The sequence below is a fragment of the Mus musculus genome, chromosome 17, assembly GCF_000001635.26.
Source record: "Mus musculus strain C57BL/6J chromosome 17, GRCm38.p6 C57BL/6J".
Classification (NCBI taxonomy): Eukaryota; Metazoa; Chordata; class Mammalia; order Rodentia; family Muridae; genus Mus; species Mus musculus.
Window position 1 is genome coordinate 67,624,488 of NC_000083.6, and position 220,000 is coordinate 67,844,487.

A 220,000-nucleotide genomic window follows, 5' to 3' on the forward strand; every position below is an offset into this window, starting at 1 on the left:
ATATGCATATACACATACACATTTACATTAGTTGATAGATGGAAGGAACAACGTACCAACCCCCAGTCACACAAACCTTACATATATATATGCATATATATGAATATAAATATATGTATATATACACACAGTTGATGGATGGAAGGAACAATGTTCCAGCCCTCCATACTTCATTCTTTCTGACATAGCTTATATAGCCCAGCAAAATCTTTCAAGCAGTATAAAGTTACAGTCTGATTACATTTTAGTTTTCTTCTAGCAGATCATTATGGAAAAACAGTGTGTTCTGCAATACCTTTATAAGAAATTACATTACAGAGTACAGGTACAGAAAATAAATTATTCCCAAAAACCTACATACATTTGTAACTAAGCAACTTGTTACAGATTAATAACATGTAAAAAAGCAAGGTAGTTTTCACGGACAGTTTCTCCTACTGGCAGGCAGCAATTTGTGGTTACAAAGAAAGGAGTAATTATTTACTATTTATCTTTAAAAGTAATCTTGTGAAATTCTTAAAAGAATCACAAATCTAAACTTTTATATTTTAAAAAAAACCCTACTTTAAATCCTCTGAGTGCATATTGACTCATCAGCAATGCTTATTAAATCATATCAGGAAGTTGAGGGCAAGGATGGGTGTAGGAAACCAGTCATCACCAGTCAGCCTCAGTGAGAAACACATCAGCCAGGGCTGCCATTTTTCTTGTTCCCTGACCATAAAACGGCCCTAGCTTAATAAGAGTGTTCCTTTCTGAACTTCAAATTGTTTCCTAAGATTTTCTACAACAGAGCCAGTAGCAAACACAACTCATCTCAACCTAGCTTCAATTTTATTTTTCCAAATGTTTTCTAAGGCTGGTGATTATTGTTGACAATCTACATCTCTAAGTTCTTCTCTAGGGTGGTGATTGAATCATTAATCTGCCCCAGCAGCAAGGCCTGAAAGCGATCAAGCATTATTATTGTGAATGCTGGAGATACTGCTCCATGAGGGGCTGGAAGCCCCTTAGAGTTTTCATATAGCTCTTAGATTAAGAGGAATGTGAGGGCAGCAAGCAGAGCAGAACTCCATAACAGCATGAAGTCCTCAGGACACGTGGTCCTTGGGGCTGTGCCACGCCTATGCTGACTCATGTGGCTGTGGTAACCAGTGGGCCGCATTTCATGAGTCTTCCTGTATGGCCCTTGGCAGCCGTGTTCTGCTAGTCTCCCCAACTGAGCAGCCTCTCAGCTGGCCTTCTATGTGAGAGCTGACACCATGGTTTGTCAGTCCAGAGAGGGTAACAGAATCACAGGCTACAGAGCCTTGACAGAGTGAGAAGTGTGGGTCTTACCTGGACCAGTTACTTCACAATCTCTCTTGTTGAGGTCCCGATTATTCTTTTATTCAAATCTCACAGGAGATGCTGATAAGAAGTCAACTTCCAAGATCTTTGACAACCTGGGTTCTTTTATGTCAGCCCATAATCTAGCAAAGGAAAGACTCGGAAGTACCTGTCAACTTCAGGACATAGAGTTCCTCATCTCTCTCCATATGGCAATCCAAAACATTGGATCTGGGATAAAGACAAAAGGACAAAGGACACAGAGGAATTATAAAGTGGACTTGCACTGGGAGAGGGAGATTTATAGAGTCTCCATCAAGACAAAGCAAAACAAACGTAGCCATGTTTGCTGGTATGTACCCACCACTGTTCAGTGACCTCACACCCTAGCCACACCTCGTCCCTCCCAAGAGACTCTACCCTCACTCACTCATCTCTTAGGCAGTTTCTGTCACAGTGATCCACTCTTTAGGCAAGCCTCACCTTCTTTGCCCATGGACCTGAGAGTGAGAGGCCAAATCTTTTAAGTTCAGACTTTGTTTTAGAGAACCTGACCTAAGTTTGAACTCAGGTAAACTAACAGGCTGGTACCTAGCATTAGTTTCCAAGTTGACACCCCCCCCCCCCCCCCCGCCAACAATATCCGAGTCTAGCTTCAGTCTCTAGGCTAATCCCCAACAAGACCAACATCTCCAGGTTATTACCCCAAAAGACCTGCATCCCCAGGTTACCAGTCCACTCCCTGCCTAATGACCACCAATGCAGAGGGGAGCAGAAATTAAGTTTATGATATGACTCCCAGAACCAGCCACTTATGTTAAAGATCACAGTAGCTTTCCAATTAGATGCTTGCACACTCACGTCCCCCACCCCCACCCCCCCCACCTTTACTGCTTACTATAAAGTCTTGCCATATAGACATTCAGGGCTCCACCACCACCACCAAAAACATCCTGCATGACAGCAGTGTGTTGGAGGGGCCTGCGCTAGCTTGACTGGAATAAAGACCCTGCTGTGAGTTGCATCAGATTGGCTCCTGTCTGTTATTTTGGGGGATCACTAACATTTCCCTGGCACAACAAGAGCACCTGGGGGTGGTAGCCAACCATCTTCATGACCCTAACATCCACACAATCTCAGGGCACACTGGTGCAGAGCAGGAACGGAGCCATTAGCACGCTTGCCTCTGTCCTGAGTTCTTTGCACCACTGTGCTGGGTGGGTACATAGTGTGGTCAGCACAGCATTTAGGAGTGTGGTGATTTCCTAACATGGCATGGTCAATACACTGGTGTCTGAGGAACCCTAGTCACAGAAAACCAAAGAATATGGGTGACTGTGTGCTCTTCTCTTGGCAGCTCTGGCCCTCGCTGGTAGAGCCAACCCTAGCACCAGTATCCATAATGCATACTTTCCCTAGTACATAAACATGCTTTTCTCCAACTCCAGTTTGCCTTTTATTTTCTGCCCTCTACCGAGATAAGGAGCCTTAGGAAATATGTTGTCTCCTTGTAAATAGATTCCTAGGACACTACTAAAAAAAAAAAAATCTGCATAGCAAGCTTCATGCTATGCTAATAGCTTTCACTTATGCTGGCCCTAATGATGCCCAAGCTCTTCTAGATTCATTATGGGCCCTCTCTGCCTCCCCTTTTTATTACTGCGCTGTCTCTATTATTTTAATTAGCAACGCTTTGGATTTAGCATGTAACCTGATGTGTAACTTAAAAGAGACACTTGAAGAGAGTTCTTTCCCGTACAAGGTCAAGATGCCCCCCATCACTGTTTTTTAATAGCTTTTATGTTTCTCTGAAGCTTGTTTTGTTTTCTTAAAGTGCACGGAAGGGTCACATTTTGGTATTCTTGGATTCATCATGATTAAGAGACGACATCGAGGGTCCTGATGCACATGACAAGCAAGCTGCAGGTTTTGTTTCTCCTGAGTGTGTTATAGAAGGCTGAAGAGCACTTCTGAGACAGCAGGTTAGCCCTGGGACATTTAGAGAGTAGACATAAACACCATCACTCCATGGGTATTTCCACGTTAGTCTAATCTGGTGGTTTATATCTTTGCCTTCCTCTGTGTATCTTTTTGAGATAATTTCCTGAACTTGCCTTCTATGTCTTTAGCCATTAACCAGAATCTCAGTGATTCTACGAGGCTGACGGGGGAGCCTGCATATATGACGTCAATAAGCACCTGTTCTGAAGGCTTCACTTGTCCTGTGGTCTCTGACTACTGACATCAGCATATGTTTACAGTGACGAGTCCTCTCTTCATCCTTTTCCTCTTGCCTGGCTATTAAAACACACATTCGTTTAGTGCTTTGAGCACTCTCAGAGATGTAGTCTCCACGATGCATATACTCATTGCTTACTGGGGGGAAAAACCCAGCTACTTCTTATGTGTGCATCCCTGTAGATAACGATATCTGTAACACATTTTCTGCTTCCCAACACAAGACGTGTTCACACTGGAATCCAGGTGTGCTGTCCCGAAGTCACTCTGTATTTGGTTACTGAAGAGTCCGTTCACTGACTAAAGCCCAAGAATGGAGTATTGCTTCTATACTCCATGAATTAAGTCAACAAGCTAAGCGATGACTACGGTTTCTCTTTCTGATGTGCATTTAGCGCTATTGTTCCACAAACAGATGTGTCTTTTCAATCGCCCTCCTTTCTTAGGAGCGTAGGGTTTTTGCTTAATTGTGTGTTCATACATTGCAACTGCTTCAAAAGGTGTTTCCTAGCTAACGCCGGCGCGCCTGTGCACTGAGAGCCCAGAGACACCGAACACAACACTATCAGGAATGGAGCTGCCGACTCCCCACATCAAGCACCAATTAGTTGCTATTCTTTGACAGCATGAGCGCCACAGCCAGTGCAGTCATTCTCGGCGCTTTGATTCTGAGAGTCTCTGGAACACCTGCAATTTACTTGAATGTGGAAGCGTGGGAGCCATGACAGATAGGCGAGAGGCGTTCCACAGACAGTCAGTAAACGTGGAGTTAGACTACAGAGACAGGGGTTATAGTCCCTCCACACTAGTATTTTGAATAACCAAGTCCATTAGCTGGGATTTGGCTCAGCACTTCCCTTTATCAATAAAAAGAAGTATTTACAAAGAATCGATATCTAAAGCACGTTGGGCAAACTGCTCAGCTTTTGTGGATCCCCAGTGAGTGTTAACAGAGAAAAAAAACTCCCTGTTATACTTCTGAAAGCTTCCAGCAGAAGCTGGCAACTGAATCATTTTTTCCCCTTTTAAAAAGTACAATGAGCTCATAGGTCACCTTCAAAATATGGTAGATCCTTTCCCAGGAGTGAAGCGGTGGTATGGGATCAAATGGCTGAGAAGGCGGCGGAGGAGATAAAATGATCTCTCAGCAGGATGAGGACGGAGCCCTTGGCCTCGCCAGTGTCTCTGCTCAGAGCAAGGTCATGAAAGCTCAGTGTGAGCCAAAGCTGCCCACAGCAGAGACACTCACGGCCATGATCCTGGCACACGCCCGGGCCTGCCTCCTGACAGCTGCATGCACTTCAGCCCAAAGCTTTAGTGAACGGCCGACCTGCCTGGCTCTGCAGAGCGGAGGAGCTCAGAGCTCGCCCTGTAATTTCCCACTGAGTCAGGAGGTCAAGTGAGAATCCCTCTGATGTTTTTAAATAGTCTTGGCTCTAATAAAGCAAAGTGGGTGGGGATTTTGGAGTGCACCCACGTGGGCTGGCTGAGAGCTGCAGGTCTCCTGGTACTCCACGTGGGGCTGGAGGAGGCTTCCTCGGTGGCCTCCAGGAGACACAGGTGAGATCTGTTTGCAGCAGCGCTCAAGAGAGGACTGCAGTGAGCAGATGTGTTAATGGCAAGTGGTGTCTATCAGCTGTAGAAACTGGCTTTCTTCTTTTGTGCATGGGAAAACTGGCATTGGAGTTTGTTTGGGTAGAAAAATCATTTGTTCCTATAAATCTGTGGACCCCCCCTACTCCCCCCCCCCAGCCCTCCTCCCCCAGTATCTCTTGGGAAAAGAAGGAAGGCAGCTGCACACAGCAAGAGCCTTACCCTGGATCTTGGCAGCAGTCTCTGCCTTGATGCTTTATTGCCCTTCCTATGCAAGGAGAGGGGAGACCGCAGGGGTGCTCGGGTTAGATGCCTGTAGGGCGAGGAGAAGTTGATTTATCCCCCCCCCCCACCTGTGCTCTGAGCTTGCTTCACACTGCTACCAAGGCTCTGAGACTCAAGGCAAGCTATGCCAGGGGCTTGGTCTTCTTGCTTCTTGGGGAATCTCAGCTTAACACACTTGTTGAAGGCCCATGAGGGTCCCTGTCTCTCACCCAACTTTGATCTCCTTGGTAGAAAGCACAGGACATTTCTCGCTCTGAGTCCCGGCCTCATGTTGTGGCTCTAGAAAGAGCTATAAAACTTTAATTCAATTGAACTAAAAGCATTAATATGAAATTAACCCTAAAAGTCTCGCCAGTAATCTCAGACCCTAGAACTTGCTGTTTGTTTGTTGTTGCTATTTTCTATAAACTATATGCAAAGAAATCGGAGGAATCTGCTCTGGGTGGACTTGAAGGTACTTTTATATATTTATTTTTTTTATGTGTATGAGTGCCTTGCCTACGTGTATGTATGTGCAGCATGTGCATGCCCAGTGCCAGAGGACGCCAGAAGAAGACATCTGATCTCCTGGAATTGAAGTTACCAATAGTTTTGAGCTGCCATATGGGTGCTATGAACAGATCCCAGGTCCTCTACAAGAATAAGTTCTATCTCTTTAGTCCCTCCGTTCTAACTTTAATATTGGCATCCCGAGGTGTCTGATTGCCACAGGACAGCATGATCGTGTGACCCAGGCTCGCTGTCAAGGCTTGCCCTTCTGTTTGGCTAAAAGCTGTACCCTCTTAAAATCAATACAAAGACCAGCTTAGGACCTCGTTTGCTTACATGCCCTTATGTGAAACTCAAGTGGTGTATAGCCATCCTCCCCAAGACTTTAAAGGATAATTGCTTTGTGCATGTGGCTTGTCCTTGCTGTACCCTCATCCCCACCTTTTGACTGTTCTCCCTGTGGCTGACTCTGTCTCTGAGAAAACAGTAAAAGCAAAAAGAACGACTGTTGGGGAAGAGGCTGGGAAAGAAGACCAAGGCTCCACACTGAGACCATCATGTTTATTCCCTGAAAGCCACAGTGACATCTGATTGTCACCAGCACACACAACCATGAATAGCCCCGATACAGATCCTGTAGGCGTCTTAAAGGAATAGTTCCTATGATCATTTCCCCCCAAACCCGAAGGGACAGCTTTGCCTGTTTTGGTCCCAGACAGCACTGAGCCTAACTCCTCCTTACCCTTTCCTCTGGAAAGAAGCTTGCTTGGGGCTGACACAGGAACTTGTCTTGCTGATGCCGCCTCACTGCAGGTTATTGGTTGGAAGAGTGGAAAACACCTAAAAGTAGATGATTTCTGCCCTTCCCACTATGCTTGGCACACAGGACATAGAAGTATATATATTTGATCTTGGAATTATGTCAAGTTTGACTTATCATTCACGTTACTGAGAGCTAAGCCTCACTGCTAGGGTAGTTTGTTCCTTTTGGAAAAACGCAAAAGCCTGCTTCAAGTCACACTTTGAGTGAGATGAACATATTTTCTTGGTCAGGGATACCAGGACACTAAGGGCAGATAAGGTTAAAAATCAAATGTCTCACCTGGTCCAATGCTCCACAGCAAATTAGCAAATGGGAGCCCAGCACTGATAGACACTAACATTAAAACCCTTCAACTAGAGAAGGACCCCAGCTAACGGAGTCCACACAAGCAGACCCTTGTCCATGTGTCTGATGTCCACGCCTCTTGCTGTCTGCCTCAGTTGTGCTTTTTGTCCTTCAGGTAGCTGTAGAGCATCTCCAGTCCCCCCTCCACCAGCTCCGGCAAGGGCTTGGATAAAGGATTATGGGAAATGTGCAGCCCTTTGTCCATGGGGTTCCACGCAATCCTCCCCAGTCTGCAGAGCAGGTAGAGTTCATCTGGAAGGGTCTGGATGTCGTTGTTGTTCAGGTTCAGCAGCTCTAGGCTGGTGACGAGACAGAGCGACCTGGGGAAGGAGTGGATGTTGTTGCTCTCTGCAATGAAGATCTGCAAGCTAGCCAGGCACTGGATGCTCTCAGCGATGTTTTCTAGGCGATTGGAGCCCACGTGCAGAAAGTCTAGCTCCTTCAGAGAGAATACACAGAGGGGGATGTGAGCAAAGTAGTTGTTGCTAAGGTTCAGCTTCCGAAGTCTGGAGAGGTCTGCAAAGCTGGCTGGGAGCTGGGATAGGCAGTTGTGCGACATGCTCAGCACCTCCAGGTTCCTGCACAGGCTGAGCTCGGCCGGCACCTCCGCCAGGCAGTTCATGTTGAGGAACAGGACCTTGAGGCTCTGGAGGAGGCTGACTTCTCTGGGGAGACTCTTGAGGCAATTCCCACACAAGTTTAGGACCACTATCCGGGTCAGCCTGCCCACCTCAGGCGGGAGAACTCGGAGCTGGTTGTGGGACAGATTGAGTTTCTGGACCTCCAACAAGCCCCACAGAAAATCTGGGATGTCTGTCATTCCTTTAGTGACTAGACTGAAGCTGACGTGCCGCATGCCACGCTTCAGCAAGGACCGTGGGTCCTTCCCCAAGAGCAGGGTATCATCCCACGACGAGAACTTCTGTCTCTTCCCCAACAGAAGCCTCTTGGGGTCCTTGTCGTTGGAGCTGGCCCTGGACTGTTTGGTCCCCATTGGCTCTTCCTTTCCTCCTTCAAGGTTAGATGTTGGTCCTGCCTGAGCTCCCAACGTCAGACTGGTAGGCAGTGGCAGTGTGGAGGTGAAGACAGGGGATCATAGCGTGGAGGTGGAGAGAGCTTGTCTTACCAGGCCTTGCAGATGACGAGGTCGGAAACCTACATGGTTGCAGGAGAGCTGGACCTGTTTCTGGGGGTGTGGTGAGGTGGTTTCTCTCTGAGTGGACGGCAGGCTGTAATGATACCCTTGTCTCTAAGGCTTCCAAACAGAACTGCTCACTTCCCTCCGTGCAGCACAAGACAGCTGTCACTGTCTTTCTGCTAGAGTATTACTGACCTGGTATGTGCTCACAGGTCACAGGGCGGTTTCATATAACTGCTCTCTCCGCTCTTCTTTGGTATCACAGTTGAGCAGGGTGATTAACAAATGCGGCTAGAAAAAGAAACAAAGTAGAAAAATACAGCTGACCGCACCAACAGTGATCCCTGGCTGAGGGAACTGATCCCAGCGAGAGTGGCCATTGCAGCTTGCCTGGGCGCTATAGCTGGAGTTAGGTTTCCAGAGCCAGGGCTCATCGGATGTTGTCACTGTGCCCACTGCAAGTGTCAATGAACTGTGCTGGTGAAAAAATAGCAAAAGCTGCCTGGACACTTGGCCCCCCCGCCCCAGGCAGAGGATCTTGCTGTGCCTCCCAGGGGTGACTTAGTGAGGAGGGTCAGTTTCCCTTGCTGCTGTTGTAACTTCAGGAGCTCTGGTCCCTCTGTGAAATGACAGAGCAGATACTTCAAGCACAAGACACTCATTATTCTGCAGGGATAGTGCCATCCCCTGGCTACCTACCACTTCTCTCTCCCCATCTCTGACTGGCTCTCTCTGTGTCTCTCTTACTGTCTCTGTCTCTGATTTTCTGTCTCTGTCTATCTCTCTCTCTCTGTGTCTGTCTCATTGTCTCTGTCTATCTGACTCTGTCTCTGTCTGTCTCTGTCTCTTTATATCTCTCTGTCTCTCTCATTTTCTCCCTCTCTTTCTCTCTCTCTTTCTCTTTTCATCTCTGAAGGCTAATTTTACCCTAAGTGTGCAGGTTTCATGGCTGGTCTCATGGGTTGCTGAAGTCTCTCCCCCAAAGTTCATATAACCAAAACCCTGACCCTTCAGAATGTATTTAGTGGCAGAACCACATGAGGACCCAAGGAGAGGACAGAGTTCCATAAGCTGAAAGGAGGCCTCCCAGGAGGAGCACCAGAACTCAGCGCATTCGGTCCTCAGCTCTGTGAGCAAAGCAAACACCTGTGGTTGAGCTATGCCATCCAGTGCCTGTCCCGGCAGCACCGGCAAGCTAATGTGTGCTTAAGTAGGGATGGGCACTTTGTATAAGTGGGAAATACTAAAATGTATCTATTTTATGAATGGAAGGAGAAGGGCTAGCAAGGTGAGGATATAGTTCTGAGGAAGGGTCTGGCAGTGTTGGTAACTGGCCCAGGAGTGCATGGCTCTTGCTGGCCCCAACCCAGCTAAACCTATAGATGCTGCTCTGAGACCCTGACCTTGCCCAGCTGCCCACCGACCCAGGAATCCCAGCAAGATTCTCCTTGGGAGCTGCTCAGCAGCCTGGAGTCCACACCTGTGCCTGCTGAGAGGCCTTGCTGGGGCAGGAAGGGCAGGCACGCCATGGGATGCTGCTTCTGTCTCCGAGTGGTGTTGCAGAACTGGCCCTCAGTGCCCTGGGTTAACCCTGAGACTACTTGAGGGAGACAGAGACTTTGGAAGCTCTTTGTATGAGACGCTGGGTTGTTGGGCTATTGGGGGGGGGGGACCAATAGTGTGGCTAGACTTTTAGCCTGAGATTTGGGATCAAGCAGCGTCATGTCTATGCAAATCTCCTAAAACAATACAGAGCTGCTGCTTAAAAGCAACACGTTCCTTCTTTTCCTGCAAGATTTTGGGGCATTCTGCAGAGGCACCTTAGCCTGAGGACTGACAGGAGCCAGGATGGGTTGGAACAACAGCTTTCTTCCTCATACTGACCAGTTATCTTTCCTGTTAGTACACTTTCCCAAGAGCATTTGGGAGCATTTTCTGATAGACAGTGCTCACCCAATGTTAACTGTGTGAGAGTCCAGGCACACTGCACGTCCCTGGGCAGAACAGGCGTTTCAATCAGTGGCGTTTGGAGGAGGATGAGGCAAAGTCAGAGAACAGTTGAGAGCTTTTGGTGCCGCTTCTAGGAATTTGGCATTTGTCACTGGGCTCGGACAAGGAAGTGGGCTCAGAGAAGGATGGGGCTTTGTTTACTGCCTCGCTGAATTGTTACCTCGCGTGACTCCTTTTGCTTACTACTTTACTTAATTGCGATCTTCTGTGACCTCCTTGCTTGCTACTTCGCTTGATGACTTTGTCTTTGATCTAAGAACTGACCATGGGTTTTTTTTGGATATACCTAGAATGATATAAAAGCAGGCTGGAGAAACTTAAACCAGGTTCAGCCTCAGCACAGGCTGGAGTCACGTTATCATTTTGTCTGTTTTTTTTTTGTTGTTGTTGTTTTCTTTTGTTTTGTTTTGTTTTTTCCAATCCTCACTCCCTCCCTTGAGACTCTGTATTTTGACTGAGCTGGCATGGCCAGAGAAAGGCCAAGTTACTTATGCAGAATCAACTTACTGTCCAGGATCAAGTGGACAGTCAGAAGCAAAGTGAAGATGCAGCCCTCCACAGCCCAGGCAGGAAACAGGAAAATTGCTCCAGGCTTAGCCCTGTGGAGACAGGATTGGTAGGGAAGGAGCTCGGCTCCTTGTTTTCAAGCCCTTCGAGGAAGTACTAGAAGAACATCGACATTGACAATCTTATTTCTACATCATAGAAATAATGTAATTAGGCATGGACCCTGCATACTCTTCCAGCAATAGAACCAAGAAGAACAAAGTAAAAAATAAGCCAGGCAGTGGTGGCACATGCCTATAATCCCAGCACTTGGGAGGCAGAGGCAAGCGGATTTCTGAGTTCGAGGCCATACTGGTCTACAAAGTGAGTTCCAGGACAGCCAAGGCTACACAGAGAAACCCTGTCTCAAAAAAAAAAAAATATATATATATATATATATATGAAAACTTTATGTATTATATATATTATTATATTAAAACTATATATATATATATAAGAAATCTTTAGTGTGCACAGTTTAGATACTGATTGTCCTCGAGTGGGTGCCCTGAGCCCCTTCCTTCTCCATAAAGTCCCACAGCAACTTCAACTACTGGTGGCAATGTGGAAATCCATTTCTGTTGGTTGAGATGAGAGATTTATTTTTTAACTTATGGTTTGGAAGAATTTGGGGACATTCCATCACAGTAGGAAGGCGGGATGGAGTTCACGGCCATGGGACTATCTGGTAGGAGCCCCTCAACTCACTGGGCTAGAGGGCAGGGCACTGGAGTCAGAAAGGAAGGCGGTCTGTGAGTTTAGCATCTTGTCCCTGTGGCTTGACATTTGCTAACTAGGTAAAATATCCCAACACTCCTACCATGTCTCAAAACAGTACTGCCAAGTAGCAGCCACGTGAACCTGTGGGGGATATTTCATATTCAAGCCATAATACCACTTAACCCTTGACTGGAAAAAAAAGCACACACACAAAAGAAATCCAAGAAAGCTTTCATTTTAACGACTCTGCTAGTAAAATTTTGATCAGCTGGGACAAGCTTGAGTCATTTGAGAAGAGAAAATCTCAATTGAGAAAAGACCTTCATTAGACTGATCTGTAGGCAAATCTCTGGGGGCATTGTCTTGATTAATGATGGGCGTGGGGGGGGGGGCATCTCACTGTGGCCAATGGGCAGGGAGGTGAGGGATGGGGCTGAGTCCTACAAGAAAGCTGGCTGAGCAGTGTTTGTCCATGGTTCCTGCCTTGATCAAGTTCCTGCCCTAACTCCCCCTTGTGGAGCAAGTGAAAAGATAAAATAAACCTAATAGACTTTCGCCCACAAGATACTTTTGGCCATAGAGTCTCTATCACAGCAATGGAGAGCAAATTAGGACAGTGACTTGGACACTGGCTTTGTGTAATGAACAGTAAGGGAGTAATGTCTTGGGGTCCTCGACAGAGTCCACACATCTGGCTTTTTCCAAGAGAGTTTTAGAATGCTCTCCGGATGGGTTTCAGGCTGGAAGAGATTTATAAGGAAGCACTGCTGAACATTATTTTGAAATTCTATTCTGTAATGAGATTGTCTTTAAACCCTAAGGAGGCCAAAAATGGATGTTAAACACACCCTCATTTTAACTGCATTTCCATAACTTTCTGATTATTGTTCTGACATATGAAAAAAAAAACACTTAAAAAAATCAGAAGTGAAATAAAACCAAAATGATTAGAGTGTAAAATAGCAACTCCTGTAAGTATCTGGAGCAATCCCCAAATTTAAAATAACAAAATGCCTACTTAAAAACAAAACAAAACACATTGTTGGGGGTGGGGGAGGGTTGTGTCAGAAAGACCTCACCCAAGGTCAACACAGTTGCCCAGCAAGTCTGAGTTAGAATTTCCAAGCCCCACATGGTAAGGCAGGAAGTGAGAGTCTCCAGCTTTTATGACTGACTTCCAGCCAAACTACCTCAGTCCATCCTGTGGGGCTATGCCCCATTGACATCAGGGCCTTTAGCTCGTCCCACATCTTAGGGGTTCCACGGTGTTCCCTATCACATCCCTTCCTGGCACAAAGTTTCCAGTGTGGACCACTGGGAAATAAGCCTTGTCTAAAACACACCATTGGAGTCACATTATTGATTTTTTTATATACATATAAAAGAATAGATTTGGGGATGGGCAAGTGACACAGTCAGTAAGCAGCTGCCGCCTAAGCGTTAAATTCCAAGTTCAGATCTCCAGCACCCACGGACAAGGCAGGTATCAAGGTCTGCATCTGTACCCCTCACCCCAGAGGCAATGTAACCGAAGCGATGAGCTTCATAGTCAGTAAGAAACCATGTTCCAAAAACTAAAATGGAGATATAGGGAAATGGCTTGTCAGGCAAAGGTATTAGACATGCGAGCCTGACACTCTGAATTGGATTTCTTTGTAGCCATGGGAAAGACACCACGGTGCACATCTGTGGGAAGAGGAGCAGCACAGGGTATGAAGTCCAGCAGCAAAGAGAAGCTGCCTCAAGGCAGAAGGCAACGACTGCCCACCAGATACTGTCCTCTGACCTCCATGCATGTGTCCCTGCACGTCTGCAACTCACACACATACAAGCATAGACATACCATAAATTCATAAAATGTTTTTAAGATCAAGAGCTATAAAGAAAAAATGTCTAACTTTGTCCTCTGGACTCCACAGACACTTACACTCACGTCTGTGAACACCTGCATGACACATACACACATACATATACATACCTAAATGAACATATACATACACTACACACACACATACACACACATAGACACACATCTGTACATACCTACATGAACACATACATATACTGTGCATACACGTGCACCTATACATACCTACATGAACACATATGTATATTGCACTGCATACACACACACACACATACCTGTACATACCTACACAAACATATATGTACTGCACATACACACATACACACCTGTATGGCACAGACACCTGTACATACCTACATGAACACACACATACACTGCATGCGCACATGCACATACACACCTGTACATACATACATGTTTAGGAAGAGAGAAGCCACAGTAAGGAATGTTCGTGCCTCTGGAATCAAGCATTCCACAGCACCGCCTGCCATAGAAAGACCCAGGACTCACCAGGGCTGTACAACACTGGGAAAACACATTCATTTTCACTAGCTAGAGTTTTATGAAATCTTCCCCAACTCAGTTTACCGTTTAAAAACCGTTGCTTCTGGAAGGAGATCCACTTCATGACGCAGAAACTTCCTCCCAGGCAGCCCCTCCTCCGCTGGACTGGCCTTGGTCCAGGCTCCCTTCGCCTGAACCCTCCAGTTCATTCTCTGAGCAGCGAGCAAGTGGGGCAGGACTTCCTTGGGCCTGATCCAATGGAGCACATGCTTTGATGGACAGCACTAAATTTGGGCTGGGTGTGAGCCAGGATGGTAGAGTGCTTGCCTGCCAGGCACAAGACCCTGGGTTCGATCCACAGCATTACAAAATAAGTCAGTCAGATAAATAAACAAATATGAGAAGACATGTTGATTACAGATTGGGAGAGTAATCAGATACCAAATCAACCTTCTGCATGTCAAGTTTATTTTGGAAAGCAAGGTCATGGGTTTAAGAGCATTTAGACTCTAGCAAGCCCTTAGGCCAAGGACAAAGCTTTGCTGAAGACTGGGGCTTCTTTCAAGAGGTTAGAAACTGGTGTGATGCTTTCGGGTGTAAATTGATGAACGACTAGATCAGATACTATTTTTCTTAAAAGTCAGAGAGATGGAGGCCAGTTATAAAATACCTCTAAGACTTAGACCTTCCTAAGAGCTGATGGCTAAGTGGCTTATATCTTATTCCTACACTTGATAAATCCTAAGTTAGATTCTCTTTCCAAGATTCTCCAAGGTCCTCAAATGGTTGTCATTTCAGGGGCTGTCTATGTGACAGTGACCTAGAGGAAGCTCCTCTGCCTGCAGGGGGGTGGAGGGAGAGCACAGAAGGGGGGGGGGGAAGGGGCTGGTAAGGGATTCCAGTCAAGCTTCAAAAATCTAGAAGCCAGGTGGGCTGGTAAAGTCTGTGATACACGGGCATGGAGTCCTGAGTTAGGATCCCCAACACTCAGGAAGAAAATCACCTGTGATAGTGGACAGCTGGAACCCTAGCATTGGAGAGGCAAAGGCAAGAAATCCAGGGCTCCAGGTCAGCTGGTCTCGTCCAATTAGTGAGCTCCAGGATCATTGAGAGACCTCATCTCAAAAATATGGTAGAGAGTGATCCAGGAAGACATCCAGTAAGATCTCAGGCCTAGCACACACACACACACACACACACACACACACACACACACACACACACACACACACACTTTAATGATCATGGTAAAGATAGATAAATTAAAAGCAATAAAGAAAAAGAATTAAATTGTGCACAACAGAGGCCAGTGTTTGAGGCCTGTGATTGATTGGCAGCTGTCAGCACTATCACCATGGACATCGCTGTCTCGGGAGTCACTTGAGTTTTAATGATTGCATGTTAGTTGAAAGAAGGGAATGAAGGCACTCCACACTTCAAAACAACTGTGGAAAGGACTGAAATAAAAACTATATCTGCAAGGGGCAAGAACTGAAAGAAAACAGAAAAGAAAATGATCGCTTGGGCATTAGTAAGCTTTAATTTTTTTAAAAAAATGTTATTGTGAGTAATCACAATGTTTCGCCTTTTTAAAATGTGTCAGAGTAGCATAATGAATCCTCATCTATCCATCATCTCTGTTCATAAATAATAATTATTTTTAATCATACAGAAAAAAATGTGTGTCTATGCTGCAGCCTATTATAATAACTTTTGTGAGTGAGGCAATAAGGTTGACCTGGGGTGAGCCTAAGGTACGACACATGGAACAGAAAGTAGTAAGAGGATGAGTGAAAGGATGAGCATAGAAAGCACAGAAGGATGTCCAGTGTGTGCAGAGTGGTCAAGTGCAAACTGAAGTGAGTCCCTGACATGTGGTCCCCTGAGTCACACAAAAACACTTAAATAGCATCTTCAAGGCCAGAGAGACGGTTCCGTGTTTAAAAGCATTTGCTGTTCTTGGAGGGAGAGAGGACTGGGTATCCAGTTCTACACAGCAGCTCACAGCTCCAGTTCCACAGGATCCAAGGCTGTCTTCTGGCCTTCTCAGGCACATGCCCCGTGCAGTCAAAACCTTTGTACACATCAAATAAAGATAAATGAACTCATGGGCAGTATAAAAGAAGCACTTGCCCTGTGGCCACACTTGACCACGCCCTCCTCCCTCCCCCCTCCTTTCCCTCTCCTTCTTCTGCCTTCTTCCCCTCCCCCTTATTTCATTACCCTGTAGTTCAGGCTGGCACAGGACTTACTATATACCTAATCCTAAGCTAGTCGCAAACTCTCAGAAGTCCTCTTGCCTTAGCAATTGCTCAGGGTCAAGAAAGCTGAGGCTGGACCAAGAACTAGGTCTCATCCTGTCTGGGGCTGTTCAACCTTGAACACACCTTATCTTCAAACTCACAGACTTTGTCTTTACCGGTAGGGTTGGGAGCTTGGAAGTCAGTGTATGAGGCTTCCATAGGGCACAGTGGGGTTTAACCTGTCACAAAGCCTCATGGTGACAGTGTGGTGTCTGTTCGTGCTGGATGCTGCTCCCATCCTGTTATTGATGGTTTGTCATTTATTGTGCAATTGGGGAAAGACCTAGGTAAATTTTTTTTGATTCGGTTATCTAATAAATTTTTGTATTACATTTATTATTAGCGTACATATGTGCTTGTGCTCCTGGAGGCAACACCCAGGAGGAAGATACAATAGAAAAGAAGCTGGGAAACCAACAGAGTCGCCGGAACGTAGGAGGTTTACGTAAGCTTTTTGCAGTGAGGCAATTTTTATTAACTAATTGCGAGGTTCAAGGAAATCCTAGGAGTGATATTTGGCAGGCTGAAGAGATTCTATTCCTAACTACCAGCAAAATTAGCCCCAGTGACACAATAAAAGTCAAGTTTAACTCAAGTTAATCAGCTATTGAACCCTGGGCACTTTCCCAAAGAGTAGAGCAGAACAAGAAATGGAACCAAAAATAAATGGGGGACAAGGAAAAGAGAGACAAAGACAGCAGACAGAGTGGAAGTGGGAGAGGAGGAATGGTGATGTGAGGAAGAGGAGGAGGAGGAAGAAGAAGAGGAGATGGGATGGAGATGTGAGGAGGAGGAGGAGGAAGGAGAGGAGATGGGATGGAGATGTGAGGAGGAGGAGGAGGAAGGAGAGGAGATGGGATGGAGATGTGAGGAGGAGGAGAGATATGAGGGGTGTGGAAAAGGAGAGGACAGGGCAGGAGATTGGAGGACAGGGGAGGGGAGAGACAGGGTGTGGAGGGAAGGGGAAGGGAGGGGAGGGGAGGGGAGGGGAGGGGAAAAGGACAAGGGAATGGCAGGAAAAGGAACAAGTGTTCTCAAGCTCTGACTGGAGGAAAGCCTCTGACTGAGGGCAAGGGGTGAGGAGAGATTCTCTTCAGAAGGCATTGAAGGCTATGACATTCAGATCAAGTCAACAGAGAATCCTGTGTTCTAGAACATGATTCAGGGATCTTATTTTCAGCCTCTTTTGGAATGGGCTAACCACAGTCAAGTTAATTACATAAAGTCCTGCCAAAACATTTCACAACTCTCTCCTTGAAGCCAAGCAAAATTATTTTTAACCAGTAGACACTGAAGGCTCTTTGAAGCAGGTCCCCCTTCAGAAGAACTGTGTCTTGCCACTACTGATTCTAATCTACTTCAGAACACTTGAAACGTCTCAGGGTCATCAATGGGTAGAGGAAACCTCATTTCAAAACAAAGCACATGAAGTTAGAAGGCCTCTAGAATCATCTCTTGTTCATTGCATCTACATTTATAAATCATTCAGTTGAGACCTAGAACTAATGAATGATGCCCCAGTCCTGGGTTCAATACTTGTTCTATTTTTTTCCTACAGCACATTGGTTAGAAGTTACTGACCCTAAAGTCTTGATCTCACATAGGAAGAAGAGACAGCATCCTTCAGGTAAGCTATGGACTGAGGAATCCCACGCATGCCCAGCAGCAGTTCAATGCCTGGCATGTACTTAGGCTTAAAAAACAAAACCCAAGGTTTCCTAGTTTTCTTCTCCATGGTACTAAGAGACGGGACTTGGTGCCAAAGGCAAGATGAGATGTTTAAAAGAGACATGGCCAGGTAAGCCTGGGACTTGGATGCTCATGTGCTCTTCTAAATCATTCAATAAAAGATGCCATCACTGTATGTGAAAGCTACTAGTCAAAAGAGGGAACACTCTGACTCTCTCTTAGAAGGTTCTATTTAATCTGTTGCATCAGTCCTCCTGGGGAGGTGTAAAGAAATTTATTCATCCCAGAGAGAATATCCATGATATACACAAGGCCAATTGCACCCAAGTCTACAATAAAGAAACAGTGAGCTCATCTGTTCTTCCTTACAGGAGCACACATGACTTTGATGACTGGAGTCTACCTGAGGAGGCGTGATCTCCGGGCCTCCTGTACTCCACCCTGGGGCCTCTTCTGCATTTAGAGTAGGTTGTCATTGAGCACAGCCTTCTGGATGTCTCTCGAAGTTCTTCACAGTCGCCGACTCCAGTGTGACACAAGCAGCCATGTCATTCCCAGAGCACAGAATTCTTCAATAGAACCTCAATCCTGAACACAGAGCAGGGCTTGGCAGGCCTCATGCAGCAGGATGGGGCATAGAGGGGCTGACAAAGCACAGCTAAGACCATGAATTGAGCCTGGGCTTCTTTCATTTAACTGGGTATGTTCTTCAATCGAAAATGCATGATCTGATTATTTTTATTTAGATGGGAAGGCAGCCTTGCTTCTTAAATAGGTTATTGTCACAGTATTTTAAAATGAAGCATTAGCCAGTAATTTACTGTGAGTGAATCCTTAGGGATAGTTGGGAATTAAGAGACCCCTCCAGAGCAAAGCTCCTAAATACTTTGTGCCAGGATAATAAGGGTCTTTTAAGAAATGTTAACAGTTCAGCACCCCATAACTTTCTAGTGCAGGTAAATAAGTGTGTGTGTGTGTGTGTGTGTGTGTGTGTGGTGTGTATATTTGTGTGTGTTTGTATGTATGTGTGTATATGCATGTGTGGTTTTATGTGCAGTTATGACTATATGTTTGTGTGTTTGTGCATGTATGTTTGATTATGTGTGTGTACACTTGTTGTGTGTGTTTGTCCATGTGTGTATATGCATGGGTATTTGTTTGTATATGTTTGTGTGTAATTATGCTTGTATGTTGTGTGAACGTGTGTGTGTGTGTGTGTGTGTGTGTGTGTTTGCTTCAAACAGAAAAGATCCTGGGCTTTTGCCTCAGGAAGCTTGAGCAGGTGTAAATGGACTTCACATACAGATGTGAGCATGCAGTTATCCCTCTGGTGTGCCCATTAGAAAGCTGCTCTGGCCTCCAGAGTCTTTCCCGGGCCAGACCAGCAGGGCACTGGAGCTCATGCAGTGACCCCACTGGCCTGACCTCATGCTCCCACTGGGCTTGCTCTCTCTACTCCAGCCTCCAGCCATCCCCATCTCCTGATCACCTCCCACTTGGACACTTCATACCACCATGCAGGGTTGCCTTGGGACATGGGAAGGCAGTGAGCTGGAAGTAGAATTGGGCTCTCAGTTCTCAGAGCCTGTCCCCAGTGATATGCTCCCTCTAGCAAGGCCACACTATCCCTCAAACAGCACCACCAACTGGAGACCTAGTGCTCAAATACACGAGCTTTTGACTATTTCTCATTTAAACTGCCATAATAGTATAGAAAATATAGAATAGTATCTAAATATATGTAAATAAAATAAAATATGTAATAATATATGAAATTATATAGTTTACTTGAATACTTTTGGTATTTAAAAAAAACACTACTTGATAAGACTATTTGAATATTTTTCACTTAAAAAAAGATAAACTGGCCTTCTGGTCTCCACAGCCAGTCCTACAACACCCAGAGGAAGCTCTACTTTTAGGTGTTCTAACAGATCCAGGATCTCAGGGCTCCAGAGGTAGCTTGACTCCCAGGAGCCCTAACACATCCAGGATCTCAGGATCACAGGATCACAGAGACCGATGAACTCTGAGGAATTCTGACACAACCAGGATCACAGGAAGGACAGGCTCCAGTCAGATATAGGGAGGGCAGGTAGCACTAGACATAATCAGATGGCAGGAGGCAAGCATAAGAACATAAGCAACAGAAACCAAGGTTACTTGGCATCATCAGCACCCAATTCTCCTACCATAGCGAGTCCCGGATATACCATCACACTGGAAAAGCAAGATTCGGATCTAAAATCACTTCTCATGATGATAATAGAGGACTTTATGAAGGCCATCAATAACTCCCTTAAAGAAATACAGAAGAACACAGGTAAACAGCTAGAAGCCCTTAAAGAGGAAACACAAAAATCCCTTAAAGAATTACAGGAAAACACAATCAAACAGGTGAAGGAAATAAAGAAAGCCACCCAAGATTTAAAAATGTAAAGAGAAACAATAAAGAAATAACAAAGGGAGACAACTCTGGAGTTAGAAAACCTAGGAAAGAGATCAGGAGATGCAAGCATCAGCAGCAGAATACAAGAGATAGAAGAGAGAATCTCAGGCAGAAGATACCATAGAAAACATTGACATAACAGTCAAAGAAAATGCAAAAAGCAAAAAGCTCCTAACCCAAAACATCCAGGAAATCCAGGACACAATGAGAAGACCAAGCCTAAGGACAATAGGTATAGAAGAAAGCAAAGATTTCCAAGTCAAAGAGAAAGTAAATATCTTCAACAAAATTATAAAAGAAAACCTCCCTAAACAAAAGAAAGAGATGCCCACGAACATACAAGAAGCCTACAGAACTCCAAATAGATGGACCAGAAAAGAAATTCCTCCCGTCACATAATAATCAAAACACCAAATGTGCTAAACAAAGAAAGAATATTAAAAGCAGCAAGGGAAAATGATCAAGTAACATATAAAGGCAGACCTATCAGAATTACACCAGACTTCATCAGAGACTATGAAAGCCAGAAGATCCTGGGCAGATCTCATACAAACCCTAAGAGAACACAAATGCCAGCCCAGGCTACTATACCCAGCCAAACTCTCAATTACCACAGATGGAGTAACCAAGATATTCCATGGCAAAACCAAATTTACACAATATCTTTCCATAAATCCAGCCCTACAAAGAATAATAGATAGAAAACACTAACACAAGGAGAGAAACTACACCCTAGAAAAAATTAAGAAGGTAATCTTTCAACAAACCCAAAAGAAGATAGCCACACAAACATGATTCCACCTCTAACAACAAAAATAACAGGAAGTAACAATCATTTTTCCTTAATATCTCTTAACATCAATGGACTCGATTCCCCAATCAAAATGCATAGACTAGGCCGGGTGTGGTGGCGCATGCCTTTGATCTCAGCACTCAGGAGGCAGAGGCAGGCAGATTTCGAGGCCAGCCTGGTCTACAAAGTGAATTCCAGGTCAGCCAGGGCTATACAGAGGAACCCTGTCTCAAAAAAAAAAATGCATAGACTCACAGATTAGATACTTAAAACACGACCCAGCACTTTGCTGCATACAGGAAACACACCTCAATGACAAAGACAGACACTACCTCCAAGTAAAAAGTTGGAAAACAATTTTTCAAGCAAATTGTCCCAAGAAATAAGCTGGAGTAGCCATTCTAACATCGAATAAAATCTACTTTCAACCAAAAGTTATCAAAAAAGATAAGGAAGGACACTTCATATTCATCAAAGGTAAAATTTACCAAGATAAACTCTCAATTCTGAACATCTATGCTCCAAATGCAAGGGTGCCCACATTAATAAGAGAAACTTTACTAAAGCTCAAAGCACACATTGCACCCCACACAATAATGGTGGGAGACTTCAACACCCTTCTCTCAGCAATGGACAGATCATGGAATCAGAAACTAAACAGAGAATCAGTGAAACTAACAGAAGTTATGAACCAAATGGATCTAACAGATATTTATAGAACATTTCATCCTAAAGCAAAAGAATATACCTTCTTCTCAGCACCTCATGGTACCTGACCATATCATTGGTCACAAAACAGGCCTCAACAGATACAAGAAGATTGAAATAATCCCATGTACCCTATCAGATCACCACAGACTAAGGCTGGTTTTAAATACAAACAAAAACAACAGAAAGCACACATACACATGGAAGCTGAACAATGCTCTACTCAATGATAACTTGGTCAAGGAAGAAATAAAGAAAGAAATTAATGGCTTTTTAGAATTTAATGAAAATGAAGACACAATATACCAAAACTTATGGGACACAATGAAAGCAGTGGTAAGAGGAAAACTCATAGCTCTAAGTGCCTCCAAAAAGAAACTGAAGAGAGCTTACACTAGCAGCTTGACAGCACACCTGAAAGCTCTAGAACAAAAAGAAGCAAATACATCCAAGAGGAGTAAATAGCAGGAAATAATCAAACTCAGGGCTGAAATCAACCAAACAGAAGCACAAAGAACTATGCAAAGAATCAACAAAGCCAGGAGCTGGTTCTTTGAGAAAAATCAACAAGATAGATATACCCTTAGTCAGACTAGCTAGAGGGCACAGAGACAGTATCTAAATCAGAAATGAAAAGGGAGAGATTACAATGAAATATATCTTAAAATAATTATTGTTTGTTGACTATTAACAGTGGAAAATATTAAAATTATGTTCTACAAAAAATTAAACTGATTTAAAGGTTTGGGGGTAGGCTGCAGAGAAGTCAAAACCCAGTATTTTCTAAAGAGTTCTGAAGCAAAAGTGAAGAAGAAAGAGTGTGAATAGATAGTGGCAGAGGGTAGAAAGAAATTCAGGTGAAAGAGAGTGGTAGAGATTATTCCAAGTTATAGTCCACTACTTTGGGAAGTACCAGCCAGAACCTGAATCAGGGGACCACATCACATCCACAGTCAAGAGGAGAAGGAGACGTGAATACACGCTCACTTGCTCGCTTGCTCGCTTACTTATGATCAACTCAATGTCTCCAGTCCTAGGAGACCTAGAGAATGGTGCTTCCCACAGTGAACTGGGTCTTCATTTGTCAATTAACTTAATTAACACTGTGTGCAAGCCCCACCTGTCCCTGACAGATAACTTCATGTATTGCTGAGGACTATTGTTCACATAAGATAAGAAGCCCAATGTTTTCACTTCTGCACACGAGGTCCCTTGTCCCAACTGCACAGGATATAGATGAGAGGAATGTGTAGGTAAGAAGTTCACTGGGTTGTGTGCTTGCCTCTGTTAGACAAAGGTGGGAAGTACCATAGCCTTGGATTTGGCTTTTATGGGCAACTGGCTGACCTAATTCAGTGCCATTCTCTGAGAGTCCTGTATATGGACCTGACTAGTATCCATCTCTCTGGCCAGTATTAAATAAAGCTTACTTCAATTAGACAATTGAGGATTTGGTCTTTCTCCTTGAAATTTTCAGGTTTACTAATTCCTCCAAACACATTCTCACCAGCTAATCCAGGGTTGACAATCCCTTCTCCAGACTCACTTTCCAGGAGGTTCTAGATTGTCTCAAGTTGACTAGTGAAGCTGACCATTTCTTCTGCCATATACAAAGCCCCTGGTTCAATCCCCGGCATCACCAAAAGAATAGCAATGAAGGAAGTAAAAATGATGGAGGGCAAGAGACTGTGCACACACAGGGCTGCTGAAGCTGTGTGGCTTCTGCAGGAGGGTAGGATTGCAAATGGAAAGATGGATGCTTGTATCCTAAACGATGCTTGTGTGCAGTAGTCTCATTGGGTGGCTTGGCAGATGTTCTCTGTGGCTATGCGCTCCCTGCCTTTGATCTCCCATACTCCAAGAATCAGAAAGAAATGCTCTTTGTGAGTGAATATGAGATTTCTTTGGGCACAGTGGCTGAGAGGGGAGGGCAAAGGAACAAACAGTGCAGGGACACCAAGCCACCATACAGGTCTCCACAGGCAGGTAGATCACAGAGAAATCTTTTGTGGCCTCTGAGCTCTGGTCACCTATGTCTATGGGACAGAGTGATCAGGGTAGACTATCAGTGGTGCTGGGATAACACACTTAAACCCAGCAACATGGGCACTGTCATACACTGATAAAATAGGATGTTCTAGAAAATGAACGGCAGCTTGTGCCCCTCACTAAAACTCCCTTTCACGTTGGTTATACATTCCAAAGATGTTGGAGAGCATGAAGAAGCTCTCTTCTTTACCATCTGAGAATGTTTCACCACAATTCCCATTCTGTCTTTTATTCATCGGTCACCTTACTCTGGTTAATATTCCTTCATCTTTTCCCAGTTATTTTGCACTTCAACATTTTTGGACACCTCTGGAATTTGCACGTTCTAGGTGATTTTTCTTCCAATGATGATTCTCTTTAGCTCCATGTCACGTCACTAGGACTTTGATTGCATTAGAATGAGTTCTGGTTGGAGTTGCTCCTATTATCTGTATCTGCCTGAAGAGATCTGTTTTCTTCCTTTTGTTAACATTCTCTCTCCTTTCCTGTCATCTTTGATCAGTTGACTGTTTTATTCATCCTATTTCTCTTTCAATTATTTTGGAGGCGATGCATGACAGCTTTTATTCATTAAAAAAAATTAAGTATTGTGATAATTTGTAAATGCTTGGGCCACGGAGTGGTACTATTAGGAGGTGTGGCCCTGGTGGAGTAGGTGTATCACTGTGGGTGTGGGCTTTAAGCTGCCTGGATGTCAGTATTCTGCTAACAGCCTTCAGATGAAGATATAGCTTTGCCTGTACCACATCTGCCTGGATGCTGCCATTCTCCCACATTGATGATAATGGACTGACCCTCTGAACCTGTAAGCCAGCCCCAACTAAATGTTGTTCTTATAAGAGTTGCCTTGGTCTTGGTGTTTGTTCACAGCAGTAAAAACCTAACTAAGACAAGCATTAAAGTTGAGGCTGGTGGTGAAGGTCTACAATCCCCACTGCTCTGCTTGGGAAGCTGAGGCAGGAGGATGGCACTTGAAACTTTCCTGAGCTGCAGAGCAATTTCAAAATGAATCTAGTCAAGTAGTGAGACCCTGTTTCAAATGTAATCAGAGATAGAGTTAGAAGTGGCTTTGTGTCGATGCTAGAGCAGTTGTTAGGCCCCAGGTTGAACCTTCAGTGTAGAAAAAAAATTGACTCTCAAACACTCTCAGATGAGGAAGGAAGAGAGTGTAAGAGAGAGAAAGTTAATAACCAACTCTATTCTAGGTACTGCCACAGGTTCTCAGGAAAAGATTAAATGATATCACTATTCTTATGACTCTCATCTTTGTGTGCCTTTACATGCAAAATGAATCAACAATAGATATAATAAAAAGTAAATTAAATTACACACTGGAAAGTAATAAGTGTTCTGGAAAATAAGAAAAGAGAAGATTAATGCAGAAGGCAGGGGTTGGGAGGAATCTGAACAGTTACATGGTGTGGGTCTCAGAGACAGTCCCCAGAGCAGACACAAAAGGAGCAAAAGGCTCTAGCTGTGCGGATTCAGAGAGAAGAGCATCCAAGGCAGCAGCCACCTCAGAGCAATAACAGAGGTGCAGCTCTGTGGAGCAGAAGACCATGCAAGGGCTCCTCCAACAACCGTGGTAACCCTGAACTAGGTAGGAGGAACTCATCGCAAACATTTTAGCAAGACTCTGATAGGAGCCTGCTTAGCATTCCAAAGACAGACAGACAGACAGACAGACACACACACACACACACACACACACAAACACACACAGAGGAATGTGTGTCGGGCATAGAAAAGGTTGACACCTGCCACGTGTGGCCATGCAGCTAAGTCAGCCTGGCACAGAGAAGGCAGTGCCACGTCTCCTTGCTCATCTCCAGAAGCTGAAAGCACTGACCTCTCAGAAGACAGTAGAACAGTGGTCACTGGGGACTTAATGGGAAGGTGGGAAGGTGTACAGAGAGGTGGGTGACGGCCCAAGTTAAGCCAGAAGAGCTGAGTTTACTCTACTACAGTACAGTCGGGCAACGGAGGGTGACTACAGCTTGGTTTTCTTGTGTCTTGTTTTGGTGTTTTATTTTTAACCTTCCTGGCCAACAATTTTATATTCTTAAATACCTAGAAGATCAGGAGGCTCCCACCAGTAGAAATGGTAAGTGTTTAAGAAGACAGAAAAGCTTGATTTGATCATTACATATGTACACCAAATTGTTGCAGTGTATTTCTTGCATTTGTATGCATGGTATATGTCAATGAAAATGATTATTTTCATTTAAAGGAGCTATTCTAACCCAACTATGCTAGCCTGCTACCCAGCCACATGCCCTGTTATTTCCATCTGGTCTTGCCCTGACTCCCTCTGGTACTCGTGTGTCCTCATGGCTGCTCCTTCACCTCAACCTCCTGGTCCCTCTCTGTCCTTTTCTGGCTCTCTCACTCTGTCCCTGGGACCCCATGACTGGGATCAGAAGTCCTGCCCTGTTCTCTCTGCCCAGCTGTTGGCTGATGAGCACTTTACTAACCAATCAGAGGTGATGGAAAAACAATCTTTACACATCATTGACACAGGAGATGCTGCTCTAATCATGACCGTGCCAAAGTCTGTACTGCAACAAGATCTCTGGGCACAGAAAGCAGCATCGAAATACACAGTGCACAAAGCCACCACCCCCACCCACCCACCCTTAAAAGCAGCAAGTGCTCCTAGCTACAGCCATCTCTCTGTCTCCCGTGCTAACTTCCTTCTGCTCTTTCTCTTTACGGTTCTGTAAAATTCTGGTCTTAAAATGTCTTCAGTTCGATTTACAGGCCTTAAGAGCCTATTTTTCTATTACACTGTCTTGGAAATTTGGAAACGGATTTCCCACCTCGATGAGCAAAGTGCAGGGAATGACAGTGGGGGGATGGCGCAAAGTTGTTCTTGGCTTGTTCAAACTCAGAGAAGGCTTCAAAAGGGAAACGTTAGGCCACGTCCCTGTCTCGCTCAACAGTAAGGACCAGCTTCGCGTGAAAGTCCAGTAAGAATAGCTACCACGCTGCATCAGTACCTGACACCATTTTAATAATCCTGGTGCCTGTCTTTTAACAAATTAAGATGTGTGATTTCTCTGAGATAACTAACCTCATTTTAATCTGTGAGGGATTTTATTTTTTCAAATTTAAGAGCAAGTAGCAGGTGGGATAGTATAAAGTCATATGCAGAAATAAGTGGTGTATTAAGTTCTTCGTGATTATAATTGTCACATTTCAAGTTCTGCTTCTAAAATTCTGGGATAAATGAGGATAAAAGCTGATTCTGCGCCAGCTTCCTGGGGACTCCTGAGTGAGCCCTGAGGATCAGTTAGTACCATGTTCTACCACTAGAGGGAGCTGATGGTCCTCTGGGACTTGCAAACCAGCCGTGACCTCCACCCACTCCCTGAAATGGCTTTCTCATTAGGAGCGGCTCATTATCACTTCAGTCTTGGCATAATTATGAAAGAACTCTCTAATCATTTGGAGAGGCAAGAAAGAAGCTAATAAAAAAGAAACTGATAAACTCTATCAGATACCCCCCAAAACTTCTGAGGAAATGTTCCACTGCCTGGAGGCTTACCATGAAATACTAACAGCTACTCAAACAGGAAAAAAGTCAAATTATAGAAAATTCCACAGGACAAAACACATTTCATTAAAGATAAAAAGGAACAGGCGGTTAACAGTTACATGATGAATGGCCCCAAAATTGCTTATTGAAGAATAAGCAGCCATGGAAGTGTCAATCAACCCTGTCTTTTTTTTCCCCCCCTCCCCCCACCCTCTCTGGCTTTCCCTTTCAGTTGAATTCAAAGAACCTGGTCATTTCAAAACCTGAGCAGCCTCACAGTCACCCTGAGGTCTGAATACTCACTTGCACTGTGGAGCCAAATGTCTTGACAACTGGAGGTCTTCCACTAGTTCTAGAAGATGCCCTGAGAACCCTGGTGATCTCTCTGATGGGAATGAAGTCTCTGTCCCTTAGGATGGCTTTACTGGGGGAGTCCAAATGGTGACATGGTATAAAGAGCTAACTCCCTCATAGGTCCAAGCCCCGCTTTCCCAGAATATAGAAAAGGACTTGGTCCTCACACACCCTGTGCCTCATGAGCCTATCACGTATGTTTTTCTTGAAGTATATCTACTCTTGGGGGCAAGGTCAACCCTTACCAACTCTACTTGCCAGGCCTATCCTTGGCAGTCATTTGATTTTTGCACAAAGTCCAAGAAGATACTTAGAAAAGACTAAGCTGAACCAAGCATGGCGGTACACGCTTTTAGTCCCAGTCCTCAGGAAGCAGAGGCAAAGGCAGTCAGTTCTCTGCCTGTTGAAGCCAGCCCGGGCTATAGAGCAAGTTTCAGACCATCTGTGGCTATGTAATGAAACTGTATTCCAAACAAACAAATGGAACAAATGGGTTATGTTAAACCAATGGACTCCTGACTCCCTCTCCTATAAGCAAAGTTCCATGGCAGCCATTTGCCATTTGGGGAACAGAGGAGGCTGAAGATGTAGGAGAAAAAGCACATGACCAGAGCTTATGATTCTCATGCAGGAATAGGATGTGGAGAAAAGCAAAGAAGGACCTGCTGTGGGCTGGACACCTAGAGTTCACCTGTCAAAACTCTACCTGCCGGTCAGAGTGTGGCCTTTCATGGAGACAGGACCTTTTAAGAAAGTGACTGGGAGAGAATAAGATCCTTAGGTGGGCTGTTACCCAGTATGATTTGTGCCCTCAGAAAAACAGAAATTCATACTCAGAGAGAAGAAGGTGTGAAGGGTCGGGAAGGAGGCAGCCATTGTGGTGTGAAGGGTCGGGAAGGAGGCAGCCATTGTGGTGTGAAGGGTCAGGAAGGAGGCGGTCATGTATAAGCCTTGGATAGAGGTCTTGGAAGGAACCAACATTACTGATACCTAACATCAACTTCCAACCTCCCAAATAGCAAGGAAATCAATCCTTTGTCATGGCCACTCAGGTAAACTGACCCAGGCTGCCTTTCCTCCCTGGGCTAAGAAGAAATTCCCCATGCTGATAGCCTGAAGAGACACTAAACGCCATAGAGCCATAGATCCCTTTGTCTATGTGACACTGCAGAAGGTTCCTCGGAGTCCTTTATCTGCTTCAGGAGTCCTGTTGGTGGAATTGTTAGGACAGTGGGTCCCAGAAGACAGTGTTCTCCCTCAGCTCCCACAAAAGCTACACTGGTGTGGGTCTGTGGAGGCTGTTGACGTTCACCCACATTCCAGAGGACACTGCAAAGAGGATGGTGGCTTCTGTAGGGAAAACATTTGAACACCATAGGCCAGTGGAGCCCTGGTATAAGTGAGGGGCATATGGGAGGGTCACACTGACACTGCGGTAGCAAGAGAGAAGCAGCCATCAGCGAGGTGCCAGGCCAGTGAACTGTGAGGCTGTGTCACTAGCAGGAAATAACATCAGGGTGAGCAGTGGCCAGGTGGTTCTGGGCTCGCCGCTGAGCAGCCCTGGACTGTACTTGCACGAGAGCTCACAGTTTCCTCTTGCCAAGGTACCACTTTGGAACAAAAAGGGGCTGTGAGTGTAAGATGCTGAAAACAAGAGAGTTTGCCTATTAGATAGCTGAGAGAAGCTGAAAGAACATCCTTTACAAATACAACTTTCTCTTCTACTGGGGTGGGAGTGGCAGCTGGGAACTAAGATGTCAAAACTGGATGACAAATGTGACCCTGAAATCACATGTGCCTGGCCATCATTTCTGTCCCCACATGTCAAAGTCACCCTCAGAACCATGAAGGAAGGGTCACTTCTGGAGCATGACATGATCACCCTATCTCTAGAGGAATGCCCCCATTGTCATATTGTCTTTCCTTCTACATTGTCAAGTGCTTGCTCCTTGGAACCATCATTGATATTGTGTATAGATAAGCACACAGGCTGTGTTTGTCCTTGCTGTGAGGGACAGAGTCAGATATAAGGGAGAAAGCCAGGGTCCTTGATAAGCTTTGGTGACCTTGCTTAGGGTGGGTCTTTTCCTTGAAGGGATGTTGATTAGAGCTGGACAAAGATAACAGTGCTGTGAGTCAGGATGGTTGGGCACACCCTGGCTAGGATTCTGAGATAGTATTGGGGTGTATGTCTTTGATAGTTTCAATTGAAAAGTTAATGGGTCTTTTTTGAAGATTCTAAAAGGACGAGGTTACAAAAGCTTCTCACTTTCCTGTAGGATCACAGCCTGAAACCCCATCCCAGATTTAAAACTGTAAATTAAAGTGCATCTAGACATGTACTCAACCAACCAAGCCAGCCCAACAGCACATACATGGCATGGGGGCACAGATTATGTCCCGCAGCCTATCCACATGACTCACCGTGCCAGCTGAGGAAAAGGTCCAAACTCAAAACTTTTGAGCATGATTTCAATTAAATTTGGATTGTTTGTACACCATCACAAGACTGAAAGTAAGTGTAGCCATTGTTAGTTGGAACCATCAATACTTTCAAGACCAGTGTTTCCTAAAGAAATGGACTTTTATCAAGAAGGAAAAATAGAAGAATGAAGTCGTGTCAGTGAGGACAGAGTGTGGGCACTGGAATGTAGACAGTTCTAATGCCGCATCTGCTGTGAAAAACTCTCTATGTAGATACACACACACACACACATACACACCACCACCACTACCACCACCACCACCACCACCACACACACACACACACAGACAGACAGACAGACAGATCCCCTGGGCTCTATTGCTTATGTGTATAGGGCCCAGTATTGGCCATCTTACCTCAGTTACTGAAGGAGAAGAAGTTCTTATACTTTCATGTATGGTGGTTTGAATATGATTGACCCAGGGAGTGGCACTATTAGGAAGTGTGGCCTTGTTGGAGGAAGTGTTTTGTCATGGGGGTGAGCAATGAGACCCTGCCCCTAACCACATGGGAACCATTCTTCTCCTAGGTGCCTTCACAACAAGAGGCAGAACACTCTTTGGCCTTACATCTGCCTGGATGCTGCCATGCTCCCACCTTGATGATAATGGACTGACCCTCTGAACCTGTAAGCCAGCCCCAATTCAATGTTGTTCTTATGAGAGTTGCCTTGGTCATGGTGTCTGTTCACAGCAGCGAAACCCTAAGGAAGACAATGTGTAACAAAATCTGCTATAAGCCCTCTATAGAACTCGACTTTTGTGGAGACATGCACATGAGCACTGTGGTAGAAGGTCAGACAGAAGCCGGAGAGGCATTGTCCTAGCCGAGGCTTCTGGGAAGGACAGCAAAGCTTTAAAGAAAGTCTGAGGGTGATCAGGACAAGCAGGGATGTCTTTGACATGACTGAGATCTCTGTTGCTTTCTGCCTTGGAATATCCCCCCTTCTCGCTTGGCTTGATACTCTGCCTGAGCCTCGGGGAACACAGAATTCTAACCCTAAGCTCCTTCCCAAATGATATCCTTCTGCTAGAATTTTAAGTTCAACAATATGGAGTAGAGATAACCAAGATAGGTCTGGGCATCACGGGTGACCACATGACCTTGAGCATTCAAGCCATTATGTGTCCAGCCTTAGCACGGTTGTTATGGGGATCAGGTACCAGCTGTATGGTTTGGGGACTGGAAAGGCTGCTCAGTGGTTAGGGGATCTCTTACTGCTTTCACAGAGGCCTAGAACTCCATTTCCAGCATGCACATCCAGTAACTCACTGACTATAACTCCAGGTCCTCTTCTAGATCCATGTGAGTCTGTGCACGCGGTGGTGCACATAAACTCATGCAGGCACACATATAAACAAAAATAAATTAATAATAGAAATAGAATAATTTTGCTTTTCTTATTAAACAAAATTAAAATTCAACTAAAACTGTATATTTTGAAGAACTCTGGTGGCTGAAGCACTAGTTGGGGACCTTTCTTCTCCACCCTCACCATAATTTCTCCCACAAACCTCTCCTACTTTATCTTCATTTCTCTGGCATCTTACCTTGCTTTTCTGTCTGTACCTATACACATACCTTCTATGTGACTTTTCTTTTTTTCAAAGTGAAACCCTGACAGCATTCTTAAGCATGCCTAATTTTATCAACTACATTTGATCTGAAGCACTTTAAATATTCTAAAGGACCATGGGAAGAGCCTGAATTTTAAGCTGTCCTTGAGTCAAGCACTGGTCTGTGCACTTATGAAGCTGTGTGGATCCAGCCATGTGGCTTAAAGATGACTATTTGACTCCATACTCCAAAGTCAAAACAGTAGCTTCTGTGTGGACACATTTCTTCTTATTACCCAGAACCAACGGATCGGTGTCTACTTCACTCTCAAAGTCTGCAGACACAATGCATACCCTCTCCTAGAAAGCATGGGGATCATTTGACCCATTGGGCCATGATAGTGATATTCACAGTTTAGTTCTGTCACGTTGAGCCAGTATTATGTGGGGTAAACAAGGCACTCCATCTAACACAAGATGCATGAGTCGCTCAAAAGTCTTCATACTCAAGGTAGATTGTTTTTTTTTTTTTTCTTGGCAGTACTGGCAATATAACCTAAGACCTCCCTGCATAGTAGGCTAACACAACTCTAGCTCTCTTTTTAACATTTTATTTTGAGAATGTATTACTGTATAGCCCAGGCTGGTTTTAAATTGTGACTCTACTACCTCAACTTCTACAGTAGTGGAGATTACAGGTATGTGCTGCCATGCCCGAACCTAAGGGAGATAACACTTTAATGCGATTTCAGAAAACCATATCAGTTAGGCTTCAGAAATGCAAGGTCAAATCCCAGCTTTTAGTTTTATTTTTTGTGAATTTCATGACTTTTTTTTTTTTTTACTATAATTCATCTTGACGTCTACATTTTGGCAACCCCTTAAATTCTCCACCTAGTCCCTCCCCCTTACTTAGCAATGTGAACTTAGAGTTATTTACACACCCCTTGTGTTTTAGGTTCCCTGTCTGTGGAATGCAGAAGGGGGTGACAGCATCTACCTCACTGGGAGACAGGGAAGTGATACCCACAAAGCATCCATGCCCATGACCATACACACAACTTTTAAATGGTTTTCGGGGGGTATCATGTGTGTGGCATGACCCCTCCATGACCTCTCCATGACCCCTCCATGACCCCTCTGCACCCAGTTATACCTCCTCTTTCACCTACTCTTTTCAGTTCGTTGTTCTCTACTCGGCAGGAGACCATCCTTTAAGTGCAGAATCCGTTGAGCACTGCCTTAGACAGTGTTCTATGAGTTCCTAATCTAGCATAGAGATGAATTGGACTGATTTAAAGAGAAAATCAAACCTTAATAAGCCCTCTGGATTGAACCTATGCCACTAGCTTTCAGCTGCCTTTTAAATCATCTATTTTAAAGCTGGATGCACTAAGGAGTTTGCTATTCACCTCCCCTAAACTTTGCTGTGGATAATCACACCTCTAACACAGGGACCACAATAGTAATGACATCTACACATTCGTGTTCAGAAACCTGGAGGCCACATTCATTCAGCTCGAATCCATGATGTCACAGAGTTGAGTCACTTGAGACAACCCCAACATTGTCAACTGTTTTCTGAGCGTGCCCATGGACAACCCCCTTGAGGACCACATACTCACCTCTCCTCGCCTCTACTCACCCGTCCCTCCATCTTGACTCCCCTTGCCTCTTCATCCCCAAACTATTCTTCCTGCCCTTCTCTCTGTCTCCACGCTTGGCTGCCTTGGGAATAAACTCGTCTTGGTGACAGACATACTGTGTGATGGGCAGCACTACTTGGTTATGGTTTAATCATAAGACTTAATTTTACAGGGGCTGCAAACCAGTCATGTTGATACCATGAGGAGACTCAGGCAGGAAAATTATGACTTTTGGGCCAACCTAGGCTACAGACCAAGTCTAAAATGGAGAGGCAGGTGAGAAGAAAAACAGGGAGAAGGAAGATCAGAAAGTAGCTAAGGAGCCACAGGTATAGACACAGAGAGGGACATATGTATTGTGCTGAACACAGGATGGGGCAGAGAGAAGGGCCAACCTAGGACTCAGAATGGGAGGCTGGTATATGTTGGGGTTGCTTAGTGTTTGTGAAGCTGATATTTGACATCAACATCTGGTTGGGTGGCTCTTCGTTCCTTCACAGCTCCTCAGCCTCAGGCCCCTGCAGCACACCAAACTCCGGAGATGACATTCAGGAATGGCCTCTTCACACTGGCAACTTGTGTCCCCATCTCATGACAATTCACCCCATTGCAACTCTTGGCTGTGTATTTTAATAGATTCTGTAAGCCAAGTGGTTCTGAAGTCCCTAGTTTTTTGCCCAGGAGCCTCTCTGTCCATTGGCCTCCATAGTAGCTGGTCTGTCAGTAAACTTGGAGGTTCCTGTTTCCCTAAGCACTTTCCCACATAGGAATGCTTCCTACTTTTATTTTGTCCTTTAGTGTGCAAGCAACTTGAGACTTTCCTGGTTTGGGGTGTGCCCTGTCTGGGGAGCCTCTGACTAAATACCAGAAAAATAGCCAATAATAACAATAAACAAATGGAACAAAAACACAAGAATATTTGAAAGAAGAAACAGACGCCATTCTGTTCTGCAGGTGTGGGCCGTGCGAGCTTTGTTTCTGGATGTGAACGGGGAAGCTGAGCCCTGTTCACATAAGAGAACTGTGGATTCCAACCCAGATGTCTCCTTTAGATCTAATCCTCAGTTGCCACAAATGTCACAGTGGGAAAAACAATGTTATTCACCCCAGCGGGGTGACTCCAGACACACTCAGGATGTATGTTGTGGGAGGCCCCAGGCAAGGCTCAAAATTCTAGCATAAAAGTCCTTAGGGACATTTCCAGAAGTTGCTTATGACCTCAGATTGGATCCTGGATGGAATTAACTGGCTGTAGCAAAGGAAACTTAGGGATTCTCTGGAGAATTTTAAGCTGATGGTGGTAGGCAAGGTGAAAGTTCACTTAGGGAGGTGGGACTACCTGTTGAAAAAGGCAGGTTACAGAATAGTGTGTGCCACTATTTCTGGAGAGATGCAAACACACTTCTACTCACCTCCGCTAGGGAACTGATAACAGACCAAAGTGAGGCTGGCACACAGTCCATCTTGATGAAGCAGTGATTTTCATTGGGGTCACTTAGAGGAATATGGGTGAGAGGTCACTTACAGGAGCAAACGATACCAAGACTGCTGTTTCACCAAGCTCACCCCAGCATGAACCACACCTCACAAAAGCTAGGCACCTGGAGCTCACTTCACAGCCTGGCAGCAGCTTCTCAGTGGATCAGAGTGTCCTTCTCAATGGATCAGAGTGTCCTTCCCAATTGGCCAGTTGGTCTTAGTCTCTTGCAGGTGGCTGAATCTGAGTCACTACTAAGCACCCAGACAGAGACTCTTCCTATGCCTTACTGCTCATATGTTCTTGAGAAGGGAGGGGTTAGTGAGTCTGCTCGGTTCCAGGGACTTCCTGAAGCTGTTTTGAGTTCACTTCCTGGCTTGATGACCTCCTTATAGATGTCCTGTCTTAAAATGCCTGATTGTTTCTCCTCTTTCACATCCTGTGTTTACAGAAGTTTCCTTCCAAGATGGGAGGCTTTGACCTTGGAAGGAAGTACTACACATGAAAGAATGACACAAAAATGTTTATGTCTAGAAAGGATACACAGGAAATCATATTCTCTCTCTCCCTCTCTCTCTCTCTCTCCCTCTCCCTCTCCCTCTCCCTCCCTCTGTGTGTGTGTGTGTACGTTCATGTGTCTGTCTGTCTCTGTCTCTCCTTGTCTCTCTCTGTCTCTTGTTTGTATCTCTTTGTCTCTCTGTCTCTCTGTCTCTGTTTCTCTCTCACTCTCTGAAAGGATAGACAGGGGATAAAAACTCAGGGCCTAGGGCCTAGTACTTACTAGCCAACTGGTCTACCACCGATACACACTCAACTCTACTTGCTTATTTCTGCCTATCTATAATTTTCAGTATTGTTTCAGCAACAATTAAAGTTCACCTTACTTTTTTTTAATTAGGTATTTTCCTCATTTACATTTCCAATGCTATCCCAAAAGTCCCCCATACCCTCCCACCCACTCCCCTACCCACCCACTCCTCTACCCACCCATCCACTCCCACTTTTTGGCCCTGGTGTTCCCCTGTACTGGGGCATATAAAGTTTGCAAGTCCAATGGGCCTCTCTTTCCAGTGATGGCCAACTAGGCCATCTTTTGATACATATGCAGCTAGAGTCAAGAGCTCTGGGGTGCTGATTAGTTCATAATGTTGTTCCACCTATAGGGTTGCAGATCTCTTTAGCTCCTTGGGTATTTTATCTAGCTCCTCCATTGGTGGCCCTGTGATCCATCCAATAGCTGACTGTGAGCATCCACTTCTGTGTTTGCTAGGCCCCGGCCTAGTCTCACAAGAGACAGCTATATCAGGGTCCTTTCAGCAAAATCTTGCTAGTGTATGCAATGGTGTCAGCGTTTGGAAGCTGATTATGGGATGGATCCCTGGATATGGCAGTCTCTACATGGTCCATCCTTTTGTCTCAGCTCCAAACTTTGTCTCTGTAACTCCTCCCATGGGTGTTTTGTTCCCAATTCTAAGAAGGGGCAAAGTGTCCACACTTTGGTTGTCCTTCTTCTTGAGTTTCATGTGTTTTGCAAAAAAAGTTCACCTTATTTAAACAAATAAATACAAGCAAATTGAATACTTTCCCCTAAGAAAAAGAAGTAGGTGCTGGTGGCTGTCCCTGCCCACAGGAAGTGCCTGGGCATCCACAGATGTCTTCTCACCTCTTCCCCTCAAGACCTCCGATTACTCTAACTGGAGCACCCCAGAGCCATTCCACAGCATGTTGTACATGTCAACGGTGCCTACGTATTTCAAAGCTGCTTCCTGATGCCTGTTACAGAGCCGCCTTCCTCTAGGTCCAGGCTTACAAATGATGGGAACCCTTGCGGGGCCTTTACAATAGACAGCTTGCCACATTTGAGTTTCATTTTTGGCCTCATAGGTGAATCTCTCATGTTAAAAATGTATCCATTATACATGCAAAAACATGCTTATGTATATGACACATATATTCATACATGTAAACACATGCTTATGCATACTGCATATACATACATACATACATACATACATACATACATACATACACACTATTGTTTGTAGTAAAAGAAATACGGTCAACAAAGGTCACACACACACACACACACACCGCACACACACACACACACACACACACTAACTACCTTGCCATTCCCCATCAGTGATGGAAACATGTCTCACATTATCTAAAATGGCTTCTAAGAAGTCTTCCATCCTGAAGCAACATGTCAAAGAAGCATACACCTGATACCCACTTTTCTACATCAGCTCCTAGACTATTTCTGCAGCCCATGGGTAAACTGGGCTCCCAACATCAGATCATTTAAAACAATGAATCGTTCCAAACTGCAGCTTCAGTGTGTCTTTCCCTCAGCACTCTCTACAAGGGGAATCATTGAGGGGCAGATGTCAGTTCCCTCTGAACCGAGTGCTCTCTGCTCTACACACCCACTGCTTGCACATAGGGCACATTTTCTCTTCAGCACAAACAGAGTCTTGAACAGGGACTGTCAAGCCAGGGTAGCACCTTCAAATGATGTTTATTACAGCTTTAAGGGGAAAGGCTTCACCTTAGGAAGCGGTGCAGCTCTGAGGGGAAAGGTATCCTGGCGGTCCAGAGCCAAGGAACATTGGAGGCGCACCACATGACAAACCTCACACAGATTTTTTTGGGGGGAGAGACACAGAGAGTGGTTGCCTCTGCTTGGGCAAGAAACAGCAGGAAACCACGCAGGTGGCTGGTTTTATATAGGGGCTTTGAGGGGTGGAGTTTTCCAAAGGGGGAACTGGTAGGGTTTTGAGCTCAAGGATTGATGAGTTTGAAGGCTCAGGGATAGGTGGGTTTGAGTGAGCTTTCCAACCTGGAAGTGGGCTCAGACCTTTGACCCTGCATTTGGTTCAGGGTACCTTGTGTGACACTGATCACATGGATTCCCGTTTTGATTTTTTTTTTAGACTTCCTTCATAAAAGTCACTGGTGGTTTGGATGAAAAATGTTCCCTACATATCTCAGTGGAGGACATTGTTCTGGGGAGTTTGTGGTATAATACTTAATACTACCTAAGGTTTTAATTACTATGCTTTATATATATATATCAAATAGTATATGGCGCAGGAAGTAAGGTCAGGAAACTAATACTTCCTGATTAGGAACTTCTAATCCTCCCTAATTAGGAAGCCCAAATGATCATACAACACATGGCCCTAGCAACTGCAGGACCCCATAAGGGACAGCATTCCTAGGAGATAGCACCCATTAAAGATCAGCCTGAGATGCCCCCCCCTTAGCATCCCATAGCTACTGCTTCTCCTAAATTACATTAGACCAACATTATCTCAACCCTGTGCCCCAAAATCGTATGGCTTCCCTTGTGCCATCAGACACAAAGAAGAATCTGAAAAAGGCAAGTTAAAGATGGAAAGGTGAGATATCCTTGTTTTCTTGCAGTTAAGTTATGTTAATTTTGTTAATTTAATACACTATAAATCTACGACCCTGTGCATATGTTTGCTGGATCATTTCTAGGTCTGAGGAGAAGCTGCGTTGGTGGAGAGCCTGAAGGCATTCTATTCCAAGGAAGTCCCCCTTGGTTGGAATGGACAGATTCTAAAGGGAAGCTGGGCCAGGACATGTTTCTTTCCCCATTGCTCCTCTGTTCTCGTCTTATTGAACCCAGATGCAATCTCTGCTTAGGTGGATTAAGGACTGTCTTTGGAAGATAAAGTGGATAGTAAAAAGCCACATATTAATGAATTAGAGCCTGCTTATAAAAACCTCATCATCAAAATTTAGATCTGAGGCAGATTAAAAAAAAAGAGCAATTTATCCTCAAACATCCCCTTGGAAACGATCTGTGCAGAATGTGAGCATTAATCTCCGAGACCTGTGACTTTATATTCTGCATGTGCGAGCTGCCTACTTCCTCAAACTTTCTGGCCTCCGATATCCCAGAAGTTTACTGCTAGAAGGTTGTTGATTTTTTTTTCTTCCATCTTTATTATGTTGGGTTTGTTGATTTGTTTTGTTTTTTTAAAACTACTCTGGGCAGCAGAGAGAGAGAGAGAGAGAGAGAGAGAGAGAGAGAGAGAGAGAGAGAGAGAGAGAGAGAGCGCAGAGATCCTAATGCGCCCAGAACATGAGCTCTGGCAAAGTAAAGTCACTGCAGGTTAATTAAGAAATTTAAAAAATTCTTTCATAGACAACTCTTTGCCCTGAGAGGAAAGGTTATAATTAAGATAGATTCTATGTCATTCGGAGCATTTAAAATGCCAGCTCTTCAAAAAATAGAGATAATAAAGTCAGCAGGGAGAAAACGCACTGCTCAACGGGTTTACATGAACTGACCTTGCTAGCAGCAAGACTCAAGGAACTTTCTCTCTCTTCAGGGCTGCTTGCATGCTTGAACCATCTAATCTTCATCCCCAAAGCTGAGGAGATGCCCACCAGCTTTCTCTATGCCCAGAACAGTGTCCTCTGCAGACCTGAAAAAAATCTCTCTATAACAAGAAAGTGTTCCCCAGCTCAGGCCTGGTAGGATGTGGTGATACATCAGCCATAGATGGCTGGCCTTGCCAGGGCAGGGCAAAGTGTGGGGTGGGACCTACAGCAGAAGCAAGCCTCTTGTATGGAGTTAAGGCACCTGGTATTAACGTCTTTCTCTGTGTGTTGAGGTCCCGTGGCAAGGATATTGAGAGATTCTTCTATGTGGTCTCCAGAGACACATAGAGCTGGAGACATGAACAAAGCTCCACCCCTAGGGATGTGTGGTGGGAAATGCACCCTCTGGGTGATTTCACAGCACTGATCTTTCCATCCCTTTCTAGGCCACAGACTCCTCTCTCTGGTCCCTTCTCTCTGCAGGATGCTCTTCTGCAAAGGTGCTTCAAAGTCTGCCCCAGTCTGGCCCATGTGTCCCCTCTTCTGTCAATGCAATGCCCACGCACTGTAGCCCTGGGATACCTCTCCCTCCCACTCTCTCTTGCTTTTTGACTTTCTTAAGGGAGACCTAGACATACTCAAACGAGGTAGACACCTGTACTTCCCAGAAAGCCCTTCCTCTTTCTTTTTCTCTTCTTGTGGCCAGAGCCTAGAGACTCTTTGGACAGCTCTTTGGCAATGAATCTGTGCAGGGGGTGGGGGGTGGGGTAGAACCCTGAGCTTTGCACACACTGAGCAAGTTCCTGTTAACCCCTTGATTACTAAACTACATCACCAAACATTGCCTTCTGGAAACAAGGTCTCACTGTGTAGCTCACAAGTAGCCTTTACACGAACTATTCTCCTGCCTCAGCCTCTGGAGTGCTGAGATCACAAGTACATAACCCCATGCCTGGCGTGGTAGATATTCCTGATTGTCAACTTGACTATACCTGGAATGAACTGCAATCCAGAAGTGGACGGTACACCCATGATCCAGATCTCGAGGCTGGAAGACACAAGTTTCTGACCTTGTGTTCTGATCTTGACATGGAGATCTTGAGGTATAGTCGCCATGAAAAGCTTAGGCCCAGGCAAAGAAGTATGGACTTTTAATCCAAGGAGACTAAAGCAAGGAGATCTCTGAGTTCAAGGTCAGCCTAGGACAAAGCAAGTTCCAGATCTAGGCACACCTTTAATCTGGGTCACACCTTCTGCTGGAGACCGACATAAGGTCATTGGAAAAAGGAAAACTCACTCCTCTTCACTTGATTGTACTTACCTGCCAGCACATCTGTTGGAATCTACTTCTACAGAAGACCAGCTGAAACAACTAGCCTTGTGGGACTGAGCAACTACTAGATTCTTGGACTTCCCATCCACGGTTGCCCATTGTTGGGTTAGTTGGACTACAGATTGTAAGTCATTACAATAAATTTCCTTAATATATAGAGAGACATTCTATAAGTTCTGTGACTCTAGGGAACCCTGACCAATACACCAGGCCTGACCTGGGTTTCAGACTTCTCTTTCTGTCACGTGCATCTTGCTCACACTAAACGTTGTTGAGTGTGAGCATGGTGAAGCGGTACAGAATTACCTCTGGGCTGGACTCCAGCGAACCCCTCTCCAGCAGCTGACAACCACTGTCTAGTATGTGGGAGAGAGACGTGGTCACTCACTGCTCACGGTGTTGAGGACTCATTTGAAACTCTCAGACAACAATGTTCATGACGTGAAAACATCCCTGCTTACTGTGGATCCAGGAAATACTATTCACTGTGGGAATTAATAGGGTGTGACGTCTTTCTACTCCAATGTCACTGGCTACAACAAAAAGAAGACAGTAAAATTGCCCTGCCTTTAGTCTCTTTGAAAAACTCTTCACCGGCATCTGATCCCCGTGAACGTTCAGATCTTATACCTCGAACAACAAACCTTTACTCACTTGTGCAAATATATTCAGAGATGGCAGGCAGTTTGCACATGCTTGCCCATCTTCTGCATATCTGGGTTCAAGCCCAAAGCACGACTGATGTTACTTAATTTTATGCTCACTGAATTAGTGAATGGCTATACGGCTATACAAATATTGTTGTGCTAACCCTCAAAGATGCTGTCTATATGCATGTGTTAGTTTTCTGTTGCTGTATCCAAAATACCTGAGGCTGGACTTTTTTTTTTTTAAGTGTATTTAACTCATATACTCACCAGAGGCTCAATGTTCCAAATCAAACAGTTCTGGCTTTGTAAGCGCTGGCAAAAGTCCCTGTGATTATGTCACCATATTGTAGAGAAGCGGAAAAGGACTGTATAAGAAACAGGTCAACACATGGTGGTCTTCTTGATGACAATATTCTTCCTTGAGAATTAGTACATTCTAAAAACTCAACATTAATTCCTTCCAAGGGTGATGCCCCAGTGACCTCATTAGTTCCCAGGAGGCTCCAGGTCTCAATGATTCTACCACACCTCATCATCATCACACTGGGAACCAAGTTTCCAGGGTGAAAAACTCCCATGGATTAAAAATAAACCGTATTCATGCTATCACACTTTGAAATATACACGTCAACTGACACAGTAACTATATTGACTGTGATCTATTTTACATAGATCACATAGCACCTCAACTTGGGGTGGCATGGAGGCCTCCTGGACATCACTGGAAATCAGTCTAATATCTTTGAGTCTCACATCTATGTCCAGAATAAACAAGTGTATTGTGGAATCTAAAAAGGGTCTGTCATGGGCGGGATGCTATTGGATCCTTGACCCCAAGTCCAAGATATAAAAATATTAAGGGCTGTGATGTGTGCCATGCACCCCACAGGAGCCTTTCTGGCACCTTCTGCTGGATGCTGTGAGTCTTGTCTCTTAGCTGTGACACTCCCAGTCTGTCTCTGCTATGTCCTGGTCCCCCTTTCTTCTTATCTGTGGAGACACCAGTCATTGAGTAACAGCCTGCCCTACTCCTGTGTGACTCCAACATACTTTCATTACAGACGCCAACAGCTGATTTGCAAATGAGCACAGGGTCTGAGGTACTGGATTGAGGCCTTATGTGAGTGGCCAAAGGAAGGGGCAGTGCCCAGCCCAGGGAGGTCTGGAGGAACTTTGCTGGCTCCTTCCAAGACCCTCACAGAGTGTCTCTGCTGCCTTTCCTGGCTCAGCTGGCTAATTCTCAGCACTCGTTTCAGCCTGGTGGGGTTGCTCTCCATGGCGTTGGTGAGCTCTGCTTTCTCTTCCTCAGCCAGCTCACCCACTCTGCTTCGGGAACCTTTTCTAATCTCAAGTTCAAGGTTGTCTCCAGTCCTGTGCATTCCTTCAGCCTCCCTCCCCCACTGAGCTCTCTAAGAATGGCAGCCTGCAAGGCTATTAACTAGTATGGATCCTGACAGTTAGGTTCTGGACTCTTTGGTGACAGTGACCAAGTCATCAGGCCACCTGCCCATGTCCTTAACCAGTTCTCCTAAACCCGGCAAGAAGGGATGCTGCAGCCGGTAGCTGAGCTCCAAGGAGACCAAGCATTCCCCCTGCAGGGTAGAGGAAGGCAGACAACCTCATGTGACAGAGGGTAGATGCTTCCAGAGACTAAGCCGGTCAAGCAGGCACCATCAGGGAAGCTGAGGGAGAAGGTGTGGGGATCGAAGGCTCTGATTGGGGAAGGGCGTCAGGAAGGTTGTGTGGAAGAAGGGAGGGTGTGAGAAGAAAGGAGATAGGAAAGGAAGCCTGCTATGGAGAGGCAGGGGAGCTTCTTTAGTTCCACTTTTCCTGTAGAATCCTCAGAAGGACCCAAGGAAGGAATGGGGCTTGGGGGATGAGCATCATCTAAATGGTAATGTGCAAGCCACACAGAAGCTATACTGTAAGAATTCTCTCTCTGTGTGTGTGTGTGTGTGTGTGTGTGTGCATCTGTCTGTCTGTCTCTGTGTGTATGTGTCTGTGTGTGTGTGTGTCTCTGTGTCTGTACCCCAGTGTCTGTCTCTCTCTTTCTCTTTCTCTCTCTCTCTCTCTCTCTCTCTGTGTGTGTGTGTCTGTCTGTCTGTCTCTGTGTGTATGTGTCTGCGTGTGTGTCTGTCTCTGTGTCTGTCCCTCTGTGTCTGTCCCCCTGTGTCTGTCTCTCTGCTGTTTCTCTCTCCCTCCCTCCCTCCCTCTCTGTGAGAGAGAGAGAGAGAAAGACAGAGAGACAGAGACAGGGAGCTAGAGCAAAAGAGACAGGCACTGAAACAGAGATTTCTGCTAAAGACCAAGGAGATGATGGAATGAGTCTCTGATGCCAACACAGGAAAGCATACTGTCACAGTAAAACACAACCAAATTAGGACACTAGTTCTGATAGAGTGGGTTCTCCAGCTGTGTGGATCAGCAGCGCCATCTAGTGGGGCATCGAGCTAAGAATCACAATCTTGAGCTCAGGGAAGTCCGATACCCTTCACACCAAAAACTAAGATGACTTCTCTAGAGTTCAGTGTAATTTATTTTAGGTTAGTCTAAAACCCTAACTAGAAAACTCTCCATTTTACCTCTAACATTACTGGGAGGGGTTCTGGGGCTCTGGCTGGCCCAGGCACACTCCATCAGGGCACCTGGCAGGGGGTATCCACAATTATTTGTGCATACTCATGGTCCTGTAAGAATCTGCCTCTTACTTTGAGTTCTAGAAGATTATTTGGGAGAGAACCTTGAGCCTGCTTAGAAATGTTTAGATTTACGGTTTTTGTTTTCATTTTAAAGAAATGGTGATCACTATGTCTATGGTCACTGTTATTTATCTTTGACTGTGGGTGCTTTCTGGACAGTCTTCCCCAGCTCTTGGACTACCAGCTTTGGAATGTAGCTGCTGCATACCTATTGGCATTTCTGAGTCTGCACCAGCTCTCCCAAAAGACTACCTTATTTCCCAACTAGCGGGGTCATCTCCACCCACGTGACCTGTAGCCTAAAGTTACAAACATCTAATCTCAAACTCCTCTCCTTTTCCTTTCTTTAGTTTAGCGCAAACATCCACCCAATCTCTGCACCGGCGTTCTTGGAATTGCTTGTCTCTGTCTGGTGTCTTCTCTCAGGGCCACAGCCGCAGCCTTATAGAAGCACAGGACAGGGATTTCGGAGAGTCCAAGGGGACACATTGATCACTCAGGATTCCAGCCAACATTACCTCAGAGTAGATGTCAATAAGTGGATAAATGACTGTCAAGTCAAAAACATGTCCGTTTAAGCAGCTGTTATATTTAATGTTCATTCATATTTGATTGCATTAAAATTGTGTGATTGTTATATATTATTATTATTCCTTCTTGAGACAACAAGCTTTCTCTATGGACAGCCCAGGCTGCCCTCAGGCTTGAGAACCTCTTGTCTCTGACTCCCCAGAGCTGGGATCATGAGTGAATGCCACCACACCCAGTCTACCTATTTTGTCAGAGCACTTGAGAGTGCAGGGTGGTCATGGCTCACCAGAACCTGAGAACCATAAATTAAGTTATTGAATAGTTGTCAAATAATTCAAAAACAAAATAAAAGAACTTGTTCTCTGAGTTTTGTAGCCCAAATTTTATGATACACTTCATGTGGGAAGTCACATAGAAAAACTTAACAAGATTGCCAGTTTTAGCAGATTGGCTGGAGCTATTCAAGGTTCTGTGTTGGGGACTCAAAGGCTCAATGCTGAACTCAGGCACTGGTGTCATCTGCACTGAGATCAGGAGAGTGGACATATTCAATAATGTGGTAACACTGCCTCATACCGCCATTTTGAAACCCAGTTGTTCAACAATTTTTATTTATTCTTACTAAAGAATAAATAAAAATTGAGCATGAGCCAGGCAGTGGTGGCGCACACCTTTAATTCCAGCACTTGGGAGGTAGAGGCAGGGGGATTTCTGAGTTCAAGGCCAGCCTGGACTACAGAGTGAGTTCCAGGATAGCTAGGGCTACACAGAGAAACCCTGTCTCAAAAAAACAAAAAACAAAAACAAAACAAACAAACAAACCAAAAACAACAACAACAAAATTGAACATGATAGTTGTACCATTAATCCCAGCATGCTGGAAGCTGAGGCAGGAGGATCATAAATTCAAGGCCTGGATAGGCTACAATAGTGAGCTCAAGGCCAGCCTGACCTAGTGGATGAGACAGAAACAAAGCTAAAACCAAACCAAACATCCCCAAAGAATGACATCTTATAAAGGAATTATGAGATAAATTGTGTTATATTTTCAAGATAAGTACTCTTATCTTATGCCACTACCTCAGCGAGGTGCTTCGTCTTCCTTTTGTCCGTGTATGTAAGTAGCGGGATGGGTTTCTGCACATGCGTCCTGATTCTGCCTTCTGTGGCATCACGCTGGTGATAGCCACAGGGAGCTATTTCAACCACAACAATTGGCAGACATTACAAATCAAGACTTTCCCCTAGAAAGCTGATGGCTAAAAATGTACAACACACATACATCATGCTTGTCCAAAGGAAGAAAGAAGTGGCACTAACCAGTGGCCAGTGCTTACAGGTTTCTCTCATGTGGCTGCTGTTGTCCTCATTACTCTCTAGCCATTATTTAGATGTAAATGTCTTGATGTTCATGCCTCTAACTCTCACATCAACCCTGAGCCAAGCACTATTGTGATTCCCACTTTATAGGGGAAGAATCCAAGACACAGGTGTGCTGGGAAACCTAATCAAGGGGCTGGAGAGACTGCTCTGTGATATGGAGCACTGGATGCTCACCCAGAGGACCTGGGTTCAATTCCCAGCACAGGCATGGCAACTCACAACTGTCTGTTCCAGGGGAATGGACACCATCACACAAACATACATGCAGTATATAGGAATTTTTTTAAAAAGGAAAGAAACTTAATTAAAAGCTCATTGAGTGATTAGAATATATGTGTGTGTACATATATATGTATATTTATCCTAGTATATATAATTACATACTACATATCATATTAGAATATTGTGATGGTTTATATATGTGCAGCCCAGGGAATGGCATGATTAGAAAGTGTGGCCCTGTTGGAGTAGGTGTGTCACTGTGGGTGTGCGCTATAAGACCCTCATCCTAGCTGCCTGGAAGCCAGTCTTCTGCTAGCAGCCTTCAGATGAAGATGTAGAACTCTCAGCTCCTCCTGTACCATGTCTACCTAGATGCTCCCATGTTTCCACCTTGGTGATGATAGACTGAACCTCTGAACCTGTAAGCCAGCCCCAATTCAATGTTCTTCTTTAAAAGACTTGCCTTGGTCATGGTGTCTGTTCACAGCAGTAAAACCCTAACTAAGACAGATATATATGGAATATATATTATCCCATATATTATATATTATTATATATGTGTGTATATGATATAGATAGATAGACACATACATACATCATATACACACACATACATAAGCACCTTCTAGGCATTTACAGAGAGGAGGGCATACACATTGGACAGTCATTGAGGATGAAACACAGAGATGTGGAAAGGTGGCAAGGTGACATACCAATTGTTGCTCTGCTGGGTATAGTGTAAGTGCAGCCCCAGTCTCCACCCATCCTAATCCCAGCATTAGCTCTCTGGACTGTGGCTGCATTTTCTTAGACACTTGTCACAGAGTGTGACTTCAGAGCATGTTCATGACAAAGCTGGAGCAAAGGATACTGGGCACTGCACGACAAAGGTTGCTTCCCTCATCTTGCTGAAATGCAGCCTGGCTGGAGGTCGGCTTGCTATCATCCCTTGGAGTCCTGGACTGGGGACGGCTCCTTCTCAACACCCATGTCCTTAACCACTATAAAGCCACATGGCGGCTCACACACAACCTCTGCCCATTTCCTCCTGACAGTGGCACAAACGGGTCTCAGGTCTGCCCTGAGAGGGTGACACGCTCATGTCTAATATGAAGGGAGGTGAGGGACTGCAACACCGTTCCAGTCCCTGAAGGAGAAATGGAATATTGACAAATGGTTCTTCAGAGCTTCCACAGAGAGTAGGAATCTATTCCTGAAGATGGAAGCTCACGTGGCTGATGCCTGACTCAAACCTGGGACGGAAGCAGCCTTTGGTAGTAGGATGGAGGGGCTGGGATGGACAAGAAGGTGTTACCACAGAGGCAGAGAAGAAACAGGATGCCAAGCATCGAGATGACAAGGCCCCCACAGCTCTGACTATGTGCCCATCAGTGCCCTGAGTGAGGCACATGTTTGTAGTCTCTGGATTCCCAATGGGTCAGGCCTAAGAAACAAAGCACAACAGGCGTTAAGTGTGTCTCATCTTGTCAAAAGACTGTGCTGTAGTCTGATGCTCCACCCACCATCCAAACAGAACGGATAGCCCAAGAGGTCACATTCTTTTTTCGACTGAATACTTTGTCTGGTGGAACCCTCCGTCAATTGGGTAATTGCTTCTAGGGAGTGCAGTAGGCCAGCACACTGTTTTAGGACAAGTGTCCCCTCCTCTCCAGACTGCATTCTATAATGAACTATCAGGGTCACAATAAAACAAGATGATCTATTGGTGGTATACAACCATAAGTCAATTTCTCTGATGGATTTGCGTGACCTTTGGCAGAAGCCCAATTGTGGAAGGAGGCTTTGTCTCCAGGAGGAAGGCAGAGTCAGCAAGTAGGCAGGATGGTAGACATAGAGGAAAGATGGTCACCCCATGATGGCTTGAATCTGGAACAATCCACAGAGTCCCTTGTGCTGAGAGCTTGTTGCCAAGAGTGGTGCTATTAGGAGGTAGAGAAACCTTTAAGAGGTGGGGTTGAGTGTGAGGTCTTCACTGGGAACACACCCTTAGAGGGCGTTATAGCAGCTGGTGTTTTTGTCTCCTCTGCGTCATATCCTCACCAGACAAACACTTCTCTACCCAAGACCCAAAGCAACAGGACCAGATGATCATGGACTAGCACCTTCAAGCCTGTGATTCCATGGATAACCCATTTTCTTCATAAACTGATCGTGTCTGGAATTTGTAATAGCAGTGGAAAGCTGCCTGGCATAGGGTGTACCATACAGTGACATGTAAGCCCGGTTACCCTCTGGGTATCTGCCGACTCTGATGACTACAGTGTTTACGTGGAAATCAAACATGGAAACTTCCAAGAGACAGAGACTCAGCTCTGCAGCAGCAGCAGCAGCAGCAGCTTCTATCACTTCCTCAGCCTGGCCTCCTAATATAAAGGGAGGTGAGGAAGCTACATCAACACTGCCATCAAGTCAGGGAGCTGCATCAATACTGCCATCATGGCTGTCTTAGTCAGGGTTTCTATTCCTGCACAAACATCATGACCAAGAAGCAAGTTGGGGAGGAAAGGGTTTATTTGGCTTACACTTCCACATTTCTGTTCATCACCAAAGGAAGTCAGGACAGGAACTCAAGCAGGTAAGAAAGCAGGAGCTGATGCAGAGGCCACGGAGGGATGTTCCTTACTGGCTTGCTTGCCCTGGCTTGCTCAGCCTGCTCTCTTATAAACCCAGGACTACCAGCCCAGGGATGGCACCACCCACAATGGGCCCTTCCCCCTTGATCACTAATTGAGAAAATGCCTTACAGTTGGATCTCATGGCAGCATTTCCTCAACTGAAGCTCCTTTCTCTGTGATAACTCCAGCTGTGTCAAGTTGACACAAAACCAGCCAGTACAATGGCTAACTCCTGTATAGCTTCATGTGAATTCTTCATGGGAACCAACCAATGTCATATAAAGTACAATACTCCTTGTACAGTTGAAGATCCCATGGCACAGAGTGGGAAATGACTAGAGAGAGTGAGAAGGTGAGTGTGTGGATGTGTATGAGAGTGTATGTGTGATTGTAAATATGTGAGTATGAGTGTATATATGTGTGTGTGTGTGTGTGAGACAGGGAGAGAATGTGTGTGGATCTAAATTCCTTTGATACCAGCTGAGATTGTGTATGATTTCTTTCCTGAACTCACTTGCCAAATTCCATACATGCTGAGAACTAGAGTAGACTGAGGTATTCACTGAGAGAAAGAGAATCCACGTTTATAGCCATATGAATTGACCCACTGAGTTTAGATCCAGAGGAGAGGCCTGTGAGTGGCAAATGTTATGTCATCAAGGCTGTTGTGGGAGGAGACAGACAGAAAGACAAACGTTGTGAGAGTTCTAGTGGGCACATTTCTCCAGGGATAGATAGGAGCCCTCTCTGGATCTCTGTCTAAAACCTGTAAGTATGCTGTAGCTATAGAAAAACGACAGAAGGTTGACGTGATGTACATCCTATACAATGTCTGAACAATGGCCTTTAATACTTTAAAGATTATCAAAGTAAGAGAACACTCAGACACTGTCTTGGTCAGTTGAGCCCAAGCCAATACAGTTGAATGCAATGTAGTGTCCTGAATGTGAACATGAACAGATATTAATCAGAAAGCCTACTGACCTATTAGCAGCGACCTGTTCATATTAACTGGCAGATCGGCAACAGTTGCTTCTTCCTAGCTTTGAATGTTAGTATTACTAGAAACAGGTGATACAAATAAGGGAACCCTCATCTTTTCAGGGTTTCTGTAAACATAAAACACTGTTCCAAAACGGAAATTATTCAAAGGAAATGATGGCAACATTTATGAGATTTGCGATGTGTACTGAGAGGAGCTTCACAGCATGGCTGCTGCACAGGGCAGTGTGCTGTTAGATTATCTTACTGTCAAGGAAGTGGAAAAGGAAAAGAAAGGCTAACCAATGATCAATAATTCTTAGAACATACGAGTTGAGGGGCTCAACTAACATTTGAGAATCAATCTAGCAACTCACATGTTAATCTCAAATAATAAAGTAAAATAACTTACACACATTCAAGAGTATTTCACAATAGACGTTTGAGGCAAATATAAAGAAATGCAAAGATGAAGGGCTCTTCAAAATGTCTGCTTAAAGTGGCAATTGGCCAAGATTTTCAAAATGAGGCAAGCATGTCTCTTGCTAGTTTCTACCTGACATAAGACAAGAAAAATAAACTAGAAAAAAATTAAGGTTAGAGAAGAAGTAGTCCCTTTTTGTTTGCAATGATTGACGTATATGCTAATAAAACTCTAGTAACCAATAACTGGGAAACAAGTCAACAAGCACTCCTACTTACAAATAATAATAATAATGATAATGATAATACATCAGAGTGAGTCTAATCATAGGTTAGACTTTTTTGCTAAAAGCTATAATCTAACCTTAAGATATATACTATAATCATGAGCAAAGATTCAATGTTGGTAGCATATCCATTCTCTCAACTTAATTATAAATATAAGAAAGCAGGCTGAGCAAACCACAGTGAGTGAGCCAGTAAGCAGCACTCCTCCATGGTCTCTGCATCAGCTCCTGCCTCAAGGTTCCTGCCATGTTTAACATTCCTGTCCTGACTTCCTTCAGTGATGAGTGATGTAAGCCAAATAAACCCTTTTCTTCCCAACTTGCTTTTGGTCATGGTATTTTTATCACAGCAATAGTAACTTGAACTAAGATGTAATCCTAACATAATTTTGTAGAAGCTGGGAATTAAAAAAAAAAGATGTAGCATAATGGGGAATGGAAAAAGAAAGAGAACATTACACATCTCTATAGGTTTCATGATTACAGAGAATGTTACGAAGTGTCACCACAAAAAACATGACCAAAATGACCAACAGAACAATGTGGGTTGAGTAGATTCAAACATAGTCAGTTGGTTTACATTATAAGAGCATTTTAATGCAGTAGGTTAAGAGTATTTTCCTCAAATACCATGAGACTGGACCATCCCTACAAACACTGTGCCTGCATGCGCATCTGCCAAGAGTGTGTTCGTGAGTGCTGGACTTTCACATAGTTTACAAATATGTAACAGGACCCAGAGCTACACAACAGTCAAAGCGAATCACTAAAGCCTCAGGAATAAAATCTAGGATCTTCATAAGAACCTAGAAGTAAGCTAAGAGTTTTTTGTTTTTGTTTTTTGTTTTTTTAAGGTAAGACCTTTAAAATATTAGCCAGACAACTGATTATCATTTATGGCAGTTAAGAGGAAAAGAATGGTACTGGGGGGGGGGATGCTTTCTGAAAAGTAAGTAGACAGCAGAAGGGAGAGACCACATCTGGCTGGTAGTCCTGCTTTATTTTGTAGAAAAGTGCTCTATGGGAATCTATGTACTTGGCTCAATAAATCTCTCTTCTTTACTAATTAGTTAGCCTGGTGTATTTTGTCACAACAATGGATAATGAACTAAAAGATGTGTACAGGGAGGAAAAGTCTAGAAGGGGAAATATGGCTGAAACAAACCAGCAGCCATGTGTGGATGGAAGCTGTCAAATGTACTGAGGTGCGCTGGGAAACAGAACCAGACAGGAATCTTTAAACTTGCCTGGTAGACAAGAGGTAGATGGCATTAAGGTGTGTGTATATACACGTGTATACACACATGCACACACACCCATAAACATACACACATTCACATGTACACACACACACACACACACACACACACACGTCTATATATACACATAGAAGAATAAAAGGGAAGTTTCAGGATAGAAATTATACAATAGAAAATTAGAACCATCAAATCTGCTAGAGATCTCCTGGCACTTCACATCTGTTCTGGACCAGCTGCCTCAAGAATTCTGTGCATAAGACTCTCTCTCTCTCTCTCTCTCTCTCTCTCTCTCTCTCTCTGTGTGTGTGTGTGTGTGTGTGTGTGTGTGTTGAATATCTAGAGTTTTCTATTAGGCACAGCAGAATTTTATATGACTGTATAAAACATTGAACACAGTAAGGACAGAACCCTGACGCTGGAAGGCGAGGCATGTACACAAAGAATACGAGGCATTCAGATAGAATAGGTGTTGACTCCAACAATAAGGAGGGAAATACTTTTGACGTATTTCATTGATTTTCTGTCGCATTGATGTACTCTAGTTATCTTCCCTTTAAAATCATTTGATCCTTAAAGAGCAAATTGAATTAACCAGTCCTTGTCTATCTATAAATCGTGCACAGGATGCATGAGCCCTGTCATGGCTTACGGCCATGTGTGTACCTCCTATTCAGAAAGCTGTACGAAGGATTCCTCATTGAACTCTAGGATCAGATGACTCCAAAATACCACCCCCGTCTGTCACCATCCTTGTCACCTAGGATGCCATCTCTTTCTCTGCACCATTCCCTGGCATAAATCTGGCCTGAGGAAAGTGCAACATCAGAAGAACTGTATCTGAAAGTTTAAAACATGCTGTTGAAAACATTCCCCACCATTAGTTACAAAGAGGCACCCATCCCACATCACATCAACTCAACGCTCAACCGGCTGCCATGTTTTCCCGAGGTCTCTCAAGCCCTCCCAGAGTCCTTTCTCCTTGTTCTTGCTCCTCTGTCTGGTCCTAGCATTCCAAAACTTTATCTTCCTAGACTTTGATTGGAGCAAGATTTAGATCATTGATAATTTGAGGAAAAAAAAATCCTATTCTCAGGAGCAGGGAAATTTGATTTTCTCTTCTGTAACCTCACCCACTGAGATTACTCCAGGGAGAAGTCATTATGGTCAAAGAGTTCACATGGTGTTTCACAAAACAAAAGGGACATGATTCCCAGACCTCTATCCTAGGAACATAAAGAACTGGCTAAAGCTTTGAAATTAAGGTTCTCTTTGAACTTGAGCCAGGGCAAATTATTCTCACTCTCAGTAGATGGAGTCAATAGAGCATTGTTTGCATATGGTCAGAGCAGGAGCCCAGGGCTTGTGTTTCCTACTGAGACAGTATCCACATTTACATAACACCACCATCCGTTTCCATATTTACAACTCTCTATCATCTCAACCTGAACCTCTGGATCCATGAAACAATCTTCTGGTCTTCCCTACAGCTTGCTTTGGTAGTCACTATCCTGTCTTTATAAATTGGATAACTCAAGAACCTCATCTAAGTCGAATCATGCTTACCATACTGTCTTCAAATTGTAGCCATTTTGTAACATACATCATAGTTTCCTTCTTCTTTAGGGTTAATCATACTCCATTGTTTGCCACCCTGGTTTGATAATTATCAGTTTCACACATCCTAGAATTATCTGGGAAGAGATCTCAATTCTGGAGTGGCCTACATCAGTTGGCCTGTGGGTATGTTTGATGGGGTTGTCTTTGTTTCTAATTGCTGTAGAAAGACCCTGCCCACTGTGAGTGGCACCATTCCCTACGTAGTTAGTTCTGGCATGTGTAAGGAAGCTAGCTGAGGATAAATCTGCCAGCAAACAGCATCTGCCATGTTTATGCTACACTTCTTTGCCCATGAAGTGAGTTCCAAATGAAACTGTAGTCTGTCTGTCTGTCTGTCTGTCTGTGTGTCCATCAGTAAACATTTAAGTTGATTCCCACTTTGCCTGTCGTGAATAGTTCTGTCACAAGCAATGCTGTAGGCTTCCGCTCTCAGCTCTTCAGGCTACACATCTTGATCTGGGAATTAATAGATCACCTGTTCTGTTTCATTTGTTTGAGTCGCTGCCACTCCATGGTAACTGCTCCGTAAATAAAGGTATGTGTCTTGTAACCACAATCCCAGTCTAGAAAGTTGCTGTCAGGAAACAAAGGCACAACATCGATGCTTCTGCTTCTGCTTCTGTCTTGTTACCATTTAATGTTTGAGTCTAGATGGAGTTAGTACTTTTCTGTTGATAATGTGAATACACACATACAAAATCTCTATACATGTAAAGCAAGTGATGGGTAGTGAGTCTACAGTGGCCTTCCAAATGTAATTGTCAAAGCACTTGTATCCTTAGAGGAGATTTTCAAAGTGGAGTGAGTGTCAGCACAGCCATGGCACACCTCTGAGGTCAACTCTAACAGGATCATGGGTGAGATGGATCACAGAACAGCCATCTTCTTGATCCATGTCCAGAGCATAGCATGATGCTTTAAGCATTTCACACCACACCATGTGTGCCAAAGAGAGCTTGGCTGGCGTCTATCCAGGGTTCTGCAGATATGACCTCCAGATTCCAGCATTTCAGAGTGACCAGTCTTTCTTTTGACATATCTCTCTCCCTCAACCCCACCTCTGGGAGGAAGTTGCTGGGGTCAGGGTGAGAGTTCATGCCACTGTGAGCCTCAATATTCAGAGTTTTCACTAACATTCACACTGAAATATCATGTATGTGTAGGATCCCATGTGGTGTGCATAGGATCTTGAAGAGGCTAGAAAAACAAAAACAAAAACACAATCAGAAACAAAAGTCAAACCAAACAAACAAACAAAACTGTAGGCTCCCTTATAACACAAGGCAATGAGCGGGCTGGAGAAATGGCTCAGTGGTTAAGAGCATTGGCTGCTCTTCCAGAGGTCCTGAGTTCAATTCCCAGTATCCACATGGTGGTTCACAACCATCTGTAATGAGAGCTGATGCCCTCTTCTGGTGTGTCTGAAGACAATTACAGTGTCCTCATATAAATAAAATAAATAAATCTTTTTTTAAAAAAGCAATGAGCTAGAAGCTAATTACCCTGATTTAGTCAGTTTGCTTTGTATTCAGGTGTTAGAATGTCATGGCCCATCCTATGAAGATGCAGAATGCTGCATGCTGAGACTTGTATCACAGGAACCCTTCACCTTGTGTGTGCAGAGATTGTGGTGAATTATCTGCCCTGTGGCTAAGAGAGGCCCCTTCATCGTGTTAATGCTTTAAGCACAGAGGGCTTCCTTTGGATGACTGTAGAATAGGACATCAGAAGAAATAAAGCAAAGAGTCATACACTGTCACTGGTTGAAGATGGAATGGACTCTCTCCGTCCCTAGGAGAAGCACAGAGTGGCTTCTAGAAGCCGAGAGCAATCCTCAGGCAGCATACAGTTTGAAACCTGCACCTTTTCCTTCATTAATGCAGATCTGAATTCTGCCAATGAGTGGTGGATATAAGTGTGATATTTCAACACCTGTATATGTGGCATGCTAAGCCAAAGGAGTTAATATCCATATCTCCATGTGTTCTTTTATGTTTGAAGGCTTTAAGCTGGTTTCTTCTAACTCTTAAATAAACATCTGTGGTGGTTTGAATATGGCCCAGGGAGAGGTAATATTAATAGATGTGGCCTTGTTGGAAGAAATGTGTCATTTTGGGAGTGAGCTTTGAGAGACCTTCCAACTAGTTGCCTGGAAGTCAGCTTCTCAGGTTTGCCTGGATGCTGCCATGCTTTCCACCATGATGATAATGGACTGCACCTCAGAACCAGTAAGCCAGCCCTAATTAAATGTTGTCCCATATAAGAGTTGCCTTGGTCATGGTGTCTTTTCTCAGCAATGGAAACCCTAACACAACATCTAACAGGTAACTGTGAATTATAGCCATATTGCCATGCTTATAAGAGCACTAGAAATTATTATCCCAGTATCCATCTCTCCTCTGCCTTCCCATCACAGCCTTTAGTAACTTCTAGTCCAGTCTCTTCTACTTTGAGGTCAACTCTTGCAGCTTGGATGTCTGAGAAAGAATGTGTGACATACAAACAGGTAGAGAGAGTAGTACTTCCTTAGTTTCTTGAAAGAGTCCAGCCTGGCTGGCACATTTTCAGTCTCTGCAAACTGAATTCAAGTGGCCTGAGGCCTGGCAAGCCATGACTAACGTAATGCCCTTCCTATCTGAGGAGCACAGACTGCTAGGATCCCATAGCCTTGGCTGCCTCATCTATGAAAAGAAAACACTAGTGTAGATGGGCTCATGGGGTACCTTTCATGAGGTAGGGAGTGCAGAGAATGTTGTAGGCTATAAAGTGTGGCATTGTGTAGGCTACAAAGTGTGACATTGTGAAGTATTTCTGTGTCATGACTGGGCTTGCTCTTGAACTTAGCCCAGCTGGCTCTTTGTCATTGTATAGTCCAACTAAGATGGAGCAATGTGAGGTTGAGGTAAGGGACATGCAGACCCCGACCCATACATGCAAGATCAACAGGGTACTCCCCAAGTCATCTGCAACCCCAACCCATGCATGCAAGATCAACATTCCTGTGTTCACCTTTCCTTCCTGTTCTGAAGATGAACGGGACAACTGGCACGTGAGAAGGTAGCTCATGAGCATCCCTAAGAAACACATGCTCGCAAATGCTTTTGCTTCTCTCTCCCCAAATGCAACAGGGAGATGTTCCCACCCTTGCATTTATTTGTCAAGCTGGGCAGCCTATGTCCATAATCCCAGAATCTGGGAGGCAGAGTGAAGAGGATTAGAAGTTCAAAGTCAGGCTCAGTCACAACCCAAGTTCAAGGCTAGCCTAAACTACATGAGCCCCTCATTCACAACAGCAAAGCAGACACCAGTTGGTTTTGTTAGAGATGGGTTTTTACAGCCGTTTGCTTCCTGTGTTGTGTTGGCATCTTTTCAGAAATCCCCTCTCGTTTGAATCATTGTGCTTCCTGTGTGTCTCCTCCAACCCCACCCTTCTCCGGCCTTCCTGGATGTCAAGGCCTTATTAATGACTTTTCCCCACCCGCCCTGTGCCCAGGGCCTGCTGGGAAGGCATCCCACTGAACCCATGACTTTGGGAAGCTTCTGTCACACTCTCCACAGGATTCAAGGCCACCCGTAGACAAGTTCTGACCAGCTGCGTGCCTACTAAGAAGAAGCCAGTATTGTTAGAGCTGGATTCTTGGGACAAGAAAATACAAACTTGGGCTTTCTCTAGATTCTTTTATCCCAAACTGAGAGCAAAGGTTTTTTTTTTTTTTTTCTTTTTTTTTTTTTTCAGCAAATTAAATTCATTCTTGCCCTTAACCTGATTTAGAAAAATAACAGCAGTGAATTTTGAAATTAAAAAATTTTACATTTGCTTCTAAGAGGTGAGGATCTCTTTATAGCTTATTCGGTAACGAAAAATAAATGAACAAATAAAACCCTAGCAACAAGAGAAAATACAGATGTCCTGATGATGTCTATGGTAGCCGTATACATATATACCTGAGTGACTGGATCAGGGCCTGTCCTTACCTCTGTAGAAGCTGGACCTATGTCAGAATTGAGCATGGGAAAGTGAGATACCTGGCAAGGTATATTTCTGTATTATTATTATTAATTTTGCTTCATTATTATTATTTTTTTAGTTTATATGCACACTTTAATACATAATTTGCTACAGAAGACAGTAGGAGGTGTTGTGCCAGGGTGCTTGGGTTAGTGATCCCCAAAAAACACACACAGGAGCTGATCTGATGCAACTCACAGCAGGGTCTTTATTCTATTTGAGCTAGCTCAGCCCCCCCCCCAAAGTACCACCATCATCCAGGAAAGTTTTGGTGGTGGGGGAGCCCCGAATGTCTGTGGGGCAAGGCTTTAGAGTAAACAGCAAGCAGGGAATATGTGTGCAAGCATTTAATTGGAAAGTTACTGTGGTCTTTAGCATAATTGGCTGGTGCTGGGAGTCATATCATAAACTTAACTTCTGCTCCCCTCTGCATTGGTGGTCGTTAGGCAGGGGGTGGGCTTGTAACCTGGGGGTGCAGGTTTGTTGGGGGAATAACCTGGAGACACTGGTCTTGTTGGGGGTGTAACCTGGAAACTCTGCTCTTGTTGGGGATTGGCCTAGAGACTCGGGTTCTGTTGGGGCAAGGCTCGGGTTCTGTTGGGGAGCAACTTGGAAACTAATGCTCGATACGAGACTGTTAGTCTACCTGAGTTCAAACTTAGGTCAGGTTCTCTAAACTGGGGTCTGAATTTAAAAGCTTTGGCGTCTCAGACACACCATGGGTATCACATTGTCCAAAGTCACCCTAATGTCTTAGCCCATGCAGATCTTCCTGAAGACTCAAATGGACTCACTCAATTCATTTAGTGGCTTGTTTCTTTATTTGCTTAGTGGTAGTCAGATTTACCCCAGAGCTTCAAACTATGCAAGCATGCAAGTTCTACTACTGAGTCATATTCTCAGATTTCTTTTTAACGTTCTTTTGAAATAAGTTCTCACAGAATTGCCCAAGTTAGCCTTGAATTTGAGAAGGTCTTGCTTCAACCTCCCAAGAAGGTAGGGTTGCAGACCTGTCTCAGCGATACTGGGTTATGTCTTTATTTATTTTACAGGACCTCAAGATATAACCCTGACCTTTAACTGCTGCGGAACTGCCATTTAGAAGTTGAGAAAGAAAAGAGACAGAAGAAAAAAATCTAGAATGCAAACAAGTAAAATGCATCCCGTTGTAAGCCACAGACAAAGAAAGTGAGAAGTAAGAGCTAAAAAGAAAAGTTGATTGACAGAGAAAAGTATCCAGTAGTGACAACGGATGAAGGATTGTAAAATATCTGTATGCTCAAAAACGAGAGGAGGAGGAGGATGGATTTGATAAAAAGGAAAGACCAGAGAAGAGAAAAAAGCTTAAGGGGGATTTCTAGAGACCTGAAAAAAATATGTCACCAAAGTCAGGAGTCACTGAGGAAGACTAGCATTTCATAATGGGGAAGGGAGGCTCATCCGATCTGTAGACAAAGTGATCCAAGCTACGAGAATGCAGAGATAGAGAACAAAAGACCCTACGTCATGGGCCCTGTAACAGTAACCTGCGGGATAACATCGTGCTGTGTCCTGCACAAGCCACTAGAATTCCAGAAGAACACATACAAGGAAAGACTACAAACGTTTAAAGGAACAGTGGCCCAGACTTTCTTAATTCCATCAAACCCTCATGCGAACAAACCTAAGCATCACAATGAACAGCACACAGTACATAACAAATAAAAGAAAAATGGGTTAGGACACAGCACCATCAAATCACTGAGAACCACCAAGATTAAATTGTGAGAGCAGACAGGAGAGCAAGATCTACTGTCCTCGGGGAAGCAAAGATAAGGCTTAGGGAAGACTGCATCCGAAAGCCCTCAAGCTGGATGACAATAGAGTGGAGTCCTCCAAGGACTGAAAGAAAACAGCTGCCACCCTGGAATTCTACTCCTAAGAAAACCATCTTTCAGCACAGAGCAAAGCAGACAGTTAGCTGAATTGATGAGCTCTGAGTTCAACGAGAAAGAACGGCTTCAGTAAATAAGTAGAAAACCATCAAAACGGACAAGGCATGCCTGGTCTCATAGGAAGAACTTATGTCAACTTCCCTGATGAACTACACCAGGCATTTAAATGAGAAACAATACATTCTTTTCTATACTCGGTCTATTAAATACAAAAAGAAACTCTTACAACTTATTTTTGAGGCCAACAATATACTGATATCACAACTATGAATGTACATGACAAGTCGAAGAATACTATCAACTCATAGTCCTCAGAAGTAAAGATGCAAAATTCCTTATCTAAATGCCGGGAAATTAAATCCACATGGAATCAATAACTCATTATCACCATATGGAGCTTCCCCAAGAGATAAAAGATCTGTTTAATATACTGGAAGGCTTTACAAAAAGAATCTATATGATTACTTTAACAGATATGGTTACATCACAAGTGTCTGTCTTTTTAGCGATATGCCCAGATGCCAAACTCTACAGTATATATACTATATATATATATTAGCATAATGTCTGCCTAGACACATCCTCCATAGACTCAGGCCATCTCAAGGGTATTTACAACAGCCAAAGCCATGCTTGTACATGTTCAACATAGACAGAAAAATATTTTTCTTCAGTATCTTTAATACACAGTTGGTTAAACCTCTCTAGATGTAAAAATCAGGGCAGTGTTTTCAACAGGGATGGGATGAATAGAAAGAAGGAAGGCAAGAAGACAGGCAGCAGGAAGAAAAGAAGGAAGGAAGGAAGGAAGGAAGGAAGGAAGGAAGGAAGGAAGGAAGGAAGAAGGAAGGAAGGAAGACATTTTGTGAGTGAGGAAGGTGTCTTATCAGGAATGAGGGTGGGCTTACATGCATCAATTTTCCTCCTACAATCACCTACCATTTCTGGCTTTTCTAATACCATTAGGTAGACCCCAGTCATCTCTGTTAGGAAAAGAATTGGGTCAGGGGCCAGTTTCTTAAGCTGACAGCTGGCCAGTGGAAGAACTACTTGACCTACTTTCATCTACCCAGAATGACTCCAAGGGATGGGAAAGATCCTATGCCTTCTTTAAACATTGACCACCTTGGACTTGAGTTAAATGGGGGTTCATCGGCAAGAAGGAAGGTGTGCTATAATCAGCATTATCTTCTCTCCAGGGTCAGCCCAAGAATACAAATGCCCTCATTAAAATTAATCATATAATTATTTTATAGTTACCCAATTTTCGTGAATAATAATTAACCATTGGGCCATTCCTGATAACTAATCCTGAACGAGATACTAATGGAAAAACTAGCTCTCCAGTTAGAAAAACGCACACTGAGCCATCCCAGCAGCCGAGTGCAGGGAGCAGCAAGCCTAAGGAAGATCGGATTATGCCGTGACATTGTTTGGAACATGTGGTGTGTGACCTTCCTTAAACCCCCTTCCCGTTCCTCCATACGGGTTGTTTTAGTTTCCGTCCTTGGCTGTGCAGTTCACCCCTCTGCTTTGAAGGGATGACATTTCTGGGCTTAGCTCTAAGAAAGGGAAGGCATATGGAGTTCTTCTCTCGGAATGTTTATTTTTCTCAACATGGAGCTCCTTGCACCTTCTCTAATATCCTACTGAAAGTCCACCGAGCACCAATGGCTCTCATTAAAGTGGACCCATACATTACCCACACCCTGCTTGTATCGCACATTCTGGATACATTACTTTGTATGAGTGAGTTAGAGGGCTACACATTAACTTCTCTTCTGCTAGCCCTTGTTCATTATTGGCTCTTGGGAAAGAATTGGGGCTTAAGTGCATGAGATACGGCAAAGGCTCCCTCTAAACATCTGCCATCTGAGAGAGATAAGCTAAGAGAACAAAAGTCCCCCGTGCATTGCCCCCCTCCAGCCCTAAATACCTCAGGAATGCAGGTAATCAGAAAACAAACAAGTCCGAGTCTCAAAATCTCAGTCTCTTCCCAGAGTTAATAAACACAGAACGTTTTTGCTTAAAGAAGGTGACTCACTCGGAGGACTTGATTGAATGGTTCTGGACCTTGGAAAACAGAAGCTAAACTATTGCCCACGGTGTGAATGAATCAGGTACAATGAATAACACTCTTAGGTTTATTCACACTCAAATGTTTGTCTCCTGGGATACACACTTTCAATTGAAAAAATGAAAATACCATGGCCTTCAATTTTAAATCTTGTCTGTGGCTTCGAGGAAACACAGAAGCTAAGCCTCCTGCAGAGTCCTCAATATTTTATTTTATGTATATGAGTGTTTTGCCTGCGTGTATGTCTACATATCATGTCTGGGATCCTCAGAGGCCAGAAGGAGGTGGCAGGTCCCCTAGAGCTGGAGTTATAGGCAGTTGTGAGATGTCATAGTAGTTCTAAGAATAGAAGGCCAGGTCCTCTGCCAGAGCTGCAAACACCACTAACCACTGAGCCATCCCTCCAGCCCTGCCGTCTAGAAGTTGTAATGATGAATGTACCTTAGATGCCCGTGAATGGCTGACATTCTGACTCCTGTAAACCACCTCTGAGCCTTGAACAAACGTCTATAGAAAGGGCTCTCTAGGCTCTACTCGCCCACGGCATCTCTTATCCTAAGCTCTCATTCCACACCTTGAGTACGTCATGCTTTACCTCAGGTCATACCTGAAGCCCCCTAGGTGAGGGATGGAGGCATGGAGCGGGGGATAACTTCCCAAAGCTGATCGGAAACAGGTATTTTAGATTGAGCCTTGGGGCTAGGGAATCAGGACTCAGGAAAAGCCCTAAAGGGCTTGTAGTTGCTGGTAGCAGGATCCAGGTGTGTGACCCTGACGCACCCTTCTCAGAGCGTAGACCCTAGGCCTGAGTTCTTCCTCTTAGGTTTCTCCCACCCAGATCCTGCCAGTCTTGAGAATTTCTCCTGGTCTGTACTATCCCCGTTTCCTGGTGTGTGTAACTCTTTTCTACCCATGAGCTCAGAACAACAGTCTACTCTCATGTTATGTCATAACCAGGTGTGACTAATGTAACATACATGTCAACTTTAGCAGCCAGGATGTGGCTGACTCAGTTTCCTGACTTAGTTGCTTGAAAAAATGTGCTTTAAAAATAAACCTGCAAAGCCAGGTTTTGTTGCCCACGTGTTGTGATCTTTAAGGCACTTGGGAAGCTGAGGTTGAGAAATCAAAAACAGCCTGTGGTAGATAATGATTCACTGGGGAAAGAAAAAAGGGGGGAGGGGGAAGGGGGACAGGGAGGAGAGAGGGGGAGGAGGGAAGGGAAGGAGAAGAGGGAGGGGGAGGAGAGAAGGGGAGGAGGAGGGGGAGGAAGAAGGGGAGAGGAAAGGAGGAAAGGAGGGAGGGAGAGGGGAGAAAGGGAGGGGAGGAGGGAGAGGGAGGGAAAAGGGGGGAGGAGGGAGGGGAGGGGGAGGGAGAGGAGGGAAGGAAAGAGAGAGGGGGGATCGAGAGGGAGGGGAAGGAGGAGGGAGGGAGAGGAGAAGGCATCTCTATCAGATCAGCCCACAGTGATCCAGACCACTTTTTATTGTTTTTCGTCCCTGCAACATGACCTTGCATTGGACCCTCTTTTATTTTTTCTGCTTCTCAATATCATACAATCTTTGTCATGTCCCATGTTTTGGTGAATCTTTGGGGGGTGGGGGCTTAGTTCACATCTTTGTGTGTGTCCTAGTTCATTTGTATCATTATTCCTTATAGACCCAACATCTAAGAATTATAACCCTTTGGTATCTATCTGACTTGGATTGGAGCCCTGCCTTCCTCGCCTTTAGAACATTGGCTTTTCAAATTAATCAATTCACTAAACCAAGCCTTTGTTTCCAGGTGAATGCCTCCAGTCTCCTTGATGGAGATACTTACGTTGAGAAGAAACGGTGCTAACAGGCGTACAGTCTGGTCCTGTCTGCCTGGAGATCAATCAGCTGCTGGGGCAGGAGAGCCCATGGGCTGCCTCGCCGATCTATTCATTACTGTCTAGATCACCCACAGACAGCATCTGCTCTCTACCAAGAGCTATAGATCCCTGCCCATTCCTGTTCCTTGAGATATTTTGTTCTAATTCTAACACTTACTGGCAACATTTGACTACAGTGGACTCCTACACTGAAGCCCCATGCACATGGCTCCTCCAAACATCTATTCGGTGCAGACACATGGGAAAGCCCAGGGAAGGTACACAGAAGGCCTCTAACTGGCTCACACATGTGATCATCTGAAGGGAGAAATAATGACTGTTGCTTTAAAGCCATGAAGTCCAGGCATGGCTTTGCAACATGACGGTGGAACTCACTTCTAGGGTTTAAGCACAGTTTGTTCCTTCTGGAAACGCCTGGAAAGATGTTACTGCCATCCCGTGGGATATGCATAGCCTTAGGGGCAGGCTTAGGTCAGTTTAAAGAATTGATGCCTTTAACTCTCTTTAGATTCTTTTTCAAAATGGGTTATAAAATAAGGGTACCCCTGTATTTTGTTTGCTTTGCAGATGCTACTTTCTTCAACTCCCTGCTACGAGTAGAAGCCACAAAAGGCTCTGGCCAAGGCCACGTCCACGAGCTCCCCACCTATCAGATTTGGGAGACAAAACAAACCTCTCCCCTTTATGAATCACCTCATCTCAGATTTTCTTCTAGCCATGAAGACAGAGTAGACACCTGTAATTGGTTGATTGATTTTTGTTGGCTGGTTGGTTGGTTGGCTGGCTGGTTTTATGGAGAGAAGTTTTGCTCTCTAGTTCATTTTGACCTTGAACTTCAGATCTTTCCAGCCCATCTCCTCTCCTGAGTGCTGGGACTGGAGACGTGAGATGTGCGTCACTGCTAAGCACTTCTTAACTGTGCAACCTTTAGCAAGCTGACTTCTCTAGTCCTCTGCCTTTACCTGTAGTCCTGAAGACCAAGTAGTCTAGCATAGTACACTCTTAGAAAATACGTGCTCTGTGATTTCTCAACATCTCTCCACCTGCCTAGTGTTTTAGCCATGAACACCATTCTGGACAAATTTTGTTCTTTCTCTTTTCAAATTTCCTATTGCAGCTTTTACCACCCAGGCCCAGGCCTCCTCCCAGCCCCCTTCCCCCCTCTCCCCACACCCCCAGCCTCCTCCCCTCTTGCAGGGAGGTTTCCACTGTTTTCCAAAATTCTCAAGTGCAGCTTCTTGCTACCTGCTGTTCTGGGAGCAAGCAAAAAAGATGGGCCTCTGGCCCCAACTGCCATCTGTCTTGAATTCCTAGTTGTTGTTGTAAGGGACCATCTGACTATCTGGGAACATCTAAACCACAACAATCAAGCTGTGCTCAGAACTTCCTGTGCCATTGGCTTACCTTCCTACCTAATGGTTTGCAGAAGAAAAAAATTCAGCACCCAGTTTCCTTTGTCATCTGTATCCAATTAGTGAGTGCCCTGTGATTTCCTTCTGAGTCTCCCTGCTCTCTCCCTTCTGTTCTATGGACACTGCTCTCCACAGTCCTCCTTCCTGCCACCAATATCATGGTGATTGACAACACTCATTTGATTTCTCCTAATTCTCCTTTCTGTTTACTACCGACAGATAGCTTTTCCTACCCACTCCCTCCAATTCCATGCTTAAAGGAAAATAAGGATTTCCCACTGCCTTGGCCCAGCACCCTGATTCCCAGTCCCTCAGCCGGTGCCTTCTTCCGAAGCTTGTTGGAATGTCACTGTACAACCTCCTTCTTCTGCTTCATTCTCTGCCACCTAGGAGGGTCTTCTCTCAGCCGGGTACCAACATGAGAACCACAGCAAGGATGAAAATGATGTGGTTAATTGGAAAATTGCAAATTCTTGGGAATAAAAAGAAGATGAAGATAAAAGGAAAGAAAGGTGGGATGGGTGGCGGGGGGCGGGGGAGTTGACACCCTGGTTCCTATCATGAGGCAGAACAGACATGCTGGCCTTTCCAAAGTGGGTCTGCACACATGCTTGGTAGTGAAGCATCAGAGTGGCGTGTCAGTTTCGCTCCCAGACTCCTCCCCTGCACCGTGCTTCACTCCCACATTCCATATCTGTCCCACTAGCTCCAATCAGTTGCTAGTTTGGGGCTAGGAAGAAGCCTTTTGTCAAAACATGAGTGTGTAGTATCTCATCCAAGTCCGGGGCTGTGATGTGGAGAAAAAAAAAATTCCCCAGCTGTCAGGAACAGCCTAATGAAAGGCCTAGAGATGTCCCACCAGATCTGTGTCCCAGACAGTCTTGACCACAGACTGACGCAATCGAAACACATTGGTATCTTGACCTCACCAGAGCTATTCCCATACCTTAGATATTTTGTTCTGAGTTCGGGTCCTTCCTCAGTATCCACAGGTGGGCGGGTCTCAGGATTCTCGTGGTCACTGTGGATACCAGGAGTCAAGATTTTTGAAGTCACTCCAATAAAACCCTGCAGTGTTTACATATAAGTTACACACATCTTCTCGTGTGCTTTAAGTTGTCTCTAAGTGGTTGACAAGACCTAACACACTGTAAATGCCACAGATCATAGCTGTCATCCTATACTCAGAGTGTGTCAAGAAGACTGAATCTCCTCAGCTCCAGCACAGGCACAGGCATGGTCAGCTTCAGTACGTGGGACACATCAGAAACAATCCATTTTCTTCTCTGAGACCTGAGTCTAGAGAGGACTGAGCCCTAGTTGGACTCATCCCTAGTAACAGTTAGGCTTTCCACACCTTCATCCGTGGGTGAAAGGAGAAGGAGCAGTTTAGCTGGATTGTTGAGGTCCAGGTTCAGTGGAGAGAAATAGATACCCAACGTCAACCTCTGACCTCCAAATGTGCACTCATGGTCAAGCACATGTGCACACAACCATGAGCAGCACACACGTGTACATGTATGCACCGACAGGTGCTATTTGGATTCTGACCCGCCGTTTACGGCTCTGTTCTCCCTTTGTCACTTCCTGGTCCTACTAGAAAGACAAAGGGTTTTGATGTATTTCCTGTCACTACCTTGGGCTCAGAGTGTGAGATCAGCCAGCCAACCTGTGCCTGGTTCTTCAGGGGGTGAACCTTGAGCTAATGAAACAAAGACACAACAAGCACGAGAAGAGCAGACAGCTCCCACTGCTGCTGTCTGCTTTCGCCATCTGGCTCTGGGGGATGACCTTGGCTGAGAATTCTTCAGCCAAATGCTTATAATGTCTGGATTCCTGTTTGCTTTCTAAGCCCTCGGCCCCGGGTTCTTGTGGCTTGCTTGATCTGCCTCTTCCTCCCTGTTCTGCTGTTTCTCAGAAAGACTTGGCCTGTTTGGTGAAGTCAGCACCAACTGTGACTCAGAATACTATACTTCATAGGTTACATTGCTTACTGTCACCTTAGGAATAGTTTTGTATTTGTATGCATGCATCTATCTATCTATCTATCTATCTATCTATCTATCTATCTATCTATCTATCTACCATTTATTCATAAGATCCTCATATGTAGCCGAGGCTGTCCTGTAACTTTCTATAGAGCCCAGGCTGGCCTCAACTTTCTATTTCCTCTTTCTCAACCTCAGGAGGGCTGGGATTCTGGCATGCCCATGCTACTACATCTGGCTTAATCTTGGAGCTTTTATAGTGCTTGGAGACAGTTTATATAATATGTTTAGCATAGCCCAGGATAGCAAAGACACATCTACCACAATGAACATTATTTTTATTTCAGCAAATATTAACTTTCAGGCACCGTGGGTGATATGAAGACAATCAAGTAAGAAGAAGCTGAGTTTCTTGGGTAATAACAAAGCTACATCAATAAAAGCAGCAGGACACTTGCAACAGAGCTCCTATTTCAAAGTGTGTTGCTGACCCCAAGGAGCAAGTGGCTGGCATTCCAGAAGAGTCAGAAGGGTGTTTTAGGGGAGAAGATGTTTGGTTTGGGCTTCAAGGATGAGTAGAAATCATAGGCTGGTAAAGGAAGAGTAGAGCTCACAGACATGAAGGGCAGGTGAGCTGAGAAAGGATGAGATTGTCTGGGGGGAATATGGGCAATTTAGAACAGGTAATGTGGTGTGGTGATGGGTCTAAAGGGCCACGGACAAAACCATGGGTTGAAAGGGAAGCAGTTCGCATAGTTCTCTATCCACATTCAGCAACTTGATGCTGTCTGTCCAGGCGGAGTTCCAGAGATATTTAAGCAGAACACGGCAGGTGTTTCTATTTTCTAGTATCTTCCTTGACTTCCTTGACTTAAAGTTTTTATTGTAGACATCTTTCACTTCTGTGAATTATCAGAACAAGAACAACAACAACAACAAAAGAATAGATTGCAAAATATTATTTTATGATTCTGTATCTAGTAGCCATGTCATTTCCTCTGTGGTTAGAAACAGCGCAGGGCCGCAGCTCTGGGGGGGGGGGTGTGGCGGGGGGGGGGGAAGATGACAGTTAAGTTTAACATTTTATTTACATAGTGTGAATATTCATGTGGGGGTCAGGGGACCTCATTGGGGAGTTCTCTCCTTCTGCCCTGTGGGGCTTGGTGATAGAATTTAAGCTGCCAGGTTTGTGGCAGGTTCTGTTCCCTGCTGAGTCTTAGAAGTGTGAAAGTGAACACAGTGGTGTGCACCTTTAGTCCTAGCACTTTGGAGGTAGAGGCAGATGAGTTCAAGGTCAGCCTGGTCTACATAGTTACACCGGATCATTGCTGGATTATAAGCCCCTGGACTTTCAATTGGATTTTTTGATGGCTTCTGGATAAAAGGCTCTCAGAGAATCAAAAGTTCTAGAATGTTTGTCTTTACCAGGAATTAATGGAAGAAGCGCTTGCCTTCTAAGAGTCTCTTCCAACTAAGTAGCAGATAAAAATGACACAATGTCATTCCAGGATGCGCCTTGCAGAATTCTCTGATATTCCAGATACTTTGTACCCAGGCATACATTTCCAGTGTGCTGCTGTTATTGCAAGCTTTGATAGTCCAGTTGAAGGGTTTTATTGTTCCAGACACCCCAGCAGGCAGAGATGTCCTGCAGAGTCCAGGGGACAAATGCTGTTTACACGTCCCTATGAACAGCTGTCTTGAACCCCATCAATTTGGCTTCCTTTTCCTCTATAAAAGAAAAAACACAAACCATGTTTCCTAATGACCAATTCTCTGCCAACTTTTTTTTTAACTTTTTGCTTTTTTTTATACAGCCGGTTGCTACTTTGTTGCAACATCCTTGCATACTTAGCTTTCAGAGAGGGATCTTTCTCCTTTCTCCAATCTCTCCTCCAGATCTCATTGCTTCACTCATACAAATAAGGAAGAAAATATGGATGATCTTTTTTCCTTGAGACAGGGTCTTTGCTGTGTAGACTTTGGCCTTGAGTTCAAGATCTCCCCGCCTCCTCCTCTTGAGTTCTGGGGGCCCACATCCCATCACCTCACTGATAGTACTTTGTCTCTACATGTTTCCTGCTTTCTTTAAGAGCCACAGGCTGCAAGCCTGTCTGCTTCCATTACAGTTGGCATCCCTGGCCCTGCATCTTCCACACTGCTTCTAATTCAAGTGATTATGATTCTGAGGTCCGACTAGAAAGGCTTGCTGGATGCCAGTCACTGTGCTAGAATTTTACACTCTGTATGTTCCCCACCCCTCCCTTCCCTCTCCCTGTATCTCGGCCTCTCTGCCTCTCTCCATTAACCTTACTTTTATCCTCATATTACAAGCGTGGTCACAACCTACATAATTTTTCAGAGATTCAACCAGCAAATATACAGGCTGTTGTTTGTTACAAGCAGAGTGTGATTTGTGTGTGTGTGTGTCACTTTCCACTCTGCTTTCTCTCATTTAAAATTCATGTTTATTTCTGCTTAAATACAATTTGTATATTATACTCTGGGAACTAAAATATATAAGATAAAATCTTTTTAAATCTCTTAAGAAATAACAAATCATAAGAAAGAAACCAGATGGTCCATTACATCCCCTATGGACGTAGATGGAAGAAAGATAATCTAAAGTGTATAAGGGCTCCATTTCAAGACACACACACACACACACATACACACACACACACACACACACACACACACACAGTTGAGGAAAGAGAAGAAGAGCTCAAGAAAACACTGAGTTTAGTCACCTTAAAGGAAAATCTCAGTGATCCACAGGTCAAGCCACGGGGGGGGGGGGGGGGGGGGGCAGGGTGGGAAGAGGATGGGGTAGGGCCAGGTTGTGCAAATTAAGTATTCTTCTGGTAGCCTCAGCTCCAAGAAAGGAGGGACAATTATCAAAAAGTATGTAGGTGTGGTTAGACCATCCTATAGAAATCCAGGACAATAGAGACTGTGGGTGTGTGGTTAGATCATCCTGCTGATGCCCAGGACAATAGAGACACTCTGATATATCTGGGAAAGCATTCTCTAAGAGTTACTGTCAAAGACAAGGTCTAAATGGATTTCAGGGAAGCATCCTTGTTAGATAATGGAGTCCTGGGCTAGGCAGGGCAGGAGAACCTGCTGACCTCGCGTTTGTGCTAACCTAGATCTGTTCTCTTGCAAATAAATGAAAAAAAAATTAATTAATTTAAAAGGGGCGGGGGTTGGGATTTAGCTCAGTGATAGAGCGCTTGCCTAGCAAGCACAAATTCCTGGGTTCAGTCCTCAGCTCTGAAAAATAAAATAAAATAAATGGAATTTTAAAGTGTAAAAATTGTTCTGAGAGTGAAGCAGACTTAAGATAGAATTCATGAGGCAAAGCTGGGGTACAATGACGTAATGGCATGCAGGATGCTGTGACACAGCCTCAGCTCTCAGTGATGCTGTGATAGAACTCCAGCCACATGGAATGCTGAAACAAGATGAGTTTTGTCAGTTCACTTTGTGGCAAGCCTGGGCTATGTAGTGTTCAAAGCTGGCCAGGTCCACCTGGCAAAACCCTAGTCTCAGAAATAAAGAAAAAGAAAAAAAAAAAGAAAGGAAAAGAGAGAAAGCAAGCAAAGCAAAGAACAACAAAAACAAACAAATCAAACCCCCAAAACAAAACAAAACCCCAAAACGCCAACCTCTGAGGCAAAGAAAAGTTGTGGGTATTATCTGAAAATCTAGATACAGAGAAACTTTGTTAAAAAAACAAAACAAAACAAAACAAAGGGATAAATCTGAGGGACAAATCTGTAAATGGAAACATAATTAAAGGGAAGCAACTCTGAACAAGTCAGAAAGAAGTGCACCTAAGTAGAGGCTGAGACCTCGGGGATGGCTCAGCTCGTATTTTTCCCCTTTGGAAAATGATTCTCATAGAGCAGCTATCTCATTAATTAAGCCTAATGTAGCTGTGCTTTTAATTGTAAGATGGATCATCTGCTAGAAAACATGGGGCGTTATTCTTGCTCACTGCATAGGGAGAGCCTGGCCACTCTAGTTATGACAAAGCACAGAGAGGTGAGGGACCTTGTAAAAGGCCTCTGCAGCAGCCTGCACTTGGATGGTTGAGCCACGTGACTGTCCAAGCAGCAAGATGGTTCTGCTGTCTGTGTCCTACAGGAGTGGTCTGTCACTGTGCAGGATGGAAAAGAGACAGGACTAGTGTCTGGTCCAAGCAGTGGAGTGCGGAGGCTCTCAGAAAAGGCAGCCGTTTTATTAAACTCATTTTTCACCCTGAGCAGGTCTCCACACTCTCCGCAGCCCTGGAGGCAATTTAGGTATTTGCCAAGCAGAGTGAGGAGTGGAAAACTCTGTCCTGTGAACTTTCATAAAACATTTGGGATGAAGATATTTTGACCATTCCATTTTATCCGTGTGCTGTTGTGAAATTTTCTTTTGCTGAAACAGTCCTGCTTGATTCTGAGCCGCGATTGTAAGTCATGACCTGTGGCTCCTGATGCTTCCGATCTGCGATCTGCGATCTGCAGGTGATGGCTGTTCTCCTGCCCGTAACTCCAGCACCAGGTGTGACTGACCTGCAGGCTGTATTTGGGGAGCTGTCTGGACCTTGGAGCCCTCTTACATTGAGTCGTATGGTGACAGTACAGGAAACTGGGTGAGAAATCAGATCTGAGCTCTAGCCCCACACTAAACACAAGCAGGTAAGACAGGCCTGAGCTTACTTCCTGGTCTCTCCCAGGAGCCTCTCTAACTGCCCCTCTTAGAGAAAATCACAGACATGAATGAATGTTCTTTACGATGCCCTATGCATGTATCTAATATATAAGCAAGGCAGTTATTTAGATGCAAAAACATTTGTGATGTTCTAAATGTTTAACGCTTGAGTAATTATTTTTAGATGCTTACTTTACCCCTCATCACTCACTTGCCATCTAGGTATTCATTTTAATATTTAAGTAGTTAAGAACATCTGACTTTAACCTTTAGTGATGTGTTGAGTGGCATTACTGAGCCACAGTGGATTTTTCCCCGTGTGTGTGATAATTTCGCCTGTGCTAACTACCCACCACATGCATACTCAGTGCACGCAGAGGTCAAGAGAGGGTGTTGTATCCTTGGAACTAGAGTTACAGAAGCTTGTGAGCCTGAATTGAGCCCTGATCTCTGCAAGAACAGCACGTGCTCTAAGCCCCTAAACCCTCTCTGCAGCCCCCCCCCCCCGTACCTGTTTAAAGGGCCAAACGGTACAGGTTTGTTTTGTACTTCCTGTTAACAAATAATAGCCAACTATTCTCATTAGAATTTACTCATTACGTGGTTAAGGACCTGTGCTTAGAGAAACCGGGAATTGGTAGAGTTTTCAAAGTGATTTAGACAAACTGAACAAAAATGACCTCCTCCTATGAAAGAGAAAACGGCACAGGGCATCGTGGGAAACGTCATGGTGTCTGTGCATAGTGTGGAAATGCGTTATGAATACGTTTGCGAGGAAACTAAACTAAAACTTTCTCAGGTTTAAAACGAGTTTTTCCAAAATGAGCGTTGAGACTTGGAGACTACCCTTATACTTAAGTCCCAGCAACCGTCTGAGCTTTCCCTAGGCAAAAAAGCTACCCATTTTCTGAAGGGGGCTGGCAAACAAACAAAATGAAAACACAGCCACCCAAACCAAAACCACTGAGAGTGTCCTGTGCAGGAACAGACAGGATATAGGGTCCCGCAAGAATGGACTGTGACCTGACTATATTTCTACAGCTGGGGATTGGCCAAGACTGCACAGTTCCAACAGGCAGAAAAGGGTCAACAGGGCAAATACTTTCTTGGAATCCACCCTCCAGGGCCAGGCTTAACAGAAACCTGCTTCTCCCCGGCCCCTGTCTCTCCACCTTCCTCCCTATTGGACCCTGAATGCTCACCCCAACTGGAGTGGAGGGTCAGAGTACCACCCAGGAGAGGCACCCCGCCACCACCACCAGGGGCAGAACAGATCCCCTTGGGAAGAGACCCCTAGGAAGGACTCCGCACGGCGGGGCTCCCCCTGGAGGACAGACCTGGGCGCAGCGGGGCGCCTTTGGGGGAGGTCCTGGGTAGGACAGGGGCGGGGCGCGGCCAGGCAGGCGGGGGTGTGTCCGAAGGGCCTGCGCACCAGGCCAGGGTCGAGCTGGGAAGAGCACACTCGCGCAGTGCCTGTGAGCGAGCACGGGCGAGACCTTCCCCAGGAGCGCAGGGAGCGGCGGCGACAACATGCGCGGCAGCGGCACGGGAGCCGCGCTCCTGGTGCTCCTGGCCTCGGTGCTCTGGGTCACCGTGCGGAGCCAGCAGAGAGGTGAGCTCCGCGGCGGGAACACCGCTGACCCTCCGACTGGCGAGCGGGAGCGTGCGGGCGCAGGGGACAAAGCGCGGCGCTCGGGGCTGTGGATGGGCGCACGCACCCTGGCGCAGCGCGGACCTGCTGCGGGCCGCACGGGGCTGCAGGGACTCCAGCGGAAGCCGCCTCCCTGAGGACGCTGGCTGCTCCCTGGAGCTCTAGGCTCTGGTTTCCTCTGACTCTAGGGGTCACCTGCTTTCTAGCTTAGTGGGACCTTGAGATCCAGGAGTACAGTGGGTGGCGAGAGTGGCGTGTCCGGCACGTGAGAAGGGACACTGACTCCGTACCCAACGCCTGAGTGGCTGCGGACTGGCCGGAGACCGCCGGGTTGGTTGATTGTATGCAGCGCTCCCGCAATGAATGGGAACGGAGTTCTCTGGCATTCACTTCATTGTCCTGTGTTGCAGAGAGAGACCATGGAAGGAGAAAGGCCGGCTCCTCTGGGGCACTAGCATCCAGGGTGGTCTAGCGGGAAAAGACTGATGGAGAAGGGGTTCCAAGGTCAGCTGTCCTGGGCAACTGGGACCCGCATATGGCGTCCAGGACACAAATGTGTTCTCTAAAGTGTGCTCTTTGTGTACTCTGTAAAGTGAGCAAATAGACTCCCCACGCGTGTTTAAATTATGTGCACTATAAATTATGGCGTAAGGGGCTAGAAAGGTCGGACAGTGAGTGTGTCGGCTCTCCTTGGAATCAGTAGCTTTCTTTACAAGGTTGAGAACAGAAGCCAACCCAAAGTGAATTTTCAGTGGGCACTGGAGATGGGAGGTGGAGGGACAGAGAATATACCATGCCACCCAGAGTTATCTGCAAGCCCCTGCTAGGTGGTCACAAATGTTTGTCGAAAACGTCTCAATGTATGCAACAAGTGACATTGAGTGTGTTCCCACAGATTGCTCTCCAGGAGCACAGGTTAAAAGTAGGAGGCCGAACTCGAAATGCCCTCGTGGGAAAAATGTGTGTTTGGGCATTGTGCAGAGCCGTGAGCTGTGCAGGCTATGAGCATCCCATTCATTCATGCATTCATGATGAAAGCGCTGGACCGAGCTGGAAACGCAGCTTTGAATAGCCCGGCGGCTGCTCAGCTCAGGAGCGGGGGCTGGGAGAGGGGAATTTACATAGTTATCAGGGAAAGAAAAGAGCCAGCCTTTGGGAGGGAAGCTTTTGACGCTGAGAGCCCAACTCCTGCCTGTGAGGTTGCTGAAAGTGACCAAATCAGGGTTCTCACAGGGTGGAGAAAGCAGCTTGCCTTGGTTTATTGTTTCAAGACATTGAAAGTCTTAGACTGAGGAGATGCTCTGAATGCCTTCCGTTCCCCTGAGGGCTGGGTGCTTGGCCTGGGTGGTTATGAATGGTGTTTGGAGAAAGTGGACTGCGTGGGGCTTTCCTGCTTTGAGACACTGCAGAAAAGCTACGTCAGGCAGGGCCTTTGAATCGCTCCTATCTAGTCTATATTTGCCAACCCACAGCTTTCCTAATGAGTATCCTTGGAAGTTTTGTTCCCTGTATGGCTGATGAAATGGCATGATTTACTCTCTCTCTCTCTCTCTCTCTCTCTCTCTCTCTCTCTCTCTCTCTCTGTGTGTGTGTGTGTGTGTGTGTGTGTGTGTGTGTGTGTGTGTATACTAGCCTAGATCTCATGATGCTGCCCTGGTTGGTCTTGAATTTATGAGTTCAAGTCATTCCCCTGCCTCAGCCTTCAGAGCAGTTTGGACTGCAAGCACGTGACTACACCTAGTGGGGTGCTTACAGTTTTGAAACTGATCACGGATCTAAAAGCATGAGATCATTAGCTGTTCCTATTATTCCTCGGGGATTGCTTTACAACTAACAATGTCTGACTCCTTGGCTGAAATGTAACCTTTAAAGTGAGATGTCCTCTAAGTATTGGATAAGAAGGGTTGTGTTTCCAGGACTGTGGGTATGTATGGCTTTGCGGTAGAGCATTTTGTCCAGCCTGTACGTTCAAACTCTACCTAGTGCAGCCCAAAGGAAAATCCAAGCTGCCGTGTTTTTTTAAATGACATGCTAACTTCACAGCTGATTATTTCAATTGGAAAACATCTAAGAGCAGAATGCTCAATTTGGTAAGTGGCATGTTAAGTTCTAGCAGGTAATTAGTCAAATGGAGTTCCTTTTCTGTAGCCCGCTTTTCTAAGTACAGGGCAGTAAGGTGTTACTGGAGCAGTTAGAAAGTAGGGTCTCCATATTAAGACACCTCTGCCCTCTCCCCACAAAGCCTGCGCTCCCACCTTGCTTTTGCCTGTTTCCTAGACAATATGCATGAGGTCTGCCTTTGTAGTTACTCTGTATGTGTAGTGAGCACACTAAGGCCAGAAAGGTGTGAAGTGGACAGAGTGTCCTATGTAGCTCTTAGAAGTGTGCTATTTCCTAAGCTTGGAAGATGAAGTGTGCATGTAGCTACATACTTCATTGTAACGATGCTCGAAGCTCCAGGTTGTTCATGAAGCCCAGTGGATGATGCTCTTTATCACTTAGAGCAAATTCTCTGGGAAGCAATGCAAGCAATACCTTCCACCTCCGGGTACCTAGCTCTGTAGCGTTATAGGCCACTATCCGTGGTAAATTACTGATGTTCTCTGTGGTTGAGTTTCAATATTAGTAAAATACGAGTAGTAATCATGTCTTCCAGGAAGCGATGTTCATGGTTAACTGGGTTAATGTAGAAAAAGATTTCCAAAGTGCATGAAATACAGCTAGGCTGTGATAAACATTGTATAGGATGATGATGATAGTGATGATTCACAGTGTTATGTGGGGAAGGCCCTTTCCCAAACCATATTGTCTCTACACTGTTAAAAAAAAAATCGAACTCTGTATTTGGAGTTAAATTGCATTAGGTTCGGCTGCTCAAATGTGTTACTTTGGTTAGCCTTGACTTTGTTCCTTAACCTTCGTGGGGGCCAATCTTTCATCCTCAGTGGAAAGACTAGCTTCAGAACAGTTGCCTTCTCTACTTGGATTTTCCCTCCACTTCCTTGTGGTATTATTGGATGCTCTCGGGTTGACTTTCTGGGTACACAAGGAAGCATACTTCTTCTATGTTATGACCCCACCTATCCTTATTCCCTGTGTAGGACCACCTTACGAACTCAAATTGTTCCCCCATCTCCTCACTTTCAGGGTGTCCACAAATGCCACCATGGTGCTGTATCCCACTGGGGTAAGCCCAGGAAGCTAGAATGCACCCTGGCCTACTGTCTCACAGCTGAGGGTCTTGGGCAAACCCATACCCGCTCACTGCTCTCCAGTGTCTACCCACACAGACTGAAAAATGCTCCCCCAGTCTGCAGTTTGGGTGCTAGAGACCTGAAAGCCTTCCATACCCTCTGCCCCAAACTCCAGGGTTACAAAAACGCACTCAAGGATGCATAGAAAAAGGCCGGTGATGGAGTCCACCGTTGTCTTTCAAGACAGCCACCTCCTGCTCTTTCTCGGCTGTCCTTCCAGCACCAGGTCTCTCCTTGGGATGTTTGAGCAGGAGCTGTTTGTGAAAGTTACTTCTTTGGTAGCTGCGATGATGGTTTGTAGTTAAAGCATGGCTAACGGAGGAGACATATGAACCACACCCTGACACTGCCCACCCTGTAAGAGCTACCTCCGTGTACCTCCAGCAGTTTTTAATATTCCCTTTACTAATGTGTGCTCTTTTACAGTGGTGACCTTTTATCTTAACCCATCTTGGACAGACAGGTGTTATCAGACAGGGCTTTCTATACCTTTCAAATTCTAAGACTGGATTGTTGGTTTAAACACTGCCAACAGTGCTATTCACAGTAAGCAGTGTTAAAGGGCTGGTTCTTCTTCTTCTTCTTTTTTTTTTTTCCTTCATTTGCACATAGGGAATTGATGGACATATTTGAGGCTACTTCTGGCACAGAGAAAGGAAGTTCTGGCATGATTCAGTTTGATCGTTAAGGGTACTTATTAGTAAGTTCTCAGACGCTATATGATGTCACTGCTACTCCACGGCAGACATCGAGTAACTCAACTCTTTCAGAAGTTATTGTTAATGAATAAAGTTTGAGTCTTCACCGTGAGTCCTAACAGTAATGGAAGGCAAACAGCAAAACCTCGGCAGCATAGGCCTGAGTTGAAGTATTTGTTAGCTCTGCTCTTCAGGAAGGTGTGGATGAGCTAGACACACTGTGGGCTCCCAAGGAAGATAGACACAGCTTATTTACACACTTGTAAGGGATTTTTTTTTCCAACCCGCTTTTTTTCCAATATAATAATAGACATTCCCCAGACAAGCAAGTAATCAACGCATCGCAAAATTAATGAGCAGGAAAAAAATCTCCTTCCTAGAAGTTTAGTTAAGGTCATGAACTTTGGTTCTGTTGGAGCCCGTCAGGTAGCTACTTCAGCATAAAGCACCGCACACCAGCTGGGTTCATTGCATTCCCCCACCCCCTTTATATGAGGGGATGACAGTCAGTGCTCACAATAAGCGTTTAATAATAAATAGCGCAGAGCCCTTCCACTTGGTCTTTGTTTTGTCAAGGCTGGGTCAGGAGCGATTGCTTTCTCTCTCGGGTTAACTGGTTCCCACTCTTGCGGGGGGGGGGGGGGGAGGCACAGACAATGGGAGCAGTGTGGAGCTTAGTGGACGATAACATTCTTGTCTAGGTAAGCATTTATCTCCAAGTGTTAACTCAGAAACAGTGGCAGAGGCGTGCCACCGAATTATCAGCATCGTGATTTTAGTTTGTGTGCACATTAAAAAAAAAAAAAAGTCATTCATTTGAAGTTTCAATCCTTCATTCCAGAAGTTATCTGTGCAGTCTGATCTGCTGACTCAGGGGGCCGTAAATTCTTGTACCTCTTCAATCTCTAGTGGTAATATCGCCTTTAGATCAGTGGCGATTTATAGACAGGCCAGCTTTTCTTATTCCTGAAGGTATTTCCTGAAATTATTTTTTCCCCATGGTTCCATAATTTCCTGCCAGAACCTTAGGCAATTCTCTGCAATCATAAAGATGTGAAAGGACACATTGAAAATTGAATAGATCATTTTTAATTTACAAAAAGAAAAAAAAAAAGGACATTCTGGGCCACAGAGGTAGCTCAGTGGATGAAATGCATGCTGCCCCTCCTGCCTGATGACTGGGAGTCCCATCCTTGAAACTCACATGATGGAAGGAGAGAACCAGTAAGTTGCCCTTGACCTCTACAGATGTGCTATGACAACACGCATGCGTGCATCCATCCGTGAACATGCACACACATGCACGTATAATAACCATGATGCTGGTTGCAAGGAATCACCCAGGAAATGTCTTAGACCCTTTTGATAAAAGGTAGAACTTTACTTATAAAAACGGGTCTGTCTCAGGTCCAGATGAAGGAGTTCTTCCTTCGCAGCATCCCTGCTCTCTAGCCATTCATGCCATCTTTCTTTCCTTACCACTCTGGTTGAACTATGCTTTCCTGGTTTTTTGTTCTTTTATGCCATTGATCCAACTTGTTTTTCTAAAGTTTTATTTCTTTCTTCATTAAACTCTCCCCCACCCCACGTCTGCCTTTTCTGTTTTCATTAGAAATAGCCATTAGCTGCCTGAATTATCTATCAGCCAGGTGATCTAGTGTCATGCCGCAGTTAGACTCATCCTGCTAAATTAACCACCCACTGTCACCATATGGCCTCTCCCCTGCCTCTTGAGCTTCATCTCTTGCCTCCCTGCTGTGACCTCCCCCCATACTCTGTCTAAATTCAGCCCCAACCACCAGCCTTATCCTAGCATGACACCCTGCCTCCGAGTCAGGGTTGTTTCTGTCTGCTGCACAGCTGTTGAGAATCCCCTCACCTGAGCTGCAGTCCAGGGCCAACCTCAGCCCATCCCTACATTTACAGCCTGCAGCTCACTGCCTTACAGCTTGGGTCGACTGCCTCATCTCTAAATCTGCACTGGATTCTGTGCTAAATTGGGGTTCCCAATACAGTCACAGTTCTTCTCTGGGACACTTTTGGGTGGTTTATCCAGAATGCCATTAGCCAGAGTAAAAAGAGAAAGGACATTTTTCTTACACTTCTCAGTATTTCTTAATACATATGGAAAATCAGAGTCCTGGCTCTTGGGTCAGTGGAAGTGAACAACAGTAACACCTATTGTACTCCAGCGTGCAGATAAAGAGTTAGATGACCATAGGCACTTCCTAAATCCAATCATGCCTTTTGTTAGATGTCCCTTGGGTTCTTAGTACTTAAAGGGGTGAGGGGAGGAAGCGAAAACTAACTTCACATGGAATACAGTTGTTAGCCGAGGTAAATTAATCACGAGGCGAGCTGTTCTCTTAAGATGAAACCTCTGTAAAGCCCAAGTCTACTTTATATGATCCATTCTCAGAGGAAACTGGCAATGACTAGCACAGAAAAGATGTCGGTGACCACCAGAGCAAGGGTGGGCGTGACGTTTGAGGCCTCCGGTGCTGAAGTTGCAGATGAGCCTTCAGAGTTGCAAAGCCAACAAGGAGAATGGGATCCTCTCGAAATGTCGGTCAAACTCTGAGCTTACACGATATCAGGGATCAGATGAGATGTGGTACACATTCCAAAGAGAGGGATGCTCACTGCACCACCTGTGGGACCTGAAAAGAAGTCTGCTCTTGAACGAAGTAGAAAGACTAAGCTTCAAGGCCAAACCATCTAGCAAGCCACTCATGGGTTCAGGACGTTTAAAGATATGTACATCTCCAGAGATGGCACAGAAAACCCATCCCTGGCTCCTACATGGCCAACTCAGCCCTGTGCCTGACTCGTAGAGCTTTCTAGATTTCCTTTGACCCAATAGATAGGAGCCAGAATTTATGGATCAAACGTTCTTATTGACTTTGATACTCAGAGGCACCGGACCCTCTTTCATCTTCAGTTCCACCCTCTGAGGTTTCTAGTTTAAATATTTGTTTCCAGAAAAATCTCCGTCACTTCTCTGATCTTCTGTACTGTCTCTGTGTCCTGGGCATGGGTAGCATTCGTCTCCCAATTCTGAAAATCCCTAATCTATTCTGTTTTAGTCTAGCCTTTCTTTGCTTTTGAAGGCCATGCTTCTCCGACTCCTACCACTCTCTCTACCCCAGGCTTTACAGAAAGCGTATGTTTAGTCTAGAAGTTCCGAATGGGTGGTTTCAAAAGTTCTGCTTTTGGGAATTGCTTCCACTTTCCTGTAAGGAATAAACAGTTTCTTGCTTGGTTTTGTGTTTTGAAACTGGGTCTTGCATTTTTGCCTGGGCTGGTCTTGAGTTTCTGAGCTGCAGCGATCCTCCTGCCTCAGCTTCCCAAGAAGCAGGACTGCAGGTGCAAAACTTAATAACTTCCTTAAGAGCAGAACAATACTCAGTATGGGGTTGCTGTCATTTCTATTCTGCTTGCTTGTTTCTTTTCTGTGTCTTACTCCTTCATACCTGTGTCCTTGCATGGAGGTCATGTTGGAGCGATGTGATATGGCATATCTTGGAGGTTTTGTGTCCTAGCTAGTTTTATGTCAACTTGACAGATGCTAGAGTTGTCTGAAAAGAGGGAATCTCAATTGAAAAAGAAATTGCCTCTATAAGATCTAGCTTTAAGGCATATTCTTAATGAATTATTGATGGGAGTGGGCAGCCCTTAGCGGGCTATGCTAGCCCTGGTTTGGTAGCCCTAGGTGCTTATCTGAAAGCAACTTGCGCAAGCCATGATGAGCAAGCCAGTAAGCAGCACCCCTCCATGGCCTCTGCAGGTTCCAGCCTGCTTGTGTTCCTGTCCTGACTTCCTTCTTCGATGAACAGTGATATTGAAGTGTAAGCCAAAGACATCCTTTCCTCCCCGAGTTTCTTTGGTCATGGTGTTTCATCACAGTGATAGCAACCCTAAGACACAGTTCCCTGCTGCCTTCTTTGCTGTTTGTGAATCAACAGCTGTGAGGACATTTCTCGTGATCTATCTGGATTTGCTTTCGAGCCTGTGAGGCTCAAAAGTGTATGATGTTTCTGTAACATAATTTTCAAGAAAGGAGTTGAGGGACTGAGTCCCAGGTAGACTTGCCATTCAGGTTTCATAGTCGGCTCTTGCCTGCAGGCTGTGTCCCGTGTCTCTATTTCCTTCTCCTTGAAGAACTCAGAGCTGCAGGCTCTTTGGGTGCCAGGAGAGCATTTTTGAACAGTTTCATACAAGTTCCCCTTTCAGTTTCCACATAAGACTTTAATAACACAGATCCCCAGGTCCTAACCCGGGGATTATAATGTATTTGGTCTGAGATGGGACCTAGTCATTTCGTTTTTAAAAGACTCTCTTAGCTGATTGGGCTGTGCTACCAAGATTAAAAACCACCCAGTGAACTTGCTGTGTGGCAGACGCAGTAGCAGGGGGTAGGCATCCTGGACCTGTAGAGACCTCTTACTCCTTGGTGGGGCGAATGTGTCTGTGTTGCCTTTGTTCCTGGTGGGCTGCTCTTTTTTGTTGTTGTTGTTGCTCCTATGTTTAAGCAAGCAGAGTTCCAGCTTGGCTTGACTGACTCAGCAAAGTCCTGATTTCAAAAATACTTTTGATCAAGTCACAGGGTCCCTCGTGTTCTGGGATAAGATCTGGGGGGTACTGTAAGGGACTGATGGATCGACTGCAACAGAATTTATTAAATACATTCCACATTCCAGTTCTTTTCTCTTTTCTGCCTCGTGTCCCTTCTTTCCTGTCTTTTGTTTTGTTTTGGTTTTTGGTTTTTTGTTTTTTGGTTTTTTGTTTTTTGTTTTTTGTTTTTTGTTTTTTCAAGACATGGTTTCTCTGTGTAGCCCTGGCTGTCCTGGAACTCACTCTGTAGACCAGGCTGGCCTTGAACTCAGAAATCCGCCTGCCTCTGCTTCCCAAATGCTGGGATTAAAGACGTGCGCCACCACTGCCCGACTTCTGTTTATAATTCTAATACCTCGTCCAGCACCCAGCAGCGACAGTTCTGGGGGGACTGATGGACGAGAGAATGCCCCAGTGCAAACAGCAGGGTCTGGAGAGGAGTATAGGGGACATCACTTAGACATTCAGACAGATAACAGGGAGATCCAACCTGAATAATAGCCTTCTGGAAGGATCGGGCTAGCCCAGGGTGGCTGGAACCTCTGAGTCACCCAGAGAGGCCTTGGAGAGAGAACAGGGAAGAGTCTTGCTATCAGTACTGGGGCAGAGGTGACCAAGCAGTGTTGAGACCCAGGCCTGAGTTCACCATCTAGAGTAGCACACACGAATAGGAATCTCCTGGAAGGAGAAAAACTGTAAGAAATGCTTTGGCTTCTACTGGGGCTAGCAGGGACTCTCAGGCCAGCCAAGGTAGCCAAATGCAAGAGCTCCACTCAAACTCAATAAGTCTCTGACTTAGAAATAAGGTGTGGAGGGGTTGAGGAAGATACCCGGTGTAGACCTAATTCACCCGATGCACACACATGCACAACACATGCACATACAGGCACAGACACGGAGGGAGTGTACGATGCATTATTCTTGCCTTCTGCGGGTGTTATTAAACATTGCTGTTATTTATCTGTCTTATTAAATCTCCCACCCCATTCCTTCCCATGTGGGAGAGTCCTCACCCTGGGTGAATGGCCCTGCCTTTGCCCTCATACAATCTTTTGAAAACCCCCTTTGCCTTCTTCTGTCTCCTAGATCCAAACTGTCTGGTGAAGCAGAAATTCAAGGTCTAAGACACCCAAGGGACAGCTTAGCAATTTCTCCAAAGCAGCCAGTCAGGAAATTATGGCAGCAGTTGTTTTCAATCGATAGAACATTTTGGGAATTACTGCTTAGTGCCGTCAAGTCTCATTCTACAAATCACATATTTTTCTTTGTTCATCACAGTCTTTAATTTCTCTCAGAAAGTTTCTGTCCTCTTTGGTGTATTGGTCTTAAATTTATTTCATGATATTTGTGTGTGTGTGTGTGTGAGAGAGAGAGAGAGAGAGAGAGAGAGAGTGTGTGATTGAATGTATGAGTGTATGTTTATATGTATGTAATATGTCTGTGAGTGTGTATTTATGTGAATATATGTGTGTATGTGTGTGTTTGAATGTATGAGTATATGTATATGTATGTGGGTGAATGTGTATATATATGTGTATGTTTTTGTGAGTGTGTGTGTCTGTGTGTGTATGTGTGAAAGAGAGAGAGAGGGCATGTGTGCTTTGATACAAATGAGTGACAGACACTTGGTTTAACTGTGAGTGTTTTGTGGGGAGAAGACTGAGGCTTCCCAACAGATTGTCAGAGGTCTCTGTTTATAGAATTGTCTTTGTTTTGGAGCCTTTAATATTTTGTTCTCCTAACAATAAGCGACAGATCTTTGTTTTTATGAGATCTCTCTAGTTCTTCCAAAGGTAGTCCATCACTCAGGGGATTGCCGATTGGAACCCAGGAGTAAGTGTCTGGAGTTCTGGTTAAATAGTTCCAGAACTGCTGAAAGAGGCAAGATTTTGCAGATCATTCTGGTGAGGTTTGTGCCAAGCTTCGCAAGGCTGGTTCAACTCAGTGTCAGAGCTGGAGCAAAGCCCACGAGGTCTACTCCTGTGATCTCAAAGTATCATCCCCTGGGAACTGGTTAGGCAGAGAGCCTGGTGGCCCTGCCCGGCCCACTGATTCAGCAGACCTGCAGGCGATCTGCGGACCCTAAAGCAGAGACTTCTCTTTAGCTCTCTAGCCTCTACGCAGTGTCCGCACCTCTTCCTCACAGCCGCCGATCTTGTTTACGGCTGGGGAGGGTCACCTTTCGTAGCGTTCATTCTATAAAGAGAAATCTGATCCATATGGGGGTGTCTTTCAAGTCTCTTTAAGGGGTTTCCTGAAAATGAAGAACACCAAACAGTATGTATATACTGTTTTTCCCTGTGCATGTGCTATATATTAAGTTTAATTTATAAAACAGGCTTGGCAAAAGATGAATAGCTGCCAGTGATAAAATGGAGCATAGCAGCCTAAATGTAAAGTCTGAGTTGCGTAGAGGGAGAATGTGAGAGAAAGAGCTGGAGACAAGGGATCAGTTCCTGTAACATGTGTGGTCATGTGTGTATGCTTATGTAGCATATATGTAGCATGTGTGGTCAGGCGTCAGCTTTGGCAGCTCAGTGGTAGGGGACAATGCCCCTCCAACTGAGAAAACGCAGTGTCACCGAGGCCAGAGGGAAGAACACTGAGATCGCAGGAAACTCTGGGAACTTTTGGCTGGAGCATCTGCCTCGCTTAGTAAGTCTGTGAGCTACGGTTCCACAGGGTGACAGCCATCTCTAAAGGCTTTCAGTTTGTAAAGTGTGTGCTGGCTAAAAAAGCAGGGACAAGCTGGAAAGTCCAGGTACCTTTTGGGGGGACTGTGGGTAGAAAGTACAGCCCATCTTAAAAGCTGAATGATCTCATTGGTCACTGGCGCATGGACTCTGGAAAGGGTAACTCCCCCCGCCCCCCACTGAAGTTGTCGCCAGGCGCCTGCATAATCACATAATTTGAGGATGCAGGGCAAAATGAATAAGGGGAGGCTTGTTTAAATTATTGAAAAGGCCAAGGCCGTTCAGGCAGAGCTCTGCACAGAGGGCAAGCATGCATGTGACCACTCAGAAAGCCACCCTGGGCACGTGCCTGCGATCACATCAGGCATATTAACAATTTCAGTCATAAACAAGAGTGCAGAGGTGGAGAAAGAATGAGAAAGATGTGGCTAAGACCTGACGGGCTGTTCGAAAGGTTCATGGAGAAGTTTGGAGGACGTTGGGGCTGACTAGAAAATGGTGAATTATCTGGACATGGTGGCTGAGGCCTGTAGTCCAGCACTTGGGAAGCTGAGGCAGGAAGAGCTGGGCTTTGAAGCCAACCCCAGGCTACAAATCACGAGTCTATCTTTAAAAAAAAAGTTGATTTTTTTTTCCAACCAAAACTTGATGGTTTTAAGTAACAAGTGAGGTAGATTAGTGAGTGTAAATGATCCGAGCTGCTGGGTGGTGATGGTGCACGCCTTTAATTCCAGCACTTGGGAGGCAGAGGCAGGCAGATTTCTGAGTTCCAGGCCAGCCTGGTCTACAAAGTGAGTTCCAGGACAGCCAGGGATATACAGAGAAACCCTGTCTCGAAAAAAAAAAAAAAAAAATCCAAGCAAGCCACACGTGCCTTAGTTTTAGTAGGAAGGGGATAGGAAATCTCTGTGTTTAACTCCAAGGCCCCAGTTGCTCTGATGTGCTAGTTAGGCTTCTTTCTCTAAGGACTTGGAAGGAGGAAGGGGTGGGCTTCCCTGCTCAGTCAGGACGTGAAGTTTGGGATTGTGGGGGTGTGGTGCTCTCTGTGAAGTAATGACTTGGATTGGGCAGGATGTTGAGATTACTGTCCTTGGCACTTCGAGATGAATGGAGTGTGTGTGTGTGTGTGTGTGTGTGTGTTCTCTGCAACCAAACTTAACTGCTGAACCCAAACCCTCAATATGACCAAATACAGGCATTAAACAAACACCACGCTCGGGTGCTGAAGAGATGACCCAGCGCATTTGCTGTGCAACCATAAAGACATGAGTTCGGTTCCCTGTCCTCACACGATGCCAGGTTCTGAAGCACGGTCTGTAATCCTAGTGTTCTTAGGGCAAGGTGGGAGTGGAGATGTCAGAAGCCCCCATGGCAGCTGGCCCAGTGTGTACATAGAGACAGATGAGAAGGAGTTAGTCCAGACTGATGCCCAAGGATGTCCTCTGACCTCCACACCTGTACCATAGTATGCATGTGTACACACACACACACACACACACACACACACACGTACTCACACAGAGATAAGCACACACACATCACACACATGTACACATGCTAGCACACATGGGCACATACTTGCACATACACGTGCACACATGTGAGCATACACAAGCATATATGTGAGTACACACGAACGTGCACACACACATGAGCACATGGGAGCACACTTATGGGCACATGCATACCCACAACATATGCATGCACTCACATATACACATATGGTGCCAGTTTATAAGAGAAGCCCCATTAGGGGCCCGGCGCTCACTACTGGACACTGTCTCCTACAGACAGCATTTGTGCCTAGCTTGTTTTTACCATTCGTTTATCAACAGTAGGAATCTGGCTTTGTCAAGGACACCTTGAGAGAGTTGCTATGGAAATGGGCTTTTAGCAAAGCCCTCCTCCTGCCTTTTGCTCACCACCCACTCCTGTTTCTAAGATCAAACTTCTTTTCATCGTCCCACAGGAAAGAGAAAGCAAGTCCAGCGTGCTTTGTGCTGTGTGTGTGCTGACTCCCAGGATGCTGGCCTTGGCTTTCCCCTCGCTGTGTGAATCACTTCTCTCTCTCCTTCCCTCCATCCTCTTCCTCCTCCCCTTCCTCCTCCCCTTCCTCCTCTTCTTCCTCTTCTTCCTCCTCTCTCTCCTCTTCTTCCTCCTCCTCCTTCCTCTCTCTCTCTCCTCTCTCCCTCTCCTCTCTTCTTCCTTTCTCACCTCTTTTTCTCCTTCTTTCACTATCTTCCATGTCCCTCTTTCTTTTTTTTCCTCCTTTCTTCCCCTCCTTTTATCTGTTCTCCCTCGCTTTTCATCCTCTGTCTGGCTTTGTTCTACACTGCAGTGGGTCCTAGAACCTCAAACCTCTTCTTTTACTAAACTCACCAGTGATTAAATTGCTTTTCTTCCAAAACCAATCATTTGCTTTTGGAGCAGGAGAGTTTTAGTAGAGGATCTTTCTCTTTCTAAGTGGCTCTGTCCCTAGAGCTGATACAGGTCACCTTTATTTAAAGAGGAAAAAAAAAAAAGCACTCCTAAATGTGGGCTGTTCCTTTATCTGAGACATAAAATCACTAACTAGTAACTTTAGGATACTTGTCCTTGAAAGTAAATGGCCTGATTTCCATTAGACAAGCAATACTGTCATGTTTATTTAGGCCTATGCTTTGATGTTCAGCGTTTAAACCATGTGAAAATACTGGTCTTTGATATACAAAGCAAGATCATGTGGTAACAATTTAAATAATTTTTACTTTATAATGAACACAGTTATGACCACTTAACCACAGGTCTGCACTCTGGGAAGGGCACCACAGGGCAGCTTCCTCCTGAGGCACAGCAGGCCTGGTTGTTGACACAGTCAAGAGACAGTAAACAAGAGGACGTGCGAGGCTGTGGCTGAGGTAACAGGGTGCACTGTCCCACAGTGTGCCACATGGTTAAGAAGTAGATGGTATGCACTCTAAAATAAAAGGTAGGAAGAAATGTCGAGGGTGGTACTATGAAGACACAGACTGGCAGCAGTCATTGTAACTCTTCAATAATTGCTTGTACAGTGTCAGGATGCTGTGGCGGCAAGGCAGTGTTTTCATTGCCAGTCATTTTGTTCTGTCACAGCAAACATTAGTCTCAGACTCATTCCTTGGCCACTAATCCGACAGTTTCATTCTTGGCCACTTTGATGTTAAAAAGTCACTCCACGTCAGCAGTTCTCTAAGACGCACTCTGCACTGGACCCGGGGAGTCAGTAAAGTGTTTCTGGTGAAAGCATGAGGGCCCAGGTTCGGATCCCCAGTTGCCGCACAAAAGGCAAGATGGGGCTTGGCACACACCTGTCCTTCCACTACTGCTGGGCCAGGGTGGAGACAGACAGGGTCGCCGGTCTCACTAATCCCGTGAGTTCCAGGCTCAGTGGTCTTAAAAGTGAGGAAGGCAGGCCATATCAACCTTTGCTTGCATGTGTAGACCCCCTCCACGTGCACACAAACACACAAGCGCGTTCACACACATGTACACACACACACACACACACTCACACATACTCCAAAAGAGCTTCTGCTTCATCACTACTTCTAACCAGGTGTATGTGTGTGTGAAGGTGCTTGTGTGCTTGTGTGTGTAAATTGAGGACTAAGTAACAGCACTTATGTGACTTCACTCTTACTAATACGCTGTTGAAAGCATACAGGGAATGTTGACAATGTGGCGTGTGAGCAAGTGGCTTTGCTCTGGTGTCTGTTACACACCAGTGAGCTCCTCTTCACCTCACTGTGGGCGTGTGGCCTGTGGTCTTGTCAGGTTTTCTTTAGCACTTTTATCTTGATGCTGAGGCTGCTTGGTCCACATCACTGGCACAGAGGTTTAGCTTTTCAACACACTTTCATCACACACAGGGGCATCTCTACTCTTCTCTTGAGGAACAATAATCGACTTAGCATGACTTCTGACCAGCTTGTGATTATCCTGGAGTACAGGCATGGGATGTGTTTCTATAAATAACTTCAGTGTAACCCTCACCCTGTCATCTCTCCTTGAGACCCACCTGGCCTGGGACACTGAGCCTGTGTTAGACATTATTAAAATATGTCCAAATATCTTTTATTGTTAATGATAAATTCTGTTACTTTATACAGTGCTCACTCCTTCATTTTCTTATAAATTGTTCAATATTTTGTACATTAGCAAAGATGATAGGGATGGGGCCAATCGGATTTCCTGTCAGCAATTGAAGTCGCACTTGCGGCTGAGCTATCCTGAGCAAAATACCTCTGGTTCCAACAGGCTGACAGAAAGAACAGCCAAGTATGTCTTAGATAGCTATGCAAAGGGTTGCAGCTGAGTGTCCAATTCTTGAAGGCACAGCGCCGGGGCTGTCAGAAACAACTGCTCACAAACCTGGATGAACCACGGTACCCTGGCCAGATGAGAAGCACGCCCCCTAGTGGAAAAAACCATGAGCCTTTATGACTGCAATTGATCCAAAACAAATGGCTGTGTTTTGTGAAACACACAAATGAGTCCGCCATGGTATGAAGAAGATAAGGATGGATGAGTGGGTGGATGGATGGACAGGTGGGTAAAAAGACAGACAGATAGACAGGAAATGCTCAGGTCACCTTAAAAACTACTTGTCAAGTCTTCAAGGCAGTGTCTTGGACCCCAGTGTGAGTGGTGTAGAAGCTGGGAGCTTTCTTTCTTATCTCTGGGTTCTGCAGTGAATTTGTAGACATATCCTGGGTAATCGAGAGATGAAGCAAGAAAGCACTTCATAAATGAAGATTAAAAATGGTCTTGAATACTTAAAAAAAATCACAAACTTTAATTTGGGAACGTGAATTATTCTCTCAGATTTTTCTGAGATTTGAATCACTGACTTTGACTTTTGTGAAAGTTGCCTTTGTTTTCCAAAAGGAAGGGCGGGCACTATGCCAGTCTAAACCATTTAATTATTCAACTGTATAAAACATTCCCAATCTTTTGTTTTATTCTAGGAAAAGGTTATCTGAACATATTAACAGGTTCCTCTAAATAGGAATTTTAGGTCCTCTTCTTTGTGGATGGTCACATTAATTTTTTATTATATATTAGATAAGTACAGTATTGTGTGGAACTCAAAACCTTTTTCTCCCCAAGATAGAAATGCATACTTGTACACACTTGTGCACAATACAAATGTGCACATACTTGCACACACACTTGCACACATGTGCATGCTGGCGCACACTTTCACTTCGAGGGCCTTAAGGACTGACTCTGAATTGTTTGAGAAGATTCCGTGAAGAAGGTGCTGTGATGAGCTCAGTCAATATTTGAAGATCCATTAAGATGTGAAAACACTGTACAGGGAAGAACTCAGAAGCTTCTATTAATAAATTATTAAACTACTAGAAATGTCTGGGACAAAGTTATGGTAATTGCATAATATTACTTTTTGTCTATAGGTTGGTGGCAATTGCTTTTAACCTAATCTTAGTTAGGGGACTTTCCACTCCAGCAGCCCGGCCCTGAAGGGACTTCTAGGGGGCCAGGTGTGCTCGGGCTGTGAAGAAAGGGGCCGAAACAGGAGCAGCCAGCAAGTGGGGACGCATGTGTTTCATGCTCCGAAGGGTTTGGTATAACCAAGTTTCTCGGTGCTGATGAAATGCATAGACATGTAACTTGTTCTGCAGTGTGTCCTGAAGGGGAGGAAAAAGAGGTTACTATTGCAGTAGAAATAACTGAAGGAAATTACTTTCCCAACAGAAATGTAGAGTCTAGCTTATTAGGCATATGGTGCACTTGACATCTATCTTGACTGCTTCTATGCAAAGCCAGCCTTGCCTTCTCAGTAGGCCTGAGTGGATTTCCTACCCCTTCCTCTAGCCATTTGATGTTCACAAGGTCAGTTGCCCTGGGTTGAAGTATTTCTTGAATACTTGAACACCAGACTTGAAGATGACTCAGTGGCTGGAGAGAACTTCAAACATACATATAAACAAATATCAAATTCCTACTCAAATTGTTTTCTCCAGTCTCTAATGCTGGCTTTCTTTAATCTTTAAAGATGTGACAAAACGCAATATGGAATGCGATTTAGTCTATAAGGTGGAATTAAAACATGCTATGTGAGGAGTAGTTTTTAGCCACTCTCAGGCCCTGGATCCGCTGATTTGAGTGCTCCCATGATAGTCAAACTGCTGGGTAATTCTAATTCATGTGTAAAGACTCTCTGAGAGACTTAAGTTTTGAAAATATATTTTTGTTAATTCTTTGAAAATGTTGTGCGATGTATTTTGAACATTCTCAGCACCCTTCCACCCCTCCCACTCCTTCCCACCTACCTTCAAGAGTGCTTCTTTCTCTACCAAGTCTAGTTTGTGTTGTCCAGCTAGTCTTAAGATTAAAGCCTGCTCAGGGGTGTGGTCAGCCTATGAGGGGGCATGTCATTAAAAACAAACAAACAAACAAACAAACAAACAGCAGCAGCAAATAACTGTCTGTCTTCTTACAGCAGGCCCAGGGTAGACTGATGTTTGCAACCCAGCAACTCTGTCATGAGAACCATTTTTGTTTTATGACTTAAATTCCTAAATTTTTATGTGAAACACCATAGGAAATAGTAGGTAGTACTCAAAGATCAAAGAAATTAAAGGCAAGGATTCCTTCTATAGAATTAATGCAATTGAATGTTATTAAATTGAACATAAACATTTTAGAAATAATACTGATCCTGTGTGTGTGTGCGTGTGTGTGCATGTGTGCATGTGTGTGCCTGTGCGTGTGCGTGCGCGTGCGTGTGCGTGTGCGTGTGTGTGTGTGTGTGTGTGTGTGTGTAGGACTGAGGATGTGCTAGGCAAATAAATGCTCGACCACTGAGCCCCATCCCCAGACCTGACTAAGTTATTTACAAGGAGCACGTGACAGTCTGTGATCCGGGAAGATGAGAATCTGTGGAGTCGGAAGCTCGGCAGCAGGCTAAGCGCCTCGCAGGACTGTGTACACGGTCCCTTCCTGCAGGTTTCCTCCTCCACCGCGTGCACACTGTAATTTCTGGATCTTTATAGCCTCTTCGCTGCGGTCAGCCCCTCTATCAAGATAAAGTTAAATCTCAGAAGAACCCTCGTGGGAACCCTGCCCTCAGAATTGTGCAAACACTGCTTCTGAATGCTTGGAACCTGCCACGCGTCCAGCTGCTTCGAGATAAAAATCATCAAGAAAAAAAAACGGGACAAAGGCAGAGATTATCTGTGCCGGGGGGGGGGGGGAACTGTGAAATTTGGATCTCTGTGTTCTGAAGTTTTCTTCACACAAGAAAACAGGCCATCTTTAGGGAGAAAAGAAAATCACACAAAATTACAGGGAAGACCCCTGCAAGTCCCGCCAGAGGCAGCAGGCGGCTGGCTCTTTCTTTGAGGCGGGTGGGCAGATTTCTTTGGACAGTGTGTGAATGTACAACTTGCCTTTAAACACATTGTTTCAACATTTTAGGAGGACAATGGCAATCAGAAGCTAGACGGATATGTTGAGAACCTGGATTCTCTAGCTGTGGTTAGGGACAATCTCTATAGCAACCAGGTTGAGCTTTGATGCATCTCAGAATGAACTGAAGGCGTAAGGATATCCCGCCTCTAACCACTGATCCAGGTTACCCATTAATAATTGTTTTTGTTACTTCAGATAAAATATACCTGCGGTAAAATGCCCACATCTTAGTGTATTCATTCTGTATATTTTCCCATAATCACATGTGCCTAAGAAGTCCAGACATTGAGAAAGATACAGAACATATTTATTCCAGAAAATTCCTTCTTGTGTTCTGGGTCTTTCTCACAGATGTGTCCTGTCTCAGAGTTTCACATCAGGGAGACTTTTGCCGCTCACGTGCCCAATCTTGGTGGAAGGTCCCTTCATTCAGCCTGTGGATTTCCAGTCTTCTTTGGATCTGCCTATGAGGTGGGCTACACAGCTTGTCTTGACTGATTTTGCTTTTGGACTTTGGCTTTCAGGCTTGTTCCCTGCCATTCTCAACCTGGCCACCAATGCCCACATCAGCGCCAATGCTACCTGTGGAGAGAAGGGGCCTGAGATGTTCTGCAAACTCGTGGAGCACGTGCCGGGCCGGCCTGTTCGACACGCCCAATGCCGGGTCTGTGACGGTAACAGTACGAATCCTAGAGGCAAGTACAGCTTTCTATTCATAGAGACTCACCTATGAGACACTTTATACAACTTCTCTTTGCGGGTGCTTGGATGGAACTCAGGGCTTTGCACATGCTTAGCATGAGTTCTGTCTTTGAGCTCCAACCCCAGGTCCACCCATAGGAATTCATACTTTTGGAAGCAACTGAAGACTTTGGCTGAAAAATCTTCCAACACAGCTCACCACGGCTGATCTTCCTCTGCACTGGGTGGGTTTGGCAGTGTAAGAATGAAAATCCAAAGTTGAGAGCTACCTTTTTGTTTTCTTTTAACAGAGCGCCATCCGATATCACACGCAATCGATGGCACCAACAACTGGTGGCAGAGCCCCAGTATTCAGAATGGGAGAGAGTATCACTGGGTCACTGTCACCCTGGACTTACGGCAGGTAGGTTGGGCCAGGCCCGCTGGAGATGGTCCAAAGCACTCTGATGTATGCCTTGTTTTGGTTTGTTTGTTGTTTGTTTGTTTGTTTGTTTTTGAACACATTTGTCCAGGTGTTGGGTAGGTGATACATAGTATTATGTGGTAGCACTTCTTCACCTATACGGTCCTGGTCCAAGCCTAGAGTATGAGGGTATATCTGGTCGGGCCTATGGTATGTGTGTGTATGGGACTATGGGTAGGGGAGGGACAGGGACAGGTCCTGACAGAAACCTAGGGGTTGTTTGTTGTGTAGGCAGCTGCAACCTGACTAGACTGGAGCTCTGACGTAGGAGCTAGACTAGATCTGACCAGTTGGGGAGGGACAGGCGGACTCACCAGCTTGACCCTACAGAAGAGCATGCAGGAGGACCAGGCTGGGCAGAGAGGTTGGGTATGAAGTCTGGATGTACTTTCTTAGGACTTTGCACGAGTAACTCCTGCTCGTTTCTTTCTCTGAATAGCAATATTTAAGAAGCCCTGGTTTGGGTTCGACCATTTGTAAAACCAGTGAGATTTGACATATGTGCTAGCCTTGCTTTTAAGGAAAATACAAGTGTCTTGGTCTAGGGTGCCATAGTGAGGGCAGAGCTGAAGTTTGCCTGGTAGTGTGCATGTGAATTCTTCTTGCCTTTAGGGTGTGTAGGCACCACCCTTGAGGAAGTGATGCCACCCTCAGTGAGTATTTTGGGTACTCTTAAATCAAAAAATAAATCACTCTAAGAGAGAATGCATATTTTATGAATCTTGACTATTATGGTTATCAGGATTATTTTAGGTCCTGCTCACTGGGTTGGAAGTGTGTTTCCCATGCTAATATTTCTCAGCAGAACAGAAGGATTTCTGATTTGAGAAATACTGTATTAAAGATCAATATGCATCAGAGAAATGAAAACCAAAAGCACAAGAAGCTACCATCTCACACCCATTAGGATAACTCTTCTAAAAGAAATGGAAAGTCCCCAAGTGTGGCAGGGAGTTGAGGAAGAGAGAGATCCTTACACTTCTGGTTGGTGTGTCAATGATGCAGGACCAGGGAAAACCCAGCGGTGGGTGGTGGGTCCTTAAATATTTAAAATGCACAGTCCGAATATGCTCAGCTCTTCCCCCACTCCAGGTCTATAATCCAAAGAACAGAAAGCAAACCATCACGGTTACAGCAGCATTGGTCTCAGAAGCCAAAGGGTGGTGACCACTCAGATAGATGTCCATCATCAGGCGATTGGTTTAACGGATGGCAGCACGGGCACGTGGTGCATGCAAACACACACACACACACACACACACACACACACACACACACACACACCATTCGGCCCTTGAAAGCAGATGAAATTTTAACACTTGAAGTCGTGTGAAGTGGCATAAGACACATGCAGAAGACGAAATATTGTATAATTTGCGGTTGCAGGTGCTGAAAGAAAAAAAAATGGGAGTTAGTTTCTGAAGGGAGTGTCAGATGATAGTAAGAAGGTCGTTTGGGTGCATGATGGTGATAGTGAAAAAAAAAAAAAACCATGAATTAATCTGGTGGAATCATTTGATTCAATTGGCTGAAATGGCGGTTTGAACGTTACCTATAGTTTATCACAGTTAAACATTCTTCCACACTGTGAAAGGCATGGTGTACTGTATCAGCCAGGCAGCAGGAAGCACATGAGCTGGGCATGGAGAGAGAGGCATATTCAATGCCAGAAATTGGTTCAATGGTATTGGAGAACTGAAGGGGGTGGGGTGGGGCAGAAAGTCTCTTGAGCTGTGATGGAGCTGGAGGGACCAGGGGAGGATTGGAACTGTTGGCATCTGGTTGAGGGAGAACCTCCCCACACCGACTCCGTGGCACAGTAGGAGGCTCCCCTGGGAAATCCTGGAGAGTTGCAACTGGAGTCAACTATTGTAGCTCTGTCAGTGGTTTATCTGTTGGACTGAGACCAAGAGGAAAAGCCAGGTGACAGGCGCCATCTGGTAGCCTCCCTCTGCAGGGTCCCCAGCCTCTTGAAGGAGATGCCTGGTGTTGTTCAGAGATCCAGTCTCAGCCCCAGGAGTCAGAATCCAGGGGAGACTCTCAGTTGTTAGCAGCTAGACCCACCTACCCCAGCAGGTGACCACTTGCTGTGTCCCTGCATTGATGCAAGCGCAGAGAAGCAGCTGTGGCTTCCTTGGAACAGCATCTTGTCATGGTGGTCAGCCAGATTGCAAACCCATTGAAAGGAAAATGGAAACTTTGGAGTCTTCCTGGCCAAATCATGGGCTAACTTCTACTACACCTAGGACTAGGTGCCCTTGGATCTCAGCTGGGAGAACTTGTCAGGCAGGAGGACTGAGGAATCCCAGAAATAATTTCGTTTAATACGGGTATATTATATTACCTTGATGTTGATTGGTTTTGGTGTGGCATAGTGGAGATGCAGAGAGTGACCCCAAGGCAGTTTTTTTTCTTTTTTTACAGAGTGTGATAGCATTAGAAGCAATAGTGTGCCCAACTAACTCCTCACTGCTATAAACCTCAATTTGTTTCTTTATCTGCCCCTTCTCTTTGTGTGTACTTTGTGCATGAGTGTGTGTACTGTGTGTATGTACATGTGTGTGCACATGCATGTGCACATGTGTGTGAGTCCATCTGGTTCACAGGCAAGTGTGTGCACAAGCATGTGGACACTAGAGGCTGATGCCAAGTGTCCTCTTTAAATGCTCTCTGCCTTGCCTTGTTGAGTCGTCACTCCCAGAACCCGGTGTTCTCTAATTGGCTCAGCTAGCTGGCCAGTGAGCTATAGGATCGACCTGTCTCTGCCCCCTTCCAGTAGATTATATTTCTGCACCAACATGCCTGGCTCATTTCCGTGTGTGCTGGGGACTCAGCTCCTCAAGCTTGTGTGGCAGGCACTGTATAGACCAAGCCATCTAACCATAGACCAAGCCATCTAACCATAGACCAAGCCATCTAACCATAGACCAAACCATCTAACCATAGACCAAGCCATCTAACCATAGACCAAGCCATCTAACCATAGACCAAGCCATCTAACCATAGACCAAGCCATCTAACCATAGACCAAGCCATCTAACCACCCCATCACCTTCCTTTCTCTGATCTTCAGACACCAGCAGGGGAAATGTTAAACAAGACCTTAAAATAACCTAATTAGACTTACTAAGAGGATACTAAAAGCTAAAAAGAACAAAACAAAAATGGAAAAAGAATCATGCAAATTTTTAGAAAAACAAACTTCATAAGTCAGTGATAACTTTTCAGTTTTGGAGAATAAAATGGGTTCGTTGTAAACAGACAATTCCGGTTAGCGTGAGGAGGCAGAGACGCTCGCCATCTCTTCACTTTTTTGATAACACCATAAAACGGTCCCAGCTTAACTTTCCCCTTTCCCCTTTCCCCTTCCCCTTCCCCTTCCCCTTCCCCTTCCCCTTCCCCTTCCCCTTCCCCTTCCCCTTCCCCTTCCCCTTCCCCTTCCCCTTCCCCTTCCCCTTCCCCTTCCCCTTTCTTCTCTTCTCTTCTCTTCTCTTCTCTTCTCTTCTCTTCTCTTCTCTTCTCTTCTCTTCTCTTCTCTTCTCTTCTCTTCTTTTCTTTTTGCTCTATGCATTTAATAACCCCCCCCACACACACAGTGTTCACACTTCTGGCACTTTCTACCTCAGGTGTGTGCTGTGCACACCTCTGCTCGGGGTTGTGTCTCTGAACTCTCATAATCACACTCCAAACCCCGAGTCAGTCAGGGTCAGTCACTGAGGCCTGTGACAGAAGACTAAACTGAACTTAGAGCCTGAGGGCAAGAGTTTGTGCAGCTCCCTCCAGGACAGGACTCCTGCAACTCCAGTGGCTGGAGGCTGTCATTGCATGGCACCCTCAGACCCCACCTTTCTCCAGCAGAGATTCCGGGATGTAGAAAATTGTATCTTGTTCTTGACTTGAACAATATAACTGCAACTCACTATTACAGCTTTTAAAAGCTTTGCTGTGGTCTTCCATTACAGTTGCCCCTCCTGAGCATAAGAGTTCCTGGGCATGGTTGGGTTGTTTTGTTATGGATAACAATGGGGGAGCTCTCAGTTAAACCTACCGACCTCATTCCCTGACAAAGAGAGAATGAACCGAATAGAAACCATCTCTTGAAGCTTAAATTCCAAGTTTCCCGTTTAGTTTTGAGGGTCGCTTTAAAAGGAGTATTTTTTTATTGGCCAATGGACAGAAATGTACGGGTGTCTGCTGGAGGCTGCTTCGAGATTTCTTCCTCAGTGTTGTCCTGTCGTACGATGTCAATGTCCAACTGTCCTGCGATGAAGATGTGCTCTCCTTTATATAAAGGAAAGTGTCACAGGATAGAGCAGCCGAGTCACTAGCTTGTCCTCAGGATCAGTAGCTCCACATGGAGAAGTTAGGTTCAATTCCCAAATCTGAGTTCCTTCTACACTGCTGGTCTCCCTCACCTGATCTCCAAGCACTGCTGGCCTTCAAGCTATGACACGGGGTGGCCGTCAAGGGTCCTTACTTTTTTTTTTTTTCCTAACTTTGGCGAGCTGAGCTGAGATTCTGGCCCCTCTCTGCTTCTGCTGCTGCCCTGCCATGAGTCCACTGGGATCCTCCACCCTGCAGGTCTGAGATACCAGCGCTTCTGTGTTTCGGCAGTGGCTGATAGACTTGGGTGCTCTTCACCTCATAGTGTTGAGAATACAAATTGAATTGGTGCTTTTGTGTTTCCTTCAAAAGAATTTTTAAAGCCTGCTCAAATATTTTCACCAGGAGGGTCGGATCTATGAGTACAAAAAAGAAAAAAAAAATCCTTTTAAAGATAAAATCTGTTTGGAGAGAAAGGAAACGTTCCCTGCGGCACCAAGCGAGGAGCTAGGAGCGCCTACTTTTTGTGTAGGTTTAATTAGGAAGTGCCACTTAGTTGTGGGAACAGGATCACAGAAGAACCTTTGTTGTGTGCAAGCCCTTAGACTAGAGTCGCTGGCTTGGGGGAGTTGTAAAGTCTCATTAGTTTGGATGTCCATTGTGTTTCGTTCCCTCAAATCTCAGATAAATTGATGACAATTAGGTGGTTTTTACTGCTGGTACACACACATACCACAAACACACATACATATGCCACACATACATACACACTCACACACACCACACATACATATTCCACACCATATACACATACATACATACACACTCTCACACACACCACACACACATACACACATATATACATCATACCATACACACATACACCACACAATCACGTACACAACACCACAGACACTATACACACATACATACTAATATACATACATACACTCACACACCACACACAAACACATATACCACACCACGCACACACATACATACCACACAATATACACACACACATACACCACACAACACATACACACACCACACACACTCACATACACCACACACATATACACCACATACATACACATACACCACACACACACATACATACCACACACCACACACACATACACTACACCACACACAGCACATACCACACCACACACAGTCACACACCACACACACCACATGCACACACACACACCACACATGCACACACACCACACATGCACACACACACACACACACACACACACACACACACTTTACTAAGTACCCTGAGAAGGTCCATAAGAAAACAAACTGCATTCTTCAGACACCCTGAAAGATATGTAGATCTTACCTCTAAATTGGGCCTTTATAACAAATGGGTCTTGGCTTTGGGCATTAAAAAGAGATTTCTGCAGGGAGGTGGAAGGCTTATCCTTCGAATGCTGCGTCACAGAAGCCTCTGTTACCACTCGCTGCCATAGGACAGGGTGATGCTCTGTGCATGTTCATCCTGACCTGTCCAGTTTTAGATATAACGTTGTCTGTCTGACATCTGTTTGATGGCTTAGAAGTAGCCCTCTCTGCTCCCGCTGCTCCCTGGGGATATCTCTTCTGCTCTATTCTCTCCCAATACCCACACAGCTCAATGTTAGTTAGCCATGTCTACCCTCTTGTTTTATTCCCCACACATGGCGACTCTTCCAGTTACCCAACCATGTGTAAGAAATCGACCTTGGTAGCTGTGGTGTGCCCGTCAGGGACGATCAGCCTATTGTTTGGGGGAGTTTGGCAAACACTCCTGTTCTCTCTTTTGGGTTCTGAGCAGCAGAGCCTTGGACATTTCATCTGTTTCAACGTCAGCTTTTCTGGCTGGGACCTGAGTGGGATTCTGGGGGAAGTGAATGAGGATGGTTTGGCAAGAGTCTTTTGCAATATGCTTTTCCCATTCCCAACTGTTTGCCATTGAAATAAAGCGCCCTGTGCATTTGTGGACAGAAATGGAACTCCGCCAAAGGGAGGGAAAAAAATCCTTATTTATTTATTTTTTCGGTTATACTAGGGATAAACAAAGATTGTGATTTCTGACAAAATTTTTGAGACAAGCTTTGCAGTTTGGAATTCATTCCAGCTTTCCCTCCTAACCCCCTTTGGTTCAAGGGGTCTCACTGTGTAGCCCTGAGTTGAGGTGGATCATGCTGTCTAGAGCAGGCTGGCCTAGCGCTTACAGAGCCTGCCTCTGCCTCCCTGGTGCTGGGGATGTCGACTATGCATTAGTAACCTTTTTGCTTGCAGTGGGTCATTACACAGAAACGCCTCACTCTGATATAGAAGTAAAAGCCATGGTAGTGACAGGAGCGTTAAACAAATTATAAGACAAACATTTGGGAGAGAGGGCTCAGCAGTTGTTCCCCACCCCCCAACCCCATATAAATCCCAGTTAGGCGTGGCAACCTGCCTGCAACTCCAACCAGGGAACACAGAGACAAGTGATTCCCAGAGCAAGCTGTTTAGCAGGAATAAGTCCATCAGTGGGCTCTGGGCTTGACTGAGAGACTATGCTCTCAGTCAGTGATTGAGGGAGGACGATAGCAACCCTGGGCCTCGCATTCATAGGCACACACGTGAGCACTTACCCATACATTACACAAAAATACACGAACACAGGCACGTACAGCCCACAAACACAAAGGAGGCGGGGAAGGATTCTTTTTCCTAATCACTGATGGTTTTAACAGCGAGAGCTCCTTCCGAGCCACTCTTCATATTTGTGCCTACTGTGCACATTCAGTGTGTCACAGAGTTGCTGTTCCACAGGTTCTACAGTCTCAGGATATGGTGACACACAAGACAATTACTGTATCCATACAAAACCCTCGGCAGAGGAAAAAGTAGGTTTCTCAGATATACTAACCTATATAGCAATGTCTCCTTTGCCATCGATGTGGAGGAGAGCTGGTCCCTCCGGGGGTTTGTCCTCTGGTGTTGTAGGAGGCGGGTAGCAGTTAGCTTCTGCTCTGTGGTGTTGCAGATACAAACAGAACATACAGGAAGGGGCTTATGGGGATCTCACAGAAGGACTCACTGTAGGAAGGAAGGAAGGAAGGAAGGAAGGAAGGGAGGGAGGGAGGGAGGGAGGGAGGGAGGGAGGGAGGATGGAAGGAAGGAAAGAAGGAAGGAAGGAAGGAAGGAAGGAGGAAATGAGGAAGGCCTTGCAGGGGACAAGGCAGAAGCTCAGAAAAGGATTGCAGTAGCGAAAGTGCAGCATGTGTGAGCTGAGATAGCACATCCGATCCTAGCAGTTTCTCTTATTTTCCTGCCCAGGCAGCCAAGCATCTGACCCCTATTCTCCAAGGGATATTGACTTCATCACCAAACTATCTCCCAAGTATCAGGATACCGATCCCAAGCCCCAGTCCCTTATAGGGTGTATCACATAGGTATTAATGACATCCTCGTGTAGACTTGAGAGCGTTACTAGCTCCCATGGGATACCTCACCAGTGCGAATGCTGTGCAGCCACTAAACCATATTGCTAGAGATAAGGAAATGTCCGCACATGTTCAGATGCCGCCATCAAAGCCTGACCAGAGAACAGCAAGACATGTATGATATCCAGTGGTGTGTGCAGGAGCCAGTGCAGCTCTGTGGCACCGCAGGGATCCTAGCAGTTGGCATCTGTCATCAGCATGATGACCAGAGTCTTTAAACAGCAGAGTGCTGTGCCCAGATGTGGAGGGCTTGCTATCAGCTGCAAACAGTGAATCCCACAGACCCCGAGTATGTAGTTGGATGGCCTTTGACAGACAAAGAGGCACGATGAAGCCGTGTACTTATCAACGGTGACTATCCTCGTCATGTCATCCCAGAGCACTGCTGCCCCTTCCCAGGCTGTTACCTATTGGCCTCATCCTCTTCCTTCACCAGCCTCTCTGCTTCCCCCACCCCACCCCCCATCCCCCACCCCCGCCTTCCATGAGGTCACATGATGATATATAACTTCCTAGCAATGGGGTCACAACCCGCATCTGGCTTCTTTCCTCTGGGCATCCTGTGCTGGTTTGCTCCTTTCTTCTGAGCATCGTTATGAGCGCACCGACCTTTGTTTATTCTTTCCTGGTCAGAGGTGTTTCCAGCTTCTGTCCATTGTGTAAAAGCGTCTGTGGGTGTTCTTATAAAAGTCTTTTCCTGGGTTTATGTTTTCTGCTTTTTTCGAGGAGTAGGATTAAAAAGATAGGAATATGTTTCTCTGCAAGACAAATGAGTAAACCTTAGCTCATAAGGTGGCTGCAGCAGAGATTGCGGAATTGTAGCTCTTCTTCTCGAGGTCTGGGTGTCTTACAGCTCAGAACTTAAATACTGCCTCTCATATACAAGGCCTTTGTTGGTTGTGCCAGGATTCGGCAGTTATTGCTTTATCTTTATGACCATAAGCTAAATTCCTGTAACAGTGTTTAAAGACTAAGCAATACTTTATTATATAGGTTCATAATGCTTTATTTAATGTGTTTTCAGTTTGGGGCCACTATAAGTCATACATGAATATTTTTGTGGCTGCGGTGTTGATAGCTCTCTTGTAGAGTCTTCAGTACCAAGGATTGGAGCTCAGAGACTTTCGTCTGCTACACCACTAAGCTACCTTCCAGCCTTCAAATGCAGTCTTCATTAGTTTGGATTTTGTTTTTCTTCCAAAAAAATTTTTTGTTCATTTTACGTGTCCGCGGTGACTGACAGTGTTCCTCACAACTCCTTAGCATCATGATTAAAAGGCCCTTGCTCCCCCTCCCTCTTCCCCGCTCCTTCCCTCCTCCCTTGTTCTTTCTTTTCTGAATATTAGAGAATTAAGTAATCAATAACTCTGCCTTATCTTATGTCATTATATTGGATATATATCTAGGCACACTGGGTTGAATACAATGCATCATGCCACAATTCCCTACACTATTCTGTGCAGTGACACGACAGATGAGAAGCCTAGGAGCAATTGGCTGAACCCTGGGGCTGAGTGTGTAGCAGGCAGCACAGCGCAGGGCTGTGCTAACCCACCCTGGTGTTCACAGAGATGACCGTGCGATTCACTTCACAGAAAGCATCCTCATCGTGCTTGACTGTACTCAGAGAATGGGGCCTCAGTGTAGCCTGCTCCTCAGCCTTGCGCAGGTATGAATGAAGCCTGGGAAACCCTGAGATCAGGGTTTAGAGCTGCAAATGATTAGCTGTACAAACCGAGATGTCCTGGGAACGCCGGGGAGGCCGTGAGATCATTTTCCAGCTTCAGCCACTGACCGTGGTGGCCTTAGCTTCTTAGGGTTCATAATTACCAGAGCATGTTTATAATAGTTTCTCTTGCTTTATTTATTTTTAATTAATAGACTCTTGGGTTTCATATTTATATAAAGATTGGACAGACCTATAAAGCATTTCCATAGAGCCCTCAGTACCGTGGGTTGGGTCAAATTTGGGCTTTTCATAATTGTTCTTTTAAATGTATTTTCAATCGTCCTAATGTTTCTTCCCTACAGTGTTGAGGTAATCAAAATTGCCTGTCTTTAGATTTAACTGTCTCTGTCTTCTTCACTCTTCCTTACTCTGGGGGTCAAAGCTAGACACCTTTGTTCCTCCTCTGAGGGTGTGCATAGAAGCAGGGTCAGTGACCATCCACCATCAAGTAGGGCTCCACTGAGACCCAGGCTCTCGGGGTCACCACAACTCACTTCTAGCCTTCCGTTGGGGTCCCATGCTGGTTATCTGTTGTTCAGGATACAACCTCTGGGAGCAGGTGTTCTCCTCACCCATGGGGCTTTGTGCAGACCATCTGTGGGGCTCTGGGAAGCCCTAACAGCTCTGGGCTGAGTTTTCTGTTGGAAAAGTGGCTTCACTTGCCAGATCTTAGCCAGAACCTAATTCAACAGTGTCTCCAGAAGGAAAATACTTCCGACACCCTCTGCGTTGTTCTCCTGACTTCCAGCTCGATGGCTTGTTGACTTCTCTAGACTGCCCTGCCCAGAAACACCGCTCCCCAGAAACACTGCGCCCTGCTCAGTCCAATGCATGGTCTCCATCTTCCGTGGAAGGCTGCGTCTTTACACTCAGTTTCATCTCTTCATATTTTCGTTATTTTTTTTAAAGTTTGCTTGTTCTTGTAAAATATACAGAATATAAAGTTTACCACTTTAAAGTGTATGAGTTCATCATGCAGCCATCCCCAACCCCAAGCCCAAATCCTCTTTATCTTCTTGACTTATCAAACACTAACTACTTCTCTCTCCCAGTTTTGGCCATGATAACAGCCACTTTCTCTTTTTTCTTTCAAAATCTATTTTATCTTGATGTATGCACACATGCGTGTAAAGTGGACATGTATATGCCTGTTGGTCTGGATGCCCATGGAGACCAGAACCATGAGATTTCCCTGGAGCTGTAGTCATTGGTGATTGCCAGCCATGTGCCATGAATCTTGGGAACACCGTTCATGTCCCCCACAAGAGCATGACCTAACCATCTCTCCAACACTGGTGACAGTTCTTTCTATGAGTCTGATGACTCCAGGCATCTTATAAATAGGGCAATGCTATTTTTATAATCCTGTGTCTGGGGTATTTCCCTTAATGTAAAGACCTCCAGGATTGCCTGTGTTGCAGATGGTATCAAAATGTATTCCTTTTGAAGACCAGATAACTTTCATTTGTAGCTATTTCCAAAATGTTGTCTGATCAGTCATCCATGGATGGACATTTGGGTTGTTTCCAGCTTTTGGCTATTCTGAATAATGTTGCTATAAACATTGGTGAATAAATAACTTTTTGAATGCATCCATTCTCTCCCAGGCACGTACCATATTGGAATTGTTGGACCATATGGTAATTCTGTCATGGGATTGTTTTTTTTTTTTTTTTTTTTTTTTAAAGGAACACTACACTATTGTTCACAGTAGCTCACGGCTTTATATTTCTCCCATTCTTTTTTAAATAACCAAAAGTATTTCATACATCTTGAGCGCTCTTCATATGTATACGTTATTTTTGATGAGCTTTAAATGTACTGATTTTTCACATCAGTGTCTGGCCATGTGGAGATGCTCTGTGAAGTAAGATGTCTCAAGAACAAAAGGAGAATCTTCACACAGGATTCAGGGGAAGAATTCACGTCCAGAGTGAGATCTCACTCGCACATAAAGGAGCTCTCTGATCACTCCAGTGCAAACCTGTTAATGATTCAGTCAGTGACCAAAGGAAAGAAAACATAGCGCTCCCCTTCTTAGGAGTGGTAAATGTGTAACTCCCAGGGCAGTGCTTGTGGAGTCGTTCAGTAGGGATTTTCCCAGCTCCTGTAGACGGTGCCCCCACTGGGCTTCTGAGGTTTAATGGGGGACCATTTGCTTTGGCTGTTTTCATGACCATGTGTTGGGAGAGAGGTGTGGAGGAGGAGAGAGGCCCTAACCCTTTCATTGTCACTATGTCTGCCGAGGCCAGCACTAAGTCAACGTGCAGACTAGGGATACCATGCAAAGGATTTGAGTTTTCAGCCTGGATTCCCTGCACTGAGACAGGAGGCAGAGCAGAAGCAAGAGTCCTCCTCATGTAGACCGGTAGTCTGGAGTTGGAAAGCTCTCCGTTGCCCTCTGGTTCTTTGCTATTCATGTTTAGAGTTTTCGGGAAGCTGTTGCTGGTGTCTCTGCTCTGCTCTTTTGACCTTCTCAAAGTCGCTATCACCCTCTCTCACAAATCCCAAGCATCAGAGTTCAGTCCCACGATCCTTCATTGCTGCTGGCCCTGTCCTGTTCCACTTTAGGATTCTCAGTGGTCTAAGAAAATGGCCATGGCAGTCGTGGCGCACGCCTTTAATCCCAGCGCTTGGGAGGCAGAGGCAGGCGGATTTCTGAGTTTGAGGCCAGTCAGGTCTAGGACAGCCAGGGCTACACAGAGAAACCCTATCTCCAAAAACCAAAAAAAGGAGAAAAGGAAAAGGAAAAGGAAAAGGAAAAGGAAAAGGAAAAGGAAAAGGAAAAGGAAAAGGAAAAGGGAAGGGAAGGAAAGGAAAGGAAAGGAAAGGAAAGGAAAGGAAAGGAGAGGAGAGGAAAGAAGAGAAAAGAAAAGAAAATGGCCACAGGTTGCAAGACCTATAAGGTACCATCACCTTCTGGTCTCTCTCTGGCTCTCTAGACTTGGGCTGCCTAGACTGCTTGCAGTGTCTGTATTCCATGCTGTGGCCCTGTGTGCTGTCTACTCTTTGCCTCTTTGGCCTGTTCTCTAGACACTTGTCTTCTCTTTTCTAACTCACGTTTGGATGGAACTTCTCAGACCACCACACCTCTCCAAACTAGATAGAACTCTCCTGCTGCACCCAAATACCCTTCTGGCCTCTCTTTCTCCCTGCGATGCAGGCAGCCTCGTCTACAGACAGCCGACACTCATTGATGCTGCATTTACAGTATCAACCACACTCCCTCTAACGCAGCAGATACTTAATCTCTGACCGTCAAAGGACACTTAAACGTGAAGCTGTCCGGTGTCTCCTCTTCTCAGTTTCATGTGTCGTTGTAGGATATTTCACTGCCTACCTCTCCCTCTTACCTGTTTGTGCTCTAGGGAAGACAGTACTCACTGCCCTGGAGCTCCAAGTGCCCTATTGAAAGGTACAGGCTCTTCTCAGAACATTCAGCCCCAATCACAGGTCAGAGCTGTAGAGGCACCCGTGTCCCCTCAACTGTGAGGTAGGAGGGGATGACACTTCCTGGATAACATTCAGCTGACCCACAGGCTCTAATTTTGCTTCCCTCGCCCCGAAACACTGAAGCAGACAGTATATATTGCCTCCTGTTTTGATAAGAACAAAATGGGAGCTTCCTTATCAAGGAAAAGCCTAGCGTACTCTCGAAGGTAAAGACTAGCGTAAGTGGAACGGGGCAGATCTGGCTGGGGGTAGGACTGGTACTTCTGTACCAACGGGTCTGGACTGGCCTGTCACTGCATGCCATAACCAGGTACAGCTCGCCCTGAGGGTCCCTCGGCTCTCTTCCCGAGTGTTCAAAGAGAGGAGGAAGGGAAAGAGTCCCACAAAGAACATTTGGTGACAGGAAGGTTCCAGAACACACAGGCTAGGAATGGAGAGCACTCTTCTTTCCGGTTTTATCTTGTTAGAGAAAGTGGTTCAACATTTTTGTTTTGAAATAACAAACACTGCTAGTCACCCTCCAGTTGGGGGTTGGAGAGTGACTCTGGGAGGACGGGGGAGCTTCCTGCTGGGCTCTTTGAAACAGCCTTTCCAGCTGACAGAAAGCAGGTCTTCCTCCAACAGACATGACAGACATCTTTAAAATTCCTTCCCCGTCTTCTGATTACTGATTAAAAGCTTGACTCTTTATTCTTCGTTGAGCCCTCTTTACTGTCTCTGAGCCCTCTTACTGGCTCCAGTCTTGGGCATTTATATATCTCAGCATGGATCAAAAATGTATGCTTCCTGGTATTCTGATATGTTCTTTAAAGTATTAGAGTCAGAAACCTGTGTGGTCTGAGTTTATCACCACAAGCAACCAGCCCCCTTCCCTCTGGAAAGGCAGACAGAAAAAAAAAAAAAGAGTGGGGAGAAGCCATTAGACTTTGACCTGCTCATCTCACGTGTTAATATCAGTGCTGAAGTGAAAGAAAAGCAAATCCAAACTTCTTTCCTAGTTTCTGCAGATATCCTTAACTGTGTGGGCTGGACTTCAGTGGACACACAGCCAACCTCCTTCATAGTAGTTACTCCTGGGGGATTTCTCTAGCAGCAGCGTGGCAAGCATGCCTCCCCAGGACCTTACCACGTCCTGGCTTGTGGTTTCTTAAAGCTTTGCCAGGACATGGAGTGATGGACGAGACTTCTCTCAGACAGTTGCTTCTTCATTCTTGAGTAAGATGTAAGTTTCATCATCTGATAGTTTCAGAAACAACAAAGCTTGCTAAGTACAAACGTGCCCCTTCCTCGGGGATCATCAAGTGATACGATTTATGAAACGCACTATTAACTATTAACCTAGATGCCTTTTGTCTGTGACAGGTTTGACTTTTCTTTTTCTTTCTTTTTCTTTTCCAATTTTTTTATTAGATATTTTCTTCATTTACATTTCAAATGCTATTCCAAAAGTCCCCTATACCCTCCCGACAAGTGTGTTTACCCTGAGAATGTCAGAAATAAATGTTCCCTGTTCAGTCACTGACAGAAGGGTGGGTAGGTCCTTCCATGGGGAATTCCCAGAGGCTTACATGTGTCATCAGCCCTTGTGGATTCCGAGAGAGCCCAGAGAACATCGGTGGGGATGAACATCAGACCTTGGAAACGAGGTTATCCATGCTCTCAGATGTCCGAGTTTCAGACAGGTTGGCTCTGTTTAAGTTAAGATTGAGACCCACGGCAGGACTCCTGTCCCAGTGCTGTGGCAAGGCAGCGTCTGATGTGTGCCTACGATATTATGTGACATTGCATATGTGCATTCCGGCGATCATTAACGAGTGGAAAGCTGTCATGAAGTGGACTTGAAAATGGCTGGATCAGCTGCTGTTCTAGCAGGACCGGGATGACTCAGAGTCTGACGAAAATGCCTCCATCAACAGTTTGTGTGCAGCCAGGCTTGTGCTGAGAGAAGACAGTTTAGTCTCAAGCAATTTTTTTTAAATGGGCAGCGGAAGTCTCATGAATTTTGTTTGGATGAAGGCTTAAGAATTTATAAGTCAATAGAATCTCTGTTTCTTCATTCTAAGACCTGCTCATCAACTAGAATTGGTGAGTGAGGGCTTTGTCAGTCAGCCGGGGCTGCTGGAACAGATACCACAGGCTGGGCAACTTAGAGGAACGGATTCCTCACTGGTCTGCGGTCTAGGTCGACGTGTCTTTGGCTTGCAGGTGCCTGTCTTCACATGGTCTTCCCCTAGGTGTGTCTGTTCTAAGTTCTTCATTTGTCATGTATACACATGATGTATGTACAGGTACATGTGTGTGAATGTACAGGGTCAGAACCTTACTTGCTATTTATCCAGCTCAGTCATCTATGAGTATTTCAATTTGTTTTGTGCGTGTGAGTACATGCACACATCTGTACACAATGAGGTGACCAAAGGGTGACCTTAGATGTCTGTCATTCCCTCAGGAGCCACCACTTTAGTTTTTTTCATATGAGATCTTTCATTTTCCTGGGCTCATAGACTAGGCTGGGTTGGCTGGCCAACAAGCCACAGGTTTTTACGCACCTCCAACCTCTCCAGAGCCCAAATGACAAGGACATGCCTTGGTGCACAGCTTTTAAAATGTGAGACCTAAGAATCAGACTCAGTTGCTCATACTTCCAAGGCCACTTGCACTCTGCTGACGGGCCAGTCGTCTTAGCCCACCTCACTAGTCTGGAATTCAGTAAACTGGCTAAGTTAGTTGCTAGCTAGCTGCCTTGGAGCCTGGAGATCTGCCTGTCTCTACATCGGCCTCCCCGGAGTGAGGCTGTGACTACAGTTCATACCTCCCAGCTCATGAACTGCTGTTAATCTAAGTTCTGGAGATTGAACTCCAGCCATTGTGCTTGCATGGCAAGCACCTTATGGAGCTATCTCCTGAGTCTCTCGGTTCTTCTCACAGGACACGGGGTCACACTGAGTCAGTCACCTCTTACTTCAAAGGCCTTATCTCCAAACACACTGGAATCCAGAAGTAAGGGGTGAGGGCTGAAGACTTTAACACAGGAAATCTGGGGAGTGTGTAGGTCAGCTCCAGCCAGCTTCAGTGGAGAAAGTTTATACTTAGGCTCTTTGCAGCATCCCTTTCCTCCTTATCTGACTTAGAGCAGGGTCCAGTTTTTGTTTCTTTTCTGGCCCACATTCTGGAGAGCATGAGAACTATCGAGGCAACAATGGCCAATAAACGAAAGCTGTGTTTAGCATCTACGTAGCGTCCTTTTCCTTTTTATCGGAATTACAGCCCCCATTCCTTGTTTCAGTTCGCTTCCCGGTCTCTGGTTTGGGGACCTTGAGGACGATTGGGAGATTGGGAGAACATCGGCCTGCTTCCCAATAGAAGGGTTCTTATTCATCTGCGAGTGAGCAGGGCCTGCCTGCAGGCCTAGTCTTTCCCTCCTCAGTCGTCCTTATCTTTGGCCTTGAATCCCACACACAGCTCAGCTGTCTGTATAAACGCTGGCCAAGGCCTTGGTAAGGCATGAAAATTTGGTATTGTTGTAAATGCTGCTAGCTGGTGGGAAGAATGGGAAAGACTGGGGTAGAACTTGGTGCTTGTGAGATTTCCCAAGAAGGTTGCAAATCCTTTCTGTGCGCTCATTTGCTCGCTGAAGTACAGGAAACAGCCGTTCTTAGCATCCTTGGAATGCAACTGTGAGCTTCTACATGCTCATTCTACTAACTCGGTGTCCTTGTAATTAACTTGATCGCTCAAGTTAACATTGATTAGTTGCTTTTGCCTGTCCCCACCCCCAAATCCTTTCCCCTGCTGATCTCACGCTGCCATGATGCAGATGGACCCAGAGCAATGGCTGCTCTGCATCTTGAGATACGAAGCTGGTTTCTGTGCAAATGCAAAGGTTCCTTGTTGCTGTTGCTCTTGCTGCTGCTTTTACCGCAGAAGGAGAACTCACCACTTAGGGGTCGGGGCTTGCTCCCTGAAGGCTGTGTGAGCCCTAGGTGAGGACTTAGTGAGAAGGGTGCTTGGATTCATGCTGCAACGTGCAATGATAGTTTCCAAATATGTAAACCAATCCTAGGATCGTTCAGGATTACATGAGGTGATCGTGGAGCGTTCTCAACAGGCTTGTGGTGACCTGGTCGGTCACCTTATTTTCAGTGTGAAACTGGGAAAGGGCAAATTCATTTCATTTTGATGTCATTGTCACTGTCTGATCATCATTGTTACCTGGTACCTCTATTTGCAAAGTCTGAGTACGCAAGTGCACATGAGAAGTTGTCATTGGCCCACACGTTCATTCCCGTGGTGAATAAGAATCCAAGAATAGCTACACAGTGCTCAGTGATGCGCAAACAGGGGAACGTGCTCCTCCATCTTCATGTATCAACCCAGCTTGCTTCTGATGTTCTTGAGCTGCTGTGACTGCCTTACCTTAGAGGGGGACACACCACAGGAGCACAGAGTGCCAGTGTCAGGTATCCGTGGCATCCACAGGCTAACCTCTGCCAGGGAACACTGTGTGTGGGTGAACAGTTGTCGGTAATAAGGAGACAGTGCTATCATTCCCCAGGTTCCTTAAAAACAGTAAGGTACACAGCGGTTACGGGATGGGCTCTTGTGCCTAGAAGTTAGTGAGCGGTAGGTAGGAAAAGCTAAAACAAACAGAAACCAGGAACTTCAGAGATGGTAACTGTATGCCCTGTGTGTACACAGGCATGCACAAACATATGCTTGGATAGCTGCAAACACACAAAGGTTTTTATGTACACGTTTACATGTATGTATTATGTATGTAGTAGTCTGATATCCTAAGAACATTACTCCAAAGCCTCAAACAAGACCCAGGTCCACAGATGTTGTTTCACCAGTTACTGTTGCTATGACAAAGTGCCTGATGGAAACAAGTTCTGGCTCCCAGGTATACACACACACACACACACACACACACACACATGCACAAACATGAGTGCACAAGTGTATACACTCATGTACATACACACATACACACATGCACATATACACGTGCACAAACATGGACACATGCATACATATCTACATGCACACATGTGCACAAACATGAGTGCACAAGTGTACACACTCATGTGCATAAACACATACACACATGCACATATACATGTGCACAAACATGGACACATGCATGCATATCTACATGCACACATGTGCACAAACATGAGTGCATAAGTGCACACACTCCTGTGCGCACACACACATACTCACAGGCACAAGCTTCTTTGCACACACACATACACACACTCATGTGCACACATATATACACACATGCATACATGCATGTGCACAAACATGGGCACATGCATGCATATATACAGGCACACACGTGCACAAACACGAGTACACACGTTCATGCACACACATGGACATGTGTGTATGCACGTACAGACACACAAAGATTTGGGTCTCTAGAAGTGAAGTTAGAGAATCACATAACAGTGCAATCTAGCGTCTTCTCATTAACTCTAGCACAGAATTCGTGGCAGATTTTGAATCACCAGGAAAACAGGCATTTTCGGAATGTGTCTGGAAATGCTCTGGGTGGTGCTGGGCTGTGGGAGAGATGCTGCCTCCTTAGTGCTGGTCTGGGGCTGGAGGTCAAAAGTCCTGTTTAAAGCTGAGCTTCGTTTAACTCTTTCCTTCACACTTCACTCTCTGTCCTCCTGTCTTCGTCTTCCCCAGCTGACATCATTTTTGTTTAATTAATAACTTTTGTAGTTTACAGCTCACAGTGATGTGAGTGGAGACTTCCTGTTCTTCATCCTATCAGAGTTCCTCCTCTTGTCAACATCTTGAGTCAGTGTGGGGCATTGGTACAATCCTGTGTTCATCCACTCGTGTTTTATTAACCAAGCCTATAGTTGTGCATGTTCTGCATATTTTAATCACTGTATGATGACTTATGTCCACCATTATGGCCACTATAAGGTCATTTCATCTCCCATGCTTCCTTATGTTTACCCCTCCCCCAAGTCCCTTACAGCTTCTGGTTGTTTTGTTTTTTTAATACTTTTTTTAGTTTTACCTTTTCCAGAAAGCCATTGAGTGAGAACCCCGTAGCATGCTGCCTCATCAGCGTGCCCTCTTTCAGTTAGCAGGTGTGCGTGCAAGTCCCCTTCCTGTCTTTTTGCAGCTGTATAATTCTTTTCTTGTCTTACCACTGATTGGCATGTTTGTGCGTCATTTCACTTATGGGAAGCACTTTTTATTGCTTCCAAGTTAAGATGGTTATAAACAAAGTTGTTGCAATCATCTCTGTGCAGATTTTCATCCAGTTCCTAATATCTAAACAGTGTGGTCATTGGTTCATACAGAGAGTATTTACAGTTGTGTGTGAAACTGTGGTGCTGGCTTCTCATGTGTTCTTGCTGCTCCCAATCTTTGCCAGCCTTTAGTATTGTCTGGTTTGGATTTTCGCCATTCTAGTAAGCTGTGAGGAGCTCTCCTCAATGTTATCTCAGATTTGCTGTGTGAAAAATATTTAACATCTCCATTAAGGCAAAGTAACACTGCAATAGTCAGCTCCAAACAGAGGAAGACATTGGAAACAGTGGAGCCATCCCACAGCAATGCTAACGGTGTTAGAGAGAAGAATTAAGTATGGGCTTTGTCGCGGTTTATTTTGAAAACAGTCCCACCGGGAGCATAGGTCCCTGGTTGTCAGGTGTGAACAGTCGTACTCAAAAGCATAGAAAGGCCCTGGCAATCGTCACTCTGGGCTTCGAGTATTTGCTTCTGACTCTGTTTTAAAATTGCATATATTTAATGTGTAGAGCATGGGATTTGTTGTACATGTGCACCATGATGCAACCATTGTGTATCTGTAAGTCCAGAGTTTGCTGTCTTTGTGTGTGTGGTCAGAGCACGGAAGGTTTTCTGTTTAGTAAATTTAGGGTACAGGACTGTTACCATGGAAACGCTGTTATACACTGGACCAGCACCTTGTCCAGCCTGTGCATCTGAAGTTTTATACCCAACGTTCATCCCCCATCCTCTCTCCAGGCCATGGGAACCGGAGTTCTACACTCCATGTCTATGAATCGGGATCTTTTACGCACAAGCGACTTCTTGCAGCATCTGTCGTTTGGGGTTTGACTTATTAATTCTGGATTGAGACCTCCTCGGTTTCAGGTCTTTCAAGTTGCATACATCATCATTAAAGCTGCCAATGCCCCTCGGCCTGGAAACTGGATTTTGGAGCGCTCCGTGGATGGCGTCAAGTTCAAACCCTGGCAGTACTATGCCGTCAGCGATACAGAGTGTTTGACCCGCTACAAAATAACTCCACGGCGGGGACCTCCCACTTACAGAGCAGACAACGAAGTCATCTGCACCTCGTATTATTCAAAGCTGGTGCCACTTGAACATGGAGAGGTACGGTCTGCATCGCAGAAATGGCTTTCTGTCATCTGACCCCCCACCCACCCAACTCAAATGTCGCCATGATATCTCTCATAGGAATCTATGCTGAACATTCAAAACCAATGAGCCTTAACCAGAGGTGTGCATGGGCTGCCTCACTGTTTAAAGTAGCCTTGACAGGTCTCAGTCTTGATTTCTTCTCAGCCCACGGTTTTCTCAATCTTCACTCTGCTGTCCTCTACCCCTTTAGAATCTTTCTATAAGACCAGGGCAAGAGCATGTGTTTATTGGAGAGAAGTCAGGCATGGTGACACATTAAGTGTCATTCTAGCACTCCGGAGGCTGAGGCAGGAGGATCATGAGTTGGAGGGATACATAGCTTTGTTCTTTACTCAAACAGGGACAGAGGAGGATTAGAGGGCAAAGGTGCTTCTGAAAGGTGTCGTCCCTCCTCCTTCTCCCTCCTGTTCAGAGATGTGGAGCTGGGTGGAGCTGCCCAGGGACTGTGCTCAATGTATTCACCTCAGGAACCTCTGAGGAAACAGAAACAGTGCGGTCATCCAGCGCCTTGCTTGATGGGTGACCCCTGTGAAAACTCTCAGGTGCTCTCCATGATGGGAGCTGGGCAGGAAGATCTTCAGTTACAGAGGTTAACTAAGACAGCAGACATCCTTAAGTTTGGGGTGTGTTTTCCTTACCCTCCCTAGCCTGTCCATGGCATTGGGCATTTGCTTCTTAGAAGCTATCGCATACTAGACCCCCACAACACGAGGAGACTCATGCTACTGGAAGAGTTCCAGAAATCTCTGATGTAGAAGGATGGGTAACCCCCAAACCGAGGCAAAGCTAGGGCTACTGTTTATGAGTACCTAACATGTGTTAGATGAGGTTTTTGTTTGCTTGCTTTTAGATTGATCTTTGTAATGATTCTGTCACAGGACTTTATTGTACATGTGTACATGTTAACTTGTCCATACAACTGACATGTATGTTTGCCTGTATCCAGATTCACACATCACTCATCAATGGCAGACCCAGCGCTGACGACCCCTCACCCCAGTTGCTGGAATTCACCTCAGCACGGTACATTCGCCTTCGTCTGCAGCGCATCAGAACACTCAACGCAGACCTCATGACCCTTAGCCATCGGGACCTCAGAGACCTTGACCCCATTGTCACAAGACGTGTGAGTATGGATGGGGTCCCTGGCCACTGTGACAACCTTGGTTTCAGGGCACATTCTTTTCTTCATTTTCTTTGGTTGGCTTCTTGTCTTCCCAGCTATCCATATTTTACTGATGAGTATCTCCTGTCATTTGTTATAAAGCTAGTTTGGAGGTGATGGCCCCAGCACGCACTCCTCAGGCCTCCTGGCTCCCTCCTAGTTGTCTCCATCGTGTAGTCACCTGGAGAATGTAATGGCCTTTGTCCTAAATATCCTAGCCTGGCTCCACATCTGAACTTCAGCAACTCAGGCATTTTAATTTGTTTGTTTGTTTGTTTGTTTGTTTTGAAATGATAAAATTTGAGAAATATGTAAGAAAGTGTTTACATGTTAAGTGTCAAGTTAAGTATAAAATGGACAAACACTGTATGCCACTCCCATCACTTCAGAGCGAGTTACCAGGTTGTGGGTAGCTGGGTGTGTAAATCTGCTAAACTTTTTCGAAGCAGATGCCATATTTTAGCCAGACCAGCAATGTGGGGTCCCTGAGCCTATCACATACACTTACAAACATCTGGTGGTGTCAGGCAGGCACTGTGGGCTGCTGGGCGCCATGCCATGGCTTACCCTGTCTCATCCTGGGTCACCCTGGTGGTGTTCATTTGTATATCTCTGGCCATCCAGGTTGAGCCTCTCAGAACTCACAATAGGTTTTTTTCTTTTTTCTTTTTTTGGTCCATTTTTGTGTATTTTGTATTGAAATCAGGTTAGAGAAATCCTCTCAGTGAGGTTTTATGTTCACGTTGAAGCCATGAAGAACTCTATTCTGATGAACAGAGTTTCCGTTTTGGGTGAAATCCATGTTACCTTCTTTTGTCATTGGTACTGCTGTATTATTGACACTCACTGTGGCCTCTCAAAAATGACTTGCGTTTTGCTAGGTTTCCAACGATGTTATCTTAACTTCTCTTCTAGCAGCGTTGTGGTCCTACCTCCTGCTCTGGCCATCCACATTAACCTTTGTGTTTGGTATGAGGGTCTCCTTTCTATACACATGTGATGCTGTAGAGCCAAGTGTCAGAAGTGGTTGACTTTCTTCCACAATGCGTCCCTATGTTCTGATGCTGCTGTTGGGCACTGCTGGGCTTTACTCTCCCGAGTCTCTTTCTGGAGGAACTGTCCTGTTGCTGCATTGATCTAACCCCATCCCACGGATGCATTGGTCTAACTTTAGACAATAACAAGCATTTGATTTCTGCAGCTTTATGTTAAATATCATGGTCGGGTACTATGTTGGTCCAGATTGGCTTTTGTAGATTACTGGCATTGTATTTTAAATCTTTATTTTTGTGTACTTTTGTGTTTCTATGTAAACTTATTCTACATGTATCTAAGCCCCCAGAGACTAGCTGAGGTTTCAGGAAATTATGGGTTGCCAGCATGGGCACTGGGAGCTGAACTCTGGTCCACTGGAAGAAAAGGAAGTACTCTTAAGCCCGTCTCTAGTACCCTTTATATTTTCTTTATTAGAAAATATTAGAATTAGTTAATTTCTACCCAAAAATAAAAACACTTGCTAAGATTTTCACTAGGATTCCATTCTTGGGCTGGCGCAATGGCTCAGCAGGTAAGAGCACTGACTTCTCTTCCAAAGATCCTGAGTTCAAATCCCAGCAACCATATGGTGGCTCACAAACACCCATCATGAAATCTGACACCCACTTCTGGTGCATCTGAAGACAGCTACAGTGTACAGTGTATTATTATATATAATAATAAATAAATCTTTGGGCAGGAGCGAGCAAGGACTGAGCGAGCAGGCTGACCAGAACGAACAGAGGTCCTAAAATCTCGATTCCCAACTACCACATGAAGGCTTACCAGCATCTGTATAGCTATAGTATACTCACAAACATAACATAAATAAATAAATCTATAAAAATAAATTATAAGAATATTCCATTCTTTAGATCAGTACAGGAAGAAATTTGGAAGATATTTAAACAATATTGAATCATCCAGTCATGGTCTCAATGGTGCTCTCTGCATTAAGTCCACTGGCCAATATTCTTTATTAGTAAAGGTGTTATTCAAAGATGTAAGAAGAAATCAAAGGCATGCAGCATGTGTTTGTAGGAGTGACTCTCCATCATTTGTAGCTGGCACAGACATGTGCACAGATACCCTTTAAAAAAAAACAAAACAAAACAGAAACAACCACTAGAAACAATGACTAAGTCAGCAATGGAGTAAGGCCAAATCAGTCAATCAAATTAAGCACATTTCTATATAATAGCAATGAGCAATAAAAAAGAAAATCAAAATAAAAACCTATTAACATGGAAAGCATGAAGCTGTGATACAAAGTGATTGAAGAAAAAAAATGACTTTCTTCTACTCATGTGCCTGGCATGTGCACTTGGCAGAGTGTACACCCAAGAATCTACATCTAGATGATGACATTCCTTCCTGAACACATCCTGGGCACCTTGCCCTAACCCTAACCCTAACCCTAACCCTAACCCTAACCCTAACCCTAACCCTAACCCTATCCCTAACCCTAACCCTAACCCTATCCCTATCCCTATCCCTATCCCTATCCCTAACCCTAACCCTAACCCTAACCCTAACCCTAACCCTAACCCTAACCCTAACCCTATCCCTAACCCTATCCCTAACCCTATCCCTAACCCTAACCCTATCCCTAAACCTATCCCTAACCCTAACCCTATCCCTGACCCTGACCCTGTCCCTGTCCCTGTCCCTGTCCCTGTCCCTGTCCCTGTCCCTGCCCCTGTCCCTGTCCCTGCCCCTGTCCCTAACCCTCTAACCTTAAAGGTTAACTCCCTCAAAATGGAGCAGGGTCAATAATGAAGAGGGATGTTTGGCTTACAACAAAACCATAATGAAGAATTCCTTTAGACCCTCAGGTCCTCTTGCTAAGCTAATCTGAGCATTATCTCTTTGAACTGAACACCCAGGGTCTTTTGTGTGTGAAATAAAAATGTAAATGTGAGCTTCCTTAAGTTTAGAGTACCAAAAGTCACTCCCAAGCCCAGGCGAGATATTTGTGCGTCTCCACTACTTACTTGGCGCCAAAATGAAGGTTTTTTTTTTTTTTTAACTTCTGTTTGTTACACTCTTTTTCCCCCCAGTATTACTATTCGATAAAAGACATTTCCGTTGGAGGCATGTGCATTTGCTACGGCCATGCCAGCAGCTGCCCGTGGGATGAAGAAGCAAAGGTTCGTTCTAGCGTTCTATACTTACTGCAACCTCCACACAGAAGGTTTAGCCGCCTCATCCTCCATTCTTGACCGAAGGCAGACAGTTAAGAGGCATCACGTCAATTTTTAAAAATTTAATTAACGTAACTGGTTTTGGTTTTAGCAATGGCATCCACTTGCTTTGGTTGGAGGGCTAATTTCTCATAAGCCCTTACTGTGTTATTTAGTTTACTGTGTTAGTAAGATATCTATGACAGGAAATTGACACGATCTTCCACATTCTTATAAGAGAATTGGGCATGTGCTGATATAAGTTATATGTACTATGTTTATGATTCTCTGCTTTTCAGTACTGTGGGGTACTAAATAAAGGAAAAAATAGACTTGTTTGGGTGTAATACTAAGTAAATAATTTGAAAAGAGTTGGACAGAAAAGTTATTTACTTCCAGTCTTTGGAGTTCTGTGTCCCCGTTAAGTAGCAATATTCTCTTTTATTTATTTTACTTATTGTTAATTCTAGTTGTTTAATCTTTACACCCCTTGGGGCTTAACTCAGGCAAGCACTCTACCAGTGAGACACACCCTCAGCCCACATTCTATATTAAAATTATTTTAACATTTATTTATTTAGTTGGAGGGGTACATATGTAGAGTGCATATAGTGCACATGTAGAGATCAGAAAGAAACTCATGAACCCCAACTTTCTTATTCTATCATGTGACTCTCTGGGGGGTTGTCAGGCCTGATGGCCAGGGAGATGGCTGAGCCATTCTTGTTTGCCTGCTTTTCTGGGTTTTTTTGTTTGTTTTTTTGTTTGATGCTGAAAACCATATTGAAAAACATCAGAGAATCATCATCCAAACTACACTAAAATCTTTTCATAAAATATTGATAACGACTCCCAACCCCTAAAGTCAATGCCTCTTTTTAAAGAACACTCTTGTTATTTAACACGCATTTGTTTGTAATCGGGCTATGTGTGCCATCTCCTCCAGAAGTGCAACACCAATAACTTGATATCACGATGACATGAGACAGTCCCAGATCCCTCACCATAAAGAGCTACCATATACTGACTTCAAGTGGTTGCTTTGTTTTTTTTTTTCCTTAAGTAAAATTAAGAATAAGACACAGGTAACGTTTTGAGCTCTTGTCCCACATCCTTGTTTTGTCCAGCAACTACAGTGTCAGTGTGAACACAATACGTGTGGCGAGAGCTGCGACAGGTGCTGTCCTGGCTACCATCAGCAGCCCTGGAGGCCCGGAACCATTTCCTCCGGCAACGAGTGTGAGGGTAAGTATACTTACAACCTGGAGATCGAAGGCTCCAGCTACGTGGTTGGTTAAACTCATGGCGTCTTGGTTGTAATGAACATTACATACTTACTTTTTCAGCATTTCAACTACTGCCTGAAGCCAAGCACGCCTCTGTGACATTTAAGGGCTGAGGGGTCGTTGTAGATTCACTATTTTACCTAAGTTTCTTAGCCCGTGCATTTCTTTATTAGCTACAAATCTGAAGTCGAGATGAATGAATTACTTGATTACGGTACTGGGTATTGAACCTATAGGCGTCTACCATGCTGAGAAATGTTCTACCACTGAAGTACATCTCTAGCTATCTTGGCCAGTGATGTGGCTCAGCAGGGAAAGGCACTTGCCACCAAACCCAATGACCTGAGTTGCCACTCTGGGATCCACATAATGGGAGGGAGGACTCAGCTCCCATAAGTTGTCCTTTGATGTCCACATGCAGCTATGGCCTGCATATACCAACCAACAAACACACACACACAAACACACACACACACACCACACACACACTTTAATAAAAATATGTTTAAATTAAGATTTTCACTTTGTCTCTCTCCTTCCCACATTTTTTTCTGAGCGTTTGTTATATACAGACTATATAGTTTGTTAATACAGACTATATTATTCAAATTATTGTATATGTTTATTTGAATATATTAGTAAAATAAAATTGATAGATATTTCAAATACATTATTTGACATAAATATTTCACATAAAATTGAAATAGAATTTAAAATTGAATGTATTTGTAATGTTTCCTATGTGGGAAATAGCATAATAATGTATACCATTCTGCAGAATTGCTTTTTAGAAGTCAGTAATTTTTTAAATTTAGCTTTCCCGCGTGTCTCTGCATGTTTTGCCTGCTTACATGTCTGTACGTTACTTGCATACCTAAGAACATTAATAATCTAAGAACATTAGATTCCCCAGAACTGGAATTACACATGGTTGTGCGCCTCCATGTGGCTGCTGGGAATTGAACCCTGATTCTCTAGAAGAGCAGCCAGTGCTTTTACCTTTTAAGCCATCTCTCCAGCCCATGGAATTGCTTTTAATTTTAGACCCAGGTCTCACATTTATTCAACAAGCACTCAACCTCTGATCCACACTCCAAGCCTCCCATATCATTTTTTGAGGGGGACACAGGGTCTCCTTATATGGCGGTGTAAATGAGGGTCAGACTCTCTGTCATGCTTCAGCCTATAAACTCTGAAATAGCACGTGTACACGGACACACCCACCCAGTACTTTTAGTTATTTTGGTGGCAATTCCCATTTCCTCCTCTATTATCTATATCTGTTTAGAAAGTATTTATTTATTTAATGTCTATTGGTGTTTTACTTACATGTAGCCTATGCCTGGTATCCATGGAGGCCAGAAAAGGGCATCAGATCCCCTGGGACCAGGGTTAAGGATGGCTGTGAGCCATTATGTGGGTGCTGGAAGCAGAACCCTGGACCCATGGAAGAACAGCCATCTTAACCACGGAGCCATCTCTCTAGCTCTTGCCTATATCTTACAGAATTATTTCTGTTAGAATTTTAAAACACAGATACTTCATGAAATAAGGGTTTTCTTTAACAGGGACACATCCCATGCATTAATTGAGATATTAAAATATTTCCTAGAATGCAACTGTCACAACAAAGCCAAAGATTGTTACTATGACAGCAGTGTTGCAAAGGAGAGGAGAAGCCTGAACACTGCCGGGCAGTACAGTGGAGGAGGGGTTTGTGTCAACTGCTCGCAGAATACCACAGGGATCAACTGTGAAACCTGTATCGACCAGTATTACAGACCTCACAAGGTAAGTGTCTGCTTCTTGCCACTGCCTAGCTCCTCTGCCTTCTAGGTGGAAGACATGCCTCATTAACTCTCAGCCTCTGTCTGAAGGATAGCTTCCTTCCTTTATATACCATGGACTGGTGGTCTTCAGATTTTTTTCTCCTACAGAGGCTTGCTGTCTTGCTTAAAGTGGGAATAGGCGGCTATTGTTATTCAATTTGAATTGGGGTCCTGTGAGGTGTGTAATTGAAGATAATTCTAACTATAAATGTGCAGATTCAGCTAATAACTAAAGGGGGCCATACCTTAGCCACTGGATGCAGTCATCCAGCCCCCAATTGACTTGATGAGCCCTTGGAATTGGCTTGCTCAGTGGCCATGTTCAAGGATGACAGTAATAGGTGACAGAGAGAAGGGGAACCGTGAAAAGAAGAAAGGGTGACATGTTGCTGTCACCATCAAAAAGATGTTTAGAGCTTCTTGCCTGGGGCCATTTTATCTTCCTGACATCTACATCCCATTACACAGAGTTGCTGTGATAGTCTCACCCTGAACAGGACACTGATCCCTCATGGTTGACACTGCGGTTATTATTTCAAACAATGCAGATATTTCTGGTGTCATCCAGGACAACTTCTGTCTTGCAGGTATCTCCTTATGATGACCACCCTTGCCGTCCCTGTAACTGTGACCCTGTGGGGTCTCTGAGTTCTGTCTGTATCAAGGATGACCGCCATGCCGATTTAGCCAATGGTAAGGACTTGGTCTGCTGTGTGTGCAGTTGGTCCAGGGTGTACTGTTTGTGCTGGGTAGACTTATTACTGGGATGTAGAAATGTGAGGATTTGATCCTGTGTCGAGTCTATTTATTATCTTCTACATATATTGAGCCCTGTAGTGTGTGGGGCTTCTGTGCATCCCTTCATTCTCTTACTCTGGCTTTAGGAGGGTCATGCTGTTGTGTGGGTATCCCAGTTAGTTCTATGACTCTGTAATATGTGTTTAGCTATATCACATTTTACATATCCGAGTGTGTATCAATTGCTGGGTGGATATATAAAACCGGGTATTTCTATTCACCAAGGGAATCTAAAACATTGACTGCAGCTGTGGTGTGCTCACCCACACACATTTAGTGGATAAGCCTTCCAGCTGTTATGAATAACACTGCTATGAGCATTCATATACATCTAATTTTGTGAGTGTATATTGTATTTACTCTGGGATCAGGAGTGGAGCTGCAGTAACACATGGCGGCACTGCCTGTGGGCTTTAATCTCATTGTCTCTCTTCATATCAGCGCTACAGCAAACTGTGGCCCATGGGCCAAATAGGCACACTGCTGTTTAAACTGTGCACATTTGCCTATGTATAGACCATGGCTATGTGAGAGCAGTTAAGAGTGACTGTCTACTTAGCTTTACCTGAAATCTTGCTCAAAGAGGTTGCAGTTGTCCCGCGTTGGCCCTCTACAGAAAGTTTACAGGACCCCTGCTTTAAACCCTAGAACTTCACATGTTAATCAGTACTGATGTTTCTCCCCCAGGAAAGTGGCCAGGTCAGTGTCCATGTAGGAAAGGTTATGCTGGAGATAAATGTGACCGCTGCCAGTTTGGCTACCGGGGTTTCCCAAATTGCATCCCCTGTGACTGCAGGACTGTCGGCAGCCTGAATGAGGATCCATGCATAGAGCCGTGTCTTTGTAAGGTAAGTGTGGAAATTAAGGAAGCTTTTTTCTTTTTTTCTTTTTGTTTTCGAGACAGGGTTTCTCTGTGTAGCCCTGGCTGTCCTGGAACTCACTCTGTAGACCAGGCTGGCCTCGAACTCAGAAATCCACCTGCCTCTGCCTCCCAAGTGGTGGCTTTGAGTCTCTTCTGGGGTTCTCTGCTCCCCTGGGACAGATGATCGAGTACTGTGAAGAGCAGGAAGGCTTAAGTTAGAAACAGCATGTCCCAGCAAGATGGCCCTATTCTGTGCCCTTGGATTGAGATTGGACACCAGGCTTACTCTTTTGCGGCACCTCTGGCTAATGACCATGGATTCCCGAGGTGTTTCTGTGGCTTCTTAGACGGAACCCAATACTGCTGTGCCATTTTCTTGGCATTGCCTCCCAGTTCCGTGTTTGGAGGCGCACCAGGTACATACTGAGTTTCCCAGAACTCTAATGAAATGCAGATCTGTTATCTTGCATTTCTCTTGAAAGAGAATTGTATAATCACAGGAATGCGCACACACGCAGTGCCCGAGAAGGGTCTTATTTGGCCATATGATATTAATAACCATTTCCCTGGAATTCTTGAGATTTCCTGTTTGTACCTCCTGCCTCATTCCCATAAAAGCAGGGTCCTGTGCCTGGGTTACATGTGACCCAGAATAAGCTCAAGCATTTATAAGTAAAACAAATAGTTATACAGCCCTCTTTAAATAGGGAAATGTTAGCACAAGCAGGGCCTGTTGTGCATGCCTATATTTCTAGTGCTGACGGGGCTCCTGGAGGGGTTTGAGAAGTGGAGATGAACCATTTAGCCTGGGCTGCACAGTAAGATCCTGTCTCAAAAGGAAAAAATAAATAAATAAAACAAAACAAGTTTATTTCAATGTATTGACCAATCTCTAACGTCTTAGGCTTGTTCTCGGTGACAGAATCAGGCAAGTTGTCACAGGCTCTCTACTCATAAATACTCACGGCCTGAGGTTTCCCACGTTCTTTGACTATTTATCTGAGTATTTATTACCTGTTTGTGTAGATGCTCCTTACCAAGACCACATGCGTGTCATTTCTTTCTGTCTGTCTGGATATACACCAGCCTCACCAGCTAATCTTTTTTTTTTTTTTTTACAGAAAAATGTTGAGGGTAAGAACTGTGATCGCTGCAAGCCAGGATTCTACAACTTGAAGGAACGAAACCCCGAGGGCTGCTCCGAGTGCTTCTGCTTCGGTGTCTCTGGTGTCTGTGACAGCCTCACGTGGTCCATTAGTCAGGTGGGAGACCCCGCAACTGCCTTAACCAGCAGGTCACGGGGCCATGCTAGGAAGCCAGGAGGCCAGGTCTTCCGTCGGAGAGACTAAGGCATCCATGCAAGGCAGCCCACTCCTAAAGCATTGCTATGTGTTTGTACTAATGCACGTGCTCATTGCCACATATGTTTTCCAATTGAGACAGTTGGCTGGAAAGGTGCTGCAGGATATATAACCTGTTGTCCTTTCTTCTGTAGGAAACACTTCCCCATGGGAGTTTCTCAGTTTGGAGTGGGAGGCATCCTAGGGGTAGAAGAAGAGCAAGAGTAGAGGGCGTGGAATTCTAGAGCAGGCAGGCTCTGGGGTGTGGGGAGGGCTGGCGCTGTGAGTCTGGAGGGTTTACAGGGTGATGGCTGGAAGTTAGAGAGGGGCGTCTGGGCTCCGGGCTTACCACTACTGACCACTAGAGTCACCTCACTAGGAGGCTATCCTCACCCCTGGGCAAGAGAGACATTGCAGTATAGATTCTGAGGTTTTAAAATATTTTTTTTATCATTTGACTATGAAGCAGAGTGAAGAAAGAAAAGATGGTCAGAAGCAGGAAAATATTTTAATCATGATACTTATAGTCTGATCACCTTATAGCTAAGATACTGGGAGCAGAAGAATTTTGGATTTTCTTTTTTGGAATATATATATATATATATAAATGTTATATATTATATTTTATACACATTATTATATATTATATGTTATATTATATATTATATATTTCAATATAATATATTATACATATTTTATAGATATTATATATGTTTCTAATTTGTATATATAATATACAATATATAATATAATAGATGATAAATATATAACATTGGAATATATAATAACCCAATATACTATATATGAATATATTATATAACATTTATATATATAAACATTAATGTATATTATAAACACGTATGATAAACATATATAAACAAATATTGAACATATATTATATATCTCTATCTCTATATACATATACATATTCGTGCCTATATACATCTTGCCCACATAGCCTGAATACAGTTTTTGTGTACTGTTTCGGGTGTACCTGTTTTATGACTCAAATGATGTCAGGTGTGAAGATTCCCATATAATGACTCCAATAACTCTGGGTTTGGGGACTTTTTAGATTTGGAATATTAATCCTATTAGTATCTTTGCTCTTATTAAAAATCTAAAATGTGATGTTGGGTGGAGTGAGAATTTTGTATATATCAGAAACAGGAATGTGCTTTCATTTTAATCGCAGGTGTGGGGTGTGGGGCTGCTTCAGACTCTCTGCAGCAGCTGACTAGGACTTGCCTCATGCTTTAGCAGGAGTGCTATTTTTCCAGCTGTGGATAGTTTCCGCAATTTCCTGATGTTTGGAATTCTGGGGACTTTATTTAGAGTTTATATTAAATTCCAGGGCCCCAAGAGGTGAGGAGCTGTTGGTTGCTATGTAAGTAGTCATGGGCAAAAAGGAAATATCGAGAAGAAAGCAGACATCCTAACGGCAAAGATCAAAGTTGCCCCAAGGAACTGGCTGGCACCTTCAGTCAGCAGGAAGTAGTCTAAGGATAACGTCACCGCCTTCCCCTCTGCCCCTTTCTCTCTCCTATCCAGTGTTAGGGTTGAAAGGGTAGAAGAAGAAGGGTGGAAAAGGGTGGAAGAAAGAAAAACCCGCAAACAAAAGAAGACCAGTTAGAGCCAGGTGTGGTGGCCACGCCTTTAATCCCAGCACTTGGAGGTAGAGGCAGGAGGATCTTTGTAAGTTGGAGGCCAGCCTGATCTACATAGTGAGTTCCAGGCTAGACAGAGCAACATAGTAAGACCCTGTCTCAAAAAACAAAACCTAAACTATATAACCCTGATCTTCGTGGTTGTGCTTCTTCGGTTGTGTGTAACTGTGTGGGTTGAGGTGTGTGTGACATGCACTTAGCCTTCCTCGATCCTAGCAGGAAGCCCTTCACTGTGTTCGGGTGGCCACAGCCCTGCTAGCTCTCTCTTGAGCGCCAAATGTCAGGGCAAAGACATTTACACAGGACTTGATGCACTCTAAGGTGACCCTGATGCCATGTTCTAAACTTCTCTTCTTCTTCTTTTTCTTCTTCTCCTTCTCCTTCTCCTTCTCCTCCTCCTCCTCCTCCTCCTCCTCCTCCTCCTCCTCCTCCTCCTCCTCCTCCTTCTCCTCCTCCTCCTTCTTCTTCTCCTTCTCCTCCTCCTCCTCCTCCTCCTTCTCCTCCTCCTCCTTCTTCTTCTCCTTCTCCTCCTTCTTTTCTTCTCCTCCTCCTTCTTCTTCCTCTTCCTCTTCCTCTTCTTCTTCTAGGTGACCAATATGTCAGGGTGGCTGGTCACTGACTTGATGAGCACAAATAAGATCCGGTCCCAGCAAGATGTCCTGGGTGGGCACCGTCAGATCAGCATCAACAACACGGCGGTCATGCAGAGGCTGACTTCCACTTACTACTGGGCAGCTCCTGAGGCCTACCTCGGAAACAAGGTGTGTGTGGTGTGGGATGCCCAGCTATAAATCTCAGAAAGTATTAAGAATTTAAAGCATACTTACTGAGTTTGCTCATGCTTGCAGCCAGCATCATGCACACATAGTCTGCACTAGATCTCTCTAATCCTCTTGGATTTTTACATTACAGCATCCCACCATCCTCTGCTCTGCTGCATCCAGTTCCTAAACACTGTCTTGTGACTCTTATTCCCTTCACTGTGACTGATTTACCCTTTGTTCCTCTGGGTCCCTGAGTGGCTTCAGACCTTCTATGGGGCGTTGCTGCATTGCCACTTTGCGTAGTTCACAGGAGACTCTGCGCATGGCCCAACAGAGAATGCCCAGGGAGATGCTCCTGCAGTGGAGTGTCTGCTCAGCTCCTGTTAACACATCAATACAAATGCTGCTCACGTGCGGGTTACAGACGTGCAGAATAACGCCCATTTCATTTAAGGAAAATGAAAGACAACAATCTACATGGTTCATTGTCCAGAGAGCTGATTGAAGCTTCTTGTCATTGGTGTTTGATTTCCCCTAGCCAGTTAATTATGCCTGGCCTCTCCAGATTCTGACCAACTAGTAAATACAGCCAAGGGCATCCATTTAAATAACTTTATGGTTTGGTTTAAGGTGATGCTGTACCTTCATAATAAACTAAACTTCTAGTTATTTTTATTGCTATGTTTTCTAATTTGTGTGTATATACACACACACACACACACACACACACATATATATATACATATGTATATGGTGTATGAATATATATATAGAACTATCTGTCTGTCTGCTTGGAGGACAGGCTCTTGATGTGTATCCCTGTCTGGCCTTGCATTTACACACCGGCCCCAGACTCCGGAGTACCGGAAGTATAACTGTGTGCTTTCACAGGATGCCTAACTTGTATATTATAATACATGACATGCTCTGTTTATAGGATATGATCACCAGAGAGCTTTAAAAAATATTCTTGAGATTTCATGATTGTACCATTGCAGTCTGAATTTTGTGATGTATTCCTCATGAAAAAAAAAAAAACTCTCCAGTATACATTAGTGACCCTCCAGTATATGTTAGTGGACACCCCCAATATACATTAGTTACCCCAGTAACTAATTCCTTGTATATGTTAATGGGCATCTCTCGTAAACATTTAAAGGAAAAAAATATTTTGAGAGCTTCCTTTCAGTGACATGTCTAACAAGATTGGCAATAGTGAAAAGGTTCATTTAAGTAAAATAAAATGCGGCTGCCAAGAGGGGTCAGGAGGAAAAGGTGCTTGCTGCCGAGTCTGAGCTGGGTTCACTGCCTAGGACCCACGTCATAAAAGGAGAGGGCCATCATCTTCCACAAGCTGCCCTCAGACTGCCACACCTATGCCATGGTGTGCGTGCCCATACACAAATACATGCAATAAAACCCTTTTCAATTAATTAATTAATTAATTTAATTTGCATTTGGATGTTTACCTTGGAGACTTGTAGAAGAATTATATATCTTTCTCCAAGTGTCAAAGATTTCTTTATCATAACCATATCTATTAAATAGTATCTAATATGCCTTGAAGTGTGAATTTCTTTCATATGGTCATCAGGATGGCTCCTGCCTGTGGATCTCAGCAATGGTTTCCCCTGACTTAAGGCTATCACTGTTGTCTCCTGTCCCTCACCCTCACCTTACTCTTCCAGCTGACAGCATTTGGCGGTTTCCTGAAATACACTGTGTCTTACGACATTCCAGTGGAGACGGTGGACAGTGACCTCATGTCTCATGCTGACATCATCATCAAGGTGACTAATTTGATTTGATGTAGAGATTGGGGTCTGGTGGGGTGGCACACACATGAACACATACAACACATACTCCTCTGTGTGTGTGTATGTGTGTGTACCATATATATGCACAACTGCACATGCATATAGGGAAATAAAGAGTTCAGTCAACTGCCACCTCCTGGTAACTCTGGATTGGGTCATATACTTCGTTGCATGTTTGCTCTAAGAGCTTGGGTGATGGGTACGGAACTTAATTACGGGGCATTAAATTGAATTACAAGTGTCTTTCCTCTCCATTTTATATGATAGGGGAATGGGCTCACCATAAGCACAAGAGCTGAGGGCCTGTCCTTGCAACCCTATGAGGAATACTTCAACGTGGTTAGACTTGTGCCTGAGAACTTCCGGGACTTTGATACCAGAAGGGAGATTGACCGTGACCAGCTGATGACTGTCCTGGCCAATGTGACACATCTCTTGATCAGAGCCAATTATAATTCTGCTAAAATGGCGCTCTATAGGTATGTACTGGAAGGAATCTTTTTACAGAGAGTACAATTTTGTCTTTAGTGTTACTTACTTCAAGGTTACTGTTCAAACAAGGGATACAGTTATGGGAGCTGGGCGTATTGCAATTGCTTTCACACATGTAATGTTGCTGAAAACATGAGGCACAAGGGCAAGTACGTCTGGTCAGGAAGAGATGACTTTAGGTTCAGAAAGCTTCAAGTGCAGAAAGCATCAAGCTTCCAAGCAATGCTTAGAGTTAGCAGCATCTGAACCTCACTGCCTCCTTGCCCTTCTTCTTGCTGCCTCTCTTGCATCATTCCTCTGATGCTAATGGCCTTGGTTTGGCACAGTTATTTGGGCTACTGAGTCCAACGCTGGCCATTTCACTGCCTTGAGGGGGTTAGTGTATGGAAGCCAAGTGTAAAATTGGATGCCTCTAAAGTCAGCCTCGTCCAACCCGAGAAAGGATGGTCTCCGTATTCATGATGGGGCAGCTGATCATGAAGAAGTGCTTTTTCATTTCAGTCCAAGTAGACTCTGTCAGAGCTTTCCCTCAGCAGCCTATGGGCAGTAGTACTTCTTGTCAACAACTGTTGGAACATTCCCCAGAGAATAATGATGGCTACCAGGGTGCTTGGTGAGGACTCTCTAGCTACACACAGACACCACATGCCCGTTTCCTTTAAATACACCATGTAGGAGCCTATCTTCAGTGAACCATGAGGTCTTTTGCAAGCATGAGAGCTATGTAATGACTCTTTTCTGTTTGCAGGCTGGATTCTGTCTCTCTGGACATAGCAAGCCCTAATGCTATAGACTTGGCAGTGGCTGCTGATGTGGAACACTGTGAATGTCCCCAAGGCTACACGGGGACCTCCTGTGAGGTACTGCTGGTCTCTCCTTTTCTCTGACTTCCTAGAGGAAAAGTCTGCTGAAGTCATTGTAATGGACAACATCTGCATTTAACTTTAGAAAACTCCCACCATATTTAGACTGTATTGAGTTATGAGAGTACTGGACATCATGTTTTAAAGAGTGCACCTTGCTCTTGCGAAGGACCTGAGTTCAATTCCAGCATCCACATCAGGCAGTTTATAAGTGCTTATAACTCCAGCTCCAGAAGCACACGACACCTCTGCATCATACACACAAAACATACATCGCACACACCAGTGCACGCGCGCACACACACACACTCACATACATACCACAGACCATACATATCAACATCACACCACATATATCACACACACCACATACACACCAAGCACCACACACACCATATACACACATTACACACCACACACCACACATACAACACAGATACTGTCTCTCCCAAAGATTAGGGAATTTTAAGTCAGTAAGATTCCATAATGTAACCTTACAGCTAGGATGTGATCATATTAACATTTGGGTCTCACTAGCAAGGTTAACCACTATGTATACAGCCAGGCCTCTCACATGGTCATGGTTCATGGTCATTATGAACATTTATGATTGATTGTGATTTCTTTCCAAAAATCATTTTACAAGGAGACAATTTAGTCATTTTTAAATCAGTCTTTAAAATCATAAATGGTGTAGTTAACAAAGAAGGCCTAATAACTTATGAAGTAGATATTTAAGTACTCATATTTTAAATATTTTTGCAAGGTTTTTGTTTCTTTTATATTTGGAACAAATGAACATTTTTTTTAGGTATAAAGCATGAAAATTTTAGGCCAACCTAATACATTCTAGGTCCAGGCACTCCATGTGTAATGCTTAGTAGATACATGATGCTAGACCACAGAATAAGAGACTACAGGTGTGACACAGGGGAACCCTGCATTAGAGGCGGAGCCAGCAATGCCAGGAGAGATGACTGCTCCTAGACTCATTCCAAATTCACTGGGCTTTGCAGGCAGTAGTGGTACTATGCACAGGCTCATGCAGACATGAGAGATGTAACCCAGCTGTGCCCCAGTAGCCCTGAGAAACCAATCCCAGGGACCACGGAGAGTATCCTAACCTGCCTACTGCATATAGGGTTTAAGGGGCAGACTATGTCCATATAGCCCAGGGATGTCATTTTTGTATACTTTATCTCTTCTCTAAATTACTAATGAGACCGCGACCAATGGAAATGCCCACAATGGAAATGCCAAGAAAAGGGTTCTTAAAGAATATTGCTCAAGGAATGGTGACCAGGAAGAAGTTATCTGAAGCATATTCCATAATCATATTCATTCACTGTTGTTTGAGTCTGTGACTACGGTCCCTGAGGGCGAGTCAGCCACCGCATGCTTTGTTCAGTTTTTTTTCTATTAAGAGAGGAGTTCTACCGACATCAGGCTGATGCTTGCAGGAATGGATTTCTGTGCAGCACTTTAAGCTGCTTGCCTGTGGGCTGACACTCACTAAGTATGAGGTAGTATCCAGTTGGATGTAGGCATTAGGGGACTTCCATGAAGTCTATGTGAATGGCTGTATTTATTATCTGTATACTTTTAAAAATTCTTGCTTGGGCTTGGTTACACAGACCTTTAATATGAGGTACTTAGGAGGCTGAGACAGAAGTATTATAAATTCAGGATTTATATGGGAAAGTTATCAAGACTCTTGCCTCAAAATAAGAACTAGAAGAGGCATGGAATATAGCTCAGTGGTAGAGCACATGCACGTGCACAGCCATACATTCAAACATGAGTATGTACTTACATATGTATGTAAATACATACATACACATACATACATACATACATACATACATGTGGTACATATATGTACATATATGATTAAAAACCTCCTGTCTAAGCATACCTATTTTGAAAGACAGAAAATCCAAGCCTCCCTGCTTACACATTCCTGTGGGTGACTACTGCTGGCTTTGACAAGGTCAAGCCCTTGGCAGTTCGATGAGATAGGGTCTTGGAGCTGGACACAGCTGCCTTTGAGTTATCCAGAGGACACACCAGGTACTTCTTCACTTCCTGCATTTGCTAGTTACAAAGCAGAAGTGCTGTTCTCAGGGATGCCTTGAGAGCTAAATGCACCACTGTGCAGAGAGGGAACAGTTCTTTGCCCCCTTGTAGCAGGAGCAGAACGTGCCCTTGGCTGCCCACATAGCCTTTCCAGCATCAGCCAATAGAAGGTGCACCTGAATGCCCACATGGCCTCTCTGGCTTCATCCTACAAAGGTGCACCTGATCTCTTTGCTCGGATAAACCGACCCACTGTAACCCACGCCTGTCCTTGAACATGCTCACTGTTTGAAGGCAACCTTTAATGATTTGCACGCAATGGGAGAAAATTAGGAGAAACAAAATCTGCCAATGAAGTAGTTATCAACCCGTGAGTTGGGACCCCTTTCAGTGTGAGAACTGTCTCATCCACTGAATACATTAAAAAGATACTAAAGAAATGCATGCTAGATGAACTCGCTGCATGGAGGTAAGTTTCCTGAAAAGCACCGGATTGCACACTTAAAGAGGGTGTGTTTTTAAGGCATGGAAATGCTATCAGGATTAAAATGTTTGAAAGTCAGAAAAAGAGAAATGTTTTCCTGCTTACGGAACACTCAACGGCTCCTGTCCAAGTGCCCGGGAAGGAAGATGCGTCCGTGACACCCAGAGTCACACCTTGCCTGCTACATTCCCCAGGCCACATAGGAGAGCTTTGACTACACGCTGGCCCTCTTTTCTTGCAGGCCTGCCTCCCTGGCTATTATCGAGTAGACGGGATACTCTTTGGAGGAATCTGTCAGCCCTGCGAGTGCCACGGGCATGCATCCGAGTGTGACATTCATGGAATTTGCTCTGTGAGTTTATTGCTGACCTTGTGTGTCCCTAACCTGCTCCTTGCCATGTGTTGTGGGCAGTGGCTCCCTACCTCAGCTCTGTAGAGTCACCAGTTCTTCTGTGTCTTCAGATATCACCTGCTTTTTTAAAAAAACAAAACAAAACAAAACAAAAAAATGCTTCATACATTGTTTTATGAGAGGAGTTGAACATCTTTGATCTGAAAACCCAAATTCTGGGACTGTTGACCTGTGAGTTTCCATCACAAATGAGAAATTCCACACCCATTTTTTTTTTTCAGAAGACTTGCATTTTAAAGTTGCTGAATGTCTTCCCTTTCAGGCTATGTGTATAAGGCATACCCAAAACATAAATTAATGTCACTTCTAGACATAGGTCTTATCCTTAAGATACCACTAATATATATCATATATAAATGTGTAAGTTAGATGGAAATTATAATATATGCAAATGTAAACACATATATGCCAAAAGTAGAACTTTAAAAATTTTTAAATCTAAATCCAAATAGAATAATAAAACATGATAAAAATCACATGGTACCATATTTAAATTTATAGTTAGTTCAGCTAAACTGTACAAACAAGAGCCCCCTTAATGGGCCGTGCTAGTTGGAGCAGGGCTTAGTAAAGGCACAATTCACCTTGGGCACATGATAATACTTACCTGGTTTCAACCAGGTGTTCCTTTTGCCTTTAAGGAACAGAAACCCTCTGGGTCGCATGGATTCACTGCTCAGGAACAGTGTGACTGTGAATACTAATAGTTCTATTATCTGGACAAGGAAGCCCCAGCCCCGTGCTCTTTAATAAAAAGATAGATTGAGTCACACAACTAAGGAAAACCTATCAGGCCCCAGAGAAGCATGAAGCCTGGTATCCCGGGTGCATGCTTTCTTATTGTTCATTGAGGGGACCTTCATTTGTTCTGTTTTCCTCTTTGTTCTGGATGGTTTGTACCCATGGCAACTTTGGGAAGTGACATCTGATAGCCACTCAGTCCCTCTGGGATGGCTTCCCTTCAAAGCCTGGGGGGAGGCTGTTGCTCTATCTACCCTCATCCTGTCTTGTGGTCTGCAAGCCCCCACTCCATCCCATCCTACCCCACCCCAGGCCTCCTGCCAACATTTGAGGGTGACCAGCATGTTGCAGATACACTTCTAGTGGGTAGTATAGATGCAGGAAGTATTAAATGTGTATTAAATAAAGATTCCTTGTGCTTCTATAAACATAGAGGTGCAGAAGTATATATGAAATAAGTTACATGTGCGTTGACTGTGCTCACCTACCAAGTGCAGAGGATACTGAAGAAACAGGTGCTAAGTGTGCTGTGCATATTTATAATATGCAATATTATGAATTATATATACCTTGTATGTACTTTGTATATACTTTGTATACAAGTTCTAGACACTTTTTAGAAATTGTTTTAGAGTTAGAGGGAAATTACAGCACACTCTAGAGTCCCTTGGGGAACTTGGCCAGCATCCCACAGTTAAGATCTCATGTAACTGACATCCATGCTGGTACCATACCACTCACTAAGCCACGAGCTCTCATCCCATTAGCTTCCACGCCTGTCCACTGTCTTTTTTACTATTAAAACCATAAGTCCTCTGGCTTAGCAAAGCTCTGTGTCCCTCAGTTCCTCTCTTCTATGGTAGCTCATGCTTTCTGGTACTTATTCTCCAAGGATCCCAGGCCTTCTGCCTAACACTTTCAGCTACAAATTGCCTCCTACAATCCTCCCCTGTGATTTCACTGGGACCAGGCACTGGAACATGAGGCCATGGAAATGATACATTTTCTCAGAGCCTCCAGGGGATCATGACATCACTGCATCTGCTTCTGGGAATGCCACCCTGAGCCACTCAGATAAGATGGTGTCTGCTAGCCTTTTCTACCAAGTGTCTATCCCCCCCCCTTTAAACAAATAATGTTTACTTTTAGGGGGGATGCGTAGAAATAAAGATAACATAGATGAGAGTTGAAAAAGAAAAAGCACACAAAAACTTGCTTAAGAGCAGGGTTGTGGCTCTGTGGTTGAGGTCTTGTCTTGGACCCTTCTGTCTTTTTCTCTTCCAATAAAAAGAAACTTCTCAAGAGAGGCCCATTGGACTTGCAAACTTTATATGCCCCAGTACAGGGAAACACCAGGGCCAAAAAGGGGGAGTGGGTGGGCAGGGGAGTGGGGGTGGGTGGATATGGGGGACTTTTGGTATAGCATTGGAAATGTAAATGAGCTAAATACCTAATAAAAAATGAAAAAAAAAAAAGAAACTTCTCTTTTTAAGAGCAATGAGTGCTCTTGCCCTCTGGCATCCAGACCACCAGCAGTATCAGCATTTAGAGTGTCCCACTCCAGAGGGATATACTGAGATACATGTTCCTTGGGCTTTTCAGTAGAATTGCTAAACAGTTTACACAAATAGAAATTTCAGAATGGCTGGCCCTTCAATCAGATTTCACATTCCACAGGCAAGCACCAACATAAAAAAACACAAGACTTATTTCAAAGAAGATAAGAGTTTATTCTGGAGCCAAATACTAGTGAGTGGTGGCCCAGGAATTCAGATTTAGGTTACCCCAAACCCATACTCCAATGTGGTAAGAGAAGTTTGTATAATAACAGAACAAAGATTTATTTTAAGGCCCCCCTTCAAATGTACTGGTGGAATCAACATGGGGCATTCTCTGCTATGGGTCCCAGATGCTTTCTGCTGACACTCTAAGACTTTCGGCTGGCAGAAACCAGTGATCTCGTAAATGAATACATTCCAAAAGGTTTTATCTGCTAGTCATAAGGATGTCAGGTCATTTGAGAGGACTGAAGATATAGCCCAAGATAAATCGTAATTAGGCTCTGGATCTGCAACATTCCAACCTTCCCATAGTCATTGGAGTTCTTATCAGTTATCCAGCCTTGCAGAAGGTTCTTTTTTGTCCATTCGTGTCTCAGGCCAGCATAACCCAGCATTTTAAAAATGTACAACAGGATTAGTTAAGCCATGTAATTTCCTGTCCAATCTCTTTACATTCTTTAAATGCATCTGGGTTAATGATCAAAGGTCATGGGGTAAGGGGTGGAAAAGAGAACCAGACTATGATTGCATCTTCAAATGCCTGGGAACAACACAGGCTTTGCCTGGAAGCTTGTTAGAAGCCCAGGATCGTCTCTGAAGCCTGGATCCAAATCTATAGCTCACTTTGGTTGGTGGTCAGCGTCCATGTCTGAAGTAAGGCTCTCAGGCCTAGGATAACCTCAGGAAGAAAAGCTGGTGCAACCCTGGCATGGGATGGATATGATACCAGGTGTTTATAGTGCTGAGTTTAGGTTTGTATGCAGGAACATGTCAGCCTCAGGAATTGCAGCAGTATACATAGTGTAGAAGCGAAAAATCCTATTCAAATTGATGCATGAAAAATAACCAAGGATAGAAAATGAGTGGCTTAAAAAGGCTTGGGGTCCGGTGCAAGTGGGGTGAGGGGAGGCTCAGGAGCCATAAAATACAGGGTGGATGCGTAAGGAAACTACGTCAGGGGGAAGGGGAATGTGAGGAAGCTTGAATGGAACGGCCCTGCAGCTCCTTGAAGCCTGCACCTGAGCAGATAGTTGGCCCTGCCCTACCGGTGCTCTCTTGCCTGATTCACTTACCCTGCCCTGCCCTGCCCTACCCAACAGCTTTATATTTTCTCCCTACCCACCTCCCCCTCCCCTTCCCCATCTCTTTCTCTGTGGTTTCTCTTTTCTTTTCTTTTCTTTTCTTTTCTTTTCTTTTCTTTTCTTTTCTTTTCTCTTCTCTTCTCTTCTCTTCTCTTTTCTTTCTTTCTCTTTCTTTCTTTCTTTCTTTCTTTCTTTCTTTCTTTCTAAAACTACTTGTCTGGCTTGGGGTTGCTGACTTAGTGGTTATAACTTGAGATTCACTGAGCTTCTAGGCCTAGTAGGTTTGTAGTTTTATCACTTGATTCTAAAAAAAAAAATCTTGAACTTGGAAATAATTTTAATTTTTTACCCCAAACTCACAGGACTACAAATAGAAGTTATGATGCCTGCTGTTTACCCCAGCTCTCATATTATGGGGAGTACCCAGGCTTACTCTGTGCCTGTCATGCCTGTACCCTGTTTAGCTAATCAGATCTTCGATTACTAGGAAATGCATTGCATATACTCTGGATGGTTATCTGTAAATCCTTCAGTGTGCATACCCTGAGAACAAGAACTGTAACCGTTGTGCATTCAAAACCTAAAATGGGTTGAGCGGTGGCTCTGCTCCCCAATTCTATCATCCATGGTTTTTTTCTGAGCTTCTACCAAGGCCAGGCATCGAGTTGTATTGTCATGTTCTCTTTAGGATTCTTTAACCTAAAGTTTTCCCCACAATCCTGTACAAGGCACATTCAAAACAGGCAAACAAAAACATCAGTTTAGGGTTCCAGAGATGACTCACGGGTTGGGAACATGTTCTACTCTTCCAGAGATCATGAGTTCCCAGCAGGTGGCTCAGAACCTTATCTGTAACTTCAGCCCCAGGAAACAAGATGCTATGCTCTGCTCTCTGTACACACCTGCACACATGTACCAGTGTGCCCCCCTGCAACACACACACATACATACACATGTACACATAATTAAAAACTTGAAACCTGTCAATCTGGAAGCAGGTGGTTTTTTTCTGTCATTTGTATTTCTGTTCATGTGTATTTTAGAACTTGGATTTGCTCATTTTCTCTTTTAATGTGAACACCACCGTGTTAGTGCATGACTCTGTAAATCTTGTAAGGAAGCCTGAACTGACTGATGCATCTTTTCATGCATCTGGCCTAGGTGTGTACACACAACACCACGGGGGATCACTGTGAGCAGTGCCTGCCTGGCTTCTATGGGACACCTTCACGTGGGACCCCAGGAGACTGCCAGCCTTGTGCCTGCCCTCTCTCCATTGACTCTAACAAGTAAGTGTCAGGTCCTACTGTCTGGTTCTGTCTTCTGTGGCCAGATCCCCACTGATGTGTGATGTGAAGTTGCCAAGCAAGACTGTGTCATGAGTGTTACTTAGCATGAGTGACCATTGGTGAGAGAGGAAAAGAGAGAGTTCTTTTGTTATTAAAAATCTGAGGTATTTAATGATGCCAAGATGCACACACACTTTTCTCCTCTTGGACCCGTGTCTGCCGGATGTCTTCTCAAGCGTACATTTGGCTGTCAAGACAATATGCTGATGAATAAAACATTGTTCTGTGTTTGATGAGATTTGATCAGATGAGCAAATTGTGAAAATATGAAGCTAAATCTGTCCCACCAAGTCAACAAATATGCAATACATGCCTGCTGTAGACTGGGTATCAAAGTAAATGATCTACCCAGCAAGCTCTCCACCCATGGCTGCTGGCCCCGGGGACTCGGTGCAATCAAGATTGCAATGGAGGCCAATTCCACTGATGGTGGGAGTGGGTGGGCTAAGGGACTTACTTCTCTGGAGAAGCTCTGGTGTCAGATATGATAAAAAAAGGGACTTAGCAGCCAGAGGGTAGTGAGTATGACATGTTGGGACACCATAAACACACACCCTGCTTGAGGAATTACAGTTAGTCCTGAAGCAGAAAGCAGGGTATGTGTTGATGGAGCTCTTTACATTAAATCCTTTATTTCAGGCCAGGGAATGTGAGTTCTATAGACCAGTAGTTTGTTATCATCTTTTCTCTCCTTTTCCTCCTTTTTGGCCTTTTCTTATTCTCCCCCTCTCCCTCCCCTCCTTTCTTCCTTCCTTCCCCTCCCCCTCCCTCTCCTTTACCTCTTTTACTCTCTCCCTCTCCTCCTCCACCCCTCCTTCCCCCTCCCCCCATGTCATTGGTACTCTCCCTCTACCCATTACCAGTGAATTCCCTCCACAAGGGCTGTTGCTTGAAACTCTAGTATGTACAACTCTGCTGTATTAGGCTCTGCCACTACCACAGAATTCTAGAAGCTGGGTATTTAGGAAGAAAACACATCTACATCTGTTAGTTCATTCTGGAGGTTCCAGAACATGGCACTAGCCTCTTCTGATGGTCCCATGGTGACTGCACCACAGTGCTGGACTGTGTGCTAGAGATGGGTCACATGACTCAGAAATAGGTTCAGGATTGGCTTCATGTTTTGTAACAGCTCACTCCCATGAGAACTAACATAGTCACATCATCATGACCTCGGTCCCAAAGGCAATGGCCCAGTGACCAAGCCACCCCTTCTTAATAGTACCACCATGTGACACAACCTTTCTGTATGGAAAATGCTGAGCCATCCCAAAGTGGTAGTAGAGATAGTTAATGGTTGGTTGCCAATGAAATGGTGAGGTACTGTCTGTCTTTCCAATTAAGGATCCCCCCTGTCTCTGTATATATATGTGTGTGTGTGTGTGTGTGTGTGTGTGTGTGTGTGTGTTTGTGTGTGTATGTGTGTGTGTGTGTGTGTGTGTGTGTGTGAGAGAGAGAGAGAGAGAGAGAGAAAGAGAGAGAGAATGTGTGTTTTTGTATGTGCCTGTGTATATATCTATATCTATGTGTGTCTATGTGTATATGGATCCATGTATCTATCTGTGTATGTATATCTGTCTGTCTGTCTGTCTGTAAGGGCTGTCTTCCAAGCTTGAACCACCAGTGCTAGTGAACCACAGCAGAGAGCATGAGCGCTAATGCTTCCAGAGCATCCAAATTGTCTTCTTGGGGAGACAAGATCGGCCAGGCAGTGGGGAAGAAGCAGTTAGCAGTACAGGCAGATGTTGGGAGCTGAGAGCCCACTGTGTGCTGAAGGGCAGAGCAGGAGGCAGTAGGCACAGGACACTGATGGGCATGCCAGGCTGTGCCGCATGTCAGAGGCATTGCATTCTGGTCTAAAGGCTGGGAGAGAACCTGCTGACCATTTCTTAGGACAGATGTATCAGAAAACAACCCTTTAAATATTTAGAAACAAGCAGCGTTCACTGGACAATCATGCTCATTTCTAATGTTTTACAGTTTCAGCCCTACCTGCCACCTCACTGATGGAGAGGAAGTGGTTTGTGACCAGTGTGCCCCGGGTTACTCAGGATCCTGGTGTGAGAGGTACTTGGTGCCACCCCAACCCCCAGTTTCACAAAGCAGCAGTAACATTGTTTCAAAAACCCAGTACACATTTTATATTTTCTTCTTAAATATCTACAAATCTTCAATGTTAAATGATGCATATCAGTTGTCCATACCCCTGTAGATATGATGTGATAATTCAATATATGTATACACTGTGTAGTGATGGGTGATTAGAATATGTAGTTAAGTGTGGTCTTGGTGTCTTGGTGCATTGCCGTTATTTTCTAAGATCATGGATAGAGCAGGATGCCTACTGAGAGAAGAGTGTTCCACCTCCTGGGGCACATCAGTATTCACAGCAAGGACAATGGCAGACGGCAAGGGAGATCAGTAGTTACCGTTGTCACACGTCTGAGAATTCAGTTGTTCAGACAATAGTGAGGGCATTGGGTGGTCTGATTTAAGAGTCATTCTCTGGCACCCCAAAGGCAGTCTTGTCTTTTCCCATGTCTAAGCCTTGATGCTTGGTTCTGGTTCAGCCTGTCAAGAGCTGGGTGACATTCTCAGTGGTTAAGAGAAGGTCATGGTTGCACAGCCTCTAGGTTTATGCTCATTTGGATCTGCTCCCATCTCACAAGAAGAAAGGAAGATTTGTGGCTCTCGGGATGGAAAGTCACCTCTTTTCCATAGCAAATCTTAAGGGAAAGAGCCAGTCTGATTTATTAGCCATCCCGGGGAGCCCCTGGCTGGCTCAGTAACATCTTGAGCAGTTCTATTGACTAGATCCTGCTTCCCACCTTGAATATAGATGTGCAGATGGTTACTATGGAAACCCAACCGTGCCAGGGGGAACCTGTGTACCATGCAACTGCAGTGGCAATGTTGATCCCTTGGAGGCTGGCCACTGTGACTCTGTCACAGGGGAATGCCTGAAGTGCTTATGGAACACAGACGGTGCCCATTGTGAGAGGTGTGCAGATGGCTTCTATGGAGATGCCGTGACTGCCAAAAACTGCCGAGGTGAGTGCTTGAACCAGGGGGTCACAATTGTTATTCATTACCATGTGAATCTCGTAACATTTGTCAGAAGGACTCCACCTGGTGGAGAGTGTCTTAGTTAGGGTTTTGCTGCTGTGAACAGACACCATGACCAAGGCAGCTCTTATAAGGGCAACATTTAATTGGGGCTGGCTTACAGGTTCAGTCCATGATCATCAAGGGGAGAGGATGGCAGTATCCAGGCAGGCATGGGACTGGAGGAGCTCAGAGTTCAGCATCTTGTTCCAAAGACAAAGAGGAGAAGACTAGGTTCCAGAGAGCTAGGGTGATGGTCTTAAAGCCCACAACCCCAATGACATACTTCCTCCAACAAGGCCACACCTATTCCCACAAGTCCATACCTTCTAATAGTGCCACTCCCTGGGCCAAGCATGGGCCCATCACAGAGACCTTATCTTGAATCTGTCTTGTGTACTGATGATTCAGTCTCCGATTGATCAGATGTGGACTCAATACTCAATTCCTCACTCTGTATTCTATGGTGGCTTAATTAGCGGTTATCTCTGAAGGTCAGAAGTCTAGAACATTCATACCCATCATGGTCAGGGATGGGGTTTTCTTTCTGAAACCATGGCGGTGGCACACCCTGGTGGTCTGCTCATGCGCTACCTGATTTGCTAAGTTCTGTTTGGAGCCTTGAAACTAGGGATGAGGTAGAACAACTCCTTGAGACAGCTTCACACCCCTGAGATGATCAGCTCTGGGGCTGTTACTGAATCTCTCAGCTTTTGTATTTTTGCATAGCTAAGAAAAAGCTTTATTGTGTGAGAGTTTGAAACATCCATACAATGTATCACATTCGTCCCCAGCCCTCCCCTCCAGCTCCTCCCATCCTCTTCAACCCCTCCCAACTCCCCACTGTGTCTCCCTTCTGATATCCTGCACTCGGCTATTAAACCCATGGAGTCCCTTCCAAGCTCAGGTAGCAGTGAAGGGGGGTGGGGGTGGGGTGGGGGGGGTGGCACATCTCTGAAGGAAACTCTCTAGTAGCCATCAGCCACCAACGCAGCCTGATAGTCCCCTCTCTACATCATGCTGCCATTTCTGCTATCTCCGCCTTGTGTAGGTCTAGTTTTTGAACTCTGTCTCAAGGAAGGGATGCACGGATAATAATGCCACTTGTATATTTTGATAATTCAAGGTAAACGTTGGTCTTATATCACAGCACGGAGAAGAGGTGGTGCCAATCATACAGAAAAATAAAAGTGTAGGCACACATTAGATGAAAAAGGGCCTGGCTTTGGCTCGTCAACCTGAACTTCAGCATCATGGACACCTTAATTTCAAATGCAGGGAAGTGGGTGGTAGATGGGTCAAATTCTAAAGAAAGATCCTCCATGATGATCACTAAATCTCCTCACTGAATTTAGCACTTGCAGTGTCCCAGAGACTTTGAAAAGTGCTGCCTCAGCACATAAGAGACCCGGAGGACAGAAAATTAGAGGTGACGTTGATGGACATACTAGGGAAAGAGAGGGACATGGTAGAGGGGGTGCCACAGAGATAAACATCAGTTAAGTATGTCAAAAAGACAGGGAGGGAGAAAGAGAGGGAGGGAAGGAGAGGAAGGGAGGAGGCAGGGAGACGGGGAGGGGAAGGAGAGAAGGCGAGCTGGGAGACCTCCAGCTAGAGAGCAGTTATCTCTGCGTTGATGGCCTGCAGGCTTCGTGCTGGGGAGGTAGGAGTCATGTTCAGAGTCAGGCTATGGGATGAGAGAGTAAGTCCTTTCTAAAGGGCAGCAGGGTTGTGTCTCTCAGGATCTCAGGCAAAGCTAGGGAATATACCCCACATATACCAAGGGAAACCAAAAGCTGGAAGGAAGCCAGGTTCTCAGGAAAAGTGGATTAGCCAGGAAGCTGATCCCAGGCCCCCTCTCAGGCTGTCAAGTCTTCAGGTCCAGGGTCAACACCCCTGCTTCGGAGGTTGCTTCCCACCCTGACGGGGCTCTCATTGTCTGTGAAGTATGTTAGCTTTGTGAATGTGTTAGCCTTCTCCTTATGGGATCAAACGGCTTCCACTCAAATTATCTAAGTAAATAAATCAAACCCTTTTGTGGGTCTTGTGTGTCCTAGCCTGTGACTGCCACGAGAATGGCTCCCTTTCTGGCATCTGCCATCTGGAGACTGGACTGTGTGACTGCAAACCTCACGTGACAGGACAGCAGTGTGACCAGTGCCTGGTAAGACTGGGCATTGCATGATATTCAGTGACTTGCCGGTGTTTAGAATTGACACTTAGCCTGCGTCCTCGGGCACTTGAATTCCCATGGGAAGAGCCTACTCGTAGGCTTGGTCACCATGTGCTGAGCCTTCCCCATCAAGAGAACACGGATGCAGTGTGCTCAGAACATGCAGGCAGTGGGCCCGGGAACAGGCATGTACTATCATTCCGAGAAACACCTTGCCTGTGACTTAGAGAGCATCCCATTGTGTGTTGAGGAGAAGGCCCGGGAGAGCATTCCACCAGCCCACTAACACCCTGGTTCTTCCTCTTTTGTGACATAGTCTGGCTACTACGGGTTGGACACGGGGCTTGGCTGTGTGCCCTGTAACTGCAGTGTGGAAGGCTCTGTATCTGACAACTGCACGGAGGAAGGACAGTGTCACTGTGGACCAGGTGTCTCTGGGAAACAGTGTGACAGGTGTTCACACGGTTTCTATGCATTCCAGGATGGCGGCTGCACACGTAAGTGCTGGGGTACCTTATGTTCCCCATCACACTTGCCCTACCACCTCTCTTGGTGTCGGAGTAACTTCTATGAATGTTACTTCTCTCCTGTCTTTATGGTGGGGCTCTATACCTGTCTTCTCTTTCTAACACTTTGGTTCTAGCGCCCGACCTGCTTGTTATGTGAATTTGGCTCTAGTTTTTGAGACCCCCAACCGCAGTCCGCAAGCAGCAGCTTTTGTAAGGGCTGGGGGGTGACATCTAACACAATTGACAGCTGATAAGAAGGCAATGACCTTAGAGCAATGGTCCTCAACCTCCTTACTGCTATGAGCCTTTACTGCAGTTCCTCATATGATGGTGACCCCCCCAACCATAAACTTATTTTCCTTGCTATTTCATGATTGTAGTTTTGCTACTGTTAGGAATCGCAGTGTAAATATCTGGTACGCAGGATGTGTCATATGTGACCCCTGTGAAAAAGTTGTTCAACTTCCATCGGGGTTTCGACCCATAGGTTGAGAACTGCTGTCTTCTGTCCTTCTGTCCATCAGGTCTGTCCCATTCTGTTGACCTCTCAGACCCAGGGTGAGTCAGGATGCGCAGCTGCCTCAGGGATAGATGATGAGGTCTCGGGAATCATTGCATCTCTTTTAATAGTGGTTCCAACTATTAATAATAATTGTGCTCTCAAGCTGTCACACTTGGGTCACATCCCCCCGTCTGAATCTGTGATGCTTCTTTTGTTTCAGCCTGTGACTGTGCTCATACCCAGAATAACTGTGACCCCGCCTCTGGAGAGTGTCTCTGCCCGCCTCACACGCAGGGGCTGAAGTGTGAGGAGTGTGAAGAGGCATACTGGGGTCTGGACCCGGAGCAGGGGTGCCAGGTGGGTGCTGCCACCGCGCTGGAGTGAGCATTCCTCCCCTGCCGCAAACTGACTTTATCCAGTCACCTGGCTTTAAGCGGTTATATTGCCATGGTTCATATGTAAAATCGGTACACCCTGGACCACTGGCCATGCACCTAGAGTCCCAGCTACTTAGGAGGCCGAGTCAGGGGGATTGTTTGGGTTTAATTATAGGATTGTCTGGGGAGATAGACTGTGGAGACCTCACCTTTAAATAAATAAATGTATAAATAATGGACTTGGAAGAGTGCAGGAGAATTAGCATCTTTCAAATTTCTTATTTTGGGTTTTCTTCAAGAATTTAGCTGTGAAACTGATAGATAGAAATGTGCATTAATATAGCTATATAACTATACAATTATATACTTATCTATCTATATGTAGTTTTATAGATATATAGATATTGACCTTTAAATATGCTTTCAACTAATCTACATTCTATGTTTTCAACCAATATATATATTTTCCAGTGGAGCTGTCAATAGTTTCATTAGAGAATTAGGTTGAATCCAAGAGCTCGGTTGTCCTGGACTTAATTAGCTTAGAATTAGGTATGCTTGGGTTTTAGAGTAGTGGGGATATTACTTCTCCTCTATAATATTTTTGCTGAGCTAATTGCACCATTAGATTTAATTCTAGTTCAGAGATTTAACGCTCTGTGTTGGTGTCACCAAGGTACACACAGGCCTTGCCAGGCAGCCTATGGTACCTGGCAGGACAGCTCCACTTAGGAACAGCGCAAGGTCAATTCATCTACATTATGCCCCAGATGGTGTTTCTTCTGGTGTCTGAGTTTCTGTACTTTCTGAGGACATAAGTTCTGCCCTTATATTAACTCTCTCTCTCTCTCTCTCTCTCTCTCTCTCTCTCTCTCTCTCTCTCTCTCTCTCTCTCTCCCCCTCCCTCCCTCCCTCCCTCCCAGGCTTGCAATTGCAGTGCTGTGGGCTCCACGAGTGCCCAGTGTGATGTTCTCTCTGGCCACTGCCCCTGCAAAAAAGGGTTTGGTGGGCAGAGCTGCCATCAGTGTTCCCTAGGCTACAGAAGTTTTCCTGACTGTGTCCCCTGTGGCTGTGACCTGAGGGGGACACTGCCTGACACCTGCGACCTGGAACAGGGTCTCTGCAGCTGCTCAGAGGACGGTGGTACCTGCTCCTGCAAGGTATTGTGGATCTTCGAACCTCAGTTTCCTTCTGCTGTTGTCCTCCTGCCCACCCCAGGGGCGTCTGACTACTTACATAAATTCTAATCATTAGAAATACAGTTTCAACCCCTTTCTCGGATTGTTTCATACTTCTATATCACCTGCCAGTCAAAAAAGCTGATGGCCAATGAGCTGGGGCAAGAAATAGGAGGTGGGACACTGGCAGGAAGAGAGAGCATTCTAGGAAGCGGTGAGAGATAAAAGATGAGATGGGAGAGAGACTCAGGGAGACTGGCCGAGGAGACACATGTAGAGAAACTCAGAGAGATGCCGAGGGAGACACTGAGGAGAAACGAAGGGAGAAGCAGGCTAGGACTGAAAGAGAGGTTAACTAATCATTGGTAGACATAGACTAGTTTAAATTGGTTAAGTAAGTGGAGAGCTCTTCAGGGAATGAGCCAAAGCTCATGGCCTAGGCCTTTAATAATAAGCAGTCTCAGAGCTGTCATTCGGAAAGCCAGGGCCAAGAAAGGAAAAATGGATTTAAAGTTATTGTAACAATTCACAGTGTTCTCCCCTGAAATGGTGGAAGAAGAGTCTTAGAACAGAATTTTACCACTTACAAGTGTCTGGTGACTCAACTTCTCTGAAGGCAGTGCTTTCTGGCATGCAACCATGGATTGAGTAGCCATCCATTCTTGAAGAAACAAAGTAGCTAGCAAGGCTGTGGGGAAGATATTTGGGGGTTTTATAGCTATGCTCTCAGAATGGTGAGATTTGCTAAAGTAAAGGGAGACTATGTAAAATATTTTCCCATGAGGTAAGAGTTTGATGTCACTTTGACTTACACATGTGTCCTTTGGTTTTCCCAGCATGCTTTGTTGCCTGGTCACTGCCACCTTCTATAGTCGTCTGTGAGAGGAAGAGAAGGAGGAGAAGGCAGCCTCGGCAGGGGTGTTGGTGTAGGGCTAGAGTTGATGAAGGAAGGATTCACAGAGGTTCATGTCTTACCATGTCTCCTAGCAACAGTCCTAACTCCAGTCCGAATGGCAAGGACCTGGCTGGCCTTCACTAGGCCTGGGGTTTCATCTGGAGGCCCTCTGGATCGCCTAGAGACCATGGAGATTAACATTAGCAAATATGTCTTGGTAGTTTCTTCCACCATAGTTCTGATCCTCAGTCATAACTCAGGAGTTCTGAGTATCTGACTTCAGTGAGAAGCGTGGCCACCAGAGACTGAGTTTAGCAACGCGTGTTTTATTATTTTGTCAGTGTGTTTTATTATTCTCTTTGTGTGTGTGCATAAAGTCACATCTCTTCTTTTTCAGGCATTGATTTATTTTCTTTCCACCTGTAGGAGAATGCCGTGGGCCCCCAGTGCAGTAAGTGCCAAGCCGGCACCTTTGCCTTGCGAGGGGACAACCCTCAAGGCTGCAGCCCCTGCTTCTGCTTCGGTCTGTCGCAGCTCTGCTCAGAGTTGGAGGGTTACGTGAGGACTCTGGTAAGCCACATACCTACAGTGAAAGCGTTTTAGCTCTCTTGCTTTGGGGAGTCAGGTGGGCATTGGGAGAGAACAAAGACATTAGAAATCCTAGGACAGTGATTAGCTGGCTGTATGAGTCAGTCCTCTGATCACTTCTTCGGTCAGGTGATATAAGCAGAGATAAAGGCTATCTATGCCCACCTTCAGCTGATCCACCAAAAGCTTTTCTTGGAAAGAAGAAATAACTATAGGATCTCCAAAGTGTATTTCCTGTCACTGATGCTCCAGGGTAGCAATCCTTTGAACCTAATCAATCACAGTGCCTTGGACATCCTGATCCAAGCCTGCGACCTAAATGAAGTCTTTCCTCTCTGGTGTTAAAATGAAGCTTTTCTTTTGGGGACCACCAGGAGAATCTGCAGATTAAATCTGGGTTGTGTGTGTGTGTGTGTGTGTGTGGGTGTGAGTGTCTGTGTATCTATGTGTGTGTATGTCTGTCTGTAGTGTGTGTGTCTATGGTGTTTCTGTGTGTGTCTGTGTATGTGTCTGTGTGTATATATGTGTGTCTCTGTATGTGTCTATGGTATCTCTGTGTGTCTCTGTGTGTCCGTGTATGTGTCTGTGTGTATATGTGTGTGTGTCTGTGTGTGTGTGTCTGTTTGTCTGGTGTCTGTGTGTGTATGTGTGTTTGTATGAATGTGTCTCTGTGTGTCAGTGGAGTCTCTCTGTGTGTGTATGTGTGGTGTCTGTGTGTCTATGTGTATCTGTGGTATGTGTGTCTATGGTGTCTATGTGTCTCTGTGTGTCTGTTTGTGTGTCTGTGTGTATCTCTGTGTGTGCCTGTGTGTATATGTGTGTGTGTCTCTGTGTCTGTGATGTCTGTGTGTGTATGTGTGTCTCTGTATGTGTGTGTGTGTATATGTGTGTATGTGTGTGTATGTGGGTCTGTGGTATTTGTGTGTTTGCATGTGTATGTGTATATGTTTGTATATGTGTGTGTATGTGTGTGTCTCTGGGTCTGTGGTGTTTGTGTGTTTCTGTGTGTATATGTGTGTGTGTCTTGTGTGTGTCTGTGTCTCTGTGTGTCTGTTTGTGTGTCTGTGTGTATCTCTGTGTGTGTATGAGTGTATGTGTGTGTGTATGTGTGTGTGTGTCTGTTGAGTATGTGTGTGTGTGTCTCTATGTATATGTGTGTGTGTCTGTGTATATGTATGTGTATCTGTGTATATGTGTGTGTGTCTGTGTGTGTATGTGTGTGTGTAGTGGGGTGCACGTGAGCAGAAGTCAGAGGAGGATGTTGACTATGCCCTCTCCATTATTCTCCACTATTTCCCCTAGAACCTGGGTCTTTCCTTAAGCTTGGAGTTGGTTAGAGGCCCTTAAGTCACAGCTATCCCTCTGTCTCTGCAACCCCATAGCACTGTGGTTGCAGATCAGCAATGCAGCCAAACCTGGTGCTTTACAAGCGCGCTGGGGATTAAATCCCAGGTCTTTTGCTTACCCAGCAATTGCTGTTAGCCACTGAGTTATGGGTACTTAGCTCCTCATATAACGCACATCTTTCTCCTTCCCATCCCTAGATAACTCTAGCCTCCGATCAGCCCCTCCTGCATGTGGTTTCACAGAGCAACCTCAAGGGCACAATCGAAGGCGTGCATTTCCAGCCTCCTGACACCTTGCTGGACGCAGAGGCTGTCCGCCAGCATATCTATGCAGAGCCATTTTACTGGCGGCTACCAAAGCAGTTCCAGGGAGACCAGGTGAGCAGACATCAGCTAGCCCCTTCCTGTTCCAGAAAGAACCTCAGATTCGATCTTCTGCCTGTCACTAAAGGACTTGGATATCCAGTCGCTCTTCTGAGTGAAGGTGGAGATGTTCTGTGGTTATAAAAATCCCCACAAAGGCTTGGAATTTCAAACGTTTTTATTTTTAAAGCTTTTACGGTTTCATTAATTTGCATTGTTTTTTTCTCTTTTCTAAAGCAATAATTCAAGAAGTCTATCGTATAATTACCAGTAGCAGTGCTAGGTCTGACCCGGGAGCCCTTGTATAGAAAGCTAAAGCTACGATTAATTGGAGAGCTGCCTCTTATGAACACAACTTTCAGTGCAGCGCCTTGTTTATAAGAACATGAGTTCACTCTGATCTTTATGTTATTCTGGTTTTTTGTTTGTTTGTTTTTGTTTGTTTTTTTGAGGTAAGGTTTAGTGTGTTAGTCCAGGCTAGCTGCAAATTTCCAATCCTCATGCTTCAGTGTAGCGTCCTAAGTGCCAGGATAACTGATCTACACCACCGTATGGGCTCACTTTGATCTTTAAATTTTAAAAATCTACCCCAGTTGTCCTATAGATATAGATGATTTTAATTTAAAGAGCCTGAAATTAGAATCCTTACCTCACCAGTTTCTTCTGAGACTGAGTTTGGTGGAATGACCAGACTAGTTTCAGTCTATCTCACAGACCATCAATAAGCAGCATTAGGTGGAGGCAGATTTCCCTAGGACAAACTAACTCCCAGTTGGATACATTGTAATGACAAGCTTTGCATAAAGTGGCCTTAAACTAAGGCTGCCCCAGAGGAATAATGCAAGTTTGTTGTTTGTTAGCTCTTGGCTTATGGTGGGAAACTCCAGTACAGTGTGGCTTTCTACTCTACACTTGGCACCGGAACATCCAATTATGAGCCTCAAGTCCTCATCAAAGGAGGTCGGGCCAGGAAGCACGTCATTTATATGGATGCCCCAGCGCCTGAGAATGGAGTGAGACAGGATTACGAAGTGCGGATGAAAGAGGTGATGTATGGTTGTCCCACATATGTTCCTTAGGCATGCGAACTTTGCTGTCAGGCTAAGAAAAGCCCAGAGCCAGGAGACCCTGGGAGACAGCCTCCAGCCAGCTGACAGAGAGTTCTAAGAGCGATTCATATTTCATGGCTTCAACAAAGCCAAACGACAGTAGCTGTTTGCTTATCTACAGCTTTGCTTTTCATGGAGTTGGATGTTAAGTCACCTGAAGTCCAGATATATCAAATGGAAAATTCCAGAAACAACTCTTAGGCTTTAACATTATATACTGTTTCTAGTCTCATGATAAAACCCTACATCTTTCTGCCCTGCCCTGCCCTGCCCTGCCCTGCCCTGCCCTGCCCTGCCCTGCCCTGCCCTGCCCTGCCCTGCCCTGCCCTGCCCTACCAGGATGTGTCTTCCCCCTTGTATGTACCACCTGCCTTGTAGGTTACAGCAAATCTTTGTCAGTTCATTGACCTACCCGGAGCAGGGCTGATGTCTGAAGCTGTCTGTAAAAGAGCTGTGTTCTCCTTTTAAGGTTGTGTGTCTGTGAAGCTGTGAACTCTGAATTTCATTGGTCCCATTTCTCATTCACAGGAATTCTGGAAATATTTTAACTCCGTGTCTGAGAAACATGTCACACACTCTGATTTTATGTCTGTTCTCAGCAATATTGACTACATCCTCATCAAAGCATCATACGGCCAGGGACTGCAGCAGAGCAGGTACTTGGGAGCTTTTAGAACGTCACGTGTTTTCTTTACCTGATGCAGAAGTGGAAGATCTGTCCCCTCACTCCAATGACTTATGTCTTTATTCATAGATAGATCACTGACCCTTGTGTAAATCTTGCCAGTATTGACGGCTTATTAGTCAGTGTTTTGTTGCTAGGATAAAATGCCTGAGGGGAAACATATGATGAGGAGAGAAGGTTCCTTCTGGTTCCGATGCTCGTCTGTTGCTGCGATAAACACTCTGGCACAATGTACATTCTAGAAGAAAAGGTTTATTTTGGTTTAGGGTTCCACAGGGCTAGATGGTGACTGGGAGGTGAACGCAGGCGCTTAGGACAGAAAGCTTAACCACATAGGCGATGCTACATGAACTAGAAGTGGAGGGAAGCTGTCACCCCTCCAAGTCCACATCCTCCCCTCAGCGATATGTTCCCTCTAGCAAGGCCATACCCATACTTCTTAAAGCTCTATGCTTTCCCCAACAGTGCCACCATCAGGGGATACACAAGCCTGTGCGGGGCTATTTCTCATCCAGACCTCAAGAGGGTCATAGTTGAGGAGGTTCGCATCTGTGTTCTGCTGGCTCCATCACATACTAGCTGCTCAATTAATTCATAGCAGTCAGGAATTAGAAAGCAAGCGAGCCAGGGCTGGGTGCAAAATGTCCCCTTAAAAGCATGCCCTCAGATGGGGACCCTGTTATAAACACAGTAGCTTTGTGGGGTATTCCATCAGGACTATCATACTATAATTATGGGATGGAGGGTGTTAACTACAACTATTCGCCTCCCATCTTAGATGAAATAGAACACTTCTTTATAAAGACTACATAGACCCCTGAAAGCTAAGCTGTCCTCCCCCAACCCCCCTTGTTTTTGGAACCATGTCTAAGGATAAAGCCACTTTCTGTGATACCTCATAAGGAAATGTAGTCAGTGCTGGGCAGAGCCGCCCTGGCAGGGTCTTGAAGGTGTTCAGACTTGGACCTACTTTCTGTCACCGCCTATTCCTGCTGCATGCTGACATGTCTGCAATTGTTAGCAGCACTTCTCCACAGGATGAGGTCTCGGCTCAGGACAGATGTAAATGCTAAACCTTGTACAATGTTTCCAGAAGTTTGTCACATTGTAAATGCTTCTTGCCCTGCCTCTCTTCACAATGGTGCCCCAGAATTGCCAACATTTCCATGGAGGTTGGCCGGAAAGCTGTCGAGCTGCCCGCTGAGGGCGAGGCGGCATTGCTGTTGGAGCTCTGTGTCTGTCCTCCTGGCACCGCAGGACACTCCTGTCAGGTAGGGAACCTTCAGTTCACTCTGTGCCCTGGGATATGCTCATTGACAACAATCCTGCATGGGGTAGCAACACAAGAGCATCCACAACTTGGCTTTTGAATTTATAAATGTTAGTTTGTTTAAATTCAGATTTATGGACTCCATCAACTTTTGAGTGTAAGATCTGGCAGCATGCCATGTGCTTACAGTTCTGGGGATACAGTTGTTCTCTAGAATATTCTTTTCTCTTACCAAACTGAACCTGCATCTCTTAAGCCAGCCCTCCACTTGCTTTCTGCTCCTTGGGACCCTGGCTACCTCTAGTCCCCCAATGAGTGGAATCCTGAAGCATTTCTGCTTTTGTGGCTGCCCTCTCTACTTAGCACATTGCCTTTGGGCTTCCTCCAGGTTTAACACACACTAGACTTTCTTTTTGAGGCTGCATGATATCCCATCACTTGGACACAGTCATTATTTTTCTGTGGGGCCTTGGGTTGCTTCTGTGGACGCTGCTGTGAGGAAGGGAATGTGAGTGTCTCTTCCGGATGCTTTATGCTGTTCTTTCGAGCCCACCAGAGGTAGACTTGCTAGCCTTGGCTAATGTCGCTTTTAATTTTGGAGAACCCTGCAGTCTCTTTCCTCTGTGCCAGCTGCACACAAGCACACCACTTCCTTTACAGGCCCAACACGTGTTCTGTGTTGTTACTTTGGCTTTTGTGCAGAGTTTGGACTTTTACTTTTGTTGGTGGTATAGTGTTTTGAGACCGCTATTTTTTTTTTCACTCTGCAGCCTTGGCTAGCTTGAGACCCACTTCGTAGCCTAGGCTAGACTGCAGCTCACAGGAGTCCCTGTAGGTGTGATTATCCGTAGGAGCCAGCATGCTCAGCTTTTAGCTTGGATGTGATTTGCGTTTCTTCCCGATAGTGGTGTGGTGCTTGCGTGCTGCTAGCCGTCTGTAATCGCTGGAGAAGAATTTTCATCCTGTGCCAAGATTTTCACCAAGGTCTACTTTCTTGTGCCTTTTGTACCCTTTTAGGACTGTGCTCCTGGGTACTACAGAGAAAAGCTCCCAGAAAGTGGTGGCAGGGGACCCCGCCCTCTGCTGGCTCCTTGTGTGCCCTGCAATTGCAACAACCACAGTGATGTCTGTGACCCCGAAACTGGAAAGTGCCTGGTATGTTTGCTTGTTTGCTAAATTTACACGTTATCAGCGTGACTTAAAAGGAGAAGGCTAGGGACCAGACAGGCCCTCCAAGGACCTCCAGGAGTTCCTTGCTGCCATCTCTACCTAGAAGGCATCTCTATCTCTACATCACTGGGGCACTGAGTCTCCCTCAGCAACTAATGTCGCCTCAACTCTAGTCCTCAGTAGCAGGACTCTTGTCACTCTCTAGGATGGCAGCCACCAGGAGGCCAGAATCCACTGTCTGCTAGGGGAGCTGCTTTGTGCTGGACTTGACATTCCCTGGAGAACACCTAGAGATGTCTCTGTCCTATCTCGTCTTCTAGTACTTGGTCCTTGCCTGTGACATGCTATGTCAGTGAAACAGTGTTTATTGCAATTTATTTTTTTAAGAGATCACAAAGACCCCATTCTGAAGGGAGACAGAGAGGCCAAGTGGATCCTAACAAAACCTATCTTTATCAGTTGAAATGGGAATAAAATTTTAAAACAAATTTGGTCAAGTGTTTTCTAGTTCGAGAGCCTATAAGTGTAGTTTTGAAATATTTCTTGCTCTGTCACTTCTTGCTGTCAAGGGGAAAAGGTGATTGCCCTCTCAGGGACTCTGGTTCTGGTGTGTCCCCTCCTCAGCTGCACCATACAGGGTACTGTGTGCACAGGGGCAGAGCAAATATGCAGGGATGGTACAGCACAGGGTTTTAAATAGAATCGGTCATGAAAGTTGCTCACACTTTGAGCTTAAACATGCATCTATATACTCTTTTCTTTATCAGTCATTTTATTTGTTTACATTTCAAATGATATCCCCCTTCCTGGTTACCCCTCCACAAACCCCCTATCCCATCCCCCTTTCCCCATCCCCTTTGCCTCTATGAGGGTACTCCTCCATCCCCTTGGCCACTTCCACCTCACCCCTCTAGCATCCCCCTATGCTGGGCATCAAGCCTCCCTCCTCTCCCACTGATGTCAGATAAGCCCATCCTCTGCTACATATGTATCTGGAGTCCTGGCTCCCCCCCATGTATTGGTTGGTGGTTTAGTCCCTGGGAGCTCTGAGTGGTCCAGTTAGTGATTTTTGTTTTGTTTTGTTTTGTTTTGTTTTGTTTTGTTTTGGTGGTTTTTGGTTTGGTTTTGTTTGGGTTTTTTTGTTTGTTTTGTAATAAGGTCTCTGGCTCAACTAATAACATCGTATTTTAACTGATCATAACTGATGTTTATTTGGTTGTTAAAAGAATTTGCCACAAGTGTCCTCCCTCCACGGGTTGCTTCCTAAATCACTGGCTAATTCTCTTCATCCAGGGCAGCTGCCAGTGAATACTGAACAGTGACTTAGTTACTTTTCTGTCACCGCGAGCTAACAAAAGGGAGAGTTTATTTTGAGTTTGGGTTCCAGAACAGGGAGTCTTTATGGCAAAGCAGTCGTAGCAGCCAGAGTAGGAAGCTCAGAGATAGGTCACATGTTGCCCACACACAGGAAGCAGAGAATGAACTGGGAACGGGGTGAGGCCATAAACTCTCAAAGGCCAGCCCCAGTGACTTGCTTCCTCCTGCATGGCTCCATGCAGTTCTAAGTTCTCCTCATATGGCAGCGCCAACTGGAGACCAAACACCCAAAGACACAAGACGTTTCTCATGTCAGCCACATCAAGCCCTAGCTGGCATGTGGACACACTGTCGGGTCTCTATCTACTTTAGATCTGCATTTCGAAGATCTGAGACCTGACTGCTTTTGGGTGCCAGGTTTGTACTCCTTCTGTAGATCATATTGGCAGTTTCTAGGCTATATGACTTGTCATGGTCTTATAGTGAATAAAGGTCACAGATTTGGAAAAGCTTCCAGAGCCCTAGGAAATATGAAGAGAAATGCCTCCATCTTCCCTAAGAATTAAAGAGCGTCTCTCTGATAGGAAGCATGGTTGGTTATAGAACTATCACCCGGTAGCATTCATGTCTGACTGTTTCCATTGTTCCTACTTTGAAATGTGGAACTTCAGAGCTGCAGGGACCACACATCCGGGGACCACTGTGAGCTGTGTGCTTCTGGCTACTATGGGAAGGTGACTGGACTGCCTGGAGACTGTACCCCGTGCACCTGTCCTCATCACCCTCCTTTCAGGTAAGCCTGTGCCGAGGCAGCAGGACACAGCAGCTCCGTCCACTTACGGGGGCTCTGAGTGCTCTCTGTTAATGTCGTCCCTGTGGGGAGATGCTAAGCACATGCTAAGAGGAAGTGTGTAGTCTCGGGGCTGTTTGAATAGGATTGTGTTGGTATGGAGGGTTAGAATGGAGCCAAATTTACAAATAGGCCTTTGGGATTTTTCAAGGCAAATTTTAGCTCTCAGCTGTGTGGTCTGCTGTGTGATTCAGTTCCTTTTGATGTAAGGGAAGAGGGTGGTGTAGACGTATGCCTAGGATGAAACACACAAGCCCTGAGAAAAGATACATGATGTGTATCTGTCAGTCAATAACTCATTTGGGGGCCATCGCACTGCCTATGCTATTGACTAGACAATGTTGACACCATTCTGAAAAAAATAATAATTTCTGTATGTGTATTCCCCATCTGTGGACAGTGGTTTTGTGCACCCAGAGATGTGCACACATGCCTGTTTCACTGTTTGCTTTACATATTTCCACATGGTTTGGATAATGACTTTGTCGTCCCCCGAACCCTTAGCGGCTACCTAGGAGGCACCGGAATGAACAACTTGGAGAAGACCCAGATCGTTTGGTTTATTTCTTAGGCATTTGTGTCTCCTTGAAGCCTCGTTATTTAAGGAGAGAGATGTTAGAGGTAGTGCAGGGCTGGGAACTCTACCTGTGGATCTCCAGCTTTCTCCCCTGCAAGGAACCAGACCAGATTCACTGCTAGGTTTGGGTGAGGTTTCAGTAGTTTGCAGTTACCCACTCCCATCTCCAGGTGGCGCAGGACAGTCTATCCTGTGGAGGCAGAGAGTGTGACCAAAAAGGAACCAGCCAAGTAGCTCTATCAGGTTACTTCTGGTCTGTGAATGACTGCCAGCCACTCATTAACCCAGAAGTCAGCTTCTCTGCGGCTGGTCCTCTCTGCTCATTGCCATAGCCTGGGGAGCTGTGATGACCAGTGAGATGCGGTCTTCCTAATCCCCATGCTTTATCAATTCTGCCATTAGCTAATAAATATGGAAACGCCTCCTCTGAGAATAAGACCCCTTTTGACTGGGAAAGCGTTCTTGGCTAGCTAGCTATAATCCAGGAGGCTGATCTGCGTAGTACTCACCTGATGCCACCTTGCAACAAGGGCCTCTTTCAACACAGGAGACAAGAGATTTGTGTCCATAATCCTGCCCGCAGGTTCCTTTTGTTCTATAGATTTAAGCTCTAGTTCATCTAGCCATGAAGTGTGACGTTTTGAACAGTGAGGATGAATAAATATTTAAGAAAGATTTGAAAGCCAGGTTCCTGAAACTTTCTGGAAAAAGAACTTTCTTTCAGTTTCAGCCCCACTTGTGTCGTGGAAGGTGACAGTGATTTCCGGTGCAATGCCTGCCTCCCCGGCTATGAAGGACAGTACTGTGAAAGGTATGCCGATGGCCTGTCACAAGGAGGTAGATAGGGACACCTGCTCCTTTTATAGCATATGGTGCATGCTTATGATAGCAATCTGGGAGTCGATACAAATGTGTGTGTTTGTACAGATGGGTGACCACATTGCTATCCTATAGCAAGGTCTCCTAAAGTGAGTGGGGGCTCTGCAGTTCCTTTGGCAAAAATAGGTGATTGCCCCTGGACAGAGTGTGTTCCTGGTTGGAAAGACAGCTCTGTCCTACGCCTCTTTTCTGTAGGTGCTCTGCAGGCTATCACGGCAACCCTCGAGCAGCAGGTGGTAGCTGCCAAACGTGTGATTGCAACCCCCAAGGCTCTGTCCACAGTGACTGTGACCGTGCATCCGGGCAGTGTGTCTGCAAGCCAGGAGCTACAGGGCTCCACTGTGAGAAATGCCTGCCGAGACACATCCTGATGGAGAGCGACTGTGTTTGTAGGTGATTCTCCTGTGTGTGTGCCTAAAGTTGGGTTTCCCTCACTGACGAGGGACCTGGCTACAGCACCCACAGGGTCAGTGGGATACCACACATTGCACTGTACTTTAAGTTTTGTTACATTTCCTGGACACATATTGCCGTTAAACCTACTGAATTGAACCTTTAGTTGTGCATGAATAAGCCAAGACACCTTTGATTGTGGTAGTCTCTTGAGATATAGCCCAGGCTGGCTTTGAACATCACAGTTCTGCCTCAATTTCCCAAGGACTGACTGAGACTAAAGGCACCCAGCTACTAATCTTGACTGCATCATTTAGCAGTGTCAGTAGTTCCTTTACTGAAACCAAGCATCAGTAAGCCTGGAAGAGAACACCCCTGTGGGGTTCTCATTTGTATTGCCCAAACTTCAGGCCTCTTTAGTTTTCTCCAGTTTTGATGGATGTCTCTGTCAAGTGCAAGACAAGGTCCCCCTGGGAAGTCTTCGTGGGCCATTGGGATGCTATCTCGTGATACTCAAGGGAAAAGGTTTTGGATTTTGTTTCTGTGTTTGTGCTAAGTAAATAACCCCGATTCTGGTCTCCACTGCCCTCTGTCCTTGAGGAGGAAGTCCTGGAACGCCCAGACTGTGGAGACAAGGCTAGAAGGGAACTGCGGTTCTTGTTACCAGTCCCAATTAAGAGGAATGAAGGGTCAAGTGGGAGGGAAGGAGAGCTGACCACTGGGCTCCCTGTCCTTTCTTTGTGACACTGAGGGTGTGCCTTTGCTGAGCCTCAGTCACCTGGTTGAGAATTGCAGCTCCCCTATGGCAGGAATGTGAATGAGATTTGTATGGTTCACGGGGCCCTGAGTGTGCGTTCTCCTTCCAATAAATACCATGGCTTGTGTAGCTCAGGGATAAAAGCCTATTGTGTTAGCTTTGTTTTCTCCCTGTGTTCTCTTCAAGCCTGTGATGATGACTGTGTGGGTCCTTTGCTGAACGACCTGGATTCTGTTGGTGATGCCGTTCTGTCTCTGAACCTCACGGGCGTTTCCCCTGCTCCCTATGGAATCCTGGAAAATCTGGAAAATACAACTAAATATTTCCAGGTTGGTGCTAGGGATATAGAGATGGTGGCTAGGAACAGCTGTCACTGAGGGAGAAGGAGTGGGGGTAATTTTCTCCCCAACCTTTCAGTCCCCCATGTGGCCTGGGACAGTGACCTTATCCCACACTTCCCTTGGGTTTCTGGGAGCTCTAATGGAGTTGCTTCTCAGAAACCTATTTGGGTATTCACGGATTTTGTCCCACCTTCTGGAATTAGGTGGCACCTCCTGCCCCGACAGACCTCTGGGTATTTGAAAAAGCTGTGTCAAGTACAAATACTAGAAATAAACCTCAGCCATGTCTGCTTCAGTGTTGGTTTATGCCAAAGATGAGCCATTTTCTGATACATGCTGCTATTTTTAATTAGAGTTCCAGGACACAAAAAATAGTCTTCCTCCTCGGCTGACTAGTAAAGTCTCCGAGGGTCCATCCTTGGTTTATGTTTTAGCAAAAGATCTGGTCAACAAAGGCAAGAAAAGTTAAGAAATTGACTCAGAGACAGCACTCTCCTCTGGAATGGTAATTCTCATTGGAAAAATGTTGCTAAATTATATTTTTTACCTCTACATTATATTTAAAATAATCTATTCAGTGTGTCATGAAGTAAGAGGAATGGTCATTACTAAGCACTAGATTATAGATAGAAGCTTCCCCTTAGTGTGTGCTCACTCCCTCACACATGCACCCACACATTCACTCGCACACTTACACAAGCACTCAGAAACTCACATGCACACATGCACTCAAACACACACTCACACATGCACACTCACATGAACTCACACACACATTCAGGCAGTCACACACACACACTCACTCACATATACTCACACACACACATGCACACTCAACACTCACATGAACTCACACACATGCACATACAGACACTCACAGACTTACACATGCACACAAGCACACACTCATCCACTCACATATACTTATACGTGCTCCCATATAGCATACACTCACACACAACACATGCTCACACACACAGACTCACACTCACACACTGGTACTGGGGAGGAGCAAATATTTTTACATCACTTCGTATTGCATAGCCAAATGTGTTTTTCGAAAGATGGGGGGGTTAGTCACAGTTTAGTCACAGGAGTATAGCTGTGTTTTGAATTTATCAGGTAACTAAGTAGTTGACTCAGATCTTAACTAAGCCTGACTGGTTTGTTCTAACCTACCCACTGATCCCCTTAACAATGCTTCACATTTGTATCCAAAACTCTTTGGAGGGTAGGAATGTGAACAGAATTGTTTCTATTTTTTACCAATAGAGTGAAATTGGGCAATGTACCTCCACCCTTCCCTAAATAGCAATGTGATCGCTCTATAGCATTGTGAAAGGTTTTAGGCAGAGAAGAAAAGAGGTTAGAATGTTGGAATGGATTAAGCACTTAATTATAAACCATTGTGATGGCTTCTTATTGGATACATTGTAACTTTAGCCTAGGAAGCACTCCTTTATGTTTTGACAATTATCATTAATAGTTTACAACCTTGAGAGTCAAATAAAGCTGTATTTGGTCTACAAAATTGCCACCTATCTCAGGTTCCTCTTAAGAGACCAGTGTTTGAATTTATGTCCCTGTAGGAGCCACACAGAAGGCAGCACCATGGAGGGACATTGCTGTAATTGAAGGCTGATGGTGTCCAAACATGAGTCCTTTTCTTTTAAGTAACTCTTAAAGAAATTAGGATGTCTTCTGCATACCAAAAAGCAATTAGCCCATGACTCTCTGAAGAACGGAATACTTTAAATGTGACACAGTCAGCGGTATAATTGCTTTAGGCAGTGTAATGTCTGTCTTTTGGTTTTCCTAGAGGTATTTAATAAAGGAAAATGCCAAGAAGATTCGAGCAGAGATCCAGCTCGAAGGGATTGCAGAGCAAACAGAAAATCTGCAAAAGGAGGTGCGTTCTCTACACAAAGATCCGGCTCCAGACAGCCTGTCAGCACAGCGCCTGGGAGCCATTGGGTCTAACCTGGCAGGTTCTAGAGGTTCTGATGAGCTGTACAGCAGACACATATCAACAGGCAGTTCTAACCGAAGCTTCCCTGCTGCAGTGGGAAAAGGCTCCTGATTGGCCACTGTTGCCCTGGGTCGCTAAGGAAGAACACGGTGATCAGCTTAGCTTCTTGCCTTCGCTTACCCTAAGTGGTGCTCCAAGATAACTGAACCATCCCACCTTTCCTAAGTCGAGTCTGTCATGGCGTTTGTGAGAAGCCTGGGCTGTCTGTTGAATACCAACCAGCCTGCTTGATTCAACTTCCCAAGCAAAGCAGACAGTGTAGAATGCTCTCAGGACTCATTTGTCTTGTCATTCAATGACGCATGACTGTCTACAATTGGATGCTAATGTGGATAGAGGGCTTTCGCTTTATGGCGGGGGTTCGAAACCTGTAGGTCATGACCCCTTTTAGGGGGTCAAACGACGCTTTCACAGGGGTCACCTGAGACCGTCGGAAAACACGGATTATTTACACTGAAGTTTGTAACAGCAGCAAGATTACAGTTATGAAGTAGCAACAAAAGTAACTTTATGGTTGCGGGGGGGTCACCCTAATATGGGAAAATGCATTTTAAAGGGGTACAGCATCAGGAAGGTTGAAAGGCACTGCAGTAGGAATGCAGGAAGCACCTTGACCTGCTCTGCTCATTTAGATTGTTTATAAAAACAAACCATCTCTTCTCATGGTGAATGTGTGATTTCAATACCCACCTAGTCAAATTTTTAGCCCCGAAATATTAACCTTGGTTCGAGATAGCATATATTTTCAGTTCTGGATATATTTTGTTGCTTAAAAGAGGCAACAGCTAGAGTTCAGAAATGTGAGCGATACTCAAGTAACTAGGCTGAATCTCTCCTGTCTGCTCAGCTCACCAGAGTGTTAGCACGCCATCAGAAGGTGAACGCTGAAATGGAAAGAACTTCCAATGGGACTCAAGCCCTGGCCACGTTCATTGAGCAGCTACATGCAAACATCAAAGGTAGCATGGGCAGACTCTCCACTGGGGACTTGTGCTTATAGATAGTAAGAGTCATGGTCACCATGTGATGTGTGTGAGCAGTGCAGGACTGGGCTTCCTAGGGCTGAGGGACTGGAACATCTGATAGCACAAGCACCCAGAAACGTTCAGGTCCCAGGCTTCCGCAGAGTGTTTCCTGTTTTCAATTCTTTATTATGCCTGGCACTTGGATCCATATCTCCAGCCCCTTTCCAGCAAAGTTGAAATGCTCTATCCATGCCTACTTACCCACAAGACAGCTGACAAGCTTGGGGCTCCTGCTTGGTGCCAGCTACCCTCTCAGAGTGCTTCTGCTGCTCGCTTACACCGTCTAGCGTGTGGTTGTCGGTTTCTTGACTACTAGAAAAGTTCCATGCTGTTCATTCAGAGCTATGATGTGAAGCATCCAAGGCACAGAACGCGGTGCCGAAAAGATTTATGGGGAATGAGTAGGAGAAGGATCAGAACAAGAATCGCTCAGTGAAAGAGTGGTGCCGGGTAGATACTGCTTTATACAGGAGATATGGCTGCAAAGTCCACGTCTGCCCAGGCACAGGGCAACATGGTAGCGAACATAGAGCCAGCCCTTATGGATTTGTGGCTGTAGAGGAACACTACCATTAAATACGCCAGGAATCCCCAGTCCCTGGGGGTGGCTTGTTAGGTGATATCAGAGAGCACTTGGGTGCACAGGGTGCTTAGAGGTCCAATCCAGCCTAGATGTTCCGAGCTTTCCTCACCAAAGAGCATTCCACACGCTTCCATTCACTACTGTCTACCCAGAAGAGACTTACTCAGTGATGAATCTTCTCCATAGAAATCACAGAAAAGGTGGCAACGTTGAACCAGACGGCGCGTAAAGATTTCCAGCCACCCGTGTCTGCCCTTCAGAGCATGCACCAGAACATTTCGTCTCTGCTGGGACTCATCAAGGAAAGGAATTTCACAGAGATGCAGCAGAATGCTACCCTTGAGCTCAAGTAAGTCCTGCGTGGGGTCAGAACACTATCATCAGTGAGAACCAGGTATCTGGATGCTGGGAGCGGGAAATGATGGAGAAAGTGATGGCTGAGAATTAATATTGCCAGAGAGGAGAGAGGCCGGTGGCCAGGAAAGGAGGAGAGGGGCATCTGCCCCTCCAAATACAGAAACCGAGTAAGCGAAATCAGTAGCATCCATCACTGGCCCAGTGCTCTAGGCCCCTTGGGACTCTACATTATTTTTCCCTCCTATACACTAAAGAGCCCGGTGAACTGTTACTGTACAGATAGATCAAGGACAAGGTAATCTGTCGGGAAGAGAATAAAGTAGGATATCAGATCATAAGCTGGACACTGTCAGAAACCCTGAACTTGGTCATACAAGCCCTCATGAAACTTCATGCGTGACCCCGGAGAATGGTGTACACGGATCGGGGTACTTGTGCCTTCCTTCCTGGGCCTTTCCTAGGTTTTGTTTTGTTTTGTTTTGTTTTGTTTTCTCACACATTGGCTTTCTGTCAGGCAGTTTCAGGATTGTTCTAATCACTTACCCAAGACTCACTAAAGCTCTGCTCTTCCTGGTAGTATTTGAGGCGTTTGTATATTTTGTTACTGTGAACGATCATGGGATTCAATGTCTCAGGCAAGCTGTGTTTTTTAGTTTTCCATATTGCTATGCTTAATATTAAATATTTATACTGCAAGTTCTCTTCCTCTTCCTCCTATCCCTCCTCTGCTTCCTACTGCTCCTACCTTCCCACTCCCTCCCCTTCTCCCTTTCCCTCTCTCCCCGCCTCCTTCTTCTCATCATCCTTATTTCCTCTTTTTTCTTCTACTTTGAGACAGGGTCTCACTACGTATCATTGCCTCATCCTCCTAAAAGCTGGGATTACAGTCTGTGCTTCTACAAGCAGATTATGAACCCCCTTTTCTGTATTTTGGGGTATTATCTTACCAGAGTAGACAGTGGAGCTAGATCACTTAGTCAAATCATCCCCACTTTGGGGCATGTTAAAATAAAGTACTATATACCTTCCCTACAACACACACAGCACCGTCACATCTCCTTTTGTCCTTGAACACATTTTTTTTTTGACCCGTGGCTTTGAGTAACTAGAACTTAAAAGGAAAGGCTTGTGGTTAGATAGGGTTTGAAACGAGGTCTTGTGGTCTAGTTACTTGGTTCAATGAAATCTGGGGAGGCCCTGGGAAAACTGAACTGCGTGTTATAAAGTAGCAAGATGCTAGAGCGGGAACCAAGGACACAGAATGCCCATTTATGCAGTGAGGATGTTGGCTTCCCCACAAAGGACAGAATTTATGCCTAGGAAGGAGCTGATTAAGCAAGCAGTCCCAGGCTGGCAGTCCTGGGGATTCAGTCATCCTGCAGTATGCCCCCTTTCTCATGGCTCCCCGCAACTGCCAGTTCCTTGGTTCGCTCAACAGAAAGGATTGAGCCCCAGGTACAAACATGGTGTCAGGAGTTGGCGACACCCAGAGAAACAGTAGAATTTTTATACCCACCAGAACTTCTAGACCACTTAGGAAAAGTTCGCTTTTGAGTATACATTTGATGTAAGACACGGAAAGTAGCACCATCCCCTCTCTGCCTACCCTGTCCCCTGACCTCCCCACTGGCTGGGTCCTCTGGGGCAGCCTCCCGTATTACTGTGGCTCTCTTTCTGTTTGGAATAAAGCTGTAAATCACAATCCATATTTCTTTCTTCTATCTATATGATGAAGGGGACTTTTATTTTAAATAACAGGGGTGGGGGTGAGGTAGGCGGGTTTTAAAGTGTATTCTCCAGCCACCCACTTTCTAGTTTCCATAGATAATCCTCCTCCCAGTGTCATAGATTATTTATCATCATTTTACCAATTATAATCATTGTAAAATTCCAGGTTGGTGCCTGAGTCTGGGTAAACAGTTTTGGTACATATACCAGTCATTTTCATATTATGCCGGGAGCTCACTGCAACTCCCGGGCCTTGACGTGTAATTGACTTTACAGCCAAGATTCTTTAAGGCTGTGCAGCCAGAGGAGAAATGAGATGGGAGGAGTCTGTGAGGACGTGTGGGAAGGAATTCACTGGAGTTACCCTATACCTGTTTCCCCAGTAGGGAGCATGCAGTACGGGTGATATACCTGCCCGGGGAAGCCATTAGAAATTCAGTATCCTTTGCTTTACTGGGCGCTGGTCATCCATAGAGCTCATCTGAATGCCAGACTCCCAGCAGGAACTTAGTGCTCATCTGAATGCCAGACTCCCGGCAGGAACTCAGTGCTTGGACTCCCGGCAGGAACTTAGTGCTCATCTGAATGCCAGACTCCCTGCAGGAACTCAGTGCTTGGACTCCCGGCAGGAACTTAGTGCTCATCTGAATGCCAGACTCCCGGCAGGAACTCAGTGCTTGTCCACAATCTCCTGGCTTGCACAGTGGAGCCACTCACTGTCGTATCAGTGGGAGGAGTGTGTCGATACTTACAACCTTACCCACTGGCCTCGCTGAAGACAGCTTACTCCAGCTTGCCATGTGACCTTGTCTCCACACACTGCAGATGATCCCGGGCAGCTGAGTGGACCATTTCCTCCTGTTGGCGAGCCAACAAGTGTTCAAAGATAACTTCAATACAGAAATGTGTTCTGAGATGAGTGTAGGAGGGGCAGCATGTACCAATGGGACCAGCTCTTTACTGCCTGTCTTCCTGTTTCAGGATACTGATGTGCATAGAGAGTTTCCAGGGAGTGGGTAGACTGAGGAGTAGACCGGAGCATGCTATTCTTGTGGAGTCTGCTTGGTGGGATTGCAAAAATTCATGGGATTGCAAAGAACAGCAATCTAAGGGGAAACCACTTATTCTCCATGGCTTCACAAGAAGCTAAGAGTGTGATGTCACCGATCCAGTTCATGTGATTGAGGCCACTGATCACGTTTAGAAAGGAATAGAGGGAAGTCTCCTACATAGACAGTAGCACGCCTTTAATTTCAGCACTTGGGAGGCAGAGACGGATGGGGTCGAGGTTAGACAAATTAATCCCTCTGTGTTTGAGGCTAGCCTGGTCTACAGAGTGAGTTCCAGGCTAGCCAGGACAACATATTAAGATCCTATCTCAAAAAAAAAAAAAACAATGAATAAATAAATAAGAGAGGGCAATTCTTTCTTATTTACTAAACCTTGTGTTTATCAATGGTGACAATTGCATCTTTTAAGCAATTTGAACTTCAAGGTTTTTGTAAAAACTGTTTAATCAGCCTCAAAAGGCTTTTTCCACCCTACAAATAAGTTGCCCTCTTCTTTCAGTCTCTTGCCCAGATGCAGTTGCCACTGATAACACAGAATATAGTCACTGTTTTCCAGGCCGGGCTTCACTGAGGTGACTTATTTTAATTTCAGTGCTAAAATGTGAGGAGAAGTTCTCGAATACAGTCAGTGTGTTTACCTAGGAAACAGCCAATCTGCCTGTAACTGTTGCTGTCCCAGTCAAGGGCTGGGGTGATGGCTCGCTGGGTAAAAATGCTTGGTGTGTGTTCTAGTCCTGATTCACCACCGCTGTGATGAAACAATGACTAAAAACACCTTGGGGACGAAAGGGTTTATTTCACTTAACATCCACATTGCTCTTCCTCATTGAAGGAAGTCAGGCTAGGAACTCCAACAGGAATGCTACACATGTGTGACATGGTATCCATGCATTCCATCCCCCATTACACACACACACACACACACATGCACAGGCACACATACCTACATGCACACACAGGCACAGATGAACATCATCAGAAGAAGAATTGCCTCTGGACTCAAGCAGTCAGGATCCATGCTAATCATTGTGATTCACATTCATAAGCCTAGCAACAAAGGAATGCTGAGGCAGGAGATTTTATTTTGTGTGTGAGTTCAGTATCAGCCTGAGCAGTGTAGCCTAGGCCTGTCTCAAAAATAAAGTCAGTCACCATACAGTCTCTTATATTCCAAGAAGAAACTATGAATGCATAAAAATCCCTCATTAGCATCTCAAGACTCAAGCTTTATTTTTTAATTAGATATTTTCTTTATTTACATTTCAAATGTTGTCCCCTTTCCTAGTTTCCCCTCTGAAAATCCCCTATTCCCCCCCCCTTCCCCAACCCATCCACTATTGCTTCCTGTCCCTGGCATTCCCCTATACTGGGGCATAGAACCTTCACAGGACCAAGGGCCTCTCCTCCCATTGAATAGCTGAGTAGTACTCCATTGTGTAAATGTACCACATTTTCTGTATCCATTCCTCTGTTGAGGGACAAACATGCTTAATCATCAGGGAAATGCAAATCAAAACAACCCTGAGATTCCACCTCATACCAGTCAGAATGGCTAAGATCAAAAACTCAGGTGACAACAGATGCTGGCGAGGATGTGGAGAAAGAGGAACACTCCTCCATTGCTGGTGGGACTGCAAGCTGGTACAACCACTCTGGAAATCAGTCTGGCGGTTCCTCATAAAATTGGACATAGTACTACCAGAGGATCCAGGAATACCTCTCCTGGGTATATATCCAGAAGATGTTCCAACTTATAATAAGGACACATGCTCCACTATTCATAGCAACCTTATTTATAATAGTCAAGCTTTGTTTTTGTTTACGTTCTAAGCGAACCATTTCTATTCATCAGGGCTGCTAAAGACTTATTGTCACGGATTCAGAAAAGGTTTCAGAAGCCTCAGGAAAAGTTGAAGGCATTGAAGGAGGCCAACAGCCTCCTTTCCAACCACAGTGAAAAACTGCAGGCTGCTGAGGAGCTCCTTAAGGAAGCTGGAAGCAAGACCCAGGAGAGCAACCTCCTGCTGCTCCTTGTCAAGGCCAACCTGAAAGAATTCCAGGTGAGTCTCAGTGTCTCCTTCTCCGTTAGGAGTTGCAACTACACCGGCCTGTTTGTAGATAGCACCAACTTTAGCTCCTAACAAAGTGAGCCTGGCTACTGGCTTACAGGTGACGCTCAGAGCCAAAATCGGGTGCTGACTTTCTTTCATGATATATCCTCAATTGGTGATTTTTTGATGCAGGAGAAAAAGCTGCGTGTTCAAGAAGAACAAAATGTGACCTCAGAGCTCATTGCCAAGGGTAGAGAATGGGTGGATGCTGCCGGGACTCACACAGCTGCTGCACAAGACACCCTAACAGTAAGTTCCAATTTGGACAGCCCTTGCCATTGCCAGAGCAGCCACAGACCTCGCCAACGGGTGCGCGCACACTTGTAGCTAAACAGTCACATGTGTCTGTTGTAATCTCTCCACGCAGCAGCTGGAGCATCACCGAGATGAACTCCTTCTGTGGGCCAGAAAAATCAGGAGCCACGTAGATGACCTCGTCATGCAGATGTCCAAACGAAGAGCCCGTGACCTGGTCCACAGGGCAGAGCAGCATGCCTCTGAGCTGCAGAGCAGGGCAGGAGCTTTGGACAGGTAAAACTGCTACACAGTATTCATAGTCCAGGAAGCGTTTGCTGGCCCTCATCCCAAGGGTGAGGGTGGCCATTTTGGTTCGTGCTGAATCATTTTTATGCTGGTTTTGCATGCACGCCCCCGCATGCACACTCCTGTGTGCCTGTGCTTGAGTACACACACACACACACACACACACACACACACACACACGTAGACGCATGTGTATTTAAGTGGATATGCATGTAAAAGCCATAGGACAAACTTTGATATTGATCCTCAGGTGTGGTGCACATATTTTAAAACAATCTCTTGCTGACCAGGAATTCACCATGTAGGCTAGGCTTGCTGGCTAAAGAGCCCTGTCTGTCATAGGCTAGGCTAGCTGACTTGAGAGCCCTGTCTGTCATAGGCTAGGCTAGCTGACTTGAAAGCCCTGTCTGTCTTAGTCTCCCCAGCACTGGGATGACAAGCCACCAAGCTTGGATTTTTTTTCTTTCCCCGCATAGCATCTGTATTAGTTAGGGTTTTACTGCTGTGAACAGACACCATGACCATGGCAAGTCTTATAAAAAAACAACATTTACTTGGGGCTGGCTTACAGGTGCAGTACATTACCATCAAGGTGGGAGCATGGCAGCATCCAGGCAGGCATGGTGCAGGAGGAGCTGAGAGATCTATGTCTTCATCCAAAGGCTGCTAGTGGAAGACTGACTTCCAGGCAACTAGGATGAGAGTCTTAAGCCCACACCCACAGTGACACACCTATTCCAATCAGGCCACACCTCCAGATGGTGCCACTCCCTGGTCCCAGAATATACAAACCATCACAGCGTCTGAGGAATAGAAGCAAGATACTCATGCTTTAAAGCATGGTTTTTGCTGGCTGAGCCTTTTCTCCCGTGAACCTTTATTCCATCATGTAAAACCGAGACTCCTATTTCACTTGTGTGGCAAGTCAGTTTCCCTCCTGTGTCTGCCAGCTTTCTTTACCATAGGCATATATGCATAATAGGAAAATACAAATAGAATACTATGCTACCATACAAGGCTATCACAGCTTGGGCACACCTATGGTGCCCAAGTGCTCTGCACATGAGCTGTATGAGGATGCTGTGTTCTCTATAGTTCTTGTGTTCTTGGAATCCATGGTTTAAATGGAGGATGCGGATGCACACACTCTGCCTGTAGAAGTCTCTTTGCCAGTGCTAAAAGTTATCACATCCAATCATGTCTGTTGCCTGCTGGTGCAAATGTGTGTGTGTGTGTGTGTGTGTGTGTGTGTGTGTGTGTGTGTGTGTGTGTTACAGTTACCAACCAAGGGCCGAATGTACACCAGGCCGTCACTCTAACATTGAACTGTATTCATAATCCTCTTTCTTCTTTTTATCATGAGACAAGGTCTCACTAAAATGCTTAGGCTGGCCTCGAACTCACTGTGTAGCCCAGACTAGCTCTGAATTTGTGATCCTCCTTATTGAGCCTCTTGGTCTAGGCTAGCAGGTGGATTTGTTTCTTTAAACTTTGTTTTAAGGATGGATGCAAAAAGTTCAAGTGGGGTAGGAACGTTTGAAAATGGGAAACTACGCCTCATTGAGAAAGTGTCATGAGTTTATACAGCCAACGGGATTTTAAAACAAAAAACAAAAAACAAAAACAAAAACAAAATTCAATAGATTATCAAGGAAGGTAGGTACTGGAATGAATGGCTGTGAGTACCATGCCAACCAGTGGCAGAAAGTGGAGCAGGGCCTCAGCTTCTATCTTTTCCCATCATTCCTAAAAGAGAGGATACGTGGGCTCTACCCACAGCTAGACTAAAACCTTGTTTAGTATAGAGTAGTGAAAGCAATTTGAGTATGATAGTCAGATAGTGTTATTTTTAATTTATCAAAAATTAAATCATTGAGTTTCCCAGTCAGATAGCAACAGACAATGATTGCTGGTTTCTAGTGTGAGAATCGACCAATTCAATAAAGTTGGAGAGAAAATGAAGTGATTCCCTCAGCAGGCAAAGATGTGTCAACAGTCACATTTCATTATCCTTATAGAGCTAGTGAGATTGCACCCTTGCCAGATGGCAAACTCATAAACTATGTGCCTGCTAGTTAGAATAAAGCTCAACTGAAATATTTCCTGACTCTCCTGCAGGTGGATCTCATCAAATTGGGGTATGGCCTTTAGGGGCCAACCCATCACCCCTGCATGTGGTCAGAAAGCCTTTTGGAAATAAACAAGTAGGTTACCGGAGAGAGTATAACCAATACACACATGCGGTGGTACCTCAACACTAACTGGGAACTTAAACATGGATTAGAGAGGGAAGGACAGATAGTAGGGATTGGTGGCATGGCTCTCTATAGGAAGTGGCCATCATGGGTCTCAATGTTAATTAAAAACCTTTCTGAGTAGTGTTGACATGAGAGGCAGATTTCTAGTCATAACCTATGTGTGTAGAGAGGAAACCATGACTTGCTGGTCCTGGATTCTTTTCTAAGAAGAAAGAAACTAGAAGACTTTCAGGGTTAGTAGAGATCTACTCTACCCATGAATGTGTCCACTAATCGTTTCTTGAAATAACATCTCTAAATAATGTTGATTCCATAGAGACCTTGAAAATGTTAGAAACGTGTCTTTGAATGCCACCAGTGCGGCACACGTCCACAGCAACATCCAGACACTGACAGAGGAAGCTGAGATGCTGGCTGCTGATGCTCACAAGACGGCGAATAAGACAGACTTGGTGAGCAATATCTGGCCTTCACTGCACATCTTCCTTTTCTGTACACCATGGGAGGTTTTTCTGGAACAAAATTCTTAACCTGTTTGAACAAGCCTCAAGGTTCAAATGACTCTTTCACGGGGGTCACCTAAGCCCATCATAAAACATAGAAATTTACATTATCATTCTTTAGCAGTAATAAAATTATAGTTATGAAGTAGCAATGAAAATAATTTTATGGTTGGGGTCATCATAACATGAAGAACTGTATTAAAGGGTCCCAACATTAGGAAGGTTGAGAAGCTCTGCTCTAGAAAGTTTTTGAGCATACACTCGGTGGCTCTAATATATATTTTTCCACATTCTTTTCTGGTGAAATCCATCTGTGATTTGTTTTTGTTTTTGTTTTTGTTTTGTTTTGTTTTAACATATCATATGGCCCTTAGTTCTTAAATAATTTTGAGAGTACAGGTCTCACTATGCTGTACAGTATGGTCTTAAATTCCTCATTTGCAGTCAAGTGAGCCCTGACCTGGACTTGTGGGTAGTTAGAAATGCATTGTACCACGCATTCTACATTTTTGGTCATTTCTACTTCTTTGTGAAGACTAATGACTACTACTAAAACAAGGGGAAATCTCCTTTTCCTGAGATGCGGATGCTCATGCTGTCCCAATAATACTTGGCATCTCTTTTTGCTCACAGCTGTGTAACGACTGATTCCTCTCCTTCTACATGTAAAAAATTCTCTGTGCTCTTCCTCTCAGACAGTGACCTTGGCCTCCGGCTCTGAGGTTGGCTTTCTTACTTGGAGCTTGGTTGATGCCCTTTTGATGGGGCTGCTCTCTCTGGGAGGGAAGTCCCTGTGCCTGAACCATTCTGTTTTTCAGATCTCCGAATCCCTGGCTTCTCGGGGGAAAGCAGTCCTTCAGCGCTCGTCCCGGTTTCTAAAGGAAAGTGTCAGTACCAGGAGGAAGCAGCAAGGTCAGTTTGTGTCTGGATGTATGGGATGACTGCCCACACGGTGACAACTCTGGGAGAACACTCTCTTTCTTGGAGCAATTTGAAGCTTCCCGTGTCTATCTCCTTAACACTGTAATTTCATGCCTCTCAATTGAACATCATGGGATTCCGAATCGTGGGATGGTACGGCTTACTCAAATATGTACGCTTCTCTGTAGTCAAGCCTTCTTTATGACCAGCTCCCAGGGATGACTTGAGTCAGCATTGCCGTCAGTCTTCCTGGTGTGTGTGGGGTCATAGAGTACAGGGGCTCCTTTTTCCCCCAAACTTCCCTGTTCCTGTTGAAATAAGTTATATCTGATGGCCTCTTTGCATTTTTCACCTGGCTAGAACTATGATAGGCTCTCACTAGAATGTCACTGGATTAAATCATAAATGACAAATCTTTTTCCATAAACACCTATGCAGTTCAAAAGTTTCAGCACGCAATTCTCTGAGACTGTAAGAGCTATATTAATAGGCATAACGTAAAATGGCAAGACTCTGTTCTGTAAGAGAAAATGCGCAGGCATGGAATTTTCCTAATGTATAATATGTTTCTCACATTGATGCAGTTTGTAAGTGAACCCTCTTATAGCTCCATGACTTAAGGGCTAGACTTTCCCCGAAGCTGTCCGAAGCAAGGGTTAGGCCAGGGCATTGTTTTCTTTGTTTCTCTGTGAGTAAGACAGCTTAGAACCTCCCCTGTCCTTTCAATGTTAGATCTTCACAATTATTGCTCACTAACTCACAAGTGCTGACAGGCACAGGTGTGAGTTTGCACAAGTAAAGGTCCTTCTAGCTTATTACACTGTAAATTTCTTGCCAGTTAAAATTCCATATTCTGATCATGCGCTCAGATCAGAATACTAAATGTGGCTTCATACTGTGAACAGAAACTGTAAAAGGTTTGGTCCAACTGTGTAAATTAAAGGAAGCTGGGATGAGTCCAGATTCAGGGAAGGGAATAGAGAATTGCTGATTGGCCAGAGTGACAGGCCAGGGGTCACGAAGAGCCAGAGCACCATCAGGACTTGAGCGCCTTGAAGTGGCAAGTTCCAGCATGGTTGAAACTCACCATCCGACAGAGGACAGTTCAATTGTGTCTTCTTCTTCTTGCTTTTGTAAATTTAGGTATGGCATTCAGGAACAAGTAATAGTGATACAGACAATAGCCAAATAGACAAAATGATCTACAAACCAACTCCCCCACCCCTGCCATGTCTGTGATGAACAGTGCTAAGAATTGCTAGGAAAACTCTCAAGGATGAGGTGTCTGCAGGAAGCTAGATGTCCTGTGGATAGCTGACGTATGGTAAAGCTGTGCCTAAGCAGCGTCCTAGCAGGCTGATCTGATATGAACCCTTCCTTTCTCCCTCACGTAGGCATTACGATGAAGCTGGATGAGTTGAAAAACTTAACAAGTCAATTTCAGGAGAGCATGGATAACATTATGAAGCAGGCCAACGACTCCCTTGCGATGCTTAGAGAAAGCCCTGGAGGTAAGCAGAGAGGAGGTTTCTGGCCTGCTTACCTTCTCGCTGAGAAAGCATCTCACAGGAGCAGGAGGAAGTCCTGCCTCGCGGCTTATTGGGGACTGTGGCTGGAGAACTAGATCAAGGTTGATTAAGCCTCAACATGGAGAGGGATGCGATTTAGAGGTGAAGGTCATAAAACTATTTAAAGCCAGTGTATAAGTCAAGTCATACTCTTAAAGGTGCTATGATTATGCTTTTAAAAGAGAAGTGACTTTTGGCCAACACTTTTAATTGCTGAATTTCAAGATGGCTTTGACGCAGCCCAGAAGAGAGAGGGGCCTTCCAAGGAGGCCAAGTGTAGAGAAAAGAGAATGTTCTTGGCCAGCTGTGGAGGGAGTGCTAGACTCACTCACTGTGAACATGGCAAATTAGAGAGTTCTTATTGTGTGATCTTCCTCTCTCAGATGAAGGAACGCTATAAAATCGGCTCATTGATTGCTAATATTAATGATTTGGAAACACAGGTTCTCCACGGCTTTAAATGAGTCTTGAGTCACAACCCCAGTGAATAGGGCTGTTGAGCGCTATGCGCCTGACTCCAGACAACCTGTGGTGAGTCAGGACTCACCGCACTGCTCTTCTATCTGGAACTTTCTTTTCCCCTTCTGAGCACTCACAGGAAAATGACCCTTCATCTACTTTAGTAAAACACATCAACATTCCTTATGCAAACTTACAGAAAAGTTAAGACAAGGTCAAAGGACTGCATGGGAGTTTTCACCTTTATTGCCTGGGGGTCTTACCATGTAGCCCAGGCTAGCATCAACCTCATGGTGGTGTTGTTGTGCCTAGGCTAGTGTCAACCCCATGATGGTGTTGTGCCCGCTTCCTGATTGGAATTGCAGGCACATGCCACCATGCCTGGCTTGAGAGCGATACACTTTTATATGGCTTTCATCAAGAATGGATATTTTGCTGTGTGTACTGAAACATTCTCTGGGCGTAACAACGCCATGTAGACATCCTCAACCAAGGGTTCTCAGATAGCAGAATTATTCTTCCCCTTGTGGCCGTGTCCTCTCTGAGCTCTTGTCCCTTATAGCAGCCAGTCCACCTTGTGACTAAATACCGCTTTGTCCTCCCGTGGCCACTCTTCTCTTGATTGCAAGCTTAAGTTCCAGAACCTTCTTATCCAGACAGTAAGTGATGTGGAGGAGAACATGTTTCCAGAACATGAGCAGGACCTAGAGAAAGGGCTAAATAGAGGAGTTTGGGGCTGGAGAGATGGTTAGAAGTACCGTTGCTTAGCCTAGAGATGTGAGTTCCATCTCTGGACCCACAGAGTGGAAGGGGGAAACCTCTCCCACCAGTTGTCCTCTGACCTCCTTAGGTGTAGCCTATATGGACACACATGCACACACTAAATAAATAAAAATTTACAACTACTGTCACCTCATCATCCCCAGAACATACTAAGGGCATGGCCATTAACCATGGCCTTTGTAGTCACATTGTATAGCTTATATCATGTTCCAGAGAAGTAAGTATCCAAATCATTCATTGGTTTTTTTTTTTAAAGGGGTGGTAGAACATGTGACATACAGACTCCTCTGACATGAAAAGGCAAGAAGCCTCGTTTTGTATTCAACATATGTGTTCCTCCATAAAGTGACACACATAATTTAGGCTTTCTCAGTGCCTTCAGCAGGCGCACACTTGCCCATTCCTTTATCGTAGGTATGAGAGAGAAGGGCAGGAAAGCCAGAGAGCTGGCGGCAGCAGCCAACGAGAGTGCGGTGAAGACACTGGAGGATGTGCTGGCTTTGAGCCTGAGGGTCTTCAATACATCAGAGGACCTGTCCAGAGTGAATGCCACAGTCCAGGAGACAAACGACCTTCTGCATAACTCCACGATGACCAGTATGTCTGTGGTCCTGCTCCCTGTTTTGAAAGCCTGCAGCTTGCTGATTGGGAGAGAGCTGGGTACACAAGGATGCACAGTTCTAGCCTAGAGATTCACATTTGAGAAGGAGAGGGGGGCCTCAGGGAATGCAAGCTGTCCATGTGTTCTTCACATATCTCAGGGTTTGCTCACTCTGTTCTATCTTATCCCATGTCGTAGTAACGAACACACTTCCTTTTCACTCGTTTCCACCTAACTCTTGCCAACCCCTGCCCCCTCATCTCCGTTAGCTCTGTTGGCTGGAAGAAAAATGAAAGACATGGAAATGCAAGCCAACCTTTTATTGGATCGATTGAAACCTTTGAAAACCCTGGAGGAGAACCTGAGCAGAAACCTGTCGGAGATCAAGCTGCTGATCAGCCGGGCCCGGAAACAAGTGGCGTCGGTGAGTCCGGCTGGGGGGCTCCAAAGGCTTGGGCCCCTGCTCACAGGTCCTGGAGAAGCCAGTTAGCACGATGCTCGGCCACCCCAACTCCCCTGCAACTTCTACGGGCGCAGATCTCATAACCCATGTCCTCTTAGGTTCGTCTCGGGACATTTAAACCATGTTTCTTGGAATCCTACTCACTTGAAGAGTATTTCAAAGTTTCTTAGGAAAAGTGCTCTCCTTTCTGGGACTCCTAGTTAATGCCTGACTCCACAACTCAGCCTTTGTGCCAGGAAGACATTAAGTCTAGTGGTAACACCTGGTAACGTTTCTTCATTTTACTGATTAACCTCTAATACTGGGGATACTCTCCAGAACGGGTAGGATGGGCCTTGTCCTCTGGGACTCTGAGAAAAGAATGTCTATCCATACAGATGGCGTGCAAGTCTACATTACTACGTGTGTACAGTACCAGAGAGGTCAAAGCTGGGGAATCGGTTTTTAACTACCCATGGATCAGTTCACTCATTTCAAACCATAGTAAGACTATCCCCAAGAGAGTTGCCACAGTATGGGGCCCTAGAGATAAAAAGAGTGTAACCCCCTGATCTCAGCTTGGTCTTTCTGAAGCCTTTTAGGCAAGGTAAAGACACTCTGGGCTCTCCCTTCTAGAGCCTTCCCTTCTAGAAGAGGACTTAGGCTCACGTGGGCTCCAGCTTCCCTCTCTTTCATAGACAGGCCAAGGGAACATCTGCTAACGTTGTAGTTCTAAATACCATGGCTAATACAAACTTAGAAGAGAAGTTAATAGAAAAATCTATACACAGGTAATTATGAAGCAGAGCAATATATAGTAAATAACCGCTCAATAGCTATTTCTTGAGTGATATAGTAAATCTATTACCCCTGCATTTTTATTGAATAAAGATCATTCAATGCTCCCTGTCGGCCAGGTGGTAAGAGGCCACAGTAACAAGGTATCCAATCTTAATGTGATGAGACCGTTTCCTGTATAAAAGAGCCCAGGGAGAGCCATAAAGGGCTGGAGAGATTGCTCAGCTGTTAAAAGTACTTACTGTTCTGTGGAAGACCAGAGTTAAGAACCCAGCACTCAGGTAGGGTAGCTGGTAACTGCCTGCAACCCAGCTCCAGGTGGTCCGATGCCCTCTTATGGCCTGTGGGTACTCCTGCACTGACATGCACACACACACACACACACACACACACACACACACACACACCTCCAAACCCAAAATTCAATGAAGTAAACCTTAACAAAACAAAAACCAAGAAAACCTAATTTTTTTTCATAGTAACACACACCTATAATGCCAGGCTGAGGTAATGAAGATCATGAGTTTCAATTCAGGCTCATCCTGGTCTACATAGTGATACCCTGTCTCTAAATAAGCAAATAGAACATAGCCTAATTGAAAGGACTGGATGTCCAGTATCGAAACGATTTGCCTAAATAAAAGAATCTCCATCCTGGTCTGCTGCCTCTCTCTGAAGCTCAGAGCATTACTAGTTCTGCACAGAGGAAACTCTTCACAGGGCGAGTGGGCTGGCATCTCCGATGTCCCGGGGAGCTGCCCCCATGTGTCATTAAGTCACCGGGATGCTGTTTTCTCCCTGTCAGATCAAAGTCGCCGTGTCTGCAGACAGAGACTGCATCCGCGCCTATCAGCCTCAGACTTCATCTACCAATTACAACACCTTGATCCTGAACGTGAAGACGCAGGAGCCCGACAACCTCCTCTTCTACCTCGGCAGCAGCAGCAGTGTAAGTGTTTGGGAATTCAGGCGTTTCCTCTGCGGGACTCCCCACTGATGAAAGTGTAGACATGACTGTCCTGGATTCGCTAAATTCTATCAGGGAAAAAAAACCTTTGCTACAATTGTAATGTTGAATGTTGTAGAAATATTTAAATCTCAGCCCAAGATTTCTACCCTGCCTTAAGCTATTTAAGTCCCTGGATGAAAGACACACACAACCTTTATATTTACAATAAACCCTCAACAACACAAGAGCTGGGCAGATACGACTCTCTAAGTTGTTAGACTCTGTTTCCTATCGGTAACTCCCAAGTTATTACTATGTTGATCTGGGCTGCTCTTATCTCCGATTGGGCAGCCCTCAGAGCCACTTTCTCTTGACTCCTAACCCATGGCAGCTTCTCTTTCCTCCTCTCCTGCACTTCTCGTCCTTCATGGTCCCCTTTAACCCCCAAGCCCATGAAACCTAAACCCCACCTATGTCTCTTTTGCTAGAGGCTGTTGGCATCTTTATTTACCAATCAGAAATAGGTTGGGGCCATGGTGTACATGCAGACTCATCTCTGGGACCGCCAGGTCTTGGGAAACCTGCTTTTAGCACCACAATAGAGAGCATGAGACCAAACCTCAATGGTTGGTCGAATGTTAAATAAACGCAAAAGTAGCTGCCTGGGGTTTGGTTAGACCGGTCAGAGGGTGACTGTTTGCCTACAAGCCTGAGAATCTGAGCTCAATTCATAGGAACCACTTAAACAAAGCCTGAGCATCATTGCCTGCCTTTCTGTATCCAGAGCTGGACAGGTAGATGTAGGCAGATCTCTGGAGCTTGTGGGCCAGCCTAGCCTAACTAGGTGAGTTCCAGGTCAGTCAAAGGCCCTGCTTCAAAAGGTAGATTGTTGTCCCATATATGCCCTGGCAATGAAAACACGACTCAATTAATATGAATATATGCTATGCGCCTAGATTGAACAGATCTACCACTACACTACCATCTTCTCCATCTATGAGACCCCTTAGAAACTTGCAGTTTCTCCAGGCCATGTGCTTCTGCTCTGCTTTTCTTCTTCTTCCTCCTCTTCTGCGTCCTCTCCCTCTTTCATTTTCTCCTTCTCCCTCTCTTACTTCTGCTCCACCAACCCTTTCATCTGCCCAATCATCAGCTCTCCTTTATTTTACAAATTAAGGTGGGAAGCAGGTTTACAGGAAATCACCTAAGTGCTGACTCATTCCTTGTTCGCAGCCACTCACTGGAGAATGGAATTAATATCATATATAATTAGCCCCAGAGCTCTCCACAACAGGAGATAGCACCTAGGATACCTGGGGCTGTCTTCTGGCCTCCTTGTGAACTTGTGGTGCTAATATGCATACTAGTAAACTCATAGACACTCATAGGAACATGCACATGGTGAAAGGCACAAGGCAGAAAGTAACATTTCTGACCAGTGTCCCCATCTGCCATCTAATTAGTGTACCACGGGTGCATCATGCCTTGGTGGACTCAGGGCGATTTTCAGATAGCCAGGCATCACTCAGGTTCTTCCTGCCAAGGCATGGCCTATGGTCCCCAGACGACAGGCTTCCTAGACAAGACTACCACTCCTTTGGCTCTATCAGAAGAGACTCAAGCCCTGGGAATGTTATAGAGGAGAAGATGTTAAGATGCACAGGTGTCTTCTGAGGAGACAAGGAGACAAGCTCACTTTGTAGCTCTTAAGTATGCATTCCACATCCATTGGCGTCTTCTGAAGCAGAAACAAGCCAGTACCTTACCTAGCCTTGCTGGGGACTTGGTGACAACCCCTTTGAGCTTTTCCCAGGAGCTTCATAATAGTGAATGATCTATCTGCAAAACTAATGTCAGGGCTGCCCTCTGCCACAGGGTCTCCATGCCCTCCAACCCCAGGGCTGTGGTTACTCATAGACAGAAGAGCACAGAATTTTTGTGCTGACTGTGTAAATAGCAATATGTAACTTATTCCCCTTATCTTTTCACCCAGTCTGACTTTCTCGCAGTGGAGATGCGGCGGGGGAAGGTCGCCTTTCTCTGGGACCTGGGCTCCGGGTCCACAAGGTTGGAATTCCCAGAGGTCTCCATCAATAACAACAGATGGCACAGCATCTACATAACCAGGTAGCAGAGGCTGTCCCCAGCATCTCTCTTCTGTCAATTATACCTTACCATGTGTCAGCAATGAATTTAATAGACAGGCATGGAGTCATTAGGAAAGTTGGATTGTGAACAAACAATACTGGATTTATATTAACTATAGGAATAAATCATTTAAATTATAGAACAAATATTTTTGTCTGGCTGAAAGCAAGGGTCAAAAATTGTATATTTTAGATTACTTTTAATATTTATTTTGTATGTATGAGTATTTGCCTGCATAAGTGTGTATGCACCATGACTATGCAGTGCCCTCAGCCAGATGAGAGCATTGGACCCTCAGGGACTGTACTCACAGGAGGTTGTGAGCCACCATGTGCAAGAACAGATAGTATTCTTAACCACAGAGCCATCTCTCCAAGCCCCTAGATTATTTTTTCAAAAAATGTTCTTAGAAAGTCCAAGTGACCAGCCTTGTAAAATGGCTCCGTCCACAGAAGAGAGGATTTTGTGAAAGACATCAGAAAGGGAGATGGAAAATGTATTTTGTGAGTTCAGGCATTTCCACCCACTGCCTAACTCCCAAACAAACCTGGAGGCATATTTATTTATGAATAAATGCTGTGGCCATAAACTTTAGCTTATTCCCTGACTAGCTTATAACTTACAAAGCCAATTTAAACTCTTCTGTGTTTTCCACAAGACTAATTACTACCTCTCCTCCATTTTATGAGTCTGACTTCCTCAGAGTCCGGGGCGAATCTCCCGCCTCTGACTATGTCCCAGAGTTCCCGTTGCTCCCTGCAGGATGTCCCACCTCCTAGTCCTACCTCAGCTCATTGGCCACAGGGGTTTGATTAACAAGTGATGTTTCCATGCAGTGCACAAAACCATCCCCCAGTAATATTGCCTCAAAATTCAAATACTAAGTCAAGTTGTTCCTATTAAAGCCCTTCCAAGAAGTAAATTCGTTTAAGCAGTCTTAGCAGGATTTTCCTTTTCCTTTTCTGTAATATGGTGGGGCTTTGTTGATGATGTTGGCAATATTGGTATTATATTAAAAACAGTGTCATGAAGAAAGGAGTAATTTTTTTTTTAGACTTGGTTGGACTCAGTAGTGACTTTCAGTATAAGGGAGAGATGTGATGACCTGTCTGTTTCCCGAGAGCTGCTTACCAGGATTTGGGGGAGTAAAGTAGAGGTTGAATGGCTGAGGGCAGAGGCAAGGCAGGTGGGTGGACATTTCAGGGGTGACCCTGGAGAGGTGGGTGGGCTGTGTGTGACAGGCAAGCTTATCCATGATGTGATATGTGAGTGTGTGTGTGTGTGTGTGTGTGTGTGTGTGTGTATGTGTGTGTGTATGAAATTCCTTCTGCAATTATTTCTGACACAAGGTTTGGAAACATGGGGTCCCTGAGTGTAAAGGAAGCAAGCGCTGCCGAGAACCCACCGGTCAGGACAAGCAAATCTCCTGGACCGTCGAAGGTTCTGGACATAAACAATTCAACGCTGATGTTTGTTGGAGGGCTCGGAGGTCAGATCAAGGTAAAGTTCTTGGGCATCCTGTTCAGAAGGCCATCTGAACAGGACCCCTGGCTGATATGTGCTCAGTGTTAAATATACCCTGCACAAAATCCAAAAATTCTTGCTTTTATTAGTTTTCATTTCAGCAGGGGATCAGCTGTTTTTGCAAGGGTAAACGGTCATTTTTAATTACGAAGATGAAGACAAGAGTAATCAATGGTGCTGTTTGCCACTTAGACAATCATTTCTTCCAGTGATGAAGTAGGAAATTAAATACATCTATAGTCATTTCTGTAAAGTCCCTTTATCTCTCTTCCAATTCTAGTGGTAATTGTGCTAATTAGTGTATAGCAAGAGGGCATAGTATTTGCATAATGACATCACCTAGTTGAACTGGGTTGGGAGGACAGCCTGCGTCCCTCTAGTCTACTGACCCCTTGTCTGGGCTGGCGACTCACTCACAGCAAACTTTCCCCAGAAACGGAGTGGATCCTTAGGGGACTGTCCAGAGATGGCTGTGGTCATTCACACCTTTAATCCCAGCATCCACGAGCCTGAAGCAAGCGAACCGGGAGTGTGAGGCTAACTTGGGCTGTATCCATAAACAAGCCTCTTTCTCAATCCCCTTCCCCCTCAAGGAACAGAAACAATGTAAAATGTTCAGGCTTAGAAGTAATTGTTGCAAACTGGCCATTTCATTGAATGTTCTCTTGGAGTCCGAAGCACTGGATTTGAGCTCCCAGGGCAGTTTAGAGAATATATGCCTGCCTTCAGGCCTATGGGTGCGCAGTATGAGTTTGTTTGTTTGTTTGTTTTTTTGTCTTTGTACCAGAAATCCCCGGCTGTGAAGGTTACTCATTTTAAGGGCTGCATGGGAGAGGCCTTCTTGAATGGCAAATCGATTGGCCTGTGGAATTACATCGAGAGAGAGGGGAAGTGCAATGGCTGCTTTGGAAGGTAGCCCGCCCCACGTTTCTACTTTCTCTTAGCTCTATACTCCCTATTCTCATAAAAGACTATGAATGGACTCTTGGTTACCGAAGCCTTTGGGCTAACACTGGGTTTGGAGTCCAACTTTCCCAGTCATCTAGCAAGGCTTCCTTGGTGACTTTGGCTAATTTTCCCCTTTCCCTGAAGTTTGGGTGTCTCCCAGACTTCTCGTACTCACCCCGCCCTTACTCCTCAGGGTCAGTATGCAGTGTGCATGTGCAAAACATTATAAATCTGAGTGAAACTCTGCTCCAGTGGTCATCACTGGTCTTCCAATGAGTCCACGTGAGCATCCGATGAGTCCACGTGAGCATCCGAGGGTTGTTTCCCTGACCCTTGTTGCAGGGAGACGCAGGGCTTGCAGTTGGCAAGAACAGCTTTTATATGCACAGTTAGTACGTACAGCTTCTGAACTCTGAGACATCCCCTTTTGCTCACACCGCATGTCTAACCAAAAATATTCCCAGAAACTTAGTAAATCTGATATGAAAATAGACCCAACCTCTGGGCTCTGCTCCTCCACTTAACCAAGTTAAATGGCGGATGCTGGTTCTCCTTCACTGTGGTAAGGTCGGCCTTTTTGTGTACATCCCCGGTTTCATTCCCAGAGACACCTGCCATCCTACCAGATTTCCAACCCTTGCCTTTGAAGCAAAGGCTGAGGAAGAAGGGTTGGGATGCCCCTGAGCTCTGTGTTCACTGAGGGCCTAGTCATCCCGTGTTCATTGAGAGTCTAGGCATCTTGAGTTCACTGAGAGTCTAGGCATCCTGCTGCTGAGCTGAAATCCCAGCTGGCTATAGGAGCAGGTGGAATGATTGGTTTAGACAACCTAGGGTTTAATAAGTATGTTTCACTGGACACCGAATGAAGAAATCTCCCAGCCATTCTTATACTTATGTTGACCAATATATTGACCAAGTTTCAAATAACCCTAGCTTGGTAGGTTATTAATACGTGTTCTTGAAAAAGAAAAAAAAAAGCAACAGTAGAGGAGCTGTATTTATCATACATGTTTGAAAAATGTCAAGTTCAAATATCAAATATAGCTAGGTATGGTAGCACATGCCTTTAATCCCAGCACTCAGCAGATAAAGGCAGGCAGAGCTCTGTGAGTTCTAGCCTAGCAAGGGTTGCATAGCGACTGTTTCCATATATAGAGGGAAGATAGATAAGTAGATAGATATTGATAAATAGATATAAATGATATAGATATAGATGATATAGAAATAGCTGTTGTGATGTAGTCAGAGCTTTAAGTTAGTTTGGAACATGCTAATGATGCACAGAGTACCCTTACCTCACCAATGGGCTACAGCTGTAGTGTTTCCAAAATACACTGAATCTCAAGCCCTTTATAAAAATGGGATCATTAGGAGTTCCTTCATATAGGACATATTTTGGCCAGAATGCTACTTTGTGTCTGAGCTTGTAAAGTGACTATCTTCATTTTAGCCATGCCCATACACACACACACACACACACACACACACACACACACACTAACACACACGCAGCCTATTGGAGCAGCCTGAAGGGACACAGTGCGCTCCTACCTGGTGTCACTGGCTAGTGTTAGGTTGTCGGTACAGCCCGTAATACTCCTCAGCTTACTGATTATATTTGGTTTATATTGCCTAGTAGACGGGTTAATTCCTTAATCCGTCTTTTTATGTGTTGCTAGATACTCTTACATAATATCAGCATTTTTATAATTCTACTTACCGTAATGGCTGCTTGCACAAACTCTCTTAGAAAGCGGCTGGGCTCTGGTCAACATGGGTTTGCCCTGCATGAAAATGCCTTGTGGGATACAGCTTAAATGTCGTCTCCTCTCCTCTCTGACACATTTGGGACTGGGGGTGGGGTGGGATTTTACATTTGTATTTTGGGATTTGGGGGTAATGGACCATCCTGGAGGTAGGATTCAAATCTAGACGCAGACTCTTTTTTTTTTTTTTTTTTTTTTTTGCTTTTTATCATATATACCAAATGCAGAGCCTGAGATTATTCCATATATTTTAAAACATCTTTTTTTCATGATGCATATATAATTTTTGCCTTGTATCATCCTGTCTGTCTGTTCAGAGCTGTTCCAATTTCAGAATACTTAAGTTTTCACAAGTTCGAGGCTGCAACTTTATGGCTCACTATCAAGAACGGAGATAGGTTTCTCCTACGGCCTAGGATGAGAGAGTACCTTTGCTGCTCTGCCCGCCCTCCTGATCGTGGGTGGTATTTCATGGCTTCTGCCTTGCAGCTCCCAGAACGAAGATTCCTCCTTCCATTTCGATGGAAGCGGGTACGCCATGGTGGAGAAGACGCTCCGGCCCACCGTGACGCAGATAGTAATTCTCTTCAGCACCTTCTCCCCGAATGGCCTTCTTTTCTACCTGGCTTCAAACGGCACCGTGAGTTTCTGCAGCACTTGGCCCTCCGTGTATAGGACCGTTACCTTAAGGTTACCTATGTCTGCTGTGCATTTCTCTTGCCAGAGGCGAACAGATGTCCCTCCACTACAGAAAGCACACCCACAGAGCAGAGTGTTGCTTCCACCACAGCGTGCTAGGAGAGACAATGAGGTTTCACTTACATTCACTTACAGGTAGTGGGGGTCCACTTACAGGAGAATGAAGGAGGAGTTAGTAACAGGAGAATGGTCCCCAAGACCAATGCAGGACCGAGAAGTCTCTTCCTAGCATGGGTAATACCTCCAAACCCTGCTCCACGTCAGTCCCTGTCAGTCAGTTTCGCTCTTCATAAAGACCTAAGTCCACAGGAGCTGGGAGCGTCACCTACTGGAGGGAGCAAACCACAGAAGCAAGTGGTTGGCTGGAGTCTTCCGTGAGCGTTTGCATACTCGCTGATGAACATCACCAACCTGATTCTGTTAAAGTCTCTGAGGCGGTTTCAACAAGCTCTTACTACTGTAATCCATACACTTAGGCTGCCTAGGTTCTCATTTAAGTCGCTGATCAATGAGCACAAATTCAGGAAGAACTATCAGGGAACACACGAAAGCAGAGTAGACCCTCCAGTCGGCCCAGGCGTGAGTCAGACACTTCCTGTTATGCTCTAGTTGTATAAATACTGTGCATTTGCTTTTTTAAAAATTATTTTTATTATTATTTTGTGTATGTGAGTAGTTTCCCTGTCTGCATGTCTATGCACCATAAGCATGCTTAGTGCCCACTGAGGCCAGAAGAGGGTTTTGGATCTCCTGGGACTGCAGTTACAGATGGTTGTGAGCTGCCAGGCAGGTGCTGGGAATTGAACACAGATCCTGTGTAAGAGCAGCCAGTGCCCTTAACCACTAAGCCATCTCTCCAGCCCCCACAGTAGCCTCATTTGAATCTCATCTACAGGAATGGTCCCCCTTTTGTCTTGTATTCTGGCCATTTTCAGAAACAGCTACTAATAAATTTAAATAAAAAGCCCTCCTAGACAGTCCAATTTTCCTACTAACACCTGGCTTTGGTAACAATGTATATCAATTAGTTTAATTCTCAGTAATATTCCACAAAGCCGCTGGGTACATTTTTACTTATATGTAACAGACTAGCTATTTGACTCTAACTTTTATGTAACAATCCCTAGTTTGACTTTAAGAGTTTTCTCCCATCCCTAACTTGGGAGGGAAAAAAAATCTAGAGATAAAGACGTATCTGCAGAGAAGACTTCTTTCCTCCACAGAAGGACTTCCTATCCATCGAGCTGGTCCGTGGCAGGGTCAAAGTGATGGTGGACCTAGGGTCAGGACCCCTCACTCTTATGACAGACAGGCGGTATAACAACGGAACCTGGTATAAAATCGCCTTCCAGCGGAACCGGAAGCAAGGTAGGTGCACAAGGTGGACTTCTATGGTATTGGCCGCCCCTCTAAGAACAAACAGCACTCCAGAACCCGTGGTGATTCTGCTCAGTTGGCCGCCCGCTGCATCTTCATGACATTAGAACACGTCACCCTCCACACTCGGCCACAGCTGCACTCTTGCATGATATTTGATTGAAAGCTACCTTTGTCTATGGAACGAGAAGCAATGGGGATCCGCCTATTGCTGGAAGAATGGTATAATTCCATTTGTCCAGGGTTTCGGTCTTTCTTGTTAAACGCAGGATTGGAAAGAAATATCGGATTCATTCCGTTTTCTTTCACACACTGTTCGGCAGCGCATGTTCTGTGGCTGCCAACCTTTGTCTCTGAATGACAATGAGCAACATCAGTCACATTTGCAGGATTTAAAAGAGCATGCCCTCATAAATGGGATGTGTTGACAGAGGTTTATGAAGTGTTAACCGTCCCTTTCCCCGACTCCCACTAGGACTGCTAGCTGTCTTCGATGCATATGACACCAGTGACAAGGAGACAAAGCAAGGAGAGACTCCAGGAGCCGCTTCCGACCTCAATCGGCTGGAGAAAGACCTGATTTACGTGGGTGGATTGCCTCATTCTAAGGCTGTGAGGTATGATGTGAAACCACGGGGCAGTCGTGTGGAATTCCCAGGCCTCTCCGACTCAGTGTGTGAATGGTCCTCATGTCCTTACCTCCAGGAAAGGGGTCAGCAGCAGAAGCTATGTGGGCTGTATCAAGAACCTAGAGATATCCAGGTCCACCTTTGATTTGCTGAGAAATTCCTACGGAGTGAGAAAAGGCTGCGCACTGGAGGTGGGGAGCAAGCTTGGTCACGGGGGTCTGGATGGGTTTCCCTAGGTATCTGGTGGTTTACCGCAATAAAGCTCTCAGCCTGAGGGTGGGCGAGATGCAAAGGAGGCAGGCCAACCTCACCCTGCCTTCCCCTCTCTGTCACCAGCCTATCCAGAGTGTGAGTTTCCTGAGAGGCGGCTATGTGGAGATGCCACCCAAGTCTCTCTCACCTGAGTCATCCCTGCTGGCCACATTCGCCACCAAGAACAGCAGCGGAATCCTCCTGGTTGCCCTGGGCAAGGATGCGGAGGAGGCTGGTGGGGCTCAGGCACATGTGGTAAGTAGCTGCAACCCACGGAAGTAGAGCGGGGCTGGAGACGTGTGTGGGGAATTTCTACCTCACGCATTTACTGTAAAGCTGCTTACAAGCGGTTCTATAGGAGCGCCTTTTTAATTAGTGAGTGAAAGTCATGACTGCCAAAGGTTCTGCTCATGGACTCAAGGTTTCCCGAGTCACATGATCAATATCCCACTTCTCAGGGTGGATGACAGGCTGCTGCCCTCAGACTAAAGCAGCTCCTCAGGGGGAGGCTGGGTTTCCCTCAATGTGCAATGCTTGGGGCAGAGTGAGAGTTCTTCCCTTACATTCTATGGGGGGGGGGGGAGTTGTTGTTGTTGAGTGTGAAGGGAGAAGAGAGACAGACGTGGCCTGTGACAGGTGCCCAGTGGCAGGAGAAAGCAGAGAAGACATTTTCCCCACAAGAGGGTGCCATGCAATCAGATAACTGAAGGGAAGGTTGGAGAACACTAGCCTGAGGTCTTGATGAAGGAGAGACTGCACACATGCAGGTCACAGAACAACATGCTCTGCCGATCAAGACATGGCTGTGTGATACCATCATGCACACTGCATGGTGGATACTGCTTCCTAAATTGTATGGGGCCAAAAAGGTTCAGAGAACCTGATTAAACTGTCCAAGTATCTATACTGAAAAAAAAAATCAGTCTCCTGCATCATGTAGTTTCATCAGTAACAGCATGCATGGGGATCGGCAGAAATAGAAATCTGTGACGGGACCACAAGGCCAACAACAGCAGGCTACAAGTGACACAGATCGGAGTGGAGTCCATCAAATCCAAAAATACCCTAACTGATGGTGACTTTCCTAAGCACTCGATTGCCTTGCATTATCGGGTCTACATCATTCATACAAGACGGAAAATGTTACCTACCCTTCAGTAATGTGTTGTGTTTTGGAAAATGTATCCTTTCAGCCCTTCTTTTCCATCATGCTGCTTGAGGGACGAATTGAAGTGCATGTCAACTCTGGGGACGGGACCAGTCTGAGGAAGGCCCTCCTGCATGCCCCCACCGGCTCCTACAGTGATGGACAGGAACACTCCATCTCCCTGGTTAGGAATCGGAGGTACTTAGCTCCAGGGCCTTGCCGAGATGAGCTTGAGGAAGCTCCTTAGCTTGTCGGACACTCAGTGTGATTGACACCTGGTGATTGACACTCGGTATGACTGACACTTGGTATGGTTGACACCCCATGTGACTGACACCCAGTGTGACTGGAATGGTTGGCATGGAAGGCATTGACAGTCATAGTTCTTACCATTTCAAATGCCGGCACTCTACCACAGAGTCAACTCTCTTGTAGTTTGTAGCGATGTGTTTGTGAAATTTTCATAGTTGAGAGCCATACCTTTGCCCTCTATTTAAGCCCTATATGAACTACTTACAAACTGGGTGAATGTGGTGGTGAACAGCAGGCTGGCTTTGGTGGGCAGTATTGTGCCCACAGTAAACACCGTCCTATCAATGTTCCCTGTATTTCCATATCCAACTGTAGACCTTCTGTTTGAGGGATGCTGGGTGTTTTCACAACAGAAAAAAAAAAAAAACATGTTTGAGTACACACCCTTATCTCTTATACTCAATCGAGCTTAGTGATGTATTCGTAGGTTTTACTCTTTGATATTTGATGTTGAGCTTCAGGTTCCCATGTTTTGGATTCACATACAATCCATGCCAAAATTTTTCTGTAGGAAAAAATTATCATCCCAAAAGGAACTTGCTAGAATTACATATGAAAATGGAGCTCTTCTTTGTACTTAAAAAAAAAAACAACAACTTGTTTTCTCCTTTGATGTGGTAGAGTTATCACCATACAAGTGGATGAGAACAGTCCCGTAGAAATGAAGTTGGGTCCATTAACAGAAGGAAAGACGATCGACATATCCAACCTGTACATAGGGGGACTTCCGGAGGACAAGGCGACCCCGATGCTCAAGATGCGGACTTCGTTCCATGGGTGTATTAAAAACGTGGTCCTTGACGCTCAGTGAGTGTGACTGTTTCCCATCCTGTTCTTGCGCTTTGTCATCTGCCAATGGTGGGAGATGTTCTCCAGGCTCAGCCATTATAAGGGAACTTCCTTGGCCTATCATGACTGGCTCTCCCAATGGATCTTTTATGGTCAACATGGCAATCAGATCTGACCATCAAATAGTATTTAGAAAAAAAACCATCACTGGCTACCTTTGTGTGTGTAGTGTAGAGTACTGAGCTGGGCTTTGATGCATGGTGGGCAGTTACTCTACCCCCGAGGTACATCCCCATCCTTAAGTGTACCTTTACAAGAACCCAACTGGATTGCTAACAGCTACATCTTCTTCATGGTTTCTCCCGAGACAGTTGCTATATGGTTAAATTTTGCACGTTTCCACTCTCTGTGAAGAAGAGAATTATTATGTGCACAGATGTTGCTTGTTCCTCCTTTCCCAAGCTCTAGTCACATTGGAGTCGTGGGGAAAGTGGTGTCAGAACCTAGCGACCAGCATCTGCCTACAGGAAATCATAACGTGGTCAGTAGGAGGAGTTATTGATTCCATCCTTGCTAGGCTGCTGGAGGCACTTCCTGAGGACAAGGGGACTTCCGATGCTCCGGATGTAACCTCGAGAGATGGCAGGGGTCTTTCACAGTCACAGTGACCTCTGAGAAGTTACCTTCTCGGAGTCCCTGAACAGAGCAAGAGGAGACCTGTGGTTGCACAGACTCTGGTGCAAGAGCAGAACCTTACTCAGATATCTGTAGATTTATATACAGTCACCAGTTGCCCATCCATCCCTCTACTGATGAGGCAACTTCATGCTCCTAAAAGCCACGAGGCTTTGGAATGCATAGTCAGGTATAGCTTTGGTAGTCGGGTATAGCTTTGGGAGGTGCCAGTGAGGTCCAGGCTGCTGTGGGATTGTGGCCAGAGCTTCTTGGTAGAGAGACCAGAGACAAGCACAGTTCAGAACAAAGAACCAGTATTAAATGGAAACTGCTGCCCAGTGGGGTGGGGAACCAGAGACTCGATGACCTGAGAGCCCAGCCTACAGCGGTGACAGTCTTGACTCTGGTCTAAGCTCAGGACCATCCAGGTTGCCAGCATCATCCAGGTTTAGGGGTACCAGCATCTTCCAGGTTTAGGGGTGTATGCTTATTTTAATCAGAACCAAACAGAAAGAGTGGTGTGCCCATGTAACTTGGGCACCGTGAAGGATGGTTGGCTTGGTTACCCTAAGAGAAATGGATCAGTGGTTTAAAATGGGTTCTAATTACCACTTTAATCAAATGATTAGGTCCCCACGCTCCTCCAGGGCCTTTTCATTACAGTGCTCTCTCGTTTGTCTGTAGACTTTTGGACTTCACCCATGCGACTGGCTCTGAGCAAGTAGAGCTGGACACATGCTTGCTGGCAGAAGAGCCCATGCAGAGTCTGCACAGAGAACACGGGGAACTCCCTCCGGAGCCCCCAACTCTACCACAGCCTGTAAGCATGGCATCCCTTCAGTGGGGGTCATCCAGGTCTGGTCAGGAGAAAGCCACTGGCTAGGAGGAGTGAACCCAGGCAGACAGATTCCGAGAAAGCCAAAAGTGATCCAGGAAGCAATGGGAACGCAGGAGTCAGGACAGCTGGGGGAGAGCATACGGAAAGAGCACACGGAAAGAGTCCCAAGAGGGCACTGGAGCTGGGAAGGAGGGGAAAGTACGCCAGCTGTGCCCTCTCCCTGCCTCCCAGTTCCTCAGCTGTCCCTCCCATGGGCAGACTACCTGAGAGTCATTTGTCTCTCTGGGGACTGAGAAGTGACTTTAAGGATCTGATCAACCACTGGAGGGATAGGGTGGAAGCTCTTGTCTGTGGATGACTCAGAGTTGGCACCCCAAGTGGTTAGTGTACCATGAGAGTTTTGATGGTTTCCCTAATGCCCCTGTAATGTGTCAGATTTAGGTGGGGGAAGCGTGGAAGGAAGCATGTCCCCGAGTCCCTGGGTGTGATTCAGTGTTCAAGTACGGGAGTTTGGTCCATTGAGGGAAATCTGGTCACGGCACTTTATTTTCTCCCCTTCCGACTTCTCAGAAGATGGTGTGTAGTTATTCCAGTGCAGCACTGTCTCTGCTGGGCCCCGGAGTTCAAGCCTGTTTCCTAGTTGTAAACCCACATAGCAGACTCGGCATCCTGTGTGAGACGATGTGGAGGCAGCCAACACTGCCAAAGGCCCTGCCCTGTGCTCCTGGCTTCTGGCTAGGGTCCTGGGCCCTTCAAGCCCAGTTTTTATTTCCATTTCCTGTACCTATTATGTGAATTGAAGGGCCTGTGAGATCTGAGGGCACTGTTGTCTCCCTGTGGTGTCCCAGCTGTGGCTGCCTTTTAGCCACCAGTGTCCTCGGGCCATCCTCATGATCCCTTAGGCCCAAGGAAGTCTCATAGAGGAACCCCCATCTATCATCCGAGGGAAGGTGAGCTGGAGTAATGGTGAGAAATGGCAGGAAGCTGAGATTGTTCTTTGGGGAGAAAGGCACTGAGGGGTTCATAGTTTAGGATAGAGATCCAGACGAGTCAAACCACAGTGGTGGCAGCTGCTGTTCCATCACGGTGGCTTCTGGAACATTTCCTTTATGGAAGAACATGGTAGAGGTCCTGGCTACCCTGGCTCAGGGTCCCTATGCACCTCTTACAGGAACTGTGCGCAGTAGACACGGCTCCGGGGTATGTGGCAGGTGCTCACCAGTTTGGCCTCTCGCAGAACAGCCACTTGGTGCTCCCTCTGAATCAGTCTGATGTCCGGAAGAGGTAAGCCATTTTCCTCAGGTCACTCTGAGGTTCTCCTTACCAGACGATGAGGAAAGCATGGTGCTAGCTTCTGAAATAAGTATATCCGCTCATATCCAACAGATTCAGTGGTCCACACGGACCCAGACAAGGATGCCCTGTATCCCAGGCCCCTAATGATAGCATACTCTGCATTGCCCTAAAACAACTGAAGGCTTTCCTGGTGACCTGCATGGGAGTCTTGCTCGTTTTTGTCATTCAGAGCTCAGCTAAAATGTCATAGTTGTTCACTTTAATTACTTAGTACAGTGACCCGTGGGCCTCTCTGGGATGTAGCAGTGATATGGTTCTAGCCTCGGTTTCAAGGTTTCAGGAATTCCTTCTCATTTTTACCATCTTAGAAAGTTCCCATCAGCCATCTGTGCCATGAATGGGAGCGTGAGTGAGTGAACACCTCCTCTCTCTGGAGACTGTGAGGCTGGTGTACGATAAAGCAGCAGTGGGTTCTCTCTCTCGTGGAGGTCACCTTAAGCACTGGAAGCTGACCTTCCCGGTCACCGGTGTTGAGTCCCTGTCCTCCCTCAGGCTCCAGGTGCAGCTGAGCATTCGGACATTTGCCTCCAGTGGCCTCATTTACTATGTGGCTCATCAGAACCAAATGGACTACGCCACGCTCCAGCTCCAAGAGGGCCGCCTGCACTTCATGTTTGATCTCGGCAAGGGCCGGACCAAGGTCTCCCACCCTGCCCTGCTCAGTGATGGCAAGTGGCACACAGTAAGTTCCCCGGAGGCCCTGTCACCTGTCCCAAACTCTCTCCCTGCATCTGTGGTGGTAATTCCATTTTCTTGATGGGAATCTGTGCCTTTTGGCCCTTCATTGTCGCTAGGTTTGACATCTCCCACAAATGGTGTACGCATCGTCTCAGCAGGGCCCCATTCTACTCCCTGAATTTCTCCAGACACTTGTTCAGTGTTGAACACCCAATAAACATCCAACTGCTGGCGAGAGAACGAATCAGAGGTCTCAAATCCTGTTCTTGACTTGGCAAGAAGCCAGAGTCTTAGGGTTTCATTTCTGTGAAAAGACACCATGACTGCCGATGGCAACTTGTCCAAAGAAACCGTTTAATTGAGTCTGGTTTAGAGTTTCAGAGGTTTAGTCCATTATCAGCCTCAAAGCAGGAAGCATTGGCACTTTGTAGGCAGACATGGTGCTGAAGAAGGAGCTGAGAGTTCTACATCTTGATGCACAGGCAGCAGGGGTAAGACTGTCACACTAGACCTAGCTTGAGCATATGAGTCCTCAAAGCCCACCTCCACAGTAACACACTTCCCCTAAGAAGGACACGCCCCCTCCAAGAAGGACACACCTCCTCCAAGGAGGACACACCTCCTCCAAGGAGGACACACCTCCTAATAGGGCTACTCCCTATTTAAACACATGAGTTTATGGGGGACATCCCTCTTCAAACCACCCCAACCAGTGACCTGAAAGAACTGTGCTGCTCATCGAAGCGCCTGCTGATAACCAGGGCTCGGAAGCTCTGCGGTAGAGTCTCCCCATCTCCTACCAGCCTCAATCTAGTCTTTGCCACAGCAGGCCACGGGCAGAGCCATCCGCCAGGGTTTGGTCTGAGCTCTCACCGATCTTAAGGAACACACGTCCCTAAGCAGACTTCCGTTAAAGCTTTCTCGCATGATTTGCAAATTCTGGGTGTTTTCATTTCCCGTAGGTCAAGACAGAATACATTAAAAGGAAGGCGTTCATGACTGTTGACGGCCAAGAGTCCCCCAGTGTGACTGTGGTGGGCAATGCAACCACGCTGGATGTGGAAAGGAAACTGTACCTCGGAGGCCTTCCCAGCCACTACAGGGCCAGGAACATCGGGACTGTAAGCAGAGGCTTGTGGGTTGGTGGAGGACCATTATGTTCCAGTGCTCTTGTTCCCCTGCCCCAATCGACTTGGGGGGAAGCCCAGCAAATCTGTATGTGCACATTAGTGAGAGAAGCTCTTTAAATGCAAGCAGTGTTTTAGCAAGAAATGAAGAAAACACTTCCAGGGCATTATCACTAAAGGACCGGATTGAGAGAGCAAAGGGGGTGGGGGGTGTTCACATGAGGAATTGCCACTGTTAAACTTTAGAAAGCAAGACGCTGTCATAATGTGTGCTATTGAGGGAGGCTTAATGAAGCACAAGAAAACTACATTCTATCTCATCATCAGCTCCACCTACTCTCTTGTCTCCATTGCTTTAGATCACCCACAGCATCCCTGCCTGCATTGGGGAAATCATGGTTAATGGCCAACAGCTGGATAAAGACAGGCCCTTGTCTGCCTCTGCTGTGGACAGGTGCTATGTCGTGGCTCAGGAAGGAACTTTCTTTGAAGGAAGCGGATATGCAGCTCTTGGTATGTGCTGTTAGCTGCCTGAAGGAACTCCTTGGGTTTAGTGTGTTCTCTGAAATGATGTGGATCCATCTCTGATAGGATGAGACCCCGCTAGAGAGGCTGCCTAAGGCCATGTTTGTTTACTTGGTGTTCTGGTCTGTGCCTAACTGTTCATGCAAAGCCTGCACCAAAAAGGGCACATTCCCTGTCTAGGTTAATAAAGACCCTTGAATTGAAAGGCAGGCATGCACGCCTGTTATTCCAATGCTCGGAAGGCTGAGGCAGGAGGATCCCAAATTGTATATCAATCTGAATGATAATAATGATAGCATGTCTTTAAAAATAAGAACACGAAATACTAAGAAGAATCAGGGCTCTGGTAGGAGACGAGGTAGGGAGCCCGAATGCAATGCGCTGATCAGATTGTCTTTTAGCCCCAGCCATGGTAACAACTGCTCTCTAGTGCCAATATTCATCCAACGGTCATGATGCCCTCCAAGATACACATTAATTAAGAAGGCTAACAGGGAGAGACTATCAAGCTGGATGTATCTAGGGCCCAAGGGATCAGATGCAGGTGAAGGAAGTCCCTGACCACCCTCTGTTCTGGTTCATGACCGAGTAACTTCTTCAAAGGCGGTCTTTTTATCTGGGCTTGTTCATGCACGCCTGCAATTTCAGCACTCAGGTGGCAGAGGCAGGAGGATTGCAAAGCTGGTGGCGGTCTGGTGACATAGCAAGGTTCTATCTTAGAAGAAAAACAAAAACTAAGTGTTTCTTCTTATGAGCACTGAAGTCTGAGGGATGGGTGGGGATACAGCTGACCCAGATCTTGAACTTGGCCAGAACCATGAAGGCTTGCCCAGCCCAGCACTGTCCAGCCTGTGGGTTCTCACCATAACAGTGCTACCTTGTGTTTTTCAGTCAAGGAAGGTTACAAAGTTCGATTGGATTTAAATATCACACTGGAGTTCCGTACTACCTCTAAGAATGGCGTCCTCCTGGGAATCAGCAGTGCCAAAGTGGATGCCATTGGCCTAGAGATTGTAGATGGCAAGGTAGGTGGTCCACCTGCAAGCCCTGCCTACCCTACCAGAGGCAGAGCAGAAATTGCTTAGATTCAAGTTTCTTATTATCCACTTCATTAATGGAAAAAAGAGAATTTTCCATTAGTATTTTAAAATAAGGCCTAAAAAGCTATGTTCAGAGTAACTTCTTTTCATACATTTGAGTTAATATAGCATTTCTGACTGCACTTTACCAGAAGCAATATGCCCGTATTATGCCCTGTCTCTTCTAATAAGTTTTAACTATTCACTTGCAAATAAGCAGAGTCCCATAGATTTGCAGTGAAATGAACACGCATGTCCCCACCCCCAGGCTTCTCATAATCAGGTCAGGCTTAGCCCACACTGAATCCCCAAGGGACAGTGTCACAACCCCCAGGAAGCCATAAGATGGACTACGTGTGCACCCACCTATGTGCATAGCTTGTGATATGCAAATGAAACCATCACTGCCATCAAGATCCATAGCAACCATGGCATTACCACTAGACTCTTCCCGAGGTGCTCCTTGGTAACCACAGGCCCCAGACCCTGCCTTCCTTGCCCTTGGCAACCATTGATCTGCCTCTACTGCCTTGCGGGAGAGAATTGGGCGTGTATGCTATGCTACCCTTAAGCCACAGAAACCATGGATGCTGGAGTCTTGGGGTGCCCTCTCCTGCAATATGCTTGGCCACCATGAGTGAGATGCTGGAATCTTCCTTTTGGAAGGCAAGGGATATGGTCCCTCTCGGATTCACATGCTAAAGTGCTCCCCACTAGCATCTCTCAGAGTCTGGTGTTTAAAGAGGCCATTGGGAGCTAGTGAGATGGCTTTCTGAGCATAAATGCCTGCCTGATGTTAATATTAATGACATCAGTTCAGTCTCCAGGACCCACAGGGACAGAAGGAAAGAAAAAACAAAAAAACAAAAACCAATTCCAGCATTGACTTCTGTGTGCTCAGACATGGGCACATGCACAAGCCCACACAATAAATATGTGTGAATCAAAAGTAACTCAGTTAAAACGAGATCATTAAGTGGGCTCTGAGCCAGTGTGACTGTGACCAGCAGGACACACACACACAGGAGACCAGGCACAGAGAAGGCTCCTTGCATGCTCCATGCATTCATTTACTTGCTTGGATTGCGTATTTTTCCTTTTCGGTTCTTGGCCCTTTAGGATTGCCTATGGTGGGGTCAGGGGAGACTGGCAAAATTCCCCTTGCCTTGTCCTTCACCTCTCCTCTTCCCGCCTCAATTAAAAAACAAAAAACAAAAAACAAACAAACAAATAAAACCCTACCTTCATGACAGATTGCTGCCTCAATGCTGTGGTGTAGAGCCAACTTTTCTTCTCATCCTATACTTAAATATAATTTTTTATAAATTTATATATTTTTTGAAAACCTAACATCTATTTACAAGTTTTTGCATGATATCTAAAAAGAAAAAAATTATCAGAAGTGTAAAAGCTATGAAAAATGTAATTTTCTGTTGTTCTCTGTATTTTACTTTTTTTGTTTTGTTGTTGTGTTCTATATATTACTTCTTACTCTCTTGCAACTTTATTTAGTGTTCTTTCCAAAGCTCTGCAATATACATCTTTAGTGTGTCACACACACAGTGTGCTCTGAAATAGTAGTGGTCTTGTAGGTATCTGGTCCAAAAGAAACTTGGGGCAAATGCTAACCATGGTGCCTACTGGTGTACCAAAACACACATTGGCGCCCATACTCACTCAGTACCTGTGGCTCCCCTCAGCTCTTCTCAGCCCACTACTATCCTAAACTTCTCCAGCCCTTGGGCTTTGCTTCCTCCAGCTTCTGGTTCCTATATGACTCTGTCATTATGGCCCTGTGTCCACACTCTCTCTCCCCAGTTTGGTCTACTGGTCATATTTAGTCTATGCTTTCTCTGCCCACTCTGGACTCTCCCAGATGCCTCCGGCTATACTCTTCCCATCAGCCATACCTTGGAGCTATGTTCTCAGCTTTCCACAGTAGGCAGTGTGGGAAACTTAGAACAGCAGGCTTGAAACTCTCACCTCCCTCAGTTATCAGAACCACATAATGGTGGAGCTTTAAACCCAAAACTTGACTTGCCCAGCTCTGGAGGCTAGAAGTGTAAGGCTTGGCAGGGTTGGCCTCTCCTGAGGCCCCGCTCCTTGGCCTGTACATGGCTATCTTCTCCTCACATTGACTTTTCTCTGGGTGCCTGTGCCCTGATGACTCTGATAAGCACACAGATTAAAGTTCACCATAGTGACCTCCTTTTAACCTAACAACCTCCTTAAGGTCCCCATTATCTGAATATCATCATATTCTGACAGATGTTAGGGGTTAGACCTCAAGTGTGTGGACAGCTTTTGGAGTGACACCATTTAGCCCAGAACCCCTCTCTGCCCTTTGCAAAGCCCTGGCTTTTTGTTCATGGCTCCCTGTTGTGGAGCATCTGTGCCTGGTCAGGGAAGTTAGCAAGTGATTGTGATTGGACAGTCCAGTTTCTGGGGAAACTGCAGACTCCTGAAAATGTCCTGAAGTGCCCTGAGAATGGAGCACTGATTTTGGAACTGTGGGGGGCTGGATGGAGTCCCAGTGTTTTAGGAGGTGATCCTCCACTGTCGTTGTTTGTCACGGTCATTGCTCCTTGTTTCCAGAATCCTATGTAGTCCTCTGCTCTGAGAACAATTCATGAATGTGCTGTGCTCCATGGCTTCTTGGCCTTCTGGCTGAGATCCAGTGGGGGGGGGGGGGGAAAGGCAGTGGTCCTAAATGTAGAGAACTCACCCAGGCATTTGCATCGTCCAGGTCTTATTTCACGTCAACAACGGTGCCGGAAGGATAACAGCCACCTACCAGCCCAGAGCCGCCAGAGCTCTCTGTGATGGCAAGTGGCACACACTCCAAGCCCACAAAAGCAAGCACCGCATCGTCCTGACTGTGGACGGGAATTCCGTTAGGGCTGAAAGCCCCCACACCCATTCCACCTCGGCAGACACCAACGATCCCATTTATGTGGGTGGCTATCCTGGTATGTGTGACTCCCTATTCGGTTTATCCACACCGGAGGCTCAGTCCTGTGAAGGTGTAAATGCAAAGGATCATGGGGTAGGGATTGAAGGATGCATAATTTAATGACAAGTCCCACTGTTTTAGACAAGTGGTTTGAAGTACTGGACCTAAACTTTTTTGGGGAAATTTAGCATAACCCCCATCACGTACAAGTTTCTCACTGAGAACGTTGGCTCTGCCGTGACATAACTGGATAATCTCACCTCTGCCCTAGATGACCTCAAGGCTGGAGTCTAAGTCAGGCATAGGCTGGACTCATCCTCCTGTATCAAATTTGCATTTGAAATGTCCCAAGAAATTATTGCAGAGCCTCAACACCTGCTTGGTGACTTTTCAAGTCCCAACTAAGCCCTCAAGTCACTGCCTAAAAAAATTTAGCAGGAATTCTGCTATCCACTAAACCCACATGTGTTATGATTTGAGAGTCGTTTGAGGTCATTTTTGTCTCTTTTAATATACCCTATCTCAACAAAATTAAGCAACCCTTGTCCCTTTCTCCCTGAACAGCCCACATCAAACAGAACTGCCTGAGCAGCCGGGCCTCATTCCGGGGCTGTGTGAGGAACCTCAGGCTGAGCAGGGGCTCACAAGTGCAGTCCTTGGACCTGAGCCGAGCCTTTGACCTACAAGGAGTCTTCCCTCATTCCTGCCCCGGGCCTGAGCCCTAAACTGTCGCCAGCCTCTGCCCTTGGAATCATCGCCAACGCATGGAAGAGAGCAGTTTGTGAACTCAAGCAGCTCAGCTCCCATTCCCATCCCATTGCCATCTCAGGTTATGTTTCCAGAGGAAAATGCTGTATTTATGTTGAACTAAAGCCACACGGACAACAGATACCTCTATTAAATGGTTTAAAACGTCAGTGGAATTAATGGTCTCCTCTTTTGAGTTTTTCAGATGGGACTTTGTGGGTGTGGGATTTTTCTGCTGAAGACTCGATAGTGTTCACTGGTTTGCATTTTCAGCATACAAAAAATGAAATGTCACAGCAGGCTGTATTAGATGAGAGCATAGAATGGATAATTCTGTTTTTTAACGTTTCATACACTGGGTAGACGGTCAGGATCTAAGCACAGCCTAAGCTGGTATTTTTACCAAAGCTTTGTTCAAAGGCTGACAATGGGATCCAGAGCCTAAGCCACACTGTATTACGAGGGTTGGGATATAGTTAGATGCCTCTCAACACAAGCAACTGGGAAAATGGGGCTGATTTTCTAAGGACTTGATGTCAACAAATGCCAGTCTCTAGAGGGGACATGTCAGTGGTTCTCATTTCTTTTCATCAGACACAACTGTGTGCAGTGCAGGCTGGCCTTGAACTTGCTTCATAACGGACACCAGCTTCCCTTCCCAGTTCCCTCAGCCTCCTCCCTGACCCCTCCATGCTGGGCAGGAGATGTTAAATGGTTTTCTGGGCTTGCCTTCCTGGCATCTCTGTGCCTAGCACAAGGATGTCAAAGCCACTATTTTACCTGAGAGTTATGAGGACAAGGAAATTATGTGTGTTTTCTATGAACAAAGTGATAGAAAATTTGACAGAGAAACAGGAAATATAAAAACAAACAAAATGAAAGTTCTTTATTTGTTTACTTTGTGGGCAGGGTGTCGCTACATAGCCCCAGGTGTTCTGGAACTCACTATGTAGAGTAAGCTGAGATCCAACTCTGCGATCCCACTGCCTCTGCCTCATGAGAGCTGGGGTTAAAGGTGTGTGCCATCACTCTTGGCCATCGAATAGAGTTCTAAGGGTCCAAGACTCCTATTTCTGCATAATAAAGCTAGCCATGGCCAACTCACAGGCAACATCATAGTAAATATTAAAAGGTGAAATCACTCCTTTGAGAGCTGGAAGAGACATCTGCCGATTCTACTCCCACTATTCGTAATCAATACATGGGGGAAGTCCTAGCCTATCAGTTAGGTAAGCAGACAAGAAGCATATAACCAGGAAAGGAGACGGTCAAACTATCCTGATTTGTAGAAAAACATAAAGGTTCTCCCAAAAGACTATTAAGAGGGATGAATTCAGTAACGCTGCAGGCTATGAAACCAACATGTGAAAATCAGTAGTTGTCATCCCAGTAACAAGAATCATGAGGGGAAAAAATGTGAAAATAATCCCATTCACAATCACCCAAAAAAGAGGGGGAGGGTAAGAAACGGACCCTGGAGGGTAGAAGGGGAAGAAGAGGGAGAATCGAGAGGAGCAGGATCCAAAAGTCTAAGAGGAAGAGTGAGTAAAGGCTGTGCAAAACAAAGCAACACTGACAAACAGAAACTGAAGGAGGTCGGCCGTGGTGGTGCACGCCTTTAATCCCAGCACTTGGGAGGCAGAGGCAGGTGGATTTCTGAGTTCTAGACCAGCCTGGTCTACAGAGTGAGTTCCAGGACAGCCAGAGCTACACAGAGAAACCCTGTCTCGAAAAACCAAACCAAACCAAACCAAACCAAACCAAACCAAACCAAACCAAACCAAACCAAACCAACAGAGTGAGTTCTAGGACAGCCAGAGCTATACAGAGAAACCCTGTCTCGAAAAACCAAACCAAACCAAAACAAAACAAAAAAAGAAAAAAGAAGGAAAGAAAGAGAGAAAGAAAGAAAGAAAGAAAGAAAGAAAGAAAGAAAGAAAGAAAGAAAGAAACTGAAAGAGATGTATACTCAGAAACCCGTGCAAAGACAAGAGTCCCCCCACGTTTGAACTGGGAGAATTTATATTGATTTAGAAAAAAAAAAGCCTATATTATCCAAAGTAACTTTGTTTTAAATGCAAATACCCATGACATTAAAATACCCATGACATCCTTCACAGAAGTAGAGGAGATAGCTCTGAAAAGCATATAGGAACACCCAAGAGTTGCCCAAGCAATCGCTATTTTAAAGATTTTTCTTTTTTATTGATGTGCGTGTTTTTCTCTGTGGGTGACTGAATTGGACAGAAGAGGGTATCAGAGCCCCCCCCCCCCCGGAGCTAGAATTAGAGGTTTAGAGTTCTGAGATGTGGGTACCAGAAATTGAACTCAGGTCCTCTGCAAGAGTGGCAGGCCCCTTAACCCTTGGAGCCATCCATCTCTCTAGGCCTGCAAGCTGGAGAAAAAGACCAAACCCGAGGTCCTTATAATGTCTCATTTTGAGCAGTACTAAGAGCTGTAGTCACCAACACTGACATAAAAACAGAAACAAACCTACCCATTGATTTAATTTCTATCCCCAATAAACTCGTATACAAATGCACAATCCAGTTATTATATTTATAAGCTATGAGTCTAGCGTGGGCAACCTATCGCCCTACTAACCTCTTTCTCAGCTATGAGGAAGATCCTTGCTGCTTCCAATTTCTCCCAGCCACATGGTTCTTCTCCATCTTCTCTTCCTCCTCCTTCCCTTCCCCTCCTCCCTTCCCCTCTTCCTGTCTCCCAGACCTCCTGTCCCACTTTTTACTTCCACTGGCCAATCACAGTCTAGCCTTTACTTGGCCAGTAAAAATGGGCAAAAAGTTCACATGATATCACCTGAGTATGTGAGGGCAACCCCTTTTGAGGAAGCAAAATTAACGTCAGAAAACAGTGCCAGGGCAACCCACAGCACCTACCCATCCATAGCCACCATTTCTTGGCAAAACTATCCAAAAACTGGTATGGGAAAAATGACCCCCTTCAATAAATGGTGCTGGGGAAAGTGTACATCCAGATGAGAAGTATGGAGTTTTGATTCTGATCTGCAGTGCTGTGCAAAACCTAACATGGACCAGATGTCTAAATGCAAGGCTTCACTGGGGACACTTCAGGACACAGGCATAGAGAATGGATTCAGTGTAGCCTGGACGATACAGGAAGCAAAAGAGAAAACGTGAGTACAGAAAACCAAAAGGCTCCCCAAAGCAAACCATGCAGACAATGGGAGGAAATATTTGTCAGCCACTGAACAAGCAGCAGTGTTCTTAACCACGGAGCCATCTCTCCAGCCTCTGAGCTCATGTATGGATTCTGCTCCTACCTACTGCAGAGCTTTGGGGAAACTACCTCTTTAAGCCTTCCTCTTTATATCTGTGCAGTGACTATTGATACTTCTCATAGAGTAGGTGAGGCGATTTTATCAAATGAAATTTCACATGGAACGCTCCTTATTAGCTCTGGGTTGGGAGCAAGTTCATGATCACCGTTACTGTACTAAGCGCCTTTGCATGCTGCTACCAGACTCAATCTCCTCCATAACTAACAAGGTATCAGAAAATATTCTTAATGAGTTGTGGTAATCTAAGCCGAAGGAATTAAATGATTACCCCCAAACCATTAGCTCCAGTCTTCCTGGCAAGTGGTATGAAGGTGAGCTGCAGCCAAACATGAAAGGACAAGGGTTTCAGTGAACATAAGGATTTGAGCAACTGGACCAGGATAACCCCATTCCTGATACCAGCAGCCATTTTGACCATAGACCAGGCCACAGCTACTCACTCTGACAAAGTGCAAGTGGTATAATATTAAGAGTTAACCATACAGCATATTTTAAGCCCGTGGGTAATGCAGAGGCCATGCAGTCTCTTTCCTTGCTGTGTCTTGGTAGCCCCAACACCCACTGCAAAAGAAAGTCCCAAATTAGCCCCTTAGTTGGAGTTAGTGTTCTCATACATCCTTCCAATGATGAGTAAGTCAGTGTAAGGACATGACAGTGGGGCGCGACGATGAGATGTAGCCATTCACTTTGCAGCAGCTCCCGCCTCTCACAGATGCTGCCAGGCACTCTGTGGTCTTCTCACTTGGGAAATGTGTTTACAGATCCCGTTTTGTTTGTATTGATATTAAGGTTCAATACCTCACGTCATGCACACCCTAACTCTCCGCCCTGTTCCTCGTCTCCTGTCTGGGAATGGGCCTGGCTGCAGACCGTTGCTGTCAACCTCTCCCTATCCATAAGGAGTTTAAAAAGACGTCATCCTTTAACAACACAGACTCTAAATCTCTTCAGAGATACTCAGGCAGCGCACCTTGGGGACTGGAGCCTGGGTTCTCCTTGGAGCCCCCAACATGCTGATAATAACCATTCCAATGAATTACTCAGTGCCTAGCCATCATCAGTGTCATTGTGACCCACCCCCTCATCCAGCCAAAACCCAACAACAGCCTGCAGAAAACAGCAAACAGTAGATTAAGAAAGCTAGGACTATGCATCCTCGGCCCATGCTTGGGACTTCACGTTCCTAGGCCAAAAGGAGTCATGGCCCTTATTTCCCAGAGTGCTCAGTAGGGTAGCTGTGAGATGTGTAAGATCTCCAGGCATTTAAGTGATCTTCACCCATCAGAAACAACATCTCTCCTGCTGAGTATCACAGGATTCATCTGGAAGACTTGCCCTTTGTCTAGTACCCTCTGGCACTTTTTGTTGTTGTTGGAGAGTGAAAATCCATTTTGCATCTCTCCACAGAGCAGTGGTGGTGGTGGTGGTGGTGGTGGTGGTGGTGGTGGTGGTGATGTGGTGGAGCTTATTTTTCAGTGCATGGAGATCAGGTTCTGCTGAGTGGCTTGCTGGTCTTCCTCCGCATGTAGATTTGTCTGACTTCATGCAGTGGTCCTTGTTACCTATACCTGGTGATGAATTTTAGGTAGCATAAACGGGCAGAAAGCTTTCAAGTGGAAGTAAGAGAGTCCGTGGACTTTCTCCAGGAGAGATGGACTGGTTGGTTAGCCTTTGACAGCTTGACACACACCAGAGCAGCCTGGGAAGCTGAGACTTCAACTGAAGAATTGTGTCCATCAAGTGGTCTGTGGGCATGTCTGCCAGACATTTTCATGATTGGAGATGGGTGTGGTCATGATTGGAGATGGGTGTGGAAAGGCCTGGGCTCACTGTCGTCCCTGGGGAGGTGGTCCTGGGTTGTATGAGGAAGCAGGCTGAGGGAGCCATGGAGAGGAAGCTAGTAAGCAGCACTCCTCCATGGTCTTGGCTTCCGTTCCTGTCAAGTCCCACTCAACCAGCAAGCAAAACTCAACCACCGGTTCTTCTTAAAGCAGTTTTACTCAGGCAGCTTCTTTCTTAAAATCCCCCAGCCTCTCTGGTTACAAGTGTTTTTCACTCCAGCCACAACCACGCCCCCACCAATCACCTCACCTCACCAGGCAGGCTTGCTCAGCCAATCAGGGATTAAGGGCGGGCCATCCATCAAACAAGGGCTTGTTTACAGCCTGGAGCAGATTTCTGTCCAGGGAGTACTGAACGGATCGGATCGGCTTCCCACAAGTTCCTGCTTTTTGTTTCCTGCCCAACTTGAATTCCCTGGCCTCCGTTGATGGTGGATCCTAACTTGTAAGTCAGAAAAAACCTTTCTTCCTCAGGTTGTTTTTTCTGGCTATGGTGTTTATCACAGCAGACTGGAAACTGGGTCATGGGCCCAATTTCCTCAAGTAGTCAGTGTTTTAGTCTTTGCCAGGATTTCTGTCTCTGGAAAATGCGTTTCTATTGTAGCATCCTTGGTGAGCAGGGCGTAGCAGAAGGTAGAGACTCCGGGGAATGCAGCTTATCAGAATGTTTGTTTCCTGCTGTGTCTGTTCCTGCTACTTGATGTTTGAAATCATTTCCATTTTCAACACTGGCAGAACATTTCCCTCGACACTTACGGAGTCTGCCACGCCATATCCTCTGAGGAAAAACCCACGGCGCCCCTTAGAGAGCTCTATCTTCTTGTGTCTGTGAGGCTTGCCAGTGTACAGAAGTCATGGATTTCGCAGAAGAAACTGAGCCGCTTCCGAGCCCACCACCTTTCGAGCCCACCACCTGTTATTAAACGCGTTCTCACGCCCGGCCAGGAAGAACACAGCAAACCAGAATCTTCTGCGGCAAAACTTTATTGCTTACATCTTCAGGAGCAAGAGTGTAAGAAGCAAGAGAGCGAGAAAACGAAACCCCGTCCCTATTAAGGAGAATTATCCTTCGCCTAGGACGTGTCACTCCCTGATTGGCTGCAGCCCATCGGCCGAGTTGACGTCACGGGGAAGGCAGAGCACATGGAGTGGAGAACCACCCTCGGCACATGCGCAGATTATTTGTTTACCACTTAGAACACAGCTGTCAGCGCCATCTTGTAACGGCGAATGTGGGCGCGGCTCCCAACATCTCCCCCTTTCCTTTTAATAAGAGCAAATAGGCCACCCATATTAATGAGAGTGGAGATAGAGGTCAAATCCCCAGTGTGTAGGTAAAGGAGCCATGTACAGGATTAGCTCTTAGGCTCACAGGCTTTTACCCAGAGCAACCCTGACCTGCTCCCGTGTCGTTTTGCCTGGAGAGAAGGACACTTGGACACTCAACCTTCTTGAAAGATGACATGTCTCCCTAGAATAGGCTCATATATGCCGCAGAGCCTTTCTACTGCAGTGCTTAGCCGTGCAACTCTCTCGGGCTGCTGAAGCACACTCACTCTATCCCGTGCAATGAGACTAGCCTCGTGAGATGTAAGAGCTGAGTGGCCAGCGACCTATTGCCTAAGCATAGATAACCATATATCAGGGGGAGCTCCATGTTCTAGTCCTGCAAGCGCCTGGGCAATAACCACCTTGTCTCTCCTAGTTTGGGCCTTAAGCTTACAGACCAATCAAAGAAGCAACACTAATCCACAGCAAAGTGTATCTCCAAATAATATTAATTCCACCCATTTTTTAAAGAAGGAAAATGTTGAGGAGATCCAATTGGGTAATCCTTTGGTCAGCGACAGGTCCAAGCGCGTGGAGTTGACCTGAAGTCTCAATTCCCGAAGGGATCTGTTCAAATTCAGCCGTCCAATTTTGTAACATATACTGAAAAAGACTTTTTGACAAATTAGCTGCCCTAGTAAATTTAACATACTGAATGGAAATAACACACAATCCCGGAAACTTTTGTTCACATCCCAGCTGAGTTATTTGTCATAATACATTTAGTTGTATCTGGACAAGATCTATGAGTTGATTAACCAGCATGAGACCTCCCTGTATCTTGACATTAGGTGAGGCCTGTTTATCTATGACTGTAGTCACTGAGGCTGACAAAGTGTTAATGGTGTCAGTCGTCTGGACCTGTCCAGACAGAGCCAAGGCTGTCTGAATCAAGGCCAAACCCAGTTCCTAGTTAGTGGTAAAAAAGCAAGAGAATACTTGAGCATTATACATCACCGTCATTGGGAGTGGAAATGTCGACATTATCCCCCAACGCTGCTCTCTTTTTATTATTGACGCCCTGGACATCACCAAGACGAGGGACATCAGTATTCTCTTGGTCAGTCTGGATTTTTTGGGTGAGTCTTTCTGGTATCCAAAATGGGTTGTCTTCATTCTGTGGGAAAACACAGATAGCTCCCCTGGATCTTATCAAAATAGGATCCGGGCCATACCATTTATTATCAAGGACATTTTTCCATTTAACCATCTCATTGGGCCTATCTGGCTCTGAACAATGACGTTCAGCCGCAGTATGGCCATGAGCATCAATATTTAAAAAATTGAGTGTAAAGAGTGCCAAAGACACAGACACTCTTGGTGCTCGGGGTAAAATCTCTTCAATTCCCCTCTTCTGTTTTATAAGATAGGTTTTGAGGGTGCGATGCGCACGCTCAACAATACCCTGTCCTTGAGGGTTGTATGGAAGTCCAGTCAGGTGGGTCACATCCATCTGACGGCAGAACTGCTGGAATTTTTGAGATGTATAAGCTGGTCCATTATCAGTCTTAAGGAGTTTGGGTTTTCCCCAAGCACTCCATGCCTCAAGGCAATGTTGAATCACATGTGAGGCTTTTTCTCCGGTTAACGGAGAGGCAAACATGATGCCAGAACATGTGTCAATGGACACATGGAGATATTGAAGTTTTTCAAAGGAAGAAACATGTGTAACATCCATTTGCCAGACCTGTAGAGGTCGAATACCACGTGGGTTAATTCCCACATGAGGAACTGGCAAGAACTCACAGCAGCTTTGACATTGAGTAACAATGTCACGGGCTTCTTTTCTTGTCAAGGAGAAACGACTGCGTAATGTTTCAGCCGTCACATGAAAATTGTTATGAAAATTTCTTGCAGCCTCTACCGGGGATGATAGGGCAGCAGCCATCACTTTAGTGGCCTTATCTGCCAAATCGTTTCCCAGAGCCATGGGGCCAGGTAGGCCTGAATGGGCTCTAACATGAGTAATATAAACAGGAAATCTTCTAGATAACAAAACTAATTGTATCTGCTGAAAAATATTGGCAACTCTACTGGAAGGCTTAATCACTCCAGCCACTTCTAAAAGATTTACTGCATTAACCACATAACAGGAATCTGACACAATATTAAGGGGTTCTAAAAAGGTTTTTAAAACTTTTAAAACCACTAAACATTCTACCACTTGAGGTGAATTTTCATTATATTGTTTGGATACCACTTTACCATTAGCCACATAGGCACCTATGCCAGTTTTTGATCCATCAGTATATACCACAATCCCATTTTTAAGTGGGTTTCTTACTGTTATTTGTGGAAACACAACAGATTGATTTTGGGCAAACTGTAAGATTGGATGCTTTGGATAATGGTTATCTATTTTTTCTGAAAAGGAGGTAACTAAAACTGTCCAATCATTAGATGTGGCTGCCAAGGTTTGAACCTGTGCAGCGGTATAAGGTACAATTAAAAGATATGGACTTCGCCCAAAGTGGGTGATTGCTGCTTTTAGACCTTTAAGGGCAAGCTGTGCAATTGTATCAGGATACCAATCTATTATTTTAGCTGGGGATACGTTTGGATGGATCCACAACAATGGCCCATTCTGCCACAAAACTGCAGTTGGCAATTGTGCTGTCTTAAAGACACACAAACTGAAAGGCTGTGAATCCTCAATACGTTGTAATTGTGTATTCTGTAAGGCTTTTTCCACCTTTTGTAAGGCCTGGTTAGCAGCTAGAGTAAGAGTCCTAGGGGAGGAGATATGAGGATCTCCTTCTAAAATACCAAACAAAGGCCTTAACTCAGCGGAAGGAATCTTTAAAAAAGGTCTGAGCCAATTAATATCTCCCAACAGCTTTTGAAAATCATTTAAGGTATGGAGGTGATCTCTTCTTATCTCTACCTTTTGGGGCACAATCTTATCTGGGGACACCACAGAGCCCAAGAATTGTCCTGTATCAGAAATTTGGACCTTTTCTGTGGCTATCTGTAAACCCCACTGACTTAAAGTTTTAAGTAGAAAAGGATATGCCTTTTGTAGCATGGTAAGGTCTTTATGGCACAGGAGGATGTCATCCATGTAAAGGAGCAAAATTAAAGAGGGGAATTGTTCCCTCACTGGCAAAAGAGCTTCTTGTACATAAAGTTGACACATAGTAGGACTATTGGACATTCCCTGTTCTTGATGTCCTAACCCTTTTCCTTCTTTATAACCCATCTTTGCCATGATATTTTTTGCTTTAGCTGAATACCCTCCCGATGGGGCGTTTTCATTGGACAAAATAAGGCCCAAATGCTGCATAATATCCCTTCCCCAGAGGTTAACCGGGAGTGGGAGCACATAAGGTATGAATTTCCCTTGCTGTCCTTCAGAGGATTCCCACGTCAAGGCAACGGAGCTTATAGTGGGACATGATTGATATCTTAGGCCCTGTAATGAATGAGATGACTCTGTGGTGGGCCATGCTTTGGGCCACCAATGTGTAGAGATTATACTTTTATCTGCTCCGGTATCAAGGATGCCTTCAAACTCTTTTCTATTAATCTTAAGGCGGAGCTTAGGTCTATCATTTAAAGATACAACCAAATAGGCAGAATCATTTCTTGAGGAGCCCATTTTCTTTATCTCAGGTCCTGCAGATTTCTCCCTGGTATTATCAGGGAGGAGCAGCAGCTGAGCTATCCTATCTCCTTTACTAATAGAAAAAACGCCCTTAGGGCTTGAGCACAGGACCTGTATTTCAGGGGAATGTTGACAATCCATAACTCCAGGGTGGACTACTAAGCCCTGCAAGGTGAGTGAACCCCGGCCAAGAATAAGGCCCATGGTTCCCGGGGACAAGGATGGTATAGGCTCCACTGGCACTGGCTGAATACTCATTTGAGGCATTAATAGGAAGTCGGAGGCGGCACGCAGGTCCACCCTTGTGGGTCTTCCTGGGTCGCCTCTCTGACTGCTTTCTGGGTCCTGACAAACCGGTTCCCATATCTTTGAGGGCCCTGGGACCGAGGGCCCGATGACCCGTTTTTTGGCACATCAGTTGATTGACTATCAGGTGGGGGAAGGATTCTGCCCTTTATATCCCTCACAGAGCGACACTGGTCAGCTCTATGATAACCCTTGCCACACTTAGAGCAAAGAGTGAGAGTCCCCCCCTGTTTATCTGGAGCTCTGCAATCTTTCTTAAAATGCCCAGGCTTTCTGCAGTTAAAACATGTCCTCTGATTATTTCTGCCCATGGAGCGGTTTTGGGATTGAAGGATGGCAGCCGCTAAACCTGCATTGCTGAGAGGTCCCCCAAGCTCTCGACAGACCCTGAGCCAGTCTTGTAAGCCTTTGTTCTTTCTTGGGGCTATGGCCGCTCGGCACTCCTTTGTGGCTTGCTCATAGATTAGCTGTTCTACCAGAGGCGCGGCTTGCTCTGAATCTCTAAAAATACGCTCTGCTGCCTCTGTCATTCTGGCCACAAAATCTGAGAAGGACTCCTGAGGTCCCTGGACAACTTTTGTTAATTGACCAGTGGTTTCACCTGCTCGGGAGAGCGCCTTCCAGGCCCTAATAGCCGTGGAGGAAACTTGGGCATAAGCTCCCCAATGGTAGTTTGTCTGATCAGCAGAATAAGCTCTCTGACCCGTTAACAAGTCAAAAGTCTAATCTCTCTGCTCTGGAGTCAAAGCAGCTGCGTTTGCTCGGGCCTGCGCTTGTGCAGTTTCATGCCAAAGAGCTCTCCATTTTATATATTTGCCCATACTAGGGAGAGCGGCTTTTACAACCGTTTGTCAGTCGGCAGGAGTTAGTGCCATGCCGGCGAGCCTGTCTAACTGCACCAAGGTAAAATTAGCATTGGTTCCGTATTTACGGACCGACTCGGCGAGTTCTTTAATTTGTAAGTATTCTACCGGAGCGTGGACACGCCCACCCTCGGCTCCTTTAAAGACTGGAAATGCCTGTTGTGTTTTCTTTTGTTCCTCTCTGGGAATGAATGAGTCTGCGCATTGCCTCTCTGCGCATTGTCTCTCTGCGCAGGGCTGACGCACTACGCAGGGCGGGGACTCCGCATAGGGCGGACCTTGAAGCCGACTGCCCTGAGGCCAATCAGCAAACTGGCCTTCGCCAGCCGCTTTTGGCTTTCTTAACTGATTAGCTAGCACTTTACCTGGCTGGTACCCTTTTTTCTCATAATGAGCTGCTTCTTCCTCCCAGTCTGTTTCTTCAGAGGAGAATTCATTATCTGATTCAGAGCTACCAAGAGCTGGCTCCCCGAGCCCATCTAGCGATGAGCACAGGCTCCTTTTCCTAGAGACCTCCGCTAATTGATCTTTCTTCTTTTCCCTTTTTCCTCTTTTTCTTCTAATCTCTCTCCAGGTATTCCTACCTAACCTTAACTTTTCCTCGGGTTCAAGACCCTTGGAAAGGCCTGTATACTTATTTTGTGTACCATATTTTCTCTTTGCTCCTACTCTCTCTCCCCGCTTTACTTCTGATAGATTGTCCTGAATTTCATCTAGAATCCTCCCTGCCTTAACCACTTGATAACATGTGAAAAGGAACAAAAGGGCTTCTAACACTAGAAAAAATTTAAGGCCAAACATTTTCCACTTTACTTCTGATAGACTGTCTTTGAATTTCCTTAGAAAGTTCAAGACCAGACTTACCTCGTAAAGCTGTACTCACTGGTACTCTCGTTCTCCAGCTGAAAAGTTCTGAATTCATACAGTTGAATCCTTCTTAACAGTCTGTTTTACGGGAACCTTTATTACCGCGACCCGCAGTTCTGGTTCTGGAATGAGGGATCTTCCTTGCGCCAGTCCCGAGTTTTTTCTCGTCCCGGAATTTCTCGTCCCGGGTTTCGGCACCAATTGTTATTAAACGCGTTCTCACGCCCGGCCAGGAAGAACACAGCAAACCAGAATCTTCTGCGGCAAAACTTTATTGCTTACATCTTCAGGAGCAAGAGTGTAAGAAGCAAGAGAGCGAGAAAACGAAACCCCGTCCCTATTAAGGAGAATTATCCTTCGCCTAGGACGTGTCACTCCCTGATTGGCTGCAGCCCATCGGCCGAGTTGACGTCACGGGGAAGGCAGAGCACATGGAGTGGAGAACCACCCTCGGCACATGCACAGATTATTTGTTTACCACTTAGAACACAGCTGTCAGCGCCATCTTGTAACGGCGAATGTGGGCGCGGCTCCCAACAACCACCTTCCGATCCTGTGAGCCCTGGAGTCCCTTGTATTTTTACAGATCACAGAGGACACTGTGCGCAGGCATGGCTATAGCCCTCTCAGCAGTGGTGGCCTTTGCAAAGTTGAAGCCACCTTACCTAAGGAAGGGTGTAGAATGCGGGCTGAGTGTGTACATTTCTCCTTACATTGATTTTTCTGCTATTCTGTTCTCAGAGAAGCATCTTCACAGAATGTGCCCCCTTAAGAGTGAAGCCCAGCATGGCTCATCCCCACCTGATTTTCTCCCCCTGGCTTGAACTGAGGCTCCATTGGACACCCATCATGAACAGGAGCAGCCTCTGACTTCTCTGTCTTTGTAAAGGTGATGTCCTGGTGACTGTAAGACAGCTCTCCAGTGTTATTACGCAGCTGGGAAGCAAGCGTGAGAATTGTATTCACGGCCCTTGTGAGATGTTCCCCTCCAGCCATCGAGTGAAATGAGAACTTTCTGTTCTCCCACACGCCCAACAATTCTATTAGACTATTCTTTGGGTTACACCACACTAGCATGTTTCTCTTGCTTCAAGTGTTATTCCCATCTTAGATGATTTGTGTGGCACCCATGAGCTCCTTCTTAGAGTATGTTGAAGGTATGGTTCTAGATACATTTAGAGCAGTTTAAGGGACATTGGCCATGGTGACAGATTCACTCGAATCCCCAGAGAAAGCTGATGTGTGATATCTGTTTTGTTTTGTTTATTTTTTTAATCAAATGTCCTAACCGACTGTATCAGGGAAATACAATCTTATTAACTACATTCCTAGTCTCACTGCTAGTGACACCTCTAATATGATGCTGGGAAACTCAAGTGTCACAATTCACATTGATGAAACACTGTTGTAGCGTCATGTTTCCCTTTTGAACAATTTCTGAAATCTTCAGCTGGAGAAACTAAGGACTGTCCGGGACCCTGAAGGAGTTCAGAAAGATGTGACGTCTTCAGCAGCTGTCACAACTCACAATGCCCTTTTCCCCAGGAAGTACTTCTTTGTGTGTCTGTGCACGCATGCCCACATGTGGATGTGCCCTGAGTACACATAAGTGCTCTTCCATCTCTTTTGACCAGGTCTCTGGTACTGAACATGGGGCTCACTAACCAGCTAGGTCAGCTGGCCAATGAGCTGTGGCGGTCTGCTTATCCGTGTACCCTCATCTCTAGCATCACAGATTTACATGGCCACGCCCACGGCCAGGTAGACGTTAGGCTCCTCTCGCTTTCATGGCAAGCATTTACTTATTACTCACCGAGTCTTTTTCTCAGCCTCAGAACTACATCGTCCTTCACGACAGTCTGCGGATCCTCGTCTCTTTTTTTTTTTCTGTTGTGTGGAAGTCTCACTCATATGCTCACGGGAGACTCAGGATGGTCTCAGTGAGGCTCAGGTTTGATTCAGGAAGTCGTTCGTAGGTCCTAGGAAGTTCCTGAAATTGATCAGACGCACCAAGTTCTCCCTTCCTCAAGCTTAGACACGGCTGAGGCCACCCAGAGGAGCCCAAGCTTCTGAGAAGAGACCCTGGCCTGGAGTTCCTGCAGGCCATACAGAAAGCTGCAGAGTTGCAGCTTCAGTGAACCCCACCCATTCCGGGGTGGTTTCCCTCCCCCCCCTCCTGAACTCATTTTTCACACTCACGCGTAGAACTCCCATAAAACATTTCATTCACCAATTTGGGTGCACATTTGTTGAATGCTGTATAAATTTGAGTGTATATTTGTTGAATGCAGCATATTATAAAATGCTGCCCTTTCTCCCAGTGAGGTGTGTCTGACGATGGAGCAAGATCTAAGTTATAAGATGGTTGACAAGTTTTCTCCTGTGGGCAGGTCTTCAGGGCTGCAGGTTGTGCCTCCAGTGTTCTTTGGCAGATGGGGATGCTTGAGCTGATGGTCGCTACGTAAGGATCAACAGTTTCTGGCTGGTCCTCTCCTTGACTGCATTCTCCTTGGATTCCCCACCCTGAGTGAGCTCTGGCCTGATCATCGCTTTGTAATAGCATGGTCAAGAGAGTTACAGACCACCGTGCATGTACGTCCAAGTTACAGACCTTTATTTTGGCTAGCACCCAGAGACTCTCGGTGACGAAGGCTGGTGATACAGAGCTTATAAAGGCAAAAGACCACAATTTTATCAGCCTTAGACAAGGGTCAGAGTAACCTCACATCATCTATTTTTGGTAGAACATAATTTCCTGCATACAGCATGACAATTTGGATTTATACCTTTCCAGTTATTCTTATGTTTGGTTTGTATAAATGATTATTTTGGTTCATACATCTGGATCAGGGTCAGGGACATGGACAGTCTCCGATGTGTTACCACGGTAAATGTGCTGGGTTCCAGATGAGGTCGTTGAGCAAGCAAACATAATACGGAGTCAGGACGAGGTGCTGTTGACGGAGTCCTCTTAGCTTACCCAGTCTCCCATGTTAGCTGTGGAGCTCTGCAAACCTAGCCACTCTGAGTTTTGGAACTCCAGGCCTGTCATTGGTCAGCTCTGACTTCCCTGGGCCCAGGACTTTCACTACGCTGACTGCTTTTTGAACTGTGCCCTTGCCCTGTCCTGGGCAAGAGTGGGCATGCGCTGCAGCAAAGAAGTGTGGGAAAAGCCGCTGCTGCCTCCAACTGTATCTGGGATTCTGCCAAGTGGGCCGTAGAGGCCCTTAGCTGAAGCCTCAGTCTCACAAGTTGGAGGGAGATCTGGAGAGTCCTTATCCGCTCTGCTGGAGAATTCTTAACAAAACCGCTTTACCCAACCCACATCCTCTGCTGCCATCTAGTGACGGATTCTGGGAAGCACAACATCGTTAAAACTGGAAACCGCTATTGACTATGTATGTCCAAAGCACCGGAATCTCAACTGCTGATCTCAGAACCCTTGAACAGAGTAATGGAAAACGAGGGAGAAAGAGTGATGGGGGTTGGTCTATAGGTACCAAGTTATTATTAGGAGGTATTAAGTTAATGATGCAGATTTCAAAATAGCTAGAATTGGGCTTGAATGTCTTTAACCCAAAGAAAATCATTTTTGTTGTTTTTTTTTTTTTTTTTTTTGTTGTTGTTTTGAGACAGGGTTTCTCTGCCAAAGAAATTCTTGTCTAGTGTGATAAATATGTTATCCTGGCCCAAGGAGCTGAAGGTGTTTGCAGCCCCATGGGAGGAACAACAATATGAACCAGTGCCCCCAGAGCTCCCTGGGACTAAACCACCAATCAAAGAACACATGGTGGGACTCATGGCTCTAGCTGCATATGTAGCAGAGGATGGCTTAGTTGGATATCAATGGGAGGAGAGGCCCCTGGTCCTGTGAAGGTTCTGTGCCCCAGTATAGGGGAATGCCAGGGCCAGGAAGCAGGAGTGGGTGAGTTGGGGAGCAGGGGGAGGGGGAGGGGATAGGGGGATTTTTGGAGGGGAAACTAGGAAAGGGGATAACATTTTTAATGTAAATAAAATATCTAATAAAAAAGAAAAAAACCCAAAAAAATATAAGAGAAGGAAAACTGAAAAAAAAAAGTTATCCTGGACTGATGATAATCATACAATGTCCATGAACATGAATGGACATAAATTTAAACATCCAGTGTCAATCAGGAATGAAATAAGAGTAGAATTCTGTTTAAACTTCTATCACATCTACCAGGACAGTTTTAAAAGGCATTGTAAAAAAAAAAAACAAAAACAAAAAAACAAAACAAAACAAAAAAAAAACTTGGCAGCCCGAGTACACTTGTTTATTTGCATTCTCCCCAGTGGATAAAGCTATTGAGCATTTTCTTAGTGGATTGGCTGTGGTGGTTTGAGTAAGAATGGCCCCCATGGGCTCGTAGGTTTGAATATGTGGCCTCCAATTGGTAGACGTGTTGGAGAGGATTGGGAAGTACAGCCTTCTTGGAGGAGTTGAGTCACAGGGGTAGGGGCACTGAGATCCCAACAGATTCCTGCCGTCTCCTTGCTCTGCGTCCTGTTCGTGGTTTGACACGCAAGCTCTCACGGTTCCTGTCATCGTGCCATTGTTTTGCCATCATGGACTCTACCCCTCTGGAACCACACCTCCAGATAACACTTGTAAGTTGCCACGACCATGATGTTTTAACACAGCTATCGTAGAGTCACGAATACACTGACTGTATACACTTTGTCATCGAATGGTGTCTGCTCCATTCCTTTGCCCCGTCATTCACGGAAATGTTTGCTTGTTGGTTTTTTTTTTTTTTTATATATATATAATCTTTACATGTTACAAACCAATCCTGTCAGGAGACGACACAGCAAAGGTCTTCTGCCACTCTGTCGACTGTCTCTTCAGCCTGCTGCTCTGCATCATGGGAGCCACCTTTTGATTTGATGCCACCTCCCTTTTCGGTGACTGGCTTTCCGAGCTACTGCAATTCTCTTCAGAAACTGGCTGTCTGCCTCCATTTGAAGATCCCCTGATCATCTCTAGTGTTTTCACATTCTCATGCCATACACTAAGGTTGTTGTTCCATTTTGTTTTTTATTTGATTGTTTTTGTTTTTAATCAGAACGAGACACAAGGACAGATCATTTCTCTGCATGTGGAGCTCCAGGCTTCTCCAGGCTTCTCCACACTGTTGGAAAGCTACCTTTTCTCCAAAGTCCATCTTTGTCTCCTTTGTTGGAACTCGGGCAGCTGTGGCTGTGTGGGTTTATTTCTGGGTCTTTTACTGCAACCACACAGCTCCGTGTATCTGCCTTTGTGACAGTACCATGTATCAGTTTGTTGTTTTAACTTGGGCTCTTGTACTGGAGTTTCAAACTGAGTTGTATTCCTACTGTCAGCACAAGGTTCAATGTTGCTTTGCCTCACAAGCCTTGCCTTGTCCCTGATCTTAGTGCAATTGCTCTAAGTTTCTCTCCACATAATTTGATGTTGGATATGGACTTGCTGTATATTGCCTTTACTGTGTTTAGGTGTGTGCCTTGTGTCAATTCACGACTCTTAACATGAAGGGGTGTTGGATTTTGTCAAAGGCTTTTTCAGCATCTAATGAGATGATTCTGTGGCCTTGCTGTAGCAGGATAGCTGGGCTCTGGTGGTGACCTATCGCCCTGGCTCTTGTTGCTTGTGTTCCTATGCTGTCCTTTAGGTATCTGGTTTTCTCTGGTGTTGGTTGGATGATCCTAATGCCAGCAGGACTTCTCAGGAAGGCAGGGGGAGCCCTGGACCAGACAATGGAGGTCAGGGGACCCAATTCTGCTGGATGTGCCTCAGGAAAAGGATTGGTGGGACAATGTTCCAAGCTGGTTGTGCTTGCACCACCCAGCGCTCTGAAGGCATCCATGGAGAAGGAAGATGCTCTTGGGGTCCCCCAAGGCTCCTTGAGATGGCAGAGTGAGCCTAGAGCCAGACAATGGAAGTCAGGGGTCCTTCTCTTTTCATTTGGTAAGATGACATATTCTAGGTATTTTACATCAATGCATACATTTTGTAATTAGTTCGTCAATTTCTACCAAGATCCTACTAATGCTACAATTAGGACTGTATTGAATTTATAGATGTTGTTATGAGTAATTGATATCTTGCCATTTGTCTTTCATTCCCAAATATGGCACAATCTACATGTATTTTGTATTTTAACTTCCAAAGAAACAGCTTTGAAATATATTATGTTAAAACTATTTAAAAGTATTTTATTGTTTCATGCTATTGTAAAAAGGAAGTTTTAAAAATTTATTCTCTATGTGCTTTCTGCAAATATAAAAATTGATCTCATATAATGATCAATATGTCATGACTGCTGAATTATTAGAATGAAGATGTATGATGATTTCCTTTATCAACAACATAAACAAATACATTGCAAATAAGCCATTTCACTTTTACTGAATTCTGAGCCCAGGGCTTCACTTGTGCTAGGCAGGATGGTGTGTGTTTCTGCTGACATCCCACACCTTTGACTTCCTAACCTTTGTGTTCTATGACATCTGGTGTGTATGTGTGCATGTGCCTGGGTAGTACTATCTGATGTGTACATGTGCACTGTCTGTGTGGTGCTGTTTGCTGTGTATATGTGCATATGCATGTGTGTGGTAGTGTCTGGTGTGTACATGTGTGTGGTGCTGTCTGGTGTGTACATGTGCATGTGTGTTGTGCTGTCTGGTGTGTACATGTGTGGTGCTGTCTGGTGTGTACATGTGCATTGTGTGTGTGGTGCTGTCTGGTGTGCACATATGCATGTGTATGGTAGTGTCTGGTGTGTAAATTTGCATTGTGTGTGTGGTGCTATCTGGTGTGTACATGTGCATGTGTGGTGGTGTCTGGTGTGTACATGTGCATTGTGTGTGGTGCTGTCTGGTGTGTACATGTGCATGTGTATGGTGGTGTCTGGTGTGTACATGTGCATGTGTGTGGTGGTGTCTGGTGTGTACATGTGCATGTGTGTGGTGGTGTCTGGTGTGTACATATGCATGCCTGTGTGTGGTGGTGTCTGATGTATACATGCGCATTGTGTGAGTGGTGGTGTGTGGTGTGTACATGTGCATGTGTGGTGGTGTCTGGTGTGCACATATGCATGTGGCAGTATCTAGTGTATACATGTACGTGTGTGTGGTGGTGTCTGGTGTGTACATGTGCATGTGTGGTGGTGTCTGGTGTGCACATATGCATGTGTGGTAGTGTCTGGTGTGTACATGTGCATTGTGTGTGTGGTGCTGTCTGGTGTGTACATGTGCATGTGTGTGGTGGTGTCTGGTGTGTACATGTACATGTGTGTGGTAGTGTTTGGTGTGTACATGTGTGTGGTGGTATCTGGTGTATACATGTACATGTGTGTGGTGGTGTCTGGTATGTACATATGCATGTGTGTGTGTGAGTGTGGTGCTTTGCAGCTTTCCATGTTGTTGCTGGGGATCTAGACTCAAGCCCACACATGTGCTTAGCACATACTTTACTTGTTGAGCCCTAGCTCTCCTCCTTTTCACTTTGATCGTTTTTGCCTTTTGCATAGGACATGTAGTTAAACATAGGATTCTTTTTTTAAAAAAGGACATTAACTAAACTTTATCAAAATATTTTCTGTATACATATGCAAAAGATGACTTTATTATACATGACTAAAATCCTGCCAGGCAAGAGCTAACCCAAGCAAAGTTTTAAAATAGCTGGTGCTAGACCCACGATCTCCCACCCACATCATCCTTCTCTACAATGATGGCTACGAGCTTTTATGAATGCCACTGTCTGTGTTGTGACAGGGACACGCCTCTCATGTTTAAAACTCTTGTTCTTCTACCAAAACCACTGTGCAAGCAGATGTAATTAGTTTGATAAGAGTAATTTTAGTTTTGTCTCTTTTACTTTTATGGATAAAAGTCAGTGCCCACATCCTATTTAGTAAGAACCAATGGAACAAAGACTCAGTATTCTTATCTTGAAGAGAAAACACACAGTACTGGCATTTCCACGGATGTCGGGTTTTTTTTTTTTCTAAATAAATTACAAAGATAGGATATGCCGAAAAGATGGTATTTTCAAATGAGATAAGTTTGTAAAACGGTAACGCATTTGAAAGAAACACTTTTAATCTTATGTCATATTACTTTTTATTAAGTGGCATATTTATGGAAAATAGTTGAAAATGCCTGTCAAGAGGAGGAGTCAAGCCCCTCATACGCAGTCTTGCCAGGCAAGTCAGACATACACGTGAAAAATCATTAAAACGCACTTGCTAGAGAGAGAGAGAGAGAGAGAGAGGAAGACATCTTTGTCTCCTCAGTCTTCAGTCAGATGAAATCCATGGAGAGCAGTGGGAAACACTGCCAGAAAGGATGAACCCCAGTTCCCAGCAACTCGTGTCCCCCGCATGGTTAGAAACAGGAGCAGCCCGTGGGACACACACAGACTCCCCCAGAGCACACAGCAGGGCACATTCCCGTGGTATGTTTGTTCCCATGCTTACACTAGAACTCATTTACAGCATGAATGACGTAGGATCACAACACACACTGAAAGCTAACGGCAGTGACTAGAGTCAGACAAACAAACGAACAAACAAAAGGGAAAGTCCACTGGATTCTTTTCCTCCAGAAAGGCTGGTGAGGTAGTTTATAGTGCACACACACATTGTAAGGAATCGCTTTTCCAGTTCATCTAAGCACTGGCGAGAAGAATCGTGTCCTAGCTGAACTCGCAGGAAGAAAGGTGGGGGAACCAAGGCAGTTGTAGGAGTCTTCCTGACTGTGTGTCTCCCAAGTCATTTCCTTTAATACTTTCCTGAATGACATTATGTATTTGACTACTTATGTATCAAGAGCACTTGATGGTACAGGTGAGACACTAGAAACAAAGTCTTTTACCATGCATGTATCTGGCCTCTCTTTTGTGGGCAAATCCATTGTAACAGTCTGGCTTCTTAGCTTTTGCAAAACAAGTCTTAAAAAGGCCAAAGTTCTTTCGACACTTAGGTGACAGGCATTTTAGATTTAATTCAAATTTTATCCTTCAAGAATAAGATTAAGAGAAGAAACCCCTTAACCACAGAACTATTTGTTTGCATGTTTACTCAAACTTCTCTAGTCATTTAATTGTGTGACCAGGAACAAAAAGGCATAGCCGATACTGACCTGGATATGGGCATTATCTTTCACGTGACACAGTTATTTGAAAGTGGTCACCGTCCTGGGTAGACTTAAATGATTAATTACAACTTACTGCTAAGGCTTTTCACCTGAAGCGACACAGAAAGTGGGCAGGAAATGCTGAGCCTGGTGTGGCACTACCTGCCATCTACCGGCCACGTCTCAAGACTTGTGACTAATGCTGGTGCATAGGTTCTACTGTGTTTCCAGCCAAATGGAATGGAAACTCTTGGAAAGAGTGCATCTTACATATAAATACTACAGAACTGGACGATCCTAAGGCAAAGCAACGCAGGAGTAACCCCAAGCATTTACGGAAGCATGGCAACACTCTAGAAGGACGGCTTCCATGCATGGGCAGGGATACCTGCCTGTGATTTTCTCACTCACCGCTTGCATGGCAAGATGATAATGTGCTTGGTGAACACGCTCACTGGCCCACTGGGCAATCTAGAAACCGGTCAAGCACAGGGACACACAGAAACCCCCGAAGTACATGTTTGGTTGCTAGTGGGTTCTTAAACGGGAGAAAATAGAAATTCATAAATAGGTCAAACAAACTGGTTTTTTTTTTGGGGGGGGGAGGGTTTCTAGAAAAGTGCAACAAACTCCTGAATGAAGGTCAGAAATAAGATGATCTGCCCGTCAGATGTCAAGAGTGCCTGGCTCCTTCCACAATAAGATGATCTGACTGTGGGAGTGAAGGATGCTTTGTTTCAGTA

The 220,000-nt window shown here is 45.2% G+C and overlaps 3 protein-coding genes and 2 long non-coding RNA genes across 13 annotated transcripts in view; 2 read left to right on the top strand and 3 right to left on the bottom strand.

The window, feature by feature from the left end:
* The window catches only part of Gm36201 (predicted gene, 36201), a 69,585-nt gene extending 64,740 nt beyond the window's left edge, over positions 1-4,845 (bottom strand). Inside the window, exons 1-2 of the long non-coding RNA NR_155516.1 lie at positions 4,622-4,845; positions 1,339-1,560 (exon numbers count right to left, since the gene is read on the bottom strand). This is a non-coding gene — a long non-coding RNA (predicted gene, 36201). The remainder of the gene's footprint in view (positions 1-1,338; positions 1,561-4,621) is intronic.
* Positions 4,846-5,066: 221 nt separating this feature from the next.
* On the top strand, positions 5,067-16,614 carry Gm52321. Its single transcript, XR_003952421.1, has 3 exons — positions 5,067-5,127; positions 7,218-7,343; positions 16,534-16,614. It is a non-coding gene; the product is annotated as a predicted gene, 52321 (long non-coding RNA).
* Positions 6,478-8,236, bottom strand: Lrrc30 (leucine rich repeat containing 30). The gene has a single exon (NM_001033340.3). The coding sequence runs from the start codon at positions 8,094-8,096 to the stop codon at positions 7,194-7,196; it is 903 nt and encodes a 300-aa protein (NP_001028512.2). The 5' UTR covers positions 8,097-8,236; the 3' UTR covers positions 6,478-7,193.
* A 56,025-nt stretch (positions 16,615-72,639) lies between the features above and the next one.
* Lama1 (laminin, alpha 1) lies at positions 72,640-198,158 on the top strand. Of its 5 annotated transcripts, XM_006523717.4 has the most exons (64): positions 72,691-72,929; positions 92,207-92,377; positions 92,675-92,787; positions 112,987-113,229; positions 114,224-114,403; positions 117,538-117,627; positions 118,788-118,905; positions 120,559-120,737; positions 121,363-121,468; positions 122,261-122,421; positions 123,557-123,697; positions 126,030-126,203; positions 127,895-127,996; positions 128,291-128,502; positions 129,264-129,375; positions 132,180-132,290; positions 137,116-137,243; positions 139,284-139,370; positions 140,143-140,354; positions 142,466-142,572; positions 142,898-143,078; positions 143,813-143,949; positions 144,893-145,129; positions 146,469-146,612; positions 148,175-148,354; positions 149,200-149,385; positions 149,977-150,104; positions 151,284-151,404; positions 152,421-152,558; positions 154,562-154,683; positions 156,042-156,128; positions 156,392-156,585; positions 157,533-157,675; positions 159,507-159,596; positions 160,564-160,675; positions 161,511-161,673; positions 166,332-166,539; positions 166,723-166,839; positions 166,958-167,121; positions 169,708-169,843; positions 170,713-170,806; positions 172,210-172,326; positions 174,040-174,222; positions 174,496-174,650; positions 176,272-176,415; positions 178,409-178,542; positions 179,913-180,063; positions 180,875-180,999; positions 183,291-183,441; positions 184,724-184,868; positions 185,353-185,494; positions 185,583-185,697; positions 185,843-186,013; positions 186,952-187,103; positions 187,839-188,024; positions 189,366-189,501; positions 190,691-190,803; positions 191,368-191,557; positions 192,516-192,674; positions 193,040-193,193; positions 194,097-194,230; positions 197,031-197,253; positions 197,802-197,829; positions 197,946-198,154. In XM_006523717.4, the coding sequence occupies exons 1-64, from the start codon at positions 72,848-72,850 to the stop codon at positions 197,953-197,955; spliced, it is 9,129 nt and encodes a 3,042-aa protein (XP_006523780.1). In that variant the 5' UTR covers positions 72,691-72,847; the 3' UTR covers positions 197,956-198,154. The 5 variants fall into 5 exon arrangements, with proteins under 5 accessions (XP_006523781.1, XP_006523780.1, XP_030105377.1 ...); XM_030249517.1 differs by having other exon boundaries at positions 72,695-72,929; positions 112,858-113,229; positions 197,802-198,154; NM_008480.2 differs by having other exon boundaries at positions 72,778-72,929; positions 197,802-198,158.
* Positions 198,159-218,218: 20,060 nt separating this feature from the next.
* The window catches only part of Arhgap28 (Rho GTPase activating protein 28), a 161,492-nt gene continuing 159,710 nt past the window's right edge, over positions 218,219-220,000 (bottom strand). For 3 of the 5 annotated variants that reach the window (XM_006524343.4, XM_006524341.4, XM_006524342.3), the window contains exon 18: positions 219,788-220,000. This exon is cut by the window's right edge and continues 1,330 nt beyond it. The gene's annotated coding sequence lies outside the window, so the exon portion shown is untranslated. The other 2 variants (NM_172964.4, NM_001347410.1) reach the window with 2 other exon arrangements.

Coding starts and splice junctions, on each gene's coding strand:
- Lrrc30 (NM_001033340.3), bottom strand. CDS start 8,096: ATGGGGACCAAACAGTCCAGGGCCAGCTCCAACGACAAGGACCCCAAG.
- Lama1 (NM_008480.2), top strand. CDS start 72,848: ATGCGCGGCAGCGGCACGGGAGCCGCGCTCCTGGTGCTCCTGGCCTCG. Junction 117,628..118,787: donor CGTGGGATGAAGAAGCAAAG/GTTCGTTCTAGC, acceptor TGTTTTGTCCAG/CAACTACAGTGTCAGTGTGA. Junction 189,502..190,690: donor CCCCAACTCTACCACAGCCT/GTAAGCATGGCA, acceptor CACCTCTTACAG/GAACTGTGCGCAGTAGACAC.